General features: G+C 40.6%; 3 protein-coding genes, 2 non-coding genes and 1 pseudogene across 12 annotated transcripts; 2 read left to right on the top strand and 4 right to left on the bottom strand.

Moving 5' to 3' along the window:
- Nucleotides 1-760: 760 nt before the first annotated feature.
- LOC118021351 lies at nt 761-1,612 on the bottom strand (annotated as a pseudogene).
- Nucleotides 1,613-30,609: 28,997 nt separating this feature from the next.
- TRA2A (transformer 2 alpha homolog) lies at nt 30,610-53,089 on the top strand. Of its 7 annotated transcripts, none has more exons than XM_035020747.1 (8): nt 30,610-30,821; nt 40,530-41,257; nt 44,826-44,991; nt 46,108-46,296; nt 49,829-49,944; nt 51,433-51,558; nt 51,891-51,958; nt 52,117-53,089. In XM_035020747.1, the coding sequence occupies exons 3-8, from the start codon at nt 44,959-44,961 to the stop codon at nt 52,125-52,127; spliced, it is 543 nt and encodes a 180-aa protein (XP_034876638.1). In that variant the 5' UTR covers nt 30,610-30,821; nt 40,530-41,257; nt 44,826-44,958; the 3' UTR covers nt 52,128-53,089. The 7 variants fall into 7 exon arrangements, with proteins under 7 accessions (XP_034876638.1, XP_034876635.1, XP_034876641.1 ...); XM_035020744.1 differs by having other exon boundaries at nt 30,614-30,821; nt 41,124-41,257; XM_035020750.1 differs by lacking the exon at nt 30,610-30,821 and adding an exon at nt 30,829-31,433 and having other exon boundaries at nt 41,124-41,257.
- Nucleotides 53,090-88,125: 35,036 nt separating this feature from the next.
- On the top strand, nt 88,126-240,224 carry IGF2BP3 (insulin like growth factor 2 mRNA binding protein 3). Of its 2 annotated transcripts, none has more exons than XM_035020743.1 (15): nt 88,126-88,629; nt 90,023-90,083; nt 136,514-136,562; nt 195,733-195,784; nt 195,878-195,941; nt 205,067-205,348; nt 209,591-209,725; nt 211,215-211,337; nt 213,668-213,803; nt 215,350-215,475; nt 232,130-232,246; nt 235,804-235,878; nt 238,371-238,502; nt 239,185-239,298; nt 239,573-240,224. In XM_035020743.1, exons 1-15 carry the CDS (start codon nt 88,455-88,457, stop codon nt 239,669-239,671), a joined length of 1,740 nt encoding a protein of 579 aa, XP_034876634.1. In that variant the 5' UTR covers nt 88,126-88,454; the 3' UTR covers nt 239,672-240,224. The 2 variants fall into 2 exon arrangements, with proteins under 2 accessions (XP_034876634.1, XP_034876633.1); XM_035020742.1 differs by having other exon boundaries at nt 232,127-232,246.
- Nucleotides 100,974-101,077, bottom strand: LOC118021419. The gene has a single exon (XR_004682165.1). It is a non-coding gene; the product is annotated as a U6 spliceosomal RNA (small nuclear RNA).
- On the bottom strand, nt 131,539-131,649 carry LOC118021413. Its single transcript, XR_004682159.1, has one exon. It is a non-coding gene; the product is annotated as a U6 spliceosomal RNA (small nuclear RNA).
- A 1,639-nt stretch (nt 240,225-241,863) lies between the features above and the next one.
- On the bottom strand, nt 241,864-251,037 carry MALSU1 (mitochondrial assembly of ribosomal large subunit 1). The gene is made up of 4 exons (XM_035020741.1): nt 250,754-251,037; nt 249,381-249,559; nt 243,897-243,978; nt 241,864-242,589 (listed from the first exon to the last, which is right to left on the bottom strand). The coding sequence occupies exons 1-4, from the start codon at nt 251,007-251,009 to the stop codon at nt 242,408-242,410; spliced, it is 699 nt and encodes a 232-aa protein (XP_034876632.1). The 5' UTR covers nt 251,010-251,037; the 3' UTR covers nt 241,864-242,407.
- Nucleotides 251,038-257,063: the final 6,026 nt, after the last annotated feature.

The following is a 257,063-nucleotide window of genomic DNA, read 5'->3' as shown; positions in this document are numbered from 1 at the left end:
TTCAGTCATTAAGCGTCTGCCTTTGGCTCAGGTCGTGATCCCTGGGGTCCTGGGATCGAGCCCCATATCGGGCTCCCTGCTCCACGGGAAGCCTGCTTCTCCCTCTCCCACTCCCCCTGATTGTGTTCCCTCTCTCGCTGTGTCTCTCCCTGTCAAATAAATAAAATCTTAAAAAAAAAAAGAAAAAGAACTGTTTCAGGCATTAGGGACCCAAAGACAAATGAAGCATAATCCCTTGCACTCGAGGACCTTGGAATCTAGAAGATGTAATAAGGAAACTATTCCAAAACCTTGTAGAAGTCAGGATTTATTTCACTTTTTCACAAATTCATTAATCCTATCAAAAGAAAGAAAGGTTAATCTGAAAATACATGTCCCTAGCAAACTCTCACTTCTAATAATGTGTTTACTTGGTAAGAGCACATAAATGATACTTTGAATAATCCTTTCCTGAATCTTGCCCGGGAGCAAAATCAGGTTTGAGTACTCCACCCTCTTCTTTTTTTCTTTTAATGGATCGGTTATTTAATTAGTTCTCTGAAAAATATTTTATTTATTTATTTTAATTATTTATTTATTTGAGGGGGGGGAGTGCCAGAGGAGGGGGGGCAGAGGGAGAGGGAGAAACAAACTGCTCCCTAAGCACAGAGCCCAACATGGGCCTCCGTTCCAGGACCCTGAGATCATGACCTGAGCCGAAGTCAGACATTTAACGGGTCTGAGCCACCCAGGCACCCAGGCATCCCTTTTTGTAAGAAATTCAGAACACCAATTTGTGAGGGTAAACTCCATTTGTGGGAGAAAACACAGAGGGGAGGTAGCCCTGAAGCTGAGGAACAGCTTTGATTTTTGGCCGAATTTGTGAGTCCATAGCTTTCCCATCAACCTTGCGCTGCTCTGTAATCTCACATTTCTCTTTCTCCATGTTGAAGATCTCACTTTCCTGGTGTCTGGGTTTATGCAGCCTCTTCTTGAAGTAAGCATCAGTGAGGTGTTTTGGGATTTTCACACTGCTGATACCAATTTTGGTGGAGGTGGCAATGACAAATTTCTGGTGTTCTAAGCAAAGCAACCCGAATGAGGGCCAGAGGTCTGGTCGCAACTAGCAAGCCACTGCTCAGTTGCTTCAGGAAAACCACCCTCTTGCCTCTATGGCGCCCAGTGAGGATGATCAAAATGGTGCCAGGAGTGATGCTAGCTCGCAGTTTTCTCACACGCTGACTGCAAGGTTTTTTTTGCCGTGGCTCAACAGCTTTTGAGGCACATCTTCAGTAGGACAATACCTAGACATTTTGCAAAGTTTAACCACTCGGGTACCACCATTCTTGCCACCACCAACTGGTTTTGTGACAGTAGCAAGAACCTTCTTTTTCTTTTCAACCCTGGATTTAGCTGCTGAATACTTCCTCTTGTACATGGCCTTTCTGGAATACACAGCATATTGGGAATATCCACCAATTCCTCTGACTAGGACAGGGCTTGCAGTGGAGCTTCTCCTTCTTTGGTATTTTAGCTTCGCGGTTACCCTTCTTGACCTTGCCACCAGAATCAGCCTTCTTGGCTCCAGATTTTTCTCCTTAGTATCGGGCTTGTCAGCTTTTTCACCCGCCATCTTGCAAGACAGGAAAGAGCTCCATCTTCTTCTTTTGGGAAGTTGCCACTGTATTTGCTGATATCTGAACTTGGTGTCATTCTCCTTGATTTTCTTTTTTTTTTTTTTTAAGATTTTATTTGTTTGACAGAGAGAGAGAGTACAAGCAGGGGGAGCGGCAGGCAGTGGGAGAGGGAGAAGAAGGCTCCTGCTGAGCAGGGAGCCCAATGCGGGACTCCATCCCAGGACCCCGGGATCATGACCTGAGCCGAAGGCCGGCGCTTAACTGACTGAGCCACCCAGGCAACCCTCTTTGATTTTCAAAATAACAAATATTCAACTATTCATTCTGGACTGAGTACACTGGACACAATTCATGCAGTCTAGTTGACTGAAATTATTTAGACCTTCGCACAACTTAGGTACTGCTTTTCTCATTCATCTTGGGCTCCAGTTCCTTCTAGCCCACCATGGTTTTACCTTTTTCAAATATGAAAACATTCCCCTTGACATGGAAGAGAGACTCAAGATTCTGCTTACTCTGCCACTTGTTCACATTACAGAGTCAGCACCAGCATCAGACCTAACTCTTCCGTTATCTTTTTGCTCTAAATATGATTTATGAAACTTTTTTATTTGTCCTCAGCAGATTTACAATTCTCAACTCATTTGGGACTTTAGTGTTTTTACAGATTTATGATATTCTCTCTATTCATCCTTAGTCGTATTTCCTTATTTCCATCATTTGTAAATTTTGTCTTAAAATCTGAACTAATCAGAAAATATCTCATAATATTATACTGCCTTCCTCAGATACCTCCCTCCTTTCTTCTTCATTGAGGTCATTTAAAATTATGTAATCAGAATTGAATATTTAAGGGCAACCCAATCTTCTTAATCATGGTACATCTACCACAGTACAGGGAAAATACATATTTATTTATTTATTTTTATTTTTATTTTTTTTAAGATTTTATTTATTTATTTGACAGAGAGATAGAGCCAGAGAGCAAAAGTGGAGAGAATGGCAGAGGGAGAGGGAGAAGCAGGCTCCCCACTTGAGCAGGTAGCCCGATGCGGGGCTCGATCCCAGGACCCTGGGATCATGACCTGAGCCGAAGGCAGACGCTTAACCATCTGAGCCACCCAGGTGTCCCTATGCTTGTCTTTTCTTTGCACTTTATATAATCTGATTTTTTTTTGTAGTTTTCAAGATATAGTTGGATATTCCTATTGTTATAACAATTTATGACTTAGGTAGAGTCATTTTCTCCCTACATTATTGTCATTTTTACTTCAGTTAATTCCAATTTTTAAAGCATCCACATCTTTCTGTGTTTTAACTAGTGAAGATGTTAACTCAGGGCTCTGGGAGCTGCTCAGAAAAACCTTATTGGGGGCGCTGGGTGGCTCAGTTGGTTAAGCGACTGCCTTCAGCTCAGGTCATGATCCTGGAGTCCTGGGATCGAGTCCCGCGTCGGGCTCCCTGCTCGGCGGGGAGTCTGCTTCTCCCCCTGACCCTCCCCACTCTCATGCTCTCTCTATCTCATTGTCTCTCTCAAATAAATAAATAAAATCTAAAAAAAAAAAAAGAAAAGAAAAACCTTCTTGGGCCTGACACCCCTCACACATACATGTAATGATTTTCTTTTTCATGGTCATCAGAAGGACTAACAGCCAGTGACAACTGCTTTTTTTTTTTTTTTAAGATTTTATTTATTTATTTGAGAGAGAGAGAAAGCACATGAGAGGGGGGAGGGTCAGAGGGTGAAGCAGGCTCCCTGCTGAGCAGGGAGCCAGATGCAGGACTCGATCCTGGGACCCCAGGATCATGACCTGAGCCGAAGGCAGTTGCTTAACCGACTGAGCCACCCAAGTGCCCTAAAGATTTTATTTATTCATTTATTTGAGAAAGAGAGAATGAAAGAGAGCACATGAGAGGGGGGAGGGTCAGAGGGAGAAGCAGACCCCCTGCCGAGCAGGAAGCCCGATGCCGGACTCGATCCAGGGACCCCAGGATCATGACCTGAGCCGAAGGCAGTCGCTTAACCAACTGAGCCACCCAGGCGCCCCAGTGACAACTGCTCTAAAGAAAGATCTGTGCCCTTTGCAAACTGAGAAGGTGATATTCAGAATTTGAAGCACCTTTAAATCCCCTGCTTATGTCCCCTAAGGTTAGAAATTCTTTTTGCTTTTGTTTTTGATATAGTTGTCTATAAAAACTCTTCAAGAGAATCTATCTTCTGTGTATACCAAATAAGATGAAGAAAGATGTGAGTAAGTGTTGCTGTTAACTCACAATGTCTACCTTTGGGAAAGTTATAAAAGGAGGACAAACCCCTCTCCCTGCTTCCCTCAACTGTTGCTGATAAATACTCAACTGTTCCCATAAGTGTCAGTGCTGCGGGCTGTGGGCAAAACCCATCAGGGACCAGTTGCAACCAGTCTGGGCCTAAAGCCATGAAGACTACTAAAGAACCCTGCCTTCAGCAGGAGCCTGAATACATGGTGGGTAATGCCTGGATACTGCTTTGCTTTTTCTTTTCTTTTCTTTTTTTAAGATTTTATTTATTTGAGAGAGAGATAGAGATAGGGAGCATGAGGTGGGGGAGGGGTAGAGGGAGAGGGAGAAGCTGAGCAGGGAGCGCGCCTCACCTCGGGGCTCAGTCCCAGGACCCTGAGATCATGACCTTAGATGTTTAACCAACCGAGCCACCCAGGCGCCCCTGCTTTGCTTTTTATTTGCTAAGGAATTAAGGGGACATGAGCCGCATTAATCAGTCTTTATTGCTTCTATCCTTTAGTCTCTATCTCATTGTAATCAAAAGAATTAAGGTGTGTTCCTGTGCAAGAAGTCAGGCAAACCTCATTTGGGTAGTCCCTAAAACTCTGTCATAAAATATTAAGGAGGGGTTGGGCGGATGGGTTAGCCTGGTGATGGGTATTAAAGAGGGCACGTTCTGCATGGAGCACTGGGTGTTATACACAAACAGTGAATCATGGAACACTACATCAAAAACTAATGATGTAATGTATGGTGATTAACATAACATAAAAACAAAACAAAACAAAAAGAAATATTAGGGAAAAAATATATTAAGGCAAGTTAGAGTTACTAATTATTTCAAAACTGTATGTTTTTCCCATCCTGTATAAACTCTGATATTTTAGACAGAACATAGCCTTATTTTGGCACCATAGATAAATCTTGCCATTAAAAATATGTGGCGCCTGGCTGGCTCCGTCAGTAGAGCATGCAACCCTTGATCTCAGGGTTGTGAGTTCAAGCCCCATGTTGGGCACGGAGCCTACTTAACTGGAAAAAAAAAAAATGTGCTGCATATTGTATAATTCCATTTATATGAAATGCGCAGCATAGGCGAGTCCAGACAGACAGAAAGTAGATTAATGGTTGTTAGAAGATGGAGGGAAGGGAGTATAGGGATTGACTACATAGTTGGTACAGGGTTACTTTTTGGAGTAATACAAATATTCTGGAATTAACAATAATAATGGTTGTAGAACATTGTAAATATACTAAAACTCACTCAGTCATGCCGTTTAAAATAGTTTAAATGGTAATTTTTAGGTTATGTGAATTTTATCTCAATAAAAAAAATTTTGGAGGGGGCACCTGGCTGGCCCAGTCAGACGAGCATGCGACTCTTGATCTCGGGGTCGTGAGTTCAAGCCCCACGTTGGGTTCAGAGATTACTTTTAAAAAATGAATAAATTAATTAAAACTTAAAAAAAATTTTTTAATCTGGTTTCTTCTGCTCCAATATTTTAAATTTAGTATTGTCAAATGTAAGGGGACATATAAACCAACAACTTATATAAAGCTGCAAAAGACTAATGTTAATAAAAGATGAGTTGGCAAAGGGGGGAAAAATAGAAGGAAAGGTATATCTTTGGGTCACCTACCTGCATTCAGGGACCCATGTGGCCGCGATCCCTGACCTTGGCTTTCTAGCATGCTCATACTGCCACCTGGTGGCATTGAATCCCCAAAGCAGTCTACTCTCCTGCCACCCTGAAAGGCTGCTGGATCTCATCTGAATCCCCGAACCAGGTAGGGACCCCCACACTTATGACTGACCATCTCTTACCTATTCTTCCCCCCAAATTGCCCTCTTCTGATTGTAAAGGACATGCAAAATGAATTCCTTGATAAGGCTTGAAAACCCACGTGGGTCAGCATATTAAGATCTACTAAACTCGGGCACCTGGCTGACCCAGTCCATATAGCATGCAACTTTTGATCTCTGGGTTGCGAGTTCGAGCACCACGTTAGGCACAGAGTTTACTTAAAAAAATAATAAAAAGATCTACTAAATTCCCAAATAACTGATTAACATATTAACTCAGAGAGGTGGCAGAGGTAAAATTTCAGACACACCCCATTTGTTCCATCAAATAAATATGTATTGAGCCTGCTTTGTGCTGGGTATTGCTCCAAGCCCTAGGAATATAGCAGAGAATATAACTGATGGAAATGGAGCTCATGTTCTTGTGGAGTGGGGCAGGACAGTAAAAATGAATGAACTAGAGTTATACATATCCACATGAACGCATCTCATAAACATAAATGTGTGTGTGTATATCTTAAGGTACATTGCATGAATAGGCAAGGAGTACGTGTTAACCACAGGTTAACACGAGGAAAAGCACCAATTTGTAGCATTTGCTGATTTCTGTGATATAAATACTCCTGTTGTGGCTAATTCTGAACTATTGGAGGTTTAATATTCCTATGATGTTAACAATCGGCCCTTGTGAGCTGGTATGAGCAGGCAGCACACCCACTGCTGGATTAGTTGACCCTGTCTAAAAGCATGGATGATTCATCCGTAGTAACAAAAGGGAAGAAACAGTAGTTGGTGGAGCTGCTGTTGGGTAAGTAGATAGGGTAGTGGGAGCTTATAGAAATTCTCTTGTTTTCCTAGTGACATAGGAAGCAAGTGAGTTGAAGAGGGAAAAGTGTTGAAAATAAAGAAAAAGGAAAGAGGAAGGAGGGACCAAGATGGTGACATAAGAGGCTCCTGAACTTCCCTCCTCCCATGGATGCATTAGATATACAGCTACACGTGGAGCAATTACCTCTGAGAGAAATTCAGAAATTAGCTGAATGACTTTTACACATCAGGCAAATGAGAAAATACCCACATCAAAATAGGTAGGAAAGACTTAGATACACTCTCACCATAAACTTCACCCCTGGTACCATGCCACACAATCAGGAGGGAATCCCAACTCCATTTCATTAAGATCAGTCCTCACTGAGGAGAACCAGCTTCTCTCCGAGGATCAAAGGATTTGGATCACACATCTAGTGTCCCAACTTTTAAGGCTTCTACCTAAAGGATTGGCCCCCAAAGCACCTAGTTCTGATAGTCAACGGGGCTTGCATTTACAGCAAACAAAGGAGTAGTTTTTAAATAGGCACTGGTGAACTTTACCTGACCCCACTCCTTGAGCCCTACATCTGGGCTCAGCATGGAGGGAACAGATAAAAATGCCCATCTTCCAGTTTCTCTCCAAAAGGGGTTTAACTCCAAACTCTCATACTACTGCCTGAGAGTCCAGCTTCTAATAAGCCTGCATCTAGGTGCTAACTGTGATCCTTCCCTTTGGGACACTGTCAGGTCTTGGCACACCTTCAGTTACTGGGAGTCACTAAGAACAAAAATGGTAATTTGGACAATCACAAAGCTTTGAGAGGCAACCAGGAGCTCAGACCAGGCTGATTGGCAAGGTTCATCTCCTGCACAAGACCAGTCTATCAGATGGGAGATGTGGCTGTCTTTTGTAATGCACAGAAACCAACACAGAGAGTCAAGGATAATGAAGAAAGAGGGGAATATATTCCAAACAAAAGAAAAAGATAAATCCCTAGAAATAAATTGTAACGAAATGGAGATAAGTGATTTACCCAAAGAAAGTTCAGTCATAGTGGGGTGCCTGGGGGATCAGTTGATTAAGGGTCTGACTCTTGATTTCGGCTCAGGTCATGATATCGCATTGGGCTCTGCACTGGGTGTGGAGCCTGCTTGAGATTCTCTCTCTCCCTCTCCCTCTCCCTCTGCCCCTCCCCACCCCACTCTCTCTAAAATAAATAAACAAATTGTTAAAAAATAAGTCATAGGTCAGAACAATGCATAAACAAACCAAGAATTTCAACAAAGATAGAAAATATAAAAAAGTACCAAACAGGGGCGCCTGGGTGGCTCAGTCCGTTAAACGTCCAACTCTTGGTTTTGGCTAGGTTTGTAGTCTTGGGGTCTTGAGATCGAGCCCTGTGTTGGGACTCCACACTCACAGTGGAGTCTGCTTGTCCCTCTCCATCCCCTCTGCTCCTCTCCCCATGCTCTCTCTCTCTCTCAAATGAATAAAATTAAAAAAAAAAAAATTTTTTTTTAAGTGCCAAACAGAAATCACAGAGCTGAAGAATACAATAACTGAACTGAAAAATGTAATAGAAAAATCATCAAATCACAAAGGAAGAGAATGAGAGAGGAAGAAAGGAACAAAGTAACCCTGAAACAGCTGGAAAATAATTAACAAAATGGCAGTAGTTCAGTTTGCAAGTGCATACTATCAGTAATTACTTTAAATGTAAATGGAATAAATTCTCCAATCAAAAGACATAGAATGGTTGAATGGATAAAAAAACAAAACTCAACTATATGCTACCTACAAGAGACTCACTTCAGCTTAAAGGACACACATAGACTGAAAGTGAAGCAATGGAAAAATATATTCCATGCAAATGGAAACTAAAAGAAAGCAGCAGTAGTTATACTTGCATTAGACAAAATAGACTCTAAACCAAAATCTGTAACATTGTATGATATAAGGGTGAATCCATCAAAAGGATATGATAGTTGAAATATTTATGTACTCAACGTCGGAACACCTAAATATATAAAGCAAACATTAACAGACCTGAAGAGAGAAATAGACATCAATACAATAATAGCAGGGAACTTCAATACTGCACTTTCAACAAAGGATAGATCATTCAAACAAAAAAAATTGGACTTAAACTGTGTGGTTGTTTCCACAAAGTAGCAGAAAGGAACATCAGCAAAGAATGGACCCTTCCCGGATAGAATTGCTCACCTGGGAGAGCCAATCAGTCAACCACTGCAGCTAAAAGACATTCCCTGTGGTCATTTGCAAGCGTAGCTCTACCATCCTGTTATTTATATCAATATTTGCTAAGAAAAGCCCTGGTGAACCATGGCTCAACAAAAGACCATAAGAAAAATTGAGATACAGAAGTTGATTATTCACAGGTCCTGGAGAATGTACAGCACACCTTGGACCACACATTTTCTGCTACTTTCCCCTACACTGCAGCATACTGAGGCTTCCCATCCCAAAGCGCAAACTCCAAAAGAAACAACCAGAGTTTTCCTGAACCTCAGAGCATTGCTCATTAAAGCTAATTTGAGGTGCCTCAGATGTTTTTTCAGACTATTAATTGCCCCACAGAGGGTAAATTCTCCCAGTGGGTATTAGATCAGGTATATTTCCTGACCCTAAGCACAGACCCAGCCACTGACTATTAGGACAATTGGCTAAGATTTTCATAAGTCCTGTGCATTAACGACAACCTAGTGTGGGCTCCCAAGGTGCCAGGCACTGCCTTTAGAAGGAGGAGACTTTGCTTCTCTGACCCCTGTGTTTGTGGATGGGCACCGGAACTCAGAGTCCTAACCAGTATGATGGGGCACCTTCACTCAGGAAGCCATGGCTTCTTGCAAAGGCAGGTATGACTGGGACCATGGTCCTTCTGTCACTGCATACCTTGCTGCTGTCACACCGCATTCCCTGACCTTATGGGATATCACGAGTCTCATCCTTGGCACATGGCACAAGTTCTAATGACCTGATAAATACTCCTGGCTCTATTAGACATAGGAGTCCAAGTCACAGTAATTCCGGGTAACCCTTCTAAATTCCCCAAGGGAACCTCATACAGACTATAATGCGCAGCAGGTAAAACTGTAAAGGGTGTACAAACTAAGCTACATGTGTCTGTTAGCACCATATTTCTAAAACAGTTACCAACGATGATGGCCCCCCCCAGCTCTCTTTTCCTACTGTAGTTATGGAAGCCCTCACTCAGCCACAAACCTGGTGGGGTAAACTAAATTTCTGGCCTTTCTTATGGGAGCTGCCAAATGGGAACCTATCCAAATGTTTCCTCCAGTGAAAATAGTAAATACACCACAATATTGGCTGAAGCAAGACAGAGAGGGCTTTTGGCTCATCATTAAAGATATGCTTGACACCAGGGTCATTAGGCCCACCATCTCCCCCCTTTAATACCTCTATCTGGCCAGTTTTAAATCCAGCCACCAATGAATGAAGATTAACAATTGACTATTAAAAACTGACAAGTGGCAGACAGCCTCTCCTTTGCTGTCCTGCATGCCACTCCCTTGCAGTATATTCAATAAGCTTCTATCTCCTTTAAAAAAAAATGAACTCCTCACAATTAAGCCTCCCACTACACTATGGCAGGCACAGCACATATGAGGTCTTTCCATCTTTGGACAACATGTCCCACACTTATCCATGTTACTTAGGCCTATTCATGCCATTATATACAAATCAGTTTTTTTTCTTTTTTTTGTTAAAGATTTTATGTATTTGAGAGAGAGAGAGCACACACGCACACAGAAGCTGGGTGAGGGGCAGGGGGGAGAAAAAGGGGGAGGAGCAGGGGGGAGGGAGAGGGACAGGCAGACTCTCCACTGAGCACAGAGCCCAACACAGGACCCCAAGATCTTGATCTGAGCCGAAGGCACACACTTAACCGACTGAGCCCCCCAGGGGCCCCTAAATCAGCTTTTCTCTGTTGGGCAGTACCTCAACAAACTGCATCATGGCTGGGCCAACAAGACATGCAGCAGGCCCTGCCTTAGTGCCTTGAGGCCCAGACTTCTGAATTGAATCACTGGTGATGCTTCATTACACCTCTTGGAGTCTTTGGACTAAACGTGGCTCTACCTGGCTGCCCATGGGGTCCTGGACCAAACATCTGCCCCAAATAGCAGTCAGGTACATGACACAAGCCCCAAATTTGGGTAGCCTGCTGGGCCCTTTCAGAGAAAAACATATTAACAGGCTTGCAGCTTCACACACCCAGTTCCCATCTTGCCTCGGGTTAGTGTTTCAATGCAAAAGAGACTTAGCATGGCCACTGACGCCTCACTGTTAAACAGGAATTCGTACCTTTAGGAAAGTGCTAAACCTGCTATCAAGGGTTTTTCTGAATTACAGGAGGATGTGGCTTTCCCCATGCTTGGCCCCTTGTCCACTGACATTGAGGTGCAGCTAGAGGCACCTTCACTGCCCACCCCTCTAATAGTTTGGGGAGCCCTTTGGGAGCAACTGCCTGATATGGAAAGAGGGTGGGCAGCAACACCATGGTCCACAAGGCCACCTGCTGAAAGGCTGACGCATATCATCTTGCTAGCTGCATATCCCTCGTCCAGGGGAGCTCTCCTGGCTCAGCCTAACTGGCAGAGCTGGTGACAGTGTGCCTGACTCTACCACAGGCCGTAAGAATGAGACTCCCAAGGGCACACATTTTTACTGACTCCTGGACAGTAGCCAATAGGCCCACAGTCTGGTCTGGACAGTAACAAAGGGATAATTTCATGATTCAGGGAAAGCCTATCTGGATTATCTCCACTTGGAAAAAGAGAGCCAACTCACATATGCCAATGATAGTCAGTCTCTGCACACATGCCAACAAACACCAGGACCACATTATAATAACACTGCAGACTCCTTTTTCAGATTACACACCTGTTCCAAGACCCTCCATGAGCCACCTCCCAAACTATCAGACACAGTTCTGGACACAACTATTCCTCCAGAGATGTCATACCCACTAGCAGAGTGGGCCCATATTCCAACAAACCATAGGGGAGTGACGGCACTCACTGACTGGGCCTATTGTCATTGCGTTCCCCCTCACAATGACAATAAGCCCAATCAGTGAGTGCCCCTCTTTGCTCCCAAAGAAAACTCTGGAAGGCTCTGGAAGACATGTATCTCCTGGGGTAACAGACTCCACTCACAATGGCAAACTGATTTTTTTCAGGCCGCTGCCACCCTCTGCTAAAGCTGGTAAGTACATAACCACCATCACTGATAGCTTCACTAGACTCCTGCTGACCACTTCCCAGCACGTCATCTCCTTCCTAACCAGGTATATGATCATCTCCTTTGGCTCACCAGATATCATAGATTCAGATCAAGGAACCCATTTCACCTCCCAAGTTGTTTGGTCACAAGCTTTAGAACATGGAATCTTGTGGAATTTCAACCTAGCTTATTGGCCCCAAGAGGCTAGACTTACAGAGACAGGCACAGTGACCTACTTGCTTCTTAAGCTTTTAAACAATAAGTGGTCCCCAAGTGGATAGAAATTTTATCCCAGGCTATAATATTGCTTAATTCCCAGACCTCGTGTCTCCAAATTTCCCACATCAACTATCAGCCTCCTCCAAGGACTCCCCTGATAGCACTTCCAGGGAACCTCCATATCAGAGAGGACACCACTCATCTGCTCACCAGATGAATGCTCCCTTTACCATGTTGACTTTTCCACCATCTCACCATCTTACACATGCTGGCAACCTGATCAAGGGCAGATTGTGCAATATGACCTGTAATGACCTATAATATAGAGCCCAAGGAGAGGCACCTGGGTGGCTCAGTCGTTAAGCATCTCATGATCCCAGAGTCCTGGGATCGAGCCCCGCATCAGGCTCCCTGCTCAGTGAGAAGACTGCTTCTCCCTCTCCCACTCCCCCTGCTTGTGTTCCCTCTCTCGCTGTGTCTCTCTCTGTCAAATAAATAAATAAAATCTTTAAAAAAATAGAGAGAGAGAGAGAGAGAGAGAAAGAGAGAGAGAGAGCCCAAAGAGACAAACCTCTACCAAACTGCTTAGCGATCACGATTATATAAATATCATTGGCCCAGTCTGGTTGGCTCAGTCAGTAGAGTGTGCAACTCTCAATCCCGAGATCGCAAGTTCAAGCCCCATGTTGGGCATGGAGCCTACTCTATAAATAAACAAACAAACAAACAAAAATCATTGGCCCAGATAATGGCCCAGTACCAGCCGTGAAGCTAAGGCCACCAACTTTGCCAGGCACATTAGGAAACAAATTCAACAGGAATCCTTGGATCTATAGCCACTATCAGTAGACTGAGACAAGGTCCCTACCCCACCTTAGAGGAAGAGGTAAATGACCTCTTGTTCCGAAGTAAGTACACTCCTCCTTTGGTCAGTATCCAGATTGCTCAATAGAAGGAAACCCCACAAGCTAGTCAAATGCAAATGTTCTCTGTTGTGGTTATTACTGCTATTGTGCACAGCCTGGATAACAGGGTTGCTAGTAGACCCCTGGGGCCTAACCTTGTTTCAGATATGCTGGAACAAAATCAGTCAGTTGTACAATTGCGTGCCAGATGTTGGTGGGCCCTGTTAGAAGGGCTTTAGCCAGCATGTTGTGGAGCATAGATCCTGACCCAAAGCTCACTTCCATCCACATTAAATGATGCCAATGAAAGTGATACTTAAATGAGTTACTCCCTCCTTACACTATGTCCCAAATTATTTCCCAGGCAGAATGGCCTTCCCAATGCAGCCAAATCAGACTCATCTGGATGGCAGGTTTGTGCCCTGATGAATTTCCTATAGTTGTAATGCGCTAATCCCTAGACTATAAAGCTGCTATCCACAAAATGTCCCTACAATTAATGTATCAATATGCCCATTATCTATGGAAATTGTGGACACAGTCTCCAAAAATCTTGGTCATGGATATTGCATGCTTCTTGCAAGGTGCACCCTTAATGATCTGATGGAGTTCACTGAGATCCGCTCATCTAACAGCAGAGCCCATACCTGTCATTCCATCCTGAGTCAGGCCTCCAGCATATACACTCGGAATTTTTTTCTAAATTTTTTTAAGTTTATTTATTTAAATGATTTCTACACCCAACATGGGGCTTGAGCTCAGGACCCAGAGATCAAGAGCTGCATGTTCTACTGACTGAGCCAGCCAGGTACCCCTAAAATTTTTTTTAAAGATTTTACTTATTTATTTGACAGAGAGAGAGCACAAGCAGAGGGGGAGTGGGAGAGGGAGAAGCAGGTTCCCCACTGAGCAGGGAGCCTGAAGCCCAGGACCCCGGGATCATGACGGGAGCTAAAGGCAGATGCTTAACCAACTGAGCCACCCATGGGCCCCTAAAATTTTTATTATTAAGTAATCTCTACACCCAACATGGGGCTTGAACTTACAACCCCAAGATCAAGAGCCACATGCTCTTCTGACTGAGCCAGCCAGGCACCCCAAAATAAGAGTCTTTTTTTTATACACTTGGAATTTAATACCACCCAGTCACTCTTACCCTTCATGGATCTCCACCTGGGAAGGCCATCTTTCCCCAGTGTTGGCCTCTGCTACCCCACGCACGCCAACACCTCAGATGACATGGCCCCAGACTGAGTGAGAGCTCACTCTTGGAGACAACTGTAGCTCAGAGGACAATGCCACAATCCAAGAGACAGATGAGGAAGACAAAGCGTTCCAGCCTTGCTGGACATGGGGACTTTCCCATCCTGGATTGTCTCCACACCAGGAGAGAAGTGACTGTAATGACCATCAGCCTCAAGTCCAAGTTGCAAAAATGCCTCAGTTGATGAACTCTGAGAATCCCCCAGAGTTCTATTTTTCGGGAATAGCTAAATACTTGCCTCGTGAATTTTGCATCTATCAAAATGCTTGCAAAACGTAAGTGCCCCTGGCAGCACCAGCCATTGCTTCATCCTTATGGCAGGCCAGACTTTCTAAACAGCACTAACCAAAGTAAGACATTTGGTTGCAACATCTCTAACTTGACTTGCTTAGATCCCATGGTTAGGGACCCCCTGCTGCTGTGTTCACTGCTCACTGTACTAGACTACAGCTTTTGTTTTCCACCCCATGCATCCATGGCAGACCCTACTCCTCTCATTATTCCCACCACAACCACTAGCACCTTTTGGACACCTGAAATTGCTACCTACATTCCTCTTCACAGCTTATCCATAAGCCCTTCCCCGTTGTATGCCACAACCAAGTGAGCCAGATCTGACATGACTATATTCATACTAACCTCCAAAATAGCAACCCAGGCCTTGCAAGTAAAATGCTATTAGATCTGGGGGTGCCTGGGTGGCTTAGTTGTTTGAGTGTCTGACTCTTGGTTTCAGCTCAGGTCATGATCTCAGGGTCGTGAGATCAAGCCCTGCATTGGGTTCCATGCTCAGCACAGAGTTTGCCTGGGATTCTTTCCCTCTTCCTCTCCCTCCTCCTTGGCCTCCTCCTCCACCCCCACTCGTGTGCACACGTGTACACACTCTCACTAAAACAAAATAAATACATAAAATCTTTTTTAAAAATGATTTTGGATCTGTTAGGGTCAGGGTCAGACCTACAGCCCCATTACTAGCTATCCCACTGTTCTTCCTAGTGATCAGTTCCTTGTCCTAAACCCCACCCTCCTGAACACCACGAACTTCATTTTGGCTAAACCAAACCCCTAATCTAGACCCCAAACAGGGCACCCTGTGGGTAAGATCAAAATAATTAACTCTCCACAGTAGTACTTTCTAAAGGCTCCCAACTATATTGAAACACAAAAGGCTGGGGCACCCGGGTGGCTCAGTCGTTAAGTGTCTGCCTTCGACTCAGATCATGATCCCAGGGTCCTGGGATCGAGCCCCATGTCAGGCTCCCTGCTCAGCAGGAAGCCTGCTTCTCCCTCTCCCTCTCCCACTCCCCCTGCTTGTGTTCCCTCTCTTCCTGCCTCTCTCTGTCAAATAAATAAATAAAATCTTTAAAAAAAAAAAAGAAACACAAAAGGCTGGACCTCACCCCATATACTCAGAGCCCCTTAATAATAAATAATATCCCATTCAAATTCAAATTCTACTGTGTACCTAATTCAAGGGGCCAGGAGCAAGTCCACTTGACCCCACCCAGGCTACAAGCAGACCACAGAGATGACCCTTATTACTGCAACATTATTACCTCCACTATTCCAACTACTCTTTATTCTCCCTGCACCTCTCCACTACAGATCTGTACCAAGAAAGCCATTCTTATCCCTATCCTGTTGGGACTGGCTATTACCACTGGATGACAGACATAGGAATAGTGCTTCCACCCTAGCCAAACAAGATCAAATATTCAAAACCATTCGGCAATTATCAACTATCCTAACCAACCACATGCAGAAGCTACGTCATACTCTGAGTCTGATGCAGCAGTAATTCTTGCTGGTACAAAACAGTGATGGATAATCAACTGTCATTAGATTTCCTATTGGCTGAATGGTGTGGAATCTTCTTTACAAGGAACTTTTTGCGGCATGTACTTTTAACAAGTCAGGACAGGTACAGGTCAACCTCCAGAAGATGTGTCAATTTTTACATATCACTCGTTATATATCCAAAATATTGCAACAAATTCCCACACTCCTCAAGTTCCCTGGTTTGTTCTCATGGCTTTCACCATCCACCCGAGAGAATAACTAAGAACTGGATTTCAAACAGTAGCAAGTATATTAATCATAGGCTTCATCATCCTTGCCTTCATTAAACGTGCTTTACAATGGCTTCAGAAAACAATACCTATTCTTTGAACATATCTGCTACACACATGATTGTTATTCCTGATGTTGAGGCATCACAGGATGGATTACTGAGAGTTTAGCTAAGCTACTCCATGGCATTGCTGTCTTGGCATCCATTTTGTTTGGCCAACTGCCCCACGGGGACTTCAAACTGATGCTAGCCAGTTGTGCAGGTGGGTCTCCTGGAAAACAAAGAGCCCTCAGGAACACGAGCAAATGTAAATTCCTGATGTGACTCTTCCAGCAGCCTTTGGAATAAACAGTTTCCCCAACTTCCCAGAGCCTTCCCCTTGTGCACACCTTAGATGAGACTTCCCTCCCCCACAGTTTACCAAAACTCCACTCTTTTTTGTAAGAATTGACCAATCCAGCCTCAGCCCAGGAAGCACTCCATTCTCAGACCCTAATAAAGGCATGTGCCCCAGCTTTTGTCACTCTCTCTGCCTATACCCTGCCTTGACCTCCCCATGTGGCCCTGTGAGGCATCATGCGATGTATTCTCTCCAGGATTGTGAGCAATAAGCTTCTGTATCTCAATTTCTCTTGTGGTCCTTTACTGAACCATAGGCACCTCAGGGCTCTACTTAACAAATGTTGATTGAACAAAAGCATAACAAAGCTCTGCACAGCAAAGGAAACCATCAACCAAGTGAAAACGCACCCTATGGAATAGGAGAAAAATTGCAAACCATGTTGTATCTGATAAGAGATTAATATGTAAAACATAACATTTCATGCAAAAAAACAAATAATCCAAATTAAAAATGCGCAAAGAACCTGAAAAGACATTTTTCCAAAGAAGAAATACAAATGACCAACAGGTACATGAAAAGATGCTCAACATTACTAATCATCAAGGATGCATAATTTATGCAAATCAAAACCACAATGAGATATTACCTCATATGTGTTAGGATGTCTATTATCAAAAAGATAAGAAATAACAAATGCTGGCAAGGATGTGGAAAAATGGAAACCCTTGTGCATTGTTGGTGGGAATAAAAACTGGTAGAGCCACTACAGAAAACAGTAGGGAAGTTCCTCAAAAAATTAAATTAGAACTACTATATGATCCAGCAACCCCACTTCCAGGTATATATTCCATGTTCACTGCAGCACTATTCACAATAGTCAAGGTTATGGAAACAACCTAAGTCTCCATTGACAGATGAACCGAAAAAGAAAATGTGACATATTTACATAATAGAATATTATTCAGCCATGAAAAAAAAAGGAAATCTTGCCATTTGTGACAACATGGATGAAATTCGAGGGTATCATGCTAAGTGAAAGAAGCCAGACAAAGAAAGACAAATATTACACAGTATCACATTTTTGGAAACTTAAAAAAAAAAAAAAAAAAGGTCAAACTCAGAGAAACAGGATAGAATGGTGGTTGCTAGGGCTGAGGGGTGGGGAAAATAGGGAGAGGCTAGTAAAAGGGTACAAACTTTCAGTTATGAGTAAGATCTGAGGATCTAACGTATAACATGGTAACTATCATTGATAACACTGTATTGTATAATGGAAATTTGCTAAGAGAGAACTTAAGTATTCTCACCAAAAATCAATCAATCAATCAATCAGATGGACTGCTTGAATTGAGATGATGGAGGGGTTGCAATTAGAGTCCATGCCAACCTTCATAATAAGTGAGTGAGTGACTGAGGTAGGGTGGAGAGCAAGAGTCTTGCAGGAAAGGAACACGAGGAACAGAGTCTAGGATGTTGGAAAGTGCATTTACATGGATAGTGAAAGCACCCAGATTTAAGATTGCTGTAGTGTTGAAAAGAACAGAAAAATGAGCTAAGTAGGTAAATGCACTAAGGAGAGGCTGTGAGTGATAAAGTCTGATATGGAATCCAAAACTATTCTAAAAAATAATTTAGGGAAGGAGAATAGTTTGGAAGCAGTGATAAGGAGAAAGGAAGTGCAACCCCACCTCCAAGTTCACTTATGAGACAACACAGACACTATTTGAGAAGGCTCCTGGAAAAGCAGTTCCTTCAGGGTAGAATCAGTGTTGCTCAACCTAGCACTACTGAGGTTTGAGGCCTGAGAATTCTTTACTGTGGGGGCTGCTCTGGGCATTGTAGGATCTTTAGCAGCATCCCTGGCTTCTATCCATGAGTTGTTAGTGGCACCACCTTCAACTGTGACAATCAAAAATATCTTCAGACCTTACAAAATGTCCTCTGAGGAGCAGGGCAGATTACCCCCATTGACAACCAAGGGGCTAGAGCAAGAAGGTGAAGGAAGTATTCAAAGAAGAGATTTAGGACATAGAGGGCTTTGCAGATGATTAACCATGAACCACAGAAGGCATAGTGGAAAAGGTGTAGATAAATTTAAACTGAAAGTTCTTCTGTGCACCACTCAAATTATATCCCTTTGGCAGCTGACAGGTCAAGGTCGGTCCTACTGAGGTGTTTACAGATGCAATGAATTTTCTGTTTTGTGCAAGGGTGTCTCTCTGCTTCTGAAGTTGTGCTCCTTCATATCATCATCATCCTACGAAGGTTGTGTTGATGCTCCTATGTAACAGGGACAAAAAGCTAACAGACTTAGTTATTATTGCAGCTCTTAAGATATAAGCTCTACATCAATGCAGGTCCAACCGACAGTGACAAAATTCCATGGTTACCATGAGGTTGACATATCCAAGAATGTAATCACAGGAAGTTCTGAAACCTGGAAAAGATTTCATAAATTGGGGGTGCCTGAGTGGCTCAGTTGGTGAAGCGTCTGCCTTCAGCTCAGGTCATGATCCCAGGGTCCTGGGATTGAGCCCTGCATCAGGCTTCCTGCTCAGCTGGGAGCCTGCTTCTCCCTCTTCCTCTGCAGCTCCCCCTGCTTGCACTCTCTTACTCTCTCTCTCTCCCTCTCTCTGTCAAATAAATAAATAAAATCTTTTTAAAAAAAAGATTAAAAAAAAAAGATTCCATAAATTGGAATTGTCATCTGACGATCCTGTATAAGTAATGTTGGTTTAAGATATTTTTTGAGTAATCAATACAGTCCCATGGTTCAAAATTCAGAATGTACTGAAAATTTTACAGTAAAAAATACTCCCTTCACCTAAGCCTTTCAGTTTCCCTCCCCCCAGATAAAGAATAGTACCAGGGTTGTTTATATCCTTTCAGAGATACTCTGTGTGTATACAAGCTAATATGGATACTAAATAAATTTTTTTAATGTGTTATATTCTTAGACAAGACCACACCATCATATTCAATTATAAATGATACTGTTGTATGTTACACAGTTTAAAACTTCTTATACTTTACCTGAAACTAATATAACATTGTATGCCATTTATACTTCAACATAAAAATTAAAAATTAAAATTAAAAACTTCTTATATTTTATATAACTGCATTATCAGTTTGTATAATCAATTAAGTATCATTTAATGCCTTATACAGCATCATAACTTTTCTATAGGGTCCTTCTATTACTTGAGCATAACATCTGACTCTTTTTTACTGTTGCAATAAATTGGAAAGGAAAAAAAATAATCATCACCATGGATTCACTGTTGCTTCATTGGGGCAATTTTGTTTGGCATCATTTTGGAATCATTTAAAGCAATTAAGAGCCAACATCATGGTTTTATATTCCAGGTAGATTATTTAGATGCTTTTTTCTCTTCATTGATTTTTCCTTCTTTTCTTATAGCATTCTAAAATTTGAGATATACTTTATGGAACATAAAATTCACTATTTTAAAGTGTACATTTTCAGTAGGTTTTGGTATATTCACTATGTTGTGCAACAACCATTACCGCTATCTAATTTCAGACCATTTCCATCACCCCCCAAAAGAAACCCTGTACCTATTAGCAGTTAGTCCCTATCCCTCCCCACCTCATCTCCTGGATGATCACTAATCTACTTTCTGTCTCCACTGATTCGCCCAAACATGACATCTCACATGAATAGAATCAGACAATATGTGGCCTTTTGTGTCTGGCTTCTTTCACTTACCACGTTTTCAAGTTTCGTCCACATTGTAGCATATATCGGTATTTCTCTTCTCTTCTCTTCTTTTCTTTTCTTTTTTTAGGTAGGCTCCCCACACCAGGCTTGAACTTATGACCCTGAGATCAAGACCTGAGCTGAGATCAGGAGTTGGACCCTTAACCAACTGAGCCACCCAGGCACCCCAGTATTTTTTTTTTATGGCTAAGTAATATTCTATTGTAGGGATATACCACATTTTGTTTATCTACTTCTCAGCTGATGGACATTTGGGTTGTTTCCACTTTTAACTATTAGGAACAGTGCTGCTATAAATATATGTGTACAAGTTTTTACACAAACATGTTTTCAGTTCTCTTGTGTATACACCTAGAAATGGAATTGCTGAGTCATATAGCAACTCTGTGTTTAACTTTTTGAACTGCCAAACTGTTTTCCACATCAGCTTCACTGTTTTACATCAGCAAGGTATGAGAGTTTCAATATTCTATTTTCCACACTCTTGTCAACAATTATTATTGTCTGGGCTTTTTTTTTTTTAAGATTTTATTTATTTATTTATTTATTTGACAGAAAGAGAGAGATAGCAAGAGAGAGAGCACAAGCAGGGGGACCGGCAGGCAGAGGGAGAGGGAGAAGCAGGCTCCCCGCCGAGCAAGGAGCCCGATGCTGGACTGGATCCCAGGATCCTGGGATCATGACCTGAGCCGAAGGCAGACCCGTAACCCGCTGAGCCACCCAGGCGCCCCTATTATTGTCTGGTTTTAAAAAATTATTATTATAGCCATCCCAGTAGGTGTGAAGTGGTACCTCATTGTGGTTTTGATTTGCATTTCCCTCATGACTCATGGTGTTGGACATATTTTCATGTGCATATTGGTCATTTGTATATTTTCTTTGGAGAAAATCTATTCAAGTCCTTTGCCCATTTTCAAACAGAGCTATTTGGGTTTTTCTGTTGTTGAAATGTAAGAGTTATTTATATATTATAGATATTAGACTCTTATCAAATATGTAATCTGCAAATATTTTTTCCTATTATGTGTTTTTTCACACTGTTGGTAGTGTCCTTTGAAGCACGAAAGTTTTAAATTCTGATGAAGTCTAATTTATCTGTTTATTTCTTTGATATCAATCTCTCTTTTACTTGTCAGTGTTGAAGTTACAGGTTACAGGTGAACTTGGCAGTGACCTGCTACAAGTGCTCTAGGTGATACAACGTATTTAAGTGGAAAAGCACTGTAAGTGGGAATCCCTTTCAGTTCTATCATTGAAAAACTTCATATGCCACCTTTGGAGGTCACTGTTAAACAAATACCTTACTTTGAAATTGACAATTAAAGGGAAAGAATTAAACATTTATCCTTTCTAATAGGAATTATATTTCAGAGTAGGCAATTTCTGGTTGATTAAGAAAGGTCTTTCAAAAAATCTATCATTTTGGCCGAAGATTGCCAGCTGGTGAACATAGGGATAAGACAGAGATAGAAAATCACCATTTTGAATAGAATGATTGATTCCAACAAGGATTTTCAATCGGTACTGAAATAATGAAGAGTTGATGGGAAATTGCATATTCAGATGGTGTGGAAATATCAATCCCTGATTGCTTGCTGGTGGAATGTAGCTTAGCAGGGGAGGGACCTGGATATTGCAACCTTGGCCCAGTGAGTTGTCTTGGCATTAATGCTAGTGTGGTCATCTGACATCATGTAGCTTCTGTTATATAATGTACAGCATCACCCATGAGGTATTCTTGCCAAAAAAATATTTAACTTAAATCTAATCAAGCCCTTAAAGTATAGGAAATATAGAGAATACGGGAGCCAGTGAAATGACATCATGAGGAAACAATCAAATATATCTAGAAAGAGGGATGTAATACACCTCTGTTGCCAGGTCTCTCTAACAACTGAATGTCACTTAAAAATAAAAAAATTAAAAAAAAAAAAAGGAGGAAAGAAAGAATAAAAGAAAAAAGGAGAGAAGAAGAAGGAAAGGAAGAAAGAGAAGAGAGGGGCACCTGGGTGACTCAGTTAAGTGAGTGACTCTTAATTTTGGCTCAGGTCTTGATCTCGCGGTGGTGAAGTCAAGCCCTGGGTAGGGCTCCAAGCTTAGCATGGAATCCGCTTGGGATTTTCTCTCTCCCTCTCCCTTTGCCCCTCCCCCGCCCCGGCTTGCTCAAGCATGGGTGCTCTCTCTCAAATAACTAAATAAATCTTAAAAAAAGAAAGAGGGGAGAGGGCAGAAGGCAAAGAGAAAACTGGAAATATTCTAGATTAAAAGAGATTTAAGAGGCAAAACAAGCAAAAGTAGTTACGATGCTTAATTAGAATCAAATTTCAACAAAAAATTTAAAAGTTTTGGGACAGTAGTGGAAATTTGAATATGAACTATTAGATAGTACTAAGGAATTACTGTTAAATTTTTGGTGTGATAATGGTATTGTAGGAAATAATGTTGCAGTTATGTAAGAAAAGTCATTTTTTAAAAGATGTATATTGAAAGTCATGCAATATCAGGATATTTCAATTTAATTAAAACACTTATACATTATAATAGTCTTTTTGTATGCATATTTAAAGCAAACACTCAAATTTAAAAAAAAACTATCACTGCGGGCGCCTGGGTGGCTCAGTCATTAGGCGTCTGCCTTTGGCTCAGGTCATGATCCTGGAGTCCTGGGATCGAGTCCCACGTCAGGCTCCCTGCTCGGCAGGAAGCCTGCTTCTCCCTCTCCCACTCCCCCTGCTTGTGTTCCTGCTCTATCTCTCTCCTTGTCAAATAAATAAATAAAATCTTTAAAAAAAAAAAAAAAACTATCACTGCAAGATAATGACTTCTTTGGGCAGTCTTGCTGCACTGTCAAATCATTTATATAAACTCTTCTTCTTTTTTTTTTTTTAAAAGATTTTATTTATTTTTTAGAGAGCGAGAGAGAAACAGCATGAGAGGGGCAAGGGTCAGAGGGAGAAGCAGGCTTCCCGCTGAGCCGGGAGCCCGATGTGGGACTCGATCCCAGGACCCTGGGATCATGACCTGGGCCAAAGGCAGACGCTTAACCATCTGAGCCACCCAGGCGCCCTATAAACTCTTCTGTGTATCTGCTTTTACTTTACTTTTGGGAAAGTGTACGATTTCAACACCTCAGTTCCTGATTAACAAGCAAGACTTGAACGATTGATATTAATCTTGGGTCTGCTCACCTGAGCTCTCTATCTACAGTGCTAGAGACTTGCTGGGAGCCCTGGAGCGTAGTGTTTAGGAGTATAAATCTGCCCGTTTATTTATTTTTATTATTATTTTTAAGTAAACTCTACCTCCAATGTGGAGCTCGAACTCATGACCCCAAGATCAAGAGCTGCATGCTCTTCTGACTGATCCAGCCAGATGCCCCTATATCTGCCCAATTTTAAATCCCAGCTCTGCCTTGCACCAGCGGTCTGACTGCCCTTGCACAATCTACTCTTCCTCTTTCAGCCTCAGTTTTCCTACCCATACAATAGAGGCAATAATATGTTTAACTCTTCTTTAGGTGGCTGTGGTAATAAGATAAACTATGCAGAGTACTAAACACAGTGCCTGACACAGGCTGAGGAGCCAAAGGTGTTTTTCATTACTACATGATCTTGGGTGGGTCACTCAAATTCCACCTCTGTAAACCCAAGAAATTGGATTAGGTTTTTCTAAACTATCTCTCTATTGGTGTAAGTGACTTCTCCTTCCTGAGCTTCCATTTCTGCATTTGAAATGAAAGGACTGGAGATACCATCTATTTCTAATATCCCTGATCATGAAGGATCCTACCAAACTTTCACTAACATAGACTTGAACAGGGGAGTTAGCCTCAAATAACCAAAACCTCCTCATGTGCCAGGAGTGAGAAGTTGAGCTCCGGGAAAGGAAACATACTTTACATATTCATATTTTCAACTTCTCCCAAGGTCTGCCTGGATATTGATGCTTTACTGAATAAGAAATGCATATAAAATGATTCATAATAGATGGTATAGAGAGTACCATGATGGTAGAAATGTTATTATGATGATGATAATGAGGAGAGAATTAGGAGGATGGTTCTTTTCCTTTGTTAGGAAGTCCATAATAAAAAGGTACTATTTTTCCCATAAAATGGATTGTGGCTAGTAAGTTATGAGGCTTACTTAACAATATATAGAAGTGGGGGGAGCACCTGGGTAGTCCAGTCGGTTAAGCATCTGACTCTTGGTTTCAGCTCAGGTCATGATCTTGAGGTCATGGGATTAAGCCCCACATGGGGCTCTGAACTCAGCTCCGAGCCTGCTTGAGAGTCTCTCTCCCTTTCCCTCTGCTGCTGCTGCACCTACGTGCGTGCTCTCTCTCTCTTTCTCTCTCCCTTTCTTAAATAAATAAAAAGAGAGGGAGAGAGAGAGAGAGCGCGCTCGAATGGGTGGAGGAGCAGAGGGAGAGGGACAAACAGACTCCGTGCTAAGCACAGAGCCCGACAGGGGGCTTGATTCCAGGACCCTGAGATCATGACCGGAGCCGAAATCAAGAGTCAAATACCCAACTGACTGAGCCACCCAGGCTCCCCAATAAAAAAATCTTTTAAAAAAACACAATAGATAGAAAGGGGATTTGCCCTATCAGATGAAAACTTAAAAGCCTTTATAATTAAGACAGTATAGGGGTGCCTGGGTGGCACAGTTGGTTAAGTGTCAGACTTGATTTAAGCTCAAGTGGTGATCTCAGGGTGGTGAGACCAAGCCCCGCCTCCACTCCGCAAGGGGCTCCACGCCCAGATTCTCTTTCTCTTCCTCTCCTTCTGCCCCTCCCATTTGTGCTCTCTTTCTCTCTAAATAAATCTTAAAAAAAAAGAGACAGTATAGTACTGGTGCATGAACAAGCAGACCAGGGGAATACAATAAAAAAAACCCAGAAACAGATTCAAGTGCATATGGAAATTTGGTATATGATAAAGGTAGCATCTTACCTTACTGGGGCAAAGACGGGCTTTTTAAATAAATGGTACTGAGACAAATGGGTAGCCATTTAGTAAAAGGTAAAATTAGGTCCATACTCCACAACATGATAAGAATAAACTCCAAATGGATCAAGAATCTAAATGTAAAATGTAAAACTATACAATGATTGGAAGAAAACATGAGTGAACTCCTCTTTAACTTCGCTATAGAGAAAGGTTTTCTACCTATGACTCAAAATCCAAGGCAATAAAATAATAAATTTGATTATATTTTTATTTTTTATTTTTATTTATTTTTTAAAAAATTTATTTATTTATTTGAAATTATTTATTTATTTAAATTTATTTATTTATTTGATGGAGAGAGAGACAGCGAGAGAGGGAACACAAGCAGGGGGAGTGGGAGAGGGAGAAGCAGGCTTTCTGCCGAGCAGGGAGCCCAATGTGGGGCTCGATCCCAGGACCCTGGGATCATGACCTGAGCCGAAGGCAGACGCTTAACGACTGAGCCACCCAGGCGCCCCTGATTATATTTTTTAAAGTATGCAAAAATACCATAAACAAAATCAAAAGACAATTGAAAATTGACAAATCAGGAAAAAATATTTGCAACATACATCACAAATAAAATTCTAATATTCCTTGTACAGAAAGAACTGTTAAAAATTGGGGACAAATTCAATAGAAAAATGGAAAAAAGACATGAACAGACAATACACAAGCAAGACATAAATATATATGCTTAAACATATAAAAAGATTCAGAGGCACTTGGCTGGTTCAGTCGGTAGAGCATGTGACTCTTGATCTTAGGGTTGTAAATTCAAGCCTCACATTGGGTATAGAGATTAGTTAAAAATAAAATATTAAAAAAAAACAGATTTGGGGTGCCTGGGTGGTTCAGTCGTTAAGCGTCTGCCTTCGGCTCAGGTCATGACCAGGGTCCTGGGATCGAGCCCCGCATTGGGCTCCCTGCTCAGCGGGAAGCCTGCTTCTTCCTCTCCCACTCCCTCTGCTTGGGTTCCCTCTCTCACTATGTCTCTCTCTGTCAAATAAATAAATAAAATCTTAAAAAAAAAACAGATTCAAATTGACTCATAGATCACTTAGAGACTCCTTACAGCCAAATCTGAGACAATCTGAGCAACAAAATAATAATAGCAATAGATTCTAACCCATAGAATAAAACAAATATCCATGAGTCCATACTGATAGAAATAAATGACTGAATAAGTAAATTGAATGAATGAAAGCATGGGAGAAGAGAGAGCTTTTCCTTAAAGTAGAACCCCAATTAATAAATGTGGAAGGAATGATGGAAATAGAAAACCACTACTTGACAAATACTGTGGTAATAATTGTTGCAAGCAAGAAAGTATTATGAGAAGCAGGATATTTACGAAGTCTCAAAGAATCACCTCACAAAATACTCTTTTATTACAAAGACAAAGAAAGCAATTTTACACTGGAGAAATCCAGCAAATATCACTTGATAAATAGCGATTGAGGTTAATATCGCCAGCAATAAAACATGGAGATCACATACCTTCAGATACCATGCATTGAGAAGAATAAAACATCACTTCTGTGAGACTCTTGCCAAAACATGCAACCTGAATTTAATCAGGAGAAACATCAGACAAACCCAAACTGAAGTAGGTCTACAAAATGCTGGCCAGTACTCTTCAAAAGTTTCAAGGTCATAAAAGACAAAGACTGAAGATGAAAGACAAAGACTGAGGAACTATTCAGATGAAAGGGAGAGGACAATTAAATGCAGTGTGTAATCCTGGATTATATCCTAGCCCAGAAAGGGAATATTAGTGGAACAATTGATGAAATTGAATAAAGTCAGCAGATTGGTCAATACTATGTCTATTTCCCGGTTTTGACAATTGTACTGAGGTTTTGTAAGACATTAACACTTGGGGAAGCTGAATAAAGAGAATTCTTTGAACTATTTTTATAATTTTTAAAATGAGCTCAAAATGAGGAGAAAAAAATAGAACTTGTCCATTCAAATAATTATTGTCCTTCAAAATACTATCTCTGAAAAAAAATACTATCTCTGAGATGTTGTTTATTGTAAAGTTGTGATGAAGTTTTTGACCTTTTGAAAGTGTTTTCATTAGCTGTTTAATACAACGAAAAGAAGTAATTTCTTGCAATATATTTTAAAAAAATCTTTCTGGGGACACCTGGGTGGCTCACTTGGTTAATCGTCTGCCTTTGGCCTGGGTCATGATTCCATTATAAAGTTCAACACCTTTTTAATTTTTAAAAAATTTTTTAAAGATTTTATTGTTTGTCAGAGAGAGAGAAATGAGAACCAAATGGATAGATTTGAGAGGTCTTGCCTACAACTCTGTAAGGAAATGTCTCAGTCAAAGAGTACTAGGGAGCTAAGCATTTTTAAAAAAAAAAGAATGAGGGATGCTTGGGTGGCTCAGTTGGTTAAGGGTCTGCCTTCGGCTCAGGTCATGATCCCAGGGTCTTGGGATCGAGTCCCTCATTGGGTTCCCTGCTCAGTGCGGAGCCTGCTTCTCTTTCTGCCTGCCTCTCCCCCTGCTTGTGCGCTCTCGCTCTCTCTCTCTCTCTCTGACAAATGAATAAATAAAACCTTTATAAATAAATAAATTAATTAATTAAATAAAGCAAATCCCAGATACATCATTTCATGGTAAAACTTTTTTCTTTAAATATATCCACCATACCATTATCACACCTGATAAAATTAATTCCTCAATATCATCACATTTTTAGTCCTTATTCAAATCTTGCTGTCTTAAAACAGCTTTTTTTAAATCAAAATCATGAGGTACTTACTTATGTCTCTTAAAACTCTTTTAGTCATTAATAGTCCACCTTCCCCCCCTACACCCATGTTTTTAAATTTATTTACTCTGTTGCGGAAATTTGGTTATTTGCTCTGTGGAAACAGACTACTTCCTTCCTACTGATTTTTTTTTTAAACTAATTTTTCTATTCCTTGTATTTCCTGTAAATTATTGGTTAGAACTAAGGCTTAATTAGATTTGAGCTCAATTTGGAAGAATCACAGATACTTTATAGAAGGCACTGTGTATTCACTATCGCATCACATGAAGAGGTACATCAATGTCTGGTTGTCTCTGTTTTAATGGTGCTAAGATGGATTGGGAGGTTCGAATAGTATCAGCCTGATTCCCTCATTATAAAGTTCAACACCTTTTTAATTTTTAAAAATTTTTTTTAAGATTTTATTTGTTTGTCTAAGAGAGAGAATTGAGAACCAAATGGATAGATTTGAGAGGTCTTGCCTACAACTCTGTAAGGAAATGTCTCAAAGAGTACTAGGGAGCTAAGCATTTATTTTTTTTTTTTTTAAGATTTTATTTGTTGGCTAACAGACACATGAAAAAATGTTCATCATCATTAGCCATCAGGGAAATCCAAATCAAAACCACATTGAGGGCGCCTGGGTGGCTCAGATGGTTGGGCGTCTGCCTTCGGCTCAGGTCATGATCTCAGGGTCCTGGGATCGGCTCCCGCATCGGGCTCCCTGCTCCTTGGGAGCCTGCTTCTCCCTCTGCCTTTCTCTCTCGCTCTGTCTCTCATGAATAAAAAAAAAAAAAAAAAAAAAATCTAAAACCACATTGAGATACCACCTTACGCCAGTTAGAATGGCAAAATGGACAGGGAAAGAAACAACAAATGTTGGAGAGGTTGTGGAGAAAGGGGAACACTCTTACACTGCTGGTGGGAATGCAAGTTGGTACAGCCACTTTGGAAAACAGTGTGGAGGTTCCTCAAAAATTTAAAAATAGAGCTACCCTATGACCCAGCAATTGCACTACTGGGTATTTACCCCAAAGACACAGATGTAGTGAAAAGAAGGGCCATATGCACCCCAATGTTCATAGCAGCAATGTCCGCAATAGCCAAACTGTGGAAAGAGTCAAGATGCCCTTCAACAGATGAATGGATAAAGAAGATGTGGTCCATATATACAATGGAATATTACTCAGCCATCAGAAAGGATGAATACCCAACTTTTACATCAACATAGATGGGACTGGAGGAGATTATGCTAAGTGAAATAAGTCAAGCAGAGAAAGTCAATTATCATATGGTTTCACTTATTTGTGGAACATAAGGAATAGCATGAAGGACATTAGGAGAAGGAAGGGGAAAATGGGGGGGGGGAATTGGAGGGAGAGATGAACCATAAGAGACTATGGACTCTGAGAAACAAACAGGGTTTTAGAGGGAGGGGGAGGGGGGATTGGTTAGCCCGGTGATGGGTATTAAGGAGGGCACGTACTGCATGGAGCACTGGGTGCTATACGAAAACAATGGATCGTGGATCACCACATCAAAAACCAATGATGTATTGTATGGTGACTAACATAACATAAAAAAATTGAAAAAAATTTAAAATAAAAGATTTTATTTGTTTATTTGACAGAGAGAGACATAGCAAGAGAGGGAACACAAGCAGGGGGAATGGGAGCGGGAGAAGCAGGCCTCCCCCTGAGCGGGGAGCCCAATGCAGGCTGGATCCCAGGGTCCTGGGATTGAGTCCCATATCATGCTCCTTACTCAGTAGGGACCCTGCTTCTCCCTCTGCCTGCCTCTCTCACTCTCTCTGACAAATAAATAAATAAAATATTTAAAATAAATAAATAAAAGGGGCACCTGGGTGGCTCAGTCAGTTAAGCGGCTGCCTTCGGCTGGGGTCATGATCCCAGGGTCCCGGGATGGAGCCCCACGAAGGGCTCCCTGCTCCGCGGAGAGCCTGCTTCTCCCTCTCCCTCTGCCTGCCGCTCTGCCTACTTGTGCTATCTCTGTCAAGTAAATAAATAAAAAAAATCTTTAAAAAAAATAAATTTTAAAAATGAAATTGATACAGTTGCCTCTGGGTGGAGGGACTGGAGATCGGAGTGAGGCAAGGAACTGTGACTTTTTATTATACATCCCCCTGTTCATGTGTTATGTTGATAGCATTATAAAGGGCAATGGTTGAAGAAAAGTAATAGACTGCTGAAAATACCCAAAAATAAGAACATATTAATTTTATATTTTTTACGCTTCCAGTTTTTTCTGTTCCATCAGAATCCATTTGGAAAATATTTAAAGGGGCCAAGGTCAATACAAGCTCATCTGGTTACTCAAGATCTTCAAAAAGAACTGACGTGTTAGAAAGGGGTCCTAAGTTTGGAGGTCACTCTGCTGGGGATTCTGTTGCAACGCGACGCGACTCCCAACATAGGTCACCCCCCTGCTAGGCCGGGACCACCACAAAGCCCGGCGAGAGGCGGGGCTAGTGACGTCGCAGAGACGTCCCGCCCCCTTACGTCGCGCACTGGGAGGCCAGAAGGTTTCTGGCGGGGCCGGCGCCATTTTGCCGGAGCCTGTGACCGAGTGGGAGTGGAGTGGAGCGGCCGTTGTTGCCGACTCTTTCCTCCTCCCCACGGTCCAGTCAGCGGTTGATTAGGCCATCGGCCCTCAAGCCGAAACTTGTCTCTTATTTAGTTCTGGGGAGCGCCTGGCCGACATGAGTGATGTAGAGGAGAACAACTTCGAGGGCAGAGTGAGTACAAAGCCGCGGGAGCCGTCTTCGGCGGCGGCCCGATGCTCGGGGTTTCACGGGGACGAGCGCGGTCGGGCGGGGTTGCGGGGAGTCCTGCGGGGGCCCGCGGGGAGCAGCCTCTGGAGCCATCGCGGTTGTTTCCTCACATGCCAAGATGGCTTCTGGGTTCCACTCGTTCCCCCAACACCGCGGATAACCCCTCTCCCCCTTTTCTGGAGACTGACTGCTACCTGGACTCCTGGGTCCGATTTCCCCCCGCAGTGCGCCCTCCCTTCTCCCCACCCCTGAGGCTTCCTTACCTCTGTTCCGAGGAGTGGGTCCCCGTCGCGGTGGGGCGGGAGGAGACGGCAGGGAGTTCCCCTCCGGCCGGATAGTGGTAGGTGCTTCCTGCGGTGGCATTTCTGGCGACCCCGAGCATCGTAGAGGGTCTCGGGGTCGAAACTGCGCGGGGCTGTTGTCCGGGCGGGGAGAAGCTGGCGTGGGACTAGCTGGGGCCTGTGTCTCCTTGGCTCTCTATTGCAGTGAGCGGCCGCGTCTCTGTTGGAACCGGCGGCGTTGCGTCTATAAAGGCGAAAGCCTTGAGGTTGAAGGTGGGACGAGCCTAATGAAGTGGTTAGTCAACGACCGCACCGACCCTTAAGCGTTCTTAAGACGAGAGCTGTGAGGGGAAAACTACGCAAGGAGTCCTTTTCCCTTAATGTCCCTTCTACTTTCTTTTCACTTCAAAATGAATGTGGAAATGCTAATAACGCCTGATTTTTCTAATTCCTTGATGTTGGGTTTTTTCTCTCTTTATATCTCAACTTCTGATGCTTTCCTTCCTGTGAGCTTTCATCTAAAAACCACTTCTTTACAGGTTTTTACGGTAAACAAAAAAATCTTAATCTTACGTAACTGAACAAATTTTGTGGCTCAGTATTTTAAAAATAGCTGGTCAGTTTTACACTATTCCGTAACTCAAAACGCTACCTGAAAATTACAGACCCCCCTCCCATTTCCCTTCTCACCCCATCCCCCTACAGAGAGGGCTCAAGGATTTCCATTATTTGGGGTCAATGAATGTAAAGATCACAAAGATACGTTATCCTTAGCCTAGATGTATTAGAACATTGATAGTTTGAGTTCTACTTCCGAAGTTACCCTCAGTGGTAATTGGTGGAAGTGGGTTAGTGTGAAACCCTGGAAGGAGAATCCCCAGGCAGCGTGTTCTTGCTGTTGTGTTGGTATTCTAGTCACTAGGGGAAACGCATAAAAACACTTAAGGTGTGTGCTAGATGGAATGAATTTTGTCTTTTTTAGAAGCCCATAATATAAGTACTTGGAACCAGACAGTTAAATCAGAAGGTCAATTTAGGCTTTTGTTCTTTGTGAGGAAAAATTTAAATAGGTTAGAAACAAAACTACTTTTTAATGCCTTTAAGATTAGATTTTTAAAATAAAATCTCGATCACAGCTATAAGTGAGTAGTTGAACCTGCTTTATTCTTAGGATGAGATACTGATTGTCCCAACAAAACTTTTTAAAAATCTTGTAATAAAAACATTTGGTGGTAATTGTAAGCTGCTTGTTTTGATCATGTTAGGTAGTTATGGGAAGAAATTTTGCTATCCATTAATCTTTCTGTCCATTGATTTTAGTACAGAAATTTATTTTTTTGCTAATGTTTGTTTTGATTTGGTTTGTGGGAAAGTGAAGAGGACTACTATTTGGGACGTTGTTTTCCTTTAAGTTTTTACCAAGTCGAGGAATGGAACAAGTTCTAGGTAACTGTCACCTTACCCACCTGAGAAAGCCATGTATGTAAGATTCCCACCCAATTTTATGCTAAAATATATGTAGGAATTAACATTCTATGTTAATAGAAGGGTTCTCCATCCCCCCCTTATAGTGGTTACGTTCATGACTATATTTTTGACACGTGATACCTAAGTGTATTTTAGTGTAAATGAACTCAACAGATTGAATAATGAATACGCCTACCCTTACCTGTTATATCTTTTTTTTTTCTTTTGTAGGTTGGGGTAATTGTCTTTTTGTAATTGGTTAAAGAATTAGAAGAATGCCAGAAGCTTTTCTGAGGGTGTACTTTTTCTTTTTTTAAATTGTTTCTTAAAACAATTTAATACTCACTAGTGCTTTTGGTTTTTAAACTACTTTGATTTCTTATCTGCTAACCACAAACCAGCAGTTTTTAAAAATTTTTATAGACTACAGTTGTGTTATCTTTGTATCTAAGTGTAATGACCATTTAGAGAGGCTCAAAACAGGATTTTCAAATGATGTTTTTGAGGTTTCATTGACAGGTCAGATTTCATTTGCTTTATCTCTGGAATAAATAGTATATATTAACCCTATCTTACTGTAAAGATACCTAGACTTAGAGGGTAATTTCCTAGAGACTGCAGAACACATCAAAGAAACAGGACTATTACTAATAGTTATTTTTTTTTAGCATTTTAGAATCTTACCACCCTCCCGCCAGATCTGTGACATATTTTCAGATGTACTACTTGTAATCATTTTGCAAGGATTGAAGTACTCATACCTTTGTAGAAATTAAATACTGAGGTCTAGAAGACCATGTAGCCAGGAATCAGATTTACAGGTCCCAGTCCATTGCTCATTGCATACATACACTATGCTGTATATATTTTGATTTAGTTTTTTAAAAAGCACGCTGTACTTCAGTGTCTCAGACACATTATATTAGTTTGCTAAAAACCGTTTATAGCAGCTTAATTTTCCGCTATGGATTAATGTTTCTTTCATTGTAGAGGACTGGAGTAAAAGAACGTTAGGAAAGAAAATATAATTGGCTGAATTTTGTAATAAGTAACCCTAATAGTTAACCCAATCAAAATTCGCTTCTGCCTGAGGTAAAACTGTTAAGCATCTGCTGCCTTTTTAGTAAAGGTTAGGTGTTCTTGAGGGAAAAAGAACTTGGAGTCTAATTTGAGATGACTGACAGCTCAAATCTGGGTAAAAGTAAGTATATAATCAAGTGTCCTGTGATAGAATTAATATGGAATTGAGAAAATGGAGCTGAGTAGTTTTGTGAGCTAGGGGAAAGGGAAAGCTTTATCTAATGTGTAAAACTCACATTGGATTTTATGGTTAGAGAATAGATTGTGTGGATATGACAATGCGGAGGTTGCTGGGGTAGTGAGAGGATAGATTTGACTAGATAGGCAGTCAGATAATGGAAGGTTTTTAATTCTAGGTATAGGGATTTGGACTTAATCCGGTATGCAGTAAGAAGACATGTATGGATTCTTAATTCTGGGAGTGGCATAATGAAAGGAATTTTAGCAAAGAACAGAAGGACTGGTACAAGAAGAGCAAGGCACACTTGACCTATTTAAGGAAGGAAATTATGAAAACTCTGGTCTAAACAGGACAGCAGTGGGATGTAAAGAATGAATGGATCAAGGGATCCAGGAGAAGAGGGGTCCCATTAAAATAAATAGGTTCATTAAAGCAGTTTGTTTGGGACATGTGTATCAACTTAAGTATTTTAATTGGAAATTTGGAGCTGAGAATGAGGCTGGCACTTGAGCTATGAATTTGCTTGTCATCTTCATAAAAAGAGTTGTTGGCTTCACACAGCTTCAACTAAGATTAGGATTTAGGCCTCAAAAAAATTGTAGTCTCCTTCATAGAAATTAAGGGAAATGGAAATTAAGCTTTTCTTACCATTTTACTTATCTTACCTTCTACCCCTAATTTATCTTTTTAACCAATTTTAGAAAAATGTTAAGCCCAATTTTTTCTCATACAGTGGCCCATTGTTTTTAATAGTGGTTAATGATTCTCATGTGGGGGTCCATCTTATAATTCCATAATTGTCTATGCTTTGTAGTACAGTTGAAGAGGAAAGATAATACTTGTCTCCTTTTCAGAGTTAATTCTGGCATCTTGAGTAGCTAGAATATTTTTAAAGGACTCCTAGTGTTCTCCTTCTTAATATATTAGATGGTTTGACTGGATGACAGAAGTGAAAAGCAAAGTACAAATTCCTCTGTACCTGTTTGGAATTAAAATGTGTGTTATTTTGTTAAAGAACAGCAGAAATGTGGGAAGCTTTTTTTCTTCCCTGAAACCTGATTTGTAATAATTGGGGTGATGCTTGTGCCATTCGAGACCCATTTTGGTGACTGGCTTAAAAAAAAACCTTAAACTTTGCTTTAAATTTTTCTGTTGATGAAACTTTAATAAATGTGAGAGTACAAGTGAGGTTTACCCTTTCCCTTCCTTTAAGAAAAAAAACAAAATCTTAAAAAAATTTAAATTAAAAAATAAAAAAATACAAATAAAACAATCTCTCTTTTACAGATAAAAATGTCAGGTCATCAGTTTAGCTTTTAAAAATACTTAGTTTCTTCAGCAATTTAATTTCATATATCTCATCAACCTATTACAAAGGGGTAAGACTTCCTTTCTCATGATACTGACAGTATTAAACCCAAGACATTAATGTCTTGGGTTTAGTTTATTAAAGTTAAGTGCTGTTATTTATCCAATTTTAATGCTTTTTTATTCCTCCTGTCATTTTTTTAAGCAAAGAATTTGTAAACTTAAGGAAACATTTTAATGCTCAAATTTTAATATTTGAGACTCTTTCACTGAAGCGTGCTAATTTGCTCAATTTAAGTAGAAGGTGGGATTTTTAAAAGCAATATAACTAATTGTGCTCCCAGTGCACCGATTTGTCATAGATGCTTAATGGTTTGTGCCATTCCTAAAATGAGCATAAAAAGTCCTGATATCTGAGATTTCAAAGGGATTTAAATATTTAGTAGGAGAGTCGTAAAAAAAACAACAACAACAGATGAGCTTTGTTTATGGATTTATTTTTGTAAATGAACTGAAGTTATTTACCTATGGTATGTGTAGTGTAAACAAGTGTGAAATGGCCATGGATAATCAACATAATAATTTCCTAAAATCTTCCTGACAGTGTGAAAACCTTTTCTTTGATACTATCAGTGGGTGCTCAGGCATCAACTAACTAACCCTGGGACCTTTGTAAAAGGTATATATTTGCATGCTAAATGAGTTAATACGGATTGTTATTTGTTCACCTGTGTAACAGATTTAGCAGGACAGAAGTGCAGGTGAGAAAACAGTAATGATCAGATGGGGAAAAGAATCACTAAACACTGTTTAAAAAAAAGTTGAGAGGGTAATAATGAAAGGAAAAGTGGTTTCCCCTCCCTCCTTTAGATTACTGTCAATATGTAGTTGTGTATAATCCTTATTATCTCATGATTTTCACCAAAAGTATAAGTGACTAGGGCTGCCTGACCAATCTGAAGTAGAAGTTATTTTTCTTAAACTAAGGGCCTGTAGTCTCTTACTCAAGATTCATAAATAGTCCCATGATATTAGAAGATGAGAACCTAAGTAGAAAATTCTATAACAGGTTCTTAGTAAACAATTTGTTTTTAGTTGTTATTTATTGGCTTTTAATATAGCTAAACTTTTTGGACATTACAATTGATCATGACATATAAGCTGGCTGGTTTATGAACCATACTAAAAATTTATACAAAAGATTATATAAATTTTTTTTTTTTTAAGATTTTATTTATTTATTTGAGAGAGAGAATGAGAGAGCACATGAGAGTGGGGAGGGTCAGAGGGAGAAGCAGACTCCCCGCCGAGCAGGGAGCCCCATGCGGGACTCGATCCAGGGACTCCAGGATCATGACCTGAGCCGAAGGCAGTCGCTTAACCAACTGAGCCACCCAGGCGCCCTAGATTATATAAATTTTACAGGTAATTTCACAGTTGTAGATAGTTTAAATTTGATAATATATGCAAATATATTAAGAGTCTCTTAATATATTTGGTACATAATATATTTGATAATATATAAATAAATTTGATAATAATATGCCAATTCCTATATAATTTCTTTAAGCATTTCCAAAATTATTCCAAACTTTAGAAAATGTAAAGACACAGTGTTAGAATCTGTGAGCCTTTTTAGATGGAAAGACTGCTTTAACCTCACTTAGAATGCAGCATGTAGGTATTTTCTTTTTTAAGGAATTGCTTTAATAGCAGTTATGGGTTAAGAGAGTGGAAGTATTTCTTTTATAAGTTTGAGAGTCCAAGAGAAGCAGCCTATCATACTCAAGAACTGCTATTTATGTAGACAAATTAAAGAATTGGATAAACAAAAGTTTCCCATAAGCTGCAAAGAATGAAGTTCTTAGTACAGTAAATATTATATTGTAGTAATTTAAGTACTCCTCCCCCCTTGGGACATAAAATTTACCTAAATGCACTAATATTTTTATGGAAATAGATCTCCAACTTTCATAAAGTAGTGGGAAAATATATTTTGAGAAAGTTTGTTTTAAAAGTTTATGCTATTACAGACTTGAATTTGTATAAACTTGGCACTATGACTTGGCATAGAATTTGCATTACCATAATATTAGAATGGGTTACAGTTTAGCATTTTTACGTTATGTGTTTATTTTAGTGGGCTTTAAGTACTAAGCATATGTGTTGTTGGAATTTTTTTCTTCCACCTATTATATGATACTAGCTGTATTAAAAAATAAAAGATTGCAATTGCTTACTGTAGGAATTGTTCATGTTCTGCAACAATGTGTGCATATGTTTAATAACCCTTCGCCTTGATTGAAGGAATAGTACGTGGTTGTTGTGGTTGTTTACAGTGTGTAAAATGCAGCTGTATTTTAACACAGATTGCTTGAATTGGATATACTGTGGTACTTTCAGAGTATTCATGGTTAGCTCTCTCTTTTTTATTTTTGGCTGTGTCCTCCAGCTTCCACCCGAGGTACCCTGATAATAAAGAATAGTTAGAAGAACAAAAACACACCGTTTAAGCAGGTTGTACTGTGAAAACTTTCTGCCTGGCTTCTGGTTTATAATAGGTAAGGTAGACTGGAAGCCTGTTTGATTGCTATTAAAAATGTGGATATAGTTTGGTTGAGTCAGTCTGCTCATTTCAACTAGACAGCATATTTTTAAATGGTTGTTGGATCCACATGCAGGTTACTGAGGAATTTGCAGAATTTCTTGATGGGACAGGTTTAAGAGTAGGTTAAGTATAGGGTAGTGAAACAGGACAGATAACGCCCCTTCCCAGTATTTTATTTTTCTGTTGCACTTTCAATTCAGTTTCCAAATTCTGAGTAGTTTTATGTGTTTCTTTGAAAAAAAAAAGTTGAAGTTATCATTTTGTAATGAAGACAAGTCAAAGGTAGAAAAGGATAATCTAGCATTTGTCCATAAAGGGCTTGTTGTACCTTGATATCTAATGCACAGTTTAGTGAAAATGGTACTTGGTACTAGGTTTTGAAAAATAAAGTTACTTAAATATGGCAGATATTTATATGACCATTTTTGCACGCATGAAGAGTTAACTACCAGTTCTTAGAATGGTGGGTCTTTTTTTTTTTTTTTTTGGTATTACAATAAAAATAATTCTGAAGAATTAAAAGTTTATTTTATGCTTTGTAGTTTATTCTTCAGGTTAAGTTTACTGACAGTTATTGATTAACCTTTTTAGATGTCTCCAAATTGTTTTTGGAGGTTAAAATGGTAATAACTTTGTAACTAGGTGTTACAAGGGAGTTAAGAGGTTTCTTAACCTTGAATGATTCCATGAAGAAATTTATGCAGATTCAGGTTTCTTTGGTATAAAAACTGAAGGATGGCAACAAAGGAGGTGTTAGGTATTTATGACACCTTAGATAATTAAAAAGCAAGACTTTTAAAAAAATCTATCCTAATATCTTTTGAAAAGATACTCTTGTATCTTAATGTTTTGTTACCAAACCAAAAGGAAATTTTCATTTTTTCCAATGAGTTTGCTATGCCAGAACTGAAATTTAAACTTTAAAATTTAGGATGTTACTAAGTTGCCTTTTTACATTAATTCCTAAGAAGTGGCAATTTTCAGCACTGTTGAATAATTTTCAACTGTTTATAAGGGAAGACTTGGACATCGAGTGTACACATATTTGGACCATAATATTTTTATCATGTACTGGAAAGTAAGCATTTAAGAATAAATCTTGGATTTTAATATAAGACTTGGATTTCTATACTTACAAAATTAAAGGTTTAACAGCGTCACAGAACGCAAAGCATTCTAAAATGTATGTATAACATGAGCCATGGTGATATTCATAGATACTGTTCCTCAACTGCTGTTAAACAGTAGCATAAACAAATATTATACCACAGGATCAGTTTTATAGAAGGGAAGGCCAAGAGAGAGGGGAAGATACTCTTTTCAGCTTAACTAGCCTGTGTGATTCTTCAGTTACAAGCAAATTAGCTATTACTTTTTTTTTAAGTACTGAATATGCTGCTTTTACAGTTTCAATGAATGAAAAAGCCTAAATTGCTGTGCCTGCTCCAGGCATTTGTCCAGGAATTTAGAGGGTATCAGAGATGTGGTGAAAGACTTATTGTAGGTAGCTAAATGGAAAAGGTTGATATTGAACAGAAAGGTAGCATATTTCAGTTTTGTTTGCATCTGAAAAATAAATAGGCCTAGGCCTAGAAGCATTAGTACAGTTCTTGATAAATAAGTCTTTTGGCATTAAACTGAAAGTAAAGGGAAAGTCTTAAGGAAGCTGTGTGGTAGGTAGTCTTGTGGCATAAATGAAAATTGGTGTGAAGTTGGGGTGATTATTTACACTAATAATCAAGGCTCAAATGGACAGAGAAACCAAACTGTCCGTCCTACTTTGGTCATAAGTGCCTCATATATCTGTGAAATTTAAAAAGTCTCTTAATCAGTTTTAAATCATTTGATTTGGAGGGTTCTGATTTATATCCAACTTTTTCAGAAGCCAGTTTTCTGATACAGGATATAGTCATTGAAGGAAGTATATGTATGCAGAACTGCATAAAATATGCAAAACTATGAATAAAATTGGTGGGATCAAAAAATAAAGACCATGGTACTAATTTTGTAACTTTTTGTACGTTTTGATACTTCATGGATAATATAGAATATTAAAATGGCACGGTTGCAAAATTACAAGTATTAGTAATTTACAAGCCAAAGGGGAAATTTTAAGAATTTCATGCTCTCTTTTCCCCTTAGTTTTTTCTTTATGTTGCTTTTACATTAGAACATATGTTTCTGATTAAGTTGGAGTTTGCAAAGATAGTGGTCAAACATACTTGGGAGAAGATGTTAGTAATTTCACTAATTTAATTTTTTTACTTCTTTGAACCTCAGCATGTGTCCTGTAATATGTGAGTTTAGGTAGGTGTATACAAATTTTAGCCTAGAATGCTTTGCTTTAACTGTACCTTGGTATCTTAGCATGGCTTAGTGAAAGCTTATTTTAAGATGACTAAGAATCTTCAAGTTATAAGCTAGGTGGGGCGGGGGTGGTTACAGTTAGATTTATGTTGGGTGTTAAGTATTTATATTAAAATTGTTCACGTTTTAGGAACTAGGATGAAACACGAAAGGGGAGGAGGGTGAAGAATATGGTAAAAACATTTAGAGAAATTCAGTAAATTCTCTTTGTTAGAAACTAGACTTGGACAATTTTAAAGATTATAAAATTGTTTTTTAATAAACTAGTTATTTGCACTTTACCTGCTGGCTTTTCCATTTGGTAGATAACATTCTGAACTCCAGCAGAGTTTTATAAACCCCACGTGCTTAAATATACTAAATGTTCTTTTTCCATTAAGGTTAATGTTCGTGAAGAAATTGAAGAGTTTTTTCCAAGAATGTGGAAGATAAATCAAGATAAAAGAAGGCTAATGAAAAGTATTAAAGATCAGAAAATTAAAATTGAATGGGGGAAAAAATTGAACAGAAGATTGGTCAGATAGAAGCACTTGAATATTTTTTTTTAAGGCTATTTTGAATTGTTTGAATTGGGGAAGAATACACGAAGTATGAAAAATGAAAAACTCAATGAAGAATGAAGAGAAGTAGAAAGCAAGAGTGAAGTAGAATTAAAAGAATCTGGAAGAATGAATGGGTCCTAGGTTAAGTAAATGTATGGTTTATGTTCCAGTGTCTGTATGATCAAGTTGTAGATGAATTTGCATGATTTCTTAGTTAATAGAGAATTGGTGATCTGGTTCAAGTAGGGAATTATTGAGGACAGTTAGCAGTATTAACAATGGGTTATTAATGAGCTGAAATTTTTTCTGGAGGGTGTTGCCTAACCATTTGTTTTTCAGGAGCAATCAATATAAATAATTACGGTACTTTAAATGTTAGGTGTTAGGCATCTACGTGACCAGTGCCATTTGTAATACTGTCTTCTTTGTTAGGAGTCTCGCTCTCAGTCAAAATCTCCAACGGGAACTCCTGCTCGTGTAAAATCGGAGAGCAGGTCAGGATCTCGTAGTCCATCAAGGGTTTCCAAACACTCAGAATCCCATTCTCGATCAAGATCAAAATCCAGGTAAGTATGCTTAAAATAATACTTAAGATGCTTTCTTTGGATTTTTCAGAGCAAGGTGGTTTTTACCAAGTCCTTTGTTTTTGCTGCATTTTGTATAGAAATTTCACAAAATCATGAAGTTTTTCTCAAAACGGGGGAGTTAGAAATGAATGTTCTGGGGGCACTTGGGTGGCACAGTCAGTTAAGCATCCAACTCTCGGTTTCAGCTCAGGTCATGATCTCATAGTCTTAAGATTGAGCCCTGCATCAGGCTCTGCCCGCAGGAGGGAGTCTGCTTCTCTTCCTCTCCCACTTATGCTTGTGTGCATGCACTCTGTCTCTTTCTCCCCCCCTAAAATAAATAAATGAATCTTAAAAAAAAAAAAAAAAAAGGAAAAAGAAAAGAAATGAATGTTCTAGATAAAGATTTGATTTTCTAGATAAAGATTTAGATAAGGCAGAGTCGAGTCATTTCTTAGCTCAGTTAACCTATCTAAGCTAGCTATTAATATAAATTAAATGTGTTGATTGATTTAAATGTACTTGGCAATGGGGATTGGAGTTTGGTTTTATTTATTTGTGCAACAAAAATGTAATTTTCTCTGTTGGAGACTTGGCATGTAATTTAGTGCAGAGAAGGTTGATGTATCTATGTTGTACTAATTATCGGAATGATTTGAGAAGCTTTTTCAAGATTGACATTCCAGCTACATCCTTTACCTGAAGATTGTGACTCAGTAGGTTCAGGGTGGAACTCTGGCCAGATATAGTTGGGGCAGGGAGTGGGGGAGTCTCTGGATGATTCAGAAGCCTCTGCCACTATCATTTCTACTGAAAACAAAAACACTAGTGAACCACTACAAAGTTCACTGTATCAGATGTCCCACGTGTACAGGGGTGGGTGAAAGAAAGTTTAAAAACAATTTGGACAGGTAATTCAGTAAGTCATAATTTCTTGATTAGAGGCACAATTTGTATAGAGTTTACTTGCCAATGGAGCATGAGACCGAAGAATTGGTTAAAGGACTGTACTTTTCTTGAGTCCACAGCTATGTCTTTATCGTATCCAGAATCCAACTTGATTTACTAACCACTCTAATTAAATCTACATGTCCAGAGTAGCACTGTGTAGAATTTGGGTGTGCAGACAGAAATGAGCATATTTGCATTTTAGGATCTTTGCATTTGCTGCTCTCAGCCTAGAATTCTCTTCCCTCAGATACTCAGTTACTTGATTTATTCTCTGCCTGAGCGTCACTTGAGAATATTTCTTTATTCCCTTACTCTTAATCTTTTTTTTAAGATTTTATTTATTTATTTGACAGAGACACAATGAGAGAGGGAACACAAGCAGGGGGAGTGGGAGAGGGAAAAGCAGGCTTCCCGCTGAACAGGGAACCTGATGTGGGGGCTTGATCCCAGGACCCTGGGACCATGACCTGAGCCGAAGGCAGACGCTTAACGACTGAGCCACCCAGGCGCCCCTCCCTTACTCTTAATTTTTTTTCATAAGACTTACCACTATCTGATTTAGAGGAAAGTTAGGCAGTCCTGAAGGGTTTTTAATTAATGTCTCATTTTTCATTACTATTTAAAAATAACAATTGATGGGGCCCCTGGGTGGCTCAGTAGTTAAGTGTCTTCCTTCAGCTCAGATCATGATCCCAGGGCCTGGGATCGAGTCCCGCATCGGGCTCCCTGCTCCTCGGGAAGCCTGCTTCTCCATCTCCCACTCCCCCTGCTTGTGTTCCCTCTCTCGCTGTGTCTCTTTCTGTCAAATAAATAAAATCTTAAAAAAAAAAAAAAAAAATCTTTAAAAAAAACCCAATTGATATGTTAAATGACAGGTTTTCTTGTTAATGTTTATCTTTTACATGGAGGCTATAAATTAGTGCTAAGGAAAATGGAAAGTATCTAAAAGTATCCTAAATCTGCTAGGAACCACATCTCCATGTCTTGCCAAGGAACCTTTGCTCTTGCTATTCCTAAAACACTTTTCCCCTGTCTACCTAGTAAAATTTATGTCTCCCAGGTTTATTGTTAGCCTTCTTTGTTTTGAATAATCTTCCCTCATTAGTTTGATTCCCTTCACCCATGTGCTATCTTTTTAAACTTTCTGGCCCTTAGCATGTATAACATTAAGCATACAAGTTATTTTGTAAGACTGTGATCACTACTAGGGTGCCTGGGTGGCTCGATTGGTTAAGCATCCAACTCTTTTTAAAGATTTTATTTATTCATTCGAGACACAGAGATAGAGCACGAGCAGGGGGAGAGGCAGAGGGAGAAACAGGCTCCCCGCTGAGCCAGGAGCCGGACGTGGGGTCGATCCCAGGACCCTGGGATCATGACCCAAGCTGAAGGCAGACACTTAACCATCTGAGACACCCAGGTGCCCCAGCATCCAACTCTTGATCTCAGGGTCGTGAGTTCAAGCCCCATATTTAAAAAAAAAAAAAAAAAGACTGATCACTTCTGATCTGGGTGTTTATTAAGGATGGGTCACATGAATAGTAAATAAATTGTTGCATTAAGGGGCGCTTGAGTGGCTCAGTTGGTTAAGCGTCTGCCTTCAGCTCAGGTCATGATCTCAGGGTCCTGGGATAGAGCCCCACGTTGGGCTTTCCACTCAGCCCACATCTCCTTCTGCCTCTCCCCCCTCTTCTGCTCTTCTTTCTCTCTCAAATAAATAAATAAAATCTTTTTTTTAAAAAAAAGAAAGAAATCGTTGCATTCAGTGGCAAAGAGAATCAGAGTGACTGGAAATAGAGATAGATGACCCAGGGAATCAGCAGTGGAGGATGTGAGGTACAGTGGGAAGCTTGAATAAATGAAGACTATTACATGGGCATTTAGGTTGAATTAATTTAGCAGATGCTAGATTGCAGTGGGCTAAAGAAAGATTAGAAAGGAAATGGTATTTAACAGTGAAGGGAATATAGAACTATATTGAGAAGATGGTAAGAATCAAAGGATTTTACTGTGGTGGTAATGGTAGTTGGTGGTTTGTGTTGTCTTTGTTGTGGTAAGATACACATAAAATTTACAATCTTAATCATTTTTAAGTGTACAGTTCACTGGTAGTAAATACATTAACATTGTGCAGCCATCATCACCATCTGTCCCCAGAGCTGTTTTCATCTTGTAAAACTGAAACTCTATACTCATTAAAACAGTGGCTCCTTGTTCTCCCCTCCTCCCAGCCCCTGGCAACCATTTTACTCTCCGTATGATTTTGACTACCCTAAGAACCTCATATAAGTGTAATCACAGTATTTGTCTTTTTGGAGACTGACTTGTTTCACTTAACAAAATGTCTTCTTCCAGTTTCATCCGTGTCGCAGAATATTACAGGATTTCTTTAGTGCTAGTTTGTTTTTTCTTTTTAAAGAAGGTAGAATTGTAACATGCTTGTAATGTAAAGTGAACAGAGTATAAAAGGGATAGACTGAGAACATGTTGTAGTGATTAAGAGAACAAGAGGAAGAATATTCTTTCCTCAGAAGGAAACTCTGGGATACATGTATATAGATCCTTGGCATTAGCCATCTTGTTTCAGTATTTTTACCTAAATGTATTTCTCTCAAAGGTCGAGGTCGAGGAGGCATTCTCATAGACGTTACACTCGATCCAGATCCCATTCTCACTCTCATAGGAGACGATCTCGAAGTAGGTCATATACACCAGAATACCGGCGTCGAAGAAGCCGAAGTCATTCTCCAATGTCTAACCGGAGAAGACATACAGGCAGCAGGGTATGTGGTTTTTAAAAATTAATGAAAACTTATTTTGTCTTTATGTGTTTAGTCAGAGCATAATATCTTGCTTTCATGAGACTAGACCATTGTTTTAAAGTGGTACTCCAGGGGCACCTGGCTGGCTCAGTCAGTGGAGCATGTGACTCTAGATCTCAGGGTTGTGTATTCAAGTTCCTCATTGGGTATAGAGATTACTTAGGAAATAAAAAATAAAGTGGTACTCCAGAAACATCCTTAAGCATATGAATATTGTTTATATACATTTAAATATATTTTCTTGACTTTTGAGTAGTTAAAAGAGATGAAATTTGGGGGAAAAATACATGTTCTAAGAATTAAAATGAAAAGTATAAACTGAGTTGAGAATATTGAGAAGAAAAAGTTTTGGTGGGGATTGGGGGAAGCTGGCAAAGAAATAACATGTAGTAATAATGACAGCTAACACATGGAGCACTGTGCAGCTTTTCAATACATTTAATGGATAAGAGTTTTGGATATGTGACACTGAGGTTTGGTTTTTGGCTAACTGGCAGAGCCCAGGTTTCAGCCAGGCTGCTTGACTCTTAAAGTTCCTGTGCTTAACTGCTGTGCTGTGTTGTGCTTTTCCCCCATGTGATACTGAGTTATTTAACTGTGATAGAGTCTGCTATTTAATGATATTTTGGAATCTGTACATAGATTTTCAAATCTGGATAGTGGGAAGTTTGAAGGAAATACCCTTGGTAAGAATGAAAATGGAGGAAAGTCTAATCAGCAATTACAGATAAAGTCATTTTAAGTACAAATCTGTAAGCTAGAAAACATTTGAATAAACACAAATATGGCTTTAAACTACGGTAGATTCTTAGGATACATTCTTAAAATTGCTGGGCTAGAAAGTAGGGATGTTTTTATTCGGGCTAAGGTGGAAGTATACTCCAAAGAAGGTCTGAGTGTACTGTGAACTGTAAAATACAACTCATCTGGCTTTTTTCCTCTTAAATTCTTCTTTCCCAAGTGACTTGAAACAGTATAGTCTTTGTGTATTAGATGAAGTATTCTAAGCAAAGTATTTCTGTGTGTACTTTTATTTCAGTTTGGAGCTTGAAATTAAATCACATCTTCATTTAACAGGCAAATCCAGATCCCAACACTTGTCTTGGAGTGTTTGGCCTCAGTTTATACACAACTGAGAGAGATCTTCGTGAAGTATTTTCTCGATACGGACCATTGAGTGGTGTCAATGTGGTTTATGATCAGCGAACTGGACGATCACGAGGATTTGCTTTTGTTTATTTTGAAAGAATAGATGACTCAAAGGAGGTAATTTTGTTTTTATAATTATTTTTCAATATGAAATTTTTCTGATATGCATGATTATATGCTAAAAGTTGACTAATAGTCTCCCAGTTCCATAAGCTGTTCTCTTTCATTCCCTAACCTGAGTTTGGTTCAAGCTCTTCCTTTCGGGGGCACCTTGGTGGCTCAGTCAGTTAAGCATCTGCCTTTGGCTCAGTTCATGATCCCAGGGTCCTGGGATCGAGCCCCATGTCAGGTGCCTTGCTCAGTGGGGAGCCTGCTTCTCCCTCTCCCTGCCACTTCCCCTGCTTGTGCGTGCTCTTTCTCTCTGTCAAATAAATAAGTAAAATCTTTTTTTTTTAAGATTTTATTTATTTGAGAGATTGTGAAAGAGAGCAGGAACAGGGAGGAGAGGAAGAAGCAGGCTCTCCACTGAGCAGGGAACCTGACATGGGGCTCGATCCCAGGACCCTGAGATCATAACCTGAGCTGAAGGCAGACACTTAACCGACTAAGCCACCCAGGAGCCCCTAAATAAAATTTAAAAAAACAACAAACAACTCTTCTTTCATTGTTACAATTGGAAATTACCAGTTCACTTTCCAGCTAATATTTTCTGGGATAGGCATATCCTGATTGAAATCTGGCTTTGTAAAGTGAGGTAATTTGTGTTTGAGTTAATGGAAAAAGTAGTAAGTATATAAATGTTCTCTTTTGACTTAATTAATGTTATATTCTAAGCAGATGATTAAACTAATTTTTTAGAAATTACATGATACTTTGCGGCTCCCACCTAGCTCAGTTGGTGGAGTATGTTCCTCTTGATCTCAGGGTTGTGAGTTCAAGCCCCATATTGGGTGTAGAGATTACTTAAAAATAAAATTAAAAAGAAATTTTGTTCTTTAATCTGTTTAATTTTGTGTGGAGTTAGCTTCCCATGTATAGATACAGAGCTTTGTTTTTCTATTTTCATATTCATCTGTCATTCTGTTCTATAATTAAAATATAATACATAGAATTGGGGGTTTTTTTGTTTTTTTGTTTTTTTTAAGGTTTTATTTGAGAGCATGGGGTGGGATAAGGGGAAAAAGAGAGAGAATCTCAAGCAGACTCTCTGCTGAGCCCCATGTGGGGCTCCATATCACAACCCTGAGATCGTGACCTGAGCCAAAATCAAGAGTCGGACACTTAACTGACCGAGCTACCCAAGCGCCCCTGAAGCTGTGCTACTCTAATGTATTAGATATTGGATTATAAAGGGAGCAGTAGGCTTGCTTTCTCTATACTAATAGTTCATAGTGATTGGGTTAGAAAATTCCATTTAAGGAATTTGAAGCCCATTGTTAAAGTTTTATCAAACCCTTTTTGGGGCACTGGGTGGCTCAGTTGGTTAAAAATCTGAGTCTTGATCTCAGCTCAGGTCTTGATCTCAGGGTCATGAATTCAAGCCCCATATTGGGTCTCCACTACTTCAAGAAGTAAGTGTTGTTGTTTTAATCAAACCTTAATAAATGGCGGGGCACCTGGCTGGCTCAGTTGGTAGAGCATGCAACTCTTGATTTCAGGGTCATGAGTTAGACCCCCACATTGGGTGCAGAGCTTACTTAAAAAAAACAAAAACAAACTTAATAAATGGCAAATGTATCATTTTACATGTGATAGTAGTTGGACACAGGTCATTGCTCTATGCATCAACAGCATTTGCGACATAAACAGTCATAATAAAAGTTAGATGCTATCTGGGACACCTGGGTGGCTCAGTTGTTAAGCTTCTGCCTTCAGCTCAGATCATGATCCTGCTCAGCAGGGGAATCTGCTTCTCCCTCTCCCTCTGCTTGTGTGCTCTCTCTCTTGCTCGCTCTCAAATAAAATCTTTAAAAAAGAATGAATGAATGAATAAATAAAGTTAGCATATCTTTCAAAATTGGTAGATGTTAGTGGCATCTAGTGGATGGAGGCCAGGAATGATGCCAAACCTCTTACAATGCACAGGATAGCCACCCACAATATAGAATTAGCAGGGCGCCTGGGTGGCTCAGTTGGTTAAGCGACTGCCTTCGGCTCAGGTCATGATCCTGGAGTCACAGGATCGAGTCCCGCATCGGGCTCCCTGCTCGGCAGGGGGTCTGCTTCTCCTTCTGACACTCTTCCCTCTCGTGCACTCTGTCTCTCATTCTCTCTCTCTCAAATAAATAAATAAAATCTTTTTTTTTTTTTTAAAGATTTTATTTATTTATTTGAGAGAGAGAATGAGAGAGAGAGAGCATGAGAGGGGGAGGGTCAGAGGGAGAAGCAGACTCCCCGCCGAGCAGGGAGCCCGATGCGGGACTCGATCCAGGGACTCCAGGATCATGACCTGAGCCGAAGGCAGTCGCTTAACCAACTGAGCCACCCAGGCGCCCAATAAATAAAATCTTTAATATATATATATAATTAGTCCAAAAATATTAATAGTATGGAGGTTGAAAAACCCCAGATAATTCTAACAAAATAACACTCCAGGTTGTAAGTCATTTATGTAATAGACATTCTAATCAGCATTCTCTTTTTTTTTATTTATTTATTTATTTATTTATTTATTTATTTATTTATTTGAGAGAGAGAGAGAGAGTGTGTGCGGGCATGAGCTGGGGGCAGGCAGAGGGAGAGAGAAAAATCTTAAGTAGGCTCCATGCCCAGGGCAGAGCCCAACGTGGAGCTTGATCCCACAACCCCGAGATCATGACCTGAGTCAAAATCAAGGGTTGGGACACTCAACCCACTGAGCCACCCAGGCGCCCCTCTATAATGTTTTGATCTGTCAAGTATTATTATGACTCTTCTTTGGTTACACATTTGTGATTTGCTTATTTCTGTTCTCAAGAGATAAAGGTATAAATTTTAAAAATACTAAGATATCTGACCTTAAGTAAAAGTTGTGAAGTATAAAATAATATCACAATTAAGATTTTTTTTTAATATGAAATTTGTCCTAACTCTTGATTCCTCCCGTAACCACCCTGCCAGGGTTATTTCTTTATACAATAAAATGAAAGTGGCAATTTTACTTTAGTTCCATGGAACTTGCAAATTTGGAAAAGTAGTTGGAATTACTATCCCATTTATTGGTATTAGTGCTGAAGGGCAGAGTGATAGGGAATGTGAGTTCAGATACAAAGACAGGAGCACTTGTTGGCAGGTTTAGAAGTTCTTTTATATTTGGAGTTCACTAGGTGGCGGTGTGTTACCTAAGGAATGGTTTTTGGCTAACCTAGACTTGTCAGCTGAATTGCAATTTCTGCTTGGAGTTGCCTAGACTTGAGTTGCCCAGCTTGGATGGTTCTTTCTCAATATCTGCCCCCAGTCTTCCAGCAGATGTGTACATAAGAAAACTCAGTGCCATTGTCATGCATATAGCAAGGATTCATATGTAAAATCCTGGCCCCTGTTGTTTGGGAAAGAAGTTTAGAGAATTTTAATTTAAATTTCAAATGGAAAAGTGTTAAATTTGTTGCAGTTTTAGTAGTTTCTCATTAGTGAATTATGCATGACTTTCTGTGCCTATTCTCCTTTAAAGGCTATGGAAAGGGCAAATGGAATGGAGCTGGATGGTAGAAGAATTCGAGTGGATTATTCTATTACCAAGAGAGCTCACACACCTACACCCGGCATCTACATGGGCCGACCAACTCAGTAAGATTTCAAGTTTTTTAAGCTAAACTAAGAGCCAGAAATTCACCAGAAATGTATGCAAACTTTGGATTAATCAAAAGATAAAATGATTTTTTTTCCTGTAATTAGAATTGAAAGTTATTTAATTTGTGTATATTCTTACATCTGTTTGAGGAGAGGGACGAATTAAAACCATCAAAGTCATTCCTGGCTCTTTCCTTGGTGCCGTACAAATAGAAAAAGTATTAAATACTAGAAAATAGTGTATGCTTTTAAGTTTTTTTTTTTTTTTAAGATTTTATTTATTTATTTGACAGACACAGCAAGAGGGAACACAAACAGGAGGAGTGGGAGAGGGAGAAGCAGGGCTTCCCACCGATCAGGGAGCCCGATGCAAGGCTCGATCCCAGGACCCTGGGATCATGACCTGAGCTGAAGGCAGACGCTTAACCGACTGAGCCACCCAGGCACCCCTTAAGTATTTTCTTTCTATTCTTATGTGACTTTGGAAGACTTGTGGATAGGGAAGAGTTTTACTGATACTGGTGTGTATTTTTTTTTTTTTTTAAGCCAGTTTTCACATCGTACAGAAAATAGAGGCTTTTACAAAATTTTTTTTTTTTTTAATATAAAACAACTGAAGAAAGTTCTTAAAAGTGAAAGAAGGAGGGGCGCCTGGGTGGCTCAGTCGTTGGGGGCATCTGCCTTCAGCTCAGGTCATGATCCCAGGGTCCTGGGATCATGCCCCACATCGGGCTCTCTGCTCAGCGGGAAGCCTGCTTCTCCCTCTCGCACTGCCCCTGCTTGTGTTCCCTCTCAAGCTGTGTCTCTGTCAAATAAATAAAACCTTACAAAAAAAAAAAGTGAAAGAGGAATATAGGCTTTCAATTACTTTGAAACCTTACTGGGGAAAATGTAGAGTTTGGTAAGGAAAGCCTACAAAAAAAAACTAAAGTGAAAATAGTGTCCCTGTGATTAGGAGTTGGGAAAAACTACAGGAGAAAGTGCTCAGAGTTTAAATTTGCTGCCAAAGATTTAAAAGCCAGACCTTGAAATTATTTTAGGGCCAGACCTCAGCGTAAGGTAGTTAATTCTTTCTGCTGTTCAGGGTCAGTTAACCTTTTTAAATTCTTGATGTTTATTAATTGTTTTTGAATTAATCATAAGGACTTAAATCTTAGCATTTTGGTGCTGTTTCCCAGCACAGTACTTCATTTCAGCTTGTTGAAAAGAAAAGGTCCTGCTGATTTGGGTAGTGCATTAATAAAAACAGTTTATAGTTTGAGAGTTTTGTGAAATCATTCCTGGTTATTTATGTAACAGATAGGAAACCGAAGCAAAATAATACCATGGGAGTCAGCAAAGTGAGACACATGGCGGTCACTGACATGAAAAGGGTTGTTCTTTCTCCCTTATCTTCCCACCTCCCTCCATTTTAGTTAAGTACCGATTGGTATTAAATGATACTGGAAAATCTCATTGATGTAAAATTTTTACATTCTTCTATAGTAGTGGCGGTGGCGGTGGTGGAGGTGGTGGTGGAGGTGGAGGCGGTGGCCGGCGTCGAGACTCTTACTATGATAGAGGATATGATCGTGGGTATGACAGATATGAAGACTATGATTACCGGTACAGGTAATGTTTTAATTTGTAATTTCTGTTCTAAATTAGATGATAGTTATATTATTTGGCACTTTTAATTTATGTTTCATACGTATTAATAAAAATATTTAAAATAGATGATGGTTTCTTGAGAAAGTAGAGGGAGATGATTTTCTCAAGATTGAGAACAAAGGTTAATTATCTGTATTTGCCAGTATTTTGTTGTACCCGTATGCTTGCTGTTCTAGTATTAATTGGCACACAGAGAATGTAATAGTATTTGAATGATGGAGAATTTTTATTTTCACTTGCTTCAGTGGAGTGATTATGTGGTATGCCAATTTTTTATCTTTTATTTCCTACAGAAGAAGATCACCTTCTCCTTACTATAGTCGGTACAGGTCACGATCGAGATCTCGTTCCTACAGCCCAAGTACGTATACTTTTACTTTTGTAGCATTAAGAACCTTTCCTAATCAGTGGTTAATTTTAGAAAATTAGGGTATAGAGATTGTTGATAGTTGGACAAATAATAGGCAAGTCAAACTATAATTGTCATTTTGACTTTTGTGTTTTTTTGCTCTCTTTCAGGACGCTATTGATATACAGAATGGTTGCAGATGAGGACATCTTTTTCTGTGTGTGTGTGTGTGTGTGTGTGTGTTGATTTGGGGTTTGTTTGTTTTGGTTTTGGTTTGGTTTTTTTGTTTAATTCTGGATTTCCCCAAGCTTCTAATCCTTCTTCTTAAAAAAAAACCCTTTAAAAAAATCTTCGGTTTATTCACCATCTACACTATGTCAGTTGTATTTCTGTTTCCACCCCTTTTAGTATGCTCTTAAAGATATAATTGTTGTCATTTGAGTAAGCATCTTAAGTAAAAAAAGGAACTCCCAGTGTTAGGCTTTGTAAATGATTTTTTTCTTTTTTCTTTTTTTTTTTTACTTTTTTTTTTTTTTTTGCTTTGCTTTGTTTTTACAGAAAATTAACTCCTGGCTAATCAAATGAGGAAAGAAATGATCTTTTTAAAGCTTCTTTTGTGTTAGATATTGTATTAGATATTGTACTAGGGACCTCCATTTATGACAGACTCCTTTTTTAACTTTCTTTTGGGGAAGGTAGTAACACATAAAGTAGTTCAGTCATGTCAAGTTTGTCTGGGGTGGCGTGGAGCAGTCAGATAGTTGAGTGTAGAAAGTTTGAAGCTATAGAAGAAAACACTTGGTCATTTCTTTTGAAGAACGAAATTTTTGAACCCTAAAAATTACATCATTTTTTTAGAGATGAAAAGCTTGTGGACTCCTACAAAATATGTTGTATTTAAAATACATCTGTTAAAACTTAAAGTGTGATTTTTGTGTTGAATTTATTGAAATTTAAGTATTCCCTTAATCAGTGAAGGACAACTCATTATTTATTACTTAGAGCAATTATATACTTTCCTGTTAGAAATTTTGGTATTGGGACAATGGTTAAGCAGGCTATTATTGTATAGTATAGAGTCCTTAAAAGATACGTGTGAGGAAAAGTAGTCTCCTTTCAAATAAAAGTTAATTTCTTTGAAAATGGGATTGTCTCTTTATTATGGTAGAATGGGAAAAAATACATAACTGGATTGATTTGGGAACCCGTCCTTTTCCTGACATTTTTGCTTATACCCAATAGTGTAATTGTTTCTCTTCCTCTTTAAAAATCCTTGTTTTGAGGCGCCTGGGTGGCTCATTTGGTTATGTTACCTGTCTTTGGCTTGGGCCCTGGTCCCAGGGTGCTGGGATTGAGCCCTGCCCACATCGGGCTCCCTGATCACTGGGGAGTCTTCTCCCTCTCCCTCTGCCCCTCTCCCATGCTCACGTGCTCTCTCTCAAATAAAATCTTAAAAAAAAAAAAAAATCATTTTTCTTCCCTTTTCTTTTTCTTTTCTAAGATTTTATTTATTTGAGAGAGATAACACAAGCAGGGGGAGTGGCAGGGAGAGGGAGAAGCAGGCTCCCCGCCGAGCACAGAGCCCGGCACAGGGCTTGATCCCAGGGTCCTGGGATCATGACCTGAGTTGAAGGCAGATGCTCAACCAACTGAGCCACCCAGGCGCCCCTTTCCCTCCCTTTTTCGGTCATCTTAGTTGTCAATATTGAGAATGTTCAGTACCAAGCACTGTGGTGAAGGAAAGATGAATAATACAGTTTATGTCTTTAAGAAGCCCACCTAATAGAAAACATACTCAGACAACTCTAATGTAAGGTGAGGGTGTTTTAGTAAAGAGGTGGATTATCTTTCGGGTGACTTCTATAAAAAGGTGTAGGAGTGAGAGCTCCTTTGTTTTCTTCCTCAAAGCAACAGGCATAGAATTAAATTATTATAATCTATGTAATAGACTGATGGGATCTATGAGATTGAAGTGCCTCAGGTATCTTTGTTTTTTATTTATTTTTAAAGATACTTATTTAGGGCGCCTGGGTGGCTCAGTTGGTTGAGCGACTGCCTTCGGCTCAGGTCATGATCCTGGAGTCCCAGGATCGAGTCCCACATTGGGCTCCCTGCTCGGCGGGGGGTTGGCTTCTCCCTCTGACTCTCTTCCCTCTCGTGCTCTCTGTCTCTCATTCTCTCTCTCTCAAATAAACAAATAAAATCTTAAAAAAAAATAAAAAATAAAAATACTTATTTAGAGAGTGGGGTGAGGGGCCAAGGGAGAGGGAGGAGAGAATCTCAAGCAGACTCCTCACTGATGGCTCAGTTTCACGAGCCTGAGATCATGACCTGAGCCGAAATCAAGAGTGTGATGCTTAACCGACCGAGCTACCCAGGCGCCCCATATTTTTTATTTTTATTTTTTAAAGATTTTATTTCTGGGGCACCTGGGTGGCTCAGCCAGTTAAGCGTCTCCCTTTGGCTCAGGTCATGATCCCAGGGTCTTGGGATCAGGGCTCGAGCTCCGTGCTCAGTGGGGAACCTGCTTCTCCCTCTGTCACTCCCCCTCCTTGTGCACTCTCTGTCAAATAAAATCTTTAAAAAGGAGGGCGCCTGGGTGGCTCAGTTGGTTGGGTGACTGCCTTCGGCTCAGGTCATGATCCTGGAGTCACAGGATCGAGTCCCACATCGGGCTCCCTGCTCAGCGGGGAGCCTGCTTCTCCCTCTGACCCTCCCCCCTCTCATGTGCTCTCATTCTCTCTCTCTCAAATAAATAAAATCTTTAAAAAATAATAATAATAAAATAAAATCTTTAGAAAGGTAAAAACCTGGGGCACCTGAGTGGCTCAGTCTTTAAGTGTCCAGCTCAGGTCAAGATCCCAGGGTCCTGGGGTCGAGCCCCACATTGGGCTCCCTGCTTGGCAGGAAGCCGCCTTCTCCCTCTCCCACTCCCCCTGCTTGTGTTCCTGCTCTCGCTGCTCTCTCTCTCTATGTCAAATAAATAAAATCTTAAAAATAAAAAAAAATAAATAAAAACCTTAATGATATATCAATAAATAGAAAAATACAGAACAAATTAAGATCATCTGAATCATCCTAATAAAAAAGGGAGAGAGCCTTGTAGATACCTGGAGGAACAGAGAACAGCAAATACAATGGCCTTAAGGCACTAGAATACCTGAAATGTTGGAGAAGATAGGAGGCCCAAGAGGACAAAGATAAGATCCAAGGGCTGGATGTTACTGGGGAGAGGAAGAGGTTGGGAGGTATGGCTTCAACAGTTAAGAGGTAAATTCCTTTATAGAAAGGGGGAACTGCGGGGCGCCTGGGTGGCTCAGTCGTTAAGCATCTGCCTTCGGCTCAGGTCATGATCCCAGCGTCCTGGGATCCAGCACCGCATCGGGCTCCCTGCTCTGCGGGAAGCCTGCTTCTCCCTCCCACTCCCCCTTGCTTGTATTCTCTCTGTCAAATAGGTAAATAGAAAGGTAAGATGAGAAATATACCACCAATGGGAGTCATGAATATAGAAAACAAGAAAACTAAATTCCAAGAAAGCAAATACAAGTGGAATAACAAGCTTTGCCACTTTAACCTCCCACCAACAGTATATGAGAGGGAGGTCTTTTCTTGAAACAAAAAGTGTTAAGATCTTGGGGCGCCTGGGTGGCTTAGTCGTTAAGTGTCTGCCTTTGGCTCAGGTCATGATCCCAGGGTCCTGGGATCAAGCCCCGCGTTGGGCTCCCTGCTCCGCAGCAGGCGTACTTCTCCCTCTCCCACTCCCCTTGCTTGTGTTCCCTCTCTTGCTGTCTCTGTCAAATAAATAAAAATCTTTTTAAAAAGTGTTAAGATCTTACTAAAGGAAAATAAGCTATACTCTTAATTATTTACAGCACAAAATTGTTTCAAAATGAAATTAAGGTAACACTTTACAAAAACAATATGACAAGATAAAAAGAAGAATGGAGCAACTCCTGGCTGACTCGGTAGAATATGTGACTCCAGATCTCAGGGCTGTGAGTTCGACCCCAATGTTGGGTGTAGTTTACTTTGAAAAAGGCTAAGGGAACTAGGGGTAAAGTAAGATTACAAGATGTTAGTACAAAGATGGATACTATGGAATCCTGTATACTTTAAATGATTAGCTAATTCTTGTGTATATGGGTAATTGATCCCCAAAAGGCTGTCCACTTAAGAAACCCATGAGTGGTAGTCATAAAAAGAAAGCTGTTGCTTAACGCAGTCATGAGTCCCCATGATATACTATGCTGTGCAATCTAACTTAATCCAGGGATAAATTTTCATGGCATAATTTTCAGACTTCTACAAATACTGTTTCTTTGTAAATTTGAGAGGATACTCCCTGATGCAGGAAGTGTAACTGGCATAATTTTACTGAGTTGGGGATAAAATTTACAGATTTGGGGAAAACGAGACTATCAAAAAGACCTAGGGGCACCTGGCTGGCTCAGTTCGTGGAGCATGTGACTCTTGATCTCCGGATTGTCAGTTCAAGCCCCATGTTAGGCGTGGAGCCTATTTTTTAAAAATTGTATAAAAAGAGGGCCCAAGTAGACTATCGTATTATCCCCTCAGAGGTGAGTATGGGTACAGGTGCCAAATTATGTAAAACACAGTTGGGCCCTTTTCACTTTTTTTTAGATTTTATTTGCAAGAAGGAGGGGAAGAAACAGGCTCTCCGCTGAGCCAGGAACCCACCACAGGGCTCCATCCCAGGATCCTGAGATCATGACCTGAACTGAAGGCAGACGCTTAACTGACAGCCACCCAGGTGCCCCTCTGATCACTCTAAATTTGAGAAAGTTCAAAGTGTGTATAGAGGAGAGAATGGGGTGTTCGTTGGAGATGGATGGTAGTGAAGTTTGCAGAATGTGAATGCACTTAATGCCACACAAATAGTAAATATGTGTAGTTTACTACACACAAAGACATAGTAAAAAATCAAACTCCCTAAAATAAAGATCCATACATACCTAATTTGGTATTATTTCTGGTATATCCTGTCATTTGATAGTTACCAAGTGATTAGGTAACCAATGAAGTAACTTGCTTCATGACTTGCTGTATCATTGGTGCCTAGAACAGTGCCTGGCAACAGTGCCTGGCATGGGTTAAATGCCCAATAAATGTTTGTACGAATGAATGAATGAATGAATGAATAGGGATAATAACAGGAGAAAGATTGGTAGGGTCCATAAACTAAATTCCCAATCAGAAAGTTCCATCAGGTTAAACTAAAAAGCTAAAATATAAAAGGAGTAACAGAAGGGGGGTATAGGATGAAAATATATTCAATCATGCTGATCCTGTAAAAGGGTTAAAACTCACCTTTGTTACAAACCCCTCTAATAAAGGAAGAGTAGTGACAATATAACAATTATAAAAGGATTGGTGCTTAAGTCACCTTGAAAGTTCATTTATATGGAACACTGAGATCCCTGATGTCAGATAAGTGAAGCATTCTGATATTTACAAAATCAAGTGTAGAGAAGTCACAGTGGAAAATGTTCTTTTTTTGAAAGACATGAACTTTGTTTTCTGAGTACTGTACATTAAAAATTATTTTCGAGGGGGCGCCTGGCTGACTCAGTTGGTAAAGCATGCAACTCTTGATCTCTGGTTTGTGAGTTTGAACCCCACATTGGGTGTAGAGATTACTTAAATAATCTTTAATTTTTTATTTTATTTTTTTAAAGATTTTATTTATTTGAGTGAGAGAATGAGAGCACGAGAGGGAAGAGAGTCAGAGGGAGAAGCAGACTCCCTGCTGAGCAGGGAGCCCGATGTGGGACTCGATCCTGTGACTCCAGGATCATGACCTGAGCAGAAGGCAGTCGCTTAACGAACTGAGCCACCCAGGCACCCTTAAATAATCTTTTAAAAAATCATTATTTTCAGGGCACCTGGCTAGCCCAGTAGGTAGAGCATAGGATTCTTTTTTTTTTTTTAAGGTTTTACTTATTTGACAGAGAGAAAGACAGCCAGAGAGGGAACACAAGCAAGGGGAGTGGTAGAGGGAGAAGCAGGCTTCCCGCAGAGAAGGGAACCTGATGCGGGGCTCGATCCCAGGACCCTGGGATCATGACCTGAGCCGAAGGCAGACACTTAACGCCTGAGCCACCCAGGCGCCCCCCTTTTTTTTTTTTAGATTTTATTTACTTACTTGAGAGAGAGCACGAGCATGCAGGGGAGGCAGGCAGAGGGAGAAGGAGATATAGACTCCCTGCTAAGCAGGGAGCCTGACACAGTGCTCGATCCCAGGACCCTGAGATCATGACCAAGCCGAAGGCAGACGGTTAACTGAGCCACCCAGGTGCCCCAGCAGAGCATGGGATTCTTTTTTTTTTTTTTTTTTTTAAGATTTTATTTATTTATTTGAGAGAGAGAGAATGAGGCACAGAGAGAGCATGAGAGGGGGAGGGTCAGAGGGAGAAGCAGACCCCCTGCCGAGCAGGGAGCCCGATGTGGGACTCGATCCCAGGACTCCAGGATCATGACCCGAGCTGAAGGCAGTCGCTTAACCAACTGAGCCACCCAGGCACCCGAGCATGGGATTCTTGATTGTGGGGTTGTTTGTTCAAGACCCACACTGGGTGTAGAGATTACTTTAAAAAAATGTTTTTAAAGTTATTTTCAGGGATGCATGGGTGGCTCAGTCAGTTAAGCATCTGCCTTCCGCTCAGGTCATGATCCCAGGGTCCTGGGATCGAGTTCCACATGGAGCTCCCTGCTCAGTGGGGAGCCTGCTTCTCCCTCTGCCTGCCACTCCCCCTGCTTGTGCTCGCGCGCGCTCTCTCTCTCTCTCTCTCTCTCTCGGTTAAATAAATAAATAAATAGTTTAAAAAATTGGAAAAGAGAATATTTATAAAAAGTTATTTTCAGGGTGCCTGGGTGGCTCAGTTGGTTAAGCATCTGCCTTTGGCTCAGGTCATGATCCCAAGGGTCCTGGGATTGAGCCCTGCATCAGACTCTGCTCGTTGGGAAGCCCGCTTCTCCCTCTTCCACTCCCCCTGCTCATGTTCCCTCTCTCGCTGTCTCTCTGTCAAATAAATAAATAAAGTCTTTTTAAAAAATTTAAAAAAAATAGAGGTGGACCTTTTAAAGAGCCACTTCTTTTTTTTTTTTTTTTAAAGATTTTATTTATTCATGACAGACAGAGAGAGAGGCAGAGGGAGAAGCAGGCTCCCAAGGAGCAGGGAGCCTGATGCGGGACTCAATCCCAGGATTCTGGGATCATGACCTGAGCTGAAGGCAGACGCTTAACCATCTGAGCCACCCAGGTGCCCTTAAAGAGCCACTTCTTCCCTCTTCCTCTCCCTCTGCCTGTTCCTCTACCTAGTTGTGACCTCCCTCTCTCTCTGTCAAATAAACAAAATCTAAAAAAAAAAAAAAAAAAAAACTTATTTTCACTAATCTCTGTAAAGGTACAAATGTAATTTAAACTTTTAATACAATTTAAAAATTTAAATTATTGTTTATATGTTCTGGTTCCTCAGGATTATTTAGGGTTGTTCACACTTACTTTTTTGTTATGTTTTAAGTAAACCCTATGCCCATTGTGGGGCTCGAACTCACGACCCTGAGATCAAGAGTTGAATTCTGACTGAGCCAGCCAGGCACCCCCATTAATACCATGAATTTAAATACAAGACTTGAAGAAAACATATTTGTTGTCTTGTATACATGGATCCTGAATCCATTTGTACACTACTGAATGGGAAGCCTAATATAAATATTCCAATCCTTACCCCATCTTTATATATACATTTCAATGGAGTTTCAGAATGCTCTGCTACATCGATCAAGGTGTCTTCTTAAATTCCAGCAAACAGGAGCACCTGGGTGGCTCAGTCAGTTAAGCAGCAGGCTGGATTTCGGCTCAGGTAGTGATCTCAGGGTCCTGGGATTGAGCCCCACGTCGGGCTCTGTGCTCAGTGGGAAGTCTGTTGCTCTCTCTCCCTCTGCTCCACCCCCCACTCATTCTCTCTCTCAAATAAATAAAAAATTTTTTTTAATTCCAGCAAACTTTCAGGGGTGCCTGGGTGGTGCATTCAGTTAAGCTCAGGTAGTGATCTCATGAGTGGTAGGATCACACCCTGTATCGGGCTCCACACTTCGCTAGAGTGTACTTGAGACTCTCCTCTCCCTCTGGCCCTCTCACGTGCTTTCTCTCTCTCTCCCTCTCTCTCAAATCTTTTTTAAAAAATTCTAGCAAACATTCAGACAAAGAAAATTATGTTAGTTCACATATGGCATCATATTCACTTAGGAAACTATAGGATGGGAAACAGCATGCAGTAGGGCAGGGTCAGACATTCCACAAGTTGGTGTAGTAGTCCTCACAGCAGTACATCTTGTGCAAGATGATGAAATCTACAGCATGCAAGTGCAGGATTCTTCTGGCTTTTGAAAGTTTTATGTTTCAGCACCCAGTATCTCTTTTAACAACTCCATAGTATAACTTCCTAAGCTCCTGGAAGACCTGTCTAGTTATGTTACTGCACTTGGAAGCTTCCAAGTACGGTGTCCCCATCAGATACAGTTTCTTCTGGTTCAGATGCATTTTATCAATCAGGTCATTTTTACCATAAGCAAATGTAACAGAGTTGACATACTCTAGTTACCAGGGTGCCAGAGAATTTGACCTTTTATTAATTTTAATCTGCGTCAACAGTTACAGAAAGCTGTACAGAATCTTTCACAAATTCTCATGCAGAAAGGGGCAGGGTTTTGTTAAAGAGAGTCCAGAATAGATGGAAGTACCTGTTAGTATTTATATGATAAATATGACATTTCATTTTGGTAGAAAAAGGACAAAAGATAGTACAATTGACTCTTTGGAAGGAATTAAATTCACACCCTTACCTCATACTACATTAATATAAATTACAAGTGGATTAAATATGTACAAGTAAAAAATAAAGCTATAAATTAACCATTTGACAACCATGATAGTAATAAGACAAGCAAGAGTCTTCAATGGTTGCTAAAACTAGTAGACATATAAGTTTTAAGGAATGACGAGAAACACAGAGTCTGAACATCTCTCCCTGCAAGCTGCTTGCTAATTACAAAGGGAAAAAGTCTGTAGTTTTACATTGGGGAAACCTGACAGACACCCCTTACCTAAGTGTTCAAAATGTGCATCACCACCAGTGAGATTAATGGGCATTATATGCTTCCTGATAGATTGAGCTAAAGGCAATATCACTTGTGCATTGTATAAAAATATATAATGGCTCTAATCATAAGGAAAACCAGATAACCTCTAGTCAAGAGACATTCTATAAAGTAACTGATCTGTATGCTTCAAAAATTCCAATGTCATGAAAGAAGAAAGATTGAGGAATATTCCAGATTTAAGGAGACTGAAAAGACATGAATGCAAGCCATGATCCGGGTTGTCTTGCTGTTTTTGTTTTTTAAATGTTTCTTATTTTGGGGACACCTGGGTGGCTCAGATGGTTAAGCCTCTGCCTTCGGCTCACATCATGATCTCAGGGTCCTCCCTGCTGAGCAGGGAGCCTGCTTCTCCCTCTCCCTCTGCCTGCCGCTCCCCCTGCTTGTGCTCTCTCTCTCTCTCTCTGACAAATAAATAAAATCTTTTTTTTTTTTTAAGATTTTATTTATTTGACAGAGCACAAGCAGAGGGAGAGAGAGGCAGAAGCAGGTTCCCTACTGAGCAAGGAGCCCGATATGGGACTCGATCCCAGGACCCTGGGATCATGACCTGGGCCGAAGGCAGCCGCTCAACTGACTGAGCCACCCAGGCGTCCCTAAATAAAATCTTTTTAAAAATTATTAAAAAATAAAATATTTCTTATTTTAATTTTTTTAAGATATTATTTATTCATTTTTAGAGAAAGAAAGAGTGTGGGGAGGGGCTAAGGGGAGGGAGAAAGACAAGCCGACTCCCTGCTGAGCGCGGAGCCTCACCTGGGCTCGATCCCTATGACCCTGAGATTATGACCTGAACTGATATCAGGAGTCAGATGATTAACTGACTGAGCCAGCCAGGTGCCCCTTAAAAATATTTTTAGGGCGCCTGGGTGACTCAGATGGTTAAGCGTCTGCCTTCGGCTCAGGTCATGATCCCAGGTTCCTGGGATCGAGTCCCGCATCGGGCTCCCTGCTCCTTGGGAGCCTGCTTCTCCCTCTGCCTCTCTCTCTCTCTCTCTGTCTCTCATGAATAAATAAATAAAATCTTTAAAAAAAAAAAATTTTTTTAATGCTTTGTTTTCACTTAAAGGATTCATACTATCAATCGTTCTTCTAGCCCTTTTTAAAATCAGCTTTATTGAGGTATAGTTTACATAAAATTAACCATTTTAAGTGTACAGTATGATTTTTGATTTTTGAAATGTATGCAGTTGGGGTTTACATTAATTTTAATCTACTTCAACAGTTACAGAAAGCTGTACAGAATCTTTCTCATATCATCAATTATGCTTAGTCCCTCTTTAGTATTTATCCTATTAATTCTGTGAATTGACTTTCCAGATTTTAAGTAAAAGTTAAAAGTAAATTGAAGTTTAAATTAGGGGGCGCCTCGGTGGCTCAGTCATTAGGCATCTGCCTTCAGCTCAGGTCATGATCCCAGGGTCCTGGGATAGAGCCCCACATCGGGCTCCCTGCTGAGCAGGGAGTCTGTTTCTCCCTCTGCCACTTCCCCTGCTTGTGCGCTCTCTCTCTCTGTGTCAAATAAATAAAATATTTAAAAAAAAAATCCTTGGTAAACTAAGACTTACTCTACTTTTAGGTAACAGATGTATCATAACAAAACAAAATGATAACCAAAATTTTATTTAGTTCAATAATTTTCATTCTATGGCCTTTTTATCTGTAGAGATTTAATAAAGGTCCTTCAATTTCCATAGTAAATTACAATTAGACTTAATTTTAAGGTATGTAAAGATTGCTAAACTTTGTTTATTCGATTAAAAGTTGGAAGCTAGGGGTGCCAGGGTGGCTCAGTCGGTTAAGCATCTGCCTTCAGCTCAGTTCATGATCCCAGCGTCCTGGGATAGAGCCCCACATGGGGCTCTCTGCTCAGCGGAAATCTGCTTCTCCCTCTGCCTGTTCCTCCCCCAGCTTGCTCTCTCTCTCTGTCTCTCTCTATCTCTCTGTCAAGTAAATAAAATCTTTAAAAAAAAAAGAGTTGGAAGCTAACAGATTTTAAAACTTAACTTTAAGAGTTGAAATAAAGGACTTTCTGACCAAAAGTCAATTGATAGAATTTAATTAACCAGATCAGTCCAACAGATGATCAAAACTTTACTAAATCTTAACATGAATATTCATAGAAATGGGCCTAAATTTGAGTTAAATTTATGTTGATACTATATAGTACTCCAAATCTGAATTGGACATTTAGATTTAGAATTCTCAGTCCTCTCTTGAACAACAGAACACTAATACATTTAAAAACCTAATTGACAGTTTAGATTGTTTTTCTCTCTTAGAATATGCCCAAAGACATACCACTTATTTTTACTTAATAATTGCCAAACTAGTAGGAAAATCATGGTCTTAAATTTAAATAACCACTTCTAGGAATATACCTTAGGTATACATGAACGTGGGCACAAATATTCATGTATAAAATTCCTTATTAGGGTGCCTGGGTGGCTCAGTTGGTTAAGCAACTGCCTTCGGCTCAGGTCATGATCCTGGAGTCCTTGGATCGAGTCCCGCATCGGGCTCCCTGCTCGGCAGGGAGTCTGCTTCTCCCTCTGACCCTCCCCCTCTCATGTGCTCTCTCTCATTCTCTCTCAAATAAACAAATAAATATCTTTTAAAAAAATTCCTTATGGATATAACTTAGAAGTCCATCAACAAGAGACTAGTTAAATTATATAATGGCAATCCAACGGAATTCTGTTTAGGTATTAAAACTTGTAGAAGAAAAACATTAAAAAATGAAACAATCTGGGGCACCTGGCTGACTCAGTCATCTCAGGGTTGTGAATTCAAGCCCCACACTGTGCATGGATCCTAGTTAAAAACAAAACAAAACAGGGCACCTGAGTGGCTCAGTCCATTAAGCATCTGCCTACAGCTCAGGTCATGATCACAGCGTCCTGGGAAGGAGCCCCAAGTTGGGCTCCCTGCTCAGCGGGGAGTCAGCTTCTCCTTCTCCCTCTGCCTGCCTCTTCCCCTTAAAAAAAAAATCTCCAAGATATATTGGTAAAGTGAAAACACAAGGTGTATAGTAGTATGTATTCTATGCTGCCATTTATGTATTTATGTGTGGTGTGTATATATATATGTACATGCCTAAAATGGAAATATGTACATATTGCTGTAAATACTTAAGAAATACATGTAAGCGGTGCCTGGGTGGCTCAAGTCGGTTGAATGACCCACTCTTGGTTTCGGCTCAGGTCATGATATGGGATTGAGCCCCATGTAGGGCTCCACGCTCTGTGGGAGTCTGCTCCAGATTCTCTCCCTCTCCCTTTGCCCCTCCCCCCACTTGTGCTCTCTTTCTCTCTAAAAATAAATAAATCTCAAAAAAAAATAAAATACATGTGAAATGGACATGGTAGTTTCCTTTGGGGAAGGAAATTAGTTTACTGCAGGTTGCATATTGAAGGGAGACTTAATTTTCACAGTCCATTCATTAGCACCATTTGAATTTTTAAAAAATCATATATGTTTATTGTCTATTTAAAATAATTTAGGGGGAGCCTGGGTGGCTCAGATGGTTGGGCATCTGTCTTTGGCTCAGGTCATGATCCTGGGGTCCCCGCATCTGACTCCTGGCTCAGCAGGGAGCCTGCTTCTGCCTCTCCCCCTGCTCATGCTCTCTCTGTATCCCTCTGTCTCAAATGAATAAAAAAATCTTTAAGAAAAATAAAATAAAAATAAAATAAAATAATTTAGGAGTGCCTGGGTGACCCAGTTGGTTGAGCATTCAACTCTTGGTTTCAGTTCAGGTCATGATCTCGGGGTTCTGGGAATGAGCCCCATGTCCGGCTCTGTGCTATGCAGGGTCTGCTTGAGACTCCAACTGCCCATCCCCTACCTCTCTCTCTCTCTCTCAAATAAATAAATCTTTTAAAAAATTTAATGAAATAAACAAATTGTGATTTTTTTTTAATTTCCAAAGATAAAATGTATAATTTTAAAACATGGAGTGATATTCATTACCTGATTTACTGGAAAATGTTTCACAATGTATGAAAAAAAAAAAACACTGAAATTCTTGGAAAGAATTATTTTAAAAAAAACAAGAAGGGGCGCCTGGGTGGCTTAGTCGTTAAGCGTCTCCCTTCAGCTCAGGTCATGATCCCAGGGTCCTGGGATCGAGCCCCATGTCTGGCTCCCTGCCAGGCAGGGAACCTGATTCTCCCTCTGCCTTGCAGCTCCCCTGGCTTGTGCTCTCTCATGCTGTCGAATAAATAAATAAAACCTAAAAACAACAACAACAAGAAGAAACTCTTACCTGGAAGAATCTCTTAGTTATCATTCTAAATTCATATAGCCCTTTTAAAATTGACTACCTGCATAAGTGGTCCATCTTTTATGCTCATTTCTTCATCTTTTTTTTTTATTTTAAAGATTTGATTTATTTATTTGACAGAGAGAGAGACAGCTAGAGAGGGAACACAGGCAGAGCGAGTGGGAGAGGGAGAAGCAGGCTTCCTGCTGATCAGGGAGCCCAATGCGGGGCTCGATCCCAGGACCCTGGGACCATGACCTGAGCCAAAGGCAGACGCTTAACCGACTTAGCCACCCAGGCGCCCCTCTTCTTCTTCTTTTTTAACCGTTTAGCTAGACATTCTAGATTGAAATCTCAGGATTAAGTAAAATTCTATACTTATTTAATCCAACTCTCCATCTAATGATGGAATCCCCTCTAGAACAAGTTACAACTTAGATTATGTAGTTTAAGGCAATGAGTCTTAAGCTAGGGTCCATGGCTAGGAGTAATGAACTTTAAAGAGACCATGAACCTTTGAATATACATTCAGAACTAGATGTGTTTGTATTTGTATGTATTTTCTCTAAATACCGTAATCCTCCTACCAGATTCTAAAAAGTGTTCCAAATACTCCCCAGATAAAAAATCATGGTCTTTTAGGTTAACAGGATTGAAGCCATGTTTTGGTTTGAAAATCATGAGTGGAAATATGGATGTTGGGAACCCATATTTTTCATTGTGAGGAAAGAAAGCTGGAATAAGAAGGTGAGGAAGAGGGCGCCTGGGTGGCTCAGTCGGTTAAGCGACTGCCTTCGGCTCAGGTCATGATCCTGGAGTCCCTGGATCGAGTCCCGCATCGGGCTCCCTGCTCGGCAGGGAGTCTGCTTCTGCCTCTGACCCTCCCCCCTCTCATGCTCTCTGTTTCTCATTCTCTCTGTCTCAAATAAATAAATAAAATCTTTAAAAAAAAAAAAAAAAGAAGGTAAGGAAGATCTCCGTCGTGTAGGATTTGAACTGGAGGTATTGGCATGCGTTTACTCATATTAAATATGTTTCCTTTGATCAGTATTACCCTCCCTCCATAAAGATAGAAAGTTTAAACAGACCAATTTCTAGAAAAAAATAAATTTACTAAAGAACTAACCCAGGAAAATACATTTATTCTTTTTAATAGTCTTTCAAATCATCAGTAAGTATAAATTCATTTAAACAAAACTAAAATGGGGACACCTGGCTGGCTCAGTTGGCAGAGCATGTGACTCTTGATCTTGGGATCATGAGTTTGAACCCCATGTTGGGGATAGAGTTTACTTGAAAGAAAGAAACAGAGAGAGACTAAAATGTTAAAGTGTTTCAAACCTATCATTTGAAAGGGGAGACAACTGTGGTTAAAGCATACTCAATTATAATAAACAAAAAACTGGAAAAAAACCCTACCTTTAAAATAAGAATGATCCTGGGTTTCGGCACCAAAAAATTCACGGAGGCACATGTGTTGTTCTACTATTGATGATGTTAGATTTGATCACTTTGTTCAAGTGGTGACTGCCAGACCTCTCCAATGTAAAAGGAAATTTCCGTTTTCTTTTAAAGAAAGAAATGAATGGTCCAATCTCCAAAAACATTTCTTTTTTTTTTTTTTTTAACTGGGCATGGAGCCCAATGCGTGTTTGAATTCACGACCCTGAGATCAAGCCCTGGGCTGAGATCAAGAGTTGGATGCTTTAAAAAAACAAAACAACCAAAAAAAGGGGGGGGGGTTGGACACTTAACCGACTGAGCCCCCATGTGCCCCCCAGAAACATTTCTTAAATGGGGTGGCTGGCTGGCTCAGTCAGTAGAGCATGCGACTCTTGATCTTGGGGTTGTAAGTTCAAGCTGCCTGTTGGGTGTGGAGCCTACTTAAACAAAAAACATTTCTACAATGTATATGGTATGAATTACTACTCCTGGGCTTGTTGGCACAGGGAATTTCACTTCGCTAACTACACTGCAAGTAGGCTTAGAATATTTTTCGGCAGATTAATCCTTTGGAAAACAAATCCAGGCCTCATATTGTGAGAAAAATGCAACTAGTGGAATATTGTGTAGTACATAAACAGAGAAGTTAAAAAGACTTTGAGGGGCATCTGGGTGGTGTAGTTGGTTAAGCCTCTGATTCTTGGTTTCGGCTCAGGTCATGCATGATCTCAGGGTCCTGATCTCAGGGTTGTGAGCTCGAGCCCTTGGGCTCCGCGCTCAGCCAGGAGTCTTCTTGAGATTCTCTCTCCTCCCACTTGTGCTATTTCTCTCTCTCTTTAAAATAAATAAATAAATCTAAAAAAAAACAAACAAACAACCAGGATTTTGAAAGATCACCCATAAGATAAAGGCATAAGATACTAGACAAAAATACACTGACCTTTGATAGCACTGTGTGTCATTATTTAAAAGCCCAGGTATTCTCAAGGTACTAGTTTCATTGGTTTTGACTTATTGAATCTTTGACTAGAATTCTTGTTTTGTTTTGTTTTTTTAAAGATTTTATTTATTTATTTATTTGATAGAGACATAGAGAGAGAGGGAACACAAGCAGGACAGTTGGCAGAGCATGTGACTCTTGATCTTGATCCCGCTGAACAGGGAGCCCAATGTGGGGCTCAATCCCAGGACCCACGGGATCATGACCCGAGCCGAAGGCAGACGCTTAACCACTGAGCTACCCAGGCGCCCCTAGAATTCATGTTTCATTCTTTAGGTAGTAAAACCAGAAGAGTAAATGATGTCCAAGGGTCCATGAAATATGTTTGCTCTCTCTCTCCTTAAAAGTGATGCTTAGGGGCACCTGGGTGGCCCAGATGGTTAAGCGTCTGCCTTCGGCTCAGGTCATGATCCCAGGGTCCTGGGATGGAGTCCCACATCGGGCTCCTGGCTCAGCAGGGAGCCTGCTTCTCCCTCTCCCTCTGCCTCTCCCCCTCCTCATGCTCTCTCTCTCTCTTTCTCTGTATCTCTGTGTCTCAAATGAATAAATAAAAAATTTTTTTAAATGCTTAAAAAAAAGTGATGCTTAGATAGGATTTCTTCTTGGGATAATGAAAATGTTCAGGATGGGGTGCCTGGGTGGCTCAGTCGTTAAGCGTCTGCCTTCGGTTCAGGTCATGATCTCAGGGTCCTGGGATCGAGCCCCGCATTGGGCTCTCTCTCCGTGGGAAGGCTGCTTCTCCCTCTCCCACTCCCCCTGCTTGTGTTCCCTCTATTGCTGTCTCTCTCTGTCAAATAAGCAAATAAAATCTTAAAAAAAAAAAAGAAAGAAAATGTTCTGGAACTAGTTAGTGGTGATAGTCACAGAACATAGTGGATATACTAGGGTGCCTGGATGGTTCAGTTGGTTAAGCGACTACCTTCGGTTCAGGTCATGATCCTGGAGTCCCTGGATCGAGTCCCGCATCCGGCTCCTTGCTTGGCAGGGAGTCTGCTTCTCCCTCTGACCCTCCCCCCTCTCATGTGCTCTCTCTCTCAAATAAATAAATAAAATCTTAAAAAAACAAAACATAGTGGATATACTAAATACTATTGTGTTGTATATTTTATTTTATTTTATTTTTATTTATTTATTTTTATTTGACAGAGAAGGAGAGAGAGAGCACACGAGCAGGGGGAGGGGCAAAAGGAGAGGGAGAAGCAGGCTTCCCGTGGAGCAGGGAGCCTGACGCGGGGCTTGATCCAGGACCCTGGGACCATGACCTGAGCCGAAGGCAGACGCTTAACCGACTGAGCCACCCAGGCGCCCTGTGTTGTACATTTTAATATGTACATTTTATTTCTTTTTTAAAGAGTTTATTTTTAAGTAATTTCTACACCCAGTGTGGGGCTCAAACTCACAGCCCTGAGATCAAGAGTCTCATGCTCTACTGACTAAGCCAGCCAGGTGCCCCTAATATGTACATTTTAGTATGACCAAAATGGTGAATTTTTTTTTTTTTAGATTTTATTTATTTATTTGAAAGAGAGAGAGAGAACAAGCAGGGAAGAGGGGCAGAGGGAGAAGGAGAAGCAGGCTCCCCGTGGAGCAGGGAGTCCTAGGTGGGGCTCGATCCCAGGACCCTGGGATCATGACCTGAGCTGAAGGCAGATGCCAATCACCCAGGTGCTCCCCCAAATGATGAATTTTTGAGAAGTAATTCTTCTAAAAGAATTTTTAAGATTTTTTTTTTTTTAATTTATTTGAGAGAGAATGAGAGACAGAGAGCATGAGAGGGAGGAGGGTCAGAGGGAGAAGCAGACTCCCCGCCGAGCAGGGAACCCGATGCGGGACTCGATCCCGGGACTCCAGGATCATGACCCGAGCCGAAGGCAGTCGCTTAACCGACTGAGCCACCCAGGCACCCCTAAAAGAATTTTTAAAGACTGGTGCCTAAGGACAAAAGCCCACTCACCCCTCCTCTAACCCTTATAAGTGAGGTTTTTAAAAATGAATTCTGCCACAATTATAACTTTAAATGGAAATGAATTATCCTCTACCATATTCTGCATTTCTTCCTAACAGAATAATCTAATTATGATCTATATCTCCATGTTAGCTGTGACATATGTTTCTTCAAACAGTATTTAAATAGTAATGGTAAAAAGTAAGCTGTAGAGAAAATCATCCCTGGGTAGCAGTTTCCTGTTTCACAAGAATCAGTAAAATTTCACAGCTGGAAAGGGCTTTAAAGATCACTTAGTCCAGGGCGCCTGGGTGGCTCAGTCAGCTAAGCGTCTGCCTTTGGCTCAGGTCATGATCTCAGGGTCCTGGGGTTGAGTCCCGCATCGGGCTCCCCCCTGGGGGGGGGGTAGGCTGCTTTCTCCCTCTCCCACTCCCCCTGCTTGTGTTCCCTCTCTCACTGTGTCTCTCTCTGTCAAATAAATAAATAAAATCTTAAAAAAAAATCATTTAGTACAGCCTACTCATTTTCAAAGTAGGGAACAGCCAGATAAAATGTATAAGGCTAAACATCATTTAGGTGAGTCTATTTGTTAATTATTAGTAGGCAAGAGTATCCTACATCTGGGAATATGACAGTGCGCTGATATAATAATAATTTCTGCTTATTTAACACACTGGTCAACAATTATCTATTCTTTTCTCCATCCATTTGCTGAAGAACATGAAGAGTGCAAAATAAGCTTCAGCCTAAGTAAGGGTGAAGGGGAAAATGAGGGGCTCTGCTCTGAGCCAATAACCACTACCCTCGAGAGACATTGAGGAGTTATCATGTATAGTCACATTTAAAGAGCAGCCTGAGGGCGCCTGGGTGGCTCAGTCATTAAGCGTCTGCCTTCAGCTCAGGTCATGATCCCAGGGTCCTGGGATCGAGTCCCACATCGGGCTCCCTGCTCAGCGGGGAGCCTGCTTCTCCCTCTCCCACTCCCCCTGCTGTGTTCCCTCTCTCGCTGTGTCACTCTCTGTCAAATAAATAAATAAAATCTTTAAAAAAAATAAAAAATAAAGAGCAGCCTGAAATGGGGGTTCAAGAAGCCTAAAATTTACCCACCCTGGATGATACTCACAAATTACTGAAAAACTTTAGGAAACAGAGCTTTTACTTTCACAAAATCATCGTGAATCCATGCCTGGATGTTGAATATTGCTCCAAAAACAATGAAAGAAAGACAGGAGTCTGGAAGAAGGCAATAAATGATCAAGGGCATCTATCAATGAATATTTTAAGACACAAGACTGGGAGAACCAGGATACCATAATCTAGAAAGTCACAATAAGAGGATATATGATTGAGTTTCAAAAATTGCTGAAAGGGGTGCCTGGCTGGCTCAGTCAGAAGAGCATGTGACTCTTGATCTCGAGGTGGTGAGTTTGAGCCCCGCGTTGCGTATAGAGATTACTTAAATAAATAAACTTTAAAAAAACTCAGGATCATGACCTGAGCCCAAGGCAGACACTTAACCGATTGAGACACCTAGGTGTCCCTCACCAATTTTTTTTTTTTTTAAGATTTTATTTATGTGAGAGAGAGAGAATGAGAGAGAGAGCACATGAGAGGGGGGAGGGTCAGAGGGAGAAACAGACTCCCTGCGGAGCAGGGAGCCCAATGTGGGACTCGATCCCGGGACTCCAGGATCATGACCTGAGCCGAAGGCAGTCGCTCAACCAACTGAGCCACCCAGGCGCCCTAACCAAATGTTTTCTGATGACACTTCTTAAACAGAGAATTGCAGATGAACAAATCCAGTTCAAAGTGTTCCCAGTACATAGAAGTCTTTACAGAAAAATCTATCTGCTATAGACATCATTTTCAGAATCTAGGGGTTACATATATGATTATTTTTTAGCTAGCCAAACCATGAAACCTTATAACATTATACTACTACATTTTGGATGATGCTATTTGCTATTGTCCATCATAAAATAAAAAGTGTAAAAATTGGGGCACCTGGCTGTCTCAGTCGATAGAGTATGCAACTCTTGATCTTGGGGTCGTGAGTTTGATCCTCATGTTGGGTGAAGAGATTACTTAAAAAAAAAAAGAGGGGCGCCTGGGAGGCTCAGTTGTTAAGCATTTGCTTTCAGCTCGGGTCATGATCCCAGGGTCCTGGAATCGAGCCCCACATCGGGCTCCCTGCTCGGTGGGAAGCCTGCTTCTCCCTCTCCCACTCCCCCTGCTTGTGTTCCTGCTTTCGCTCTCTCTCTCTCTGTCAAATAAATAAATAAAATCTTTTAAAAAAATGTAAAAATTAAGGATTCCATTAAAATCAAAGCATATGGGGCACCTGGGTGGCTCAGTTGGTTAAGCATCTGCCTTCCGCTCAGGTCATGATCTCAGGGAACTGGGATTGAGTCCAGCATCTGGCTCCCTGCTCAGCGGGGAGTCTGCTTCTCCCTCTGCCTTTGCCCCTCCCCCCTGCTCATGCTCTCTCCCTCTCAAATAAATAAGCAAAATCTTTAAAAGAAAATCAAAGCATATATTTCACTATCTGAAAATTATAGCTATTTTAAAGTGGAAGTTACCATGAGTTTACTGTAACTTCCTAGAACCCCATTTGATAATTTATATGAAGTTCTCAGCAGGTTTACTTTTTTCACCCAAGAATTATTGTTTAAGGAGTTTAGATCAGATTAGCTCTTTTTCCAGACATTTTGCCATTTCTTCTTTTCAAACAGGACTATATCATAGGGCTATATCATTAGGACTAAATCATAAAAATTTTATGTTTACTCAGTATATTTTGTCAAATGTGACAAAAATTGTTCATAGTAAGCCTTAAAAGTTTTCTTTGAATTTAAGTCTCTTATTTTTTAGAAGTTTATGTATGAATAAAAGTTCATGATACTCTATTTGACATGACTGTACTGATAATGAATTATGAGCAAAGATTTTCCATCACCCTTACAAAACTGAAAACTGTAGACCTCCAACATATTTTGGTTCAGAATTAGGTTTTAGTCTCAATCCCGAAGTGGCTAGTTTTTCTTTGAAACTGGGTCACCACATGCCTTTTATGTTTTTATTATTTTTAGGATTTTTAATTTTTATTTTATTTTTTTATTTTTTAAGAGATTTATCTTATTTTAGAGAGAGAGAGAGAACATGCAGGCACCAGAAGGAAGGGTCAGAGGGAGAGGGAAGAATCTCAGGCAGACTCCCCGCTGAGCATGGAGCCTGAGTCGCAAGGCTCTATCCCACAGCCCTGAGATCGTGACCTGAGCCGAAATCAAGTCAGATGCTTAACTGACTGAGCCACCCAGGCGCCCGTAAGATTTTTTTATTTTTAAGTAATCTCTACACCCAACGTGGGGCTCAAACTCAAAACCTCGAGACCAAGACTTGCATGTTCCACTGACTGGGCCAGCCAGATGCCCCACCACATGCCTTTTAGAGCGTGAGTGGGGTATGTATTTGCACAGACATCCTAGCATTTGTATGTTCAACAACTCTAATTGAGGACTTGCTTCATAGAAGACTGAACGTTAGATAGTATCATGCATTCATTCAACAAATATTTATTGAGTATACATTACATGCCGGACAAAATTTTAAGCATTGGGAAATTAGCTGTTAGCAACATAGACGTAATTAAAAAAAAAAAAATCCCTGCCCTCATGGAGTTTACTTACATACAAAGATAAAGCAGACCTCGCCAATCAGTTGACACTCTAATAGAGGAGAAAAGTGTAAATTTTTTTTAATTTTTATTTTTTCAAGGATTTTTATTTTTTAATTTATTTAAAAGATTTATTTGTTTTAGAGAGCATGAGCAGGGGCAGGGAAGAAGAGAGGGAGAGAGAGAACTTTTAAGCAGACTCCCTGCTGAGTGTAGAGCCTAGTGCGGTTCTCCATCCCAGGACCCTGAGCTTATGACCTGAGCTGAAACCAAGAGTCAGCCACTCTACCAGCTGAGCCACCCAGGCGCCCCCACTTTTTAAAGTAATCTCTACACCCAATCTGGGGCTTGAATTTACAACCCTAAGTTCAAGAGTTGAATACTCCACTGACTGAGACAACCAGGCGCCCCTAAAATTTTTTTTAAAATGATAAATGTCTTGCAATATATAGACAAAGTGCTATGTCAATTACAGACTTTAGGGGCGCCTGGGTGGCTCAGTCATTAAGTGTCTGCCTTTGGCTCGGGTCATGATCCCAGGGTCCTGGGATCGAGCCCCACATCGGGCTCCCTGCTCGGCGGGAAGCCAGCTTCTCCCTCTCCCACTCCCCCTGCTTGTGTTCCCTCTCTTGCTGTGTCTCTCTCTGTCATATAAATAAATAAAATCTTAAGGAAAAAATCAGACTTTGTTTTTATTTTTGCTTATTTTTAAGTAACCTCTATGCCCAACATGGGGCTCAAACTCATGACCCCAAAATCAAGAGTAACCCATTCCACTAACTGAACCAGCCAGGCACCCCCAAATTCATACTTTAAAATTCTGCTATCAGAGGAGAGAGAGATTGTTTCTAGTTTCAAGGATCAGGGACTGTCTTCATGGAAAATAGTTCCAGTTGAGGCCAACCTACAAATGTCTAAGCTATGAATAACTGATACATAATTATTTTAAGTTCATTATATTACAAAATAAAAAGAGCAAAAAAAAGGAGGTAAGTTTAAAATATAAAGTGCACAATGTGTCTACCTTTGAATGTGTCATGGACATGAAACATTTTTAACCTGAAAAAATAACAGCTTAGGAATTGAAAGGAAAAATAAATGCAAATTTGATTGCCTTGTTTCTCAAAGAACTGTTAGTTCTGATTTTAGACCATAATGACTTTTCTCATTAAAAATATATTAAAATTTTTCAGTGGAATAAAAGTTTTATCAAATAAAAATCTTATCTTATATTGCATTATTAATAACTCCAACGTAGCAGAACCAGATTAAAAGGCTTTTATTTATTTTTTTTAAAGGCTTTTATTTTTATAAGCCTGGGAGCTATAAACTAAATAAATAATCTTTTCTACTAGGTTATCATTGAAAGTCTTCATTTATTTTCACATTATAAAATTTGTGTTAACGAAATATCCTTTCAATTTGCCTAGACTCTGAAAATTTTAGTCTCTGCAAAAATTTGAAATATCTTAGGTGAAAGCACCACCCAAATCTCTTTCAATAAATTCCAATGAACTGCCTTTTTTTTTTTTTTTTGGCATTAAGTTTTATTATTTTAAGTAAGTGAGAAATAAGAAATGTCTTCTGAATCACTCAGTTTGCTTCATCAAGCTTCTTCATTTTACAAGAATGACTTAAACAGATAAAATGCACAGGGATACTCACATCACAGAGTATTAAAGTCTGAGTCCTATAACTGTGTTTATTTTAAATATTTAAAATGAAGATTCATTGGCAGATTTTTTTTTTCTTAGAGCCCTGCTATTCCCATTATTTTTGCTAGTTTTTCAAGTTCACCACTGCTAAAACTATTTTGCAAGGAGCAACTATGCTGAAGTTCTTTAATTCTATGGAAAAGTTCCTTTTGAATGTTGCTCAAATGAATGTTTCAACTCTAGAGGGGAAAACCCCAAGCCAGAGATATTCACTGCAGCTCAAATGAGGATTTTATGTCTGTCTTTTTTCTAAATTATTCTTACAGAATTTTTCAAGAAACCATCAAGAATAGAAGTAAACATGTATATTTAAACTGAGCACTTTAAATTCTTTAAATTCAGTATATATGAGTTAAATCTAATGACACTTTGTTTCCCTTTAGTTTGATCTAAAATATCTTCCAGTTGGTCTCAAGAGGCTCCCGGGTTTTTTTTTTTTAATTTCAGGTTTTGTTTTGTTTTTTTTTGTAATTTTTACACACAATGTGGAGCTCGAACTCATGGCACTGAGATCAAGAGTCACATGAGGCTTCAGTTTTTGTTCTAATTATCTCTAATTTGTTCCTATAAAATTAAAATATCTAAATTGGTATATTCTTCAGAAATCTAAGGGAAGCAGTTAGAAAACTAATTTAAAGACAAATTGTAATTATTAATAACCATTCACACTGATTGATCATCTACTAATTTGACATTTGACTCATCTGTTTTTAAATTTTTAACATTTTTGTTCTGCTTTTATATTCTCTTTAGCCCATAAATTCTGTATAATGGTAATAATTTCTTACCTAAGTACATATGAAGCATGAGGATCCAATTCTAACAGAAGGAAACCTTTGATAAAAATAAATTGTGGGGGCACCTGGCTAGCTCAGTCATCCAATGTGGGGCTTGAACTCACAGCCCAGAGATCAAGAGTCACAGTCTCCACCGAATGAGCCAGCTGGATACCCCAAACATAAAATCTTTAAAAAATCATTTTGTAGAGTAGAGATAAATTTCTTATGTTTTGGGGTGTTTTTTTTTTTTTCTTAATTCTTATAATTTTTGATCAGGACATTGGCTTGTGTTAGTTGTTGGAATCAATAAGGGATTCCTTTATAGAGGAGATTTTTGTTTTTATTCTTTTCCCACTTTTACTGATCTGTGGTATTTAAATAAGCTTTCTTTTCTTGGAAACTGGTTATATGTACACAAACTATCCCTCCTTTCATTATTTTTCGGTTTCAAGCAGTAATCTCTTCCCCTCTTGCTTTTTATAGAACTTTCTGAAGTGGTCCAATAATTTCACTGATATTCCTAGTCTTCTTCCTTTTTCTGAAACTAAATTCCACAAATATTTGTAGAAAGCCTACTCGCTGCTCTGTTGTGAAAAAGGTAAAGGATGGTGTAAATAGTTTAAACTCTCTTTACAGCTGTGGAAACAAAGGCCAAGGAGGTTGAAAGAAAAAAATAAAACAAAACCCCAACTGACCCAGGGTGACAGGAGGGTCAGCTGCAGACATAGGCAATGGGTGCTGTCGTGGCGTCCACAGATTATGAAGACCAACAGATCTCCAGGTAAACAACATTATGTAAGGGCAGCTTTTAATTCAAAGGTACAGCCAAGGACTTTGAGCTCTGAGGTTCATGTAACTAGTTAGGGGTGGGAAGCCAGAAGGATTTATGGCCAGTGACCACCACTCCATACTGGTATGAGCAAACAAAAGCTGGTGGCATGTGAGCCTCTGCCAACGGTTCAACAATCCAATGGATAGAAGAGGAGGGAAGAGTTTGAGTTACTCCATGGGGAGATGTGTGTGTGTGTGTGTGTGTAGTAACACACAGCTCCTCTACCCCTGAAATTTCACTAAAGCAAAAAGAAAACCCAAGCCCACTGTTAAACTGTTGTTATATGGAGTAAACGTGAACATCCCATTTTTGAAGTTTGATATGAGGAGGAACTTCTTAGCTTACCACTAAGAGTCTGTCAGGTGGTTATTAATGCAGATTTCTTGGCCCCTAGAGGGCCTGATTGTAGCTGGGCCTTGAATCAAGTTTTTGAGAATATACAAAAGATATCATTGGATCTTCTTCTATACCAGCCTTTTCCATTGAACTGATTTTATGTTTGGGATAGTTTAAATGAGATTCTGGGCAGAGTTAGTGAAATGAACCATCACTCCCCGCCGCCCCCCCCCCCGCCCCCCACCGGGCTCTTCTACCTCAAGGCTTTTGCCTTTAGCTTTTAACGACTCACAGAACCATGCATCAGGATAATTGTAGGTTTTGTTTTGTTTTGTTTTGTTTTTTTAAGTAATGGTATTGAGTCTGGGCAAACCTCACCTTGGGGCTGTTTTCTTATCACCAAAAATAGGAAAAAAAGTATTTGTTATATCTCCCACTCAGGACTGGCACATGGTTTCATTCAGTGATAAGCACATCTCAGCCTTGCCACTGAACCTGCATTGGACCTTCCCTGACCTCAATTTCCTCAACTGTAAGATGGGAAACTAACAGATCCCTAACAATCCTTCCAGCCTGCAAATTATAGAATTGTTTCATTATGAAACAGGTTCTACTAAAAGTCATATGAAAGAGAAGACACTCTGTACAATTCCCTACTGAAACACAAAAAATCCAAACTTATTTATACAAGGTATCCAAGAATTTGGAATATATATAAAAAGGGGGAGATGTTTTCCTACATTGAGTCTTTTAGTGGGAGTCTCTAACATATTTTGCCTCAATCTCTTTCTCTTTCCATTAAACAAAAAGTGCTAACAGTATATGCCTCCAGAGACAAAATATTAACTACCGAAATTACATTTTAGAGAAATTTTAACTATTTACTCTAGTGAGTCTAGATATCTTCCGGTTCACACAGCCTTTTCCTGTTACAAGTGCCTTAAACACTTTGACTTCCCTTTACACCACAGACTCTGCTTTCTTAACTTTATCCACTCGAATCTAGGTTTTTGAAAACAATAATTTATTTGCATACTTATATTAGTATGTCCATAGCTGAATTCAAAATCCAGAGTCTATAACTTCATATTACATTGCATAATCACTTTGATAATACCACTCTGTGACAAGTTGCTTGAATTGTACTGCTTTCAAAATGAATTTCTTTGAATATTCAACTTCTAATCAGTTATATATACATAAAATCAAATTCTCTGATATCCTTAATTTACCTGTAAGATTTTTTTAAAAAAATCAGCAAAACCTGTTTTATGAACTTATAAATGCCATTAAGTCTGTTAGTTTTTAGTAGGTTTTGTTTCAAGCTTTCATGGAAAAATTAGAAGGAAAAGAACAATACCTTAACCCACAGATAATAGATTTTAACTAAATAATTAACAGTCTTTAGATTAACCCTTGGGTTTTTTAATTTTCTGCAAGGAAACATGAAAAAAACCTTTAAAAAACAAAGTAATGTTTTTATATCACATATAAAGTTACATTAAATGAAACTACAAACTCTTAAAGAGATTCTTCCCAAGTTAATTAGTAATATCTGCATACTAACCATACATTCAAGTTTATTAACTATTAACAATAAAAACTAGGAACCTGATCACTAGATTTGGTTGTGGGAAGATAGTTTCTTTTTTGGCTTAATCAAGAGTTCCACAAGAAAAAACAAAAACAAAAACAAACAAAAAAGAGTTCCACAAACATGATTTTAATCTTTTTTCTTGCTTATACATCTTCTCTGTGCTTGGCCGTAATATAGTTTTCCATTAGCTGCCACATCTGAGAGTAATTCAGCTTATTATTATATTAGCAAAACAATGGTATAGATAAGATAATAAGTGCAATACTTATTGTAAACTAAATAATAAACTTTTATTTAAAAACCGGTGGTCATTCTTCATCTGTTTAAAAACTCAAAGTGTTAAAACATTTGGCTATTCTAATATACCATGATCCCATCCCACCTCCTTGGTAATGAAATAATTTAGGGATATTTAATAATCAGGGAAAGAGAATATTTTACACAAATAGTAATAGGAAGGGACTATCATTGGTTGAAACAACATTATTCATTTATAGCCACTAAAAACTTTATTGGTGGTCAGCTCTGAAGCAACATTAGAGTTTAATCCATTTCCTTATCCTTCAATAAATATCAAAAAGGCAGTAAATAACAGGACCCAGCTTTCACTTAAAATCTGAGTTTCCTTTCCACTGTCATTTGGATGACTCCAAATTTAGGTTTCAAAACACATTGTTTCAAAATAGCAAGAGACCATATCTTTGGTTCTTTTTTTTATAGAGACATTTTCTCAAACAATGCTACTTACTTTGATTAAAACAAATTACCAACGTCTGGACCATGTGCACAAATAGAAGTGGTAGAACAATCCAACAGGAAGGATTTGTGGTAACTTCGTATTTTGTAAATAAATTCAAAACCATTTTCAAAATAGGTGATCATGTTATTCTGTAACTTTTTAAATTGATCACATGTATGTTTTATTAATGCCATTGGATATTTTATGGGTATAATAAGTCTTTTACAAATAGAAAACAAGGCACAGAAAGAGAAAAATAAAACACTTTGAATTACTTAATTTCTAAGTTGATGTACTAATAGCATCCTAATTCCAGTTCAGTCTGTTTGTTACTCTTCTCTCCCCAGCTTTAAAAACACCATATTGAAGAATTCTGATGGTGAAGAAAAAACTTAAAAAAAAAATTGTGCCGACCTTGCCTGTCTTAACCTGCAAACTCAGAATTTGAACACAAGTTCTATCTTGCTTTATTCCTTTACAAATCTCCACAAAAGGCTTCTCAACAGGACTATGTGTGTATATTCTCACATCCAATTGCACACACTGACTGCATTCCATACCCAACAAAACTGCCCTCAACCACATTTGTTGCTGTTGAGGAGAAAGACTAATATTACCTGTAACTCTATTATCTATTTTACTAGATGGAAACACTCAATTTTTTGTTGTTTATTAATATTTAAAACAAAATTCAATTTAATCTGTTTTTAAAAGTTCACAGTTTTGGCTCCAAATTAAAATAAAATTTGAATATAACTATGGTTGCCATGGGTAAGCACCAATAATGCATCACACCAAAATTTTAGATTTTTTAGTTTTTCTATTTGGCTTTTTATGGATGGCCATTCACTTAAATCAAAACCAAAAATGTCTTTTTATTCTTGGTAGTAAAGAACTGTAAGAGGAAAGAAATAACTGTTAAGAGATATGATAATAGGATTAAGGAGCAAAATCCAGGCAATTTTCAACAAACGAAAACAAAACATGGCGACATCATTCTGGAGTTAATTGTCCCAGAACAAAATGTTATCAACATAACAGAGACCATACCTATTTCTGATGCAACAGAACTGGTATTTTTTTCTTGTTTTTTTTAATGACCTTTGTTAGTGTCCTTTTATGAATTAGATTTTTAATAGCTAGATTAGAATTAGGATGTGTTAGAATTAGAAGGAAGGATCATATAGTTATGTTAGTTTAATGGAAAATATTCAATATGTTTCCTATTGTTTGTAGGAAATTATACACATTTTAAAAAGTCTTGACTAATATTTTGGGGGGTAAGATATAGTTACTTTTAAATTATTCTCCAAGTCTTGGAGAGTGCTAGGAAAAACATTTTTAGATTACAAATAAGATATGAATAGTTTACAAAGAAAAATAACTTAAAAATAGAAAAGTTACACAATGACTGACACAGGACACCCTCCCTGCCAAAACTAAATAAGGGGAAACTATCAAACAGGTTTAATTATTGATATTAAACCTCAGTTCAAATAAAACTTTGCCTTAGAGAAGGCACCAGCACTGTCATTTTAAAAATAATTGATCAGTAATTTGTCATTTGAGAAAAGCAACAAAAATTACCACCAACTTTTATGTTTTTAAGCAATCTACCACAAAAAAGAGGTAAATATTTCAAAAGAATTGTTAGGCACAAATTCTAGGACAGATCTTTATAGTGTCAATTTTGATAAAGATTTCAGATTTAGTTTAGTTTTCTTTTCTGCTATGTCTTATGTTCTCAGATTCTTATGAACTTCAGCTGAGATGTTTTGAAATAATAATAATCCTCACCTAGCCTGCTGCTTCCATCTTTAAAACTGGGATCATTTTACTAAGAGAAGCTCAGGACTAAAATGTAAACTGAACTCAAGGAGGAATGAATTTTAATGAGCCAAAGTGGAAATGGTAATGGTCCACCATTATTCCTGCAAGTAAGGAATTTACAAATATACTCTGCCTTATTAAAATCTAAAAATACACTTTCTTTTTATAGACAGCATGTGGAATTCCTCAATTTGTCACTAAAATCACCTAGGAGCTGATTTGTTTTTATCTACTTATGTCACAAAATCTGCTGTTTCATGAAGGGGACTTTAGTTCCTGAGTTTTTTGTAATGGGATTCTGGAAAAGAAATGGTCAGGAAAAGAAAGGGTCCTAATAAGAAAATAGTACCTTAAAATGTGTCTTTTAAATGCACGTGTTAGAAAATGCTAAAAACTTGCTATGACCTCAGCATGTGCTTTGCTTTCCGATTATCTGAGTGAGGAGAGCAGGTTCTTACTGCTCTTTCCAGTGGGATTTCATGCCTGGATTACTGTCCCATTTTACTCCATTAGGTAATACATTCTCTCTACCACCTTCCTTCCACCTTTAGCAAGGAAACCTGCAGAGTTACAACCAAGAAACAAGTTTAAATGCCCAACTCTTCTCAGCCTCTCCACATCCCTCCCCCCACAGACAAATGCCTATCTTCTTTGTTTTCTGTGGCCCCGTCAGCAAATAGTTATGTACACACACCAATTACCAAAGACTCCACTAAAGGTCTCATTCCTCCCTCCTCCCAGAAGAATAGTAATAATAAATGAATATTTTTAAAGTTTCACTCAAGTGAAGCAATAAAGGATATAACTGCAATAAAAGGAATCATGTTTATCTACTACTTTAACAATCATGTATAAAGTTTACCAGATAGATTAAAATTCGTAATCCTGACTTAGTTGAAAATTTAATGAATCAATTTCTCCCAAACAGAACAAATCTTTTTTTTAAAGAAAAATATTGGTTATATAAATCTGTGAATTTGAGAAAACGTTTGAAAATATCTCAGGTTTTAGAGTTTTGGCTTGTTCAGATTAATTTTGGAACTTTCTTTTTCAATTGAAATTTACTCTAAAAATTCTTTATTTTTTCTACTATATCATTTTCAAAATATAAAAATTACAGATCATGTAAGTCCCAACTTAGAATCACTTTACAAATAATCATCTTCACATTTAAAAATTTTTAGGTGTTTAAGGGTTATCTAAATTATTAACTCTATAATCTTCAGCATTACACTATAAATTTAGTTTCTAAGGTTTAATTTGTTCAACTCTAAATCATTTGTAAGTTACTCTGATGTTTCTGAGAAATAATTTTACATGAAACTTCAAAAATAGGTATTAACCACATTAGTAAAACGTAGTTGGAATATATATACAAAATGTAAACAAAATCTGTATTTAAAAAGTTTTTCCTTACTAATTCAGTCAGTGTTTAAAATGTGTTTTAAAGAGCTGCTCAAATAGCTTTTAGTATTATGGTAGGTGGTAATTTACCTTACTTCAATTAGTTGGCTTTTAGAGATTAAAACGAAAAAACTAAATAGTTTTTCCAAAAGAACTTAGGAGGATGATGTAACATCATTACTAGCTAAGAGTTAACAATATAGAAAAAATTTTGAACTCACAGATTTAAGCCGATTCTCTGAAGGTTTTTAATATTTACTAGGCAATTTTTGTTTTTAGTGGTTTTTAACCAAACCAGGTATTTTGTCAAGACTTAAAAAATGAACAATATTATCTGTGAACAATTTATTAAGTTGTATTTCTAATTGGTACATTTCATTTTCTTCAGATAATGAAAGAATTTGAGTCTGTTATGAAATTAGATATTCCAAACAAATTTACACTTCCCTCTTTTCTGTTATGGCCAGAGTTCTGATCTTTATTTTTGAGAACAATAGCAATGTATGTATATAAATACAAACCCACCAAAGACACCACTGCCTAGAATACAGCACTACAGCTGTTAGCTTTTTCAGTTAACCAAATTAAATATGGTTATTCGTTTGTTTTGTCCTTTTCCAAGCCAAACTCTTACTTATTTATTCTCACCGTCTCCACCAAACGTCAGTAAAATTAGAATATTTCAGTTACAGAAATCGCTAATCCTTCAAGGTCGGTCTCGGCTTCTTTGGTCTTAGGGCAGCTTCAACGAAAACGTGGTCTCGGCATAGTTGATTTTACCCGGAATTTTTCGTTTGCTTTTTTTGGAGGGGTTGTTTGGTTTTGCTTAAAACAACCCTGTGGACCACAAAAGGGGGTTAGAAAGGGAGGGGGCAGAATGAGTCGGTTTCTCTGGAAGCCCAGGAAAATTCAGGCATCTGAAACCCTATTTTGTTGTTTTAAATAAAAAGAGGTATAAATTCTAAGATGTTGGAAACGGGCAGGGAAACGATGGGACTCCAGCTGCTGAGCATGGCGCAAACCGAGGACCTCCGGGTGCTGGACGTTGGGGGAAGGGAGGGGACTCTGCGGGCACCACGCGGTCAGCCCAAGGGGCGGGCTCCACACGCACTCCCAACTATTTTCTACCCTTCCTCCCTCTTTCCTCCTTGGGGGTTGGGGCGGGGGGCTCGCAGTTAAAGGGCAGGAAAAACGAGGCGAAGAGAAGAATTCAATCCCACCCCTCAACAACAAAACCAATGAGAGGGAGCAAAGGGTTATTTTCGCGCCACAAAAAATGGAAATCCAGGGGCGGCTCGGGGTCCAATGAATGGAAACCAGCAAACGGCTCCGGCGGCGGTAGCCGACGGTGATAGGCTCCCTCCGTCCACCAATCGGGTGAGAGAAGAAGCTCCCCCCGCCCCCTCCCCAGCCAGGGGCGGTGTCTCTCTCCACGCCGGTTGCTCAACTTGGTCTCCGCGAGTCGGCCCCGCGGAGCGCGAAACCCCGCCCCGGGGCCGCGTTTGCGCGCCGTACGCCCGTCTCGCGGCCCCGCCCCGCCCCGGACTGAGGCGCCTGGCTCAGCCTGCGCTCCTTGCGGTCTTTCTCCGTGGGTACCAAACATCCCCCAGCGCCATGTAGCCCCCTCGCACAGTCGAAATAGGCCTGAAGTGCGGGAGGGTCGCCAAACACACGCTGCCTGGTCCGTCCCCGCCGCCCGCGGGCGGGCGCGCGCTGGAGAAAGAGAACCTCAGGTGGTGCCGTGCGCCGAGGGGAACCGTAGCGGTTCTCCCGACCCCTGCATTTAACTCGTCCACAGCTCCGCGCGGAGGGACAACCTGCGGCCGAGCCAGAAAGCGCCTGTCCCGCGGCCGGGCCAGGACGGCCCGGTGGTCGAGGGCCTCCGAGGCGAGCAAGCGAGGAACGAAGGATCTTCCCCAGTGGGAGCTGCAAGAATCCCGCCCTCTTTTTTCCGGGCAGAACCAGGGGAAAAAGGAAACCACCCCATCTTCTCATCTCCTGGGGCCCTATTTTTGATTTTAAACAAAAATTACTGAAGGCAGATTCCGGAGAGGGCAGAGCCAAGTTACCACTTATCACGCATCTGGTTTCAACAAACGAGTCCAGGAGAGCTGCTGGAAGGAGCAAGAGTATGATAAAAATATCTCCTATGGGGCCCAGGCGTCGCGGCGGGCATTGCGTGCCCACCCGCGGTAAGGACTTCGGCTCTCGGGTGCTCTCAGAAGTGGACGGGGTTTAGGGGTAGCAGCAAGAATGCCCTTTCCTTCGCTTCTACCTGCTCAGCCTTCGCTCATAACCTGTGGATACAGCAACGGTAATCGACCTTCTAAACATAGTTTTTCTTCTTTAATATTACACTGACCCATAAAGAAACATTTTTATTGCCCTCAGGAGATAAGGAGTAGGTGCAGCTGTCCAAAGCGTAAACAGGCTGCAGTGGGTGACACTCAGCAGCATCAGAGCACACACAATGGGTGGGATTCTTTAGTGGGGTTAACATTCATTAGGAGCTGCAACTGCTTCGGGAAGAACTCGGAAGTAGCCCATGTGCACGGTTAATTTCCTGTGTGAGACTCATGTAAGACTGGAAGTTAGACTGACCTTATATTCATTTTTGAAAATCCACCAAAGATATTTTTGCACTTGAAATGCCAGGAAAAAGACAATTACCCGTGCTCTTTTTACTCAGACAGTGAGTATGTACTTGGCCCTCAAATGGCTGGAAGATTGGAAGTGAGTGGACTGTATCTACCACCCTTTAATGTCTGAGCTTATACAACTCCTGTCTGTTTTTAAGGTCCTAGACGGAGTATCCAGTTTGTTACAATAATACACAGATTAAGTTCACGAGTCCCAGTAACATATTTCATCAAAACAGCACACACTTGTCTTAAATTCCAGGTGTTAGGTGTGTTTGACAGTGACAGACAAGCATTTACGGTCCAGTATTTACGGAAAATAAACAATTTATCCCGTGTTTTAGAAGTAGCTACTTCCTTAGGTCTCAGTTTTAATAAGAGCAAATACAGTGAACAATCCAGAAGGCACCATTCAAGTGACTTTGGAAGCAAGCTGAATATATAAAATTTGTTCTTAATGAAAATTACTAAAAGTTAAATGATCAAAAGACTAATTTTTATAAATTACAGAGTTAGAAAAGCAAATATTACTAAATGAATGAAAAGCACATTTCTCCAAGTAGTTTTGGATTACATGCAACAGGTACATGAAAAATTCATAATTTTTTATATTTACATTTTGAATACCACAAAAGTTACTTGTCTTTTTTAGAACCAAGATTCTTTTTCAAAACATGAAAAGGAAAAATAAGTAAGCTCTTTTTAAAAAGTTACACCTAACCATAAACTTAAAATCTCACCACCCAAATGTTCTTTATAGAGCTCATAATTACTGAACATTACACAAGAGCACATTTGTCTCCTCGATCTCATAAAGTAAAAACATTTCACCAAATTAAATGTCAATGAAAATATTGTGAAAGTGAGTTTACATTTAAAAAGTTGGATTTGCTTAGCAGAAAAAGAAAAACCTGTTAGAACAGTTGCATTTAAAATGGATGATCTGACACCTTCCGGTTCAACACAAAATTATAAAATAAGTTCCTTTTAAAAGATAAAATGTAAATATATCCTGCAATAGTTCCCACATGTAGGAAAAATAATGTCATTCACCTTTTAATTGGAAAATATACACTTTTAAATGCCATATACGGATTTGACAAAGAGAAACGAACTCTATCAATTTTAATTACTGAAAATGTTTCAATGTAAACCGTAATATTTTCTCTATCGCACAATACACTTTCTACTACTAGGAGTACCAGGTCATTAAAGATTCCTGTTTTTATTTCCATGCTACATAGAATTTCATTTACTTTAAAAATAAGCATTTTTTCATCTTTTCCATGGAATACCTGTTAAAAATATGCCACAAGTAACTGATGCAAATGAAGCTTTTGAGTGGAGTACACAATCATTAAACGACACTTGCAGATTTCCACAAGAACCCCAGCACTATGTTCATTTCCGTATTCCTCTTCTCCAGTCTACATTCTGTTGGCCCAGTAAAGGCTTCACCGGGCCCAGACCCTCCCCCACACACCCACCATTGTACTCGTTACATACAGGGGAAATTATGAATGGTTCTCATGGCCGAACGCAGGCAGAAAAGAGGCAGAAAGGGACTCGAACAATTTTTCAAGTGCGAGTATCACCTAGGGGTAACGCAGAACGGTCTTCCTGTTTCAAGAGTCCCAAGTTCTCCAACTAAAATTCTTTAAATAAAAGTACCAGCCTACCCCACTCCTCCTCCTCTGAAAACTACAGGAAGAATTGGTTTCCGTTTAGATACCGACTTTTCCCACTCTGACTTCTCTCCTCCGGCCTCCGAGCTCCGGCCGCCCCCATCCCCACGCCAAATACCTCCGCCCCTGCGCTCCCCTCCCCCACCGGTGGCCAAGCCCGCCCCCGGCCTCATTTATCTCTGAGCCTTTTCTGAATCGGGCAACCAATCGCAAACGCGAAGCCGAGAGCCAACGCGAGCGCAGGCGGAGGAGGTGTCGCCCAGACACCCGCCCAGGACGCCGCGGGCTCCCATCCCCCACCGCCCCTGGCTCGGGGCCGCCCCACTTCCCCGGTGCCAGGGCCCGTGAAGGGTGCATGGGGTGGGGCGCGTCTGCCCGACTCTCCCGCCCCCTCCCACCCCACCCCCTTGCTGCGTTTCCGCCCCTGCCAGCCCTGGAAACGTGCTTGCGGCTTTGCCGGGGTTACACTTCAAATGTCATCAAAGCCACAAGGCGAGTTCGAAATTGGGACTCTTTGGTTTTGTTAATTACCTATTTTTAAAAATCGAATATTTAAAACTCCGGTAACTAGAGCTGAGAAATTGCCTAGTTAGCACCTCCACCCGTATCTCATTAAAAAAAAAATCTTCCCTTTTTCCTCCCCTCCCCCTCAGGATCCGCCCCGACCAGATAACCCTTTCTAAACTCTGTTGTGACAATCAGCGCCGCCAGCCGCGCTCCCCTCAGTGCCCCGGCTGAGGCTCCTTTAGTATTTTCCCCCTTCTTCCTCCTCCCGCCTCTCAGGGTCTCTCTCTCAAGCTCATTTCCCCTCCCCCTCTTCCTCCTCTCTCTCGCTCTTTTTTCCCCCCGAAACCCACTCTAATTGAGGCGCTGGGATTCCTCACGTGAGACGTTGATTTGTAGTTTGAACACGTGGCTCATTCAAAAAGCCGGACACTCGGAGCGGATTTTTTCCGCCTCCTGCGCCTTCCTCCCTCCACCCCTTCCCCCTCCACCCCTTCCCCCCTCCCTCCTGCCAGTCACCCTTCTGGGTTTTTTTATGGGGAGGCGGCGCCTGCCCTCACGTAGTGTGATATTTTCACAGTCCGCCGGCCGATGCCAAAGGGGTTGGGGAGGAAGAGACAAAAAGTAGTTCTTCCCCCCTCCTCCTCCTCTCCTTTTTCTCGCTAATCCCGCCTCCTCCTCAGAGTTAGGAAGACTCGTCGATACGTTTGGGTTGCAGCAAGGCTTTTTCTTTTCTTTTTTTTTTAATACCCAGAAAAGGAAAAACAAGAACCTTCGGATTTGATTTTTCGCTCCTCGTTCTTGTCCTTGGTTCTTACTGTGTTTGTGTGTTTTAACGGCGAGAAGACGAGGGGAACAAAACCCGCCGGAGCCCTCCATCACTGTGGGTGGTTTTAATTTTTCGTTTTTCTCCGAATTTTTTAAAAAGCAACCACTCTTCACAATGAACAAACTGTATATCGGAAACCTCAGCGAGAATGCCGTCCCTTCGGACCTGGAAAGTATCTTCAAGGACGCCAAGATCCCGGTGTCGGGACCCTTCCTGGTGAAGACGGGCTACGCGTTCGTGGACTGTCCGGACGACAGCTGGGCCCTCAAGGCCATCGAGGCGCTTTCAGGTGGGCCCGCCCCGGCCCCGCCGGCGCGCCGCCCCAGCCCTGCGCCGCCCGCCGGGGCCTGCCGGGGTCGGGGACCGGGAGCCAGGCCCGCGGCTGCCGCCGGGGCGTCCACGCAGGGCCCCAGGCCCGGGGGAGGGAGGGCGGGGAGGTGGGGCGAGGCCCGGGCGCCCGTACGCGTGAGGTCCGGGGTGCTTTCCTCAGCTAGGGCTCCAACCCGGCCCCCCGCGGCTCCCCTCCTCCCGCCGGGGCTTTGCAGGCGGACGGCGGACGCGCTGTCAGAAAGCCGCGGCGCGGGCTCCGAGGGGAGCGGGGCTGGGGGAGGCGCGACCGCGAGCGCCGGACCCTGAGCGCTCGCCCCGCCCGGGCCCAGGCGCGGGCTCCAGTCTCCGGCACGCCGGGCCTTAGGGGCCGAGCGCGCTCGCCCGCTTTTCTCTCCCTCCCTCCTTCCTTCCTTCCTCTGTCTGCACGTTATTTATGGTGTTGGTTTCGCAGTTCCCCCGGCTCGCCCCAGACCCCAGGCGTGGGAGAATGCAAATGGCCTCGACCCTGCTGCGGAGTGAGGCCTCGGGCTGGTGCCTAGCACAGGCGGCCCGGCGCTTCCTCTAGATCCTGCGGGACGCAGGCTAGTGCGACCTGGGCGCCACGCTCCACCTCCCCCGCGTCCGACGAGCCAGAGGGGCAGGTGGGCGAGAGCGGCTAGGGGTCGCTGGCAAGGGAGCCCCAGCCGCCGCGCCGGGCCCCCCGTCGCTCTCCTCGTCCCGGCCGCGGCCTCCGGGGGTGGTGGGGCAAGCTCGAGTGCCGTCCCCCCACCCCACCCCCGGAGCCCGTGTGGCGGGCGCCGCGCAGTCCTTCGCGCCTTGTTCGTTCTGTGCTGAGATGCCTGTCTGGCCGTGCACTCGGTCTGTGCCGACCCTGCCGTTCTCGAACCTCTCCAGCTACTCCGTTTCTGGAGGGCCTGGGCTTGAAGCCGGGAGAAGGGCTCAGCGTCCCCTCCCGAATAAAAGCCAGCGTAGCCCACTCCGCAGAGTTTGTCTTGTGCGAGTGCCCGGGGAGGTGGGCGGAAGGGCCGCGTCAGTCCTGCGGCTGTCGTGGAGTTGGGCGACCCCTGAGGTGGGCGTTGGAGGCCTGGGGTAGACTGTTACCCAAGTAGTGGGCCAGCGAATGGGCGCCCCTCCCCACCCATCTGTAAGTTCTAGTCAGCCCTGAGGGGTCAGATTTCCCCCGCGCGTGGCCGGGCTTCCCTCCCGGCCTTGAGACAGCTCCGGGTGCCTTGGCTGGGGGTGGGGGGTGTCTCAGGAAGTCACTTGTGTCACCACTTGGGCTCTGCGGGTCCTTCGTGCGGGAAGAGCCGCTAAACCCGGCCAACGGTCTTGCACCTCTTGTGTGTCCGCAGGTAAAGTGGAACTGCACGGGAAATTAATGGAAGTCGAGCACTCTGTCCCAAAAAGACAAAGGTGAGCTTATTTATCCCATTTTCATTAATTCTGTTCTCCCTTGTTGGGAGGAAAGACTCAACACAGCTGAAAACAACTTCTCTGACGCTTTTTGGATTGCTGTATGCTGTATGGCTTGGCTTTTCCGTCTTTTATTCCTTGCATTTAAGTTTATGGCAGGTGTGTGTGCGTGCGCTGGTAAGGAATAAAGGTCTTGTCCGTCGCTCCTGCCAGTGGATTATTGGTATAGAAGTCTCTCAAGGAAGCTCTCACAGCTGTATGTTCTCCAAGTTGCTATAATAGGAAATCAAAGTCTTGAAGGGCAGTTTTGGGATCTGTAAGAATTAGGAAGCAGTGGGTGACCCTCACCCACTCCCCACCTATAAGTACGGGATAGAGGAAAGCAGGTGCAGACACGCGTGGGTATGGAGTGTCTTTCCTTCTCTGTCCCGAGTTGGCGGCGATGAGTCTGAGAGGCCTGGGAGGCCGTCTGTGTATCTGAGAAGAGAGGAATTTGCTGATTGGAACACGTGAGTGAACGCCTGGGCTTCTCCTGCCCAGAAGCGCCTTTCAGTCACTTAAGAGTTACACAGGTTGCTGCAAACCAGCCTTTGTCTTCCACCCCCTCCCTCCCCCCCCCCGCCCCGCGTCCCCCACCCCGCCAATATTTTTGCTTACAAATAACCACCAAGAGGTCGTGAAGATTAAAGATTTGTACTAAAGCAAGGGAATTGCACTTTTTGGAGAGCAAGTGTAGTGTGTCACTTTACAGAATGTTTGCAGACTGTTTTAACCTCTGGTGTATTGTGAAGAAATGGCTCCTTCAAGAGCAGGCCAGATCCCCGCTCTGTAACTAACTGGAAAGGCGCTGCTCCCTTACTGTGGTGCTAGGTTTAGTTTGTGCTTTTCTGGGTTGTGCCAGGTGGGGTTAGGATTTCTTTCTGCCTTTCTCTCTTCCCATCCCCCCACTCCTAACTTGGGCTAAGAATAAGCTGAAAGTTAATCTAAACTAGGGCTGTATGTGTCTGGTTAGGTATTGGTGAGTGGTGTGTTAGAGGGCAGGAGAGGTTTGCTATGCATTTCCCTGGTGCTCTGCAGAGAGGTGGCTACACGAAGTGTCACCATGTGCCTATTTCTATACTGAGCTCCCTTTCAGGTAAAGCGTTTTCACAAACCTTGTTTTTGTTAGAGAGCTGGATTTTTGTGGATTTCTCTTGTTCATGTACTTAATTTTTATTAGGATAGTTGAAAAAGGATTTGTGTGATGAGATAGATTTAGTTCTAGTTGGGAATTTTGGTGAGGTCAAGTTATTTTACATAGTAGAAGGGGATTATTTTTTTGAGAGCTTCTAAAATAATAGAACATGTACTGAAAGGTATCTAAACTGATCTCTGTTTAATAGGAAGTGAAAAATTGAGGGAAAAGGCACATCTTAAACATTTAAAGGCATAGTCTGAATTGTATAACTAGGGTGGGGAAAATGTAGGTGCATTCTGCAAATTCTTATTGGCTTCATGTTTAGCCCGTGTGTCCTAATTTTCTTCAAATGTTGGATAAAAAAGAGGCAAATGGTTGTGTCAAAGGACTGGCATTTTAACATTTGAGAGTTTCTAAAGTTAAACATTAAATGTCTGGCATTTTTCAGATACAATTTATGGACCTGCATGGAAATGTAGATTATTTTGCTTTGCTTTCCTGATTTTGTTTTCCATCCTGGTGTGAATTTCCCCCCATGTGTAGGGAATGAAATTAAACACATCTGGTAACAGACTGTTTTACTCTTAAAGGCTTTTGCCCAACCTAAAAACATACTAACTTGTTACTTTATAACGAACAGGAGTTTGTTTTAGGAAAGCATATAAGGTATGATGCCACCAGGGGCAGCAGATATTTATCAGTGGAAGCTTTTTCATTTTAACAATGTAGATTAAAATTTCAGGCTGATTTCGCTTACATTAAAATGCTCAGGATTTTAAATGAGATATTATTAGCAAATAGAATGAGGACATTGGAGACAACTTTTTTTTTTTAAAGATTTTATTTATTTTGACACAGAGACACAGAGAGGGAACACAAGCAGGGGGGAGTGGGAGAGGGAGAAGCAGGCTTCCTGTGGAGCAGGGAGCCCGATGTGGGGCTCAATCCCAGGACACTGGGATCATGACCTGAGGCGAAGGCAGATGTTTAACGACTGAGCCACCCAGGCGCCCCTGGAGACAACTTTCTACCTATAGGGAGAACAATTAAGTAAGTCATTTTCTAGGATTGAAATGGCAAAAAAGAAAAGTAGAGGTTTCTTTTCTCTGCCCAGGGAAATTTGCTAGAAATCTAATTATAATACAGTTTTGTTTTAACTGAAGGTTGGAACTGTGATGCAGTTTCCCTTATCTGGACTGTTACACTGTCTGAATAGGCTTTGGGAGGGGGCTGAGAAGACACGTTGGTGGATCCATGCCTAGCTCCTATAGATAGGTCAAGAAGTGGCATTGGTGGGGCGCCTGGGTGGCTCAGTCGTGAAGCGTCTGCCTTCGGCTCAGGTCATGATCCCACGGTCCTGGGATGGAGCCCCGCATTGGGCTCCCTGCTCCGTGGGAAGCCTGCTTCTCCCTCTCCCACTCCCCCTGCTTGTGTTTCCTCTCTCACCATGTCTCTGTCAAATAAAATCTTAAAAAAAAAAAAAGTGGTATTGGTGACAGTTGGTATTGGTGAATGCTGGCAGACCAGTCTTTACCAAGTGAGCCTGCTGGACTTCTGCATGGAGTTTTTTGTGCTTAGCAGTCATTGCATTCCATCCCATCATCATGTGGGCATCTGAGGCAGGCACACCCACATGTGCAGCAGTGACCTTTATACCTGCTGTGCAAGGCATGTTGGGAGCCTGGTGCTGAAGAATGCTTATGGCAGCACTCTGAGATGGATGAATGGGCTTGCAGCAACTAAATAGGGGAGCAGGCCCAGGAGGCGATTTGATGGCCCAACTGTGACTGGGAGCTGAGCTGGGCACAGAACCTTTCAGGAAGGGGCACTGTGGAGTTTGGTTCTGACCAAGCTTGGCTCTTGATTGCCGAAGTCTCAGGGGAATGTGGAAGGAATGTTGCTTTTCTGCATTCAGGTACCCCTCAGTTGGGGAAGATGATAGCACTATTTTACAGAGCTTGAGATCCCCTGGGTCCAGAATGAAGAGAAGATTGTGTTGAATATCTGTGATAGTGTTGCGCTTTCTGTTCGAAGGTAAAGGATACAGCACATGAATACTTGGCTTCACTCTGAAGTATAAGCTTGAACACTCACCCCACTCCCCACCCTGCCTTGGGGGCAAGGGTGGCTGTGAAAATTGTTGTGACTTTAGAAGACTGTAGCTCAGTTTGATTGGAAGAGCCACTGGTATCTTGTGGGACTGCATATGTGCCCCTATGTGATTATGTAAATAGGACCGATTTCCTTTTTTGTTATGTTGTGGGCTGTTGGGCACGGGAGAGGGAATGGGAAAGTCGCTGACACTGGGGAACTGACAGGATGGTGGTTTTAGTTTGTTTTCCATGACTTTTTTAAGTTATGAAAAATTTTCACATTTTTGGTTTTTTATGGCTTAAACTTGCTCATGATTTAGCTGTCAGCATTGATTAAGATTATATGAAGCCAAAATATATTTCAGTGAAGGATAAACAAAATGGTAGGATATTGTAGTTAAATATTTTTCCAGGAAGGATCCATTAAAACTGACTGGTGTCTGAGCTCACATGATTTTGTTCTTTGTTTCCTTAAAAAAAGAAAATTAAGTGAACAACTTATTTCTATATTAGAATCTTGTGTTTAGTATGTAAATTAGGTAGACATAGCATGTATAAAAGTTATTGGGGTTTTAAATGTATCTTACTCTATTTATTTATTTATTTATTTATTTATTTATTAATTAATTAAAAGATTGTATTTGTTTGACAGAGACACAGCGAGAGCGGGAACACAAGCAGGGGGAGTGGGAAAGGGAGAAGTAGGTTTCCCGCCAAGCAGGGAGCCTGACGTGGGGCTCGATCCTGGGACTCTGGGATCATGAGCTGAAGGCAGACGCTTAATGACTGAGCCACCGAGGCACCCCTGTATCTTACTTTAAATGTCTATTTAAAAGTGCTGCATTTTAACAGCTGTATGTATGGAATAGCATGGTGCCATAACCAGCAATTTGTCCATTAGCCAGGGCATATGATCCTGTTGTCTCAGGCCAATAAAAGCTGTTTTTGATGCTGAAGATCTAAACATAGGCACGAATAGCTGTGCTGCTCCTTGCTTATCAGTTTGGGACAGGTGAATCTTGTGAATTGGAGAGGTTTCTCACACATACAGAGACTTGAGGTTCTGACTGTTAGGAAACTTTCATGGCTGGTAAAGAATCATAAGCAGTGTCTTTGGAGTGCTCAGTTTAAGGTCAGTAATGCATGACTGCTTAAGTGTAGCCAACAAGATTTTTTTTGATTTCATGTTTTCTTAGTACAGCTTGAGAAAGAGTAAAAGATTTCTTAACTTCGGCGTTATTAGAATTAAAAAAAAAAAAAAAAAAAATATATATATATAAATGAACGTTGATGAGTCGCTTCTGTGGGGCTGTCCACAGTAACAAGGAAGACCTTATGGAAACATGATATGTGCCTTGAGCCAGTGGGAATTGAGAATCTTGGCTTCTGTTTCTGGCTTTCCTTTTGATTTGTGTGATCACTTACATTCTCTGTTCATGCCAAATGCCACTATAATAAACTAATGGGGCATATTTTGTTCTGAGTTTTGCCATTCTGCTTGAAATGAGTTACCAGCTAAGGCTTAAAAATACCTTTTGGAATGAGACGTAGGGTCTTCCCTGTACAAAACTTGTATTTTCTGCAGTATGGCAGCTCAGTTGCTTTTGCACGTGTACCTTTTTCGGGCAGTCAGCAAGAGGGAAATGATCTTTGTTGTACTTTGAAACCCTTTTATGAGTCATACCATTGCAGTTAATGTGTTGTCATATAGGTGTTGGATTTTCTATTAAAGTGAAGCTGTCGAGCCACCTGGATGTATATATTTAAAGCAGCTCTATTTTAATTGTCTTCAGTGCCTCAGATGTCAACTTTCCTAGCAGTAACTAATTTTTGACTTATATGATTTATCCATTTATTGTAGATTTATTTATCCACCAACTTTGGTGGTTGGTTTGCTCTGGGAGGATGGAGAACAGCTGTGCTATTCTTAGCCAAGTTTCCTTTATTGACGGTTGCCTCTGATTCCAGCTTCTAGAGTCACAAGACAGGAGGTGGCAGTGTGGTAGCGGTGACCAACGGATGGGATGGGTGTTTTTAGTTAGGAACTCTGCCCTGTAAATCTGATGTTTAAAAAACTGGCTTGGTCTTGCAGGGTTTTGCTTGAAAGCTGGTCGCAAATGCAATTTTCAGTGCTCCATTAAAACTGAGGGTGTGGGGCGCCTGGGTGGCTCAGTCACTAAGCATCTGCCTTCGGCCCGGGTCATGGTCCTGGGATCGAGCCCCGCATCGGGCTGCCTGCTCCACGGGAAGCCTGCTTCTCTCTCTCTCACTCCCCCTGCTTGTGGTCCCTCTCTGTCTCTCTGTCAAAAGAAAAAAAAAAAAAAATCTTAAAAAAAAAAAAAACTGAAGGTGTAATTTATCATGGTCTGAAATTGCTGTATTGGCTGTATTTGGCAAGTATTGGTAAATAAAACACAGTTATAAATATTAATATAGTATGCGGATTTTGTTGCCCTGAAGGGGAATACATAGTACATAAATTATGCATTTTAGAGGAATTATCCCGAGGCCATTTAACTTGATTAGAAAGTAGTTTGAAATTATTATAGATGTATTCTTTGAGGAATCTAGTGGAACTGTAATTTTTTTTTGTTTGGTTTTTAAAGATTTTATTAAGTAATCCCAGCGTGGGGCTCAGACTCACAACTCTGAGATCAAGAGTTTCATGCTCCACTAGCTGAGCCAGCCAGGCTCCCCCACGTGGAGCTGTAAGTTGAGAGAGCTCGAAGTCTTTAGAATAGCTGGCATTATCACTTAGTTGTTTAGAAGTTGAGTGCATTGCTAACATGGTGTTTCAGTTATCTCTTGCTTCATAATAAACTACCCCAAAACCTAGTGGCTCAAAACAACTTATTCCTCATGATTCTGTGGGTCTGCTTGGTGTGGTTGGTTCTGTTCCACATGGTGTCATTCTGGGTCCTTTGCTGAGCTGGTCTAAAAGGTCCAAGAAGGCTTCATTCACATGGCTGGCCTCTTCATGCTGGTCCACATGACTTTTCTCCACATGGTATCTCAGTGCTCTGTAGTAGCCCTTGGCTACCAAGTGAGAGTAAGTAGAAGTGGATAGACCTCTTAAAGGCTAGGCCCAGAATTGGCACATTATCCTATGCATTCTGTCGATCAGGGCAAGTCACAAGGCCAGCACAGATCTCTTGATGGTAGAGTGGCATGAATGTACAGAGAGGAAGGAATTGGTAGTGACCATCTTTGTAGATTCTCTTCCATAAATTGAAGGAGGGGAGGAGTAGTTCTTCAAAGTGATTGAAACCTAAAATATCTGAAAGCTACATTTCCTCTACCAGGAAGGTAGAGGAAAGCAAGCAGAGTGATCTGCTTCTGGGAGACTCATGAAAAAAGCCCGTGGATAAGGAAGGTGTAGTCAACTGGATGAAATACCCCTGAAAGTTTGTGATTTAGATGGATGAATGTGAGTGGGGATGGTGGTAGGTCCCAGCCTTTTGGCTGGGCAGTAGATAGATGGAGAGTGATGAATTTTGGAACAACCTGGAATAAAGCCTTTCTTTCAGAATTCATTTATTAGTATCTAATCTTTTTTTCTTTCCAGAAATATCTCTGAGCATGTTCTATTTATAACCTGCTAGAGATGGAAGAGTCCTAAGTTGAGTAGAGCCTCTTGTCACTGGACAAGACTTCTTTGTTTCAGTTGACCCACTCTGGCATCTGTTTCAACACTTCTGGTGACTGAGCCTACTTTCTAGATTACCCATTCTACTTTTTATTATACATTGGGAAAATCCTTTGAAGCTGTCTTAGGTTTCAAGGCAGTGTAGACCCAGGTCCAGTGCTTCTCTCTGGTTATCTAAAGACTTGATTTGGGGTGCCTGGGTGGCTCAGTCCCTAAGCATCTGCCTTTGGCTCAGGTCGTGATCCCATGGTCCTGGGATCAAGCCCCGCGTTGGGCTCCCTGCTCCGCAGCAGGCGTACTTCTCCCTCTCCCACTCCCCCTGCTTGTGTTCCCTCTCTCGCTGTCTCTCTCTCTGTCAAATAAATAAATAAAATCTTTAAAAAAAAAAAAAAAAAAGACTTGATTTGAGGGGCGCCTCGGTGGCTCAGTCAGTTAAGCGTCTACCTTTGGCTTGGGTCATGATCCTGGGGACCTGGGATCAAGTCCCACATTGGACTCCCTGCTCAGCAGGGAACCTGCTGCTCCCCTCTGCTTGTGCACTCTCTCTCAAAAAAAAGGGGGGAGGGCGCCTGGGTGGCTCAGTCAGTTAAGCGTCTGCCTTTGGTTCAGGTCATGATCCCGGGTCCTGGGTTGGAGTCCCGCCTTGGGCTCCCTGCTCACTGGGGAGTCTGCTTTTCCCTCCCCGCTGCTTGTGCTTGCTTGCTTGCTCTCTCTCAAATAAATATTTATTTTATTTATTGTTTTAAAGATTTTATTTGACACAGAGAGACAGCGAGAGAGGGAACACAGGGGGAGTGAGAGAGGGAGAAGCAGGCTTCCCGTGGAGCAGGGAGCCCGAGGTGGGGCTCGATCCCAGGACTCTGGGATCATGACCTGAGCCGAAGGCAACGACTGAGCCACCCAGGCGCCCCTAAGTAAAATATTTAAAACAACAACAACAACAAAGACTTGATTTGAGTATGTTAACTAACTGGAATTAAAAACTTAAAGACTTCATTTGACAAGCAAGATTGGAACTATTGTCCAAAACATTTGTGGATATCATGGGCTAAGTTTAAAATACTTCAATCACTTTGTTATTTTAGGATCCTGGAATAAGTAAAGCATTCCTTCCATTTTATTCATAAAAATTTAGCTATAAGAAATACAAGAAACCTTTTGTAAGTACACTAAATTCCCTCATTTTTGCATATTTAAAAATCTGGTCCTTGGTAAAGTAGCTTTCTCCTCAAATTATAATCCTGGTTTTGGCCTCCATAGTCACCAAAACTAGGTGATGTGTTCGATCGGTTGATTGGAGACTGATGACTGGATCTCAGTGTATGTGGGGCGCCTGGGTGGCTTATTCGTTAGGCATCTGCCTTCAGCTCTGGTCATGGTCCCAGGATCCTGGGTCCCAGGTGCAGCGGGAAGCCTGCTTCTCCCTCTCCCACTCCCCCTGCTTGTGTTCCCTCTCTTGCCGTGTGTGTCTCTCTCTCAAATAAAATCTTTAGGAAAAAAAGACTTGGTTTATGCAAATCCTCTGATTAGTCGAGTACTACTTTCAGAATGTGTTAAATATCTCCTATTTAAAGAAAAGAAAACCAGTAAAAATGAGATAGCGTAATAGATTTTAGTGGCATTAGTAGTTCTACCAAAGGGTTCTCCATAAAGGCCTGAGAGAAGTGACTTGCCCAGGGCACTGCAGGTAATTAGTGGAACCCATTTTCCCCTTCCTTTGACTCTGCCCTGCCTTCGTTCCTCTCATTTAAGTTGTCAAATCCTGAAAGTCGCTTACACAGCAGCCTGATCATGTTTGCAGTGGCAAGTTGGAGCAGAGATGTCCTGTTTCTTGCTTTCTCTGAAGAAAAAAAATCTTGTTTGGCTTCTTTGAAGGTTGATTTATTGTCCTCCGGTAGGAAAAAGACGAGTACAGATAGCCTGGAATCTGGGGCTTACTATAGAATAAAAATATCTGGACATCCTGTTTTAAGATGGAAAGGGGAACGGCTTCCTACTTGAAGGTATTTTTTTTTAGCAGCTTCATATTAATATAAATGAATTGTAGAAAAGCTGGAGGGGGGCCTAAGGAGGTAGGAGAGTAGAACAGAGGGCACGAGGAAGTAGATGCCATGGCTTTATCTCAGGCATGTGATTGTGACTCACGGGATATGTTTTAGATTGCAAAAGAGGTAGAAGTGTTCGGAGTGGAGTCCACGGTGCCTGCTTGTCCCAGCTCCTTAGCAAGTTTAGTAGGATCCGGGCTTGCAGAAGGAACGCTTTTAAACTTGGAATATTGTTAAGGATTGGGAGAGAATAGGAGGGAGAAATTGTGCTGGAACTTCTTTTTTTTTTTTTTTAAGATTTTATTTAGTTATTTGACGGAGACACAGTGAGAGAGGGAACACAAGCAGGGGGAAGTGGGAGAGGGAGAAGCAGGCCTCCTGCCAAGCCGGGAGACCAATGTGGGGCTCGATCCCAGGACCCTGGGATCAGGACCTGAGCCGAAGGCAGCCGCTTAATGACTGAGCCACCCAGGCCTGTGCTGGAACTTCTTGATGAGGAGCTCTGATGCTTGTGCTATGGGCCCTTGTTGAACTGAAGGGTATTGCCAGAAGAATGTGGGATATGAGGTCTGAGATCTGGGTTGAATCCCAGCTCCATTTTCTAAATGCATGGAAATTGAGGTCTGGGGAGGTTAGAATGGTAAATAATGCCTGATAGGATCCTGGGGACAACGTGTGTCAAGCATCACTACGGTACTTTTCCGTAGTAACTTCAGTGGCCGCTGTTGTCTTTTTGCCCTTGAGATTTAAGTATGACGGCTGGATGTAGATTATATTTGATGATAAGAGAAATATGGAAAACTTTTGTTCTGGTTCTGGATGTGGACTCCTGTAGGTAGAAATCTGGGTGGTGTGTTTTTATTTTCATTGAGCTTGTAATAACTTTTTACAAAATACGGTATAGCCTATATACAATAGAGTATATAAATATTAAACAACTTGAATTTTTATGTATGTGTGCATTCAGATTAATTCAAAACACAAATAAAATGTGAAAAACTTGCTTTTTATTCCTCTTTATGTATTTCCCTGGTCTTATACCTGGTAATTTGGTATATTCCAGAAATTCTTCTATGCATGTATCAATAAACTTTTTTTTTTTTTAAGATTTTATTTGACACTTTTTATTTGATTTTATTTTTATTTATTTTTTAAAAAGATTTTATTTATTTGACAGAGATAGCGAGAGCAGGAACACAAATGGGGAATGGGAGAGGGAGAAGCAGGCCTCCTGCCGAGCAGGGAGCCTGATGTGGGGACTGGATCCCAAGATCCTGGGATCATGACCTGAGCCGAAGGCAGATGCTTAACTGACCCACCCAGGTGCCCCTCAATAAACATTTTTTAAATTTAATAATCAAATTATATTGTTTATAATTTGTGTTTTTACTGAATAATGTATCCTGAAGAATCTTCAGTGTAGGTACAAACAGCTCATTTTTTAAAAACTCACCCTATTGTTCAACATAGGTGTACAGCAGTTTAACCATTCTTTTCATAGTAGTTGCACTTGAGTGTATTTTAATGTCATAAGACTCTTGGTTGAGGGCAGCTGGGTGGCTCAGTCGGTTAAGCGGCTGCCTTTGGCTCAGGTCATGATCCTGGAGTCCCAGGATTGAGCCCCGCATCGGGCTCCTTGCTCAACAGGGAGCCTGCTTCTCCCCTGCCTGCCATTCCCCCTGCTTGTGCTTGCTCTCTGTGTCTCTCTCGCTTGCTCTCTCTGTGTCAAAAAAAAAACTTAAAAAAAAAAAAAAAAAAACCCTTGGTTGGATATTTTTATAAGGTAAATTCTTAGATTGGGAATTGCTATGTCAGAAGACACGCACATTTAAATTTGTAAGTGCTCTGCCAAAAACACTTAACTTATATTGACATGGTTAGTTGTAAGACAACCAAGAGAGCAGTTTTCTTTTTCTGCTTTTTTTTTCTTTTAATATGGAACTCTTTATGAATTTATGTGTCATCCGTATGCAGGGGCCATACTAATCTCCGTATTGTTCCAGTTTTAATGTACGTGCTGCCAAAATGAGCTCAAGAGAGCCATTTTCAATGAAGTATACAGTAAGACAGTTCGGTTAAAAACTGTCTTTTCAAGCATGGAGGACTGTATGAATCTAGGAATAGCCTTATTCTTTATACCATGGATATGGCTGACAAGTCTAGTCCTTATTCCTTTGTGCCTTTTGTATGTAAAAATTAAGTTAAAAACTATGACGATTAAGTTCTGACAACTTGTAGCTCGAATACCTAAGGTTTATGTTCTCCTGTTCTTAGCACCTTAGCACCTTGAAGTTTGGATTTTACCTCAGGGACTAATAATTTCTTGCAGTGAGAACTTTACTAAGTCATATTTTGAGGAAAAATTTCCTTTAAAAATTAGTTTCCAAAACAGAGTGCTCCTCAGCTTCCCACTCTAGCTGGGCAGATGATGATTGGGGAGCTTAATTAAAAGCACCTGTGGTTCCAGTTATGGAATAAGTCGTGGGGATGAAAGGAGGTCATAGGGAGTATAGTCCATGGTATTCTAATAGCCTTATGTGGTGAGAGATGATGGCTACACTTGTGAGCAGAGTGTAACACACAAGCTCGTTGAATTGCTGTGTTGGACACCTGAAACTAATGTGACATTGCACATCAACAATACGTCATTTAAAACCAAAGGAACCGGGGTGCCTGGGTGGCTTAGTCGTTAAACGTCTGCCTTCGGCTCAGGTCATGATCCCAGAGTCCTGGGATCAAGCCCCGCATCGGGCTCCTTGCTCAGCGGGAAGCCTGCTTCTCCCTCTCCCTCTGCCTGCCGCTCTGCCTACTTGTGCTCTCTCTCTCTGTCAAATAAATAAATGAAATCTTAAACAAAACAAAACAAACAAAAAACCAAAGGAACCTATGATGGTAAAGCTGTTTGAAAAATGATTGTGTTCTTCCCCGTGATGCCCAAATGTCTGTTGTAGGGGCACCTGGGTGGCTCAGTTAAGTGCCGGGCTCTTCATCTCAGCTCTGGTCTTGATCTCAGGGTGGTGAGTTCAAGCCCAGCATTGGGTACCACACTGGGTGTGGAGCCCATTTAAAAAAAAAAATGATTACCAAATGTTTGGCTTATTTTTAAAGATTTTATTTATTTATTTGACAGAGAGACAGCTGGAGAGGGAACACAAGTAGGGGGAGCGGGAGCGGGAGTGGGAGAAGCAGGCTTCCCGCTGAGCAGGGAGCCCGATGCAGGACTCGACCCCAGGACCCTGAGATCATGACCTGAGCTGAAGGCAGACGCTTAATGACTAAGCCACCCAGGTGCCCCCCAAATGTTTGTTATAACTCTTGGAAAAGCTCTTGGAAAAATGGAGAAGCTCTTGTGTGTTTTTGGCTTTTTTTTTTTTTTTTTTTGAGAGAGAGAGAAGTATGGATGAAAATTTTAATTTTAAAGTAATCTTAAACTTTTTTGGGTGCTAATTTACCAATTTCTGCATTTTTGAGTTTCAGAAATGAGTTTATTTCCCATGGCTGATGTAAATTTTTAGTTTAATAAGCATAAATTGGGCACTGGTGCTCAAGGTCAGTTTAATGCTTGGTTTCAGAAAGGGGCTAGAAAGAAGAATAAGATACTTGTTCTGAAGAAAAGTACGTGGCGTATAGTGGCTTTCACTTTGTTCTCTTTCAATGCCTGGGTGATATTTTTATCTTGAACACCAGCAGTGGCTCACTGTGGCATTGATCCAGAAGGTGGATGAATATCTCTGCAGGTAAAGAGAAAGTGTAAATATGTCATGGGGTATGTATGGTATGCCCCAGAAACGTGGGTTGGGGGGCATTAGGCTTAAGTGGGTATTGGTACAGCCAGCCAGGAAGGGATGTGAAGGTAGATGGAGGCTGTGTGCAGTGGGGATGGAGAAGGCAGGAGGGACAGCAGGAGCCAAGGCATGTGAGTGTGAAATATCCTGGTGTGTGCCGGGGAACTACAGGCTGTTTGGGATTAGAGAGGCTCAAGTGTGAGGCTGGATACTGGTTGAGGCTGAGCCTAGAGGGGGTGCTGAGAGCAGCCTGTGTGCTTGAGGAGGGTCTGTTACTTGGATTCTTGGATGTGTTTAACTTTCAGGGCTCAGTCAGTTTAGTTAATGCCATTTAGCAGATGGTTATTTGGGATCACCATGCAAGACTTGATGCCTAGATTAATTTGGGGTTCTGCTTACCAGAGATCATCTTGAAATGCTTTTACCTTTGAAGTACTTTGTGGGAATGACTGTGCCCCAATAAACTCCATGGGATTTAGGGCTGTTCTCAGGACACCCTCTGACAGGGTAATTAGGGTAAATTGTAATATGACGAGGAACCCTATAGGAAGACTGACTGAGCCTGGGTTGTTCTGTTACCTTTTTTAGGTTGTTAGTGACAAGACAATCATCAGTGATGATTAAAACACCTGGTACTCTGTGATTTTTATTAAGGCATTTCAAATGATATAATGAACCGTTGGAGCAAAATGAGACACTTCTGTGTGCACACATGATTGAGCAAAATTAGGGGTGGCAGTAAAGCACAGCAGTAGGGAGGGCCAGTGACATCTTGCTTGGAATCACCTAGACCTCAGTTAAAATCCTTGTTCAGCTCAGTGATCCTGGGCACAGTGATGAAACTCTGCACCCCTTAGTTTATCTAGAAATAGGGGCAATAAAACTTATTTGCACAAGGTTGTCAGGAATTAAATGATGTTTGTAAAGGATTCCTTGGAATATCTGACACCTAAGTGGTATTGTCTCATATTAATAAGTTTGTGTATTTACATGTGGCAATTGAAAAATAAAAGATAATTATTCCGGGGCTCTTGGGTGGCTCAGTCAGTTAAGCGTCTGCCTTTGGCTCAGATCATGATCTCAGGGTCCTGGGATCGAGCCCCGCATTGGGCTCCCTGCTCAGTGGGGAGCCAGCTTCTCCCTTCCCCTCTGCCTGCTGTTCCCCCTGCTTGTGCTCTCTCTCTGTCAAATAAATAAATCTTAAAAAAAAAAAATTATTCCTGCATAATCTCATGGTTTGTGCCTCATATGTACATAGAAAGTTTCCACATTTCTTTGTAGAATGTGAGTGTGCTGTGAATAAGACTTTTTTTTTTTTAATATTTTATTTATTTATTCATGAGAGTCAGAAAGAGAGAGAGTGAGACGCAGAGGCAGAGGGAGAAGCAGGCTCCCCGCCTAGCAGGGAGCCCGATGCGGGACTCCATCCCAGGACCCTGGGATCATGACCTGAGCCGAAGGCAGACGCTTAACCATCTGAGCCATCCAGGCGCCCATGAATAAGACTTTTTACTTTGTGTCTAGATTTGTAGCTTTTAGGATCCCTAAAATCTATCTAGTTGTGAAATTGTCTTAAGATACTGTTAAAAAAAAAATAGGAGGGGCGCCTAGGTGGCTGAGGTAGTTAAGCGTCTGCCTTCGGCTCAGGTTATGATCCCAGAGTCCTGGGATCGAGCCCCACGTCGGGCTCCCTCCTCAGTGTGGAGTCTGCTTCTCCCGCTGACCCCCCCCCCCCACCTCGAGTGCACTATGCTCCCTCTCACAAAAATAAAATCTTCAGAAAAACAGATTAGGAGATAAATAACTGCTGTTAATTTCAAAGAGAGACAACATAGTACAAAAATGTACAAAAAAATAAAACGTACAAAAAAGTGAGAGTTCAGAAGGAAGTATCTGAAAAGCCAATGTACTTAGGAAAAGAGACCTAATCTTATTAGTTATTAGGTAAATGACAATTGTAAGAGCAATTTTTGCCAATCAGGTTGGGAAAAATGAATAAGATTGATAATACCTGGTGTTGGCAAGAGTGTGAAGGAATGGGCACTCATAAGCTAGAGTAAATTGGCAGACTTCTTGGTAGGTCATTTGGCAGTATCTGTTAGAACTTAAAATGTAACTATCCCTCAACCAAGTATATGAAGTATATAGAGAAAATCCACCCTCACACAGATGTATAGTTGGAAAAGGAAAGGGATATTTTAATCATCTTTTTATTTTTTTATTATTTTTTTTAGGATTTTATTCCATTTTTTGACAGAGACAGCAAGAGAGGGAACACAAGCAGGGGGTGTGGGAGAGGAAGAAGCAGGCTTCCCCCTGAGCAGGGAGCCTGATGCAGGGCTCCCTCCCTGGACCCTGAGATCGTGACCTGAGCAGAAGGCAGATGCCCAGTGACTGAGCCACCCAGGCGCCCCTTAATCATCTTTTTAGATAACTGTGGATATTCTTTGTTCCTACACCAAAACTCAACAAGTGGTAGTTTTTTTAAGGCTAGTTGAAATGTGGGATTTTTTTTTTTTTTTTTTAAGATATTTATTTATTTGACAGAGAGCGACATACCGAGAGAGGGAACACAAGCAGGGGGAGAGGGAGAAGCAGACTCCCCGCTGAGCAGGGAGCCCGATGCGGGGCTCGATCCCAGGACCCTGGGATCATGACCTGAGCCGAAGGCAGACGCTTAACGACTGAGCCACCCAGGTGCCCCGAAATGTGGGATATTATCAATGTGAAATCGTATCAGTGAATTTTATACTTTTAGATTAAAATCCATTCGTCTCTCTTGCACTTTGAATGGCTCCTTTATCCTTAAATATTGGGAAACTGTCAAAGCTCATGGCCAAAATTTTGATTTTTTTTTTTAACTTAAAAGCTCAAATTTAGTCATTGGCAACAAATACTGTTAGTTTTTCTTGAAGTGACTGGCTGACTTTATTCTCTTTTGAGAAAATGTCCGCCAGATACTCAACCTTAAATAAACATAGTTTGTCTATAGCTCTTTCAAGTAAAAATGGTGCTCCGTGAAAAAAAAGTGGCTGATTCAGTCTTGCAACTCAAACAACTGCACGGTGCTTTTTCTCCAGAAAAAGCCATGATAGATAGCAGGAGTACTTTATGCCTACTGTCCTTTTCTTCATAGTTATTGACAAGATGTGTATCCAAGGGTAATTGAAGAAAATCAGTAGTTTTTACTGCTTCATCAAGGACATTTAAAAATGAAACTTGGATTGTATTTTGCTGTGAGTGCCTGTGAAGAACGTAGTGACAACTATAGTTGAGTACTACTGCTTTGATTCATGCTAAGGTGCCAACAGTTTACCCACCATTGTCTTTGCCCGTTTGCTTCAGTGCAAATGTCAACACAATGAAAAAGGCAAATAACATCTTAGTGTTATAAAAATATTAAAAAAAAAAAAGTTTGACTTCTCGCCCTCTTGACAGTGTCTCATGGACCCTCTAGGAGTCCACATACTCTCTACAGTGAGAATTGCTGCTCTACACGAACGTGATATTTGAAATTATTTGGATTAGGTTCTCCTGTGAATATGTATTTACATCATCACACAACAGATGGCAAGAACAAGTGAGGATTTTCTACAACTCCGTGGCATGTTAGGCTCAATAGGGAGTTTTACAGAAGTCAGTTTGTGAAAAGCAGGTGTGGGAAGAGGAAAAAAACAAAACAAAAAAACAAAAGAAAATAAGCACAAAGGAAAAATCTAGGTGTATGAAGGATAAGATAATGAGAATAAATAGCTGGGGAGCACTTAAATGCACGTGAGTGAAATGAAAGGAGTTTGGAGATTTCACAGCCCACAGTCACGCTTGAAGTTCCTTAAACCAAAGTGAACCCCACATGTTGTTGGCTACTGGTCTTGCCTCAGGAAATGAAAAGTCTTCAGAACCTTTGTTCTTCCTGGGACATTGAAATCTAATCAGAATCTCAGGGCATCATCAAAGTTGAGGTGTGTTGAGGCTGGAAGTTTGTGATGACTCATTGTGTTTGCAATGGTGACCAAGTGAAGAGTCCTGCCTCTGACCTATATCAGCCAGCTTTCCTTGCCCTAAGTAACTGTTGGTTAAATATAGACAATAACTACCTTTGTTCCTATCACAGGAGAGGTTCTTTTCTTGTCTTCGACAATTTTTTTCTTTACGAATTCTAAATATGGGCACCTGGGTGGCTCAGTAGTTAAGTGGCCGCCTTCGGCTCAGGTCGTGATCCCACAGTCGTGGGATTGAGCCCCACAGTGGGCTCCCTGCTCGGCGGGAGACCTGCTTCTCCCTCTCCCTCTGCTCCTCCCCCTGCTTGTGTTCCCTATCTCACTGTGTCTCTCTCTGTCAAATAAATAAATAAAATCTTAAAAAAAAATTCTAAATACAACGAATGACCTTTCGAGTCTTTTCCATTCTGTGTATTTTTTCTGGTTTGAGAAAGCTTGGTAGCTTGCCATTGTGTTATCTTTTTGCAAATGGTTCTGTTTTGCTGATCTTGGATCTTAGGAGTTTTTTATTATTATTTTCTTAAGATTTATTTTGAGAGCGAGCCTGTGTGAATGCATGCATGTGTGTGAGTTTGGGGAGGGGCAGAGGGAGAGAATCTCAAGCAGACTCCCCGCTGAGCATGGATCTGTGGTGGGGCTCCATCCCACAGCCGTGAAATAGATCATGACTGGAGCCAAAAATCACGAGTCGGACACTTAATCAAATGAGCCAGCCAGGCGCTCCTCATCTTGTCGGTTTTTAAATGACTGATTTAACAAGTTTTTTGGGTTTTTTTTGTTGGTGGGGGGGGAGCACAAGCAGGGGGAGCGGCAGGCAGAGGGAGAAGCAGGCTCCCCCCTCCCCCCCAATGCGGGGCTCAATCCCAGGATCCTGGGACGATGACCTGAGCTGGGGCAGACGCTTAACCGACTGAGTCACCAGGCACTCCTGATATAACAAATTTTTGAGTGTTTACTACTAGGGAGTGCTTTAGGTTCTTGGGAGAGAGAATTAAATGGAAGTTAGGAACTTACTCATGAAGCATGGGATGTAGAGCGATGCTGCCCATTAGGGCAGCCCCAAGAAGCTCTCTAAGCAATGGAAATGTGGCTAGTCCAAATTCAGTTGTTGGGTACGTATAAAATACACACTGGATTTTGAAGACTCTTGAAAAAGAGAATATAAAATATCTCAGATAATTTTTATGTTGATTTCACCTATTTTTACTTGAATGTGGCTACAGGAAAAATTAATATATATGTAGCTTGCATTTGCAGCTTGTGTTATTTCTGTTGGGCAGCACAGATTTAGAGAGGAGATATGGACAAAATAAATATATAATGTGAGGCACGTTGAAGACTACAGAGAAAAATAGGGTGAGGAAGAATGAGACAACTGGCAAGGGGTTGGTTTTGATTTTTTCATAGTGGATGATAAGGGAAATCCTCACCAATACGGTGCTGCATGAGCAGAGGCTTATAGGAGGTTAAGGGAATGAGATGAGCAGGCAGGTAGGTGCCAAGTGGGGAAGAGTGACCCACGCAGAGGGGACAGCCAAAGCCCATGCATGCTCACTGCCTTTCTTTTTTTTTGAAGATTTTATTTATTTATTTGAGAGAGAGAGAATGAGAGACAGAAAGCATGAGAGGGAGGAGGGTCACAGGGAGAAGCAGACTCCCTGCCGAGCAGGGAGCCCGATGTGGGACTTGATCCCGGGACTCCAGGATCATGACCTGAGCCGAAGGCAGTTGCTTAACCAACTGAGCCCCCCAGGCCCCCCCCCCCCCCCTCACTGCCTTTCTAGTCATTAAGGAGGCCATCATGACTGGATTAGAGCAGAAGGAGAACCATAGGAGAGGAGCATGCATGTTGGTAGATAAGGAAGGGAATGAGCGGAAGCCATGGATGAGTTTTTATTTTTATTTTTTTAAAAGATTTTACTTATTTGAGAGACAACATGCATGCGCGCACAAGCCTGGGAGAAGCAGAGGGAAAGGGACAAGCAGACACTGTGCTGAGCGCAGAGCCCAATGTGGAGCTTGATCTCACGACCCTGAGATCACGACCTGAGCCGAAGAGTTGGATGCTCAACCAACTGAGCCACCCAGGTGCCCCTGGAAGGGTTTTTAGAAGGGGCAGTTGTGATGGGATTTATCTTTGAAAGGGAACTCTCTCAGAATAGACCATGGTGGGCTGGTGGGCCGGTGGAATGGGATCAGGGAGACTAGTTAGAAGATTATAATTGTAGAGGCCAGAGCTAGTGTTATTGGGACCAGAGCTATTGAGGTGTTGTGGTAGTGGTGTTGAATGGTTAGAATCTTTTTTTTTTTTTTTAAGATTTATTTATTAGAGAGAGAGACAGTGACAGGGATGGCGTGAGTGGGGGAGCAGGAAGGGCGCAGAGGAAGAGAATCTTTCAAGGAGACTCCACACTGAGTATGGAGCCCAGCATGGGGCTCGATCCTACCACCCATGAGATCATGACCTTAGCTGAAACCAAGAGTCAGAGGCTTAACCAGCTGAGCCATCCAGGTACCCCTAGAATCTTCTGTTTCGTTTTTGTTTTTTTTAAAGATTTTATTTATTGACAGAGACAGCGAGAGAGGGAACACAAGCAGGGGGAGTGGGAGAGGGAGAAGTAGGTTTCCCGAGGAGCAGGGAGCCCGATGCGGGGCTTGATCCCAGGACCCTGGGATCATGACCTGAGCTGAAGGCAGATGCTTAACTGACTGAGCCACCCAGGTGCCCCTAGAATCTTCTATTTTGAGCAAAGGTGGAAGAACTGGATGAAGGAGTGATGCCAAGGATACCTTGACAGTTTATATAGCAAAAGCACCTGGAAAAATGAAATTTCCACTAATTGTGATGAGCAAGATTGTGGAAGTGGTATGATAAGGGATAGGGGAGACAATGAGTTCAGTTTGTCTGGGTTAAGTTTGAGATACCTGTTAAGACATGTGGAGATAGGACAGTGAATGGATAGTAAACGGAGGAGAACTGGTGATGGAGCCCAAGGACAGGCCCATTAAGGTAGGAGGAGAATCTTGAAAAGTACCTGGAGGTCAAAAACTTGATGACAGTGTTTAGTAGGAAGAGTCATCAGCTGTGACAAATAATGTAGAAGAGGGTGAGAATGGAGTTGGCAACATTATCGTCATTGGTGTCGTGATAGGTGGAGTTTAATGGAATAGTAGGACTGAAACCCTGAATTGTGTGGGTTTGTGAACGGATAGATGGAGAAGAGGTAGAGACAGTGAGTATGGATAGGCTTTCACGTAGATTGCTATGAAGACATGTGAGAAATGGGATGGTAGTTGGAGGGGTTGTGGTCTAAAGGGAGAGCTTTAAAAGCTTTTTACTTCAATTTACAGGAAAGTTGCAAAAACAGTACAGATGATCCATACACCCTCTTTCTAGTTGTCCCACGTTAGCTTTGACTACTCAAAATTTTCTGGAAAATTTGAGAGTTGCAGAACTACTGCCATTCTCCTCTAAATACTTCAGTATGTGTTTCCTAAAAACAAGAACATTCTATTACATGACCATAGTAAAATTACCAAAATAAAAAGGTTAACATTGTTACAATAGTGTTTAATCTATGGATGTTTAGATTTCACCTATTGTCCCACTGTCTTTTTTTTTTTTTTTAAATCCTGGATTGAATCCAAGATTATATACTGCATTTAGTTGTGATGTTTCTTTGGTTTCTTTTATTTTTATTTTATTTTTTTAAAGATTTTATTTATTTGACAGAGAGACACAGCGAGAGTGGGAACACAAGCAGGGGGAGTGGGAGAGGGAGAAGCAGGCTTCCTGCTGAGCAGCGAGCCCAACGCGGGGCTCCATCGCAGGATCCTGGGATCATGACCTGAGCCGAAGGCAGACGCTTAACGACTGAGCCACCCAGGCGCCCCTCTTTGGTTTCTTTTAATCTGGAACAATTCCTTCGTCTTTTGTCTTTGCTGTCCCTTGTGATTATTTGTTGTTGTTGTTGTTGTTTTCTATGACCTTCATGTTTGTGAGGAGTATAAGCTAGTTACTTTGTAGAATGTTCCTCAGTATTGGTTGGTCTGATGTCTCCCCACTGTTAGAATCAGGTCATGTGTTTTTGATGGAATACCACAAAAGTAATGATGTCCTTAGTGTACCACATCAGGAAGTATGAGATGTTGATTTTTGTTCTAGTAATGGAGATATGTTAACTTAGATCTTTTTTTTTTTTTTTTTAAGATTTTATTTTATTTGACAGAGAGCAGGGGCTGGGGGAGAAGAAGAGGGAGAGAGAAGCAGACTCCCAACTGAGCAGGGAGCCTGTGGCGGGCCCCAGGACCTTGGGATCATGACCTGCGCTGAAGGTAGACACTTAACTGAGCCATCCAGGTGCCCCTAGACTGATTTGTTAGAGTGGTATCTGCCAGTATTCTCTAGTATAAAATTACTATTTTCTCCTTTGTATTAAGAATCTTGCGAGGGATATTTTAAGACCGTGAAAAGATCCTATTTCTCATCATACTTTCACTAGTTTTAGCATTCATTGATAATTCTTATCTGAAACCATTATTACTCTAATGGCTGCGATAGGGTGACTTTCTAATCCCGTTATTTTTCCTGCATTTGTTAGTTGGTATTTAACTTAAGGAAGAGTTTTCCTCTTGATTTCGCCTCAGGTCACGATCTCAGGGTCCTGGCTGGGATCAATGCCCCGCGTCAGGCTACATGCTTGGCACAGCGTCTGCTTGTCCCTCTGCCTCCGCTCCTCCTCCCCACTCTGTCTCTAAAATTAAAAAAAAAAAAAAATTTTTTTTTTTTTGCTTCATTTCATTTGTTAATAGCAATATGGACTCATTGATATTTCAGATTATAGCATGTTAGCTATTACTTTCTTGCTCTGTTGAAGTAAGGGTTTTAATTTTAAGGTTACGAGATATTAGCATGGTGGTGGTAGGCTAAAGGCATGATTCAGCGCAGATGGAGAAATGATTATGATAACCAAATGTCCAAAATACTGGATGAAATCTTGCATGATAGTGTTTCATTTTAGATGAGCAGCTTTGTACTTAATTTGAAAACGTAACTGCCTAAATGCAATAAATCTTCTATCTTTGACTCTTCTGGGGGTGTCTTATAACTAGTGAAAATCATGGCCGCCTTCATGTATCGGATACATTAAGTCTAAATTCAGATACTGTGTCCTGTACCTGAAAATGTATATACTAGACAATAGTTATTACACATCACTTACAAAAACTGTTATTCAGATGTAGGTTATTTTGTTCCATACTGCCTTACTTAATTGTAGCTCCTAATCGTGCATTTTTCCCAGGCTGTTGGATTTTGATGCACTAATTCAGTACTGTGAAATTGGTAGAGCATGGTCATATTTCTTCAGTGTTTAATCTTCTGTCTCTTGGTGAGTGGTGTGCACACTGAACCAAATCAAAGTAATCTTTTTTTTAAGATTTTATTTTTAAGGGGCACTTGGGTGCCACAGTTGGTTAAGCTTCTGACTCTTGGTTTTGGCTCGGCTTGTGATCTCAGGGTCATGAGATCCATCCTCGCATCAGGTTCCATGCTGAGCACACGGATACTGCTTCATATTCTCTCTTCCTCTCCCCCTCCTGCTCATGCTCTCTCTCTCTCATGTAAATAAATCTTAAAAAAAAAAAACTAAAAAAAAAAAAAAAAAGATTTTATTTTTAAGTAATCTCTACACCCAGTATGGGGCTTGAACTCATGACCCCAGGATCAAGTGCCACGGGTTCCACTGATTGAGCCAGCCAGGCGCCCCTCAAATGTAATCTTAAACTATTTTTTTGAGATAATATACTATATACAGAACACCCACAGGAATTAGGCAAAACTATATTTTTCTATGGTAATTAAAAACGTTGGAAGATTGAAGGCGTGCCTGGCTGGTGCAGTTGGTAGAGCATGCGACTCTTGATCTCAGGGTTGTGAGTTTGAGCCCCACATTGGGCATAGAACTTAATACAATTAAAAAAAATTATTTTAAGATTTTATTCATTTGAGAGAAAGAGCACAAGCAGTGGGAAAGGCAGAGGGAGAGGGAGAAGCAGACTCCCCACTGAGCTGGGAGCCCGATGCAGGGGCTCCATCCCAGGATCTTGGGATCATGATCTGAGCCAAAGGCAGATGCTTAACCATCTGAGCCACCCAGGCACCCCTTGATAAAATTTTTAAAAAAGTTATAAAATCTTTATTAATTTTTTTTTTCAAGATTTATTTGAGAAAGGGGGGAGAGAGACAGAACGAGCAGGAGGGAGGAACAGAGGGAGGAGGAGAAGCAGACTTCCGACTGAGCAGGAGCCCTACCCGGGGCTTGATCCAGGACACCAGGACCACGAACTAAGCCAGAGGCACATGTTCAACCGACGGAGCCACCCAAGCGCCCCAGCCCCCTTAGTGTTTTTAGAGGTTTTAAAAAGTAGGTTTTTTTTTTTTAAGATTTTTTTTTTTAAAGTAATCTCTACACTTAAAGTGGGGCTTGAACTCATAACCCTGAGATCAAGAGTTGCAGGGTGTATTGACTGAGCCATACAGGTGCCTCTTAAAAAGCACTTTTAAGAGTGCCTTGGGGGGGGCGCCTGGGTGGCTCTGTCGGTTAAGTGCCTGCCTTGGGCTTAGGTCATGATCCCAGGATCCTGGGATCAAGCCCCCCATCGGGCTCCCTGCTCAGCTGGAGCCTGCTTCTCCCTCTGCCCCTCCCCCTGCTCATGCTGTCTCTCGTTCTCTCATGCTCTTTCAAATAAAAAAAAATTTTTTTTTAAGATTTTATTTTTTTGACAGTGCACAGCTGGGTGAGCAGTAGGCAGAAGGAGAGGGAGAAGCAGGCTCCCCATTGAGCAGGGAGCCCGATGTGGGGCTCGATCCCAAGACCCTGCAATCATGACCTGAGCTGAAGGCAGACACTTAACTGACTGAGCCACCCAGGTACCCCTCAAATAAAATCTGTAAAAAAAAAAAAAAAAAGTGCCTTGGAAGCTGGGAAGGGGGGGGAAATTGTGGTAATATAGTATGTTCAGTACTATTAAAAAAAGTGGGTTTTTTTTGTTTTTTTAAGTAAACTATGTCCAGTGTGGACTCACAATGCTGAGATCCAAGAGTCACATGATTCATGGACTGAGCCAGCCAGGTGCCTCCAAAATATTGGAGTCTTGATTGAGGAGTAAAGTATGTTTACCTATATCTGGGCTGATAATATGTTAAAACTTATTTTTTTTAATTTTTTATTTATTTATTTTTTTAAATAATTTATTTGAGGGGCGCCTGGGTGCCTCAGTCGTTAAGTGTCTGCCTTCGGCTCAGGTCACCCCACATCGGGCTCCCTGCTAGGCGGGAAGCCTGCTTCTCCCTATCCCACTCCCCCCCTGCTTGTGTTCCCTCTCTTGCTGTATCTCTCTCTATCAAATAAATAAAATCTTTAAAAAATACTTTTTATTTATTTGAGAGAGAGCATGAACAGGAGAGAGGGGCAAAGGGAGAGGGAGAAGCAGACTTCTTGCTGAGCAGGTAGCCTGATCCCAGGGCTGGATCTCAGGACCCCAGGATCATAAATGTCTTTGTTATTAGTAGGATATTGACAATGTTACATTATTTCCTTATTAGTACTTGTTATAGATTATTAAAATTTTCTGAAAATTTTAGCATGTGGTTTATTCCCATCATCAATTATGGAAACAAGAAAGGTGTGCAATTTTTTTTTTTTTTAAAGATTTTCCTTATTTATTTGAGAGAGAGAGAATGAGAGAGAGCACATGAGAGGGGGGAGGGTCAGAGGGAGAAGCAGACTCCCCGCCGAGCAGGGAGCCCGATGCGGGACTCGATCCCGGGACTCCAGGATCATGACCTGAGCCGAAGGCAGTCGCTTAACCAACTGAGCCACCCAGGCGCCCCAACTTCTTTGTTTTTAAGATTTTATTTTTAAGCAAATCTCTACACCCAATGTGGGGCTTGAACTCAGAACCCTGAGATCAAGAGATGCATGCTCTACTGACTGAGCTAGCTGGGTGCCCCTCAACTTCTTTGTTTAAAAAAATTTTTTTAATTTTTTTCAATTTAATTTTTTAAAATTAAGTAGACTCCACGCCCAGCATGGAGAGAGAGCATGAGCAGGGGAGAGGGGTGTCTTGATCTGAGATCAAGAACTGAGCTCAGATCACGAGCTGGGTGCCCAACTGAGTGAGCCACCCAGACACCCCTTTTTAAAAATATATATACTTTTCTTTTAGAAGGGGGCCGGCGGAAGGAGAGTGAGAATCCCAAGCAGACTCCATGCCCAGCACGTGAGCCTGATGCAGGGCTTGATCTCACAACCCTGAGATGACCTGAGCCAAAATCAAGAGTTGGAGGCTTAACCAACTGAACCACCCAGGCACCCCTAAAAATACTTAAGATATTTTACTTTTAATGTTTTGTTTTTTTTTTTCTCCTAATGGTGTTCTTAAACTGCTTCTTTGGGTTCCCAACCTGTTTTATTTTTAAAATTAGAATTTTTGTTGAAAAATCTTATTAAAGTGTTCTGGAAAAGACTGAAATTTGATTTGTAAACTTAAAACAAATATTTCAGGATTTTAAAGAAGGAAATTATTTTTAGTTCTTAGTTTTTTGTTTTGTTAAGATTTTATTGATTTGAGAGAGAGCACGAGCACAAGTGGGGTAGAGGAGGAGAGGGAGAAGCAGACTCCCTGCTGAGCACGGAGCCTGGGGATCCATCCCAGCACCCTGAGGTCATGACCTGAGCCCAAGGCAAACGCTTAACCAACTGAGCCACCCAGGCGCCCCTTTTTCCTTTTTTTTTTTAAAGATTTTATTTTAAGTGATCTCTACACCTAACATGGGGCTTGAACTCACAGCCCCCACATCAAGAGTCAACACTGAATGAGCCAGCTGGGCAGCCCTATTTTTAGCTTTTAAGCTGTTAACATAAATGATGTAAAGTGAAATTTACATTAATGAATTTTTAACAAATGAAATACTGGTGTGTTTTAGTTCTAGGTGGAAATTTAAAACATTTAGTGTACATCAGTCTAGCTGATTCTGAATTTATGGACTTGTTTAAAGTAAGAGCTTTTATACAAACTACATAATTAAATGTTATTAAATATAATGAAATTATAGCTAGTAATTTGATACTGTGTAATATATCTGATTAGTTATGTGTCTTCAATCTAAACAAGTTTATTTTAAAAATAACACTGTTTATACTTTCTAAATATGTAGATCTGACATTTGAGTTTTGGTCATCTTAGATTTGTGTATCTGTGAATGTTTAACTTTTTCGGAATAAGTTCTAAATTTTATAATAGCGCAGGGCACCTGGCTGGGTTAGTGAGTAGAGTGTGCAGCTCTTGATCCTTGGGGTCGTGAGTTGGAGCCCCCACATTGGGGGTGGAGATTACATGAAAAAAATTTCTGGGGTTGTCCGGGTGGCTCAGTCAGGCCTCTGGCACTTAATTTCGGCTCATGATCTTAGGGTTGAGGGATACAGCCCCGCGTTGGGCTCCATACTCAAGGGGGAGTCTACTTAGGATTCTTTCTCTCCCTCTGCCCCTCCCCCCTAAAAACAAATCTTTCAAAAAAAGGTTTTTTATAATGCTATTAATTTAAAAATTAAAATTTCACTAAAATGCTTTCTAATGGCTTGGTTAATCATAAAATTCTGGTAACTAGTTTTATTGTAATTTTTAATTTGGTTTAAATACTGCTATCCTAAATCTCTAAAATTTGTCAGTGGGCTAGGTGGATGTTTTAGTAAAATAACCTCAAAATTCCTAAAACAATTTTTTTTTAAGATTTTATTCTTAAGTAATCTCTATACCAACATGGTGTTCAAATTTAGAACCCCGAGATCGAGAATCACATGCTCTTCTGACTGAGCCAGCCAGGCACCCCAGTACTGAAACTTTTTGATTAACTTTGAAACATAACTTCTTGAAATCTGGGGATTGGTCTCAGCAAAGATTGAGTATGTATTAATTTTGTTATTCCAATAATGAAGCAAACACAGAAATGCTGAATTAAAATTTTTGAAAATAATAGTTCTTCATTGTTTGAACAAAATTTTAAAATTCCCAGGATGACATGAATCCGTAGCCAACTGATAATCTATTTCAAGAGATTGTTTTAAAGCTATTGGTATTTGCAGTTTGACCTCTTGGCTTATTTGCAGTTCAGTTTTTCTTTACTCTTACCTGTTGAGCCCTGCTAGTGATCACCTGTGTGCCCAGGTGGTAGGGAGACAGAAAAGCATTATTTTCTCTTTTGAAGGAGAAAAACTAGCATTTTATGGTAATTTTATTCAGTTAGAACAAATTTATATGAAACGTGCGTTAACATCTTTTTAGCCATTGTCGTAATTGGCAGTAACTTTAAATGCATAGCTGGACTTAATCTTTCAGACTGATAATTTGTACTTTCTGGAGGAGGTGGGAGCTGTTAAGATTCTGGAAGTCTCTTCTGTCTACAGAATTTTAAGATGTGTGTGTTATAACTAAATCAGATTTGGTTGTTTGGTTTTTTTGATGCTATTTGTTTGGTCTCCTAACTGTCATGACTCTGAATTTACAGGCTCTTGAAGAGATAAACCAAATTGCACATATAGCATTTTTCCTGTTGCTTTTTCTGCTTGTATCACAGTGAGGATAGAATTGTAATAGTTTTTTAGTTCCCCAGTCTCTATATTTAAAGCCTTCCCAGGTCCTGAAATACTTAAAGTTCTAAACATAGGGGTAAATAAATAGAGGCTATCCCAACAGTTAAATCTATAGGGAAAGGAATTAGAATCCCAAATATTTGTAAATGACATTGTAGTCTTAAATTTAAGATGTATTCTGATTTTAATCATCAGTAGCATATGCTAAATGTAAGTGTATGTAAGACCTTTTAGAAAAAAAAGTTAAAACTTTGACCTAGGTCCTTTCCCAGCCCTTCTCAAGCCTGGGTAAAAATTAAAATGACCTGATAAGTGGACAAATGGTGGTTAGGGGGTGTGTTTGTGTGCTGCCCCCTGGTGGATGGTCTGTCCTGATAGCTTACATTCTGCATTTGTTTCTACAAGTCAGTCTTCAGGCAATTAATTAACGGCTTGGCCGTTTAACACGTTCTTAAGTGTTTTGAAAATGCATAAGCTTTTATTTCAACATTTTTACAAGGTGTTAAAGTCTAAAGCCCAGCCCACTAAAATTTTAATGCCTTGTACAGATTGTTAACGACAGATTTAGTTTGTGATAGTTTTTCTAACAGTAAAGCTTTCAAAAGGGTTAGAACATTTAGGAAAGGGCTGGACAGGCCGGGTGGAAAGGGCCATTTTAAACTCTTGGTGTCAGTATTACAGAGAAAGCCTGAGGGCAGGTAGATGTGTTGTGGGTACACCTGAGGGAATGTACTGTATGTATTGTGCAAAGGTGAGAGCCTTGTATGCTTGTATACCTTTGGTGCTCGATGCCCCGTCTCCTTTTGGCTTATGCTAAACTTTTTGGCCAGTTACATTAACATGGTAAAGAAGACCAAGAGTTTGTTCCTTTGAGAGACTGTCCTTCATGGGTTTGGAGATGTGAGTCATAGATAGTGTTTAGGTATAATCACACTGATTATTTTTTTAATTATTACTATTCTAAGTAATCTTTATGCCTAACTTGGGGCTTGAACTCACGACCTCGGGATCAAGAGTTGCATGCTCCACCACCTGAGCCAACCAGGTGCCCCTACTCACAATGATTATAAGCATGATACTACATTTTATTTATTTTATTTTATTTATTTTTTTAAAGATTTTATTTAGTTATTTGACAGAGAGAGAGGCAGTGAGAGAGGGAACATAAGCAGAGGGAGTGGGAGAGGGAGAAGCAGGCTTCCCGCGGAGCAGGGAGCCCGATGTGGGGCTCGATTCCAGGACCCTGGGATCGTGACCTGAGCTGAAGGCAGATGCTTAACAACTGAGCCACCCAGGTGCCACCGATGATACAACATTTTAGATTGTCTTGACTGAGCCAGCCAGGCAGCCATGATAGGCAGTTTTAACATGTCACCTTCTAAACATGGCAGAAAGTGGAGCTGTTGAATTTTCTAGCATCTGGGGTTTTTAGGTTTATTTAGATTTTACCATCACTGCTCTTGGAAATTTGTCATTTTTTTTTTTTTTTCGGAATGTAATTGGAAGTAAGAATATAATTTGGAAATGTGAAATATAGTTACTGAAGTTCTAAAGAAAAAACACAAATACATTATCATAAAGCTGCTTTTTTTTTTTTTTTAAGTTTTATTTACTTAAGTAACACAGCTCTTCACCCACAGTGGAGCTCGAACTCACAACTTGGAGATCAGGAGTCACATGCTCTCCAACTGAGCCAGCCAGTGCCCCTTTTGCAAAGCTTTCTTAATTAAAAGACTAATGCCTAATACTTTTAAGATTATTTTATCAAACAGCTATTACATCTAAGCATGTTGGGCCCTTGAAAGGACTTCCCAGAAGGGAACTTCTTGAAATATCCTGTGCATTGGATATGTTATTGTCAGTAGAGTTATTTGTCTTATTCATGTCTCATATTAGCTGCTGGGTGAAGCTGGATATTTTGGTTACTTTGAAATGATCTACTGTTTTGATGTGACCTCATTGATCATCCTCTGAAATGTGGGTATAAACTAGGTAATTTCTAGAATTTTCTGCAGGAGGTTGGGATTGATAGTATTATGATTATATTGGACAGTTTTCTTGAAGATCTGTGGGAGCGGTTTTTTTCTTACATAAAAGTCAAATAGTAGACACCTAAAATTAAGGTAGAAATCGCATGGAAATTGGAGTGAGAAGTTTCAGTTTGGCTTTTCATTTACCTGCTTTTTACCTTGGTTAAAAGAACCTCTTGAGACTGTTTCCTTAATCTATAGAGTGGGACTGTTAATGCCTACTGGACTTGGTTGTTGGTGTAAGGACACACTGAAAATGTATTTCAAGTGCCTGGCATGATCTTTTGCCCTTTAGAAGTCACTGAATAAATGGTATCTCTTCTTTTAATTCTCAATATTGAAATTTAAAAATTGATTCTTAAATTGTAATTGTGGCAGAAATAATCTGGAGATGATTACTCTCCCTGGGTGTTGCTGACTTTAATCTTGCTAGCAGTAGAAAATGCAACTTTTCATCTGCTGCGTCTTTTGTTTGTATCAGAATTGGCATAAATGCAAATTGTGTAGAATTGTTGGACCGTGTAACAAAGAGTTCTTTCTATTTTTTATATATTTTTAAAGATTTTATTTTAGAAAGAGAGCTTGCAAGTGTGCATGAACAGGGGGAAGGGCAGAGAAGCAGACTCCCTGCTGAGCAGGGAGCCTGATGCAGGACTTGATCCCAGGACCCCCGATCATGACCTGAGCCGAAGGCAGATGCTTAACGACTGAGCCACCCAGGCGCCCCCAAAGAATTCTTTTTAAATGAATGACACAGATAATGTCACTAATATACATTGTTACAAGATAGTTTTTTGTGAATATTCTATATTTGACGTTACACTGTAGTTATTAAAACGAAAGGAATCTTGTACTTTCCACCTTAGGCAAGAGGAGACTGTCATCTAAAGCAGTCTTAGGGGGCGCCTGGATGGCTCAGTCGTTAAGCCTTTGGCTCAGGTCATGATCCCGGAGTCCTGGGATCCAGCCCCACTCCGGCTTCCTGCTCAGTGGGGAGTCTGCTTCTCCCTCTGCCCTTCACCCTGCTCTTGTTCATTCTTACTCTGTCTCTCAAATGAATAGATACAATCTTTTTAAAAAAGATTTTATTTATTTATTTGACAGAGAGCAAGATAGCTAGAGCAGGAACATAAGCCTGGGGAGAAGCAGGCTTCCTGCCAAGCAGGGAGCCGGACACGGGGCTCGATCCCGGGACCCTGGGATCATGACCTGAGCCCAAGGCAGACGCTTAAGGACTGAGCCACCCAGGCGCCCCGAATAGGTACAATCTTTAAAAAAAGGGAGGGGGGGCAATCTTAGGACCTTTTAGTGTTTCTGCAGTATGGGAAATGCTAATGTGGTTGAAGGTTATGTGAGTGAAAAGTACTTAGGCTTCTTCACTATCAGACAATTATACAAACTTAAATCATATTTTTCTTCTAAAACTTTTTTTATGTTACAAGTACTACCAAGCCTTGGGCTTGATTTTGGTGGGATTTATCATTTGTGAAGATGGCAACTTCTAGAGACTAGAGAGCAAAAAAAAAAAGGAAATTTCAGAAGTACTACAGTAGAGACAATAATGTAATAAATCCTCTTCACCCATCACCTAGCTTCAAGAATCACCAGCTGATGACCAGCCTGGTAACCAGCCGGTTGGATATCCATGCCCCAATGTCGTACATCCCCTGATTATTTCTGAAGCAAATTCAAGGCAGCCAAGTATATTATATTCCAAGTTCTTTACATTGCTTCTCTAAAAGACAAGAACTTACAGACTATCATTATTACTTATAAAAAACACTGGCACTAATTCATGATAATAGTCCAATTTTTCCCAGTTATCTAATTGTTTTGGCCGTTTATTTGAATTAAGATTTATGTAAGTTCCATACATTTGTGATTGGTTGATATGTCTTAAGGCTTTATTTATTTATTTTTTGAAAAGATTTTATTTTTGAGAGAGTCTGAGTGAGCATAAGCAGTGCAGAGAGGCAAAGGCAGAGGGAGAAGACTCCCATTGAGCAGGGAGCCCAATGTGGGGCCTGATCCCAGGGCCCTGAGATCATGACCTGAGCCGAAGGCAGATGCTTAACGACTGAGCCACCCAGGCGCCCCTTTCTTTCTCTCTCTCTTTTTAATGTCTAGGTTCCCCATCTTTTTTCTTTGATACTTATTAGAAAACTTAGATATTTGTCCTGGAGAGTTTCCCAGGGTCTGGATTTTGCTGATGTGGTGTCATTTAACATGTAACTCTGTCCCCAGAGGACACCATAGGTCTAGAGAATTTATGATATTCAGTGATGCTTTATTATTATTCTTATTATTTTTAAAGATTTTATTTATTTATTTGATAGAGACAGTGAGAGAGGGAACACAAGCAGGGGGAGTGGGAGAGGGAGAAGCAGGCTTCCTGCCGAGCAGGGAGCCTGATGAGGAGCTTGATCCCAGGACTCTGGGACCATGACCTGAGCCGAAGGCAGACGCTTAATGACTGAGCCACCCAGGTGCCCTTATTATTATTTTTTTAATTGGCAAACATGTTTTAGGCAAGACATGAGAATGTTTTGATGTCTTGGCCAAGTTGTATTTGTATAAAGGAATAACAGATTCAAGTGGTTTTTTTCATGTGAGTTCAAGTCTATAGATGAGGAAGCATGTTGCATTGAAGCATAGATTCTTCAACCTATTCTTCCTTAAGTAGTGTAGACATACCTGGTTTTGTTTTTTCACCTCACCAGAAAGTATTTTTTTTTTTTTTAAGATTTTATTTATTTATTTGATAGAGTACAGGCAGAGAGAGATGGAGAAGCAGGCTCCCCGATGAGCGGGAGCCCAATGAGGGGCTTGATCCCAGGGCCCTGAGATCATGATCTGAACTGCAGGCAGATGCTCAACTGACTGAGCCACCCAGGCACCCCCTCACCAGAAAGTTAAGTAGCTTATTAAGCAGGAAAAAATTGGCTGCTGTAAACCTGGTAAGGTTGCATTGCATTTATATTATTATTTATGCTCCTTGCTGGGAGAAGGATTATCTACAAAGTGGTATATGGTTATATCTTGGGAGAAAAGCTAGAGTTGGGTTGCCTTGGTACAAAGTATGTCAGACCAAGATGTTTGGATCAAACTTATATACCTTCTTTGCTTTCTTGATACATAAGAATTATTAAAGACCTAATTATTTTAAAAAATTTATTGTAGAGGCAGATTGTGTGAGTTGGGGGAGGGTCAGAGGAAGAGGAAGAAAAGTAGATTCCTGGCTGAGTGTGGAGCCTGACTGAGGGCTCGATGTCATGACCAATCATGACCTGAGCTGAAATTAAGAGTTGGACGCTTAATTGACTGAGCCACCCAGGTGCCCCAAGAATTCTTGACTTACATGAAACTGAGAATTTTCATACTGATTGTCTTGTGAGCAATTAACAGTTGTTTGCTTATTTTATTTGCTTGATTATATAAAACATTAAAATTGGAAATATAAACCTTGTGGGTTGTATAATTCTACTTCTTAGAAACAAGGAAGGCATCTACACTCTTCCTTCTTCAGACTCTTAGATAGTGGGATAATTGTAGTGTCTAAAGTTCATGAGTAGGTGATAGAATTTAATAGTAAACGTCGACTTCTCCACTTAAAAAAAACCAACAAACTAAAAACCCCCAAAACCAACAAAACCAAAATCCAAGGATTTAGGATTGGTCTTAGATAAGAACAACATCCAGTTAGTAGTAACATAAAATAAAAAGCGTTAATGTAGAGATACCCCTATATTCAAAATACAGCACTTTTAAAAGTTTAGTCACCTTGGCTCAGTCAGTGGAGCTTGTGACCCTTTATCTGGAGTCTTGAGTTTGAGTCCCATATTGAGAGTAGAGTTTACTTAAAAAAGTTTAGTCACCTTAAAACACCTCTTCTTGCAGGTACAAGTACAGTTTACTTAGTGAAGGTGAATTTTAAGTGAGACATAATTCCCTATGAAACTTTTTTTCTTGATCCTGAAATTCCATTGACGAACAGAAATAAAATTTGATCAATTGGTTTTTTCCTTTGAGTGTCAAGTATACCAAATTTTAAGCAGCTCTGTCCAACTGAAAAATGTGAATTATGTATGCAATTTTAACTTTTCTAGTAGCCACAGTAAGAAGTAAAAAGTAACAGGTAAAATTAATACTAGTATTTTATACAATTCAGTATATCTAAAATTTTAATCTTTTAACATGTGGTCAGTATTAAAAATTGTTGAGAAATCTATTTTTAAAATTATTTATTTTAGGGAAAGTGAGCATGAGCACGGGGAGGAGCAGAGGGAGAGTGACAAGTGGACTCTGTGCTGAGCGCAGAGCCTGACATGGGGCTTGATCCCATGACCCCAGGATCATGACCTGAGCTGAAATTGAGTAGGATGCTTAACTAAGCCACCCAGGCACCCCTTTTGAGAAATTAAAAATTTTTTTTGTACTAAGTCTTCAAAATCTGTTATACTTTATACTTACAGAATACATCAAGTCAAACTGGATTAGCCACATTTCCAGCCTCGTGCAGCTAGTTGCTATTCCATTGGACAGAGTTGTTTTAATACAGACAGCTTTTAAAATCACTTTTTAAAAATAAGTCTTGCTGGGGGCGCCTGGGTGGCTCAGCCGGTTAAGCGTCTGCCTTCGGCTCAGGTCATGATCCCAGGGTCCTGGGATCGAGCCCTGCATCGGGCTCCCCGCTCAGCGGGAAGCCTGCTTCTCCCTCTCCCACTCTCTCTGCTTGTGTTCCCTCTCTCGCTGTGTCTCGCTGTCAAATAAATAAAAAATCTTAAAAAAAAAAAAAAAAAAGTCTTGCTGGAAAAAATGTATTGGTATTTATAAAATTAATTTAACTGGAAAAACATGGGAATGAGTAATTTTCTTTGCTTTTTTTTTTTAGGGAATGATTAATTTTCAATGTGACTCAAACATTATTAGAGATTTTGTATCTGAATATTCCCTTGTGATCACCCTAATTTTCAAGGAAGATACATGTAATTTGCTATATTGTGTTAATGTTGTACTTTTGAGTTATACGGGCAGTGAGCTTTTTATTTAAATAGTAACTCCCTAATGTTCAACTGCATGTGTTTCGGTGGTTGGTTGAAATACTGGTGGTGACTTTTTTGTTTAAAGACCCAGTTTCAGGGCCACCTGGGTGGCTCAGTTGTTAAGCGTCTGCCTTTGGCTCAGGTCATGATGCCAGGGTTCTGGGATCGAGCCCTGCATCGGGCTCCTTGCTCCGCAGGAAGCCTGCTTCTCCCTCTCCCACTCCCCCTGCTTGTGTTCCCTCTCTCGCTGTGTCTCTCTCTGTCAAATAAATAATTAAAAATCTTAAAAAAAAAACAACAAACCCAGTTTCAGATTCAGATTGAAGACTACAGAAATCTTTAGCTATTCAGGAATTAAGGATCAGTTTGTACTGTATTAACTCAACTATTTTAGAACACTGTTCTGTTGTATTGCCTTGCACATGTCCTAAGGAAGTGTAAGAACTTTGACTGTATTTCTCCATTGATGGGACATTTCTCCTACAAGAGAGATAGGAGTGTGTACTGCAAACATTAGTAATAGGAACAGCACACAGAAGAACATTTAGCCTTTCTTGGACTCTGCCAGCCTATACTATACCCTTGGCTTTGGTCAAGTTTTCATCCATACACTTAGGGCTGTAGACTGTTCTACATAGATGAAGATAAGGTGTGCAACTTTAAAACATATATACACTTGTTTTATTTAAAGGGACTAAAACACGGATGTGGTTCCCATGGTGATCTGGGAGTTAGGGGATGACAGAAGAATCACTTCAGATTTTCATTTCCAACTTTTTTTCATTCATTCCTTGTTTAAGCAATGTTGCTTAAATCGCTCATAATGAGCCAGGCAATTTGCTAAGCACTTGAATATGCAACAGTGAATAAGACAGAAATAATTTAGCCCTCATGGGATTTGCCCTGATAAATGAATATCAGTGGTCCCCAGACTTAAGTGTATGTAAATCTACATTTCTCCAGCCCACCTCAGAGATTCTGATTTAGGAGGTCTGCATTGGGGCCCTGAAATTCTCATTTTAAGAAACCCTCTTGGTTCTAATGTAGATGGTCCCATAGACCACACTTGGAATAACATCTCTTTATCTGTATGGTTGAGGGGACATCATACTTTGTCCTCTTTTCCTTTCTTCCATCCAGTATTCAGTTCACTAGGACCTGGCATCCTCCTTAACTGTTGGAACAAATATGTGTTTTTTTTGTTTTGTTTTTTAAAGATTTCATTAATTTATCTACAGAGCAAATGAGAGAGCACAAGTAGCAGGGAGAAGGAGAGAGAGAGAAGCAGGTTCCCCACTGAGCAGGGAGCCTGATGTGGGGCTGGATCCCAGGGCCCTGAGATCATGATCTGAGCAGACATTTAACTGACTGAGCCACCCAGGCGCCCCTTTAACAGAGATTCTTAACTTGAGGTTAAGATTTACTGATTTACGGATTTACTCCATGTTGCTCCCTCCTTCTTGTTTTTACTGACACTTTTTTAAGACTGCCCTAAAATGTCTGATTTCTTCTAGGCTGTAAAATCTTTGGGGGAGAAAGCACTGATGTTACAGAGTTAGTTAGAACTGTTGAAATCTAGAACTGGTTTCTCTTGCTTTATCTTAGGTTATACTACAGGTTGGAAATAAGGCTGATGTCCCCCTTAACAATAAGTAAGGTTTATTTTATAAAACAAAACCAAAAAAATCTAAAGCCATCCATGATTCTCCCAGCTGGAGTGTGTAATGGTCCCTTTTACTGGGTCTCTGGGTGCTTCGTAGTTTTCTCTACAAATTTAAGGCTAGGTCTTTGAGCATGCTACAGCTTTATATGAGAAAATAACATAAGAGAATCCTTGAGTCAGAGGCTTTGATAAGAGACTATCAAGTCAGTGATGAGGCAAGGTTATGCCAGTTGCTACTTTTCACCAGCAAAGTGTATTAAACTTTTTTAAAAATTGAGGTGGACCAGGGCACCTGCGGGGGGAGTGGGGGGGCGCTCAGTCGTTAAGTGTCTGCCTTCGGCTCAGGTCATGATCCCAGGATCCTGGGATCGAGCCCCACATTGGGCTCCCTCCTCAGCGGGAAGCCTGCTTCTCCCTCTTCCACTCCCCCTGCTTGTGTTTCCTCTCTCGCGGTCTCTCTGTCAAATAAATAAATAAAATCTTAAAAAAAAAAAATAGAGGTGGACCTTTTATAGAGCCACTTCTTAAAAAATCAGAAATGATATATATACATATATAAAATATTGAATGCTATTACTAATATAAGTAATTAGCAATACTGAATTTGGCCGGGTTGAACAAGTTCCTTTTTGGGTATAGATTGAATTGGTTGGTACAGCTGGAATTAAAGTGTGCAGCTGGTACAGAGTGCCTCCAAGTGGTGGGTCAAAGAGGCCACACTATACTGCTCTAAATCCACAGGTTTGGCTTTTTTTTGGAAAATGACTGGTCGAAATGTGGACCATGTGTCCTATTTCTTTGCCTAAGAAAACAAGGCAGAGAGAAACCTGTTACAAGTTAGATTTGGTTTTCTTTTCCTGCCTTCTGCTGGTGTTAGCCTGTTAGATTGTGATTAGAGCCTCAGTCTTTGTTATGAGGAAATCAGTGATTTCCTTGATTTGTATAAGTGTTGGTAGAAAGAAAGGGGTGCAACAGAGCCTTATGTGGGAAATAAGGTGAAGAAAATGTACACTCAGGATGTGTAGGTAATTTGGACAGAAGGTTGCAAGTCTAATACATTTTTGTTTCTTGCATTAGGACTTACCTGTGAAATGACTGGCTTCCTAAGCGCCTGGGTGCCTGTGTATGCAGTTGAGTTAGCCAAGTTTTCAGCATTGTTGCCTTCCTTTCTTGTTATTAATATGTAACTTTGTCCATTTAATGTCACTATTGAGTCTTGATATGTAAATGATCATTTTTTGGTTTAAAGCTGTGGGATAAAGTGAAAATTTTGCATAGGATTAGCCTATATTTGACCTTGAGGGTGTAATAAAAATTACAGCCTGTAATCTTTCTGAAGTCATTTGATGTGGTTACATTGTTGGTTGGATTATAAGTGAAATCAGTGATTGAATATATAACGTAGTTAAGAGAGTAAACTCTGGAGCCAGAATGCCCGGAGATGGATGCTGACCCTGCTACACATGAGCAGTGTCTATTTGGACAGGTTAAACTTATGCTTTGTTTCCTAATCCATAAAATGCTGCCTGAGAGGGTTGAATGAGGTAACAGACACTGTCTTAGGCAGTGTGGCTGCTATTACAAAATACCACAGACCGGGTAGCTTAAACAACAGACATTTATTTATCACCTTTCTAGAGGTTGGGAAGTCCAAGATCAAGGTGCAGGCAGATGCTTTCTGTTCTTGGTAAGAGCCCTCTCTTCCTGGCCTGTGGAGAGACGCCTTCTTGCCTTGCCTTCTTGCTGTGGCTCACATGGCCTCTCTTCAGCATGTGCCAGGGAAGGAGCACTGGTCTCTCTTCTTGCAAAGATAGGGATCCTGGGGCGGCCGGCGGGCTTAGAAGAGCATGCAACTCTTGATCTTGGGGTTGTGAGTTGGAGCTCCATGTTCAGTGTAGAGATGACTTAAAAAAAAAAAATCTTAGAGAAAAAAAGGAGTAATTCTCCATCCTCATGACGTCATCCAACTAAGCCTGAGTACTTTCCCAAAGGCCCAGCTTCCTAATACCATCATGTTGGAGGTTAGGGCCGCAGCATAGGAATTTTGGGAGGTGAGGGGACACAAACGTTCCATCCACAACAGCATTTCCTTGTTTATATTCTTATCTGCTGTCAAACTTTACAGTGAAGAAACGATGCAAATAAGAAAGACACGTGGCAACAACCTAGTAATCTAAAATTTGAATTGGAAGTAATCCACATGAATACATGGTTTATTTCTCTTTCAAACAAATTGTCTGTTTTCCAGCTGTGGCCTAGGAGCAATGACCAATGACCACCCTAATAATAATGAGCACTCTATTTTTTAATTTTATTTTAAAGATTTTATTTATTTATTTGAGACAGAGAGAATAAGAGAGACAGAGAGCACATGAGAGGGGGGAGGGTCAGAGGGAGAAGCAGGCTCCCTGCCGAGCAGGGAGCCTGATGCGGGACTCGATCCAGGGACTCCAGGATCCTGACCTGAGCCGAAGGCAGTCGCTTAACCAACTGAGCCACCCAGGCGCCCAATAATGAGCACTCTAGTGACTAGAGTGTGTCTCACTGTATTATTTCTGACTAATAGGGACTAGCAGTTTATGTAGAAAAAGCTGATTGTAGAGGGGCTAGGAAGTATACCAGTTGAACGTAGATTCTCACGTCATAATAGAAAGCAAAGGAGCTCTCAGAGACTGTTGGAGTCCTGTCACAAGATGCAGGAGTGAATATGAAGAAGCTTGCACTGACTGGCCAAAGATGGGGCAATTTGAGCATCAGAAGGAATTAATGCAATGGATTTATGCACCCAAAATACCTATGACTCTGAATTTATGATGATACTGAAAAGAAATAAACATTTGGTTATCTTAGGACAATGCCAGAGCATCAGCTCATCATTCTGAAAAGTATGAAATAGCAGTGTCTCCTGAAAGAAGAAATGGAGATGAGGATTTGCATGAAACTGATTTATTTTGGACATGATTTCAGGAAGCAAGAGTTGAGGGAATGGGGAGAGGTAATGGGGAATTCAGAAAAGCCAACGAAAGGTGCTTTATTGAGATTGCCATAAGGACATGGGACCTTAGAGAAATGTATAGAATGCCTCCCAGATGAAGATGGGCATTTATCTCCTGGCTAGTTCCCTTCCCTTGTAAACTGTGGATTGTCCTGAGGGTTTCATCTCTCCTTTGCTTCCAGACTCTTCCTGTACTCTTCGGAGGCTTTGGAGAAAGCCCTGAGGTAAAACAGAGATGCGTAAGGTGTGTGCTTAGGGGTGGAAGGAGGCAGGGCAGCCTCACTGTGCATGGGCCTGTCTACCACAGCTGTGGATGCAATCGGAGGTGAGTGAGGGGATGTGAGAAGGAGCACAACACCATCTGCAGAAGGGAAAGAATCAAGTATTTTTTCTGTCTTCACTCTACTGGCTGTACTTTAGAGTATCCAGATATTTAACAAGGGAAAGTTGTTCTTCATGGAAGAACTGGAGCTGAATAAAAAAAATTCAGAAGACATGGTAAAATGAGAAAACTACTTTCAATCTTGAATGAAATAATGGAATTAGGCAGTGATCGTTGGTGATTGCAACATCACAGGGAGACAGTTAGAAACCGACATCTCCTGGAAATACAAGTCCCTTTTTCTTTCTTTCTTTTTTTTTTTTTAAAAATATTTATTTATTTGACAGACAGCACAAGCAGGGGAAGTGGCAGGCAGAGGGAGAAGCAGGCTTCCCGCTGAGCAAGGAGCCCAACGCGGGGCTCGATCCCAGGACCCTGGGATCATGACCCGAGCCGAAGGCAGCCACTTAACTGGCTGAGCCACCCAGGCGCCCCTTTTTTTTTTTTTTTTTTAAGTTTCATTTATTTAATCTTTACCAACGTGGGTCTTGAACTCAGGACCCTGAGTTCAAGAGTTGGCTGCTCCTCCGACTGAGCCAGCCAGGTGCCCCCAGTACAAGACACTTACTTGTGATATATTGTCTTTCCCCAAACAAGCGACAACAACAAAAAACAAATTGAATCTTCAGATCTAATTACAGAGGGACAGAGGAGAATATTAAACACCATCATGGGGCTATAATTAGCAAAATCTGGGCAGTGAGAAACTATAGGACAAATGACAAGTTGCAAGGTAAAAAAAGGGAAACAAGTGTGGATTATGAGACTAGAATCATAATCAACCAAATGCAATATATGGCTCTTCTGGGATACTGATTGAACAAACTTAATTTTTTTTTTTAATTGGAGAACTTGACTAGATAATATGAAATTTTTGTTCATTTTTAAGGGCTGATAATAGTATTTTGCCTACTTAAAATCCATTTCATTTATTTAGATTTTTTAAAGAGTGTATTTTTGAGAGCACGAGCACAAGCAGGAGGGGGGAGGGGAGAGGCATAGGGAGAAGCAGACTCCCCGATCAGCAGGGAGACTCGATCCCAGGACCCTGAGACCATGACCTGAGCCGAAGGCAGACGTTTAACCGACTGAGCCACCCAGGTGCCCCTAGATTATAACAAATTTTAATTTAACTATCAGTTGCATGCTTTTCAGGTGCCAAGCACTGTTCCAGGTTCTAAACACAACAGAGAATGAGATGGCCTAATTAATTAGTTTCTGTTCTAAGGCATGTATATCCTATTGTTATTTAGGTGTGCTTTAGGTGGAGGTAGAACACCAACTCACTTTGCCGATAGTTAAACTGAACTTGAGTGATTAGGTAATCATATGGTAGAAACATATCTGTATCTATTTTCTTGACTCTTAACTATTTAGAATCAAACCTAAATATAACCTAATTTTAAAAGCTGGGATGGGAGATCAGTGAAGCAGTTGATGGTCCTTTTTTCTTTTTTTAAATATGAACGAACTTGATTTACTTGTATAATTTTTTTAATAGAATTTAAATTTGTTTTGTTTGTTTAAAATAATCTCTACACACAATGTGGGGCTCAAACTCATGACCTTGGGATGAAGAGTTGCATGCTCTACCACCTGAGCCAGCCAGGCACCCCTGGATTTACTTGCATAGCTAGGGAAAATCTAAAACATAATACTGAGCAAAAAAAAATGACTTGCGAAATTTATATGCAGTAAATTTATCTATAAAAATAAGGAATGCAGGATGCCTGGGTGGCTCGGTTGATTGAACATCCAAGTCTTGATTTCTGCTCAGGTCGTGATCTCGGGGTGGTGGGGTTGAGCCCCAAATCAGACTCTGCTCTCAATGAGGAGTCTGCTGGAGATGCTCGCGCTCTCTCTCTCTCTCTGCCCCCCCCGCCCCTCCTCCCACTCACACATGCGCATGTGCACGTGCTCTCTCTCTCTCTCTCTTGCTTTCTCAAATAAATTCTAAGAAAAAATTTCACGAATTTGCGTGTCATCCTTGCTCAGGCCAGGTTAATCTTCTCTGTATCACTTCAATTTTAGTGTATGTGCTGCCGAACGGAGCACGCAGGTTGTGCATAGCCAACTCGTTAAGTGCAGCAGAGGGATGGATGTTCTCAAGGACTTCCCACATCAGAAGTTTGTGTTTATGTGCTGGATGGTTAGAATTCATGCCTTTTCTTGGTCTCTTTTAATGCTGAGCCTTTTGGGTCTTGTACTGTTGAGAAGGGAGCATGGGGTTAGGAGCAGGGGAGAAACTGCAGAGGTTAAGATAAGTTACTGGTAAGTGGGAAAGAACAACTCTAGATGTGAAAACACTAACTATATGAAAATAATCTGATGTTTGTCTAAAATGAAACTTGAGAGAATCAGATAATGGAAATTGGACAGCCATTTAAGGGAAATAATTAGTTTGGAGCGACTTTCAATAAGTAAATGGGTGTTGGATATACATTTTGAAGAATGTGTTGGGAAAACATGACTAATGGATTACTTCTAATGTACAAAAGATGGTATTCTATTTAAAGAATTTCTTGGGAGCCCTGTGAAGTGGTATTTATTTTTGAGATATGAATAATCTGCTAGTTGACCTAAACTCTGTATGTACCCTTGTATGTGTACTTTTGAGGGAAAATTTTGATAATATATATACCGAGGAAAGAGTCAAAGGGGATGAATACTTAGTTTCTTTTTTTTTTTTTTACATTTTTTATTCTTATGTTAATCCCCATACATTACATCATTAGTTTTAGATGAAGTGTTCCATGATTCATTGTTTGTGCATAACACCCAGTGCTCCATGCAGAATGTGCCCTCCTCAATACCCACCACCAGGCTAACCCATCCTCCCACCCCCCTCCCCTCTAGAACCCTCAGTTTGTTTTTCAGAGTCCGTCGTCTCTCATGGTTCGTCTACCCCTCCGATTTCCCCCGCTTCATTCTTCCCCTCCTGCTACCTTCTTCTTCTTCTTTTTTTTTCTTAACATGTATTGCATTATTTGTTTCAGAGGTACAGATCTGAGATTCAACAGTCTTGCACAATTCACAGTGCTTACGAGAGCACATACCCTCCCCAGTGTCTATCACCCAGTCACCCCATCCCTCCCACCGCACCCCCCACTCCAGCAACCCTCAGTTTGTTTCCTGCGATTAAGAATTCCTCATATCAGTGAGATCATATGATACATGAATACTTAGTTTCTTAACACTGCGCTGCTAATCCCTACTGACGGGTGCTTGAATAAAACTTAGTACTTGCAGGGGTGCCTGAGTAGCTCAGGTCATGATCTCGGGGTCCTGGGATTGAGCCTCCAGTTGGGCTCCCTGCTCAGCGGGGAGCCTGATTCTCCCTCTCCCTTTGATGCCCGCCCGCCCCCGACTTGTGCTCTCTCTTGCTCTGTTCTCTTTCTCTGCTCTCTCTGCTCTGCTCTGTCTTGCTCTGCTCTCTCTGTCTCTCGGCTCTGCTCTCTCGCTCTGCTCTCTCTCTCTCTTTGCTTTGCTCTGTCTCTCTCGCTCTGCTCTCTCTTGCTCTGCTTTGCTCTGTCCCTCTCTCTTGCTCTGCTTTGCTGTCGCTCTCTTGCTCTGCTTTGCTCTGTCCCTCTCTCTCGCTCTGCTTTGCTCTGTCTCTTGCTCTGCTCTCTCGCTCTCTCAAATAAAATCTTAAAAAAAAAAACCCACAAAACCTTAGTACTTGCATATGTGTACTTGCATGCGTGTGGTAAATCTTATTCCTTGGTTACCCAGGGTAAATATTACACAATGTTGAGTAACTTTTCTGCTAGCTAAAGCAATATATAGCGATTGTGTAATTTGTATATTAGACCTCTTAGTAGAGTGTGTTTGTGTGTATATGTACTTTTTTTTTCTTAATTTGGGTATGGAGCACAATTCGTGGCCCAAACTCATGACCCCGAAATCAAGACCTCAGCTGAGCTCGAGAGTCTGATGCCTAACTCACTGAGCCACCCAGATACCCCAGTAGAGTATATTTTTAAAGGCTTTTATGGGAAATATAACATTATCCAAAAGCAGAGATACAGTATGTGCCCTGCACTTTAGTATTTGTTAGCACATGAGTTATTTTCAAACAGATCTCAGACTTAGCATTTCTTGTGTAAATTCTGATACTGAGGTGGTAGTTGAAATTTTTTTTCTTAAATTGACATTCTTACCATCTCTTTGGTGTATTGTCCCTGATGATTGGGCTTTGTTTTACTGTCCCATAAAAATAATGTAAAACTGCTTTTTCCTTCCTCCTTAGTTTATGCTTACAAACAGGATGTACCTGAGTTTGGTTAATCTACATGGTCTTTATAGTTCCCTAAGGGATAGGTGGTATCTGACCTGTATTTCTCATGCTTTGAGGGGAATGCAAGAGAGAAAGGACTAGGTTATGAATGTGGTCTAAGTTGTGTTTTGCTGTGGTACTTCAAAATAAGTGGATTATTTGACCAGGAAAGGGAGATTTCTAGTTTTAGAAGTTAAGTAATTTAATTATTTCACTTGATATGTTAAGCCCAATTGCTAATATATATATATTTTTTAAATAGCTAGTTGACTATTAATTCCTTTACCTTCTAAGGGGGTGATTTTGTGTGTGGCCTCCATATTACAATCTCACATAATCTCTTCCTCCCTTTCTCCCTCTGACAGTGTTGAACAAGGGATAGAAAAAGAGGATAAATGCATTATATTAAATATTGTATATAATTGATATTATGTAACTATATATATGGACATTTGAACTAAGGTCGGATTTTTTGGGGGGGTATTGAGATATGAAAGCTTAATGAATCAGAATGGTTAATAATTACACATACAACGAGTTAGGCAATATCCAGATAATTTATACACATAGATACAATACCAAAGAGCTGAATGTATGACACAAAGATTCGTCCATGTAGGATGCTGAGACATTTAGAATTATATTAGGTGTCAGTAAAACCAATAAAACCATCATAGTAATGAAGTGTTTTGTATATATAACAAGTGATTATAAAGAATGCTAAATAACTTGAATAGCAAGTTTGAGTAGGTAAAAGAGACAAATTGACAGCGTTTTTGACCAGTAAAGAGAGGATGCACATTTCCAAATGCCAACCAGAATTATTTCCACTGGAAAGGTTTTAGGCCTAACAAAAATTCCATAAACTTAATGAAAGCAGAAATCTTCGATAACATATATATATATATATATATATATATTTTTTTTTTTTTAAAGATTTTGTTTGACAGAGAGAGACACAGCAAGAGAGGGAACACAAGCAGGGGGAGTGGGAGAGGGAGAAGCAGACTCCCCCCTGAGCAGGGAGCCCGACGTGGGACCCTGGGATCATGACCTGAGCTGAAGGCAGATGCTTAATGACTGAGCCACCCAGGCACCCAGATAACATATTTTTGAGCATTATGCAATGACAGTAGAAATCATCAGTTTAGGTGTACTCAGTAAGTAATACCTAGCTAAATACATATTTCATTAAAGATCTTTTATATAACAACTAGTTAGAAATTCTCCTTCAAATAAATAAATAAGATCTTAAAAAAAAAGAAACTTCAAACTATTTTTTTAAAGTTTTTGAGTGAGTTAACATACAGTGTTAGGTTGGTCAGGGATTTTTTTTTTTTAAAGATTTTATTTATTTATTTGAGAGAGAGAGAGAATGAGAGGGAGGAGGGTCAGAGGGAGAAGCAGACTCCCCGCCAAGCAGGGAGCCCGATGCGGGACTCGACCCCGGGACTCCAGGATCATGACCTGAGTCGAAGGCAGTCGCTTAACCAACTGAGCCACCCAGGCGCCCGGGTCAGGGATTTTTAATGTTACCTGTACTTGGTAGCCTGAAATTTACGGACCTCATGGGATGTTTTTCAGTGCATAACATAAAATACATAGGATTATGAAGGAAATGACTGATTTTGAAATACAGTTAGCAAAATGTTAAAACTCATAGTAAATATGTACTGCTTAACATAATTTCTGGCAACACCTCTGAATCTCACAGTAATGGGTGTAGATGATAAAAATCTGCAGCAAGTTAATGCGTTATAAAAACACCTGCTGTATATTAATGTCAGAATTACAAGTAGTGTGATTCTACTGTGGTTTAATGCCAACATTCACAATTAAAGGAGGTACTAAATTTCAGTTAGGGGATAGTGAAAATAAATAGGTGATTTTTATCCCCCTATCTAGGTTCCCTGAATCTATGGACCCCTTGGCTGTGATCTTAGATTAAGAACATCTGTAGTATGGATTTGTTTGTGTCCTGGTATGCTTAATTTGAGGCTTGAGGGCTTGAATTTAGAATATAGTCACCAGAGGAAATGTTTCTCAAATACTGTAATTTAAAAAAGCCAATTTTAGGGGCTCCTGGCTTGGCTCAGTCAGTAAAGTATGGAACTCTTGATCTTGGGGTTGTAAGTTTGAGCCTCACATTGGTTGTAGAGATTACTTAAAAAAAAAAAATCTCAAAAACTAATTTTAGTGGCTTTTAAAATAAACTGTAATAATCCAATGATGCTGGATCTCCAAATGGTCTTAATATAATCCTGTGATCAACTTGGTCTCCTTTTTCCTTCTTGGGCTGCAATTTCTTATTATACATTGGTTTGTACGTAGTTAATAAAAAGTTAATATGTTAAATAACTTCAGGGCGCCTGGGTGGCTCAGTTGCTTAAGCGACTGCCTTCGGCTCAGGTCATGATCCTGGAGTCCCGGGATCGAGTCCCGCATCGGGCTCCCTGCTCAGCAGGGAGTCTGCTTCTCCCTCTGACCCTCCCCCCGTCTCATGTGCTCTCTCTCTCTCTCAAATAAATAAAATCTTAAAAAAAAAAAAAAAGTTAAATAACTTCAAAGCATCCATGTTGGCTATTAATGTCTTTTGTTTTCATATATTTTTTTCTTTTATAAAACATTTTAATTCTTCTGCAGGATCCGGAAACTTCAGATACGGAATATCCCGCCTCACTTACAGTGGGAGGTAAGAATTTACATATTTAATAAAATCAAGATTTCTGTATCTAAGCTTACTGTTAGTTTTTTCTAAGCATTTTTCTCCTTCCCCCCAACTCCAGGTTGTGCTAGAACACAAAATTCTTATGTATTATCTTGCTGTGGGGTTTTCTTTGCAGGGGCATATAGTATCTCTGTTAAAAATCTGCTCTTTGATACACTTTAACTGGGTAATTTTCCTCATTCAGTCCCATCCTAATAGAATCTTGTTTGAGATCTTTCTGATGAGTTCACCAGTTATATTTAAATATGAATTTCTCTCCTTAGCAGAATTTTTAAAGACACATACCTGCTACTTGTGCTTTATTTTAAAATGTTAACTCTGCTTTCTTTTGCTCAGATGGTGGCACTGTACTCACTATGTATAAACAAACTATTTAGCACAATTGAATCCCATTGTCAGTAACTTCCAAAGCATAATAATGATGTCATGGTGAGAATTTGAGACACCAGTGGTTGAAGAGATTTACAAAAAATGTCTGTTGAATCTTCCTGATGATGGAACCTGAAAATTCTTAAAACCTACCTTGGAGAAGTGGTGCCGGGAAAACTGCTCAGCTTTTTATATATTTTCTAATATAAAAATCAAGAGTAGCTAGCTTGGTGTGTTTCACCTTAGTCTTCTGAAATGACATTTGATGAGTCAGTCACTAAACCCAAAACCTTCACCAAAATGAAAAGTATGGTTGAAAGGTTTCTTTGGCAGTGAATTAAGGCAGGTTGGTCTGAGGTGTGATTCTCCCAAGGTCCCATTTGGTAACAAATCATTTATGCTCGTAATATTCTAGAGCATTTATTTTCAGAACAATATTATTGAGTTTAATCTTTGCTGGAGGAGTTGTTTCTTCGGTGTATGCTAAACATTTTCCAAGTTATATGATGTATAGAAAGTATGTTTTTGTAGATGGAAACAGTGACTTTAAAGATTAAACCTAAGGCATTTTCCTGTTTTAGATTAATACTTGTTTAGGAAATTCAGTAGCTTGGAGGATGGGTACTCCAAGTGTTGTGCTAATCAAGGTTACTGATTTGGTTCCCCTATTTTATTTTTATTTATTGATATATTTCTTTGACCCCCCCTATTTTAACATGGGCCATGTTAAACATGATTTTTTGTTTGAGAATCAAATCTCATATAATGTAGCTTTCAATGAAATAATCAAATGGTAGCAGCCAATTTTAAGATAAGAGTCCTAGCACATCAGCTATAGGCAAGTGGCGGTTCTCTTCATTCACTCATAGTAGCTCTTCAGATTTAGGTTGTACTAGCTTTGAAGCATTTATTTTATTGTATTTTTGGTGGCTTTTCAAGGTTTTAGTTTACTGTATTCTTTCTCATTCTGGGTGAGATTTAATTCATGAGAATAAATATTTATTTGCTGTGTTCAACTTTTTCTTAACTTTTTTATATTTCATTTTGCCCTCCTAGTCCTTTGAGGTAAGGTGAAATTGGGGGTGCTATCTCCATTTTCAGGTGGGCAAATAAGAGCACACAGGATTCAAAAAAATAACTGAATTGTAATTATATATATGTGTGTATATATATATATATATATATAATACTGCATTGTAAGACACTTAGGACTAGACTTTGAAACTCTTGACCTTTGATCTTAAATTTTTTTAAAATATTTGAAATACTGATAAAAAATTACTGAGGGCTTGTCAGGAGTAGAATGAACTATTGGGATGTTTCCTTTTACTTGAAGACTTGAGTGAATACCATCTGTTACTTCCTTTTTGAGATGAGTCACTTTTGTTTTTGTTTTTGTTTTTTAAAGATTTTATTTATTTATTAGAGAGCACATGGGAGGGGGGAGGGTCAGAGGGAGAAGCAGACTCCCTGCTGAGAAGGGAGCCTGATGCGGGACTCGATCCCGGGACTCCAGGATCATGACCTGAGCCGAAGGCAGTCGCTTAACCGACTGAGCCACCCACGCACCCGAGATGAGTCACTTTGTATAATGTTGTTTTTTTTTTTTTTATTTGACAGAGAGAAACACAGCGAGAGAGGGAACACAAGCAGGGGGAGTGAGAAAGGGAGAAGCAGGCTTCCCGCTGAGCAGGGAGCCCGATGCGGGGCTGGATCCCAGAACCCTGGGATCATGACCTGAGCCGAAGGCAGACGCTTAACAACTGAGCCACCCAGGCGCCCCACTTTGTATAACATTTTATTTGTACACTCGGAGTATGCCGGCTGTCTTGTGCCAAAGCCGTATAGACAGTGATAATTTTGGATTTAAAGGTCCAGATTCCCTTTATAATGGAGGGATTAAACTTTGAATCCACTGGTTAATCTTTGATTCACTGACAATGGAATGGCCAAACATTTGTGCCTCCTGATTGGATGCAGTGAGGAAATACAGAGAAACACGGGTGAAATAGTCTAACCTTATTAAAAAAAAAAAAAAAAAAGACTTGACTGGTTTCAGTTTCAGTCTAACTTTGAATCACCAAAAATATAGACAATAGAGGCACAACTTTAAATGATGCCATGAAGAAATAACTAGTCAAGTCCAGAATATGAGACATTCCACAGGACATATGATACTGTTCTAGTCAAACAAGGGCATGTTAAAAGGGAGAAGAACTGTTAGGGACTAGGACCTAAAAGGATAACAAACAAACATATACTTAAAGTAAGTTTTTTGTGAATCATGTCAATAGTCCTTCGAAGCAGCATGAAGTATCTAGAAAAGCCTTAGTGGCTTTTGGGGTCAGTATCTAGAAAAGCAGGTGGCTTTGGGGTTCAGACTTGGAATTGTATCCCAGCTCCACTACTTTCTAGTTGTGTGATCTCTGAGCAGGTTTTAAAACTCTTCTGAGCCTCATTTTCTTCATTTATAACATGAGGATGAGGATCGCAGCTACCTCATTGGGTTGCTGTGAACATTGATAGAATGGTGTATGCTAAAGTCCTTAAAAATGCGTGGTACATAGAAGTGCACTACATTTTAGCTAGGACATGAGCAACAAATTCACCTCCTCTTTTTTTTTTAAATATTTTTTCTTAAAAAAATGTTTTTTAAAGATTTATTTGACAGAGAGCACAAGTGGGGGAGCGGCAGAGGGAGAAGCGGGCTCCCTGTGGGGCTCAATCCCAGGACCCTGATCATGACCTGAGCCGAAGGCAGACGCTTAACCGACTGAGCCACCCAGGTGCCCCCAAATTCATCTCCTCTTAACCTTACGTTCTGGTGCTTGTCTTAGGTCCAGCCTGGAGCCCAGAAAACACTATGTTTTTCACCAGGGGAAATCGAGTGTAAAGGATTACACAGGTGCTGGAGGACTGAAAGGGGGAATCCAGAGGTGGTGACTGCAGGGAATGGCTACCATCTGAAGGCTGAGGGGTCAGACTAAGAGGTTGAGATGATCAGATCTTCGAAACTTGGAGAGAGAGCCCTGAGTATTTGAGACTCTGAGCAAGGGTTGTGGCTGGTGCCTGGGATGGGGGGGAAGGAGGTGATGAACCTGGCTCTAGGCATGCCAGAGCCACGCCTTGGCAGCTAGAGACTGAAACGCACTGCTGTTAGGGACAGCTGATAAATGGGAAAGAGCCTGTCCTGTGTCCTCATTCCTGTCTTCCAGTCTCTGAAACTACCAGGGAACTGGGGTCAAAGGAGTGATACAGGGTGTAGAGTCCTAGCATTGAAAAGCTGAAAGGTAGATCTGGAACCAAGAGCTTAATATTCACTCAGAGTTCTTTTTTTTAATTTTAATTTTATTTATTTATTCATTCATTCATTTGCAAGAGAGCATGAGCTGGGGGGAAGGGCAGAGGGAGAGGGAGAAGCAGACTCCCACTCAGCAGGGAGCCTGACTCGGGGCTTGATCGCAGAACCCTGGGATCATGACCTGAGCTGAAGGCAGATGCTTAACTAACTGAGCCACCCAGGTGCCCTTCAGTCAGAGTTCTAACCCAGAAGTGAAAATTCCTGCCCTGTTCTGCCAGTCAAGCCATTTTCTTTGAGGTCACTGAAGAGCTGACAGAATCTGGAACCAGGGCAGAAACACTGAATATGCAGATCTGTAGCTGGATTGTTAATTACTTCATTCCACTATGATATTTTTTATTTTATGTTTGCATTCATTTATTGTTTGTATTTTCTTTATACCGTCATATACTAAATGATCAGAAGGGGATTCCTTTCGGGTTCTCTGTGTAGTACATCTTGCATGCTGTGTGTGCCAAGCAGGGGTTAAACAGATTCTAACCGTGTAGTTTTGGACGATGATAAAGCACTTAGGGGCACTGGATTGGCCAACTGTTTCACTACTTAAGCATTTGTTTTTTGGCAGATAAAAATATGAGGAAACTAACTTTTTGAAGGACCTGTTGCTGGAGAATTAGGTAGTTTTGTTTTTCTCCAAGTATGTGGAATGTAGAAGGGGAATAGGAGAAATTGTTGCTTTTCTACCTCCTATCCCCTTGCCTAAGATACTTGAAGAGTAGATTTTTGGTGTGACCAGAATGATAGAAGGGCCACATCTACAGTCCTGATGGCCAGCAGACCTGGGTCCTCAGATGCCCTGAAGGAGGTGAGCATGTGTGCTAAGGATTTGAGTGGGTACCTTCTTGGACAAACAACACAGAGGTGGGGGAGTGACAGAGTCCCAGCAGTACACTTCACTTTCAACACCTTTGAGAACATGGTTTCTTCTTTTTTTTTTTTTTCTTTATCCATTCATCTGTTATTATTATTTTTTATTGTTATGTTAATCCCCATACATTACATCACTAGTTTTAGATGTAGTGTTCCACGATTCATTGTTTGTGCATAACACCCAGTGCTCCATGCAGAACGTGCCCTCCTCAATACCCATCACCAGGCTAACCCATCCTCCCACCCCCCTCCCCTCTAGAACCCTCAGTTTGTTTTTCAGAGTCCATCATCTCTCATGGTTCATCTACCCCTCCGATTTCCCCCCCTTCATTCTTCCCCTCCTGCTATCTTCTTTTTTTTTTTCCTTAATATATATTGCATTATTTGTTTCAGAGGTACAGATCTGAGATTCAACAGTCTTGCATAATTCACAGCGCTTACGAGAGCACATACCCTCCCCAGTGTCTATCACCCAGTCACCCCATCCCTCCCACCCCACCCCCCACTCCAGCAACCCTCAGAAATGTAAGACTCATTAGTTATGTAAATGAAATGTTGTAAAGAGTAAGTTAGGTTCTCATTTTGGGGTTGGGCGATAAAAGTAGAATGATGTTTCCCAAAGTTCACTGTCTGGGAGAATAGTCTGAGCTAGTTAGTCCTCTTCATCTGAGAGGTTCTACATGACAAGGCCCTGACATTGCCCAAGACTGAAGCCACCATATTTTCTTTCTCTCTCTTTTTTTGAAGATTTTATTTATTTATTTGAGAGTGAGAGAGCATGAGAGAAGCATGAGCTGGGGGGAGGGATAGAGGGAGAGGGAGAAGCACACTCCCTGCTGAGCACGGAGCCTGTGACGGGGTTTGATCCCAGCACCCTGAGATTATGACCTGAGCCAAAGGCAGACGCTTAACCAACTGAGCCACCTAGACGCCCCACCACTATATTTTCTAAGGCAAAGATTTGAATATGTGGTCTGACAAATACTTAGGATTGCATACTTTGATATCACAGTCTTGGTAGAAAATCCAGAATGTATGTTGGCTTTACCTCAAGGATTGAATATCCAGTTTTTCCTGGACTTAACTGAGCTGGGAAGACAAGTATCTTGGGAAGAAACTCTGAAGAGATTTCCACAGTGTAAGGTCTGTTTCTGCCATGTGTGTAGTCTGGTGTGATTGAGTAGAGGAAGCAGAAGCGGTATCATGGGCTGAATGTAGGGGGGGGTAAAGGGATTTTCTGTATAACTAAGGCATTCCCTGTTTGTATCCAGCCTTCGGACATAGATGAGTTGGGTCTCTGGTTCTGGACAGGGAAAGCAAGTAACCAATGTACTAAAAATGAAAAACCAAAGCTATAAGTTGGAAATAGCAACATAAAATACTGTTCAGGTTTCTTCTCAGCAGAGTTACCTTAATGATTTCTTTCTTTTTTTCTTTCATTTATCCATTTTAGAGAGAGTGAGAGAGCATGCAAGCCAATGAGTGGGGGGAGGGGCAGAGAGTGAGACTCTTCAAACAGAGTCTGCTGAACTCAGAGCCTGACCTGTGGCTCAGTCCCATGACCCGTGAGATCACAGCCTGAGCCAAAACCAAGAGTCGGACGCTCAACCAACTGAGCCACCCAGGGGCCCCTTAATGATTTCTTCTAAAGGTCTTTTTGGTGCTTCCATATGTGCTTGAAGCAATTTTTGGAAGTATATCTTGTAGGAAATTTTAGGAGGCTCTTCTTTCGCAGGGCTATAGTACTGCCTTAACAACACTGTATTTAGTGTTTGGCTAGTTTGTTTTGAACCTAGTTCCTAGTAACCAGCTTGGAGAAAGTTGACTTCTAGGGGATAGGGAATGTTAGAACTTTCTTGGCTTCCTCCATGATTAAAAGTTTATTCCTTTATAGTTTGCTGGTGGGGAGTGTTGTTGATAGTAAGACCTAATAGGGGGTGGTAGCAGAACTTCCCTATAAATTACATTCGTGTTAGTCCTGTCCACTGTCTGGTAGAAGGGCTAAAGCTTTTGAGAGATGGCCACATTTCAGACTGCAATGGAAGACCTACTGTAATAAATAAGGTAGAAACCTCAGAAAATGGATATTTTGTGAGATGAGGCAAGTACTCAGAATGGAGAAATTATATTATCCACATTGCACTGAGAAGAATGCTTAATGGAAGCAGTTGTAGAGGTCAGAAATACGGGTAAGATTAGTAATAGTTTCTTAAAGCTGGTAACGTCCCATGTCTGTTACTTTGTTTCCATATGGACTCTGAATATAGTAAGAAAGATTGATTACAGGAGAAGCACCCTGGCTGTACTACTAGTAAGTAGAAATAACAATGTTGTTATACTAGGCTCTGGCAGAAGGGAAACCAAAGGAGTCTTTATTTAGAAAGAAATAGGGAAGTATGCAAGAAAGTAGTGATGCCGCATTATCCAATCTGGAAGGGGGAGAGCAAAACTGTAGCATAGTTACCTAAAGTAGTTCTCAGAGAGCCCTCGAAGTAAGCCTTGGATGAGTGTGTGCTGAGAATTAGAAGACTGTGTTGGAGACTGGGGGAGGGGGGATGACTTCCCAGTAAAGAGATTTAGGCCAGGGCCATGGAGTCAGTTAGGTGACGTCCCTGGTGGATGTGTTCAGTGGCAGAAACTCATTCATCTTCATCTGTGCAAGTGCTGATTACTGTTTGGTGCTCTGGTCAGATGCTTTTTGGCCCAGGGTGAATGCATGAATTAATGATGAACAGAAGTTGGGTGAGACTGAACCATTTAAGTATAATTGATGATGAGAAGCTAACAAGATGAGGTACTCAGTCAAACAGAAAAAGACATCATCTCTAGACATAGTGGGGTTGACGTTAACCATGAACTGAATGAGAAGTCACAAGAGGCATTGATGTTGAATATTACAAATAACCCATTTAAAGGTTGGCTTTTGCAGCAGGTATCTTTGAGTTGTAAATAAAGTAGTAACGGATAAACAGTGTTCTTGGTAGGTGATTTTCTGACTTTTCTCTTCAAGGGACTTGGTATGGCAGAACCCTGGTATATGAATATAAATGCAGAGCTGTTGAAAGCTGGCATAGGACCTTGTCTGCTGGTTCCCTCTTTCGCCCCTGGGGAAGTTTTGTGGGCCTCTTTGAAAATCACTATGACATCAGTTGTTAGAGCTAGTTGATCTCTGCCAAATAAATCTGAAGGACCGGAACAGGCAAGTTGAGGAAACCATTGACACACATAGGTGATCTTTCTTCACTGTGACCTGACTCTGAGCACTGTCCCGTAAATACCTGACACTTACTGAGCACTTATGTGGTAGGCGCTGAATTAACCCATTTTATCTTCACAACAGTCCCATGTCCCCACTTTACAGATGAGGCAGCTGAGGTACAGAGAGGTGAAGTAACTTGCCCAGGGTCACGCAACTGGAAAGTGGTAGAGTTTCTGCTCTTAATCAGGTTACTCAAACAGAAAACTTCCCCCAAAGGTAAGTTTCTCTTTCTTATAATTATCATCATTTATTTGCTTTCAAGATGCCCCTAAAATTTTGACAGTGAACCCAATAGAGAAGGGATTCTCTCCAGGTTTGGAGGAAATGCATGGTTATGAGTGATGAATGGGGTTGAACAGATTATTTGGGTAAGTTACTGGTAAACCCTTCCTTTTAGAGAACCGTGGACAATGGCGTTCTTTATGCATCATTGCTCTGGGATGGGTTGGACGTGGTCTCATTAGAAATGATTTGGTGAAAAGACATGCAGGGGAATTAAATACCAGAGTTATCCTATGACCTATATAGAAACGGTATATACGGCAAGTATTTCTGGTCCCAAGCTGCTACCTCCATGTGTTTACAATGCCCTTGCACCATGATCCTGGACTTATGCCCTGTACTTCTGTTGTTCTTCTGAGATGGTTATCTCAAAGGTTTCCAGGCCCTTCATTTAAACCTTTTTTTTTTTTTTTTAAGATTTTTTATTTATTTCTTTGACCGAGAGAGAGACTGCGAGAAAGGGAACACAAGCAGGGGGAGTGGGAGAGGGAGAAGCAGGCCTCCTGCTGAGCAGCAAGCCTGGTGCAGGGCTCGATCCCAGGACCCTGGGATCATGACCTGAGCCGAAGGCAGACGCTTAATGACTGAGCCATCCAGGCGCCCCTAAACCTTTTATTACAAAAAATATCAAAGATAAAAATAGGTTAATATAATGATACCCAGTTTCAACCATTATAAATATATGGTGAGCCAGTCTTGTTTATAGCTCTACTCTCTTACCCTTTTCCAGATTATTTTGAAGCAAATTCTAGACTTCCTATTAATTTCATTTAGTAAATAACTGCAATATGTATCTCTAAAAGATAATGTCTCTATTAGTTTGCTAGGGCTGCTGTAACAAAATACCACAGGGTGGGTGGCTTAAACAACAGAAACTTTATAATCTCATAGTTCTGGAGGCTAATAGTCTGATAACAAGCTGTCAGTGCATTTGTATTCTCCTGAAGGCTGTGAGGGAAGCATCTGTTCAAGACTTCTCTCTTCTGGTAGGTCCCTGGCTTGTGGCAGCAAAACTCCAGTCTTCATGTGCTGTTCTTGCTGTGTGTATGTCTGTGTCCAAATTTCTCCTTTTTATAAGGACATCCATTCTATTGCATTAGGATCGACCCTAATGACTTTTTTTTTTTTTTTATAAGCTCTATGTGCAACGTGGGGCTTGAACTCATGATCCCAAGATCAAGAGTCACATGCTCTACTGATTGAACCAGCCAGGTGCCCCATAATGACTTCATTTTAACTTGATCTCTGTAAAGTCCTGATCACCAAATATGGTTACAATCTAAGGGACTGGGAGTTAACACTTCATGATATGAATCTTGAGGATACACATTTCAATCTATAACCATCTCTTTTAAAAATTCACCACTGGGTGGCTCAGTTGGTTAAGCATCTGACTCTTGATTTCAGCTCAGGTCTCCATCTCAGGGTCCTGAGTTCAAGCCCTGCATTGGGCTCCACACTGGGTGTGGAGCCTACTTTAAAAAAAAATACATATTAAATTGATTAACTCAAATATCTAATCATTTGTGTTTCCTTGATTATCTCAATGTATAAAAGTTTTTGTTTGAATCAGGATCTAAGCAAGATCTTTTTTAAGACAGTTAATCAGTAGGACCCCCCCATCCTCTTTTTTGGTGCTATGTATTTCTTTTTATTTTTTATTCTTTATTTTTTTAAAGATTTTATTTAGTTATTTGACAGAGATAGCGAGAGCAGGAACACAAGCAGGGGGAGTGGGAGAGGGAGAAGCAGGCTTCCCGCTGAGCAGGGAGCCCAATGAGGGGGCTCAGTCGCAGGACCCTGGGATCATGACCTGAGCCGAAGGCAGACGCTTAATGACTGAGCCACCCAGGTGCCCCTGGTGCTATGTATTTCTTGAAGTTGGTTTATTCTGTAGAATGTTCTACATTCTTACTTTGCTGAACTATATCCATGTGTTACCCCTTAACATGTTCCTCTAACCCTTGTGGACTTGCATTAGATATAAGTTCAGTTTTTTGTTTGGACAAAACAAAGTAATAGGTGGTTATGCATTCTTCCAATAGGAGGTACATAATGTCTGTCTGTATGATGTGAAATGCCACTGATCGCTGCTTAGATTCGTAGTTGTGTAGTTGTAAGATGGTCATATTTTAATTCTATAATTTCTTCATTATTTGTAAACTTGTTCTCATCAGTTATTTGATCACCCTGAGGTAAAGTCTGTAAGACAGACAGGAAAAGTGCTCAATCTTTCATTTTCTACCTTATAAATATGGGTGCCTTGGCATCCTACAAGAGTGACCACTGAGGGTTTTGTTTTTACCAATGAGTTTTTATGTATATAATTGTGAGCTCATGGATTTACACAACTTTGGGTTTCAAAGTTATTGGAATCATTCATATTAATACTCAAAATCTCCTAATCCTGAGAGACTTGTGAAAACTTCAAGACCGTGCCAGTGTCCTTTTTTTTTTTTTTTTTTTTAAGATTTTATATGTTTGTTAAAGAGCGTGCGTGTGCATGTACAAGCAGGGGGAACGGCAGGCAGAGGAAGAGGGAGAAGAAGAAGCGGCTCCCTGCCGAGCAAGGAGCCTGACACGGGACTCGATCCCAGGACTCTAGGATCATGACCTGAGCCAAAGGCAGACACTTAACTGACTGAGCCACCTAGGTGTCCCACCAGTGTCCTTTGGATGCTACCTCTGTAGTTGAGATCTTCCTTGATTTGGGTTCCAAGAAGTCCCAGGTTCATCTTGTATGTTTTCTGCTCCAAGGACTGGAATCAGCCCTTTCTCTCAGGAGCCTGGCTCCTTGGGAAATGGGGTTGAGAGATCACAGAGTGTCATGCCCCTCTTGGGACCAAATCCATTGGCCTTTTCTTGGTTGTTCATTTTGTTTGCAACAGTTATGTTCTCAGCTCCTCCAATGGTTTTAGTCATGGCCATTCTTCTGTGCCCTGACATGTGCTTTTCCATTCCTAAATGTGAACATTTCTCTATTATTCACTCCTTTGCTTTTTCTCTTAGAAATTCCACTTGTTGCTGCCTGTGTTTTGCTTCTTGCTTGGAAGCAAATGTTCTCTGGAATATTCTTTGAATTTAAGGTTTAAAACAGAGTTTCTTTCCTTCTCATATCATTTCTTTGCTTTCCCTGTGAATTTTAATAGTGCTTAGGTCACATGGGCTTGGCCTTGAGGTCACCCTTGATTCTCCTGTTTGCTTTTTGGCCACACATGTGTGCCCCCCCCCCCCCGCCCATGCTTCCTTTGGTGTATTTCCCTGTACCCTGTGGCCACCACCCTGTAGAAAATTCAGTCCTAAGGCAACTGTTTTAAGCATCTTACCATGTGTAAATGGAGAAAACATTGTGGGCACAACCACCCTCTGAGGGCTGACCCTGAGGGCTCCTGCTTTGTATTCTCAAGCTTTAAAACTATCTTTAGAAGGGCCTGAGCACTAATTTTAGGATTCTGCTTTAGTGCCAAGTTGTGAAATTGCTCTTTCAGTTTCATAATCTTCAAATGAGTCCTGTAACTCTTCAGATGAAAACAATTGGTCTTTTCTGTTCGAGTTATATTAAGCTACCAACAACCACAAACAGATCGTTCATAGTTGTAAACAGGAAAGGTCGTAAAGAGAGTCTTTGGTTTCAGTACTATTCACTTGCAGTCCTGGCAGATCCAAGAAGAAATAATTAGTAAATAAATCTCTTTCATTTGTGTTTCAGGCAGAGCTTTCTAGAGGATTCCCATACTGCTTCCCAGTTCAAATTGGCGATTTAGGAATAAGTGTGATCCTATGAATAAAGACTGAGAGGAAAGGAAGTTAAATGCTTGGGGTGGGAAATAAGACAATAGTTATGCAGACTTTAATGCTTCATGACCAAACAGCCAAATAACAAAGTAACTTTTACAAAGCCTATTTAAAAACTGATCTCTCTTCTGCATGGGATTGATGGATCTTTATGTTCTAAAGTCTCAGGAACCCTCAAAACACCCATAACTTAATGTTTTCTGTGTGAGGTAAGAGGTTTGTTGGCTTGATTGAGAATGTTGAGGGGCCTGATCTGTGTCATTATCACTTAGAACACTTCTTATACCAAGTGCATGGTATCTCTTCCAATACCATTCTCCCAACTCTTCAACACCAACAAAGTGTCCTACAACTCAATTCATTTCTGACACTAACTATTGGATTTAATATCAGACTCCAGGTTAAGGGCTCCATCTCGCAAGACTGTCTGGATCTCAGATGCCATGTGCAGTGGGATGCCCAGGTTTCTCACGCTTAGGCCTGATTATAAATTTGGAGGGTCCCACAGTAGCATGTCCCTCCCTTCTCCCCTCTCACCAGTAATTCACTAGAATGGCTCACAGAACTCAGGAAAGCACTTAACTTACTATTACCAATTTAGTATAAGTGATATAACTCAGGAACAGCCAGATGGAAGAAATGCACAGGACAAGGTAAGGGGAAAGGATTGCAGAGCTTCCATGTCCTCTCAAGGTACAACATTCTTGCCACATCTCCATGTGTTCACCAATCTGGAAGTTCTCCGAACCCATTCTTTCGGGATTTTATGAAGGCTTCATCACATAAGCATTATTAATTGAATCACTGGCCTTGGTGATTAATTCAATCTCCAGCGTTCCTCCTCTTCCCAGAGTTTGGGGAGTGGGGTGTAAGTTCTAAGTCTCCAATCGTGCCTTGGTCTCTCTGGTGATCAGCCTCCATTCTGAAGCTGTCTAGGACCCACCAAGAGTTGGCTCATCAGAACAGAAGACATTCCTATCACCCTGAGCATTCAGGAAACTCTAAGCGATTTAGGAGCTCTGTATCAGGAATCAGGGACAAGGACCAAATACGTATTTCTTCTTATGCTGCAGGAGACTCTCGTATTCTCAGTGCCTGGCATTGCTTGACAAAAACTTTTGAAAGAAGGAATGGTAGAATAATAAGTCTAATTATAACCATATACTTTATTTTAGAAGGGCATTCAGGTAATGTGGAAGGAAGCATACATAAACCAAATAGATTACCAGGTAGCAAATATGTTTAAACAAAACAACTTAAGTTTTAATTTAAGTAACTTACCACATGTAAGTTTTTACTTCTTGTAAAGCTAGTAAGCAGACAGCAGTTGAACTGAATCAAAGGTGAATTTGGTTCTGTTAACACCATGATGTAAACAGTGGTGGATCAGGGGCTTCTGGCTGGCTCAGTCAGTAGAGCATGTGACTCTTGATCTCAGGGTGGTGAGTTTGCGCCTCATGTTGGGAGTAGAGTTTACTTTAAAAAAAAAAAAAAAATCATATCCACTGGTTGTCAAATGAGGTTTGGGAGTTAGCCTATAAATTATGGGACATTTGTGTATCTAACTTTTGTTTTTTTAATACAGTGAGCAGTACATAACACCTGTGAAAACTTTAAGGAGAAAATGAGTATTTAAAAATGTTGGGAAAGTTTAGAATGTTCAGTTTACTCATATAAACCATTTAAGAAGACATGAAAAGGGACAAGCCCAGAAGACCAAAAGTCAAAACACTAACAGTGGTGGTAGGCTTGTTATTTTTGTACCTTATTCAGAGGATTACATGTTTTCACCACTGAATTCCTTTATCTTGTTTGTAAGGGCATTTAACCTAAATACTCAGATTGAGTATATTTTAGGGATGAGTATGGGGCCTTTTTTTTTTTTTTAAAGTAGGCTTCATGCCCAACATAAGGCTTGAATTCATAACCTTGTGATCAGGAGTCCCATTCTGTACCAACTGAGCCAGCCAGGTGCCCCTCATTTGATAGGGAACCAAAATATGTATAAGTTACTGAGTCTGAGAAGAAAAAGGAGGGAAATATACCTGATTTTAAAGAAGAAAATAGGGGTGCCTGGGTGGCTCAGTCCTTAAGCATCTGCCTTCGGCTTAGGTCAGAATCCCGGGGTCCTGGGATCACGCCCCACATTGGGCTCCCTGCTCAGCAGGAGTCTGCTTCTCCCTTTCCTTCCTGCTTGTGTTCTCTCTCATTATCTCTGTCTCTCTCAAATAAGTAAGTAAAATACTTAAAACAAAACAAAACAAAACAAAAACACTTGTGAAGATTGGTGATCAGGAAAGCTTATAGTATTCTGTTGGATAAAATAAATTATTAAACAAAAAAATACCTCTTAACATCCTTCAAAATAAATGAGTATTGAAATCCATTGAAGGTGGCATGTCATTCACATAAACTAGGGGCTCCTAGATTGTTCATCCTAGAAAAGGGAATCTTTAGGACTCCAGCAGGAGAGCATGTGACAAAGGCTGGGGGCAGGAGTGGGAGAAGATGTTAGTCTCATTGACTTGATGACTCTGTGTTGTTCTTGATGTCTTCCTGCCTGCTCACTTGTTAATAAAATACAGGAGTAAATTTGCTTGAAATTAACCTACATTAAAACTGACCTTTTCCTGGCATTACAGTTCTTTGCATTTGAACATGTATATATTTGTGTGATACAGTTGCAGTCAGGATATAGGATCTGTCACGACAAAAAGATACCCTAATGATACTCTTGTGTAGTCCTATCCCCTTACCAACCTCTAACAACTAAAGATTTTTGTGTCATATGGTAAATATGTTTATAAGAAACTGACCAACTGATCTACAAAGTGTCTGTGCCATTTTTGCTTTCCCACCAGTAATTTATGAGTGATCCCATTGGTCACCATCCTCATCAGCATTTGGTATTGTCAATATTTTTTATTTTAGCTATTCTAATATATGTGTAGTGGTATCTCATTTGGGCTTTATTTACATTTCTCGGTTGGGTAATGATGTTGAGCATCTTTTCGTGTACCTAATTACCTTCTGTATATTCTCTTTGAAGTGTCTGGTTAGTCTTCTATTTAATTGGGTTGTTTTTTTACCACTGGGTTTTCAGAGTTCTTCATATATTATGGATACAAATCCTTAGACAAATATGTGATGTGCAGATATTTTCTCCTAGTGAGTAAGTGTCTTTGCATTCTCTCACAATTGTTTTATCAACAAAAGTTTAAAATTTTAGTGAAGTCTAATTTATTGATTTCACCACCCCCCTTTATGGATAGTACTTTTGGTGTCTTTTCTTAAATCCAGGTTTTGAAGGTTTTCTCCTGTGGTAGTTTTATAGTCTTTAAGTTTTACATTTAGATCTATGATGCATTTTGAGTTACCTTTTGTATCATGTGTAAGGCTTAGGCAGAGACTTTTTTTTTTTTTTTTAACTTCTTAAGAAGTTAAGCTTTTTAAATTTTATTTGAGAGAGGGAGAGAGTGCGCACGTGCACACACACGCATACGAGGCGGGAGAGGGAGAAGCAGACTCCTTGCTGAGCAGGAAGCCCCACTAGAGTTCATCCCAGGACCCTGAGATAATGACCTAAGCTGAAGGCAGGCGCTTAACTGACTGAGCCACCCAGGTGCCCTGAGGCTTATTTTTTTTGTGTATAGATGTCCAATTAATCCAACACGATGTGTTGAAAAGACTGTTATTTCTCCATTGAATTGCCTTTTCATCTTTGTCACAAATTGGCCATATATGTGTGGGTCTATTTCTGGATTATATTCTATTCCATTGATTGATATGTCTATAGCTTTGCCAATACTGTACTTTCTTGGCTACCATGGCTTTATATAGTAAGTCTTAAAATTGGCTAGTACTGTTTCTCTAACTTTATTCTTTTTCAAAATGGTTGTGGCTATGCTAGTTACTTGGCCTTTACATATGTACTTTTTTTTTTTTAAAGATTTTATTTATTTATTTGACAGAGACAGCGAGAGAGGGAACACAAGCAGGGGGAGCAGGAGAGGGAGAAGCAGGCTTCCCGCCGACGGGGAGCCTGATGCGGGGCTCTATCCCAGGACCCCTGGATCATGATCTGAGCCGAAGGCAGACACTTAACAACTGAACCACCCAGGCACCCCTACATATGTATTTTTATTTTTTAATTTAGATTTTATTTGAGTGAGAGAGCAAACACGCATAGGGGGAGGAACAGAGAGGGTGAGGGATAGGTAGACTCTGCATGGAGCGTGGGGCCCAGTGCAGGGCTTGATCTCATGACCCAGAGATCACAACCTGAGCCAAAACCAGGAGTCGGACACTTAACCACTGAGCCACCCAGGCAACCCCTACGTAAATATTTTAGAACAAGGACATCTATTTATCTACACAAAATCCTGCTGGGAGCAAATAGGTCCTATGTGTTTTGTGAGAGTCATAAATATTTAAATTTTGGAGGGAGGGGTTGTGCTGTTATAAACGGTTTTTAATTTTTAATTGTAGTAAAATACACAGATTTATATTAACCATTTTTAAGTATATGGTTGAGTAGTTTTAGGTATATTTACATTGTTGTGCAACCAATCTCCAGAGCTTTTTCATCTTGGAAAACTGAAATTGTATACCCATTAAACAACAACTCCCAATTTTCCCCTTCCCTTAGCCCCTGGCAATCGCCTTTCTTTCTCTTTGTGTGAATTTGACTATTTTAGATACATGAGTGGAACCATACAGTATTTATCCTCTTGTGACTGGCTTATTTTACTTAGCATACTTTCAGGGTTCATCCAGGTTGTAGAATTTGTCAGAATTTCCTTTTGAAGTCTAAGAGAAAGACAAAGACCATATGATTTCACTCATATATGGAATTTAAGAAACAAAACAGATGAACATTGGGGAAAGGAAGGAAAAATAAAATAAAAACAGGGAGGCAAACCATAAGAGACTCTAAATCATAGCAAACAAACTGAGGGTTGCTGGAGGGAAGGGGGTGGGAGATGGGTTAAATGGGTGGTGGGCATTAAGGAGGGCACTAGATGTAATGAGCACTGGGTGTTATATGCAAGTGAGGAATCACTAAATTCTACCCCCTGAAACTAATACACTGTATGTTAGCTAACTAGAAATTAAATTTAAAAATTTTATTTATTTGACAGAGAAGGAGGATGAGCAGGGAGGAGGGGCAGAGGGAGAAGCAGACTCCCCTCTGAGCAGGGAGACTGATACAGCGCTCGATCCCAGGACTCTGGGATCATGACCTGAGCTGAAGGCAGACGCTTAACTGACTGAGCCACCCAGGGGCTCCTTAAATGAAATTTTGAAAGAAAAAAAAAATTTCCTTTTGAAGTTTAAATAACGTTCTATTGTCTATATATACCACATTTTATTTATTCCTTCATCTGTTGATGGATACTTGGGTTGCTTCCACTTTCTGGCTATTTTGAATAATGCTGCTGTGGGTATACAAATAATGTCTTTGAGACCATGCTTTCATTTTGTGTGTGTGTGTGTGTGTACCCTTAAGTAGAATTGCTGGATGATAAAGCAATTCTATTTTTAATTTTTTGAGGAACTGCCATACTGTATTCCATAGCAGCTGTACCATTTTACATTTCTACCAACATTGCTCAAGTGTTGTACATCCTTGCCAACACTTGTTATTTATTGATTTTTTTTTTTTTAAATGGTTCCTCCTTCACTGGGATTTCCATTTTATTTAAGCAGTTTCCACATCCAGCGAAGGGCTTGAACTCACAACCCCAAGATCAAGAGTTGCATGCTCTACCAACTGAGCCAGCCAGGCATGCCTAAATTTTACCCTTTAAGTTTTGGGTTTCTCTTTAGTTGTTTTTAGATGTAGAAATGTGTTTAAATTTTGGGTATTGACCTTATATTTTGTAACACTGCTAAATTACTAGTTCTAAAAGTATTTTTTTTTTTTAATAGATTGCTTGGGATTTAGCACTTAACCAATCATGTCATTTCAAAATGCATAGTTATACTTCTTTTCCAATTTTATGCCTTTTATTTCCTTTTCATGCCTGTTATATTGCTCAGGACTTTGAATGAAAATAGACATCCTTTGCTTTTTCTCAGTCTTTGTGAGAAAATACTCACGTTTTGACCATTAAGTTAAATGTTAGCTGTAGGTGTTTGTAGATGGTCTTTGTTAGGTTGAGGATGTTTTCTTTCAAAGTTATTTAAGTAATCTCTACACCCAACGTGGGGCTTGAGCTTGCAACCCCATGATCTCAAGTCGCATGGTCTTCTGATGGATCCAGCCAGGTGTCTGGAGTATGTTTTCATCTATTCCTAATTTGTTGACAGTCTCTTCATAATGAATGAATGTTGGATTGTGTCAAATGCATTTTCTGTATAAATAGGTAAGATCATATAGTTTTTAAAGGCTGTTATTATAATGGACTACATTGATTTTTAAATTTTGAACCATTTTGCATTCCTACTATAAACTCGTTTGTGGTGTTTTAATTTTTTTTAAAAAGATTTTATTTATTTGAGAGAGAGAGAGCACGAGCAGGGGAGAGAGGGAGAAGCAGACTCCCCCTGGGGTTCAATCCCAGGACCCTGGGATCATGACCTGAGCTGAAGCCAGATGCTTAACCGACTGAGCCACCCAGGCGCCCTGGTGTTTTAATATATAGCTTGATTCAGTTTGCTAACATTTTTGTTGATGACTTATTGTGTCTCTGTTCATAAGGGGTATTGGTCTGTGTGTGTGTGTGTGTGTGTGTGTGTGTGTGTGTGTGTGTGGTCTTTGGTTTTGTTACTGGGATAATACAGCCTCAAAATGTGTTGAGAAGTGTTTGTGCTTATGTTTTCTGCAAGAGATTGTGCTGAGTTAGCTTTATTTCTTTAAATGTTTGATAGCATTTGCCAGTGAAACCATCTGAGCAAAGATATTTCTTCAGAATTTTTTTTCTTTCTTTTCTTTCTAAAGTTCAAATTCCATTTTTAAATAGTTTATAGGACTTCTCTGGCTATTTCATCTTGGGTAGTTGTGGTGATTTGTAGTTGCTGAAGAATCAATTTATTTCATCCAGGTTGTTGCATAGAGGGGCATAAAGTTTTGTAGAATTCCCTTGTTATCTTTTAAAGGTTTTATTTATTTGAGAGACAGCGTACATATGAGTGTGTGGGGGGGTGAGGGGTGGGTAGGTGGGAGGGGCAGAAGGAGAGGCAGAGAAACCCAGGCAGATTCTGCACTCAGAGCCCGAAGCTGGGGGGCAGGGGGGCCCTTGATCCCACAACCCTGAGATCATGACCTGGGCAGAAACCAAGAGTCAGACACCCAACCAACTGAGCCACCCAGGTGCCCCTGCCTTGTTACATCTTTTAAATGTCTGTGGGGTCTATAGTGCTATCTCCTTTTATTTTTGGTATTGATAATTTTGTCTCCCCTCTTGCTCTCTTTTATCGTGTTTGTCAGTCTTGCCAGAGGTTTATCCATTTTGTTGTTCCCATCTCCCCAAAGAACCAGCATTTGGTTTCATTTACTGCTTTTTCAATTTTACTGATTTTGCTCTTCATTATTTCTTTAATTCTGCTTGTTTTGGGTTTATTTTGTGCTTCCTTTTCTAGTTTTTGAAAGGTGGAATCTGAGACCTTTCTCTTTTTTTTTTTTTTTTTTTTAAGATTTCTTTATTTTAGAAAGAGAGCATGGGGCAGGGTGTGGGGAGGGGCCAAAGGAGAGAGAATCTCAAGCAGACTCCCTGCTGAGTGTGAAGCCTGATGTGGGGCTTGATCCCAGGTTCCTGAGATCATGATCTGAGCTGAAATGAAGAGTTGGATGCCTAACTGAGCCACCCGGTTGCCCCCTTTCTCCTTTTCTCTTTCTTTTCTTTCTTTTTTTAATATTTTATTTATTCATGAGAGGCAGAGGGAGAAGCAGGCTCCCCAAGGAGCAGGGAGCCTGATGGGAGACTTGATCCCAGGACCCTGGGATCATGACCTGAGCCGAAGGCAGACGCCCAACCATCTGAGCCACCTAGGCACCCTCTCCTTTTCTTTTTTAAAATTTTTATTTAAATTCAATTAATATAATGTATTATTGGTTTCAGAGTCAGAGGTCAGTGATTCATCAGTTTTATATAATACCCAGTGCTCATTACATAACATGCCCTCCTTAATGTCCATCACCCAGTTACCCCATTCCCCCCCACCTTCCTCCCCTCCAGCAACACTCGGTTTGTTTCCTGTATTAAGAGTCTCTTATGGTGGGCACCTGGGTGGCTCAGTTGGTTAAGCATCTGCCTTGGGCTCAGGTCATGAACCCAGGGTCCTGGGTTCGAGGCCCGCTTCGGGCTCCTTGTTCCACGGGGAGCCTGCTTCTCCCTCTTCCTCTGCTTGCTGCTCCCCTGGCGTGTGCACTCTCTCTCTCTCTGTCTAATAAGTGGATAAAATCTTTAAAAAGTCTCTTATGCTTTGTCTCTCTCTTTGGTTTTGTCTTATTTTTTCCTCTCTTCCCCTATGATTCTCTGTTTTGTTTCTTAAATTCCACATGAGTGAAATCATACAGTATTTGTCTTTCTCTGATTGACTTATTTCGCTTAGCATAATACCCTCTAGTTCCATCCACGTCGTTGCAAATGGCAAAATTTTTTTTGATGGCTGAATAATATTCCATTGTATGTGTATGTATATATGTATATATACACCACATCTTCTTTACCTGTTCATTTGTCGATGGACATCTGGGCTCTCTCCGTAGTTTGGCTATTGTGGACATTGTTGTTATAAACATTGGGGTGCACATACCCCTTTGGATCACTACATTTCTGTCTTTGGGGTAAATACCTAGTAGTGCAATTGCTGGGTCGTAGGGTAGCTCTATTTTCAACTTTTTGAGAACCCTCCATACTGTGGCTGCACCAGCTTGCATTCCCACCAACAGTGTAGGAGGGAATCTTTCTCCGAATCCCCGCCAACATCTGTCGTTTCTTGACTTGTTAATTTTGGCCATTTTGATTGGTGTGAGGTGGTATCTCATTGTGATTTTGATTTGCACTTCCCTGATGCCAAGTGATAAATTGAGCATTTTTTCATGTGTCAGCCATTTGTATGTATGTCTTCTTTGCCTTTTCTCCTTTTCTAATACACGCTGAATCCCATAAATATTGGTTTATTTTAAATTTTTCATTCAGTTCAAAATATTTTATTTTCCTTGAGACTTTCCCTCTTTGACCTGTGGTTTTTGTTGTTTTTATTTTTTTGTGGTATGTAGTTTAAATTTCCATATGATTGGAGATTTTTACCTGTTATCTTTTTGGTATGGACTTCTGGTTTAATTCTGTTATGGCTAGTAACATACCTTGTGTGTATATAGTTCTTTAAAACATGTTCATTTTTGTTTTATTTCTCTATTTCAGGACAGATATAGTCTGTCTTGGCGAATGTTTCATGTTGTTGGGTAGCATGTTCTATAAATGTCAAATGGTTCCAGTTGGTTGATGCTACTCAGTTTTGAATACAAAGTTATTTTTGTGTGTCTTTATTCTCTCCATTCCTAAGAGTGGAGTATTGAAATTTCTCAGTATAATAATGGATTTTTCTATTTCTTTTATAGTTGTGTCACCTTTTGCTTCATATATTTTAAAGCTCTGTTGTTAGGTCTTTATATATATAGGTTTGCTATGTTTTCAAAGTGAATTGACTCTTTTATCCTGATGTGATGTTCTTTATCCCTGGTAGCTTTCTTTGCTCTGATGTTTACTTCAAGATTTTTTTTTTTTTAGATTTTATTTTATTATGTTATGTTAATCACCATACATTACATCATTAGTTTTTGATGTAGTGTTCCATGATTCATTGTTTGTGTATAACACCCAGTGCTCCATTCAGTATGTGCCTTCTGATGAATGGATAAAGAAGATGTGGTGTATATATACAATGGAATATTATGCAGCCATCAAAAAACCCAAAATCTTGCCATTTGCAATGGTGTGGATGGAACTCGAGGGTATTATGCTAAGCGAAATAAGTCAATCAGAGAAAGACATGTAACATATGATCTCACTGATATGAGGAATTCTTAATCTCAGGATACTTCAAGATTAAATACCACCCTAGCTTTTTTTCAAGTGCCGTTTGCATGATATATCTTACTGTATCCTTATGTGGCTACCTATAACATTACAGTTTTGGATTTCTTAAAGATGGGTTTTGTAGGCTCATTAGTAGCATTCTCAGTCTCTTAGATGTCAGCAGCTCCTCCTGCCTTCCTATGTTGTGATCATCAAAAATGTCAACAGAGGATTAAATAGGTGATGGGGATTAAGGAGTGCACTTGTGATAAGCACCGGGTGATGTATGGAAGTGTTGAATCACTGTATTGTACACCTGAAACTCATACTACACTATATGTTAATTAACTGGAACTTAAATAAAAACTTGAAAATGTAAAAAAATGTCAACATACATTATCAAATACCCCCTTAGGGACAACATAAAGCCCAGCTGAGAACTACTACCCTAGAAGTAATGGGTTAGTTTTCCCTGGCTGCTTTCAAGGTTTTTCTTTGTCTTTCATTTTCAACAATTAGTTTATGATGTGTCTGGAGATAAATTTCTTTGGGTTCATAGTGTTTGAGGTTGTGGAAGGAAAACAACCCGGTTTTCTCCCTGGGTAGTGAAAAAGCCAATTCTTCCCTACTGTGTGTTTTTCTTTCCTGTATGTTTGCTTTATTACATAGAATACCTCACTTCAGGTCCTGGGATCGAGCCCCCGCATCAGGCTCCCTGCTCGGCGGGAAGCTTGCTTCTCCCTCTCCCACTCCCCCTGCTTGTGTTCCCTCTCTCGCTGTGTCTCTCTCTGTCAAATAAATAAATAAAATCTTTAAAAAAAAATACCTCACTTCTGACATTTCTCATCACCAAATGTGTAGAGGTTTGTCCCTATAGCAAGCAGTTCTCTGTGACACCAGCTGGGTATCCTACAATTTTAACTTAGTTCTAACACTGTCTACCTGGAGGTAGTGTCAGATCTCATTCCCACAAGACTGCTCTCCTGACCTAATCAGATGCCAGTCGAAAGCCCAGGTTATCACCTGTGTTTCTTCTTCTTCTTCTTCTTCTTTTTTTTTTTAAGATTGATTTATTTATTTGAGGGGGAGAGAGAATCTCAAGCAGACTCCCCACTCAGTGTGGAGCCTGATGCAGGGCTTGATCACACAATCCTGAGATCATGACCTGAGCTGAAATCAAGAGGCCGACACTTAGCCGACTGAGTCACCCAGGCGCCCCATCACCTGTGCTTCTGACCAACTGGCTATAAGTAGGAGATTCCAAAGACTCCCTCTTTGGGTTCAGTTAATTTGCTAGAGCAGTTCATAGAACTCAGGGAAAGAAGCACTTAAGTGTTTACTAGTTTATTAAAGAATATGGTAAAGATTATGGATTAACAGCCAGATAAAGAGATACATAGGGTGAGGTCTGGGAGGGTCCAAAGTGCAGGATCTTCTGTCCCCATGGAGTTGGAGTGTATCACTCTTAATGTGGATGTGTTTATCCACTTGGAAGCTCTCTGAACCCCTAACACTTGGGATTTTATAGAGGCTTCCTCATGTAGGTATGATCAATTATTAACCCCATTGTCACCTTTTCTCCCCTTTCTGGAGGATGGGGAATGGGTCTAAAAATTCCAAGCTTCTAATCTTAGCATGGTCTGCCATGATGACCAGCTCCCATCCAGGAGCTCACCCAGAGTTGCCTCAGGAGAATAAAAGGTGCTCCTAGTGCTCTAATTACTTAGAAATTTACAGGAGTGTTAGGAGATTTGTGTCAGGGATGGCATCAAAGATGAAAAAAAAATTTTTTTAAAGATTTTATTTATTTATTTGACAGAGAGAGACACAGCAAGAGAGGGAACACAAGCAGGGGGAGTGGGAGAGGGAGAAGCAGGCTTCCCACTGAGCAGGGAGCCCGATGCGGGGCTCGATCCCAGGACCCTGAGATCATGACCTGAGCCGAAGGCAGACGTTTAACGACTGAGCCACCCAGGCGCCCCAAAGATGAAATATTAAAACGAGCTGTTCCTAGTGTTCATCTCACTTAGGAAATGACAGGGTTTTAGGGCTCTGTACCAGGAAGGGAGTGGAGGGCAGAGACCAGTATATATTTTCCACTGTCTCACCGGGGTTCACTGAACTTTTCAAATCTATAGGTTTATGTCTTTTGCCAAATTTGGAAAATCTTCAGCTATCATTTATTCAAATATGTTTTCAGCAAATACTTTTCTCTCCATATCTTTCTGGGATACCAATAATGTGAAAGTGGAGCCTTTCTTTATTTTCCCTCAGGTCTTCGAGCCCCTTCATTGTGTTGAAGCTTTTTTTCCTCTCATTTGTTCAGATTGACTAATTTCTATTCATTTGTCTTCATGAGCAGTGACAATTTCCCGTTTCTAGGTGTCTCTTGAATCCATCCAATGAGTTTATTTTGGTTATTGTATTTAGGCTCTGAATTTTTATTTGCATTTCCTAATTTTTGGACATTTTCTTCTCCCTTTCTTTTAAAAAAGATTTTATTTATTTGACACAGAGCAATCAAGAGAGCAGAAGCAGGGGAGCAGCAGAGGGAGAGGGAGAAACGGGGGAGCCTGATGTGGGACTCAATCCCAGGATTCTGGGATCCTGATCTGAGCTGAAGGCAGATGCTTAACTGAGCCACCCTCCTGATCTGAGCTGAAGGCAGATGCTTAACTGAGCCACCCAGGCACCCCTTTTGGACATTTTCTATCTTTCCTTTTCAAGAGTGCTCCTTTGTGGAGCATTTTTATAATCGTTTCTCTAAAGTCAGATAATTTCTCTGTGGAATTTTTTGCATTTACATTTAATTGCCCTTTCCCATATGAGTTGAGATTTTTCTGCTTCATATGCTGAGTAGTTTTGGATTGTATCTTAGACATCTTGAATATAGTATTTGAGACTCTGGGTCTTGTTCAGATCCGGTGAAGAATGTTAATTTCATTTTAGGATGCAGTTGACCCAGTTGGCTTCAGGTTGAAAGTTGTAGCCAGCCTTTTGTAGATTATGGCTCCAATTTCACTTCTATTTTTGAAGTCTTTGAAGTCCTCTTTGGATCAGTCTCATGTGTGCCACTCAGTGGTGGCTAGTTTGGGACCTGCGTGGTGATCTTTCCCGGGGTCTCCGCTCTCAAAATCTGTTCATGTTCAGAGGCAAGCACGCATAGATTGAGACTAAACCCAGGAGTTCCTAAACAACTTCATGCAGTTGCTTTCCTGAGCTCCTCCCTCTCCATGATCTGATTAGTACTTTTACTTCCAAGGGCTTCCCTTTTCGGTTCTTCAGCCAGAAAAGCTAGGGCCTTAGTCGTGCACTTGTTGTCACTGCACCCATGTCTGGGGCTAAATGGCAGGAAGACAGAAGGAAAAAGCAGTGGGATTCAACCCATCTCCTTGGAACCATAGCTCCTCCTCTCCAGAGTCCTGGGTACTGCCTTCCTGCTCCTCGAGCCAGAGCTACAGGGCTTCTCTTAGAGTTCTGTCTTTGCATTCAGAAACAGTCTCCAAGTTTTGAACTGTCCTGAGTCTAGGCTGAAGCATTCCAGGGGGAAGGAGGAGTGATAAATCACCTCAGGTGCATTGTTACTTCACATCGCCTTACCCATCTGCTATCATTTACTTCTCAGTCTTCAGGTAGTTGCTTCATACATTCTGTCCAGCTTTTTCTCTGCATTTCATGAGAGAAACAGGGTAGAATATGTCCACTCAGTTTTTTCTGGATCCACTCAAGTTTGAATCGTTCCTTTGAATATAATGTTTTATTCCTTTTGAGTTTCACAAGCAGTGAGTTGAATCACTTATTTCTCAAGAGTGGAATAACTACTCATATACTTAGGACCAGGGTAGCCCTTGGTCGAATTGAATTAAAGCTGAACAAAACCTTGGCTATCATTTAAAAAAAAGGAATGTATTTAAACTGTCCACGCGATTCAGCACTAGGGCTACGCTAGTAATGCTAAAAGAGATCATTTCAGAATTAAGTGTGTAAAAACTTCCCGTTGTCGTTGTTCTCCTATTGCTTCCTACCTCTGACATGAATGAACAAAACATTCAGGGTTAACATGGGGGAGGGGGTGGGGCCCAGGCAGGGGTTTAGAACAGTAAACCAATTGGGAATGGCAGGGCACTCTTAATCCCAATTCTAATTTTAGCACCAGCAACCAGAAAGTCAAGGTTCCTTCAGTACTCAGGGTATTTTCCCCCTTTCTGTTTTAGCATGGCTAAATGGCCTACTTCGTTGTAATCAAAACACAATCTTACTGTTCAGAATTTCTACCCATATGTGGATGTGAACGACTGTAATTTTCTGTGGTCTTTCCTAGATGTTAGTATATATGCACTGTTTTTTCCTCAGGTGTTGGTTCTTGTCTGATGGACAAAAGGTGGTGGTTCGTAAGCGCTGGTTGAGCTGAGAATGTGGTGCTTTCTGGAACATGATCATGAGCCAAAGAGAGATCTCTTTGTTTACCTTGGTAGATTCTTTCTTGGTCTGATGTTGTTTTTTTTATCACTCCTCTATGTACAAGTATCTACAAAAAAGAATGAAATTGTTTAATTAGCTTAGTTGGATCCGATGGTGGTGAATTGATATTTCATACTTCTTTTATAAATACTTTCTTAGAAGGGGGGCAAAGGGAGAGGGAGAGAGTCTCAAGCAAACTCCCTCCCCCCTGAGCGGGGAGCCTGATTGATGCGGGGCTTGATCTCAGGCCCATGAGCTCCTGACCCAAGCCAAAGGCAGACGCTTAACTGACTGAGCCCCCCAAGCGCCCCTCCTCTTTGTACAAATATTTTCCAATGTTCCAGTTTCAGTTCTGAAATGAAATTCACAGAAAATAGAACTCATTTACATATGTAATTTAAGAATCCGTATCATGCTGTAGTAATGCCAGAAAAGAGAAATAAAAGGGAAATAGTTTATACAGAATAATATTACAGTGCATAAATACTTGGGCATGGCTGGAACTTAAGGCTTAATGAAGTAATCGGGTTGCTTGTGCCACACACAGAATAAACCTCAGTGAGCAGTCTGGACACTGACATACAGGTAGGATACATGGGCGACTCCCAAGTTGCGTTGCTCTTAGCTAAGTGATTTTCTGTAGCGGTGATAAGCCGACCAAAATACAAGTGCATCTTGATTTACATGGTAGTTGCAGTTTTGGAAAATAGAATATATGTTAAAACTGAGCAGTAAATAGTTAGGTTATAGGCTCAGGTAAATAGGCTTTTTGCATATGTGAATGTCAAGGATCTTCAAGAGCAGGACATGGGGTATCTCTTTACGGTGTGAGACTGTCTTGCCCACTTCAGAACGTTTGCCATTTCTGGTCTCTGACATTCAAGTGTCCGTGAAGCCCCCTTCCCCCACCCCAGTGGACTCACAGATTTCTAAAACCACTCCCTAAGTAGTGAAGCTTTCTCCAGTGAGAATTACTGCTCTAGATCATGCTTTCACAGCTATGTGGAAGGACCATTTTTTTCCTCCCCAATCAATCACTGACTTTGTAAAATATGACAGTTACTGGAGAAACAAAATTTTAAAGTCCATCAAAAAGACAAGCCCTGATTTTTATTAATAGATACGAGTATGGCAATCTATAAAAATTTCTAAAAGCTTAATCTCCATTTCAGAACTTACCTGTCACTGTGTGGTCTCTTCATTTTCCCTCTTTGTCTCCCCAGAAAAATTCTTCCTCTTGAAAGATTTTCGTCCCATTCTCCCTAGCCAAATGCTCTATTCCCAGCACCTCCTTTGTTGTCCATAAATACTAGTTTAAAAAAAAAATGAATGAATGTTTATTTTTTTAGAAAGATTTTTATTTAGGGGTGCCTGTGTGGCTCAGTCGGTTAAGTGTCTGCCTTCGGCTCAGGTCATGATCTCAGGGTCCTGGGATCGAGTTCTACATCCGGCTCCCTGCTCAGATGTGAGGCTGCTTCTCTCTCCCTTTGCCCCTCCCCCCGCTCTTGCGTGCTCTCACTCTCACAAAGAGATAAATCTTTTAAAAGATTTTTATTTCACAGAAAAAAATGAATGTTTATATTTTTAACGATTTTTATTTATTTTAAAGCACGCACACGTGAGTGGGGGGAGGGGCAGAGAGCGAGTCCTTCAAGCTGACTCGCCACTGAGCATGGTGCCCGCTGAGCATGCTGCCGGACCTACGCAGGGCTGGATCCCACTACCCATGAGATCGGGACTTGAGCCAAAACAAGAGTCGGTCGCCCAACTGACTGAGCCACCTAGGCGCCCCCATAAATACTACTTTTTACCAAACTGTTGTAGTGTGAAATCATGGAAATGAGTTTAACTGCCTTCACTACCAGGGATGCTTTTTTTTTTTTTTTAAATTCTATGATACAAATTTGCAGTGTAGTTTAACAGGCATAACTCAAACTGTTTCTGATTTCACTTTAGCTTTATATACTGAAAATTCAGTCTGTTTTCTCCATGCAAACCCAGAGGGAAGCAGTGACTTTTCTAACCTTAATTTCAGAAGACTTCCTGCTCTGTTTGGTCGTACTGTGAGTGTCATAGTGATTGAAGATAATTCACATGACAAGTCAGGGAGGGTCCTGGATCATAACGTGCTTCAGTTGGTGACGCTGATGGCGGAACCCCCCCCCCCCCAGCGGGGGCCTGCAGCCGCTCTTCCTGTGGGGAGAAGGTGAGCACTGCTGGGGAGATGAGCCAGTTTTGCCAGAGTGACTCAGTCTTCTTCGTGACCAGCTTTGTTTCCTTAACCTTTTGGGTTCCTCTAGAACAGCAGAACAATGATCTGGTTTTCATAGGGACCTTTCCTTCAAAGCTGGGTAAAAATCTGAGTTTTGTTTTAGCATTTTGAATACCTACACCCTTCCAGCTGACTCCGTTCGCATGCCGTCCTTCTGTGATACATAGGGTTGGCTTTGCCGTGTTCATGTAAGTATTTTTGCGATGGATCTGGGCACAGGGTACCAACGTGGCTTTTGAAGTTGTTCTCAAGTGAAATGGAAATGCTGTGGCATTTAGATGGTACATATAACAAACACAATTCGGTGGAAGGATGTGATTTTATTACCTGCTTTCCTTTGCGAGGCTGGGTTGGCCTCGGCAGGAATGGCTCCCTTCGGTTGTGGTATCTGTGTGACAGAGGTGGGGGTGTTCTTTGAAGAAGCCCTGTTGCTCTCTCAATATGTACCCTGGAGGAGCAGGACAAAGTCGGCGATGGTTCTGAGGCCAAAACCCTGTTCAGATACAGTGCAGAGGCTGTTTTGTTTTTTGACTTTTACAGAGTTGAGTTGTTAGAAATGTGTTCATTTTAGTTGGATTTATGTATACGTGATCAAAAAAAATATATATATATATATTTTGGGTGGAGAATTCTTGTACATCATTTTACTTCATGATTCTCCATCCTAGAGAAATTGGTTATGGGAAATAGGACTGTTTCTTCAGTTGCTCAGCTTCTGTGTGTCTCTCATACATACTGAGAACATGTTTTAGGGATTTTTTTTACTTTTTACATCATGTGTGTCTTAACCACCAGTCCGTAACCTGATGTGTATTAAATACAGAAATAACATCTTGTTCTAGTGTTGGAGGAACAGTTGGCTCCTCTGGCCTTTGTGGGTGCTATGGACTGAATGTTTGTGTCTTCCCAGAATTCATGTTGAATCCCTTAATCCCCAGTGTGAGGGTATTTGGAGGTGTAGCCTTTGGGAGATGATTAGGTCATGAGAATAGAGCCCTGTGAAGGGGATTAGTGAGTGCCCTTATGAGAAGAGACCCCAGGGATGGTTGCTCTCTGCCATGTGAGGATAGAGCAAGAAGAGGATTGTCTGTAAACCAGGAAGAAGGCCCTCACCGAGATCCCAGTCATGCTGGCACCCTAATCTTTGACTTCCGGCCCATAGAACTGTGAAAAATAAATTTCTGTTGTTTAAGTCACCCGACTGTGGTCTTGATGAGAGCATCCAGAGATGTTGGGGAAGTTATAGAAATGTGGTACCTTCCTTAGGAATTTAAAAATGGCTTCTGAAATTCTGTATTTGGGGAGTTTTCAAACATAGACACCTAGAGAAAATAGTATAATGAGCCTTCATGTACCTAGCTTTAAAGATAATCAACATTCTGTTCGTTTTACCTATATTCCTTAACTTTGTTGTTATTTTCTGGATTATTGAAAAGCAATTCAAGGGTGACTGGTGGCACAGAAAACTTGTTTGACATGCTATGCATAAACATAGGTGTATTAGTTTCCTATTGCTACTGTAAGAAGTTACCACAAACTTGGTGGCATCTTGGTGTTTAAAACTTGGTGTTTTGTTTGTTTATTTTTTTTTTTAAGATTTTATTTTGACAGAGAGAGACCCAGCAAGAGAGGGAACACAAGCACGGGGAGTGGGAGAGGGAGAAGCAGGCTTTCCATGGAGCAGGGAGCACGATGCGGGGCTCGATCCCAGGACCCCGGGATCATGACCTGAGCCGAAGGCAGACATTTAATGCCTGAGCCAGCCAGGCACCCCAAACTTGGTGTTTTATTTATTTATTTATTTGAAGATTTTATTTATTTGACAGAGAGAGACAAAGCATGAGAAGGAACACAGGCAGGGGGAGTGGGAGAGGGAGAAGCAGGCTTCCCGCTGAGCAGGCAGCGTGATGCGGGGCTCGATCCCAGGACCCTGGGATCATGACCTGAGCCGAAGGCAGATGCTCAACGACTGAGCCACCCAGGCGCCCCCAAACTTGGTGTTTTAAACAACAGTTATTTATTCACTTACAGTTTTAGAAGCCAGGAGTCTGAAATCAGCCTCAGTGGGCTAAAGTCAAGGTGTTGGCGGGGTTGATTCCTTCCAGAGACTCTAGAGGAGAATGCCTTGCCTTCTGCAGCTTCTAGAGGCCACCTGCGTTCCTTGGGTTGTGGCCTCTTCCTCTGTCTTGAGAGTGCATCACTATAGTCTCTGCGTCCATTGTCACCTGACCTTCTCTTTGACTCCTCTTATGCACCTTTTATAATGATTCTTGTGTTCATATCAGGCCCACTTGGATATTCTCCCTATCTCAAGATTTTTAATTACGTCTGCAAAGTCTCTTCTGCCATATGAGATAACATTCACAGGTTTTAGGGATTAGGAGGTATACGCATTTGGGACTGTGACTCAGACTGCCACAGTAGGACCTCTGTGTGGTCAGCGCTCTGATGTCAGGTAAATGGTAGGGCTGTGATCCCAAGCGTGGGGACTCTAATCACAGGGAAACACATCGAGTTAAGTTCTTCAAAACCTCGAGGGATCTCTGTTCAGAGCACAGCTTGTCATTTTGTGTAGAGGATGTGGCATTCCCTTCAGATAACAAGGAAGAAGGAGGCACATGTTTGTAAAGGCCAGTTAATAACTTGGTGCCTTTTGAGACCTAAAAGACTCCAGCAGTCCAACATGAGGTTCAAGGTGATGCTAGCAGGTGCCTCATCTTGGGTTTTGCCTTGGCCAGCTGACAAAACGGCGCTCTCTTGGGCTTAGTGCCATTTTGATCTCCCTTCCCAGAGCTGCTGAGCCTTGCCCCTCCCCTTCTTTGCTCCTGCCTGTTTTGATAAGTCCTCATTGAACCTGTTTGAGTCCCTGCTATGTTCGAGAGCTGGACCTGCTGCATGGAGCAGCTTTATGTTGTATGAAGTCAGTTTCTCTGGACTCCACAAAAAATGGATTCTTCCTAGCTCTGATGTTCACTAAATCTTTCCAGTGTCTGGGTTACTCTCCATATAAACCTGGGGAACTGTTTTCATAGTATATAAGGCAGAGGCGATGGGGTTTCCATAACCCAACATCAAGCCCCAGAATGATGGAGTAGAAAGATGGGGAACTTTGAGGGCAACTTCTTGCAGGCTGAGACTTGGAGCAAAGGTAACACCCATTCAGAGCCTCTTGCCCATCTGTGACAAGGGGACTAGTAATATGGTCCTTTGAGGATCCTTGTGAGAACCAGCAAATAACACAAGTGCCTCACCCCATAGTTTATTACAAATACACTTCTTCAAGGGATTTGTCCTTTGGCTGGAATTCTTATCCTCTGTGCTCCGCTATAGTGAAGTACTTTGCTTCTTCAACCCCACCACTCGCTTAGTTTCAGAGCTTTTGCCACATATGTTTTCTCTAAGTATCCATTCTCTGCTTTCTGTTGGTCTTAATTTGTATTAATTAGCCCTCAACTTAAATGTCATTTCTTGTACAAAACCTTCCTTATATTTTTCTGTCGTACTTGGATTATTAGGTGTGTCTCCTGTATTTCTCCCATACTTAGCACTATAGTACCACTTAGTGTTTCGTATTTTAATTGCCTTCTGACTTGTTTCTATTTCCCTATTACACCCTAAACTTTGAGGGTAGAAGATAGTGCCCCCTTCCTCTCCCCTGCTCCACCAAGTTTGTTTTCAAAGACCCAGAACATTCCCTGGTGCAGACTAGCTGGTTGTATCCACACACTGAACATCTGTTGGTTGGAAATGTTTTCAACTCTGTAATAGTTTTTGTTTTTTGTTTTTTTAAAGATTTTATTAGAGCACAAGTGGCAGAGGAGAGGCAGAGGGATAGGGAGAGGGCAAAGCAGACTTCCTGCTGAGCAGGAAGCCTGACGTGGGGCTCCATCCCAGGACCCCGAGATCATAACCCAAGCTGAAATCAGACACTTAAACGACTGAGCTACCCAGGCGCCCCAACTTTGTAATAGATTAAAAAAAAATAATAATCCTACTGGATTTTGGGAAGGGGTGGAGAAGGTAGATATTAAAAAAAAAAAAAAAGAATGTAGCAGTGCCTGGCTGGCTCAGTCAGAGGAGTGTGTGGCTCTTGATCTTGGGGTCATTAGTTCAAGCCCCACATTTGGTGTAGAGAATACTTAAATAAACTTAAAAAAGAATGTAAATTTGTTGTCCCAGGTCATTGAGTTTTATTGACGTACAGATCAGTATGCTGAAGGTTTTTTTTTTCCCCTAATGATGTGTTTATTTTGTGGGAATAAATTGAAATCTTGTTACAAGCTATGTTGGGCTCTTCACCAGCAGGTTGTTCTTTAGAGAGATACCTTGCACGTATTTTATCTTGCTTCGGCTACTTGTTTTAAGTAGTTTAGGTATTTTTGGTTAAACTTTCTAATAGAATTTAACTTAAAATTTAACTTAATGTTTTGGGGGAAACTTGGGTTTTCTCTTTTAAAGAAAAACTTCAGACCTTAGTGTTGAAGAAATGAGTCACAAAGAACTCAGAAGCATCACTGAGTGATGCTCTTTATGGCTGTTATTGAGCAGGCTGTGCCCCCAGATGCCGGCCTCATTAAGATGGATTAATGCTAAGCCCTCCTGAGTTTACACCCGTCATTACCTCCATGTTCTCCTTTCTCAGCAAATCTGATGCCCATCAACTCTGAGCATGTTCTGTATACTTCCAGTATTCCAGTATTGTTGAACAGGACCTGAAGTTGCCCAGTTGAACAAGTATTTCTGATTTCAAATAATCTTCATAATTTCTTTTCCATAAAAGACATGACTTAATCATGTTGGTTTCTTGCTTAGCTAAACATGGGCTAGTATTTCATCAGACACAGCTTTTTTTCTGTATGCTAGGAATTTTACCCTGACTTGATGTTAAATTAATGTTTGTTTAGTATATGTGCTGCTGAAGCGAGCACTAATTAATGTTTGTTTAATAAGAGGACCTATGCTCATATGCTTCCCTCTGCTGCTAGAGACAAAGCTTTGTAGTACATGATAGAGCCTTTCTACTTGCAAGAGCTATTTTCTGCTGAGTGGGTTCAGCTTGGCATGTTGTTTCTTCCTGAGTTTAAGGGTCACCTCTACCTTACAGTATAGAATTTTAACTTTATCACTGACTTCATACTAATCTTTTTTAACCCTGAATTTCCCCAGGCTTTATTTTTCCTTAATAGAGATAAAAAAAAAAATCTTATGTTGATTGTCTTTTGTAAGTTGCTTCATCCTTTTGGTAAGTAGTTCTTAGTCATGCAGGTTTTTTGGTATCTAAAAGACCTTGGTGTGTGAACTAGATTGATGGTTCCCTCCTTTTAGAAAATGAGACTCAGCCTAATTCCTTCTTAAAATCACATACATCCAAAAAATTGTGGTATGCACATGTGTAAGATTCATTGTTGTTCAGTTTACCAAAAATTCATGAAAGCATGTATGGATTTGTGTACCTGTTGGAATAATTATGGCCTCTCAAGGATCCAATACACCGATCAAGGATGAATGGTGGGAAATCCAAGGTTGCCATGCCTCCTTCCTTCCACACCAGGGGGACTCTCTAGCAGGGAAACTCTCTTCCCAATGAGCCTAGTTAAAGCTTCAGAATCCTTCTTACACAGTGCTGCAAATAGTCACAACCAATTGCAGCTGGAATGCAAGAAGAACATTATTTGTCTCCTTAGGGTAAATGATATTTTAAAAACCTATCCATTTTATATAAATCTCTATTTGGTTCTGCTCCCTTGAGAGTATCTGCTACCTTGTTGACATACACAGATTCTCCTGTTGTGTGGAGAGAGCACGTTTAGGGAGTACAGTTTCTCTGAGATGCACTTGCCCAGATCATTCATCTCCGTCTCTCCTCTGTTCTATACCTCTGACCCCTCCCAGCTTGTTTCCCTCCGGGGGTATGGTTTCTGAATCTCTGAGAGAACTGTTCACAACTGAGTCCAGTATTCTACATGGATCTAAACTGTGCTTAGTGCAGTGTAGGACCTTTCCTCTCCTTAACATTTGTTTAGTGAAGGGGAGATTACATGCCCACATTCCCTGGACATGAGACTTTGATTACTGTTTAACCAGCTTTTAGGTATAAAGAATATTAAAGTATTACTGATTTACTTGTTAAAAGGCATATGTGTGGAGACTTCTAAGAATGAGGTGTCTGCCTTCTTAACTGTGCTGTTTGGTGCTAGCATGACAAACCAGTTAGGGTGATTAGTGGTGAGGTGATAGGCATAGAGTTTCTGCAGGCGAAGGGCTCTTTTAGAAGACCACGTGGGCAGAGGACATGCTGAGATTGGATGACAGCAAGTTTTCCTTGATTCTGGAAGTTGAAGTAGGTTAATGCTAAGCAAGGTGATGAAACTTGCTGAGTGTCCCCTAAGGTACTGAGGTATCAGGTTCTCCTCACGGTGAACTCCTAAGAAATTGACCATTGGCCATCTTAAAGCAATAAGGAGCTGTGAGGAGTTAGTTATAATTTTATTTTAAATTTTAATTGTAATTTTTTAAAAATTGAGTATGGTTAACACATAATATTAGTTTGAGGTATACACATTCTAATTTTTATTTTTATTTTAATTTTTTTTAAAAGATTTTATTTATTTGAGAGAGAGCATATGAGAGGGGGTAGGGTCAGAGGGAGAAGCAGACTCCCTGCTGAGCAGGGAGCCCAATGCAGGATTCGATCCGGGACTCCAGGATCATGACCCGAGCTGAAGGCAGTCGCTCAACCAACTGAGCCACCCAGGCGCCCCCACATTCTAATTTTTAAATAGAAGTGTTCATTGTAGGAAAAAGAAATCAACCAAAAAAAAAAAAATAGTACCTGTCATGCTATCATACAGAGGTAACCATCATTGATAGTTGTGTGTTTTGTTGATCTGTATATATATAGAGTGAGCTAGTTAAGTTTCTTTGGATTTTTCCTCCAAAATGGTTTTTTTCTTTCAGTTGTGGTAGCACCATGTACTGAATCAGCTGTTTCTTGAGCTGAGCCTTTGTGTTATCTGGGACTCTGAAAAGTTTACTGAAAGTGTTGCCTTTTCTCATTTGAGGCTTAGCCAAGCGCTGGGATTTTTTTTTTTTTTTTTTTTTTTAAATAGGTTAATGAGGTAGGGACTGCTGATCCTGCCTTCTTGGCCACATCTGCCATACTGGGGGCAGTATTGGCCATACATTTACCACTAAGCAGGAGTTACGAATGTAAAGAAGAGCAATCTCTTCCCCAATAATATCTGAACCCAAATACCTTGTCTTTATATTTTTGTGAGGCTAGCTAAGCTGATTAGGGTAGCCGATGGCATCAGTGTTGTACATTTTAATCTGAGAGCACTATATTTTTTTCTTTTAAGACTTATTTATTTGTTTGAGAGAGAGTGCGCATGGGGGGCGGGGAGGGGCAGAGGAAGAGGGAGAAAGAATCCCAAGCCAACTCCCTAAGACACAGGGCTTGATCCCAAGATCATGACGTGAGCTGAAATCAAGAGTCGGAGGCTCAACCGACTGAACCACCCAGGTGCCCCTGAGAGTACTCTCTTTTATGCTATGATATCCTAGAATGATTATTAATGAGATTTCCTGGGTTGTTCAGTTTTTAGCTTTGTTTTCAAATGCTTAGCAATGAATGTACTTGTTTCTTGAACTAAATGCATTTACCAGAAAGGGCTAGAAGTGGTGGTTAATGAACAGTCACGTAGAAACCTTGTGCAAATTCTTACTCATTTTGATTTTATTCTGCCTTCTGTATGTTATAGTTTATTCAACAAGAGTATGTATTGGGCTTGTCTGTAGACATCTGGTAGTTTTTGTTATTTTATTTCTACACACAGTGTGTGCGTGTGTGTGTGTTGAAAATCATTTGGATGAAACATTTCTCAGTTATTTTGCCTTGGTTTGGTGATATTTGATTCTTCTTGGCCTGGGGTGGGAGGGGTGGTCAGAGGTAGAGAGAGAATCTTAAGGGGCTTGATCTTACAACTCTGAGATCGTGACCTGAGTTGAAATTGAGGAAGCTTAACCAACTGAGCCACCCAGGCGCCCCTCATGATACCAGATTCTAAGGAAGTAATCTGTAGTTCCTTGGTCATTGTTGACAGTTCTCAGTTTTGTGTTTTGTTTGGGGCTCAGTTCTGAAGAAGGTAAAAAATGGATCTGCATGGGCTCCCAGTAATCGGTCAGAATGTCTGAGTGTCTTTAAAAGCCCATCACAGCTGTCATAGCTGTCCTTGCACTCCCTGAGAAAGCGAGAGTGTTACTAAGGGGGTGAAGCTATTTCAGTAGCCACAAAATTGAGATTAAAGAAAGGGAAAGACCAAACCAATGTGATTAGTCTTCTTTCCAAAAGTGTGAGTCTTGTGCATTATATAATTGTGACTTTGGGATCTGTATACTGTATACATAGCCCACGAGGAAGGAGGGAAAGAGATAAGGATGGTAGTGTACTTACAGATTCTGGGTTTAGTTCTAGCTGGCATATGAGAGATTTCATTCGTGTGCAAGAATGGGGATGTCATGGAGGGGTCCTGCTACCCAGATCTTCCAAGTATCTCTACCTGGTAGAGGTAGAGTAGTTTACTCCAATCTAGTGGTATTCTTTGCTTGCCTTTGGCTCAGTTGCTTCATCTGTATCCTATGTGTGTTGGTCAGTCAAAGGACAGGTCAGCTCTTAATCAGTTGGTATTTTGGGTTTGAACTGCTTTCTGCTTTTTTGCAGAAGCTCTGATTAAAGGAACAACCTAACCCCCACCCCCATAAGTAATAAAGATTCATTAGATAAAATTTGGGAAGTAAATGACAAAAAAAGGCTTGGTATATTCTCATTTCTTTGCAGGTATACGTATAAATTGAACTAGCATATTGGAGTGTGAACTTTTAGGATGTTTGCAGTTAAAAAACTTTTGTATAAATTTTGTACTTTTTAAAAAAGATTTTATTTATTATTTATTTATTTATTTATTTATTTATTTAGAGAGAATGAGAGAGCACAAGCAGGGGGAGAGGGAGAAGCAGGCTCTGGGACCTGAGCTGAAGGCAGTCAGTCAACCAACTGAGCCACCCAGGCACCCCTAAATTTTGTACTTCTTTATACTTCAAGTTTTAGCCAATTTTATCTGCAAAAATTGGTAGTATTATTTTGACATGTTTATTTTGACCAATAGTGAAACTTCTTAAATGCATATTGACCGTTTGTCTTTGGCTGTTAAGTTCTGTTTCTGGCCTCTTTACTCCAACAGTGTATATCTGATAATACTTTTCACACTTATTAGATAAACAGTATTTATAATGCAGATAGTAAAGATTTATCATCTAATTTTTTTCACCTGTGTGGACTTAAAAATTTTATGAAACAGTACTGATCCTATTGCATGGGATTTCCTGCATTTGTTTTTCCCTCTTAAACCTTAGAGCCTTTTCTCATGTCACGCATTGGTAGTAATTCTCGTTTTCTTAATGATTTATAACAACTTAAGCTATATTAGTAGATCTTTGCTTTTTTAATGGCTTTATTGAGGCATGATTGACAAATTAAGTCACACATTTTTAAAGTGTACAATTTAAGTTTTTTAAAGAAGATTTTATTCATTTATTTCAGAGGGGTGGGGAAGCATGAACAGGGGGTGAGGGAGAAGCAGGCTGTCCACTGAGCAGGGAGCCCGATGTGGGGCTGGAGCCCGATGTGGGGCTCGATCCCAGGACTCTGGGATCATGACCTGAGCCAAAGGCAGACACTTAGCCAACTGAGCCACCCAGGCGCCCCATAAAGCATACAATTTAAGTTTTGATTTAAGTATATACCTGTGAAACCACCATCATAATAAAAAAATGAGCATAGCTATTGCCCAAAAGTTTCCTTGTGCCCTTTTGTAGTGCATCCTTGCCCTCAAGCATCTACTGTTCTGCTTTCTGTCACTCTAAGTTAGTTTGCTAGTTTTCTAGTTTTTTTTTTTTTAATTTTTTTTTTAAAGATTTTATTTATTTATTTGACAGAGAGAGACACAGCGAGAGAGGGAACACAAGCAGGGGGGGTGGGAGAGGGAGAAGCAGGCTTCCCACTGAGCAGGGAGCCTGATGCGGGGCTCGATCCCAGGACCCTGGGATCATGACCTGAGCCGAAGGCAGATGCTTAACGACTGAGCCACCCAGGTGCCGCAGTTTTCTAGAGTTTTAATAAGAGTCCTAATAAGTACTCTTTAGGTCTGGCTTCTTTCAGTCAGCATAATTACTTGGAGATCTACCCATACTGTATGAATCAGTAGCTCATTCCTTTTTATAGCTAAGTTAAGATTCCATTGTGTGGATATACTATAATTTGTTTATCTGTCCATTGATGGACATTTGGGTTGTTTTGTTTTTGACTGTTATAAATGTGGTATGAGCATTGATGTGTAGGTCTCTTACATGGATGTGTACTTTTCTGGGGACACACTTGGAGTTCGAGAGTTTGTATGAAGATTATTTTAAGCTTAAAGACATTTGAGATCAACAGATTTTGAAAGAAGCCTATTGAAAGCTTTATCTGACTGAGGGCAGAAACTTCTGGAGACTGACATAAATCTCTTTCCAGGGGAGTCTTACTGGCCTGAAAAAAGACGGAAAAGACCATTTGCTCCTTTATAAAGGAACATGATCACAAACCTTAGCTCCCCCTGGTTCTAACTATGAAGTCTTTTCTCATCCCCCCGCCCCCACTCCCCTCAAGTTAGGCATACCAATCCCCATCTTTAGCTAGTTGGAGAAGCACTTCTTTTGTGTTTCCACATGGGTATATGAATAAACTTTGTAATTTTTTTTTCTTGTTAATCTGTCTTGTCAGTTAAATTGACAGGCTCCCCATTCACAGAACCTAAGTTGTTAGAGGAAAAAAGTTTTTCTCCCAACACTTGTATTTCTCTTGGGTAAATTCTAGGGGTGGGATAACTGGGTCACAAGATAGGTATATGTTTAACATTTAAGAAACTGCCAAACTGTTTTCCAAAGTTACTGTACCATTTTATGTTCCCACCAGCAAGTTTTGAGAGCTTTAGTCCTAAAGTGTACAGTTCAGTGGGTTTTAGTGTATTCATTGAGTTGCGGAACATCACCGCTATGAATTTTAGGGCATTTTCATCACCCCCAAATCAACCCTGTACCCTTTACTACTCGCTTCCCTTTTACACCTTTCACCAGTCCCTGGCAACTACTAATCTACTTTGTTTCTCTGTGGATTTGCTTATTCTGGACATTTCAAATACACAGAATCATACAATATGCAGCCTTTTGTGACTGGCTCCTTCCACTTAATATAATTATTTAAGGTTCATGTTGTGGCATGTATTGATGCCTTTTTTTTTTTTTTTAAGATTTTATTTATTTGAGAGAGAGAGACACAGAGAGAGGGAACACAAGCAGGGGGAGTGGGAGAGGGAGAAGCAGGCTTCCCGCAGAGCAGGGAGCCCGGTGTGGGGCCCGATCCCAGGACCCTAGGATCATGACCTGAGCCGAAGGCAGATGCTTAACTGCTGAGCCACCCAGGCGCCCCAGATGCTTTTTCTTGAGTAGGCTCCACCTGGGTCCAACGTGGGCTTAAACTTGTGACCCTGAGTTGTATGCTTTACTCACTAAGCCAGCCAGGTGCCCGCTTCATTTTTTTTTTTAAGTAAATTTGTAATTTTAGAATAATTGGTAGATTTATAGAGAAATTACAAAGGTAGTACAGAAAGTTCCCATATACTCCACAGCCAGTCTCCCCTGTTACTAACATCTTACATTAGTATGGTACATTTGTCATAGTTAATGAACCAACCTTGTTGGATCCTAGTTTATAATAAACTGAAGTTCATACGTCATTCAGATTTTCTTAGTTCTTACCTAATGTCACTCATCTGTTCCTGGATCCCATCCAGGATACCACATTAGCCACCTCTTGGCTGTGATAATTTTTAGGCTTTCCTTATTTTTGATGACCTTGACAGTTTTGAGGAGTATTGATGGGTATTTTGCAGAATGTCTCTGGGGAACTTGTCTGAAGCTTTTCTCATGATTAGACTGGATTTTTTGTGTTCTGGGCGGGGAGGCCACAGAGGTAAAAATGCCATTCCTGTTACATCATGTCAAGAGTATATACCATCAACATGACATCACTCTTGAAGTTAAGCTTGATCACTAGGATGAAATAGCTGTGTTAGATTGTTTCAGCTGTTCCTCCACCTGCCCTCTGTCCCGGTCCCCTTTCCATAGTATACTCTTGAAAGGAAGTCACTGTGTATAGCCCACACTTAAGGAATGGGGAGTAAATTATTTGGAATTCTTCTCCATGGACATTTGTTTATTCTCCCTTATTCATTTATTCAGTCATTTAGACTTGTGGATATTTATTTTATATCTTGAGTTATAATCCAGTATTCATTTTGTTGATATTGTTCCAGCTTTGGCTCCTGGGAGCTTTCAGTTGGTACATGTCTCCCTGCAATACCCTAACCATTGTGTGTGTGTGCGTGTGTGTGTCTGTTTGTGTTTCTGTTTGAGAACTTTTTTACTGTCCAGCAGCACAAGATACTCTGCAATCACCTTGTATAATTCCTGTTCTAGTCCTAGAGTCAGCCATTTCTTTTTTTTTTTTTTTCTAAGATTTTATTGATTTATTTGACAGAGACACAGTGAGAGAGGGAACACAAGCAGGGGGAGTGGGAGGGGGAGAAGCAGGCTTCCCACAGAGCAGGGAGCCCGATGCGGGGCTCGATCCCAGGATCCTGGGATCATGACCTGAGCCGAAGGCAGACGCTTAACGACTGAGCCACCCAGGCGCCCTTAGAGTCAGCCATTTCTTTAAGGAGCTGTGACTTTTTATGTTGGAGAATGGTATTAGAAACCAAGATACCTGGGCAGTGTGTATGACCATTACCACTGGGGTGTCATTGCTTCTGGCTTCTCACAGCTGACAGCAAGGAAATACATATGTATATACTAACCTGTGTATATACACATCTATAAATATATCTTTGTGTAATTATATCAAACTAAATATTACTGGTACTCCATTCTTTTTTATTGCTAAATAATATTCCATTCTGTAGCTATAACATTTTGTTCATTTATCAGTTGATGGACATTTGGATGGTTTCCACTTTTCAGATATTGTGAATACTGCTATGAACATTTGTTTACAAGTTTTTGTGTGGGCACATCCTGTCTGTTTCCTTGATAGGGACCTATGGTAACCCTATGTTTAATGTTTTGAGGAACTGCCAAACTGTTTTCCAAAGTGACTGCATCATTATACATTTCCCACTAGCTATTAATAATGGTTGCAATTTCTCTACATTTTTACCATCCTTATTTTAGCCATCCTAAAGGGTTTGAAGTGTTATCTCATTGTGGGGTTTTTTAAATTTTTAAAAATTTTATTACAGAGAGAGTACTTGTGCGTGAGGGAAGGGAGGGGCAGAGGGATAGGGAGAAGCAGGCTCCCTGCTGAGCAAGTCCTGGGTCCTGGGATCATGACCTGAGCCAAAGGCAGACACTTAACTGACTGAACCACCCATGCACCCTTCTCATTGTAGTTTTAATTTGCATTTCCCTCATTACTAAAAGTATTGAACATTTTTTTCATGTAGTTGCTGTTCATAGATTTTTTTGGTGGAGTGTTCTGTTTAAGTCTTTTGAACATTTGGGACACCTGGGTGGCTCAGTCGGTTAAGCTCCAACTCTTGATTTTGGCTCAGGTCATGATCTCAGGGTCATGGGTTCGAGCCTTGCATTGGGCTCTGCACTCAGCGGGGAGTCTACTTGAGATTCTCTCTCTCTCTGAAATAAATCCTTAAATCTTTTGAACATTTAAAAATTCGTTTTCTTGGGGCGCCTGGGTGGCTCATTTGTTAAGTGTCTGCCTTCAGCTCAGGTCATGATCCCAGGGTCCTAGGATCGAGCCCCGCATTGGCTCCTCGCTCTGCGGGAGGCCTGCTTCTCTCTCTCCCACTGCCCCTGCTTGTGTTCCCTCTCTCTGTATCTATCTCTGTCAAGTGAATAAATAAAATCTTAAAAAATTTTTAAAAAAATAAAAAAAAATTAGTTTTCTTACTGAGTTTTGAAATTTCTGAGATACATACACACAGATAAAAGTTTTTTATCAGATGCGTGCTTTGCAAATATTTGCTTCCAGTCTCATTTGGTTTTCTCATTTTCTTAAAAGAGTCTTTAAAAGAATATTGGAGGTAATTTTCATTTTCTTACTGATTTGTATGAACTATATGCTTATTCTTCAGCCATATTAGAGCTTTAACTTCAAAAAATGTTTGATTGTTAAAGCTTTCTAAAATGGGTAGTTTCAAGCATATACAAATGTAAAGAGAGTAGTATAATGAATCACCCCATGAGCCTTTCACCTAACTTCAACAATGATCAGTTTATGGCCAATCTCATTTCCTCTATATATCACCCTCCAACATTATTACCAAATAAGGTCCATACTTTGCAGTTGGTTGATTTCTCTTAAGCCTTTTTTTTTTTTTTTTAAAGATTCTATTTTTGGGGTGCCTGGGTGGCTCAGTCGTTAAGCGTCTGCCTTCGGCTCAGGTCGTGATTCCAGAGTCCTGGGATTGAACCCTGCATCGGGAAGCCTGCTTCTCCCTCTCCCACTCCCCCTGCTTGTGTTTCCTCTCTTGCTGTGTCTCTCAAATAAATAAATAAGATCTTTCAAAAAAAAAAAAAAAGATTATATATATTTTTTAAAGTAATCTCTATACCCAGTGTGAGGCTTAAACTCACAACCCCCAGGTCAAGAGTCACGGGCTCTACAGACTGAGCCAGCCAGGTGCCCCACTCTTTTTTTTTTTTTTTTTTTTTTTAAGATTTTATTTATTTATTTGACAGAACATAGGCAGGGGGAGCGGCAAGAAGAGGGAGAGGGAGAAGTAGGCTCCCCGCTGAGCAGGGAGCCCGATATGGGACTTGATCCCAGGACCCGGAAATCATGACCTGAGCCAAAGGCAGATGCTTAACCGACTGAGCCACCCAGGTGTCCCCAGATGTCCCACTCTTAAGCCTCTTAATCTTTGGGTTCTCACTCTATTTTGTTACCTTGTTAATGTTGAAGAAACTGGATTTTTTTTTTTTTTTGTCCTGTCACAATAGATGAGTTGATTCTACCCTTGTAGTTTATAGCTTTGTTTTCTCAGTCCTCTATATTCCTGTGAATTGGTAGTTAAGTCTAGAGCAGGGATCGTCACTGTGGCTGCATGTTAGAACCACCTGGGGAGTTCATAAAAAATTTTAATGTCCAGGCTATATTTCAGACTAATTAAATCGTAACTCCAGGGTTAGGGCCCAGGCTTTAGTATTTTAAGCTCTCCACGTGATGCTGCTGTGTTGCCAAGGTTGAGACCACAAAAGGCTTGGCCATATGCAGATTTTCTAGCACCCCACCCCCCCAACTTCTCTTTAAGCGAGAATAATTCATAGGTGGTAGTACAGACGTCTGTCAGGAAGCACGTATTTGGTTTCCTTTTTGTAATTTAGCATCCATAGTTTTTGAGAAATCCATTTTATGAAGGGAAGCAAAAAGGGTGACTTTTCAGTTTTTATTCTCATTAATTGAAACACTTTTATAAGAGCAACTTCTGCAGAGATACTATTTGGTTACTGTGAGATTAATTTCCTACAAGAAAGGCAGTGTTTGATTCTGTTTATTTACCAGTCTTGGTTCTCCAACGGTAACAGATACTTTTAAATATTTGAGTTTATATACTTGATACTTGAGTTTATATTAATTTGTGTCTCAGTCTGTTTTTGTTAGCTTTACTGATAGTTTGTCCCATTTTTAGCCTGTGGGAGCTCTTTTAGGTTGGCTCCTGAGTTGTCCTGCAGTATGGCTGTGTTAAGAAAGCAAAGAAGTTAGGGATGCCTGGGTGGCTCAGTCAGTTAAGCGTCTGCCTTCGGCTCAGGTCATGATCTCAGGGTCCTGGGATCAAGTCCTGCATCCGGCTCCCTGCTCAGCGGGGGGCCTGCTTCTCCCTCTGCCCCTCCCCCTGCCTGTGTTCTCCTGCTCTCTCTCTCTCTCTGTCAAATAAATAAATAAATAAATAAATAAATCTTAAAAAAAAAAAAAAGCTAACTACTAGCATGTAAATGACACCAAAGTGAACTAAAAGTTCTCATTTTTGTAAGCAAAATACATGCTACTTATATAAAAAGCCAAACAGAAAGTCAAAGTGAGAATTTCCATTGATGAGGAGATTTAGTGAAGAACTTTCTGACCATGCTTTATTTTTTGGCTATACACGTGTGGTTATTGACCTACGTGGAATGATACCATGAGTGCTGTTTTGTAGGCCTAGTTTTTAGTACTTACCAGGTGTGTTGTAGAGATCCGTTCATGGCCTTTTTTAATGGCTGTATAATTTGAAAAGACTAACTTACTTTTATTGGTATATGGATTGTTTTCCAGTTTCTCATTCTTATAAAAAGACCCCCTTTTATTATGACTTCACTGAGATAATCACATGTCCTGCAATTCATCTGTTTAAAGTGCACAAATCAATGGTTTTTAGTATATTCATAGATATGTGCAATTGTCATCACAGTTAATTTTAGAATATTTTCATCACATCAGAAAGAAATCCTGTACCCTTCAGCTGACCCCTCTTATCCCCCACCTACCCCTTAGCCCTAAGCAACCACTATTCTTTTTGTCTGTATAGATTTGCCTATTCTGGGCATTTCATTGAAATACAATCCTTACAGTCTTTGTGTCTGGCTTTTTTCACTTAGCAAAATGTTTTCAAGGCATCTCTGTGTTGTAGCATGTATCATTATGTTTTCCTTTCTGTTGCCAAATTACAGGCCAGTGTATGGATACACCACCTTTTGTTTCCCTGTTCATCTCTTAAAGGACATGTTGGTTGTTTCCACTGTTTTTGGCTATTGTGAATAATGCTGCTGTGAACATTCATGTACAGTTTTTTGATGCGAACATGTTTTCATTTCTCTTGGGAATATACACAGTAGTGCAGTTGTTGAGTCCTAAAGTAACCATTTAAGGTTTTGAGGAACTGCCACACTGTTGTCTGGAGTGGCTGTACCACTCTGAAATTGATACTCTTAGCAGTAGTATATGAGAGCTCTGCTTTCTCCACATCCTTTGTCTGTTGTCTTTGTGATTTTCTGACCTTGTGATTATCTGACCTTGTGATTATAGCCATCTAGTGGATTTATTTATTTATTTAAAAAGATTTTATTTATTTGAGAGAAAGAATGAGATAGAGCATGAGAGGGGGAAGGGTCAAAGGGAGAAGCAGACTCCCTGCTGAGCAGGGAGCCCAATGCGGGACTTCACCCAGGGACTCCAGGATCATGACCTGAGCCGAAGGCAGTCGCTTAACCAACTGAGCCACCCAGGCGCCCGCCATCCTAGTGGATTTAAGGTGATATATCATTGTGGTTTTGGTTTGCATTTATCCGATGACTAATGATGGGGATGCCAAGCATCCTTTTTTTTTTTTTTTAAGATTTTATTTATTTATTTGAGAGAGAATGAGAGAGAGCACATGAGAGGGGGAGGGTCAGAGGGAGAAGCAGACTCCCTGCCGAGCAGGGAGCCGGATGTGGGACTTGACCCAGGGACTTCAGGATCATGACCTGAGCCAAAGGCAGTCGCATAACCAATTGAGCCACCCAGGCGCCTGCCAAGCATCCTTTCATGTGCTTTTGGCAATTTGTATATCTTCTTTGGGGGAAATGTCTATTCAGGTCCTCTGCCCATTTTCATTTTTTAAGTTTTTATTCTCGCTGACATACAATGTAATATTAGTTTCAGGTATACAGTATAGTGATTTCCATAATTCCATGCATCACCCAGTGCTCATTACAACAAGTACACTCCTTAATCCTCATCACCTATTTTACCCCCCAACCCATTTTCTTTTTAAAAGATTTATTTATTTTAGAGAGAGTGCGCGCATGCACGCATGAGCAAGTGGGGGCCCGGGGCAGAGGGGGAGGGAGAGAGAAACTTAAGCAGATTCTGTGCTGAACACATAGCCTAGCCTGACTTGGGGCTCAGTCTCACCACCCTGAGATCACGACCTGAGCTGAAACCAGGAATCGGAGGCTTAACCGACTGCACCACCCAGGTGCTCTCTACCCATTTTTAAATTGGGTTGTCTTTTACTATTGAGTTGTAAGAGTTCTTTATATATTCTAGATGTAAGTCACTTACCAGATATAATTTATACGTTAGTCTCCATGTAAACATGTAAATCTCTCTCCTCACCTGTCCTAATTTTTGCCCTATACCTCCATCAGTGTTCATTGTATGTATGTGAATAATTAGTGTTAAAGACATGTCTGCCTTTGGCTCAGGTTATGGTCCCAGGGTCCTGGGATCGAGTCCCACATCAGGCTGCCTGCTCAGCAGGAAGCCTGCTTCTCCCTCTCCCACTCCCCCTGCTTGTGTTCCCTCTCTCTCTATGTCTCTATCAAATAAATAAATAAAATATAAAAAAAAAAATGTTGATCAGAATGACCCATGTACTTAGTGTTTCCACACATGGCTTTGCTTAGAGAAAATGAGTCCGTTTATTGTGGGGTTCTGAATTTTGATTTCTATACTTGTCTGAGGTGTCACTAATGAGCAGGCTGTTTCTGTTTGACTTGTAGAGATTATAATACAACAGTGATATAAACAGTGCTGGGAGGATAATTATTGGGGTAGCAGATGATGCACTGGTTGTGAAGTGAGTGAGTTTGTATTTAGCTTAACCTTTGGTCATAAATGAAATTCTGACAGATACGTTGCTTGAGTTTTTTTAATTTCAGAGACACTGCTAAAAAATCAAAATTTGGTTTTTGTCTATAAAATATAAGAACATTTTAAAAAAGGATTTATTTGAGAGAGAGTGTGTGAGCACACGCAAGAGCCTGAGGGGAGGTGTAGGAGGGGCATACAGAGAGGGAGAAGCAGGCTCCCCGCTGAGCCCGACCCAGGATCATGACCTGAGCTGAACGCAGAAGTTTAACCGACTGAGCCACCCAGGCACCCTGAAGGCTTTAAAATTACTTGAGCATGCCCACTTCTGGTCCCAATTCTTCAGTAATAGGCGCTATACAAGTTGAAAATCAAATATTTTCTAAATGGCACATAGCAGGATTATGTTAACAATCTGAGGGGTAGGTTCTGGGTGAAAAGCTTGTGCAGTAGAATTTTGGAGCGAAAGCAGTGCTCAAGAGCTAATGAGTGGTTTTTAAGTATAGCACATATGTGGCTGGGCTCCAAGTTAGGCCTTGATCTTGAGTAATACACTACCAGTGACTGAGAACAATGGGTGGGTGTGGAGGAAACCCTGGCTTGCCATGTGGACACTCCTGCCCCACTGGACCACTGAATTGGAGATTGAGGAAATTCCAAGAACATTTGTATGGGCACCTTTTAGCTTGGCAGTATTGTGATGACTTGTCCACCCCACTGTGCAAAAGCAGTTAAGGAAATGCAGGTCTGTCATAGGAAACAAATAGCAATGAGCAAAGGATTCCACTTGACTTTTGTCCCGCCTTTTTGTCTCTTCTAGCACTGTGTCTTAGCAGGGTTCAAGTCTGTTACAATGGGTTGGTATCGTAAGCATCTTTCCTCTGCCCCAAAAATTCATGCATTTGGCTCTGCCCTTTGTTCATTTGTTTCTCTAGAACTCTCTCCAAGTGAGAACCTTAAGAATAGGAGGGGGAGGAACACTATTTTTTTGGCATTCTTTTTTTTTTTTAAAACAATTTAAAGGTCAGTATAATCCAATTTGATCTCATTTTTTTCTTGATTGTAAAATTACATGTTCATTGTACAAAATTTGGAAGGAGAAAAGCAAAGAAGAAAAAGTCTCTTTCTCCCTAATGGCCATATTGTTAAATGACTCATAGTTCACTTCGGTATGATAGGCATTTTTCAACATGGTTAGATTGTGTTGTATGTGTAAAGTTGATACCCTGTTATGTCTTAAATATGCTTTTTAAGAAAATTGAGCTACAATTCATGTACCATAAAATTCATATTTTAAAGCTTGTAATTCAGTGTTTTTTAGTGTATTCACAAGGTGTAAGGAACCATCACCACTATGTAATTCTTGAACATTTTTCATTATCCCAAAAAGTAACCCTATAGCCATTAATACTCACTGCCCTTCCTCCCTTGTAGCCTCTTGCAGCCCCTGGCAACCATGTTCTGCTTTGTCTCTCTAGATTTGCCTGTTCTGGACACTTCATATAAATGGTATTATACAGTACGTGGCCTCTTTCACGTAACATTTTGAAGGTGCATCCACATTGTAGTATGTACTTCATTCCTTTTCATGGCCAGACAGTATTCAAGTGTATGATTATACCATATATTGTTATCTATTCATCACTTCCATTATTTTATTATAAGGCCCCATAGAGCCCAGTAGAATACCTAAAGCACATCTGAAGGACTAATTCTTAAGGGAGATATTCTCATCAATACTGACTTTGCACCAACCTCTTTTTTTCTGCTCCAGCTGTTTGTATTTTTCATTTTTTTAATAATTTTTTTTTAACATTTTATTTATTTGACAGAGAGAGGCATAGCGGGAGAGGGAACATGAGCAGGGGGAGTGGGAGAGGGAGAAACAGGCTTCCTGCTGGACAGGGAGACTGATGCGGGGCTCGATCCCAGGACCCTGGGATCATGACCTGAGCTGAAGGCAGACGCCTAATGACTGAGCCATCCAGGCGCCCCTGTATTTTTCATTTTTAAATAAACTTCCAATAGGGGTAATAGATAAAATGCCAGCATCTGGGATTGTCTACTACCACTTTGGGAGGTCACTGTAATCTTGGGTATTTTTCACCTCATTAGATGAATCTTTTTTTTTTTTTTTTTTTAAGATGAATCACTTTTTAATTAGTGCCTTCACCCATGATAATGTTGGAATTGTAATTAGGCTTTTGAACTGCTTTCTCTTTTCCTTTAGTCATTTGTAGCTGTTAGGAGTGATAATCCCTACCTTTCTGCTAAAGGAGTAAGTAAGTGAGTAACTGAAACTTGTGTTTACTTCTAGGATTCCCTGAGCTTTCCATGTTTGGTTGGGGAGCCGGGGGCGGGGGGGGGGTGCCAAGGTCTGGAAGGAAGACCAGGCAGTCACTGCTCTTAGTCTTCTGATGGGCTCTCTCCAGACCCTGTGGCATGTTGGGGTAGGTCACAGACAGCTTAGTGTTCAAGGTTTGGAGGATTGAGGGACTGAGGAAAAGACTGCAGGTTAATAGTCTGTACTGTGGAAATCCATGTGGCAGTTAAAAAGAATAATGTAATTTTGTGTTTACCAACATAGACTGGCCACCAAGATGATAGATTGGGGGGGGGGGAAGGCAAGACAAGTAATGTCAGACTTTAAGTTACTTAAAATCTGCCTCAGTTTATTCTTCAAAATGGGGAAAGTAGCCACATTGTGAGAGGTCATTGAGAAAGTATATGTAAGCTGTTTAGAACAGTAATTGATAGATTTTATGAAAATTAACAAAATCATCTTCTGTGGGTGGATGTGTGAATACATAAACATCTACATGTACTTTAAAAAAAAAACTTGAGCTAAAATTCACATAATTATGAAAGTAACCATGTCAGAGTGTGCAATTCAGTGGGTTTCCGCATATTGACAGGACTGTACAACCATCACTACAAATTCCAGAACATTTTCATCACTCCAGAAAGAGTACCCCTGTCTATAAGCCGTCACTCCCCGTTTCTCTGTCCTCCAGCCCCCAGAAACCACTAGTCTGCTTTTGTCTCCGTGGATTTACCGATTCTGATAAATGGAGTTGTGTAATATGTGACCTTGAATGTCTGGCTTCTTTTGCACCTAGCAGAATGTTTCCAAGATTTATCCACATTATAGCACACATCAGTACTTCATTCCTTCCTTGGCTGAGTAATAAATAGTCCATTTGTATGTATATACCGCATTATCCTTTCAGCGATGGTGAATGATGCTTTTAGGAACATAGGTGTACAAATATCTCTTCGGGTACCTGCTGTCAGTTCTACTGGGTATATATTCAGAAGTGGAATTGTTGGATCATATGGTAATTCTATTTTTAATTTTTTTGAGGAACTGCCATACTGTTTTCCATAGAGGCTGCACTATTTTACATTTCTCCCAACAAAGTATGAGAATTCGAATTTTTTCACCTTGACAAGACCTCTATTATTTTCCTTAAAAAAAAATTACAGCCATCTAGTGAGTGTGAAGCAATCTCAGTGTGGCTTTCATTTACATTTCCTCAGTGACTGATAATGTTGAACATCTCTTCATGGGACACAACTTCTAAAAACATTTGGAGAGAGCCATCAAACGGACAGTGGTTACTTTGAGGATTTGTGGGAAGTAACTGGTTTCAAAGTAGGTAGTCAGAGGGACCTTAGCTTTATATTATTTGGTGTGTTTTACAAGTATTGCAGTTAGTAAAATGTAGAACAAGTTAATCTGATTGAGGTATATAGAAATACAGTGTTTAGTGCTTGGAACAAGGGCTAGGAAAGCCTGTTGACCCTTAGAGTTGATAAAGTTCTTCGCCTACCAAAGGCTGATTTTGATTTTCCAGCAAAGAAAGGATTGACTGGCTTCAGTCTGTACCATTATGTTTTATTTTATTTTATTATTATTATTTTTTAAAGATTTTATTCATTTATTTGACAGAGAAAGAGAGAGAGGGAACACAAACAGGGGGAGTGGGAGAGGGAAAGGCAGGCTTCCCGCTGAGCAGGGAGCCCAATGCGGGGCTCAATCCCAGGACCCTGGGATCATGACCTGAGCCCAAGGCAGCCACTTAACGACTGAGCCACCCAGGTGCCCCCATTATATTTTATTTTAATTGTGTGGGAAAATGAGGCAGCTTAGTTGACCAAGTAGTAAAAGTGTGGGCACTGGAATCTGACAGCTGTGGTTTTAAATCATTTCTCTATCACTTATCTATCCAAGTTAAAACACCATTAACTTCCCCATGCCGTAATTTACGCATCTATAAAATGGGATGTTCCTTTATGGGATTGTGTGGAATTAAATGAGTTAAAATAGATAAAGTATTTAAGACAGTACTTCTACTGGAAAGCACCCAAATGTTATCACCCATAATTCATTACTGAAAGAAGGCCAGCATAGTTGGAAAGGAGAGCTTGGCATTAGACGATGAGCAGGTCACATGGGGCCTTCAGGGCACTTGTTAGGGACTTTGGATCCTTTCCCACATACAAAGGGAAGCTCTTAGAGTTTATCATAGGGTGTAAGTTGATTAGCTCAGCTTTTAAAAAATCAGTCTAGCTTAGCATGGTCCAGTAGAAAGAAAATGCAGGCCACTTACACAATTAAAAATTGTCTAGTAGCCATGTTAAGAAAATAAAAAAGAGGTGAAAATGAATTTTAATAGTAATTTACTTAACCTAATATATCCAAAATATTACAGTTTTAACATATATAATCAATATTTTTAAAATGGGATTTTATATATTTTGTTTACTAAGCCTTCAAAATCTGGTGTTTATTTATTTTTTAAGTAGGCTCCACACCCAGCATGGAGCCCAATGCAGGGCTTGAACTCAGCACCCTGAGATCAAGACCTGAACTGAGGTCAAGAGTTGGACACTTAACCGATTGAGCCACCCAGGCACCGTTGGTGTTTATTTTACATTTAAGCACATTTCAAATGTGGATTAGCCACCTTTCAGGTGCCCAGTAGCCACACGTAGCCAGTGGCTAGCACACTGACAATGTAAGTCTTGCTGTTTGAGAACAAATAATCGGAAGCAGAAATGAATACGGGGAGACAACCTAGGAGCATTTTGCAGTAGCGCGGAAAGAGGTGATGGAGGCTGGGTCTGGCATGGCAGAAGAGAGTGCAGTGGGTACGCCCAGAGCAATGTGTAGGTGGACTTTTATTGAGCTTTATGGGGTTAAAGGTGAAATTTTTGAGGCTTAAATGAGCAAGGCTTCTGGCGTTTGTAACTCTAGAAGGTATCACTACTGACTACAAAAGGCAGTAACGGGACAAATGGACACAGTGTTGGGTTTGGGCATGGATGTCGATCATAAAGTTTCTCCCGGCAGGAGCTCCTGAGGCTTGCCTTCTGTGACTTTGAGGCCTGTGTGTGTGCATGGTAACCCGGACTGTTCTCTTTTAGTTGCTCTATCCGGTGATTTTATAAAATCCTAAATTATTATCTCCTCCCCATGTTAGAGGATCTAACTTGGAAGTGGAGTCTGGCTAGGAAGTTGCGAGGCTTTGCTCTAAGCACCTCTAACACTGAAACATTCATGTGGGATGATGGAGGCTGAGATGCCCTCTGGGTGTTATCAGTGATAAAGATGATGTGCCACCTGGCTTGTGAGGTTGTCAAAGATCTGGTCTGTGTATGTTGGCCTTCTCGAGTTGAAATCGTATATGGAGTTTGGTGTGAGAAAATCGTTTGTTACTCAAATACTTATGGTGATCACACTTCAGGGAACTCTTCATTAAGTTGGATATTTCTTTAAATTTTTTTTTTATCTGAATTTTGTACCAGTATTACAAATGCTTATTGAGGCCTGCAATATAGAGTTGTTCTTTGTTAATATAGCTAGTCTTCTCATAGATGATGTAAAAGAATAAAATTCCTGGAATGATTTTTATCCATAAAGAACAACAAGTGGGTTCCTGTTTCTCTAGAATGTGTTAAGCTGTATTTGAAGGAAGTTCCCTTTATCTCTACATACCTGGCTCTCCAAAGTTGATTTTGTGGAAGTTTTTCCTCCTTGTTCTTGTTGAAATGGGGAATAGTAAAAAATAACTTCTTTCTTGGAGGGGAGGGGGTTGGGGGGATGGGGTAACGGGTGATGGACATAAAGGAGGGCACGTGATGTAATTGAGCACTGGGTGTTATATACAACTGATGAATTACTGACCTCTACCTTTGAAACCAGTTATACATTATATATTAAGTGAATTTACACTAACACCTCCCCACCCCACCCCCCAAAAAAGTAAAAGGAAATTGGGTCTTTGTAGATGTAATCAAATTGAGATGATGTCATACGGGATTAGAGTGGGTCCTAGGTCCAATGGCTGATATCTTTATATGAGAAAGGAGAGGCAGATTCAGATGCAGAGACAGAGACCCAGATACAGAGGGGTGGGGGAGGCCATGTGCCAGTGGGGGCAGAGAGTGGAGTGGTGCAGCTACAGGCTCGGGAACAGCAAGGATTGCCAACAGCAACCAGACGCTGGAAGAGGCAGGGAAGGATTCTTCCTTGGACCCTACAGAGGGAGCAGGGCCCGGCTGACACCTTGATTTTGGACTTCCGGCCTCCAGAACTATGGAAATAAGGGCCCTGAGAGAGTCAGTCACTTCCCCCCTCCCCCCCCAGAAAAACCCCGCTTCTTTCTGGTAACCCCTCCCCAGAGTCTGAGTGTGGTTTTAGTGTTTGGAATGTTTATTATTGTGTGGGTGTGTGTCCACGTGTTTGTATTTTGGTAAAGTGTGTGTTGGGGCAAGAGAGCATTAAATATCCTGCTTTGAATTTTAACGTAACTGGTTCTTATAATGCTTGTGACTGTACACTTCTACATCTTTTTCATATAAATTCATGATGAATACCTGTTCACTTATATCACTTTGGACTTGTAAAGGAACGTGGAATTAGTTTCCTTCACTCTTAGGACAAAAACTGTTTGGTGGCTTCCTTTTAACCCTTTAGTTTTTGTTGTTGCTCCTCACTGAGCTTGAGTGTATGGTTCTCAGGTAAGAAAGCTATGGTCTCTTTCCTTATAAGTTTAGAGACAAATGGAGCTCTGTGTGGCGGAGGGGCATAAATGTGGAGGGGCATTTCCACTTTAAGAAAAGAGCACACAAGATTGTAATATCCAGCACTGTCCCATCAGCCTCTGAAACGCTCGCGGCACATAAGAAGGACTTGGGTTCTATTATTGTATATGTACTATAAGTTTTCTTAAGTGTGGAAGCCATTGTAACTATTAGGAATAGATTATTTGTGACACACTTGACAATCACATCGCTATGGTTAATTATGACTAGTCTAGTGGGAGAATAAAGATCAGTGAAGAGATTAGAAAATGACATTGCTTTCATTTCTAGGATTTCTAGGATTAGGTGAGCTCAGGTACTATGGAGACAAGGGGTGCTTTACCCAGTCTTGAGGGTGTGACTGGAGCATTAGGTGTGTGGGAAGTATATTGAAGAGGATGGAAGAGGTAGGCAGTACCAGATCATTGATGATCTCCTCCACCACGTTGAACTTGTGACATTTTCTGTCAGTTATTTGAAGTCACTGAGGAGTAGTAACTTTTAGCAGAAGAGTGACAGGATGGGGTGGTGGACTGGAGGCAAGATGTCAGTCAGACCTTCAGTTCAGCTAGTTCAGAGGTGATGGGACCTCATGAGCAGTGGGTATAAAGAATCAGCAGTTAGCAGAAAGTTTATCTGCAGAGCATGAATTACGCATAATGCCCATAAGGGCACCTCTGACCTCCAGCTCGTTTGGTTGGGGTCAGGGGTGGTGGTGGTGGAGGTGGTCTGCTGTGGCAGAGGAAGTCTGATCTTGTCCAAGCACAAAGAGTTTTCCAGTTACCTTTATTTCGATGTTCTGTGTATGAATAAACCAGCCTACTAAGTTGAAGAGGGGCATGAAGAAACTTAGCTTGATTATGGTGGTGGCCTCAGGAGAGTGTACATAATGGCGGGACTGATCAAATTTTGTGCAGTTCATTGTATTACAGTAGCTCTTCAAGGCTAAAAAAAATCCTAGGCCATTATTAAGTAATACTGATTTTAGTTATTAGTTACTCTTTTTTTTTTTTTTTCTTTTTAAGATTTTATTTATTAGAGAGGGAGCAGGAGGGAGAAGCAGACTCCCTGCTGAGCAGGGAGCTCACCTGGGGCTTGATCCCAGACCCTGGGACCATGACCTGAGCCAAAGGCAGACCTTAACCAAATGAGCCATCCAGGCGCCCCAATCTGAGTTACTCTTAATAGCTTTATGGAAATACAATTCACATACATTTACAGTGTATGATTCATTGTTTTTTAGTGTAACAGATATGTGTACCCATCACCACAGCCGATGTTTATTGACTTTATCATCTCAAAAAAAAAAAAGCCTCTTCAGCTATCACCCTGTATTCCCACTCACCAGCCCTATGCAACCACTAATTTACTTTCGGTCTTTATAGATTTCTCTTTTCTGGACATTGCCTACTAACGGAATCACTTAACATGTTTTTGTTTTTTTTAAAGATTTTATTTATTTATTTGAGAGAGAGAATGAGATAGAGCGAGCACAAGAGGGGGAAGGGTCAGAGGGAGAAGCAGACTCCCCACTGAGCAGGGAGCCCGACGCGGGACTTGATCCCGGGACTCCAGGATCATGACCTGAGCCGAAGGCAGTCGCTTAACCAACTGAGCCACCCAGGAGCCCTTGTTTTTGTTTTTTTTTGGTGATTGGCTTCTTTGACTTAACGTTTCAACATTGATTCATGTAGCCTATGTTAGTAGTTCATTCCTTTTTATGGCCAAATAATATTCAATTGTATGGCTATACCACATTTGTCTATCCATTCCTCACCCTAGATTGTTTCCACTCTATCCACTTACAAATTATCTTAATTCTCCTTCACAGCTATGTGAAGGACAATGATAATCTTGGCATTTATTGTGAGGTGCTATTTCTATACATGAATGAACTTTTTTTAAAATACAGCCTGAATATTTGAGATTTTTAAGTCCTAAATATATAAAAAAGGGACATTCCACCAAGACATTTCCTCTGAGGCTTTAATTTGCTTTGATGCCTTCTTTCCCCTCCAGTTGGAATTTAAAAGTTTGTGACGCATAGAGAAATGTTTCCTTTGTGGCTTGAGTAAAATAAATTCATTTAGGATTGAGAATGAAGAGATTTATGGAAATGTTGGAAATGGGCAATGGAAGTTTTTTTTTTTAATTTACTTGAAGAGAGAGACACAGCGAGAGAGGGAACACAAGCAGGGGGAGTGGCAGAGGGAGAAGCAGGCTTCCCACCCAGCAGGGAGCCCGATATGGGGCCCGATCCCAGGACCCCGGGATCACGACCTAAGCCGAAGGCAGACGCCCAACGACTGAGCACCCAGGCGCCCCCAATGGAAGTTTTTATTTTACTTTTTACCTTCAAACAAAGCTGTTAAATTTAAAACATGTGTAGCGGAAATAGATGGGAGAGGTAGAAACTACAAGATGTTCTAGCAACTGAAAAGAGACGCGAACCCAGGGCGGTGGGTGGTTAACTGACAGATAACAGGAATGTTTGTCTTCCTAATTAATGCAGGATGAATCAAAATGTCCGAACTTACTTAGGGTTAAGTTGTAGTTACTCTTGGAGAGTTGAGTGGGTTGGAGTGGCATATGATACAGTTTGGTAGTCCTGTTTGACATAGCACATTGAGACAAATGCCTGCCTAATAGAGTAAAGGAAAACTGGTTACTATAGCACTGCTTAATTATCGGGGGTTGGAAACCCTTTTGGGATTTGGGAATTGGATGGGGCTATTAACAGTCCTTCCTCTGTCTCTCAGTTGTGATGATCCCCAAAGTTTGTGCATAAAATTTGAATTGAGACCTCAAAGACCCATTGAAATTCATCTTTGGTGTCTAGATAAAACCCCTCAGGTTGTGGTGTTAACTTGATTCTTAACTAGGTATCAAGATTGATGCTGGACCTGTTTTTTTGTTTGTTTTTAGGATTATAGTGTTTTGGTTTTGTTTTATTTAGAATCAGGTTTATTTAAGTACAGTTTACATACAGTAAAATTCGCCTTTTTAGTGTATAGAATCGTAGTTTCTAATTACTTTTCTAGAGATTTTACACATGAAATCATTGACAACCAATGGCATTTATTATTAGCAATAGATGGTATAACTACAAGCAGTTTTTTTGTTTTTTTGGGGGGGGCAGTTTCTTTCGTAAACTCTACAGCCAACGTGGGGTTCAGACTTAAGACCCTGAGATCAAGAGTCACATACTCTACCAACTGAGCCAGCAAGGCGCCCTCAAGCAATTTTGTTACGAAAATACTAAGCTTTCTACAATATATGCAGTGAAAATTCTGATGTACATTTCCTTGATTTTTTAAAGTTAAATTCTATCACTTATTTAATGCCTGTGTATATGTATGTATATTTACACATAAGTGTGTGTATATATGTACAGTAGTACAAGTTAAGGTGGTATGAGCTATGTGGAGACTAATGTATTACTGAGCAAATTGCTTTTAGGAAGAATCAACAGTGGTGTTTATTTAATATTGGCATTTATCCCTACTCCCTACACCCCTTCTCTACCACTACCACATCAAAACTGCAGTATAAAAATAGGTAACCATTCCATCCACAAATAGGTATTAGCCCTATTTAAAACTGGGAAAAATATTAAAGGGCATCCCCAGACAAACCTTGCTATAAATTTCAAACTTAAATCAGTAAACAAAATAAATGCCTGAAAGATACCACATGAGATAAATGTTTGTTTCAAAGAAATTGCTTTAAAGTTTAGTAGGGAATTAACAACAACAAAAATCTAATGTTCCTTAATGGTTTACTGTGTTCTTGGGGGCAGAAAACATCTCAAGGAATGGTCCTTTAATTTTGCAATTAAATTGTTGAGTAAGTGGTTCACTATAAATTAATAAAAACTTGTTTTACTTTTCAAGAAAAGCTTTACAGTTCTTGGAAACCGGGGACAGTTGAATTTGGTTTATATTGATGAGACCATGAGATGTACATCTGCAGTTTATACTATAAAAGAATTTACTGTTTTAACAGCTTCTCTTTAGAAAAACATGCACAGTGTAATAATGCAGCTGCAGGAAAGATGGTAAAAACAGACAGTTTCAAATTGTACATTTTCCAACAGTGTTAAATTAATTTCAGGTAGTTAGGTTAATCTTCAACTTAAGACTCTGGGTAGAAAATCAACTATTCTTTTCATTTTGCCAGTCTGCCTTGAGAATAGTCTGTTCTGATTTGCCCATAATAGCTGTGAAAGGAAGTTCTTTGAAAAGGAACACTTTAAGATAAAACTTGACTTGGGGCCTTATCTCATATGATGATGTGTTGATATACGTATGAGAAATACATGGTTCTTTCTCCTCCAGCTTCAGGAATCAGGCGGCTATGGTTTTGAATACTTTGCTGAGCCACTTAACTTCTTGGATAGCTGTAGGAAGTGAGCTTAAAGTCAGATCTGGGAACAGGCAGGAGAGAGAGAATCCCGCTGTGTGCTCTTTATGGTACTCTTCCTTTGCTTTTGTAGTCCCAAAACCCCAGTTAATTTTTTTTTGGCTCATTTCCATCACAATTACTTTGTGATTTTAAAACATATTTCTGCCCTTGTTAATAACTCGGGAAACTGAAAATCTGTAATTTTTTCTTGCCCTCCTGATAGGTGCTGGATAGTTTACTAGTCCAGTATGGAGTGGTGGAAAGCTGTGAGCAAGGTACATGTCTTCTCAATTGCTTTCAAATTTGTAAAAGGAAGGAAATAGAAAGAAAACTAACATTTTTTTCTCTTCACTTTTCTCTTCCTCTAGTGAACACTGACTCGGAAACTGCAGTCGTAAATGTAACCTATTCCAGTAAGGATCAAGCTAGACAGTAAGCAGTTTGGAACTTTTAATCTATATGTAATAACTAGGTTAAGTATAGTGCTTATATTTTGGGCGGTTGGGTAGCAGAAATAAGTTTTATTTTGCGAAGTCTGACCCTGCAATTCTTTTTAAGTTTGAATGTCTAATAAGAATCAGCCCTGGTAAAGATTTATTACATTTTTAATATGTCTTTAATGCCAATAATAGAGTGACATAGTGTGAAGCTGAATTACATCCTATTTGCAAAAAGCTCTGGGCCTGGATATCCTTGCCAAACTATATAAAGACTTTTTTTTTCTTATCAGTATGTTATACACAGTATTGCTATTTTATGTAAAGCTGGTAAGTTGATCATGTGTTAAAGTAACACCAGGGTAAGTTTTCTTGGTCACTGATTTTTCTAATGGTTACTATTAAATATAGGAGTGTGCAGACATTGGATCAATGTAATTTGTCTTTAGATTTGAAAAATAGATTGCAATGCAGTTGACAGGAAGAACTTCACAGATGAAAAGATAATTCTGTAGGCTTGGGAGTGATCTAATGAACTGACTGAGCACTAGACTAGATGAGGATGTCACAAATACTGCCTTGAACAGAGCTCCTCAGAACACAAACACGGAGGAATGGCATGCTGCAAGGTGCCTATAGCAACGTGCTGAGTGTCCGTAGACCATGGAAGTCTTAACTACCTCTAGATACAGTACAGGCAGGAGCAGACTGCCTGTCCTCTGCGTGTGAAAAGGTGAGAGGAAAAACCATCACCGTGCTCGCTGACCCTGAGCCCTAAAAGGGAAAGGTGAAACCAGCTGCAAGGGTGGGAATAGAGCTAGGTTACGAAGGCAGTACCCATTCAAGGAAGGACTATGAAAGGAAAGATAGGGCTGGGAAGGAGATGGAAATTTGCATAACATAAATGGAACTTATTTTTTAAATTGGTAATACTAACATGGTTCAAATTTTTAGAGGCACAAAGATGTAAATCTTCCTCCCAGTATTGTCCCCAGTTACTTTGTTCCCTTCCTTGGAGATAACTACACAGAAGACAAATGTGTGTATATTTCCTCCTCTTCATACACATGATACCCTAACATTTGACTGTTTTGTACATGTAAATACATTTCTTAGAGTTGCATAGAATTTGACTGTATGGATATGCAGTGACTTACTTAGTCCCAGATTGGATATTAAGTTGTTTTAAGGTTCTAGCCGTTATGAACAATGCTGCAGTGAATCCCTTTTTTCATGTCATTTTGCATGTGTGTGAACATGGCTATAGGTTAAATTACTAGAATTAGATTTGCTAAGTCTAGATGTATCTGCTTTCTTTTTTGTTGGATACTGGCAAATTATCCTTCATGGAGTTTGAAATCCTTCAAATTCCCATCAGCACTGTGAGTCTGTTTCTCTTTATTCTCCCTAACATGGGGCTTCATCAAACTTTGCTGATCTAGTGGGTAAAAAGTAGTAACTAATTATGTTAATTTCATTTTTTTCTCCTAAATGAGACTTAATGGGATTCACTTTTAATGTTTTAACATGAAACTTTGAATATGTTTAAAAGCACACTATTTTTCCCTCTGTTTGTATCTTCATTTGAAAAATTATATGAGGTGTTTGGATATTATAGAAATTGTGGTATAAGTTGTAAAACTGGCTTTAAAAAACAACAACAACAACCTTTTCTTCAACCATATCGTGTAAGGGGAAATACAGGAAAGTAGATTGGGGCATCAAAGTGAGGGCGGTAAGAATAGAGGGCTCCATTTTATCTTCTGTATTTCAGTCTCTACAAAGATCTTTAATGAATACTTGGTAGAGTCAACTCTCTGTTAGATGGAAAATATGAGATAACATGTTAAACCCAAAGATATTTGGAGATAGAGGCCTGTCCTAGTTGTCTATTTGAAAACTTATGTGAGGCTAGGTAAAGGGGGAAATACTTAATTCAACAGTTAGTTATAAGGAGACATAACTTATGTAGCTTTGAAGAAACATAGAGGAATTTAAGTAGGGACAGACTGACATTTAGCACTCCCCTCCCTCTTAAAAAAAGTATTCCAACCGGTTAAGAAGAGTACAAGCACAGGAGGTGTAGACTGGCTAGTCAAGGCACAGTTACTGTGGACATTAATCCTAACGTGACAGCAATGCGAATGCAGGGACATTTTAGTCTAAAGGTACTTGCTAGTGGTTGTTAGAAATTGGCAGGATCCTCTTGATCCCAAAGACTGTTAGGAATTTGTAATTTAATAAATTAGGTAACCTAAACAAATATATTGGGCATTTCAGTGAGGGAAATAGTCATCATATCCCTTATTCTAATAGTTAATCAGCCAGCACTTACTGATTATCAACTGTTGACCAAAAGATGCCAGTGAATTTAAAGGCAAAGTCACTATCCTTAAGGATGTGTGTCCCTGTGGTGACAGAGAGTAATGGAGGGGGATCATTTCCTGCCCAAGTTGAGTTTCCTTATAAGCATATTGGGGTTTCTCCCCCTCAAGAATTCCTGAGATCTAAGAGAATTAGAAAATAATGGCATATTCAGAGAAAGTTAGTAAGCTTAAAAAATGGGGAAAAAAACAATTTTGTGAAACCATGTTATGAAAATTGTCCATTAAAGTTCTCTAGTAAGGTTTTAAAAAAGATGTGGAGTACATTCTTGTTCTGTGAGGAGAACTTATTTTGAGAGGCATTGAATGTAGTGGAGAAAGCATGGACTCTGGAGTCAGACAGCTCTGACTATAACCTTGACCTCTCTGATTTTCAGTTTTCTCGGCTGCAAAATGAGGGTTGACAAACAAATATATTCATGCATGTACACACATACTTATAGAAAATGGTCTTATCAAGTGGCCTGACACATAGACACCCAGTAAAGAGGACCTCACCTTCAATCCTCTGTTTCTGGGTTGCTTCTAGAGCAGCTTGAAGTGGGTTGAGCTGGGGAAGATTGGTCCCTCTAGGACTTGCTCCCCTGAAGTGGGTTGAGCTGGGGAAGATTGGTCCCTCTAGGACTTGCTCCCCTGAAGCCTGGTTGCCTGCTCTCTGGGCTCCAGTATGACTGTCTGCTGCCTACACTAGCCTGATGTGATTTCTCCACACCCTTTCCTTGGCAGCCATCCAAAGCTCAGGTAATGAGAGCAGAATCGATAATCTCATTTGACTTCTTTGCTTAGCATCTGTATTACCCGAGAGTGCACAGAACTGGGATGTGCTTGCACAGGTGGGAGAAAAGGGTGGAGACTATATTCCAGAGTCCAGTTCCATGGAATGGGCTCTGCGCCACCTCTTTTCTCACTGTGACTCTGGCCAGATGAATCTAATTTAGTTCACCCCCATCTTGTAAAATGGGAGTAATTATAGTCCTTAGCTCATGAAACTGTTCAGAGAAACTCACATAATGCCTCCAAAACACTTGTGATAATACCTAAAAGGTAGTAAGAGCTCTAAAGGTAGCAGCTATTACGCATTTTCCTAACATTTTTCATTACTGCTGCTAATACCCTATTATTTATTATATAGTATACTTCATTTCAGATAATGACTGGCCACCGATACTCAGGAGATCAGGTCCTGGTTTAAAAACATTGTGGCTGCCTCTTTGTTACTTACAGATCTATGAATGCCACTTTTAAGAAGATTCTTCAGTAAGGCTGTCTCTAGAATTTAACATGGAAATTCCTGCCACCTTCTGGCTAAGAAAAATCAAAGGTTAATAATGCATACATTGCTAGGAAATACATACATTAGTTTTAATCGTAAGTCTTGAATTACTAATTTTTTAAAATAATAAAATGGGTAACAATGATGAAAACTTTAAAAAAATCATTAAAAACAGAAGTCCGTATTTCAGTATTTCTTGTGTCTCAGAGCAAGAGAGGCTTGGGTCTCTGGATTCCCTGTTTCCTCTGTTCTCTGGGGACACTTAGATGACGCAAAGACACACATTACTCATTGGAAGGTTTGTCATGTGTGACAGAAATAACCCTTCAGAATTTGTAGGCATTTCTGTAGTTCTTATACTTCCTTTTCTTACTTCTGATGTTGATGTTTTTATTACGGAATACGAATACAGTCTATTTATAGTTTGAAGCTAGCATTGCAGATGCTTTTACATCCACTTGAAGAAGTGTTTGAAACAATGTGACTGATGGCTAAGGGGGAGGAAATTGACCCCTAAACTTTGACAATTATGTAAATAGAAGATTTATTCTGGAAAAAGAAATGACTGATAAAGCAGTAAAATGGTGGGATATTTTGCCATTTAAGATAACATTTATATTTGCCATCAAGTTTGGTAGACATTGTCCCATGTCATAACTTAAAAAGTGACAAAAGATAATTTTGTGGAGTTTTGCAGATTGTCTTGCCACTAACGTATTTATACTGTTTGTAATCTCTGTGTAATATTTTGTTCCTACCACAGTCTCTATGTATCCAGCCCTCTACTGTGTTTCTAGGTTGTTGGAGGTTTCTTTTTTGCTTTTAGAACCAATTTAGTAATAAATTCCTTTGTAGGTAAATATTTGGGCTTTGTCCATAATAGTTGCCTTAAGTTGCATCCCTGCAATGGTATATTACCAGATGTTTGCTAATTATGTTAGAATTTTATGTCTCAACCTCTTTTTTTTTTTTTTTTAACCTCTTATTCTTCCTACAAGGAGAAAACAGAATGGTTTGACTTTTCAATAATGGCTAAACCTCATTTTGTTCAGAACTATGTGATACACACTAGTGAGGTCTGGAGTTTTAGAGTTTAAAGGGACTATAAATCTAATCTTTTAGTTTTGTCAGTGAGGAGGCTAATGCCAAACAAGAAAACGACCTTTCCAAGGTTACTTGGCTACTTATTGTTCAAGGTGATTAGAATTCTGGTCCTTGGTCCATCTTCTTTTGTACTACTCAGAACTGTGTGTGTTTACTCTTGGATAAGTTTAACTTCTCTGGGCCTCAGTTCTTTACCTCCCTCTTCCTCATCCTTGAGTTAAACCACTAATTCTCTGTCTAAAGGCCCTTTCAGCTCTACACTGTGACTTACGCTGATAAACTTATCAATGTGATTAAGTGCTACCCCTAGCAAAACTACTTGCCTCCTTCTGAATGACTCTTAAAATTGCATCAGAGCAGAGTCTTGTAATGATGCGAAACAGGATCCTGAGGTTGTGCTTGCTTGATAAACATCCTTGAGTTCCGTTGAACTGAAACACATGTGTTTTGAGTAATTATGATAATTGTTTATCATACATCTTGCATTTACAGTAGGTTTGGTGAAAATATTATAATGTTGGCCTCATAAACTCAGCAGACTACCTGATGACATAACTGAATTTTAAACTTTGGGCATAAAAAGCCTACAGTAATTGACCTAAAATTTAAAAAACTTACAATCTCCAATTGTGAGGAAGCCTTTGTTTGCAGCGAGGTTACTCCTGTACCTTTTCATCTATACTCAAGTTTGGAGCGCTGTGGTTTGAGGGCTCCAGAACTCTTAGTTGGCAGTTAGACAGTGGGATACACAGAGGATGTGCTGAATGCTCTCTGGCAGGAACAGTCTGAGTTTGGAGCATTGAGGACCCAGGCTATGCACTGGGTACTGAAGCACCATGCTATCTGACCTTTCTTCCCCACTCAAAAATCTTTTTTTTTTTTTTAAGCAAAGCAATGAAGTTTGGAAGTGAGTTTATGCAAAGTTGAGAGAGCTGTTTCTTGGGGACATGTGTGACTTTATTTAGATAGCCTCAGAATACTTAGAAGCGGCTGGTGATTTACATGTCTGTTTATCCCCATGGAGGAGGAGGTCTCTGTCTGTCTGTGATGGTCCTTTCTCTCAAGAAAGAAGTTATTTACCTTTTTTTGGTAACATTACTGACTTATCTCCACAAATTTTACTACTTTTCTTCTGAAGTTAGCAATATTCAATTTATAGTGGGAAAGGATATTATAGCAAACTATATTGCCTTTGTGCCCACAGATATAGTTGATTCCTTCATTATTGCATTCCTTATTTTTATTTCCTTCTTATTTTTAAAAGATTTATTTATTTGAGAAGGAGCGTGCAGGCGCGTGTGCACATGAGTTAGGGGGGAAGGGGCAGAGGGAGAGAGAGAGGGAGAGAAGCAGACTCCCTACTGAGCACAGAGCCCAACACGGAATGCAGAACTGATCTCACAACCCTGAGATCATGACCTGAGCCAAAATCAAGAGTTGGATGCTTATTAACTGACTGAGCCACCCAGGCACCCCTTTCCTTATGCTTTTGAAAGAACCGTCAGTGATCTGTTTCATCATGGCCTTTGAAAAAGTTAAAAGTTGCTTTGAATGAATATCTAATTGGTTGAAACTTGTGTGCAATTCCAGCTTTCTATAATAAGTAATACCGCATAAATGTTAACAAAATTTCTCAGCTGTTGTCATCTTTGAGAAATGACCAAAATATTTTTTGGCCCTTAATCCACATTTTCCTTAAGGAAAAAGAGGAGAAGGAGAAAGGAACAATGTGTTAACCTAAGGTTCTGTTATCAGAGCATTGATAAAAGTTGGTGCTGTGTGTGCTCCTATCACCCTGTGAAACTTAAGAAAAGAATGCCCTCTGGGACGCCTGGGTGGCTCAGTCAGTTAAGCGTCTGCCTTTGGCTCAGGTCATGATCTCACGGTCCTGGGATCAAGCTCCCACATTGGGCTCCCTGCTCAGCGGGGAGCCTGCTTCTCCCTCTGCCCCTCCCCCTTGCTCCTCCCTGCTCATCCTCTTTCTCTGTCAAATAAATAATAAATAAAATCTTTAAAAGAAAGAAAAAGAAAAGAACGTCCTCTGAAATAGAAATCGCTGAGAAATATCCTAAGATATATTGTATTTGGGGCGGGGGGGAAGCAAGACTGGAAACATTTATAATAAGATCTCAATTATGCTTTTATTTTTTAAGGTATCTTGAAGCAATTTTTAATTAAAAAATGACTGAACTATTATTGATAATTGAGAAGCCACACACTGTTCTTTTCTATGTTTGTGTTCAAATGTATACATGTGTATTTGTGGGTATAATTTATAATTTTTCTTATTTACCAGTTTTATTGAGAAATAATTGACAAAACACTGTAAGTTTAAAGGGTACATCATGATTTGACTTACATATATGATGAAATGATTACCAAGGTAAACTAGTTAACATTGGTCATCTCATAGATTAAAAAAAAAGAGAAACAATTTTTCTTCCTGATGAAAATGTTCAGAATCTTCTCTCTTAATAACTGTCAAATACACCAAACAGCAGAGTTAACTGTTAATATGTTGTATATTATATCCATAGTACTTAAAACTGAAATTTTGTACCTCTTAAAAAGTTTTTTAAAATTTGAGTATAGTTGACACAATGTTACATTAGTTTCAGGTTCAATGATGCTTTTAAACAGGGTACTGAACACATACACACGTGTAAATGTATGGAAAGTACTGGTCTGTTTGCAGACATTTTCACAGTTAACAGTGATTTTGGGAAGGGTCTTGGGTTGATGATGGGGACAGAGAAATTTCTTGTTACTTGTATATTTCTCCTTGACGGGGATGTCTTGTAATCTGAGTTCATTCTGTGCTCTAGGCACGTAGGACAGTGATGCAGCAGAGGATTCAAGTAAGAAGAGAGGGCAGAATTAGGGGTCCTGAGAACATCGCGCCCTGTCTACTTGCCTAGGCCTGTCTGCCAATTGCATGCTTATGGTGCCCTTTTTGGTGTTAGAACTACCTCTTTTTTCCCCTTTGCATCCAAGTCAGAAACTGAATCTGCAAATAAGGAAAACAGTATGTGAACAAGAAATGACCACTCTGAGCAACTGGAGAGAAACTACTTCATGCCTGTTTTTCGTTCCCTGCCTGAGCTGATCTCAGTGCCCATTGGAACAGAATCTGAGCAAAGACTTTGTATAACCCTAGAGAAAAAGGATGGGGCCTTTATATGTTTTTAATTTTGTTGTGTACTGGGGAGTGTATATTCTTAGGAGTGTTTATGTGTGCTTTTGAAATCTTGGCCATATCTTCTCTATCAATTTTTTGAGTTATCCACTTACAAAATATGTAGGTAATATAGAACACAATAATGTAGATGAATGTTACAAACATAAGTAGAAGATGCCAGGCATGATAGTACCTAATGTGTACTCATATACAATTATTAATACAGAAGTTTGAAATAGGCAAAATTAATCTATTATGTAAAAAAAAAAAAAAAAAATCTAGGGGAGGGGTAATTACTGAAAAGAGGTCCTGGTGGGGCTTCTGGGGCATTGGTATGTCCTAGTTCTGGATCTGTATATGCATGTTCACCTTAAGAAAATTAATTGAGGTGTATGCTAAAGATTGGGTACTTTTCCATAGTAAGGTTTAAAATGATGAAAAAAGTAGAGCTCCTTTCCAAATATAGAGATGGGTGGATAAATGGATGCATGGATGCACGGATGGATGGATAGATAAAGTAGAAAATAGCTTCATTTGCTCTTTTTGGTTCACCAGCACCCCTGTCTCTCTGCTCCAAATCAGATCATAAACTCCACAAGGTCAGGGACTGCTATTTTCTCAGGGACTTGCTCATAATAGGCACTGAGAATTTATTGACTGATTGATTATCTTGAGTATTAACTCCTGTGAGTGGTTTAGGGATACTTGTCCTTAAATTCTTAAAATGTTTTAATATTTATTATTTCTTAAGAGGGTGAAGTGAGGGAGGTACATATTTGTAATGTCTTTTCCATTCTGATTTGGAAAAACAAGACAAGACAAAGACTGCCCACTCATTTCTCTTGCTGTTTGGGTACTCATAAGCTGTTCCTAACCTCACAGGTAGTAACATTTTGTCAAACTCTTCTGATTAAGCTTTTTTATTTTCTACTTTTCATTGGTAGGTGGTAAATATATTCTCTTTGGAAGCTTGGTCTTTTCTTCTATGCGTGTGTGTGTGTGTGTGTGTGTGTGTGTTTGGGGGTTGGGTTACATGTGTTAGGGGTTTCCTACTTGTTCAGTGGCTTTATTCAGAAGTTTCAGAGGTAGTAATCCTGAGTGGAAGAGATGGGTATTGCTTTGCTGAAAGGTTTCTAGAGCTCGATTTCTCTTCCTGTACTCTGCTCTTTGTCACCTTCCAGAGCATTAGACAAACTGAATGGATTCCAGTTGGAGAGCTTCACGTTGAAAGTGGCCTACATCCCTGATGAAACTGCTGCCCAGCAGAACCCCTTGCAGCAGCCCCGAGGTCGCCGTGGGTTTGGGCAGAGGGGCTCATCGAGGCAGGGGTCTCCAGGATCAGTCTCCAAGCAGAAACCGTGTGACTTGCCTCTACGCCTACTGGTCCCCACCCAGTTTGTTGGAGCCATAATAGGAAAAGAAGGTGCCACCATTCGGAACATTACCAAACAGACTCAGTCTAAGTGAGTATTAGTGAGGCTGCAGTGGGTATTAATATTTTTCCCTTTGAATCTTAACAGAGTAAGTTGTTCTGGTACTTGGTGTCCTTCTGAGTGTGGCTGTGAACCTTCCTTGCACAGTACTTGGGAATCCGGAAAACCCTTGTGATTTGATATCTTAGTGTTCATTTTATATAAATCTGAGGCTTAAGCTTAATCGCAAAGAGAACTTCAAATTTGCACACATGAGTGGAAAACGATCCCTAATCCACTCTGATGGGGGAGGCACTGATGAACAAAAGGGCCACTTTTTGGTTGTTTTCTGCTCTCCTATCCACACCACCATCCCCAGGGATACCTCCCTTCAGTGTTTTTAGGAAGTAATTTTCTGGGGTCCAGTACAGAGATGGTTTTCAGTCTTGCTTTATTTCGGTAAAAAATCATCCAGCTTATGTTCCAAACTTACCCTGTGATTAAGCCATGTAGTTAGATTGACTTTTTCTTTTTTAAGGATGTTTGATAGTTTTAATATGAAAATTTTAAGGGAATGGAAGACTCTTCATTAAACATTAGAGCTAGCTTTGCAGGAGTAGAAAGCAGGAGCTATAAACAGACAGTAGCCCCAGTGCTGACACATTGTCTGGTATGTAGAAGGCTCTCATATTTGTCAAATGAATGAAACGACTGGAGTAAATTATGCTCAATGCCCTTAAAATATGTCTAAGATACTCTATCAATTTAAAAGCTTCAATGAATTATATATTAGTTGTTCTGCTTTATTAACCATCCTTTTAGGCTGTATGAGGAGATTTTGACCCAAAGAGGCTTAACAATGAACTGTCTTCACCCCTGTTCTGTGAAGTGCACTAGGCACATCTCTGGGACAGCATATTCCGTATTTCCCGAAGAATAGTGAGTGCACTGGGGAGAAGTGGCCGTGTCATTGTATGCAAAAGAGTATGGAAATGGGCTTGGCCCAGCTACAAAGATGAGAGTGGTTTATTTTGCTTTTTAAATTTAGTAAGGAAAATTATTTCATTTTATGTGGTCCGAGCAATTAAGCAGTCTTTTTCTGAAAGTACAACTATGGTGCTGTGTATATCTTGCTTATGTATGTTTGTTCCAATAGGCTTAAGAGGATATCCATATTTATCATAGGGACCATGCCTGTGTTGAACTAGCTGACTCATTTATCATGCAGAACCAAAATGAACTGTGCTTAGTGGTGTTGCACGCCCACTCTACCTGCAGAGTGAGGTCTGATCCTGCCTTCCCCAGCCTTTCCCTGCTTTGAAGCAGGAGATGTTGGATATGGATTACTTTGTGCTAAATCAGTGGTCTTTGACTTCATGTAGGGAGTGGGGAAGACAGTTAAACCATAGTTGGGATCCTTTTTAATCTTAAATTTGCCTGGTTTTAATATTAAAATTCAAGGGCTCCTTGCTTTTCTTGATCCACTGTTACCTGCAGAAACTAATTATTAAATGGTTTCCCTCCCTTGTCGTGTGGCAGATTAGAGTTTTCCTTTTAAAGCTACTCATTTCCTTGTCAGAGGAAAGGGCTTCTATGATTTAAATTGAACTGTTTGTTTTATTTAAGGCAGGAAGATGGAGGATGGAGAAGGAAGGGAAGCAATTTTTGTTATATCCGATGATTCATTTGCAGAGTTCTGCCAGTGGATTTAATTAACTCTTGCCGTTGAAACTAGTCATTATTAGATCCTCTGTTTCTGGAATGGTCTCAGAGGGCTACCCTGATCTGTAAAGCAATATTCCTTCTCTCAGAGGATCAGAGTTTTGTAATCCTTAACAGGGTGAATGGGTGGAAATAAACTAGAAGGAGGGAGATTAACATGTTACCTACTAGAAGATAAGCAATAACTTACAGTGATGGAGGATTGAAACAGTGGTTGGAAAGATGGTTCCTGAGATTGGGACTGTTACCTAAGGCACTTCTAATTATTTTTAAATGTCATTTACTTGTTTCATTTTTATATTGCCTTTTTCTTTTTTTCTAAGAGTTTGGAAATTTATTTTTTTATTTTATTTTTTTAAAAGATTTTATTTATTTATTTGACAGAGAGAGATAGCGAGAGCAGGAACACAAGCAGGGGGAGTGGGAGAGGGAGAAGCAGGCTTCCCGCCGAGCAGGGAGCCCGATGCGGGGCTGGATCCCAGGACCCTGTGATCATGACTTGAGCCAAAGGCAGCCGCTTAACGACTGAGCCACCCAGGCGCCCCTGGAAATTTTTTTAAATTGAAGTGTAATTACCATACAGTGTTACATTATTTTCAGGTATACAATATAATGATTCAACAATTGTATACATACTCAGCGCTTACCATGTTAAGTGCGCCCTTTATCTCATCCATCCCCCCACCTACTCATTGCCCTTATTTTTAGGTCTAGGTTTTAATTATGAGATAAATCTTCAGTTTTCAAACATTTAAGAAAATGAAATCCAAACCTTGACTTTATTGGTGTGATGAGGTGGTCATTCTTTTTGTTTTTTAAACCAAGTACATTTTATTTCATTTTTATTTATTTCTTTTAGAGAGGAGGGGAAGGGGCGGAGGGAGAGGGAGAAAGAGAATCTCAATCAAACTCCCCACTGAGCACGGAGCCTGATGGAGCCTGACATGGGGCTTGATCTCAGGACTCTGAGATCATGAACTGAGCCGAAATCAAAGAGTCAGTCACTTAACCAACTGAGCCAGCCAGGTGACCATGAAGTGGTCATTCTTACTGGCCAGGAGTTCTGTAGGTTTTCTAGTGTTTGGGTGGCTAGAGGGACTCACCAGTACTTGATTTTCCCCAGACACACTTTTCCAGATAGTTGATTTTCTTTCTTGTACTTTTTAAACAACGGAAGACTTATTTTGTATTTAATTCAAAATATACAGCATGCAAATTTTTTTAAAGAGGGGATTACCTTTTATCTTATTCCTGGAGGTAGCCATTGTTAAGGTGGGAATGTAACTTTATAGGACATGTTCCTTGTACCTACTAACGGGTAGCTTTAAGAGAAATCCTATCATGATATGTATTGTGTTGTTTTTCACATACTATGTTGGAACCTGTAACTTGACATGTTTTTACACTGCTAGATGACATGTTACTTAAACACCTCTTCCTGATGAGCATTTTAAAGATAATTCCAATTTTCCTTCTGTGTAAGTAGTGCCACAGTGAACATTCTTGGGCCAGTGGTTTTTAAGCAGTGGTGATCTTTCCCCCTAGCAGACATTTGGTCATGTCTGGTGTGGTTGTCACAACTGGATGAGGGGAGTGCTACTGGCATCGAGTGGGTAGAGGCCAGGGATACTGCTGAACATCCTACAGTGCACAGGACAGTTCCCCCCAACAAAGAATGCATCTGGCTCAAAATGTCAATAATGCTGAGGGTGAGAAATACCACTTTAGGCCCACATATGAGACTATATCTGTAGGAGGTGTTACAAAAAGTAGAATTCTTGGGTCAAGAGATGATAAGCATTTTTGCTTTGACAGGTCCTACCAATTTGTTCTGCACTCACACCACAGTGTGAGTGTGCCCACTTACATCCTCTTGCCAACACTTAATTTTATCTAAACTATTTGAAGATCTGGAACCCAATGACATCTTGTTTTGATTAACATGTATGTGATTACTAGGGAGGTTGAACATCATTTTGTGTTCATTAGCCATCTGGTTTTCTTTGAAGTAGAATTGCCATCTTCTGGGGTTCCATTGCTATCACTCTCTAGTTTGTGGACTTTCCTCTATCAAGGAGGCAAAATGTGGAAAGAGCCTTGCAAGAAGAAACAGATGAGTGAAGTCTCATACGATGGATAGTGGATATTCTGCGTGGCATAAGGAATTCACCGTGACTTGTGGGATTCCAACCCTGGCCCTCTTGGCTTGCGTTCCAGCTCCTATTTGCCTTAGAGCAGAAGAAAGCCTTTTGTCTGAACCAAGCCTCTCTGACGTGAGATGTTTATTCTGTGACACCAAAATGAAAAATTAGGCACATACAGCTTGGGAGAAAGAAAAGATGTGCCTACTTGAGAAAGAGGGATGGAGGGTGGTGGATCTTCCTGGAATTCAAATTTGTCTTTAAGGCATCAAAGTTGACAGCTTATCAAGAGTTTATACTCTTGAGGGAAGTGAGTCATCCACTCTTTGCCTTGAAGTCCTATGACTTTGAAGGTGGTACTTACAGACTCTGTAATTGTGAATATGTGCTTACAGCTCTCCTTTTTTTCTTCCCTTGCGCTCACCGTAAGAATTGATGTCCATCGTAAAGAGAATGCGGGTGCTGCTGAGAAGTCAATTACTATCCTCTCTACCCCTGAAGGTACCTCTGCAGCTTGTAAGTCTATTCTGGAGATTATGCATAAGGAAGCTCAAGATATAAAATTGTGAGTAAAGAGGATTAAACTGTGAAGAGGTTGATGTTCATACTGTTTGATTTTGGAATTCTAAGACACTGTTCTTAGGAATTGCCAACAACACAGGGAAATGCTGTCCTGAAGAGCTACGGTGGTTGGCACTATTGATTTGGTTGGAAAGCATAAGTCTTTAAAAGATCTTATTTTCAGTCATGTTTGGATATGGGGTGGCTGGTATGAATGGGGACAGTCTAGCTGTAGAAGAAGGCACTTAGGGAATAGGAAGCCCACCTAAGGACCAAAAAGTCTCATGTGGATTTACCCAAAATGTGCCTCAAATCCCGACTCCTTTACTCTGAACTCATTGGAGCTCTTGTTCTTGTTGTCTGCCCAGCCCTACCCTGCAGCAGCAGGGAGGATAGGAGCCGAGAAATCCCTAATCCTGTGCTAAGGCAACCTGGAGATTTATTTGGGTATTCCAGGTTGAAACTCTAAATGCCTATCCCATAGGAACTTTGAGTGGAGTTTGGGTTCCATGCCACTTGAGTGTACAGCACAGTGTTACCCTAAAAGGAGAGTCCAGAATGAGGTACTGGAGTTAGCCTGGGGACCTAATCAACAGCACTTAATTTGTGGGGACCTTTAACATGTATTAAATATATTTTAGTTATAAGGTGTTATATGTTTGCTATATTATAAGATTATAATTCTTTTTCAAAATAGAGAAAAATTTTAAAAAGCTCACCAACCAGATAATACCAGTGATATTTTCAAACAGTGATAGGTATCAGTTGGAAATTCAAAAAGGTACTCAGTGAAAAGTGAAAGCCCCCTCTCCCGTTCTTACACTCTTCCCCTAAAGAGTAATCACTGTTGAGTTTCTTCTGGTTCCTTCTATAAATTATGCATGTATCTCTAGGTATGCATTTTAAAATTTATAGCAAAATCATATTGTTTTGGATTTATACATTGTGTTCTGGTATTGGGGATTTAGGGATATGGATTTGAGTAAGAAGTGTTTTCAGTGAGCTAGGAGAATCTGTCCTTGGAAGATATTCCCTAAGATGCATAAAAGAAAATAGTTTTAAAAATTAACTTCAAATACGGAGCGCCTGGATGGCTCAGTTGTTAAGCGTCTGCCTTCGGCTCGGGTCATGATCCCAGGGTCCTGGGATCGAGCCCCGCATCGGGCTCCCTGCTCAGTGGGAGGCCTGCTTCTCCCTCTCCCGCTCCCCCTGCTTGTGTTCCCTCTCTCGCTGTCTCTCTCTCTCTATGTCAAATAAATAAATAAAATCTTTTTTTAAAAAAATTAACTTCAAATACTCCTGGTGGTTTTTTTTTTGTGCCCCCTCTATTCATGCATTGCTAGAATGTAGGTCAGCAGACTTTAAACTCTGCCTGGCATTATGCTTCCTATATGGTAGGTGGAAGTAAATGTTTAATGAGTGGATATTGTCTTTTTACCTAGGGGAAGGTTTACTTATCCTGATTTTATGACCTTTTTCTTTTTTACTTACAGCACAGAAGAAATTCCCTTGAAGATATTAGCCCATAATAACTTTGTAGGCCGTCTTATTGGTAAGGAGGGAAGAAACCTTAAAAAAATTGAGCAAGACACTGACACTAAAATCACGATATCTCCGTAAGTGCTGCCTTGCTTTGAGTTAGAAAATTCTCAAGCACTTTTGTTGAGTTGTAGGTTATATATTAAGCAGAGCTTCTCCCATCTTAGAGGTGTTTGAGCTGGCCTGTACCACCATATTTACGTTTTGTTTCTCCAACTTAATCTACTGTTGGTGTCTAACCCATATTGAAAGCATTATCTGTTCCTACTAAAGACGTAGAAAGCACTAAATACTTTGTATTCGTATTTTCTAGCTGAAGTCTTAGTTTTTCTGATATATACTCCTAAAGTGGAAATATATAACCCAGTTTATTATCCATTGCTGTGTAATGAATTATCCCAACATTTGACAGCTCGAGACAATAGTAAATAGGTATTGCTCACCTAATTTCTCTGGGTCAGGAATTCAGGAGCAGCCTAACTGGGTGGTACTGGCTTGGGGTCTCTTGATGTTGCTGACAAGTCCATGCTGGCTGTTAGTGTGAGGCCTCTGCACAGGGTTCGTTGGGTATCTTTAAGAACTGGTAGTTGTTGGGGCGCCTGGGTGGCTCAGTCGGTTAAGCGTCTGACTTCGGCTCAGGTCATGATCCCAGGGTCCTGGGATCAAGCCCCGCATCGGGCTCCCCGCTTGGTGGGAAGCCTGCTTCTCCCTCTCCCATCCTCCCTGCTTGTGTTCCCTTTCTCACTGGGTCTCTCTCTCTCAAATAAATAAAATCTTTAAAAAAAAAAAAAAAAGAACTGGTAGTTGTCTTCCCCCAGAGTGGATTATCCAAGAAAGCGCAAGATGAAAGTGGCAGCATTTTTTTATAACACAGCCTCTGAAATCACACACTGTTTTCTAATATGATTTACACAAGTCAGCTGTACTCAGTGGGGGAGAGGACTACACCCACTGGAGAGTAGGTCATCTTGGAAGCTGGCTGCCACACCTTGGGTCCATGAATGCTCTGAAATTATATGGAAAGGTCTCTCTTTCTGAGAGTAACTATTCTTAGTTTATGCAGAGTACCCAAAAAAGATGAGGTGAGAAGAGATTGATAAACTGAGGAAGAATGGTAAAGAGAGATAGGCAGCATGTTCATGTAGCAAGGAGTTTTCAAAGAAGGGAGAGGTAAGAATTTGGAAGGTCCTGCTTGTTGTAAAGGAAAAAACCCCACATAATAAATGATCCTACCCGGTCTTGAATTTTACGTCCAGAAAGGGGAGGGTTTTAAGAGAAAAAAATCTTAAAAGCTATTCTAAAGCAGCTGTTTAAAAACAAACAAACAAACAAACAAAACCCCTGTAATATAATATGCTTAGGGGAGAGGTGGGTTGAGACCAGAGATGAAAAACAAACTTTTTTAGTCTGTGAAATAGTCTTCATTGTGTAGATGTTTACCTTTTTAGCAAATTAGAGAAAAAGTTAAGGAATACTAACCCGTTCATCTGGCTCAAGTTTAGCTTACGACATTCTGCTAAGTAGTGAAAATGAGAATTTTAACTACGGTTATGAAGGAGAGCTACACCAATTTTCTGTAACCTTTCAGTCTGTGTACTTATTTTCCATGGCTAGATTGTCTCCCATTGCTTGTCTCAAGGCTGTTGACTGGCTCAGGCTCAGGCCTCTCAGATGTCATCTGAGTGGATTTTGAAGCTTCAGCGGGACCTAGGTCAAGCAGGGAGTTGCTGAATATTGCTGATGTCTTTTAACTTTTCAGTGGTCTTAATGATCATCAAGGGGTCTTTTTTTTTTTTTTTTTTTTTAGTCAAGACAGATTGATTTATGTTATTTTCTCCAGCTTACTTTGATCTAAACTCTAAAATTATTGGCCAGAAGGAAGTTTGGACACATGAATTCTGGTTTGCTTTTTGGGAATATTTCCATGCTTATTTCTTGCGTGATGGCCCAGAAGATGCAATTGCGTGAGGATGCCAATTAGTTTAGAATTGGTCAGTGCAGACTAGGAACATCTTTATTAAAGGTTATGTACGTCTGGTTCTTGGTTTCCACTAAAACTGTACATCCCTCTGATCATTTTCTTTGTTTCACTATTAAACTGTAAAAAATGTTCACCTTAAGTGGGCAAGAAGTACACTGTGTTTCAAACATGGACTTCATTGAACTGTGTACACCCGGTAATTTTTATTGAGAAGGTAGGAGGGGGAGGTATTTTCTTCTGCAGCTTTACAGTTCTTGGATTCATGTCTTCGGGGGGTTTACTCATTGTTCATGTCTGACCACCCATTTTTACATGTCGCCAGCCACCACAGTTGGGTTTTAGTTGCCATCTGTGGCTGAACTGTAATTAACTGTCTTCCTCCTGTAATTTCCATTCTTTTTATTTCTCCTCTTTTTCATTCTGCAGATTGCAGGAACTGACGCTGTATAATCCAGAGCGCACCATTACAGTCAAAGGCAACGTTGAAACATGTGCCAAAGCTGAGGAAGAGATAATGAAGAAAATCAGGGAGTCTTACGAAAATGATATTGCTTCTATGAATGTTAGTTTTAATATGGAGGACATGCCTTTATTTTGATGAACAGTTAAAAGATGCTTTCAATTACATAAATATTGATGTCTTTAATGGTGCCAGCATTAGATGGAATCTCTAGTTGATTTTTAGCATGGCAGTGAGTGTGCCCTGGGATAGTTGGGAAGAAGGCTTTGACATTAGGCTTGGCTCTCTGTGATTTTAGCAAATTATTTAGTCTTTGAGACTTGGCTTCCTTACCTGTTACATAAGGCTAATACCTGCCTAAAAAGGTTTCTATCTTCCACACAATGTTAATTTGAAGATTAGTATAGTAGGAACGTGGGCTTAAGAGGTAGGTATGTGAACTGAGTTTGAATCCCAGCTCAATCACTTATTAGCTGCAGTTCTGTTCTCTTGGTTGGTCCCCAAGCATTGGTTTCCTCATCTGTAAAATGGGACTACTGTGCTTACACTGATTTCATGATTAGGACTGGGATTACAGTAGATAGTGTGCATATAAAAGCAACTGTAAAGAATTCAAACTTAAAACTTAATTGGTCAGTCATAAACCGTGGAGACAAAATAATTGAAAATGACAATAATTTGTCTAGCACAATGAAGGCAATTGAAGTGAGTGGCTGACATTCCTTAATGGATGGAATGATGCAAAAAAATGTAACATTTCAAAAGTCCATTTTGAATTTTCAAGTAAATGATTGAAAAACACACTCCTCAGTAGGGTCCTACACCTAAAAGAAGGGAAATAGAGAAATGATAGTACCTTTTGGGAGAAGAGCCTAGAAGAATGCTGATTGTTTTAGCCCACATGACTGGCTTCCTGGCCTACCTTCCCATCATCACTGCTCATCTGATGTTTCAGTGTCCCTTGAGAGCAAATCTAACTCCATATACCTTTTAAAGAGCTTCTCAAGTATGCTCACGTCTCAACTCTGTCATCTCCACCTCACTTCCTCAATCTTTATAAAATTCAACCAAAACAAAATCCCCTTTCTGGCTCCTGGATCTACTCCAAAGATAGGTTTAATTGCCATAGTTACATGGGCTGGGACATGATTTCCAAAGATCTTGACTTTGTTTTAGGCCTTTAGACCCATGGCTGCCAAGTTTTATCCAAGGACTAAAGATCTCTTAATAGCTTGTTCTGTATATCTGGTTTGCTTTTCAGTGCACAAATCCTGTTTGCTTACTTCTTCATCTAATGCGTGTTTTCAGCTGGTATTCACTTTGTGCTCATAGCATGCAGAGTACATATTTGTTCAAGCACTCTGAGCTGACCATTAAGGAAAGGAAGAGGGTGTGTTTCCTGCTTTAAGAAAGGTAGTGTAGCTTCGCATTAAGGAGGGGGCAAACAAGCACACGGATTTTAAAATATCAAGAAATATGAACAGATAGATACTCAAGTATAATTAATGGAACATCTGCTTGGTTCTAAAATTTGAGTCATAAAATGATTTTTTTCTTCACTAGACAAGAGGTCACAATCTGAATATTGTCATTTATAAATACACTTGATTTTTTAATTGTAAAATGAGAGACCTTTTTACTATTGCAGCTTCAAGCACATTTAATTCCTGGATTAAATCTGAATGCCTTGGGTCTGTTCCCACCCACTTCAGGGATGCCACCTCCCACCTCAGGGCCCCCTTCAGCTATGACTCCTCCTTACCCACAGTTTGAGGTAAGATAATGTACCTTGGCTTTCTGTGTGGTTGAGTGGGATGCAGTCAGAGGGCCACAGTCACACTTTGTTGCCCTCAAGCCATGTGACATTAAATGCTCATTGGGGCAAATTCTAATGTAAAACCTGGTTCCCATATGATCTATCAGTTGAGAGTGAGCACATGCTTTCAAGTTCATGTCAGTGGAACCTTTTTTCCTACCCCTTCGTAGAGTGGACATGTGAATTATCCTTTTGAAGTTTTGGGGTGGTAGGGTTGTCAACATTGGTTTTTAAATACCAAAAGAAATGTTTGAGACTTGGGGTGGGGGGGAGAAGCTATTTCTAAAAATTGAAGGACAGGACTTTTTTGTTTTAATTTTATTTTACTTTATTATGTTATGTTAGTCACCATACAATATATCCTACTTTTTGATGTAGTGATCCACGATTCACTGTTTGTGTATAACACCCAGTGCTCCATCCACAGTACATGCCCTCCTTAATGCCCATCACTGGGCTCACCCATCCCCCGACGCCCCTCCCCTCTAACACCCTCCGTTTGTTTCTCAGAGTCCATAGTCTCTCCTGGTTCGTCTCCCCCTCCGGTTCCCCCCCCTTCATTTTTCCCTTCCTTCTCCTAATGTCCTCCACGAGGAAAGGACTTTTAAAAGGCTTCCTTCAAAAAAAAAAATAAAAAAATAAAAGTCTTCCTTCATCTTTAACTTCACTTGGAAGTTAACTGCTTTGAAAGGTCAATAAAGGGGCGCCTGGGTGGCTCAGTCGGTGAAGCATCTGCCTTTGGCCCAGGTCTTGATCTCAGGGTCCTGGAATCAAGCCCCGTGTTTGGCTCCCTGCTCAGCAGGTAGCCTGCGCCCCCCCCCCCCCCCCGCCAATATGCTTTCTTTGTGCATGCTCTTTTTCTCAAATAAATAAATAATTTTTTTTTAAAGGTTAATAAAGACATGTTTTCCATTTTGAGTGTGCTTTTTAAACAGTGAACTCAAGATAGTTTTGCTCACAGGTCTATTACGTATGTGTGTGCGCAACCATTAAACAGCTTTTGTTTGTTTGTAAAGAGGTAGACTGTTAAGAAAGAAACCTTATTTTTATATTTGCTTTTTAAGAAGAGCATTTTCTCTGAGGTTTCAAAAATGGGAGACCAGTGATAGTATAAAAATAATTGCAGCATAGCAGATACTTTACATAGTAATTTTTTTGGAAAGTAGTTCACAAATCTGTTGCATAATCAATGATAACTGGAGGTAGACAGTCATGTGAAATAAATTTAGCAACGTTCTAGGATCTTCCGCCATGGATTTGTTTTTACATCTCTCCCTTCCTGTTTGACTCTTCTGTCCTAGATGCTTTGAGTAGTACCTCCCATACCAATTTAGGAAAATGTCCAGCTGGAATTCGTTGGGCATTCCATTATAACACTGCCTAGACTATGTGTAGAGTAAAATGCTTCTGGAATTGTATAGAGAACACAGATTGCTAAGATTGTTCATATTTTATCCCTTTATGAAGGAGAATTTCCTTGGCCTGTCCTTAACAACCAGACTGTGTTAGGTGTTCTTCACTTTTGGCCTCTTGCAGCGTTTCTGCCTTCATGATCAGCAACATTTGCATCTTCCCCTGCAACTCACCTGCCACTCCGAACGTGTTTGGTCCCGGAAGCCATATAACAAAGCCCATTAAACTATGGATAGGCATCAAAATTTCAACTCCACATCAGTGTGAATAGATATATCATGCATTATCTGAAGCTTTCCAACACAGCTAAAGGGGCTGGGGGAAGGATCCCTGGGGTGAGAGCCCAACACGGGGCTCGATTCCAGGACCCTGAGATAAAGACCTGGGCTAAAGGCAGACGCTTCACTGACTGAGCCACCCAGGTGCCCCTTTATTGACCTTTCAAAGCAGTTAACTTCCAAGTGAAGTTAAAGATGAAGGAAGACTTTTATTTTTTTAATTTTTAATTTTTTTGAAGGAAGCCTTTTAAAAGTCCTTTCCTTGTGGAGGACATTAGGAGAAGGAAGGGAAAAATGAAGGGGGGGAAATCGGAGGGGGAGACAAACCATGAGAGACCAGCCCAGCTCTGCCTGCGCTTTATATCGCCATAGGTCACTCTTCTTTTTCCTCTGCGTTTGTTTTCTCACCTGCGCAATGGAGAAACTGAAATAGATGAATTTTCTCTAAGGACTCTTCCTCTCGAGTCAGGCATTTCTAGTGTTTACAGAAATCAAATAATATAAAAAGTTTAAGAGGAAGGTAATAGCCTAAAACAGGAATTTGAGAGATTATGGACTTAACATCTAATATGGCTGTTAGTTTCTTTATTATAAATAGATGCATTTGTCATATTACTGAGTTTAGGGCACATGTATCCCTGACACTTCTGTGTAAAACAGCACTGATTAAAAGTGACAAGGAGCTGATTATTTAAAGTAACTCTGTGCTGAAGAAGTTCCTATGTAAACTGCATCTCTCCTTGCTGCCCTAAGCTAGCTTTCTCTTTGGGCATGCCCCTTTGTCTGTTCCTCACTTTCCCAATTTGTAAATTGAGGTGTCATTTAAATTCTTTTCTCTCTACTGGTTACATATCATGATCAGTAAACCTTCTCATATTATAACTGGTAGCATTACAGAACATTCTGTCCTTTACACTTATGTGGCTGCTTCAGTGCAGAAATTCCTAAAGTGAATTGTTAGGTAGCTATTTTTAAGATACATAAATAATAGGAATATTATCTAGATTTATTCAGTTTTGTAATTTAGTGATACAGTTCTGTGTAATGGGTTCTTGTGTTCTAAGAAAAATTAGGATTGTTTTAAGAGAAGTGAGAGTATGTTAAAAACATTATTTCCAAAGGATTTTTTATGATTTTAAATATCTGAGGGGCGCCTGGGTGGCTCAGTCGTTAAGCGTCTGCCTCGGCTCAGGTCATGATCCCAGGGTCCTGGGATCGAGTCCCACATCAGGCTCCCTGCTCAGCAGGAAGCCTGCTTCTCCCTCTCCCACTCCCCCTGCTTGTGTTCCCTCTCTAGCTGTCTCTCTCTCTGTCAAATAAAATATTAAAAAAAAAAAAATCTGAGTGACTTAAGTAGAGATTTTGTTTCATTTTAAGAATGGGGAAGAGGGTCAGTGATCTTTAGTAAAAGCAAATCAAAAGTAAATGTGAGGAAGATCCCACTGGAATAGGTGGTCTTTGCTTTTCCTGAGATTTTAAAACTAAATCAGCTAGGTGTAGAAGCAGCCAATGAGATCAGAAGATGGAGAAGCTGCCAGTAGTAATGGTAGAAACACTGCAAAGGGGAAGGAGCTCAGAACCCCTGAGGGCTGGTGGTTTCATGGGAAGGAAAAGGAAAGTCTCTTCCTAAACGGATAAAATGTGGACAGTCTTAACAATCCAAGTTCTTTGCAGAATTCAAGTGGGCATTTTATTCTACATGTATGTAGGCAGTGATATGATAGAATCCCCGACTTAACACATGGACATTTCTCTAAATTGGTGTAGGAGGTCACACTCAAAACAATGCTAAGAAAGAAGACAAATGTATCATCTATCTGGTTGGAATGGTTGATAAAGTATGGTTATATTGCATGTGTTTGCTGTAGATGAGTGTGTTCTTGCGATTTTTCTGTAGATTTAAACCTGCTAACTTTATCTCTGCAAATTAGTCTTAGACCTCAAAGAATGTGTCAGGAATTATCCAGAGAACTACTCCTGTAATCTACCCTTTTCTCCAGAATGGAATAAATCTTTGTTTTTGTGGATTTCAAAAATATGTGCTCGCAATTGCCTTTCCTCTTAGAAATACATAGGTATATAATCCTGTCTTGGAAATTTGGTATATATTTTTACAAACGTTGTAATTAAAGGTAATTATTAATGGGAGCTTTGTACTATTTTTAACTTAGTCTCCTCAAGGAATTCACCTTGATGTTAACCACAATATCGTCATCACTTTTAAGAAGCTTGGCACAAGGGCATCTGGGTGGCTCAGTTAAGTGTCTGCTTTCGGTCCTGGGATCCTGGGATCGAGCTTCCTGCTCAGCGGGGAGCCTGCTTCTCCCTCTCCCTCTGCCTGCCACTCCTCCTGCTTGTGTGCGCGCTTGCTCCGTGCGCGCTCGCTCTCTCTGTCAAATAAATAAAATCCAAAAAAAGAAAGAAACTTGGCACAGTACTATTATTTGATATGCAGTCTGTACTTAAATCTCATAGTTACCCCAATAATGTTTTATTATATAGCTGTGTTTTCAGTAAGGAATCCAGTTAAGGATGATACATTGCAGTTGTCATGTCTCTCTAGTCCCCTCTTTTTTTTTTTTTTTAGCAGGAGTCCATCCTATGTGGTGTCACTTACTGCCTCCCCCCCCCCCCCCCCCCCACTTGTTTTTTTATTTAGGGCATTGAAAAATCCAGGCTAGTGGTTAGAATGCCGACTAATTTGGCTTTGAGTAATTGCTTGTACATGATTAGGCTCAGGGTTGTACCTTTTTGGGGGACAGGAATACCTTCTCTGTGTCCCATGGGGAAGCAGATGATGTCATGTGTTTCATTGTTGGCCATGTTGTTTGATCATAAAATTAAAGTAATGTCTGTCTGATTTCTGCACTGTAAAGGTATCTTTCCTATCTGTGATTAAGATGTAATCAGTAGTACTTTGAGAACATGTGTCTTGCTCCCCAACATTCTTTCCCCCAGTGGGTTTAATATCCATTGCTGACATTTGCCCAATCTTACATTACTATTTTTATGTCCGTCGTCTTTTACATTTATTAGTTGGCAATGTTCTGTAAAGATAGCTTTCTCTACTTTCTGCTTTACGAGGAAAGATGTTTTTTTGTTCTTTACATTAGAATTACCCCAGACCTTTTGTGTTAGAGTCCATCCCCAAAGGCAGGAACTGGGAGTGAGACTCAGGTATTACTACTTTGGAAAGCTCTCTGACTGACTCCAGTGTGGAGGTAGCCAAGGTTAACACAGCTGCTCTGTTTACCTGGTTAAGGACCTGTGCCTCTCCTTGGACTTACATGAATCAAAATCTCAGTGGGAGCAGATGGAAGCTCAGAAATTTGTGATTTTGTAAAGGTCCTCAGGAGTTTTTCGTTGCCCATTCATTGCCAAACTGCTGTTCTGCAAGTAATGTTTACTGTTCTATGGAAGGTGGACTTAAATGTTGGAAAAAATATCAAGGGCAATGCACAGTAGACAATATTTGGGATAAGCATGAATGCATACCACTTAGGTATGTTACTCTTTCTACCTTGTATGGTGCTTTATTTTAAAGTGTGGGCAAGGGTGCCCACACCCAGGGTGCCCACCTGGGTGACTCAAATGTCCAGCTCTTGATTTGGGCTCAGATCATCACCTCAGGGGCATGAGATCAAGCCCCGCATCCGGCTCCATGCTGGGCATGGAGCCTGCTTAAGTTTCTCTCCTTAGGCCTCCCTGCCTCACCCCACTTGCATTCTCTCTCTCTTAAAAAAAAAAAAAAAAGGTGTGGTCAAAAACTTGCCCCCTTTTCTCTGGATCACCTGTTCTTACAACCCACAAATACCAGGCCAAAAACATCTATGAGATGCTGCCATATGTCTGTTTTCATGCCTCTAAATATATTTTGGCATGCTATGTGTATCAGGTTTAGCTTTGGCTCTGTGTTACAGGAAAATAAATTGGTTTAAGTGAGTTTTCCTTCTTCATCAGAAGAGGTGAAGGGTAGACAATCCAAGGCTGGTAGTGGTTGTGCTGCATCATCTAGGACAGGTGCTCCTATTGGCTTAGTTAGCATGCTGCCTCCCAGATTAGGATGACTGCTCAAGCTCCAGCCATTGAGTCTGATTCCAGCCAGCAAGGATGAAGGATAAAAAATCAAGAGCCACCTCATATAAGGACACTGACAATACCTTTTTACACTTCCACGCGTTGGTCATGTTTGCCAGAACATAACATCGGTTACATCTACCTGCAAGAGAAGCTGGGAAACCGTGTCTGTAACTGAAGAGATGAATAAATCTGTCCCACTGGATTTAGTAATATTACCTGCAAAAGGAATCTCGCAGAGCCTGGGAGGGTGCAGGTGAGCTTTTAAGTTCTCTCAAAAACAAAACCAAACAAAAACCATGCAAAAAAAAACACCCCAGAATAATCTAAATTGATTCTGGAGGAGAAAATTCGATCTTTCAGATTCCACTCCTACAGATCATTTTCACATCGAAACAAAGGGAAAGCACCATTTTCAGAGAATGTATTGTGTTTCTGGATACTAGGTAGAGTGAACTATACTTCCAAATAGCTGTGAGGTAATTTCCTGATTTACTGTTTTAAGGGAACGATTCTTTGACAAGTTTTGTTTTAGTATAGAACTTCTTGGTGGGGAAGTACTTAATTTGGAATAGCTTTGCCTTCACTGTATATTATTAGATTCGGTTCTTTGTCTAAACTCAGATCACTAATACTGTTAAGTCTTACCTAATGGTCACCACTTTTTGAAACACAAACTTGTTTTTAAAGGCAATAATTAAATTTACCAATTTAATTATTATACCAAGCTTTATCAATTTTTTTCTTACCATTTCTTTTTACATTCCTTTTTTTCCCTTTGGCTTCACTTTTCTTCTTGCTGAAGAACCTAGTATTGTAGGTCTGTGAGGGTCTGTGATGACATTTATTTAAAAACTGGGTTGGAGGAATAAAGGTTGGCAGGTGTCTGCTCTCACAGCACGTGAGGTTACTCTTCCACCGCAGCCTGGCACCCACAGCTGCTGATGAGAAGCTTGCTGGTCCTTAGAAGCTCTCACAGGGAAGTCGGTTACTTATTGAGGTTGACTCTTTAATCCTTGATGCCCTGTAGGTTAGCAGTGGATCTCTTTTACTTTAAGTGTATATTGCCTGGTAAGAAGTAGGTTTTGATGACTCAATGTTTCAAAGACTCTGACTCTCTTTTTATGTATTGCTTCCTCTCTCAGAGTTGTTTCATTTTTCTACTCCTGTTTTCTCACTGCTGCTTTGTAACATGAAAGGCGAATTGATGGACCTCGACTTTGGATTAATCCCTTGCTTCCGTTCTATTCCAGAACTTTGCTCACCCTCCCACCCCTCCACCCCCCCACAATGTATTCTAACTGGAACCTGCCAGGTGGATTTTTTCCTAATAGAGCCAGAGTTGGTTCTTCCAACAGACAAAAAGTCTCTAGTTCCTGCCTAGCAGCTGGCTCAGGCAGTACTTAATTGGCAAACTTTGAGTTTAGAAATGACAAGAAATGCGCCTTTCAAAAACGCTCAGACAGTAGGGAAGAGGCAATTGGCAGCTCCTGAACACAGCAAGAGCTGAAGTTGGCATAGCACAGAACAGCATCCATAGCTGAATGTTATTTCCTGACGTTCGGGTTGGCAGAAGTTAGCTCAAGTGCTGTTGTCTTCATAATTTTGATAACGTCATTGGAATCTTCCCAGAAGTCTCCAGAACAATAGTGTGATCTTACAATTGCAAACTTACTGTTTATCAAAGAGGCAAGAAAGATGAACATTTTCTTAGGTTTTTAGCTAGTTCAAGGTGCTCTTTAAGAAAAAATATTTTATGACTTGAAAGGGATTTTTTAATCTGTTCTCTTAGCCTTACTTCTTAGGATTTCTTATTGTAGGTACAGCTCTTTTGTCAGTTAAAAAAAAAAATTCAAAGTAAATAACTTACTGTATACACTTAGTAGCTCTAGGAGGCCTCGGTTTTACTTAGCTATGGGGAGAAACTTTCTGTGCCCTTTTTTTTTTGTTTTTTTGTTTTTTTTTTTAAAGTTTTCAATATTCTGTTCAGGTCATGGAGTTGAGTAAACTTAATTTCAGTTCCAAACTCAAATCCATTAAAACAAAATAAACAAACCAAAACAAAAAAAAAAACCCCAGGAGTATCTGTTGTACAAACCAAAGGGAAACACTGGCATCCTTCCAGGTTCCTGAAGGCTGGTCTTGATGGCTGGCAGGCAGGTCTCCATGCCTTTGTGATGTCTTCGATTCTGTTCCCCACAAAGTACATACACTTAACCTTACTGTTTGCTCATTCTTGTATCTCCTCATGATAGAGGATTAGGAATTACTCATTGGCAGACTTCACCAGTTATGCAAAACTTTCAGTTGAGCAGCTTTGTTCTTATGTTATTTCAAGCTATAACAGAGTCTGCCAAGAAGTCCAAAGGAAGTTTTGCCGATAGGCATCTGGCAGAAATCCATTGGGAAGCAGCTTGGGTCATGTGACCATCCCTCACCTCTGAAGATTTAGGAAGAAGGGTTCAGGATAATGCAGCGGAACATTAACCTAAATGCAAAGAATGTGTAACAAGAAAGGGTAATGCTAATGAGTTTTTTTTCAAGCTTGATCTCAGAGACTTAAAGTCACAGGTGCAAGGGGCTTATCATAACCCATTGTTCTGGCTTCTTAGTTTTGTAAAGAATCATCTCCGTATCCAAATCCTGGAAACATGGCTTACTATGCAGAACTCTATACAACAGTAATTTGTACCACAGAGCCAGTTTTGTTTTGTTTTGTTTTAAGATTTTATTTATTTGACAGAGAGAGACACAGCAAGAGAGGGAACACAAGCAGGGGGAGTGGGAGAGGGAGGAGCAGGGAGCCCGAGGTGGGGCTCGATCCCAGAACCCTGGGATCATGACCTGAACCGAAGGCAGATGCTTAACTGATTGAGCCACCCGGGCGCCCCCCACAGAGCCAGTTTAATGATTGTCAAAAAGGATAATTATGTGAGATGCCTTATATTCCCAGAGGAAAAGTTCCTTTAAAAGGGGGTGGGGGGATGGGTTAGCCCGGTGATGGGTATTAAGGAGGGCACACATACTGCATGGAGCACTGGGTGTTATACGCAAACAATGAATCATGGAACACTACGTCACAAACTAACGATGTGATGTATGGTGATTAACATAAGAAAAGGAAGTTATAGTCGGGGAGGTGCTCGGTGGATATGGAGTTGGCGTGAAGGGAGTTGGGTGCTGTTCAGAAATGTCTTCCTCAAGCCTGACTTCTGATGAGTCAACTTTTTATTAAGGTGCTGTTGCCAGGAGTGCACATCACTGCCCATCCGTGTGGGGCAGCACCTCTTGGTACGTTTAGTTTGCTGCTTTCTGATACTGCTTTTTCTATTTGACAGGCTTTGTTGTTCCTGTTTTCATCCCAGCACAGAACATTTTGCTGTCTGTATGCGGATTCTTTGTCTTCACTTTAAAATTTGGTCCCTTCGGCCCTTCTCTACTGACCACCCCTCCTTTTCCAAAGCCTCACACAACTTTTCAGTTTGTTCTTAGTCTTCGTATTGGATGTGTTCACTCCTACTTGATTCCCACTCCCGAAAAGCAACGAAAAAAGGCGCTGATGGCCTTTCATCGCTGTGTCAGAAAGATTATTTGGCTTTTGTTCAGCTTTCGTGGCGATAGCATAGCTTTGAGCTTTTCTCCTAGCAGAGTTGTCTTCAGTATCTTCGAGGCTAGGACACATGCCCACTCTGTGCTTGTGAGGCTCTGCAGCTTTCGCTCCAAGGATGCCTGTTAACATCGATCTTCTGAAGACAGAGAGAAGTTGCTCTCTGGGATCAGTCCTGGGAAAAGTGTTTTTTACTAAGCAAATGGATAGTTTTTCTCTTCCAGGCATACTCAATTATGCAGCTGATTTTCTTTTTTAAAATTAGCTGCTAGGAAGCTTAGTGCCAAATGTATACAAGAACAGCATTCCTGGCTTCATCTTTTATATTCGGGTCCCTATGCTCTTATTTCTTCGCCTCCTTTGTTTTACTTCTAGATTATGTGTATTTTCTGAGCAGCTCAAAATCTTTCTGGAACAGGCCCAGAAAACAAATAATTACACAGTCATGGCAAAATACAATGGGGCAGATCTGGACGAGTTACACATTGGGTTTAGTCTGATCATTAAAAAGGTCTTTATCGCTGTCAGGCCAAAAAACGAAAGTATATTATTCAGAAGAACATGGTATAGATGTTCTCAGTGAGATAAAATACTTAGATCCTATCTTTACATTAATCCTAACTAATTTTTTTTTTTTATGTATCAGTTTTGCTATAAGGACCAGAATGACAAATTAATATTAACATTAAGCACCATTTATGGTCAATGTCCTCATTAATTCAGTTATTAAAATAAGAAAGGCCTTAAACTGTCCCCTGGAATAAATGGTACTTGGTCATTACAGAACACACTGACAGGCTGTGAAGTACGGTGCTTTGCACACAGAGGCACTATTCTTAGGACTGGGAAATACTAAAAGAATGAACTAATGTTACTCGTTCAGTGTTCTTCACTGGTGAATAGCAACAGAAGTGATTTGGCCAAGCTGTGCAGGACAGGCCCCTGTCACAGATCTCCACAGTTCAGAGTTTAGTGGGAAGGCAAACCCTCTTCTGGTATATTTGTTCTAAGAGTGCTTATATGGAGATCAGGCAGGCTCCATGTAGCTGACCGCTGTATTAAGACCTGCAGTGTGTTATGACGTCCTGGGAAACACCAGGAATACTAAGTTGTAAAGAAAGTAGTACAGCTATTTATACATATGCCGAAGAAATAGAATCCAATGATTTTCCTCAGTAATATTTCCTGGAGTTGAATTTGGGGTTAACTCTTAACAGGAAATGGGAGGTACGTGTGGGTTACAGGTCAAGGAAGAGACTTAGAAAGAAGAGCGCGGTTCAGACGATTTTCATTTGTAGAAAACACGGCCTGGGGTCTCGAATCTGATGTTGTTTTTTTGTTTCATAAGTGTGAAAGGCGTGGTTCAAAATAAGATGATTTCCCCCTTTCTTGAATATATATTTGTTGACCATAAAATAAATGTATTAGTATGAGAATTTGGAAATAACCTGTCAGTTTTAAATGCTAATGCTCCGATCCAGCATTTCTATTACATAAAATCTTAGAAGTATTTGTATAGGGGCACAAGATTTATGTTTAGAGATTTGATTGCAGTGTTAGAGAAATTAGTGAAAAAATGGAAACCGAACTTTCTGTAGATCTTGAAAATAGTACCTTCAGATACAACAAAATAACTGTCAGGTAAAGATGAAGGAATTGTGAATTTCTTTCTTACACTTTTCTGTGATGTGGTTAATTTATTCTCAAGTGGAAACAAACACTGAGACTCTTAAGTTATAAAGTACCTTAAACACTCATAAGATGGGTGTGTGCTGATGAGACAACAAACCTGTTGCTGTCGGATCCTTGTGCTGTTGGAGCTTCATTTTTTGTGTGTGTGTGATTACAATTAAACTATTAAAGTTTTTGTAAATGTTTTTGAGGTATAATTGACATACAACATTGGTGTCGGGTACACATAATGATTTGATATTTGTATATATTGCAAAACGATCACAGTAAGTCAACATCCATAGCCTAGTGGTTTTTTTTCCTTGTTGATAAGAACTTTTAAGATCTCTCTTAGCAACCTCCCACTATGCAGTATAGTATTAACTGTAGTCATCAAGCTGTACATTACATTCCCATGACTTATTATATAGCTGGAAGTTTGTGCCTTTTGACCCTCTTTACATCATTCTTAACCTTTAGTTATCCCTTTTCTTCAAAATAGAGAATTTTTTTTAAAGTAGGTGGCTCCACGCCCAACGTGGAACTTGAACTCACAACCCTGAGATCAAGACCTGAGATTGAGTTGGATGCTCTACCGACTGTGAGCCACCCAGGTGCCCCCCAAATAAAGAATTTTTTTTTTAATATTTATTTATTTGAGAGAGACAGAGATAGAGAGAGCTCGAGCAGGAAGGAGGGGGAGAAGCAGACACCCCACGAAGCAGGGAGCCCGATGCGGGGCTCGATCCCAGGACCCTGGGATCATGACCTGAGCCGAAGGCAGAGGCTTAACCATCTGAGCCACCCAGGCGCCCCCAAAGAATTTTTAATGGACTATCTCTGATGCCATTTTTTGGACATTGATAATTAAAGGCTTAAGCTTTTGCCAGCTACACATAGGAAATTTCTTTTGACTCAGGAAGTCATACCAAGGTAGAGAGAAGAGTGGTACCACCAGGGAAGGCAGCACCTCCTCAGCTGAGAGTTCTCTTGGGCTACTGCGTGTGTTTTGTTTTGTTTTGTTTTTTTAAAGATTTTATTTATCTATTTGAGACAGCGAGAATGAGAGAGAGTACATGAGAGAGGGGGGAGTGTCAGAGGGAGAAGCAGGCTCCCCGCTGAGCAGGGAGCCCGATGTGGGACTCGATCCCGGGACTCCAGGATCATGACCCGAGCCGAAGGCAGTCGCTCAACCAAGTGAGCCACCCAGGCGCCCTGTTTTTGTTTGTTTTGAGAGCTCCAGTGGGGTAGGGGGAGAGGAAGAGGGACAAGCAGACTCCATGCTGAGCAGAGAACCCCACGTGGGACTTGATCCCAAGACTCAGATCATGATCTGAGCTGAAGTCAGTCGCTTAACTGACTGAACCACCCAGGCGCCCCTGGGCTGTTCTTAAGAGTCACTTCTGCAGCTCTGTATTACAAAGCATATCTATAACTGTTGGAAACACAGTTAATGTCCTTTTTTTCTTTTTTTTTTTTATTAAATAAACATGGCTTGAGAGAGAAGTCTATGTTTGAATGCTGGCTGCAACACTAATCAATATATGACCATGTACAAGTCACTTAATCTCTTTTGCTCAGTTTTCTCATTTTTAAAATGGAAATGCTGTTAGTTTCTATTAGTTGTACGGGTTGTGAGGTGTAGATGAGGTGATGGACCTCACAGAGAAAACTCACAAACTGTCACCACACAGGACTCCTGTATACCCCTGCTCCCTGATCATAGTTACCTTCTTCTTAAACTTGAATTTTGACCTCAGCATGCTTTTTACCCATCTTCCACCATGCTAAACACAAAGTAGCACTCACATGTTCCATGAATGTCTTAATTGGGATTCCACCATTCTGTGTGGACAGAGTGGGAAACTTTTTGTGTAACTTGATGATGATCAATTTTGAATGTTCAGAACCTTTGACTCAAGCAGTTTTACTTCTAAGAATCTATGTAGTAGAGGTATTTGTACAAGGGCACAATTTTTTAAACAAAGATTTGATTATAGCATTACATGAATTAGTTGAAAATTGCTAACTACACACACACACACACATAAACACACATGCACGGAGATGAGTCAGCAGTGGTGAGTCTAGCTGGACGACTGCCCTGTTTAATGGGATGAGTCAGGGCCATATGAATGAATGAATGAGATCCAAGCTGTATCGTTACGGTAAAAAAACAAATTAGAACATGTTATTTGGGGGTGCCTCAGTTGGTTAAGTGTCTGCTTTTGGCTCAGGTCATGATCCCGGGGTCCTCGGATCCAGCCCCGCAGCAGTCTCCATGCTCGGTGGAAAGCCTGCTTCTCCCTCTCCCACTCCCCCTGCTTGTGTGCTCTCTCTCTGTGTCTCTGTCAAATAAATAAAATCTAAAAAAAAAAAACCACAGACATGTTATTTGTAGCATGTTCCCATTCATTGACTATTTTGGCTTATTAAATCGATTTCTCCCCTGTCCTTACCTAGTTTCCCATGTCGTCTTTTCCACAGGGTTTGGTCATCCTGAGCATTTTGCCTGGAAGAATTAGACTTATTTGGGGTTGGTGCTTTCTTTTTTTTTTTAATTTTTTAAAATTTTTAAAAAGATTTTATTTATTCATTTGAGACACAGAGATAAGAGAAAGCACGAGCAGGGAGAGAGGCAGAGGGAGAGGGAGAAGCAGGCTCCTTGCTGAGCCAGGAGCCCGATGTGGGGCTCGATCCCAGGACCCCGGGATCATGACCTGAGCTGAAGGCAGACGCTTAACCATCTGAGCCACCGAGGCGCCCGGTTGGTGCTTTCTTTAAGGTAATTAGTTGATTATAGAAGTAACAGTTGTTTAGGTCAATGTAAATTTTTCCGATTTTTGGTAAATCCTACTAGACAGATTTTTGACATTTTCAGATTTGTTGACGTTGTATCTTTTTATCTTATATTTCCCCCTTTCTCATTTCAATTTTTTTTTTTTTTAAGATTTTATTTGACAGCGAGAGCAGGAACACGGGGGAGTGGGAAAGGGAGAAGCAGGCTTCGCAGTGAGCAGGGAGCCTGATGTGGGGCTCTGTCCCAGGACCATGGGATCATGACCTGAGCTGAAGGCAGACGCTTAACGACTGAGCCACCCAGGCGCCCCCATTTCAATTTCTTAACTGATACATAGACAAAAGGTTTTCCTTTAAAGAACCAGCCCAGCCTTTTTGTTATTTCCAGAGTTTCTGTTTACTAATATAGTTTTTAAAAATCTTTGCTTCAGAGGAAGGAAACTATAAAAACTACTAAAAAAAAATACCTACCAAATAGTGTGAGTAAACTGTGTCCTGTGGTGAACGGCCTTCTGTTAAGTGCGTGTCAAGGGACAAATGGAATGGCTGATTCATCCATACGTGGGTTTCTGCTGTTGAGCAGCATCTCCCCATAGACCTGTGGTATGGAGTGCTCCATGCTCTCTGGGCTTAATAGGGAGAAGATGGAGCTGATAATGCCCCTGGTAATTTTTGTGTTGGCAGAGTGGTGGTCATTTGGTGGACCAACATTAGGTAGCCCAAAATTTGTTCCACGTCCAGTAAAAATGAATGAGCCCAGTGCTCCTGTTTCCTTTGACTAAGATTTTCAGAAACTGCCTAAAATGATCATGTTCTAAAGATTTTCCTAGTTCCTGGGATGTTTGAAAGCCAAACTATTGACCTGTTTGTTTGAGACTTTATGAATTTAAGGAGGGTTTTGTAAATTAGAAATTAGACTGATGCTGTTTCATGGCTCTGTGTGAACATATTACAGTACTTGAGGGACAACTTGAGTACTTGGAAATGGAATTTATCGTATCCTCCATAACAGGAATTTAAGAAGGCTGAAGAGAGAATTCTGTGAAGTGTTTCTTACCAAGCAGTTAATGTGTACATTTCTTACTGCAATGTATCTTTTTTTTTTTTTTTTAAAGATTTTATTTATTTATTTGACAGAGACAGAGACAGCGAGAGCAGGAACACAAGCAGGGGGAGTGAGAGAGGGAGAAACAGGCTTCCTGCCAGGCAGGGTGCCTGATGTGGGACTCCATCCCAGGACCCCAGGATCATGACCTGAGCCGAAGGCAGACGCTTAACGACTGAGCCACCCAGGCGCCCTGCAGTATATCTTCTAATATCTCTATAAATCTTAGTTGGTAGGTGAACTTTTTAAAAAAGTGCATATTAAGTTAGTATATTCAATTGTGGTTCATCTTAAAATATTTCTTGGCATATATGGGAAATCTGTACCTGCCTCTCAATTTTGCTGTGAACCTAAAATTGCTCTAAAAAAGTCTTAGAAAATAAAAAATATTTCCTGGAGTAAATTTCTTAGAATTGACTTATCCTGGAAAGTATGTTTTTCTTAATGTTGTTAGAAAGTAAGCAGGTATTGAGGCAACTGGATGGCTCAGTTAAGCGTCCCACTCTTGATTTCAGCTCAGGTCTTGATCTCAGGGTTGTAAGTTTGGGCCCCATGGTGGGCTCCACACTAGGCATGGAGTCTACTTAAAAAAAAAAAAGTAGGCAAGTATTAATATATGAACATGTGCACTGCTTCTGCATTTTAGAACCTGTAGCTCACCAGTAACATCACTGAATCTTGGATTAGCTTTTTTTTTTTTTTTTTGGAACCCAGTCACTGTGTTCTGAGTGTCTGTTAGCCCTACAAGAATGACTATTTGAAGGGAAATGATTCAGGAAGGACATAGTTGGCTTGAAGTGGGAAGTTGAGAAGTGTATAGATAAAATCCATATTTGAAGAACCTTTGAGGAGGTAGCCTTAAAAATGTTTTCCAACGAACCATGAGAGACGATGGACTCTGAAAAACAAACAGGGTTCTAGAGGGGAGGGGGGTGGGAGGATGGGTTAGCCTGGTGGTGGGTATTGAGGAGGGCACATTCTGCATGGAGCACTGGGTGTTATGCACAAACAATGAATCATGGAACACTTCATCTAAAACTAATGATGTAATGTATGGGGATTAACATAAGAATAAAAAAAATGTTTTCCAATTTGTCCGTATGTTAAGTGGCAAAGGAAGGGCAGAGATGGGAGGAATAACGAACTATATGGGAAAAAATCTTACGCATTTTGCCACTAAAGTGAGAGTTCTCTTCTAATCCTGTCCTATGTTTGGGTGTGGTTGTGTACTGAATGGTGGTAGTAAGGTTTTACACAATTCAGTCCTATGTAATGAGACTCAGGAGTTCTTCCCTTTGAGACTAGTTCATCAGGTATGTGTTTATGAAGCAAAACCTACACCGATAAAGTGTAGACTTGGTGTCCTTGGATGCAGTTGTGTTCAGTGAGGTGTGGCCCAGAATTTCACTTACTTGTCAAGAATCTAAACTTTATGACTCTGACTTACCTTTTAAATCTGTAAATCAGTGACATCCTAAAGTTGAAGAAAACTGTAGAGAAAAGTGACCTTTTAAATTCAGATGCTTTCAGGATGAATAGGAGATGTTCTCAACTTCAGGTAAACTCTTATACCACACTACCGTATGAGAATGCCCCACCTCTCTGCCAATGATAATAGCCTAATTTTACCAAATACACACGTATGTCCTGTCTTTACAGCAGCAGTCAGAAACGGAGACTGTTCATCTGTTTATCCCAGCCCTATCCGTTGGCGCCATTATCGGCAAGCAGGGGCAGCACATCAAGCAGCTTTCTCGCTTTGCAGGAGCTTCTATTAAGGTACTGTTCTGCCGACCGTGGCTCTTAGTGCTTCAACGACAGTAGGTCACAGGAACATGAGTCATCCTGCCACTTAATAATCGAACTGAATGTGGCAGTCCATACTGCAGCTACATAGGGTGTAACAGAAAACCCTGAACAACAGCTTCAACAAAGTAAGTTGCCTTCTCAGAAAAAAGTAGTCTGGAGGTAAGCAGTCCAGCGCTGGTGTGGTAGTTTTGGCCCACTAAGTCCCTGGACCTAGGTTAGTTCTAGCTTATCTTCCCCAGGCATGGCCTTGGTCCCTCTTGGCCCCAAATGACAATATTCTATGCTCTCGGGGCGCCTGCGTGGCTCAGTCGTTAGGCGTCCATCTGCCTTCGGCTCAGGTCATGATCTCAGGGTCCTGGGATCGAGCCCCGCATCGGGCTCCCTGCTCCACGGGGAAGCCTGCTTCTCCCTCTCCCATTCCCCCCACTTGTGTTCCCTCTCTCACTGTGTCTCTGTCAAATAAATAAAATCTTTAAAAAAAAAAAAAAAATTCTGTGCTCTCACAAATCTGGGGTCCAGCCAGTTGGAGAACACGAAGAACCTTCCTCTTACAGAGATTTCTTACTAGCCACCATGAGATATTTTTATCTCCATTTCATTGCTAAGAAACTGCATCACAAGGCCAGACACAGCTGAAAGAGCAACAGGGAAATGTTAAGCTAAATATTTTATTATTACGGAAAGTGGGATAACAAGTATCAGAGGACAGTTAATGGTATCCACCAACTAGAGAATTGTGTGCTCTGAAGATTCTGTATTTTGATATGCTGAGAAACAATATGATAACAGAGATAGCTCATTGTGTTTTAAGGTATGCACAAACTGATAATGGCTTGATGCGGTGAAATTTTTCTTCAGGAAAACATCAGTCTAGTGGGGTGTTTTTTGTTAATGTTTTATAAAAAACTTTAAAAAAATTTTTTTGAAGATTTTTTAATTTTTATTTATTTGACAGAGAGAGAGACAGCGAGAGAGGGAACACAAACAGAGGGAGAGGGAGAGGCAGGCTTTCCGCCAAGCAGGGAGCCTGATGCGGGGCTCGATCCCAGGACCCTGGGATCATGACCTGAGCCAAAGGCAGACGCTTAATGACTAAGCCACCCAGGCGCCCCTAAAATTTTTTTATTTAAAGGAATACGGTACAGGGGTGCCTGGGTGGCTCAGTCAGCTGAGCCTCTGACTCTTGATTTCGGCTCAGGTCATTATCTCAGGATCCTGGAATTGAGCCCCATGTAGGGCTCCAAGCTCAGTGGGGAGTCTGCCCCTCCCCTCTACATGTGCACTCTTTCATAATAAATAATCTCTAAAGAAAATCTTAAAAAAAAAAATAGTACACAAAAAAGTTGGACTCACATGTTTATAGCATCTTTATTTGCAGCTATCGCCCAAGGGGAAGCAGCACATGTTCAGCAAAGGGCAAACAGATAAACTGTGGTCCACCTATACAGAGGATATTAAGAACAAACTATTGATAGATACATGTTGGTTGGATCTCATGTTACATGCTAAAGGAAAGAAGTCAGACCCAAAAGGTCGCATATTCTATGATCCAATTGTATGTAAAATCTGGAAAAGGCAGAACTATAGGGATAGAGAAAAAATTCAGTGGTTGCTAGGAACTGGAGGTGGAAGATAGGCTTGAATACAAAGAGATACCAGGAAGAATTGTGGAGAGTGACTGAACTATTTTTGATTGCGGTGGTAGTTATCTGCCTATGCATTTGTTACGAAAGAATGAATTTTACTGTATGTAAAGTAAATAGTTAATAAAGAAGCAAAACACAGAAATAGCCCTCATGTGCTCTCTTGTAGCAAAAGATAACAAAATACATGAACAGGAAATGCAGCCAAGATAAACAGTAAAAGGGAAAGAGATGGTAAAAGACTGAGGGGTGAACCAACTTCACTGTGCTACAAGTTTCCTGATGGAGTTAAAAATAAGTCTTTGACACGTGCAAGAAGAACCTAGTAGATTGGCTTTGGAAAAACTGCATATTTAGGTGTTCAGTGTTCTCTCTTTCAGGCTTTAGAGATTTTACAATGAGGGTAAAATGTTTTGTTTCCAAGAAAGTCTGAAACATGCATAATCTGAAAGATGCACCACCATTCTTAACACTTTGCTAGACTTACATATAAATTTCATATATGTACTTAATAGGCATATATTTGGTATTTGCTAATTATTTGTGTTCACTTACTGGACATTTAGACTGTTCCTAACTTACTCTGCACAAATAGTGCCGTGATGGACAGAGTTCTTTTAGCCAAAATGTTACATACAAACTTATTCTTTAAGGTAAGTCTATAAAAGTAGATTTGGTGAGTCGAAGGGCATGTGTTCAGGCTTTTCAGAGACTATAGCAATTTATACTCTTAACCTCCATGTATGAGTGCCCTTAGCCCCAGCCCTCCCCCCACCAGTATTGACAGATCTAGTCAGAAAGATAAAGAATGATATTTTTGTTCCAGGGCTTTCCTGTGAATAATTCTAAGAGCCTAGACTAAAGGGAAGTAATTACTTGCTTGCGTTATAGACTCAAAATTAGTGCCCAGCATAAAGTAGGAATAGTATTAGCGTGGCTGTAGGTTGACAGAGGAAGAGAGAAAAGATGACTCCATTAAAAATAAAAACATTCTTTGATTGTAAACGTGTGGGAAGAGATCTAGTAGACTACATTAGTAACTGACAGGGATCATAATGGTAGAATTTGGGGTAGTTTTTATCATTTTTTTGCTTCCTGTTCTTACATAATAATCATATATTTGGTAAATAGTAAGAATTTGCTTCTTATACACCATATGTCTAGCAGAATTTTTTCTTTTAAAACAACTACCAACTGGGTCCCCAAATCCTATGACTGCATAAGAATGCTGGTTTCCTCTCCCTTCAATAGCCTCTTCAACAGTTCCCCTGGCCCAGGCTTTTTGTGTGATTTCATATATTCTGCAAAAATAGAAAAGCCATTTACTTTCCTTCTGCCAAGTTAGTGCTAGTTTATTTCATGTTATTCTAACGAGCGTACTTCAGGGGAATTTACCAATAGTCTTAGATTTGTGAACATAGCAGTTTCTTGCACATACAGACCTGGGGTTCTGATGCATATGGGCCAAAGACCACACTTCGAGCACCACTGGTGTAATGATGAGGAACATGGGCAGTGGAGACAGATCCAGTTCTCCCTCCAGCTGGATTAGCTATGTGATCATGGATGGGCCAGGTAACTCAACTTCTTCAGCCTTGTTTCCCCTCTGTAAAGTACAGGTACCACCTCATTAGAACCCAGTGAGGATTAGCTGAGATTGCATGTGGACATTTACATCAGGGCAGGGCACAGTGTAAGTGCTCAGTTCATGGCAGGAGCCAGAAATAATGAACCCACGTTAATCACTGCTGCTCTGTAGCTTTCTTCCAGAAGGCTTTCATTTTACCTTTCAGTAAGTTGTGCACAAATGTCAGGCTGGTGTGTGTTAACATTTCTGTCAGTGGCACCCGAACGTGTCATCCCCCCTTGATGTGTCTGTTACAGATTGCTCCAGCTGAAGCACCAGATGCTAAAGTGAGGATGGTGATTATCACCGGGCCACCAGAGGCTCAGTTCAAGGTATGTGTTCTAGAGTGTGTGCACATGTAACAAATGAATGGATTCAAAGAATGTTAATGCTTTCTTTTCAGGAACTCCATATCCTGGCTTCTCCCTTAATAAAACTCAGTAAAAACAGTCTCCCAATGGAAAATCGTAAGGCTAAGAACAGAGTAGAAACATACCCAGAGTTACCCTTCAAAAAAAAACAAAAAACCAGACTTTGTTTCAATTTTGAGAGTTTTGTAATGGTTGCTGGGTTTACCTATCTCCCAAAGGAGAATTTACTCAGTGCCTTCTTACTATGCGAAGGTGAGACCTTTAAGACTGACATTTACAAACTGTCCGGTTATTATGCCGTGGAATGCTTGTTCCCCAGATTTCCCTCTTGTCCTTGAGAGGCCTTAACCTTGAATTAAAATGCCCCCCTTTCTCTTACCCTTGTATTAACTCTGAGCCCTTGTCCATAGTCTGACCACAAATCACTCTAATACTTCCAATTTTACAAGCAGAAATGGTAGGAACTCTTCTGGCATTTGTTCTGGTGTGAACCATTGTTTATATTTATTGGGGTTTGGGACCTTTGCAGCTGGAATGCCCTTCGTTGTTTACTGAGAGTTGATGAGCAAAGACTGGGCATCCAGGCTGCCCGTTCAAATCCCAGCTCTATCATTTATCTGCTGTGTGACCTTGGGCAAATTACTTAACCTTTCTCTGGCTACTCAGCTGTAAAATGAGGATTAGAACACCCACAAGGTTGAAACAAGGTTATAAGGTATAAAGAATATATAAAGTGCTTAGAATATTCCTTGCCACATAGGAAGCACAATATAAATAAGCTGGTGGTGGTGTTCAGCAGACTCGGGGTGAATCAGACTGACTCTGCCAAATTCTCAAGCACATACTTTCAAGTACATGATTTCTCCCATAAAACTTAGTACAAGTGTTGTAAAAATAACTACTGCATTCGAATTTAACTACTTTATCCCAAACCCATGTCTTATTCTTAGCACCTGTGTAACAGGACAACTCTTGAACCTTACGTTCCCTTAGCTCTAAAACGTGGCTACTAACGGTGCCTACTTTTCCCCAATTCCCCCCCTATTAAAATATCACTGTCATAGATCTCTCTTTTCTATGGGCCATTTTTCAGTAAAAATCCAAAGCTTTTTTCATTTCATTTACAGGAAGAACAGGAAACAAAAGGAGGTGCTTTGAGATGTGGGTGCGGTTGGCTAGGCTCTAACTCAGGTGAAGAAATTTAGTCTCTCACACCAGCCTTCTGGTCCAGGCAGTTGAAATCCTAACTCATAAATGTTGCAAACTGTTTCCTATCCCAAACCTACAGGATCAGTCACTTTTAGTTTGAAATCTTAAAAGATAAACATAGACATCAGTTACTGTGTTTCTTCTTGGTGCTGATCTCTTTTTTATAAATGGAACTATTTTATAATTCCTGTAATTGTATGCTGGGAAACTCGGTTTGTTTCCCTGTGTCCTTCAATGCCCATGTGGTATGGTATAGTCATCTTAAATGGAATATTTAAGAAAAGCTGTAATGCTTAAATATTTATGTGATCAGTGATAATTACAAGTGAATTATTTTAGAGATCTAAGGAGTGGTAAACCTCCTATCCCATATTTTTTCTGATGAATTAGAGAGCTTTTGTTTTGGAAGAGAGATGTATATCCCTATGTCCTTTGACTGTGTTAATACCTAGATCTGTGGCCTGAGACTTTGAAAATGAATGGAATATAGGGTACCAAGATGGATTTTGTTTTTTCTGTAACTCCCTCTAATGAGCTTATTTCTGCATCAATGAAAATGTAAAATGTGTTGGGGACTTTCGTTTTTATGATACCCTGGTAGCTTGTCAGATTAAACCAACTCTGACTTCTTTATCCTTTGGTATATACTAGAGCAAATTAATGGCTGTACATAATAGAAGTTTAAGTATAATGTCTCGTTGTATGCAGTAGGTATCAGGATGTGTTGACTATAAGTATCATAAGTGTGTGTGTCAACCTGATTTTGTCGCTTTATTCAAAGTAGAAGCCACTCGGCTAAGATGAAGAAACCCTTCAGTAGAAAATATCCTTTCAGCAGGTGTGAGCCTGCCACAGCTGTCTCTGCAGTTCTTCCCCGTCTCTTAGCCTCAAGAAGAACGCAATTACTTTCTTACTGAAAGCAGGAAAGATTTTACCTTTTACAATCTGAGGGCAAATGGCCATTTGCCCACAAAAGTGATTCATTTTTAGTTAGGCCGAGTACTAATTGGCTTTAATTCTTTTTGTTCAAAGAACAGATCGTATTCTTTGGTCAGTCATTCAGTTGCCACCTCTGTGGTGCCTGGTTGTTACTGTGAACCTTCCTAACTTTGCCTCTTAAGCCATCTGCAACAGTCTGTCCCCTGCAGATGTCCCTACCAAGAGCCATTCCAGTGGATTTGGGCCATCTCTGAAGTTAATGGACCTTCATGAATGACACTGATAGACTATGTTCTCATCTGTAGGCTCAGGGAAGAATTTATGGAAAAATTAAAGAAGAAAACTTTGTTAGTCCTAAAGAAGAGGTGAAACTTGAAGCTCATATCAGAGTGCCGTCCTTTGCTGCTGGCAGAGTTATTGGAAAAGGAGGCAAAACGGCAAGTACTTCAGCAAAACCTGTGCAGTGGTATGAAAGGGAAAGCGTTGAAAGGTACTTAGGAGTTCCAAGTCCCTGAATTTGGGCTAACTTGTAAAAAGCAGGATCATCTGGGCCAAGGTTTGGAGAAGACTGCCTTCCGTTCTTCCTGTTGGTGTCAGCACTAGTCGAAGTAATGCCTTGCTTCGAGCCCACTTTGTGTGGGAGGACTCTCATGTACAAGGGGCATTTAGCATTTTTGGTTGACGTAACTTCAGCTTTTGATTTTTGCACACTTGATGGAAAGAAAACTTCTTAAAATGTCATCTACCTTGATAACCTACCTCTGTAACAAAAAAGCAAATGGTTGTGAGTTTCTCTTTAGCACATATAACTTCTAAGGTGTTTTCAAAGCTATTTATAATTTTGAAGTAACTGAGCGCATCCACTTTGGAATCAGACTTTCAGGGATTCATTCTCGTTCTGCCATTCACTTGTGTAATGGGTCAAATCAATTTTTTTGGCTAAGTCTTAGTTTACTATCATCTTGAAATGGGCACAGTACTGATAACCTGATAGAATTATCGGTGGTTTAGATGAAATTTGTAAAGCCACAGTTTAGTGTTTGGCACATAGTAAGTGCTCAGCAAATGGTAATTTTTTTAAAACCTCAATTTAACATGATCTGTGTTTATCTTGTTCAGGTGAATGAGCTCCAGAATTTGTCAAGTGCAGAAGTAGTTGTCCCTCGTGACCAGACACCTGATGAGAATGACCAAGTGGTTGTGAAAATAACTGGTCACTTCTATGCTTGCCAGGCAAGTGGGCTCTAATGTGATAAGCAAGCTCTTTTGCTGCTTTCCCAAATGGAAGCAATTCTCCTGTGGGTGTGCCCCCACCCCATATAAATCTTCAGCGTTGTTTGGTGCTTAACACACTTAATCCCTTTTTAGCAGGTAATTTCAGACTACTAGGAAACTAAACTAGTATGAATCTTAAACCTTCAAATCTGGAGTTGTTAAAATGGAAGAGTAAAATCACTTTTAGTAACCTTTGATTAGGTAGAAATTTCAAATCTCTCTCCTTTTGCAGGTTGCCCAGAGAAAAATTCAGGAAATTTTGACTCAGGTAAAACAGCACCAACAGCAGAAAGCTCTGCAAAGTGGACCACCTCAGTCAAGACGGAAGTAAAGGCTCAGGAAACAGCCCACCACAGAGGCAGATGCCAAACCAAAGACAGATTGCTTAACCAACAGACGGGCGCTGAACCCCTAATATCCAGAATTACATGCACAAGTTTTTACCTAGCCAGTTGTTTCTGAGGACCAGGCAACTTTTGAACTCCTGTCTCTGTGAGAATGTATACTTTATGCTCTCTGAAATGTATGACACCCAGCTTTAAAAAAATAAATAAGTGGGGGGAGGGAGGGAAAGAGAGGAGCTCTGCACTTCCCTTTTGTTGTATTCTCGGTGTAACAAATATTCTAATTTTTCTTAATATACCCCCCTAATGCCAGAAATCGGCTAAATTCATAAAATATAGATTGCTCCCAAGTCCAATTGTTAAAATTGGATCAGAATGCAATGATTACAGGAACTTAAGCTATTAGCATAGAAAAACTGTTCTCAGTTTTATTTTTATCTAACACTAACATGAATAACCTAAGGGAAGTGCTGAATGGTGTTGGCAGGGGTATTAAACGTGCATTTTTACTCAACTACCTCAGGTATTCAGTAATGCAATGAAAGCAAATTGTTTTTGTTTTTGTTTTTGTTTTGGAAAATTTTATATACTTTATAAAGATAAAAGTCCAACAGTTTTTTAAAAAACTTTAATTAGCTAACAGGAAAATAACAGAAAAATTTTACTTCTGGCTGGTGACCGTAAAGCTGGAAAATTAATTTCAGGTTTTTTGAGGCTTTTGACACCATTAGTTGGAAAGTCCAATAAATGTTCAGTGATATGGAGCAGTGCCTATATTTGGAGAGCAGCAATACCATTTAGTTTTTCGTTTATGGTAGGGAACTCTTTTGATGGTACTAACAGAGCAAAGTGGTTGCAGGAGGTTTTGGAACGGCTAGTTTAAATGGCTTCAGGAGACTTCAGTTTTTTTGTTTGGGTACGTGATTAAATGCATAAAAATGCTTTGTGCTTTAGACTATCACTACCTAAAGTGCATCAATGAAGAGATGCAGCCCCTGTGGACTCTGGCAAAAAGCAAGCTTCAGCTTGTCCTACAGGATGCTTAGTTTGCCAACACGCTTCAGACCAGTTGGTCTACACTTTAAGACCCCGACAGAACTGCTTCGTGAAGACCAATGGGGTACTCAGACGGTGGGACAGTGTTTCAGGGCAGTATCAAGGCTACATCTCCATGTGCCAGGCACTGTCATGAGCCTCACTAAGCTATTTTGAAGATTTTTTAAACAATGATCAATCAAGAAAAAGATAAGGCCACCTAAAATATTACATAAAATACAGCAGGATTTCTGTATTCTCTGCAACCAATTATTTGAAAAGTCAAAAAGTAGAGGATACCAGAAAACAATATTTGGAATATAATTTGACTGTGAGAACACATTTGACCTTTGATACAGGATACTGAATTCATGTGCCCATTCCTTAACTTGATGGCAGAGCCTAGTATGTACAATTATGTGGGTGTGGGTGGTCTCCAAGGCCACAGTGCTCTCAGAATTGTTTGCTTTTGTTCATTGAATGATCAGTCATCATTATCACACTGATCTGAAGGGCATATATAATAAGCCTTTGAAAAATATGGGCTCCTTTGTATTTCAAGATGAATTTCTACAGACTAGATAACGTTTTTCTGAAGATCACTGTTATCAATTAAACATTTTCAAAATGACTTGAAATGTTTTCCTTAATGTTTTCAGAAAACCAGTTTATTTTGTAGTTTTAGCCAAAAAGTGCCCTTTGTCACACAATTCACCTAGCATTCATAATTTTTTCATATAATGAATTGCAAAAATAAAATCATAGACTGGCTTTCTGGTTGGATTTCAGGTGAGATGTGCTTAGGCCAGAGCTCTTCCTCAGTGTTTAATTTTTCCCATGTTTGTTGTTTTTTTATATATATATATACAGATAGGTGCTGCATTTATATCTGCTGGTTTAAAATTCTATCATATTTCACTTCTAGCCTTTAGCAAATCATGTTTTACCTTTAATTAAGCAATGGTAATGGAGTATCTAATTATGTAATTGAGTTTTGTACTCACCGCACATGGATCATTCCTCATCTGTAATGTGCCCCAAATGCAGCTTCGTTTTCCAGATACCTTGATGCAGAATAAAGTTTTTCATCAGTAGGTGCAGCCTGGTGTATGGTATGTTTTATTTCTGGTTTTTCGAAAAAATGTGAATGTTCAAATTTAATCAAGCTATAAACTCAGATTTTTAAGTAATACTATGTCAATCTCAATTTACCACTAGATATTGGTGCTTACCTTATTCTCTTCATTCTATAGTACTTACTGTGGATCTTGATACTACTGGTGCCTATGAAGTAAGAACTGTAAGTTTTAAGTAATAAGACCAATGGGGTGGTTATATTTTTTGCTTTATTTAAAAAAAAAAATGGCTGTTCCAGAATAAGATTTACACTTAGGCAAAATCAAACTGGGCAGAGTACAGGGGCCAATGTTAACTCTGGGAAATCCTGCTGGGATCTCAGGAATAAAAACAATATATTAAAATTTTAGTTTAAATGTACTGATTCTTGGTGTGACAATCAGCTCACTTACCTACAATTTTCCACATTCATTTATTTAGCATGTGTGCCCACAGATAAGGCTTGTTTTGACAACAACCTGACCAATCAGGTGGAGTTTGAGAGCTGTATTTTTAAGAAGTAACTCAATCCAATTCTGATAATGACTAAAACAATTCATATCATTTTATTCTCATTTGAACTCCACTGGAGTCAGGGATGAAGTGTCCTCTTCTATTCCAAGAATGAAGTCTTCAGGTAAAGTCTCAGGTGCTATCTGTGCTAACTGGTCATCATAAGAACGTAGGGTCCATAATTTCTCTAATTCATAGGTTTCTCTGGTTTCTGGAAGCATCAAGTGAATCACCATGCTGCCTATCAATCAAGGACAGATAAGAGTTAAAAATAAAGAAGCAGTTCATTAGCTTTTATTTTTGTGCTCTCACAAACCTCTGTGATAGAACAGTGGTTATCAAAGTATGGACCCCAGATTAGGATTACCTGGGGATTTACTAGAAATGCAAATTATGGATACCTTTCCTACAAAAATACCATAGAAATGACGTTCTGCTTTTCTAAGTGCATCATACAGGAGGTACATGAGAGCACTATGTAACATTCCTGGTGATGTTGACTTCACTCTCCATGGGTATCACATTTCTGCATATCCTATGAGCAAAGCATGGATTGCCTTTTGTTCTAGACTATCTTTTCAAGGACAACCGTGTAGTGAACAGTCTCAGAGGCCATCTCCCTCCGGAGCAAAGGACAGGTTTACTTATAGCAGGGGTTCTCAGGACATTTTTGATTTTCACAAATGGGGCTGGAGAAGAGAAGGGAGACTGCTAAACATCCTACAATGCACAGGCTATATCTCCCCACTCCCACCTGAATCACGTGGTCCTCAGCCTTAGCAGAAAAAGTGTCTTCCACCACAGCAAGTGTGGGTCTGTTTCTGTGGGTCTGTTTCCTGCCCATTATAAACCGGGTTCCTCTCAGAACTTTGTCTGCAGATGTCATCTGGCCCTGGGTTTCTCTATTAGAAACGGGGGCTCAGGGAAGCTGGTGAGGAAAAAAAATGCTGCTACTGTTACTGTGATGAGTAATAAAACTGTCCTTCATCTCTAACCCAGGAATAGCTTGGAGTCTTTGACTAATACCCATGAAACTGCGCAGCTAACCTGTTATAAGATAAAATCTCAGACCCTTCACAGTTCTTAACAATTACTGTTTTTTCCTTTTTAATAAGTATCTTGTGGGGGAAATACTCTGAAACTATGTATATATTAATACCCAAATTTATTAAGTCTTTTCAAAACCAGTCCTCTGCTCTTATCCTTCTCATTACCTGGAATGCCCTTTAACCTTCACCTCATTACAGTCATTCTGGGCCAATGTTATGTACATGCCAAGCCTTCTACCACCACTGTGGGACCTCTCCCATGTTATCCACTCTGCTCTCCACCATCCTTCTGACCTGCATGGCTAGTTATATACGTATCACATTAGGTGAGGATTTCACATGCTAGTAAGACCTCTTGGGTTATAATTAAAACTTACTGTAAACAAATAATAAAAATTTCACATGAAAACAATCAATCTCAAATCCTTTTGCAACTGAAAATAGTTCAAGATTAGGATAAAACAAGTATTTATCTGTAAAATATGTCAAAATAACTTACCAAAGTCCACGCACAGCCAGTCATCAGTGTCCTTCCCTTCAATCTTAACATGAGGCTCACTTTTACATTTCAGGTATTTATACTGAAAAAAGCCAGATTATATATTAGGGGGGGGGTGGAGGAAGTCTGTTCTCACTGAGGATGGTCTGTGGGGGTATTTTTCTTGATCTTAAGAGGAATGAGCAGGCTAGTTCTCAAATTAACTACACCCCATAATAAACAAGTTGAGGACACTATTTCCCCCCCCCCCCCCAATCCTACCTACCTCCTATCCTCTCTCTACTGAATCCTCCTGCCCAAACCCTTCTGAAAGGGCCATCCTACTCATATCCACCAAGGTGTCTCTGAGGCAGAGAGGACCAAGCTCTAACATCTGGTCCTCATGTACATCAACCACCTTCAGGATAATGTTCATGGGATTTTATCATCCCATGTCTCTATTCCCAACAGGTCTTATGAATGGTCCAAAACAACATACACTAGTACCAGACAAATAGACTTTAAGTCAAAAACTATTACAAGAGACAAAGAAGGATACTAATACAGTGATAAGAGGGTCAAATACCCCAGATGATATAATGATTATAAACATATGCACCAAAAATCAGAACTCCTAAACATACGGAAACATTGACAGAACTGAAGGGAGAAACAGATGACAACACAACAATATAGAAGACTTAATACTTCATTTTCAATAATGGATAAAAAAACCAGACAAGATCAATAAGGAAATAGATGACTTGAACAACACTACAGGCTAAATGGAGCTAACAGACATTAATAGAACATTCCACTCAAAAGCAGAATACACATTTTTCTAAAGTGTACATGTAACATTCTCTAGGAAAGATCATATGTAGGCTACAAAACAACTCTCAATAAATTTAAAAAGCTGAAATTGCAAAGTATATTTTCTGATCACAATGAAATGAAACTAGAAATGAACAGAAGGAAAACCAAAAAGCCATAAAAACAATGAGTCGAAGATACCACAAGGGAAATCAGAAAATATCTTGAGACAAATGAGATTAAATTACAACATACCAAAACTTAATGGGATACAGAGCAAGTAGTGTTAAGAGGGAAATTTATAGTTATAAATGCTTCCATGAAAAAAAAAAGTTCCCAAATCAACAACCTAAATTTACACCTTAGGGAACTAGGAAATGAGGAACAAATTAAAGCTGGTAGAAGGAAGGAAACAAAGATTAAAGAAAACCAAAACTGATAAAAATCCATGAAACCAAGATTTGGGCCTTGAAAAAGATAAACAAAACTGACAAATCTTTAGCTAGACTGACTAAGAGAAAACAGAAGACCCGAATAATTAAAATGAGAAATAAGCAAGGGGACATAACTTCTTAAAAAAAAAGCATTGTGAGTGCTATGAACAACTACACATCAGCAAACTGGGTAATTTAGACAAAATGGACAAATTCCTACAAACACACAACTTACCAAGATTGAATTGGGATGAAATTGAAAACCTCCAAACACTATTATATCTCAATTAAAAAAGAAAGAAAGAAAAAAGAAAAGAAAAAAAAAAACGATCTCCCAACAAAGAAAAGCCCTGACCAGATGGTTTCACTGGTGAATTCTACCATTTAAACAAAAGCTAACACAAATTCTTCTCAAACTCTTCCAAAATACTGAAAAGGCAACACTTCATAACTCATTCTATGAAACTACCATTACCATGAAACCAAGGCCAAAAGACACTACAAAAAAGAAAAAAGAAAACTACAGACCAATATCCTTGATGAACACTGACGCAAAAATCCTCAATAAATTACTAGCAAGCCCAATTCAACAGCATATTAAGAGGATTATACGCCATGACTGAGTGGGATTTATTCCTGGAATGGAAGGATGGTTCCACATGAAAATCAATCAATATAATAAACCACATCAACAAAATGAAAAACAAAAGCCACAGGATCATCTCAAATTTATGCAGAAAAGTATTTTACAAAATTCAACACCCTTTCATGATAAAAATACTCAACAAACTAAAAGATGAAAAGATAAAACTCAAGATAACAAAGGTCATACATGAAAAGCCTACAGCTATTATCCTACTCAATGGTGAAAGATTGAAAGTTTTTCCTCTAAGGTCAGGAACAAGCCAAGAGTGCCCACTTTTGCCACTTCTATTCAACACAGTGCTGGAAGTTCTGGCCAGAGAAATTAGAGCAAGGGAGGGGAAAAAAAAAAAAGGTAACCAAATTGGAAAAGAAATAATAAAATTATCATGGTTTACAGACAACACGACTTATATGTATAAAACCCCAGAGATTCCACAAAATCACGTTAAAATAAATGAATTCAGCAAAGTTGTAGGATACAAAATTAACATGCCCAATCAGCTGTGTTTCTATACACTACCTAATCAACAACCTGAAAAGGAAATTAACAATTTCATTTACAATGGAATCATAAAGAATAAAATACTTACCAATAAATTTAACCATGGAGACAAAAGACTTGTACACTGAAAACTACAAGATGTTGCTAAAGAAATTAAAGATGACATCAACAAACAGGCACTCTATTCATGGACTGGAAAACCTAATATTGTTAAAATGTTAGTACTACCCAAAGCTAATTCAATGCAATCCCTACCAAAATCCCAGTGACTTTTTTTTTTTTTGCAAAAGTAGAAAATTCCATCCTAAAATTTATATGTAATCTAAAAGGACCCCAAATAGCCAAAAACAATCTTGAAAAGTCAGAACACAGTTGGAGCTCTCAACTTACTGATTTCAAAACTAACTACAAAGCTTTCATAATCAAAACAGTGAGCAAGCAGGACACCTGGGTGGCTCAGTCAGTTAAGCATCCAACTCTTGGTTTTAGCTCAGGTCATGATCTCAGAGTCGCGAGACTGTGTCACGTGACAGCCCATGCACTCAGCGCAGAGTTGGCTTGAGATTCCCTCTGCCCACCACCCACCTGTGTACTCTCTCAAATAAATAAAAATCTTTTTAAAAAGGGTGGGGCACCTGGGTGGCTCAGTCGGTTAAGCATCTGCTTTAGGCTCAAATCATGATCCAGGGATCCTGGGATCAAGCCCCGCCTCAGGCTCCCCGCTCAGTGAGGAGCCTGCTTCTCCCTCTGCCCCACCCCTCTCTGCTTGTGCTCTAATAAATAAATAAAACCTTAAAAACAAAACCAGTGAGCAAGGGACACCAGTGGAATAAAAGAAAGAGCCCATACAATCAAACGATTTTCAACAGGGGTGCCAAGTTCATTCAATGGGAAAAGGGCAGTCCTTTCAACAAATGGAGCAGGGAAAACTACACATCTCCGTGCAAGACAACAAAGTTGGACCTGTACTTTACACCATCTACAAAAAAAAACTTAAAACCAATCAAAGACCTAAACATATGACCTAAAACTTTTAGCAGAAAACACAGCGGAAAGGCTTCCTGACACATGATACTGAATTTGGCAATGACTGCTTGGATAGGACACCAAAGGCACAGGCCCAACAACAGATAAACTGGACTTTATCATAATTAAAAGCTTTTGTGCATCCAAGGACACTACCAATAGTAAGACAACCTGAAGAATGAAAGAAAATATTTGTAAATCACATACTTGTTTTGGGATTAATATCCAGAATAAATACAGAACTCCTACAACTTCACAACAAAAAAAAAACCAATGTGATTAAAACATAGACAAAAGACTTCGTTAGGCTTTTTCCCAAAGACATACAAATGGCCAGTAACATGTAAGAGGATGCTCAACATTACTAATCATCAGGGAAGTGCAAATCAAAACCACAATGAGATGCCACCTCCACCCATTAGGATTACTGTGATCAAAAACCCAGAAAATAAGAAGTGTTGGCAAAGATACAGAGAAACTGGAAGCCTTGTGAACTGCTGGTGGGAACATAAAGTGGTGCGGCCACTAAGGAAAAGAGCATGGTGGTTCCTCAAAAAATTAAAAGCAGAATTACCATGATCCAGCAATTCCAATCCTAAAATTAAAAGCAGGGACACGAATAGACATTTCTACATTCACGTTTATAGCAGCAATATCCAATCTCCAAAAGGCGGAAGCAACCCAAATGAAAATCAAATGGATGAATCGATAAAATGTGATCTATACATATAATAAAATGCTCAGCCTTCAAAAGATGAAATTCTGACACAAGCCATAACATGGATGAACCCTGAAAACATTATGCTAAGTGAAATAAGCCAGTCATAAATGATAAATAGGGTATGGTTCTACTCACATGAGGTACTTAAGAGTAGTTGAATTCAGAGAGACAAAGCAGAATGGTGGTTGCCAGGATCGAGAGGGAGAATGGAAAATTACTGTTCAATGTGTACAGAGTTTCAGTTTTGCAAGATGAAAAACATTCTGGAGATGGATGGTGGTAAATGACTGCACAATGATGTGAATGTAACTAATGCCACTTAACTGCACACTTTAAAAAATGGTAAAATGGTTAAAATGTAAAACCTCTCATTCCTTTTATGTCTCCAAGTGCAATGGTCACTTCTAAGTCTTCATCTTACTCTGTCCCACTAGAACATCTAACAGAGATCCTGGGACCCTGTCTTATAACTCTTACAATTCTATGCCCTCTTGGTTCTCTTTCTGTCTCTCCAACTACTTTTTGGAATCTTCCTTTGCTTTGCAATATTGCACCAGGGTTCTGTTTTCAGTCCCCTTCTTGTTTTACCACCCTTCTCTAGGCAGATCTAACTTTGTTTTGGTCTTAACCGTCTGACTAATTTTCTACTAGCTGAGAGAGTTTATGCTCCCCTTTAGAGTGTTACCAGAATCAGCTAAAGGCCTCCAAGTATATTCCTCACTCTGATTCCTATTCAGTCTAATTAGAAAATGAACTGCCTTCCCCTTCCTCAACTAGACCTATGAATTTGGAGGGTGAGGACTACATCTTTTCCATCCTTCCAATACCCAGCACAGTGCTTGGAAACACTGGACACATTCAAACATTTGAATTAAACTACAGGCCAACATAGTCCAATAGAACTTCTTGCAATTATGGAAACGTTTTATAGTTGTGCTGTACAATATGGTAGCCATTAGCCACATGTGGCCACTCAGTACCTGAAATATGGCTAGTACAACTGTAGAACTGAATTTTTATAATTAGTGGCTACCACAATGAACAGTGCTGCTCTAGAAATTCCTTTGGGTTATACTGTCTTCTAGCCTGCCTCAAATTATTTATTTTTATATTTTTATTTATATTTTTAATTAATTAATTAATTAATTCAATGACCACAAGAGACAGAATTAGAAATATCCTGACTCATTTGTCCCCATAACTTTCACTATCAACGAACATCAAACACTCATGCAAATACTGAGAATCTGGGCTTCTTACATCACCTCACGATGGATGTACTTTTTAAGTGCTGCTCCTCAGCATGATGCATTGACACTCTTCCATTAAGTTAATGATTCCAAAGAGAAAAGAAAGCATCCTACCATTTTCACAATGTAGTGGGCCATCGCGTGCAAGTGTCGGGTGGAAGTTCCGCTACCAATCACAAAGTAATCTGTATATTTCAATTCCGGAGGAACCTTGATCACACAAATGTCTCTTGCATTTTCTTGCCTCAGGAGTGAAACCAGCATATCGATGTCAAACTTGGGACCGGTATGATCTGAAATGCACAAAGATTCACTTGTGTCAGGTGGCCAAGCAGGAGATTCTGTATGCATCCAGATGCAGCAGCTAACAATGAAACTGCTCCTCTATGAGGGTGTTTAGATCTAAAATGTTTTGAAAGACAGCAGCGTCCAGGCCTCCTGGAAGCTAAACCTGGGCAGTGATTTCATACAGCATCACTCAACTTTTATGGGAAGAGTGAATGTTCAGGTTACACAGAGCCACCATCCATCCTTTGCTATTACCACATGCAAGTAAAACCATACATCCACAACAAATGGCTTTCTGTTTACTAATACTTGAGGAAACGAGCGACACACCTCCAACATACACAGAACTACAACTGTGACCTGAAAAGGCTCTTAGTTAGTATCTGGTCCACAATCTTAACACTTGAGAGATGAAGAAAATTAGGCCTAGCAGAATAAATGAGTAGGCCCCAAGGCAACCTTGGGGAGAGCTAAAACTTTAACAGTGAGAGCTAAACTTTAACGGTGATTTTCATTTTGAATCCTCAAGGTTTTCTTATAAAGCCATTTGGGTTATGTAGCAACTGTTATCTGTGAAAACTTACCTTTCTTTTTTCTGCAGAGATTTGCATATTCTGTTCTTTACCTTGGAGTATTAGAACCTATAAACTGTAGCTCTCTTACGTTCTAAAACTGATTCCCAAGAACCCGGTGGCTAAGTCCACTAAGACCTCTCCCCCTCACACCCCAACCTTTCACAGATGAGATCTGTTTACAATCTCTCAAATTTCTAAAAACTTGCAACAATTAGAGGACCTTCAATTGGCCCCGTCTCCTATTAGCGATTATGCATCTCTTGGACTCCAGCCCTAGCTATTCCTCAGAATCCTCACACCCTCACACTTTTGCCGAGTCCACTTCTCGGGACTCTAGGAAGAGTATGAAGGGAGCTGAGGACAGTGAGGCTGTGATGCCAAGGGTCCGATGCGGCCATTCGGACGTCTGGGGTTTCGGAGACGTCAGTTTCTCTCTTGGCCCGTTAAACGCAAAGTTGATGCCAACATCTTTGAAGTCCCTTCCAGCTCTTGAGCTGTAGGAGCTCTGTGACTCCAAGAGAAAATGCATAAATAGGGGAACTGAGAGGCTCCTCGACAGAGACCTGGCTCCCGGCTGCCCGGAGGGGTCGCCGCCGCCGCCGCCGCCCTCCTCCAGGCTCGTACCTGCAGTGCCCGACTCCGGGCGCCCCCGACCGGCTGCCCCCTCCGCCCGCTCCTCCAGGCCCGGTCCGCCGTGCAGGCCGCGCGCGCGGTCCGGGGTCAGGCAGGCCCGGCCCAGCGCCGGTCCCGCCTTAAGCCGCCCCGCGGCCAGCAGCCCAAGCCGCGGCCCGGAGCCCACCGAGGGCCCCGCTGCCGCGGAGAGAGCCCTACGCCACAGCAGCGACGCGAGCCGCCGCGCCACACAGCCTCCGGGGCCCATCGGCTTCGGCGAGCGACGACTCACGGGGCGGGCCTTAATGGAGCCCGAGCAGGTCGGCTTTCCATTGGCCAGGCCAATGCGTCAAGGCCTAGAAAATTGACGTAAGGGGCGTGGGCGGGGCCAGAGCCCGGAGGTGGGCGGAGTCTGAAGGCCAGAGGGCCGGGCGGTGACCCGGAAGGGCTGATTTGGGTTGAGGTTCTGTAGGAGTCGGAGGGCTGGTATTTGACTGCCCACCCCTTGCTTTGCTCTACGTCGTGGTGCAGTGCGCTAAGGTGTTCACTCTCTTCTCTAAATGTCTTCCTCCACTGGAATGTAAACTGCACGAAAGCAGTTTGGTTTGTTTTGAACTGGTCTCCACGGAACCTAAAAGAGCTGGTACTGAATGTATGGAAGTTGCTGCTGTTGATTATGATCAGGGATAGAAGCAAAAAAATGTTCACCTTTAGCCCAGAGGGCTGACTTACAGCCTGCATAGTTCTGATAAGGATCAAATAGTACTGGTTGCTACATTCTTAAAGGGTCTCATCACTGCCTATACTTCTCACCAATAGTTAGTATCTAGCTGAATGATAAGCACCGAAGAAATCCCGTGAAAGTAGTTTTATGAGTAGAAGAAGTTCGAAGAAGATATTTAGGATCGAATACTCCCCGCACGTCCCCTCCCTCCCCTCCGCCTTGAGCATTATGCGTTTAAGGACCAGCTTCATACAGCAAAAGGGCCGCTCTTTCTACCCCCGAGTCCTGTCCCCGTGCTACTTAAATAAGCTTAGTAAGTCGCACTGTAAAATGTCTCAAGAGTTCTTTCTTGGCCATTATGCTTATAAATCCTGCAATAATTACTGGAATTAGGACATGAAATTCCCTACTCATTGCCTATTACCAAGAAGATTATCAAGATTCCCTTGCAAATTTGAAATCCCATGAAGAAAATCTGTTATTCTGAGCCGGGGTGGGGTGGGGTGGGAGGCAGAGGTGTAAAGGACCATTTGGAAAACTTTCTTCCTGTACACTCTCTGTATGGTGTTGTTTAGGCCAAGAGCCTGCATTGTGGGGCCCACCTATGTGAGAGCAAAGAATGTGGAGGTCCAGTTACACTATTAAACCATAGGATTTGAGAGCTGAAAGAGACCCAGGGAAGAAAAGCGACTTGCCTCTGGCCAAGCCAAAACTAGAAGCAATTTCTGAAATCCAGGCCTGGTAATTTCTGAAAGCAAGAAACCAGGAAGGGGGCAAATATCCCAAATGTCTGGAACAGTACCAAGCACACAGTAGGTACTCCAAATTCTTGATACATTATTTAATTTCTCTTACAGAAAAAACTCCAAGCACTAATTTTGGGGAAATTATAAACTACAGAAACTAATATAAGTACCTGTGTGTACCACCCCAAATATGAGTTAGTTTTGAAAATAAGAAGAATACAGTATTACAGATAAAAGTTAAGTCTCATCCTCTTCACTTCCATTTCCCAGAACATACGCTTGGATTTGGTGTTTCTCCTAGCTTTTGCCATCAGCTCCGTGTTACTACCCTTTTCTCTGAACATCGCAAACCTGATTTACCATCTGTATTTGCCATCCCATTTAATGGATCCTCCTCCTCATATCCTAAACTCTGGGTTGCATTCACTCCAGGATCTCCTGGCAATAACTAATCCATTGTCAAATCCTGCTTATGCTACCTCCAAAGGATTTTTTAAAAATTCAACTTCTTGGGGTGCCTGGGTGGCTCAGTTGTTAAGCGTCTGCCTTCGGCTCAGGTCATGGTTCCAGGGTCCAGGATCAAGCCCCACATTGGGCTCCCCACTCCGCGGGAAGCCTGTTTCTCCCTCTCCCACTCCCCCCACTTGTGTCCCTCTCTCGCTGTCTCTCTCTGTCAAAAAATAAAATATTTAAAAAAAAAATTCAACTTCTTGTCTTCATTCTCACCTCCTCAGTCTGAGCCCCCATCAGCTCTGTCACCAATCCATCTCTACTTTTTCCTCTCTTCATGCTGCTATGCATTCTACTAGAATTATTTTAGCCCCATCTGCTTTTTGCTGTTTTCCAAACACACCATAATCTTTCAATGCCAAGCTTTGCACATGCTATTCCATTTTCTTAGAGCACCCTTCCTCCACCTTTTCACAAGATGAACTCAGACTCACTCCATAGGACCTACCTTAAACATTAAGGCGTCTCCCCCCTACTCTCTCGGATGGTCCTTCATGGGAGAAGCCACTGGCGGTACTCTGGGTTGTCCTGAAGCCATAGGTTCGGTGGTTCATCTTGTTCAGGTTGGACTCCCTGTCCAACAGCATGAAGAGCATGCCAGACAGACCAACACAAAACATCTGAGAAAGCATGCAACACAGACCCTGTGCTCCTTGGGGAGCTCAGGGTGAAGAAAGACAGTGCCTTACCCCTACATTTGTAAAATAATGAGTCCTTGTTGCTCCTCTTCTCTTTATTTTTTTTTTTAAGAAAAAAAATACAGAAATCAATTAAAACATTTAAATATGAAAAACCAAAGGAAATTGGGTGGGAAGAGGCAAGAGAGAAAAGGAACTGGAGTTTCTTGGGAAGGAAGGGTCCCCCATGTCACCATGCCCATTAATGAATGGGCTTGAGGTCTGGGATACGAGGCTCACACGGTGAATTTGCAGTGACACAGCTCCTTGTAGATCTGTCAGCGAAGTTTGGGCACGTCCTGCTGGGTGAAGCTGAATGGCTGAGACAGGGCCAGGTGTTTGTGGTACCGGGTGTTAACAAAGCAGGCCACGAGAACCACCTACCTAGCATTCCCCAAGTCAGGACCTGTGCCTCACACTTCACAGGAGCCAGATCCATCTCCGCTCCTCTTCTCTTTAAAAGGAGCTCCCCCTCTTCTGATTAGGAGGTTTGCAAACAGGACAAAAGAATTTTTAAATAGAGGGGCGCCTGGGTGGCTCAGTCGGTTAAGCGACTGCCTTCGGCTCAGGTCATGATCCTGGAGTCCCTGGATCGAGTCCCGCATCGGGCTCCCTGCTCGGCAGGGAGCCTGCTTCTCCCTCTGACCCTCCCTCCTCTCATATGCTCTCTCTCTCTCATTCTCTCTGTCTCAAATAAATAAATAAAATCTTAAAAAAAAAAAAAAGAATTTTTAAATAGAAATATACTTAGAGTATCTATAACTAATGGGCTTTGTAAGGGAGGCAATTTTAATCTTAACCCTTCTCTCTGTGTGGTTTCCTGAGGGCAGAAACAGTACAAAGAGTGGAAATCTGAGGAAAAGGATGAAACTTAAATGAGCGAGGAACATTAGTTGAGGCTGGAAAGGAGTGGTCCCAACCTTTTTAATTTTAACGAGCTTTTGTTTTAAAAATTGTGGCTCTTTCCATACATGCATGACAAAAAGCTGCTGTGAGCTAAGCAATGCTTTTAAATAGAATTATATTGACTTACATTTAGCATCTACATCCATTTGCTGTGGGAGACATGTTTATTCTGTCCAAAGACAATGTGTGATCCATATATGGATTTGAGGCTCCTTTGCAACCAAAAGGAGGTTCATGGGTTTACAGATTAGGACACACAAACGTGTAAGAAATTGATGCACAGACTCAGCAAAGGTTGGACTTGATACATTTCTGAGTCCCCAAACTATATGAATTCAGTCATTAATTTATTAAACATTTATATGCCAGACGTGATGCTAAGTGCTCCATGGTCAAATGTGGGTACGTCAGGGAAGCTTGCTCAGCCTTTCTCTAGTTTAACCCCTGGGCTCTGCTCTGTCCCAACTTGCTCTGTTCTTCCTTCCTCTCTATTCTCTTCGAAGCAGGTCCCTGAGGCTCCTCTGGTGTCATCTCCCCCAGTAGCGCCCTTACCCTCTCCCCAGTCGCTGGGGCTAGCTGCACACACCTCTGTGACTGCAGCTTCCCACCTTCCTAGCTTCCCCTGAAGCCCCAGGAAACAAGTTTGGGAGCCTTCTGACTGCTGCAAACAGAGCAAACAGGAGGCTCCTGAATGAACACACCCGGGTTGTTACTGGGGTCCCTAATCTTAGGAAGTCCTTTTAGTCATCGACCTTGGTTCATACATAATTCCCCAGTCCCCCAGTGAGTTGTTTCAACCCTCTGTTCTCAGCACCCCGAAGGTTGAGATTATCAAACATCATCCTCTTCTGATTCTGCCTTTCAAAAGCAACACAGACTGAAAACAAAATCCAACTCTAACAGCAGATGGTCCCTTCAAGTGCAGGACATTTTGCTTTTCTGTGGACCCCACTAATGGGTAACATCCCCCCACCAAGTCTTTACTTCAGGTAGGAAGGAAAATCCGTGAAAACAAACGAACAGAAACCAAAACCTTTTGTTAATTAACATGAAAGACACAGTGCTGACAAACCTTGCCTCTGAAGTCATAGATTACGAGAAACTGCCGCTGGGAATGATTTTTTTTTTTTTTTTTTAAGATTTCATTTATTTATTTGACAGAGAGAGACACAGCAAGAGAGGGAACACAAGCAGGGGGAGCGGGAGAGGGAGAAGCAGGCTTCCCGCAGAGCAGGGAGCCCGACGCGGGACTCGATCCCAGGACCCTGGGATCACGACCCGAGCTGAAGGCAGTCGCTTAACCAACTGAGCCACCCAGGCACCCCGCTGGGAACGATTTTGATGAGAATGGAACATCTCACTCTTGCCTGAAGCATCAGAAGCACGTGAGTCATTTCACACTGAGAAGCAGTTTTGATAACGCTCGCCCTCCACACACCCTTCAGATAAAGGGGTTTCAGACCCAACTCCCCACATTTGTCTCAACTTTGTCTTCCTAAGGAGCAAGGTCCCTGAGTCTGCATTTCAGCTCGGCTGGTAGTCAGACTCTGGCGTCCCTACCAGCATGGGCAACAATGTTACCCCCAGGACATGTTTCTCCGCAGACCCCACACCGCTGCTGAGTCATGAGCTTTCTCCTGTGGTATTACAGAACGATGGCGGAGCTCTGTGGCCCTGCTGACCCAAAAGGCTAATCAGAGCTCCACTCCCCACCAACAATACCTGGGGCTGTTTTCTTGCCATCAAAACCCGGGTTCTGACTGGCCTCTGATTTCTTCTATTCCGATCTGTTGACAGGTGAGTAAAGATTCTGTTTGCTTTTCCTTTTTATAATCCCAGTTTTATGACTTTCCTCTATCTCCGAATGATGATGGCACGAGTAATTCTGAAGAGCAAATGAGCGTCAGCCCTGATGGCTGAGCTCCAGCAGGCTGATGCAGAGCAAACCAGCCGGCTCCTCAGCTGCAGCTCCCGTCCCCCAACCAGGTCCCGGCTGTGGCTCGTTTCCAGCCCCGCGGCAGGTCACCACCACAGGAGGGTGCCCGGAGGCGGCAAGTGGTCAAATTTGAACCTGGGACCTCCTCTTTACAACTTCACAGTTTGGGGCAAGTGACCACAGACATTCAGGCCCACGGTGGTGACACATCCATTCTCCTGTCCCCCCCGGGGCTTCCCAAATCCACGCCAAATAGAAATTCTGAGAAATATTATATATACAACTATTAGGAGCACTGCAGGCTGGTCCATTCAAGCTTCTTAAAATACAGAGGGGCGGGGCACCTGGGTGGCTCAGTTGTTAAGCATCTGCCTTTGGCTCGGGTCATGATCCCAGGGTCCTGGGATCGAGCCCCGCATCGGGCTCCCTGCTCTGTGGGAAGCCTGCTTCCCCCTCTCCCGCTCCCCCTGCTTGTGTTCCCTCTCTGTCTCTCTGTCAAATAAATAAAATCTTTAAAAAAAAAAAAAAATACAGAGAGGCTTTCTTAGCTCCCTGGGGAAAGGTCCGAGGCCCAGTCTAGCCCTGAGATGAGTGGCTTCTGGGGACACTGCATCTCCTCCAGGCTCTTTTGGCCATTTCCTGATGCTGACGCAAGAAGCTGCTGTCTGGAGCAAGGTGATAACATCAAAGGCACCGTTACTTTCGGCACCAATAACACTGGGAGCGTTCAGTGCTTTTATTATAAAGGCACACCTCATTTTATTGTGCTTCCCTTCATTGCACTTCACAGATTCTGCATTTTTCACAGATTGAACGTCTGGGG

This window comes from Mirounga leonina, unplaced genomic scaffold, assembly GCF_011800145.1.
Source record: "Mirounga leonina isolate KUSES-001 unplaced genomic scaffold, KU_Mleo_1.0 Mir_174, whole genome shotgun sequence".
NCBI lineage: Eukaryota > Metazoa > Chordata > Mammalia > Carnivora > Phocidae > Mirounga > Mirounga leonina.
Note: the sequence above shows the minus strand (reverse complement) of the source record. Positions and strands in the feature narration are given on the sequence as shown.

Bases quoted from the DNA above. Each gene is read 5' to 3' on its own strand.
- TRA2A (XM_035020744.1), top strand. From the start codon at position 30,786: ATGAGTGATGTAGAGGAGAACAACTTCGAGGGCAGA. The intron at 41,258-44,825 runs GTAAGTATGCTT...TTTCTCTCAAAG, and splicing joins CGATCAAGATCAAAATCCAG to GTCGAGGTCGAGGAGGCATT. The intron at 49,945-51,432 runs GTAAGATTTCAA...ATTCTTCTATAG, and splicing joins TACATGGGCCGACCAACTCA to TAGTGGCGGTGGCGGTGGTG.
- IGF2BP3 (XM_035020742.1), top strand. From the start codon at position 88,455: ATGAACAAACTGTATATCGGAAACCTCAGCGAGAATGCCGTCCCTTCG. The intron at 213,804-215,349 runs GTTAGTTTTAAT...TTACTATTGCAG, and splicing joins ATGATATTGCTTCTATGAAT to CTTCAAGCACATTTAATTCC. The intron at 239,299-239,572 runs GCAAGTGGGCTC...CTCCTTTTGCAG, and splicing joins GTCACTTCTATGCTTGCCAG to GTTGCCCAGAGAAAAATTCA.
- MALSU1 (XM_035020741.1), bottom strand. From the start codon at position 251,009: ATGGGCCCCGGAGGCTGTGTGGCGCGGCGGCTCGCGTCGCTGCTGTGG. The intron at 243,979-249,380 runs GTAGGATGCTTT...GGCTTTTTTCAG, and splicing joins CCCACTACATTGTGAAAATG to TATAAATACCTGAAATGTAA. The intron at 242,590-243,896 runs GTAAGTTATTTT...CTTGATTGATAG, and splicing joins CTGGCTGTGCGTGGACTTTG to GCAGCATGGTGATTCACTTG.